At 48.8% G+C, this 272,128-nt stretch overlaps 15 protein-coding genes across 22 annotated transcripts; 9 read left to right on the forward strand and 6 right to left on the reverse strand.

Moving 5' to 3' along the window:
* Window positions 1-763: 763 nt before the first annotated feature.
* Window positions 764-7,823, forward strand: CENPM (centromere protein M). Its single transcript, XM_030460230.1, has 6 exons — window positions 764-894; window positions 1,320-1,399; window positions 3,771-3,869; window positions 4,925-5,004; window positions 5,928-6,019; window positions 6,751-7,823. Exons 1-6 carry the CDS (start codon window positions 838-840, stop codon window positions 6,874-6,876), a joined length of 534 nt encoding a protein of 177 aa, XP_030316090.1. The 5' UTR covers window positions 764-837; the 3' UTR covers window positions 6,877-7,823.
* A 13,124-nt stretch (window positions 7,824-20,947) lies between these two features.
* Window positions 20,948-26,383, forward strand: LOC103531911 (tumor necrosis factor receptor superfamily member 13C). The gene is given in 5 exon segments (XM_030469464.1): window positions 20,948-21,036; window positions 21,038-21,099; window positions 21,734-21,922; window positions 23,550-23,677; window positions 23,679-26,383. Coding segments are annotated over 5 exon segments (663 nt in total). The 3' UTR covers window positions 23,874-26,383.
* A 20,295-nt stretch (window positions 26,384-46,678) lies between these two features.
* Window positions 46,679-56,687, forward strand: SHISA8 (shisa family member 8). The gene is given in 5 exon segments (XM_030461683.1): window positions 46,679-47,229; window positions 55,023-55,128; window positions 55,130-55,148; window positions 55,248-55,385; window positions 55,926-56,687. Coding segments are annotated over 5 exon segments (1,122 nt in total). The 3' UTR covers window positions 56,234-56,687.
* Window positions 56,688-57,307: 620 nt separating this feature from the next.
* Window positions 57,308-82,820, reverse strand: SREBF2 (sterol regulatory element binding transcription factor 2). The gene is made up of 19 exons (XM_030444284.1): window positions 82,656-82,820; window positions 78,227-78,652; window positions 77,122-77,303; window positions 75,850-75,990; window positions 73,602-73,823; window positions 72,391-72,505; window positions 72,001-72,182; window positions 71,167-71,359; window positions 70,017-70,198; window positions 69,081-69,354; window positions 67,954-68,123; window positions 67,570-67,738; window positions 66,874-66,994; window positions 65,293-65,402; window positions 63,852-63,984; window positions 63,150-63,318; window positions 61,817-62,002; window positions 60,837-60,948; window positions 57,308-60,199 (listed from the first exon to the last, which is right to left on the reverse strand). The coding sequence occupies exons 1-19, from the start codon at window positions 82,735-82,737 to the stop codon at window positions 59,979-59,981; spliced, it is 3,390 nt and encodes a 1,129-aa protein (XP_030300144.1). The 5' UTR covers window positions 82,738-82,820; the 3' UTR covers window positions 57,308-59,978.
* A 652-nt stretch (window positions 82,821-83,472) lies between these two features.
* Window positions 83,473-91,338, reverse strand: CCDC134 (coiled-coil domain containing 134). The gene is made up of 7 exons (XM_030469147.1): window positions 91,247-91,338; window positions 87,346-87,463; window positions 86,411-86,532; window positions 86,078-86,162; window positions 85,622-85,803; window positions 85,303-85,374; window positions 83,473-84,925 (listed from the first exon to the last, which is right to left on the reverse strand). The coding sequence occupies exons 2-7, from the start codon at window positions 87,446-87,448 to the stop codon at window positions 84,800-84,802; spliced, it is 690 nt and encodes a 229-aa protein (XP_030325007.1). The 5' UTR covers window positions 87,449-87,463; window positions 91,247-91,338; the 3' UTR covers window positions 83,473-84,799.
* Window positions 91,339-91,871: 533 nt separating this feature from the next.
* MEI1 (meiotic double-stranded break formation protein 1) lies at window positions 91,872-135,312 on the reverse strand. Its single transcript, XM_030446346.1, has 31 exons — window positions 135,196-135,312; window positions 134,796-134,919; window positions 131,390-131,440; window positions 129,513-129,586; window positions 128,738-128,843; window positions 127,812-128,015; window positions 126,412-126,542; window positions 125,827-125,941; window positions 124,928-125,044; window positions 124,285-124,384; window positions 121,672-121,806; window positions 121,022-121,136; window positions 117,528-117,643; window positions 116,335-116,476; window positions 114,905-115,016; window positions 114,207-114,267; window positions 112,840-112,934; window positions 111,910-112,084; window positions 111,650-111,797; window positions 110,810-111,082; window positions 104,892-105,057; window positions 102,836-102,940; window positions 101,089-101,199; window positions 100,338-100,519; window positions 97,873-97,954; window positions 97,254-97,456; window positions 96,422-96,503; window positions 94,645-94,751; window positions 93,665-93,796; window positions 93,229-93,329; window positions 91,872-91,917 (listed from the first exon to the last, which is right to left on the reverse strand). Exons 1-31 carry the CDS (start codon window positions 135,310-135,312, stop codon window positions 91,872-91,874), a joined length of 3,828 nt encoding a protein of 1,275 aa, XP_030302206.1.
* SNU13 (small nuclear ribonucleoprotein 13) lies at window positions 135,255-139,420 on the forward strand. Its single transcript, XM_030461624.1, has 3 exons — window positions 135,255-135,549; window positions 136,479-136,599; window positions 137,602-139,420. The coding sequence occupies exons 1-3, from the start codon at window positions 135,547-135,549 to the stop codon at window positions 137,862-137,864; spliced, it is 387 nt and encodes a 128-aa protein (XP_030317484.1). The 5' UTR covers window positions 135,255-135,546; the 3' UTR covers window positions 137,865-139,420.
* Window positions 139,421-144,015: 4,595 nt separating this feature from the next.
* On the reverse strand, window positions 144,016-156,982 carry XRCC6 (X-ray repair cross complementing 6). Its single transcript, XM_008497233.2, has 12 exons — window positions 156,816-156,982; window positions 156,588-156,697; window positions 156,008-156,146; window positions 154,024-154,278; window positions 153,031-153,214; window positions 151,556-151,742; window positions 150,142-150,310; window positions 148,875-149,036; window positions 147,827-147,956; window positions 147,093-147,193; window positions 146,007-146,123; window positions 144,016-145,460 (listed from the first exon to the last, which is right to left on the reverse strand). Exons 1-12 carry the CDS (start codon window positions 156,901-156,903, stop codon window positions 145,264-145,266), a joined length of 1,839 nt encoding a protein of 612 aa, XP_008495455.1. The 5' UTR covers window positions 156,904-156,982; the 3' UTR covers window positions 144,016-145,263.
* Window positions 156,983-157,224: 242 nt separating this feature from the next.
* Window positions 157,225-173,195, forward strand: DESI1 (desumoylating isopeptidase 1). Of its 3 annotated transcripts, XM_030464371.1 has the most exons (7): window positions 157,225-157,539; window positions 165,570-165,638; window positions 166,194-166,215; window positions 167,152-167,221; window positions 167,870-167,979; window positions 168,816-168,938; window positions 170,066-173,195. In XM_030464371.1, exons 1-7 carry the CDS (start codon window positions 157,290-157,292, stop codon window positions 170,157-170,159), a joined length of 738 nt encoding a protein of 245 aa, XP_030320231.1. In that variant the 5' UTR covers window positions 157,225-157,289; the 3' UTR covers window positions 170,160-173,195. The 3 variants fall into 3 exon arrangements, with proteins under 3 accessions (XP_030320231.1, XP_030320299.1, XP_030320372.1); XM_030464439.1 differs by lacking the exon at window positions 165,570-165,638; XM_030464512.1 differs by lacking the exons at window positions 167,870-167,979; window positions 168,816-168,938; window positions 170,066-173,195 and adding an exon at window positions 168,562-168,738.
* A 2,452-nt stretch (window positions 173,196-175,647) lies between these two features.
* On the forward strand, window positions 175,648-186,216 carry PMM1 (phosphomannomutase 1). The gene is made up of 8 exons (XM_030446318.1): window positions 175,648-175,807; window positions 175,969-176,086; window positions 177,010-177,086; window positions 177,288-177,379; window positions 179,665-179,764; window positions 180,462-180,537; window positions 182,565-182,680; window positions 183,449-186,216. Exons 1-8 carry the CDS (start codon window positions 175,733-175,735, stop codon window positions 183,569-183,571), a joined length of 777 nt encoding a protein of 258 aa, XP_030302178.1. The 5' UTR covers window positions 175,648-175,732; the 3' UTR covers window positions 183,572-186,216.
* Window positions 186,217-186,595: 379 nt separating this feature from the next.
* Window positions 186,596-196,396, reverse strand: CSDC2 (cold shock domain containing C2). The gene is made up of 4 exons (XM_008497252.2): window positions 196,147-196,396; window positions 189,585-189,854; window positions 189,244-189,366; window positions 186,596-188,997 (listed from the first exon to the last, which is right to left on the reverse strand). The coding sequence occupies exons 2-4, from the start codon at window positions 189,782-189,784 to the stop codon at window positions 188,835-188,837; spliced, it is 486 nt and encodes a 161-aa protein (XP_008495474.1). The 5' UTR covers window positions 189,785-189,854; window positions 196,147-196,396; the 3' UTR covers window positions 186,596-188,834.
* A 5,171-nt stretch (window positions 196,397-201,567) lies between these two features.
* On the forward strand, window positions 201,568-209,841 carry POLR3H (RNA polymerase III subunit H). Of its 3 annotated transcripts, none has more exons than XM_030450158.1 (7): window positions 201,568-201,639; window positions 202,089-202,214; window positions 203,324-203,420; window positions 206,426-206,512; window positions 207,515-207,578; window positions 208,205-208,412; window positions 208,971-209,841. In XM_030450158.1, the coding sequence occupies exons 2-7, from the start codon at window positions 202,104-202,106 to the stop codon at window positions 209,022-209,024; spliced, it is 621 nt and encodes a 206-aa protein (XP_030306018.1). In that variant the 5' UTR covers window positions 201,568-201,639; window positions 202,089-202,103; the 3' UTR covers window positions 209,025-209,841. The 3 variants fall into 3 exon arrangements, with proteins under 3 accessions (XP_030306018.1, XP_030306032.1, XP_030306026.1); XM_030450172.1 differs by lacking the exon at window positions 201,568-201,639 and adding an exon at window positions 201,672-201,777; XM_030450166.1 differs by lacking the exon at window positions 201,568-201,639 and adding an exon at window positions 201,794-201,925.
* A 1,152-nt stretch (window positions 209,842-210,993) lies between these two features.
* Window positions 210,994-232,375, reverse strand: ACO2 (aconitase 2). Of its 2 annotated transcripts, none has more exons than XM_030454449.1 (18): window positions 232,271-232,375; window positions 226,467-226,609; window positions 225,199-225,457; window positions 222,854-222,946; window positions 221,195-221,353; window positions 220,683-220,833; window positions 219,331-219,435; window positions 219,000-219,091; window positions 218,612-218,717; window positions 217,431-217,588; window positions 216,261-216,334; window positions 215,431-215,542; window positions 215,096-215,218; window positions 214,745-214,900; window positions 213,476-213,667; window positions 212,356-212,488; window positions 211,922-212,043; window positions 210,994-211,497 (listed from the first exon to the last, which is right to left on the reverse strand). In XM_030454449.1, the coding sequence occupies exons 1-18, from the start codon at window positions 232,304-232,306 to the stop codon at window positions 211,354-211,356; spliced, it is 2,358 nt and encodes a 785-aa protein (XP_030310309.1). In that variant the 5' UTR covers window positions 232,307-232,375; the 3' UTR covers window positions 210,994-211,353. The 2 variants fall into 2 exon arrangements, with proteins under 2 accessions (XP_030310309.1, XP_030310316.1); XM_030454456.1 differs by lacking the exon at window positions 232,271-232,375 and adding an exon at window positions 231,975-231,992.
* Window positions 232,376-232,476: 101 nt separating this feature from the next.
* On the forward strand, window positions 232,477-239,693 carry PHF5A (PHD finger protein 5A). The gene is made up of 4 exons (XM_030454469.1): window positions 232,477-232,737; window positions 234,588-234,611; window positions 236,019-236,185; window positions 239,020-239,693. The coding sequence occupies exons 1-4, from the start codon at window positions 232,686-232,688 to the stop codon at window positions 239,107-239,109; spliced, it is 333 nt and encodes a 110-aa protein (XP_030310329.1). The 5' UTR covers window positions 232,477-232,685; the 3' UTR covers window positions 239,110-239,693.
* Window positions 239,694-245,161: 5,468 nt separating this feature from the next.
* TOB2 (transducer of ERBB2, 2) lies at window positions 245,162-254,555 on the forward strand. Of its 3 annotated transcripts, XM_030469362.1 has the most exons (3): window positions 245,162-245,478; window positions 250,079-250,249; window positions 250,346-254,555. In XM_030469362.1, the coding sequence occupies exons 2-3, from the start codon at window positions 250,165-250,167 to the stop codon at window positions 251,185-251,187; spliced, it is 927 nt and encodes a 308-aa protein (XP_030325222.1). In that variant the 5' UTR covers window positions 245,162-245,478; window positions 250,079-250,164; the 3' UTR covers window positions 251,188-254,555. The 3 variants fall into 3 exon arrangements, with proteins under 3 accessions (XP_030325222.1, XP_030325220.1, XP_030325221.1); XM_030469360.1 differs by having other exon boundaries at window positions 245,163-245,478; window positions 250,079-254,555; XM_030469361.1 differs by lacking the exon at window positions 245,162-245,478 and adding an exon at window positions 246,551-246,725 and having other exon boundaries at window positions 250,079-254,555.
* The last annotated feature ends 17,573 nt before the right edge of the window (window positions 254,556-272,128 follow it).

The raw sequence follows: 272,128 nt of genomic DNA on the forward strand, positions 1-272,128 counted from the left end.
GATTGGAACAGGTTGCCCAGGCAGGTGGTGGAGTCACCATCCCTGGAAGTGTTAAAAAAAGGGGTAGATGTGGCATTTTGGTAGACGATTTAGTGGTTGAAGTGATGTAGGACAGAGCTGGACTCGATGATCTTGAAGGTCTTCTCCAATCACGGCAATTCTATGATTCTTAGATGATGTTTTCCCAGCTGCAAGACCTTACGCTTGTCAGTGCTGAACATTACCCACTCTACCAACCCTAACCATGCTTCCTGCAGAGTGGCTCTTCCTTCTCAAGTGTCCCCTCAGCTCTGTTATTATCACAGGCTTCATCAGGGTACTTCAGCTCACCATCCAGGTCCCTTATGAAGATATCCAACAGCCTCAGGCCCCATACCGATCCCGGGGGGACGGTGACAGTTTTGTCACTTCGAAGAGAAGCAACGGAGACACCACCACCGCCCCCCGCCGTGCGGCCCTTCAGCCCGTCCCCCTCCCACCGCACAAACCCCTTGTCCAGACCCTAGCGCGCCGGTTTCTCTAGGAAGAGGCCGATAGGAACCGTACGGAACTCCGCTGCCGGGATGGGTTTCAATGTGATAGCACCAGGGCAATCAAACACTCCCCCATTACCCGCCCCGGCCCGGGGGGGGGGAGGTCGGGCAGGGCCCCCCCGCCGGACACCCCGCGGGGCGCCTCCGGGCTCCCGCATCGCCCCCTGCCGCCCGCCGCTCCCCATACGGGGCCAGTGCGCAGGCGCCCCGCTCCTCGGACCCCGCCCCTGACGCGCTGCGCGGGGCGTGGCGGCGGTTTAAATTGCGGCGGGCTGTGCACGGTGTGGGGTTGTTTGCTGCGGGGATGGCGGTGCTGCGGCCTTTCGACAAACTCCCGGCGCTCAACTCGGCGGCCTTGCTGGTAGGTCTGGCGGCGCTGTCGTCGTCCCATCCCCTCTCTCCTCGTTTCTCCGTCTTCTGGGCTCAGCCCTCCGGTCGGCGTCTCCCGCGCCTCCCGCCAGGCCTCGCGCTAACAGCCAGGCCTCACCAGCCGTGCTGGCCCGGCCCACCCGCGGTGACAGGCCAGCTGGCTGCAATATGCAAATGAAGCTACGGAATTGCCCCGCCCCCTTGCTCTGATAGGCCTCCTGGCTGCGATATGGAAATATGCACACCGTAACGGCCCCGCCCCCTCCAGGATAGGCTCCCTCGCAGCGATATGCAAATGAACCGCAGGACAGGCGCCGCCCCCCGACGGGGAGCGGTCCCTGTGCCTGAGGGTTTCTCCCGTCCTGGCGCAGCCTCCAGGGCCGCCTCTGACCCAGCTCTTCTCTCCCGTCCGCGCAGCTGGTGGGGCTCGGACGAAGGGCTCCAGATGAAGCTGGCGGAAGCGATCCTCCGAAGAAGAAGGATTTCAAGATCAGCATGTGAGTGTTGGGGAGAGGGGGGTGCGCCCCCTCCGGGCCGCATCGTGCTCCTACAGGGGCCAAGGCCAACCTTGTCCAAGAGATGGAGCCAACGCTCCTTGCGGACGGAACCAAAGGAGCGGCTGTGATGCGAGTTCACCAAAGAGTTTCTGCTTCAGAAATGCCCCCACCGACATTGCTTATTAAAGGTCGCTTCTACACAAGCGGGGTCAGTGGGGACTGCAGGGCGTTCGCTTTAAGGAAAGAATTCGCTCTGAGTTCTGGAGTGCCACAGGTGTGGGGGGCATCTGCAGAAGGGAAACCACTTTGTCTTCAGGACAGGTAGTTTGGGCACGATTAGAAATGAGGATGAAAAGAATTTTCATCGTGTGTACTAGGTTTGATTAATAATTTGCAAGGGTGGCAGAGAAGTACAGGTATTTTTTTCCTGTTGAGAGAGGCATGCATAAGTATTAAAAAACCTGGGAAAAATTGGGGCAAGTACATTGCTTGCAACTATTTGAAAAACTAACAGGTTTTCCTGATGTCTGTTAATTCTGGTGCTCTTCGTAGCTGTTTTCTGGTTTTATGGTGCATGTGCTTTTCCTCCTCGAGCTATTGAGTTGTGTTTGGCATTTAACTTTAGCTGCATGACAAGTCCTGTCTTAAAAACTTGATTAACTAGCCTTTTATGATATAATGTCCTTGACGGCTCTCTTGCCAAGACCAAGTGGGTTTAGTCAGCTCTTCAGAAGGTGTTTGTGTTGCTTTGCTTCAATAATCCAAGACTGGCAGTAAAGCAAATCCAAGCTAATACTCTATCAGTTAAGAGTGACTGTACTGCTTTGATCATGACATCCTGTTTGTGCTAACGAGTAGTAAATTACCCATTTTTCTATGCAAATCCTGAAGCCTCTGCTGACCTATGGGTTGCCATAACCAGATAGCTACTGGTACAGCAGCTGGATAGTTAACCAAAGGCATTGAAGCTTAGAGCAAGATAAGTCCTTGCACTGGTATCAGTAGAGAAGCACAAATGACAGGATTTTTTCCCCACTGCGTTGCTTTGGGATTATGCACCTTACAAAGAAGTATGGTGTCTTGTCTGGTAAGTCCACATGCCAGATGCAGCTCACATCCTCTAGTGATCTTGATTTAAATATTGTAGCACCCAAAATTAGGGAGCTTTTTAGGGTGTTATATTGCTTTTTGGTTTTTTGGATTTCCATGGGATATGATACTTTTCTGTCATCACAACTTCTTCCTAAATTTCACCTTAATTTATAAGCTTGTGTTGCAATGTCTCAATCAAACTTACTCTGCTCATATCTTGTGTTAGTTTCAGGATGCTTTTGTTAAATCATTCCTTCCTTACTTATAGGAAGCAGAACATCTTTATTGGAGACTGGCAGACAAACTATGAACTACATATGATTAATAGAATGAATTAATGGAATGGTCTGTGCCTGCTGGGGAAAAAAAGTTCTTAAGATGAATTGCTAGAAGTAATATTCCCCAAGGAGACCAAAACTCCAGAGAGGAAGTGATTTGTGAGAGAGACTGAAATTGAGGTTTCTTTTTTGTCCAGTCTGTCCTCCCAGTGGTTGTCTAGAAATGATACTGATAATGTTCTTCCCTGAGGAAGGCTCAGGTAATGCACTGCTGAAGTCGTCTTCTTTTATAGTGAGAAGAGACATGAAAAATCCCTGCCTGTAGTTCTTTCAACAGCTGTATCAGCAGTGGCAGTATTATGTGGAAGGGTAATTAAACTACCTAGTAATCCCTGCCAGATGAAGTGATAAAAAGATGGGCAATGGTATAATAGAAGCTCCTGTTGATTTATAATTTCAGCCCTAAAGCTATACTAGTGATACATTTCTGGTTCAAGGTTTTGTGAATACAAAGCACCTTTCTGTATAACATGGAAACCTGAGAAGGTAGCCTCTCCTGTGCTGAGCTCATGAGCTCATTTTCAGAACTTTACAGGAAATAATTAAAACATTTTAATTGAAAATTTGTGGCGAAATATACCAGTATAGCATTGGTATTAACTTTGTCAGAAAAAACTCTTCTTAACAATTAAATAAAATTACTGCCATGCTAATCTGTGGAGAAAATGTTCTTGTGATTCTTATGCTCTAATAATCTTCCCATTATAAACAGCCTTGTCTATTAAGTATCATTGTGATTGTCAGCAGTTGTGAGTAGGCTTAAGACATGAGAATACTGCTTAAAGAATCACAGTGTCTCTTCTTTGCCTGTGTCTTTAGCAGTTAGCAAGCTTCTTGGTAACTTACTACACTGAACTGCAATGGCTGTGTGGTTATTATGGTCAAGTGGATACTGCTTTGCCAAGCTCTTTGTTTAAACTGGTAAATTTATTATCTTTCAGTCACCTTGCTACATCCCTTCCCTTACCTGCTGAGGGGGATCAGCTTCGGCCCAGGATAGATCTGATTGTGTTTTTGATTGACATCAAGAGCAAACACAGGTAAAAGAAGAGAAAAAAATATGAGAGGGGAAACTGTTTGTGGTGGGTTTTGTGGGGTTTTTTGTTTGTTTTTTATTGATGGCTAAAACTGTTTTTACTGATCCATATTGACTGAATAGTGGATTTCAGACCCATGACTTTCTGTGGTGGGAGAGCTTGGCAATACATAGATTTTGTGGCCTCCAGCAGTGGATTAGGATTGAACTGCTCTGTCCAATAACATGCCTGTTTTGCTCTAAGTTGCCATAGCAGAGAAGGCAGAATTCATTCCTGGATTCAGACATGGGATGATATGAACTGAGCTTTGGAAAGATGCTGTCTGTAAAATTAGATTGAAACAATGGTGATGCTGTTAAGTTCTGTAAGATGCAGATCGCTGATGTGCTGTGGCTGATGGCAGTGCTACCTAATAACCAGCCAGTTGCTGTGCCTGTGTCCCCAGTCCACTGATGCTGCTGGTCAAGTGGGGTCAGTGCTACAGATGTCTGTAGGCAAGAGAGGTCTGCGAGGGATTGATCCCTGTCCTCTCATGCTCATCTTTGTAGAAATTGTGTTTGTGTCCCCAGGCCACAAGTAAAGACTTGCTAAAGCACAAAAGTCAGCATTTTATTGCTTAACTTGTGACTGATGATCCTAGGCTCTCATTTACCAAAAATGACAGACCCAGCTGCATACTTACAGCACAGATGGTGCTGCAAGAAATGTGTGGGCTAGCTCTTCTGAAAGAGCTGAAGTAGTGCTCAAGTCTTGTTGGATGTTAATGAATTCATCTGCTTAGTGTCTGCAAATCATGGAGGACACTGTTCAAACTAAGCCTAACCTGAGTTGAGTCTTGGGTAGAAAGAATATCCTTGGATTATTAAACAACTGTGGGTATTACAGACCTCTCTGTTGCCATGCTTTAGTTATAGAGCACTACTCTGGCTGGCTCGCAGGTCAGTAGATGTTAACATCATTGGTTTTCTAATTGTGCATCTGAAAGTTATTCCCTATGTCCTTATGCTGCACTGGTTTTACCTCCCTGTCCAACTGGATTGTCTGTGCTTTTCTGACAGCTTAAAGACTGTTGAAGCTTCCCTAGCTTATGTGGATGCCAGCTTCTTCCTGGGGAAAGTGTACTTCCTTGTCACTGGGGGTATGTATGGCACTGGCCTCTTCCTCCTCTCTGAGCAGCACTACTCACTGTTGCTTTCCTTAAACTTAAGCTGAAACAAGAAAGGAAACCAGTGGCTTTGTCAAAGTTTTGCTTAAATTATACCTGAAACCCATCTACCTTTTAAAATTGTTTCTTAGATAAAATTTGGTTCTCTCATTTCCTGTGACACTGCCGAAGTCTGTTCTGTCTGCCCTTGCAGATCTCTCTTAATGATAATAATTAGCAGTGGGAAGTGTATGATACTGTGATAATAAAATGAATCAAAATGGATGTAAGTGTAGCTGTAATACCAGACAGATATCCCTGCTGTGTGCTGTCTGGCTCCATTGGGCCTTTAATCTTTCTCCCTGCCTACCCTACCCCCACCTACCCCAAAAGTGGAGAGGGTGCTTGCCTGCATACCCACCCTACTTCAGCTCTGGGGAAATACAGAGCCCAGTCTGTACAACTCTGTGTTGACACAGAGGTGTTATGTCTTTGGAATTTGGGAGGCCTAATTCTGGGGTGGAATAGTGTCTTGGCATAGTCTTGTGCTATGGCTCTTCTGATGGAGTGAAGTCCCTGGAGGTATTACTCTCTGATACCATATGAGCCAGGAGGGCTTCTGATTAATGATTAGAAGATTCTGCCCCTGCTGATAGCATACTGATCCCTTATCTAAAATGTTAATGTTCCAGCTCTCAGTAATGTGGTGATACTACTCCTGCTGTCAGTATTATGAACAACTTCTGCGCTGATTGCATTGTGAATCTTGTGTCATTCTGTTTGTAGTGCTCAGTGTTGCCTTACCTTCTGTTGTGCTTTCAAAATTAGCTTTGGTTTCTTTGGTGAATGTGGAATTTCCCCGTACTTCACTGAATGTTGATTGTGGGCCTTGTAATATAAGAAAACTTTTTCTGTAGTTGGCAGGATGAATTGCTGTAGTGTGACTATGAATGACATTGGGAAACTGGGAGAAGTCTACTGCAGTCCTGTGCTATTCTGTGAGTTGGAGGTAAGGTGCTCAGTTGGTCCCTGAAGGAATTTGTGAATTCCATTGCTCTCTAATCCTTAGGAAAATCATTACATTAACAAAATATATGTATATATGCTGCTGTCCTGTGCAAGTGTCAGAGACCAGACTTTCTATAAGAACAGTAGAGGTGAGGGGTCTGGCTCCTTGAAATGAGTCTTCTAAATTACCTGCTTCTTCCTGTGCTACTTGAAAGTCTCAGGAAACCAAGTTGAAATTAACAAAATTCTCTGATATACAGAGCCTTGGTACATTGTTCCTTGAGGCATTTTCTCTTCCCGGGAGCCCTTGAGCTGTGACTTGCCATGTGACTGTCTTGCCTACGTAATGCTTCCTGTTAGCCAGGCTGTGTGTAGCTTCACAGACTGTTTTGCCATCTGATCTGCCACTCTTTCCAATTACCTGCTCAGTCTGAAAAGCTGGAGGGAGAGTTTGGCATTCAGCAGCAGCACACTTCACTTTTCGTGTACTTGTCGTTCCACCCTCAGAGCCTGCTTCCCTGCCAGCAGGTGATATCCGTGCCTTTTGGCAACACCTTCAGGGTTGTTTCAGCTGACAATGCTGTACCTTCCCAAAGTTAGGGGGTAAATGGGCCTCAGGGATTTTCTGTAGCTAGCTGCTCTGAACCATGCTTCGTGTCTACCCCAGCTTTTTTATCATGGCTCAGCACTGCTTTTCTAATGATGAAATTAATTTCTCCATTTTGTTTCCAGTTGGACAGCATTCGAGTTTCCACTGCTCAGCGTCTTCTCAGAATATTAAAGATCTGTGCTGGTCACGTACCAGGAGTTTCTGCCTTGTCCTTTAGCTTACTGATGAAGAAGTCTGCTGAAAACTAGCTTCTCATGATAATTCAGTCACATTCATCAGGTTTTTCACTTCAGGCATTCAAGCTGCCTACAGTTGGAATCGCACTGGGAAGCTTTCTTTGCCTGACTTGTCACGACCACTCATCCAGAGCTGTTCCTATTTGTTAATCTGTCCAGAAAAAAGCTTGATTTGTGTTCAGTGGATAACGTAGAGGTGCTGAGCAGAGGGCAGTTTGAACTGGGGTTTTCTATCCATCACTACATCTGAATTCCATTTAATCATCAAGATTGAGTTTGATCCACTCTGCCAGTGGCCAGGAGCTACGGATTTTCCTGAAAGAGTATTGGAAGAACAGGCCACCGTCCCAAGCGTCATGTGTCACGGTTGAGTATCTTCATTTCAGGGTCCCCAAAGTACTAGAGAAAAGGCAGCATCGAAAAGAAGAAATGCAGCACCTCAGACTAATGTGACACCTTGCTGCCAGGTTTTGTCTCCCCACCTAGAGAAAAATGGAGAAGGAAAGCTGTCCTGCAGCTTCCAGATAGACTGGAATTGGCAGTTAATGATCCAGCTGTGTGAGCATCTGCCCACTGAAGGGCTCAGTATTTCCATGCCTGATATCTAACTGGGGAGGAAGGAATGAAAGAAAAAAAAAAAATCTGGCACTTAAGTTATTGTTCAGATCTTTAAAAGAAAAGGCTCCATCTCTCAAGTCTAGAATAACAAGCAACCCTAGTCTGTCAACCTCAGGAGGACCCTAGCAACCCAGCCTCGGGGGCTGACCAGAGATAAAGTGTGTCAGGCTGGACCACAGCAACAAACAGAAAATGTATCTCCTCTTTTGCAAGTTGGGCCTTTGTTATGTTCTAATCTCTTAACTGATACGTTTTTGTCAGTAGTAATTCATGCCTTATTCTTACTGAAAGTTGGTAATGTGTTTTGGAGTCCTAAGTTAATAAAATGTGTAATATTTGTTGTATGCTCTCTGTTGAGATGTGTGGCATGGGCTCTCAAACCTACGAACTCTTGCCCCAGTTTGCCCTGGCAGTGAGGCTGCTCCTTGCTTGCAGTTTGAACTTCCAGCTAGTTGGTGGGCTGCAGTCGCGGTTCCATCCACGTGGTGGTGGCAAAAGCTTTCCAGACACAATAGTTCCTGCACACCGAGTTGAGCCACCTTGCCGAATAAAGTGTTTCTTGAAACGCTGGGGTTTTTTGTATCCAGAATTGCATGCCCAGTAGAAATGAAGCCTTGAGGGAATGTGCTAAGCTCCCCTCTCGGTTAATGTATTTAATTCCTAATAGTCTGCCTTAATGTTCCTAGGTGCAGAGCCCTAGATATGCGTGCTGTTTTGCTTAGCTTGTTTCTGACATCTGTCTCTGAGCAGAAAAAAGCAGAAAGCAGCACTGCAGGCTTCATCAGCTGTGAGTGTTGGCAGTCCTTGCAAAGATGGCTCAGCAAGCCACAAAGCCTGTATCCTTGCTCAGAGGACACACAAATCCTATCTCCCCTTGTATTGTTGCTGGCATGGGAGGACTAGGTTGGTTGTCAGCCGGAACAAAAGGAGCTAAGGCATTCAGCTGTGTTATGGTGCCCAAAAGGGCTGGACTGTGGCTAAAACCCAAAGGAAAAAGGCATGTGCAAAATCTCATGGCTGTGTAAGAAGGATTGGAAGCTTAATGGGCATGCCCTACTTTCAGCTAGCTTTGTGATGCTTGATGGGACTAGCCAGGACTTTGCTGCCAGAGGGGCAATCATGCTGAGCACAAGTTTCTCTGTTGGTTATGCTGTCTCAGCCACCTTCTTGCTATGGGTCCCTCAAAATAAATGAGACCATGGTTTAGAATAGCTTGAGAATTGACTGGTTCCAATTTGCTCTTGATGTGCAGGTGCAGTCTGGGGGAGGGAAGGAAGGGCTGTGGGATTAAATGAGCCAATCTTTCATGTCCTCTGAAACAGCTGTAAGGTTGGGAGACTTTTTCATCTCCTAGGCCACCTTTCAGTTGTCTCTAGTAACTATTGGACATGGTAAAATCCCTTTGGCTTCAAGAGTAACTTTGCTGTGCTTTCTTGACTGGTGAAAATCAAACTCTTTGTTTCACCCAGAATGCTTTGTTGCACATGTGCTACTGTCCATTCCTACACCTTCAAACACAGGGTTTTGTTCCATTATGTTTCACATGGGGTGTTTCTTTCCTTTCAGTACTTTCAAAGAAGAAAAATGCTGTTTATACTTCCTACAGGTGGCCAAATCCAGCTGGTACAGAATAAATCTCGTTCCTTAAGAGCAGCATCTCGCTTCACCTTGGGGCAAGTATTTTTGTACTCTTAGGAAAGCCTTTACTAGAACTGGCAGGGGAAGTGGAGCATATCTAAGAGTATGACACTGTGTCTCGAGTCCATCATGTTCTACAACTGAAAGTAGTTGGGACACATCTAAAGGTACAGCTTCAACTATGTAAATACCTCTAGGAACTGTCAGATATTAGCTTAGACAGGCCATAACACTGCCCTACCAGGGAAGACAAGGCAGCTGAGGATATCTGGATGGGGTAGCCAGGGCTAATGTTTGATAAAGGTCTTGTGAAAGTAGTACTTGGATGGGGTTCAGAGGCATGGAAGTCCTGAAGCTGAATTCAGGCTAGTGACTCAGGTTCTGTTGTGTTTAAACATCGTGGAAGAGCTTGCCAAGCTGGCTGAAATTTAAACTAACAGAAATATTTTGGAGTTACTTGTTTTCTTCTCTGTTGTCTCAGTTCCCTGTCTCTGTGGAGGTTTACAAAAAGCAATCCCTCTCTGTGACAAATGTAAGTGTTGCTGGTTTGACTCAGTTTGTGGACTTGTTTTTGTTTGCCAGCTATGTCAGCAAAATGAGTGAAAAAGCAGTTTAATTAGTACAGAAGATTTTGCACAACTTGCACTGGTGTAAGCCTTGGTTGTGTATTGTTTTTGGAGTCTTTTTGGGTGAAACTGGATGAGGCTCTCACACAGTCTCTTCTGCTATGGAATTTTTACCTACAGGATTTTGCCTCCAGTCCAGTCTCTTGAAGGTGATTTTGCATCCTCAGCCTGCTGCATGCAGCAATGTTCTGTGAGAGACTTTAGCACCCATCAGCTTGGTTAGTATTATCCATTGGTATTATAACTCTTTTAGCTCTTTTTTCCAAGCTATTTTTTTTTCCCCTGGCTTTGCCTTGTTAAATCAGATCACATTTAAGCGTGATAAGGCATGATTTGCTTGGTCTATACTAACAGTAGAGACACTTCGTATACTGACACAGGGCCTATAGTAGAAGATCTTTCTGTCCTGGAACAAATACCAGAGATAAATCCAGCCTTGGGGGTTTATCTGTCTCTCCAAACCTTGAAACTGGTGGTAGGTTCAAGGCCATCTCTAATATTTGCTTTGGAGACTGGTTAAAATGGGATGTCTTTGCTTGCCAAGACCTGCATTTCAAAGGAGCTGCCTGGGTTAGGTCAGCAGTTGTGCTCACCATCTATGGTCACTCTGTAAGAGCTGCTTGGGAGCTTTCATTCTGACTGCTGTCCCCAGCAGTGGTAGACAAGAAGGGATTCCTCGTACCTGCTCTGCTGGTAAAAGCAAGGAAGATGTTTTCTCCTGTGGGGTTTTTAATCTTGATTTTGCAGGAGCACTGGGCTTTGCTCGGGCCAGATTTCATCTGTTCTGTCTCCATTCAGCTGGCCCAGATCCCCTGGCAGTCTTCTCTCCATGCTGGTGTTCTCCACTTCCCATCCTGAGCTGGTGTGCAGCGTTGCTGTGGGCTGCTGAAACAACTGCCACTTCCCATTCAGTGACCAGCTGTCCTTCACTGGTAGGGAAAAGTGATTTATATGCAAGAGAAAGCAATAGCTGGCACAGCCCAGAGCTGGGAGCCAGGAACACTGGATGTGTTTTGCTGTGTGGTTGGTTTCTTCGTGACCCTGGGCACGTGGATTAAAATTCTCCGTGCCTCACTCGCTCTGCCTCTACAGCAGGAGCTGCCTGTGCTGGATGAGTGTGGTAAGAGTGGATGGACATTGCTTCGGGTCACAAATGGGGTGGAAACATCCAGAAGAAACAATTTTTTTTTCCTAATTAGCAAAGTCTCATTTTTACCTGGTGTCCTGGGGGGGATTTGATGGGGCCTGCCTGCTGGGCACCTCCTGAGATGGGCCGTATTTTGTGCTGCTGCTTACCCGTCTGCCCCTGCTGTGGGGAGGCTGCCTGCAACTGGGCTGCGATCCTTCTCCTAAGGCACTGAGGCTTTTGTTGTGAACTGGAACAAACCCATCCGCTGAAATTCCCCACATGGCTCAATTATCCTTGAATTGGCCGGTGGGAGGAATCAAAGCCTCTGGATCTCTTCCTGAGTGTTAAATATTAATAGGGCGCAGCGATGCTGAGGCGGGATGGCGTCCCCTCGGGTCGGTCCTGCACAGGAGGGGCTGTCTTGGCTGTGAAGAACTGGTGCGTGAGAGAGACGGGTTGGGCACAGGGGACTTGGGAGTGATGTGACTCGCTCAGACTCCTCAGCGTTTGAGTGGCACGGGCTCCTAGCCCATGCTGGGCCACGCTCCCCTTGCCACGGGTTCCTGCTGGAGCTGGCACGTGCTGCCATGCGGTCATCTCTTATGTCCCTTAAGCTTGCCATGTGGTGGGGCATTCTGTGAAGAGCCAGGAGAGGCACCCGTGCTTGGTTCCCCCCACCCCAACGCCTCCTTTGCCGAGGGAAGTCAGCGGTGTGTGAAAGGGAGCCCATGTTTTACATACAGCTCAGGCTGCCTCCTCACCACCGCCGGCACAGGTGCAGCTGTGGCCTTGGTACGAGAGCCCCGGGGCTCTGTGCCTCATGGGAAGGAGCACCGAGGTGGGGTGAGGACAAAAACAAGGGAAGCCACCTCCCCTTGGGTAACCTGGCTCTGGTGCAGAGAGGCTGCTCTGTCCTTTGGATCCTGCCACCCTCTCTGCGCTACGAGCTGTGCTCCAGAGCAGATCGCAGGCAGGACTGAGGCAGGGGCACAGTGGTGAGACTTTAGAGAGACCTAAAAAGCCCAGCTAGCACTAAACAAACTCTGAAGGAGGCCTTCCCCTTTTCTCTGACATCATGGTGTATTTTTCTTTCCTGCCTTCCCACAGGAGCTCTGCAGCCCCACAGTGTGCCCATCCTGCAGTGACAAAGTGGCTGTGAGGTGCTGCAGTTGGGCTTGCCTTGTCCCATCCTGCTGGCTCTGTTGTCACAGCCTCCAGGTTGGTGAAGCACTTTGGGTGTTTGCTGAGGGTCAGAAGTCCTTGAGGCACTGTCACTGTCTGCACTGGTCAGCTCACAGCTCTCCTGAACTTCTGTGCTGGCCGCTCTCCTAGGTTTGACAGCAGTGTTGGCATTGCCCCAGTGTGAATGTGCTTTTTTTTTTCCCCCCCTTCACTGCTCTATTTCCTTTTCTTGCTTTTCCAGAGATGACAGATGTGAAGCCCGGGCTGCTTTTGACTCAGCTCAGTACGTAACAACCTGTGGCCCGTGCTGCAGTGGAGCACCTCTCTTCAAAGCAATGTGCAAGCATCAACTAATTAATCCTCATTCCCCTGTGGCACTGAGGGGTGACTCAGTGCCTCATGCTGTTACACTGAGCAGCAGAGGATCAAAAGCATTGGAGCTGGGAAGCCGTGGATAGCACCGTGTAGCAGTGCCTGCACATTGCACACCTGTAAAGGCTCAGTTTTGCACACTTGTCTCCACAGCTCCTTTTTAGCCCTGCTGAAAGCTCTGCTGACTTAGAGATGGGCTGGAGCTGCCTTTCCCTTGCTCTGCAGGGAATGTTTTAGCTACCTGGTGTTCCCTTTACAATCTTTTCCATCCTGTTGCTCCTTCCTTATAACCTGACTCAGCCATCCTGATCAATTTTCTCCCCTGTTCTCACCTTCAAGCCTCCTGGACATTCCTCTATGTGTCTCTGGGTGACAGGCAGGGGGAGGAAGGCTTAGGCACTGTGGAAATAGAGTTGCAGCTGTGGTGCACATACAGGCTTCGTGATCCCTGAGAGCTGCACAGCCTGATGTCGGCCCTGAAGAAGTACCCCGACACCTGCCCTTGTGCCTCCCTGGCAACCATCATGCTGCCGCATGAGCTGCTCCTGAGGAGAGGAAGGGAAGGTGCTTGTGCTCAGATGTTGCATAATACTGACCTAGTTTGAACACAAGTTTGTGGGCTGGGAAGTGTTTGCCTGGCCCATGAGGAAGAGAAAATCCCTCTAGGGTGAGGGCTGCTCCACCGCATTATCTGCTCTGAGTTATGAAGGAGATGAAACATGAAGCATGTGCTTTCTCCAGAACCTTGCTCTTCCCTCTTGCCCAGGTTGCATGTGAAGCATCACTTGTGCGAGTCCCCTCTGCCTGTGCATGAGCTGTGGTGTGGGTGAGCTCAGCCACTGCATGGGACTAATATGTAGTGATGGTGTCCTATAAATTATATAGTCAGAATGTTCGCCATCTGCTCTGCACTGAAAGCTAAGTGTGATTGAGACCTTCCCCCCCACCCTCTTCCTAAAGCTTGACTCTCTTGCCAAGCTTGAAACGTGTGCAGATCTCCTGTAAGTGGTTCTGATTGAATCAGGTAAAAACAGAATTTTTTAAGCAGGCTGCAATGTTCCCTCTGCCCGAAGTGGGAGCTGAAGCATAGGCCAGCATCCTATTACCATGAGACTATGAGTAAAAAGCAAGACTGATTTAATGCTAATTAGCTTCTAAAGGGAGTGAATCTTGATTGCAGTGGTCGTATCAAAGAATCAAAATAGTAATGCAAAAGCAAAGAAAACCCCAGAGTGATTCATATTAAGAAGGCGAAATAAGGCAGTTGTGGGGGAAGAAGAAGTTTGAGGGGGACTGAATTGCTCTGCTGCCCAAAAGCAGAGAGGATTTGAATCAGATTATCCTCATTAGATGTCTCTTTAAAGCATCATCAAGCCAAATGAATGGTCCGGGGGAAAGCTTGCAGGCATGGTGCCTGTGATTATCACCAGGGATTTACAGTCCTAGTTATCTAGCTTAAAGACAAGATTATTAGGGGGTATAAAGCTGTATCTGCCCTTAGCTTCTAATGTGTGTTTTTAGGTGGGCTGATGGGAGATGCAACGTTCCCACATGTTCCCTTGAAAGCCTGCCTGCATCCTCTGGTGGTCCAGCCCTCCATGGCACTGTGGGTCCAATGTGAATGGGGAAGACAAGTGTGAGCAAGGGAGCTGTGCTGGCCTTGCCCTTGGGGTGGGTGGGCAGCCTTCCAGTGGGCTGTGGCAGAGAGCAGGACCTCCCCTACGAGTACTCCCTCACTGTGATGGGAAATGGGGAAAGGTATCTTGGAGGGAGGTCATGTCATTCCTCCCCTTAGCATCTCCCTTCCTGTGGCAGCCCATGCTGGTGAAACTCATCCTTCTTCCAGCCAGAGCCTTCAAGGCCCCAAAAGCTCAAGCTGGTGGAGCTATTATAGGGGAACCTCTGTGAGCTCTGGGGAAAACCCTCCTTTTGAAAAGGAATTGATAGACTTTACCTACAGGTCCCTTGGAGGCTGAGGTGGGTGAGCAGAGCACAGGACTGCTGGCAGTCCCTCTCCACTTCCCTAGCTCTGCATCCCCAGCAGCCCTCACTCTTTCCCTCCAATGCATACTTCAATGGGCAGGATGGTGAGACATTGCACCCATATGCTGGCCAGGAGAGGTGGGCCACAGGCCAAATCCTCCTATCAGCACTCTCCTATAGCCCGTCCTACTGCAGCCATTGAAATTCATAATACTATTCTGCATTTAATCCACCCTTTTTACACCAGGCAGGCACCAAAACATCTGAGAGAACAATACGGAGGTACCGGCATGTGTGACGATGCCACCGTGGACTAATGAACCCCTGTCAGCTGTGGGGTGTTTTGTCAGGGAGGGGAGGCTGTCAGCCTGAGCCCCGCAGCTGACAGTGCAGTGGTGATGAGCTCGTTGCTGGAGGCAGCCGGCCGGCTTCGGCTCAGTGAAACGCATTTCCTCGCTTCTCATCCCGGATCGGGGCTGCACTCATGTCCAAACACGTGCCGCTTGTCCCTCCTGCAGCACTGCAGTCCCTCTCAACGCTGCGGGGTTGAAACCAGCTTGAGTTTGGCATCTGATGGGCCAAGCAGCCTACAGTCAAAATCCCTCGGCTCAGCCGCTTATGCAGTGGTGACACAAGTTGGAGTTCCCCAGTGGTGGGGGTGAGGGAAGATGGTCTTGCACCTACTGCCACTGCCTGGGTCTGGGGTGGTGAGACCCTGCAGGTCAGCCACAAAAAACAGCTCAGGATCCCACAAGTGTCAGCTCAGGGACCTCTTTCTGGAGCAGTGATTAGTACTGGAAATCACATAGGATCTTATACCCTTACTCCTGCCTAGATTGCTGTGATCTGCAGGTGCCAGAGAAGTTGTTTGTTTGTTTTTTTTAATGTGTTCTGTTCCTCCTTTGATCTGGCCTTTATGTCATGCAGGCATGCTGATATGTTTTAGCATGCCTGTAAGGATGGCTTCCGTGGCCAGTGCTGAGGAATGCAGCTGTGGAGCAGCAGTGCTGGGGCTGGGCTGCCGTCATGTGGGGTGTTATTTGTGTACAGGGAGGAAAGGGCAGCTGGATGGCAGGCAGCTGAGTAAACTGCAACAAATGGGGACAATGAGGACAAGTGTTGTTTCTTCTCTGTTGGATTTGCTTGCAAGAACCTTTCTGTTTTCTCAGGCTGCCTCCTTGTTCAAATGTATTCACCAAACCATCCCCATGTGTGTGCTGGAGCTGTGAGCAGTTCACCATAACAAAGCGCTGTGCGAAATGGAACTGGGACTGCCTAGTTTAGATTTGACCTCCAGGCTGACCCACTGGTTTTCTGTCCCATTCTTCCGGAGTAAACTGTGAAGCGTGGGGACTCGAAAGGGACAGAGCCTCTGACCTTCAGCGAGTTCTGTTTTTGTCTCTGGTGCTGTCTGATGGAGACCTCCATGCTCTGAGAGTGCAGCAAGTGCAGGGAGGTTTCTGCCCTGATATACACATGCCTGAACTGGGGAAATCCACCTGCTTGGAGGTTTGTAATGGGGCTTTGCATTGCTTTCAGCCATTTGTTTCTGTTTCAGTGCTGGAGATCTTGCCTGGCCCTGACAGAGCACGTGAATGCTTCCTAACCAGTTGTAGGTACTTGGTTGTGGGTACTTGGCCTCCCTCCCCACCCACCCGAGGGGGTCACTGCGTGCTCCCACCCATCCTTCGTGTGGGAGGCAGAGTGAGCAGGGGGATTTGGTTGTGAAGATGTCCAGGCAGAAGATCCAGGCTCAGCTAACAGTGTGTCACTCACAACAAGGAGGGGATGTGAGAACCTGAGTAGCATCTGGGGCCCCAAACTCGGAGTCCCACTGCACCCAGAGGAGCAGCCAGCAAGCTGTCTGGAAACACCTCTTGCTTCCCCTCACTGTCTGCACCTGGCAGGAGAGTTCAAGGGCTCAGCTGAGTCAAGGACAAGATCAGGGATGAGGGGGCTCACTGCTGACCCACTGCCCTCTCTCTGCAACCCTGCAAGGGTCTTCAAAGGGTACCCACTGCAGAGGCCTAATTTAGGTGCTCAGCATCAGTGCTGGAGGGGTCCAAGTCCCCTGGCAGGGGGACCTGAGGACACCTGCTCATTTTTTCTGAACCTCATGGACAAGCACAACTCCAGCAGCTTTTATAAAAGAAAAGGAGGAGACAAACAATTCTAAGTAGAGCCAGTGCACCGGGGCACTGCCCCATGCCAAACTCCCTGTGCAGGTGATTGAGCAGTTCTGCAAAAATCTCTGGTAAGAAGCAGAGCACCTATGGGGGGGTCTGGGTTCAGGGTGTTGGTTAATCTCTTGAACCCTTCATTTTCCCACCTAATTCCTAAAAATCTTCACAGATTTAGTCCCTAAGCCCAGCTAGCTTTGAGAAGGCAGAGCAAAGGGAGGCCCTGTTGGGGCATCCCACTGAATCCCAAGGAGGAGGTTTGTGCTGGAGCCCTGAAAAACTGGCTCCCAACAGCCATGGTGGGACCCTGCAGGATGGAATACTTCCCACCAGCTGGCACAGGGGTGCTGGGAAGCAGCGCAGGGGTGAGATGCAGAACATGCTTTGGGGGTCGGCTCCAACCCGAAGCCTTCCAGCAGAACCACCTGAATGTGGAATGATGGAAGTCAGGCTGTGTCAAGGCCTTCCCAGAGCACTGGGTGCATCCTGTCAGAAGTTTGCTCCAAGGTAGCTGTGTCTGCTTGACAAACACCTTGCGGCTTCTCTGGTGGACAAGCCCTGGGGTTTCCGGTGTGCACGAGCACAACGTGAACTTTCAGTGGGTATTTTCTGCTACAGGCGGTTCTGCAAGCGCGTGTGTGAGTCATCTCACCCGCCCCTGACACCAGAGGAACCCACTCACACAAGTCTGATCACTCGGGTGTTCACCAGCATGCTCAGGACACTGCCAGCCCTCCCCATGCCCAGGATTGCCAGCGCTGAACTGGGATCTCTCTGTGGGGATCCCAGCAGAAGACCTCAGCTGAAGCCGGCCCTCTCAGTGCGTGGCTGTAGCAAACAGCACTGGAAATTGAGCTCTCTGACTCCAGGATTAAGACATAATTTTTTAAATAGCTCGTTTGATATCTTTGCTACTTTATTTGTTTAATAAAAGTACTTAGTTAACCGGAGTCCCAGGCTTCTGGGGCTTTAGTTTCTCTGCAGAGGAGATAAGAAAAGCACATTTCCTTATCCAGTGAGTCATTTTTTCTGCTCTTTAATTATGCATTTGTGCTATTATCAAGTGTATTCAGCTCTGATATGCAAACAGTTCAAACTACTCACCAGGCTTTAACTTTCACTGCTGTAAATCCGATCAACAGCCATTAGGAAGGGCTGGGGAGGCAAAGACGGGGGTGATGAAGAGGAGGATGGCTGATGCCCAGAGCCAGCCGAGTAGCCTGGGCCATGTTGGTGAGCAGGGAAACGTGCGAATGCCGCTGGGGAAGTCAGTGGTGATTTTCTCCATGAGTAAGCATTATCATGTATGATTTCAAACATCGTTTTCTTGGTTCAGGAGGAAGCAGATGGGCTGGAAAGGGAGTGTGAAGGGCTGTACTGGGGGACAAAGAGGACTTACAAAGTGGGAGGGAATAGGCTAAGGTCAATTATGGTGGTGAGGCTGCGACATCCTTACACGTATCAGGACTTGGTAGTGCTGTATTCACAGGAGGACATCACAGCTGCTGTCCCCAGGATCCCTGACGTGCATTTGCAGATTCAGATTTTCACTTCAGGTACTAAGATGGAAGATATCAGCTCCTGAGCTCTGGTGTAAACCTCCTCTCTGTGTCAAAAGCAACATGTAGGGACCCAGGTTTGGGGTTTCCCTGCTGTGTATATTTGACTGGAGGGGCCAGAGAGTTAATATGTAAGCATGTTACAGCAGATCCCAGAGCTGTTTCCCCTCCTCTGAATTCAGCTGAAGAGGAAGGGGAGAGCAGAGGGCCAGGGCCAGGGTGACACTGCTGCAGTAGGACCCATGAGAATAGGGGCTGGGGGTCACCAGAGATGGCTGATGGGGGTGGAGCACAGTGGAGGGTGGATTCAGGAGGGAGGCCAAGAGCAGGATAATAGAGGAAAAGGAGAAAAGAGGAAAAGGAGTCTCCTTTGGGAAAGGGAGACCAGCAGGTGGAAACACCCCAGGGAAAGAAAACCAGCAAAGTCTTTGGAGCAGGGAGCTTTTTCAGGTGCAGGTGTCCTGACAGAGCACTGGCTGTTTTGTGGGGATATTTTGCATCCCTGCACGGTTCCAGCCCCACCAAACCACAAAGGAAGATGTTTATTGCTCTGTACTCCCTACCGTTACACTTCTGCAAGCTGCCTGCCAGGGACAGAAGGTGCTCCAGGTGCTCTCTGCTCCTGGGGGCTCACTGTTGTGGAGCTTAGATGTGGCCTGGGCTTTTCTCCTGACCCCTCAGCCCTCCCTGCTGTGGCTTCCTGACCCCCAGATGGTTCCAGTGCATTCCACCACTGGACACCCCCCTCTCCTCCTTTCATGCTTGCACCACAGCTCCCCTCCTCACCCAGGGCACAGGGGAGGCGAGTGAGGTGGAATACAGAGAGATGTCCTCCCTGACAGGTGAGCACAGGGTGTAGTGCAGGCATCAAGGTGAAGGGTGCTGAGCTGGCGTGCCAACTTGTGGCTTCAGTGCTTAGGGCTGTGCTGAGAGAGGGAAGTGCTCAGCGTGCCCAGCTCACCTCAGGAGTTTTACTTTGAGTTGGATGGAGGGGGAGACTGAGTCACAGGCACAGGAATGATGTTGGGCACTTGCAGGTCCTCAGGGGACACTGCAGCCCCCCCAGCTTTGGCACAGCCATCCCAGACAGCCCAGCCCGACCAGCAGGGTGTTCCTTGGCACATGTGTGAGGGGCTCCAGCTGGAAAGGGAAGTGAAATTGTGGCAGGCGTGGAACCAGCGGGCAGTGACAGTTTTGGTTGAGGACTTTCACTTGCCTGAAGCCCATGGTGCTGCAGGGAGGCTGAAGCAGTGCTGGGACCTCTTTGGTGCTGTCCTGAAGCCCCCACTCTGGGGTTGTTGCTGGCAGGGGAAGGAGACATGGCCAGGGTACGGGAGAACCCCCACCATATAGGGCAGCTCCTGCCCTGGAGGCATGGGGTGTGAAGAGCCATGTGTGGGCTGTGAACCAGTGTGGGAGATGGGACCTCATTGTGCCTGGAGCTTCAGGGGATGGGGTGCAGAGGATCCAGCTGGGTTCAGCTTGTCCAAAAGCCATTGGAGAGGGGCAGGAACATCCAGGGACTAAGTCGTGTGGCCTGTTTCAGAGAAGCTCAGTTGCCCAGCAGAAACTTGTACTCTTCACCTTGAGACAGAACATCCTTTGGCTTTCTCCTCTCAGTCTTGGTCCAGAACAGCAAGTGGCAGAGACCTCCCTAGAAAAACCCCAAGAGGCAGTAGCTGCTGCAAGGATGGTTCTCACACAGTAAAGCCCCATTAGGGTTTTCCTGACCAGAGTGTGTGTTCCTGCACAGCTCCTTCAGCTGAGAGCAAGACAGCAACTCGGGGCTTGTCCCTTTCTTTTCTACAGGGTGAGAAAAAGAGGCTATGACTTTTTGTTGTTGTTATTATAAGACAGAAAAAGAAGCCACCGCTACAGTACCGAAGTCCATCATTTATCCACTTCAGATCTCAAGCACCAGGCTTTGACGTCTGGGTACCTGTGGGCAGAGTGTTTCTCCTGCTCCTGAACAGAAATACTAAAGACCATGAAGGGCTTGTTTTGTCTCTTCAAGTGTATGAAGACCAGACTTGCTTTGTGTGACCTGTCTTGCCCTGGGCAGTTACTGAGCAGATACAAAACTGAACTATGGAGAGTGAGATGTGGTGCAAGGGACTGGGAGGGGTCCTTGCCACAGCCCCAGTCGGATGCAGAGGATGGAGAGAGCTAAGTGATGGAAAGTGTCATCATTAGTAGGGATGGAAAAGAGATTACCAGCAGCCTGCCTGTGCAGCAGTCCACTATCAGACCATGTCCTAGGGGCAGTGGAGCTTTTAAAAGGGAAATTTTTGTGTGTCTTCACTCTTTTCTCCCCCACTCCTTTTCTACATTTTCCATCCAAGCGAGATCCATTGGTGCTGGGATGTGGTCTCATAAGAATCCAGGCACAGAAAGCCTCCTGTAGGCATTAAAGGATGTCAAGAGGGCTTTTTGCCAGCTGCAAGGGCAGATTTTGGATGGGGGACATGCCTGGACTGGGGTATGCTACAGGTGGTGCTGGGGAGGGGTGACTGGCAAGAGAGTGACACTGTTAGGCTTGGGGTGCTGCGTTTCTGGAGCACACCAGGTCTGCAGAGATTTCGAAGCATATTTTGGAGGAGGGGTAGTTGAGAGAGCATCTCATGAGCCGCCAGGGGTAGGGCTTGGGAGCTCGTTCTTCTCCTCCTCCTCCTCGGTAAGATCCGCCCTACGGCAAGGCACAGAGACTGCGAGCCCCAAGGGAGACGACGCAGCTTGACAGACATCTCCCTCTCCCACCCCCGCAGCGGTTTCACAGGCGGCCCCTCCCGCCGTGACATGCAGGAGCTGGGCTCTCCCTCCCACTCCGCTATGTCCTCGTCAGGAAAAGCTGCTGCTCCTTCCTCCTGCCTCTACCCCAGTGCTTTGACCCCTGACCAGGTCCTGCGTCAAGTGCTCCGACTTGTTCAAGAACAACACAGTAAGAGGGAGAAGGAGGCCGGGACTGAGCACCCTGGGCCTGAGTGGTGGCAAGGCAAGGGGGTGGGAGTACCCAGGGGGTGGGCAGGTGGAGGGGACCTTCTCCTGTGGATGATGATGAAAGTGGTGATAGAACATGGAGCACTGCCTTCATCTGGAAGAGGAGACAGGAGGAGGGCAGCCCGTTCCAGGGAGGGGAATACGGTGCGAGGAGAAGAGGGATGTAATGTGACATCTTCAAGAATTCACTTTACTGACAGATAGCCTGTTTCTGAGTGGTGGTTGCCAAGTTTGCCCTCACTTCCAAGCACTAAGTATATATGTACCATGTATCGCAGAATAATCATAGAATCATTGTAGAATCATAGATCAGAAGGGGGGACACAGCCTGCCTCTGGGGTAACCATGGGAAGAGTTGGATACCCTCATCTCCCACAGCTGAGAATGGCAGTGGGTGGGAAGAGTGTCTCACCAGACAGGCTGATGGTTCATTGTGGTGGGTGGGTAGCAGTGCAGAGCTGCTTTTCTTCCCACCACCACAGCCATAAGGTTGGCCAGCCAGATGGGTAATGCTGCTAGTCTTCTTCTCTCATCCCAGCTCTCCCCTTCCTGACACTACTGACATTTCACCCTACAGCAAAACCCCCAACACGGTGCCCACCTCTGTCCTGACACCCACCCTCCCCTCAGTGGGACTGCCCAGCACGCTCCTGATCTTTGGAATCCCAGTGGTGTTGGGCTTCATCCTGGCTATGGCTGCCCTCTGGGGCTTCCTGGCTTGCAAGGTGGGCAAGCAGAGGAGGAAGAGGAAAGCGGCAGATGAAGAGGCCAAAGGTAGGGGACCTCTTGCTCTCCCTGTCACAGCATCCCAAGGCAGGTGGGATCACTTGCTACCAGCTCCCCCAAGTCCTGTCCTTGTTGAGATCAGCTTCTCCACCTCAACATGGGCTCTACGGGTACCCCGGGGCATTTTGGGGCAGCTGATTCACACCCCGAGTGACAGTGTCCTGTGTTCCCTGGGAATCCACGCCTGTACCTGGCTCTCAGTGAAACTCCACTGATCCACCCCTCCTTTTCCAGGTGTCCTCGTTGCCTTTGCTTGTTTAAAGCACCCATGGGCACTGTCCCCTCTCCACTGGGACACATACAGAGCACTGGAAAGTTGCCTGTCCTTCTTCCCTGGTAAGCCATAGGCCGTAGGGCCATGAATGGAGCAGGTGCTGTAGGTATATGGTGGACAGAGGGGGATGGCTCCAGAGGGAGCCTCTCCCAGTAGAGCTGCAAATGGCAATTCCCATCTTGACCCCTGACCGTGGCATTGCCATTTGGGATATCCAGCACCCTCCAATGTGTGCTCCAAAGATGCTAGTGTGTCAGGTCCAGCCCTCTTTGCAGGATGCTGGAGGACCACATGGGTCATTCTCAAAAGCATCAAAAATAGGGCTGGAGGGCGAGGGGATGGGGCTGAGACCTTTCTGGAAGGTATTTCCTGGGAGGGTAAGGTCATCGTGCCCTGTGATGGCCCAGCTTTTTAGCACATCAGCCAGGACTGGGTGGCTGTTCCTCCCCTGGGGAACCCCCTTCTCTGGCACGGACTCTACCCCGGCCACTCTAACTCCAGAAATGGTCCTGCATGGGTTTCCACCCTTCCCCCATCCCCTGGCAGGGGGTATGGTTCTCTGGGGGACACCCCTCAAGGAGATACCCTGGGGGGGATGCTGGCCCCGACAGCCACCATGAGCCATGTACCCTTGGGGGCAGAGGGGCTGAGGGAAGCTTGTCCCTATTGCCCTGGCTTGCCTACACACTGGTTGGCAATGCTGGCTGGGTTGAATCAGACCAGGCGGACATTTACTGGGGCTTTTCCACTAAAATGGGTGGTGGCTGTGGACAGCCTGTGACACACACGCCTGGGGAACATTACCAAGGATGAAAGGTGTGGGGAGAACTCCAGCCACAAGAATAGGTCCTGGCTTGCGATGGAGTGTGGTCAGAGGCACCCCTCAGCTACTCCCCTTGCCACATGGCCCCTGCTCACCTGTCCCCTGGGCTGCCCCCTGCCAAGCCCAGCCGCTGCAGCACGGGATGCCTGGAGAGTTGCAGGAGGCTCAGGGGCTGTTGGCGTGCGCCTGCGTTCGATGAGTGTAAACAAGTCTATTTTTAAGCAGGATGCAGTCGGGGAGGGTGAGACACCAAGGGCCGGCTGTTCTGCTGCCAGCAGGGTTTAGCAAGAGGGTTTGAAGTGCAAATGTGAGTATCTGCTCTAAAAAGTTTTTTAGGGCTTGGGGGAAGCCCATCAACAGTGAGCAGGAGGGGAGGTGTGGTAGTGACCTTGCCAGACTCCTCTTGCTTTAAGTCCCCTCTTCCCCTCTCTGTGTCTCCATAGTCAGGACCCTCCCCTGGCACCGAACTGGTTCTTAATTTGTGAGACCCATAACACCCTCTTCTTGCCCTCTCCCAGAAAACATGGATGCAGCTGGCCCCCTGCCCAGTCCAGGCTGCCAGGATCCTGCTGCACTGGAGGGAGATGATGCCCTGGTCTCAGCCCTGTGCCTGAATCTCAATGGAGGTGAGAAGATGCCAGGGCCACCCAGGAAAAGCTGGAGCAAAGCAGAGGCCATGCTGCCAGGGTGATGCTGATGGTGACATCGTTCTGCTAACTACCATGTATCCTCAGCATGAGGAATGCAACCACGGTTTCCCACTGCCTGCCACTGAGCTAGGGGCCACGGCCCTGGTCACCACCAAAACCACCCAGAACTGTGCCATCGAGGAGAGAGCCTGAGGATGAGGGGAATGGGGCAGGAGGACTCCAGCTGCTCCCTGTGAATGCCAGAGCCCATCCCTGGGATGGGTGTAGCCTTGCATGGACATGAACTAGCTGAGGACTGGGTTCTGCCTCAAGCAAGATCAGCTTTCTAGGATGACTGCCCTTTTCCACTTTCCCGTTTGCACCAAGTCCCAAGATAGCCTGTAAGCACTGGAGGAAGCCAAAGTGGATCAAGCCGAGTTATGCTGAGCTGCCGACAGCAGCTGTGGCTGTGCTGTCAAGAGGAGGCAGAGGAGATGCAGCCACTGAAGATGGAGCATGGTGAGGGCTACTGTGCTGTTTGCAAAGCTGTCATCAGGCCAGGCTGGGTTTGCTGCTGGATGGGCGATTCCTGGGGATATGGGTCTGGAACAGCAGAAGGAGGAGGGGCAAAGGAAGATGGAGAAGGAAGCAGGGGGGGACATTAGATCAAGTCCCACACGACTGCTATTAGCTTGGTTTTTGCTACTGACCTCAATAAAAGGAGGCTTGGGGCCATAAGGACCAAGGTGCATCCAGCATCTGTGCCACGCACAGTCCTGCCCCCCATCTTCTGCACTCCATAATATCCAGGTCTTTCCTCCCTCTGGGCACTCTCACAGAGTGGCAGGCATCCACTGGCACTCCTGAGAACCCCCTAGCAGCCAGGTACCCCGGGGATGGGAAATGAGTCTGTCTTCCCAAGTAGGGTGAGAGGAGGGGAAAAGAATCTGTCTGTTCTGACCTACAATCGCTGAAGTCAGGGAGGTCCGGGGGCAGGCAATGGAGACTGCTGGTCTAGAGGAGCTTCCACGAGCTTGTTATTACAGCCCCAGACAACCATCACTTCTGCTTACAGTGGCTGCAGAAATACTGCTTGTCACTTGGGATGACAGGGCTCCCGGTGATGGATGTTTCCATGCCACACAGAACCATGCAGGGAGTATGTGAGCGTAGGAGGGATGACTTAATTTATGTGAGTGTCTTCAAGGCTTTGCCTGTGTGCCAGAGCTGGCCGGCAGTGCCAGTCCAAGGCATCTCACCGTAGATGGTCTTGTTCACCTGCCTGCATGTGGGTTTACAGTGCAGAAAGGCTCTGCTTCAGAAACCATCTCGTTAGTGAAGGATTGCTGTTCCCAAACAATTACAGCCACCCATCCCCCTGACTGAAGAGAGCCTGGCCAATGGCTTGGATGAGAAACCTTGCTGGTGCCAGAGGGGGTGGTTAGGCAATTAGAAATGCCCAGGGTGGGTGCTATTCGCATGAAACCCCATCTTGGTGACAGCCTGGGTGAGCCCTTCCTTTAGCATGGTGGCCTCTTCGCCACCTTATCAGGAGGCTTCAAGGACTGAGCAGCAGTGGCCAAGCAAGGTGTGGGAGCACTGCTGCCAAGTGCCAGTAGGCTACTGAGAACCATAACTTGTGGTGGAGTCACTTGCTGGTCCTTCTGATGACAGGGAGGTTGTCACTTCTCCAAGCCTGAGAGCTCTTTCTGGAGCTACAGGACCAGAACTATTGTTGAAGGGTATCCCTCCCTTTTCTTCCCTGCTATGGTCTGGAGCCAGACTTTTGGCACCCGTCCCATAAGGGGAACCACATGTGCTGCCATAGGTGCCAAGGCCCAAATTCTTCACCACAAAGCCTCTCCCAGGCCTAAACACACTGGCAGAGGTGAAGTGCATGACCCACAGTGGGATGGGTCTCTGTCTTTGCCTCAGGACTGAGGGTGATGGAGGGACTAGTCCACATGCCCAGTAACTGTTGCCTGAAGCTCCAGATATCTGTGACTCACTGGAAGCACTGGGATTCCAGTTATCCACAGCCTCATTGCAAAAGGGGCTTCCATGAGGCACAAATCAGGAATCTCCTCATCCCCGTGCTCTGCACCTGGCCCTGTGAAGTGACCTTGAACAACCTGTGTGCATCTGAGGTGGGGAAATGAGCTGAAGCCAGGGCAATTTGGCACTGGAAGGACTGCTCATGGGAGGCAGAGCAACTTGCTTCTTGGGACATGGTGTGAGACAGAAAGGAAACAACTGTCGAGATCATTCCCTCCCAGTGGTCACCACAGCTCAGCTCTGTGGATACACTGACCTGTGTCAGTGGCAAATTGACAACTCCTGAATGAATCATGTTGAAAAAAACCCTTTTTCTGCTCAGGTAAAGGCTTTTGCTCTCATTTCTGCTAGAGCTTCAATCAGGCATCTCCTTCAGGCAATACTGCTGGCACCCACAGTTTGCAGAAGCGGCATTTCAATCCACATTGGATTCCTCAGCCAGCCACTGCCCCTCAGATCCCCTCTCTCTTATGGTGTGCAGGGTGTCTTCTCTGCATCCTGCCTGCCCGACTGCCAGCATGGTGGGGTAGTGCCCCCCTCCTGCCTGTCCTGGGAGGGGCTTGCAACCCCCTCTCTGTGCATTTCTCCATCCTGGTGTAAAAGACAGAGGGTTGTCTGTCTTGTCAGCATGGAGACAAAAATATCATTGTAAAACAAAAGAATAAATTGAACCTGCTGCCAATACAAGCTCAGGGGTCTGTATGAGGTCCCCATTCCCTTGGTTTCAGGGGTCTCTGCCATGGTGGTCCCAGGGATACAGCGCAGCTTTGAGCTGGAGAGGTTCCCTCTGCATTGGTTTCACCAGCACATTCCCTGCACACAGCCTTCTGCTTGGCTGAGGAACACCCAAACCTGGCTAATTCCATCCCCCTCCATGGAACTGTCAAGAGCTGGCTGAGGGGATGGGGAGCAGGACGAGGTTTTGGTTTCTTTTTGTGTGTGTCTGTGTGTGTGGGGGGGGTGCTGCCCACCTTTGACTTCCCACATCAGTTTCTCACTTCCCCCTGCGAGGCAGGAGCTGTGCTTCCTTCCCAGCCCAGAGCCCGCCCTGCTGCCCACACAACTGCCTAGAAAGGCTGGTGAGGCTGGGATTCAGGGGGGCTGCAGGGGTATGGGGTTTTGGAGAGAGCCGGGGGAAAGTCTGAGGAAATCCTGGGGCAAGAGGAAGGAACCAGGTCTAAAAACCTCCTCACTGCAAAACCACCTCAGGCATATCCTTAGCCATTTCAACCCCGCTATGTTGGAGGTCACTGGGATATTTGAGTTCATCCAAGTCCAACCAATAATGCTGGTGGGAAATGATGCAGCTCTGCTGTCCGTAGGGAGGGAGGAAGGGAATGTTTTTCATTCCTGGTTCTAAAGGCAGGAGGCAGACGGGCAACAAAGCCTGGTGGCAGCGGGAGAGGAGACACTGGGAAAGGAGGTACCAGAGGTACGATGGCTGAAGGTCTTCTCCTGCAGCCACTGGTCACATCTAACAAACCCTCCTCAGTCCCATAGGCTCTCTAGCCTCCAAAATGCTTGGCTGGCCTCTGACAGCCTCCCTCTCTGGGCTCTTCTTCTCTTGCTCCTCTGTCCTCTCATTGCTGGTTCATACACCAGTTTAGTCTCCTGATAGTTCACCCATCGGCCCAGCTACTCCAGCCCAAAACTCCCCCCACAGATGCCCCAGCTTGTCCCTCCACGGGCTTTTTGTGGGTGCTGGACCTTGGCAGCAGGCAGTGCAGGGCAGGCAGGGTAAGGTGGGCACCATTTTATCCCATGCATGAAGCAATGCTCTGCCAGCCAATGTCCAACAGGGAAGACCCATCGCTGGGTGCATCCTCTGATCCCACCAGGATAGACCAGGGATATGTGGCCACCTCATCACGGGGAAGAGACCTCGTCCTGCCCCACAGGAGCCTTCCGCACCACCTGCTTCCCAGTGCCTGCTGTGGGACAATGGGACACGTGGATGCTCCTGTGGTCCCCAGGGGACACCCGTGGGAGACCGTGGGTGATGATGAGAGGTCAGCAAGCCCAGGTCGCCTGCCACGAGGTGGCACTGACAGCGCATGCCTGCCTGCACGGCTGCTGGGTTGCAGAGGAGCTGCACGGGAGCGTAAATGCCCAAATGCAGGAAGGGGAGCCAGAGGAGGGCCAGACAGGCTGGTGGTCCTGCCCTTTGGGCTTTGGCTAGGCACAGAAGGGTGACAGCTGGGCCTCACTCCATCTGGTCACATAGCTCATCACCATGCCCTCTGGGCAACTTGACAGAAATGGCTGCTGGTGGGTCCAGTTGTGGAGCCCATCACCACGGCCTCTGGGCTGACTGGGAGAACTAGTCACCAGTGGCTGGACACCTGTGGGCAGAATAGGCATAGAGTGGCAGGACAACCAGAGGTAGAGAAGGATACAGTGATCTCCTGCTCCTTCCCTAATCCCCAGCAGCACTTCAACCATTGCCCACCTTCCCAGAGTAATCCATCCCCAGAGGTTCCAGGCCTCCCCAGGGACTCTCTGAGGCTCAGACCTGCCAGCCTGCACTCCCCTTCCCTGTTGGCCTCTACCAAAAAAGAAATCACTTGGCTACCCACCAAGCTCCCCAGCTGGAAAAGGCCCTGGGCTGAGGAGAAGAGGCTGCCAGGTCCCCTGCATGAGGCTGTCGGGGGACCACAGCCTTCCTGATGCTGCTCATCAGCATCCCTCCCTAATCACTACCCACTGCCTAATGACAGTAATTAGGAAGAGCGAAGCTGCCTGGGGACTGGAAGCGCTGACGATGTTGGGGGAGCCAGATGGTGTTCACACTTAAGGAAAGATTAAAAAGGAAAAAAAAACAACCCACCACTTGGCTTCAATCAAACTTCATTTCCTTCGCTAAGTGTCAGGATCAGTTTGGTCCACACTAGGGAGATGCTGCCATGTGACACTGGCTGCCTTCTTCACCCTACCCCCTCCCATCTCCAAGGTGTTCCAGGGACTGGTGGGAGAGGGCACGGTGCCCACATGGGTGCCCAGCATGGAGGGGGTTTCCTTGCTGCCTTCGTTTGCCAGTGCTCTCCCCCGGGGTCAACCCCACTGCTCCCCACTTTGCTGAGGAGTGCTTGGAGAGTGATTTCCTGGGGAGGCAAGAGGGGGGGGGGACAGTCAAAAACTACCCCAAGGGGCTGCAGGGAATGGGCAGCAACTTCTCTGGCAGAAAAGGCTGCCCTTGGCTTTTGTAGGTGAAGCCACAGCCCCAGGCTTTTCCCCACACCATGGAGCAGGACCACCAGCCTGAGGTTTGCAGGATAGCACCCAAAACCCAGTATCAGGGGTCAATGATGCTGGGCAGAGGTCACAATGCCCTCAGCCCTTCATTCTTGGAGAAACCCCACGGGCAGCTGAACCCCTCCAAATCCTTCATCTGCCCCCCTCCCAGAGCCCTGGAGTGATGCCACCTGCCTCCAGAGTCACCTTCCAGGCTGTGTGTGCACCTGGGACACATGTCCTTTAGGGAGGACAAGGGGGGGGTGAGGAAAACCCCTCTCTTTCCCCCTGCAGCTGTCCCAAATGCTCTCAGGTTGCCCAGGCCTTCACCCCCTGTCACACCACAAGAATGCAGGGACAGGGACATGCTGGGCAAGGAGGATGCTCAGCCTCCTGCCATGGCAGCAGCCTGATTCTGCTCCAAAGATGCTCCAAGAGGAGGAACCAAGGTAGGAGTAGAGCAATCCTGCATGTCCCCTGGGCTTTTGGGGGGGGTGGCTTTCCTCCCCCTCCCACAACAAGTCGGGTCATTTTAAATTCACACTTCATCCTTTTCCTAGCTAGTGATGGTGCGGAGGTTCCTGCCAAATGACATAAACCCCACCTGACACCCAAAGTGATTGAAGGCAACAAGCAGATTGCATGGGAAGAGTGTCTGTGCTCTTTTCGAGGTGCTGCTGTGTTAGGGACTGACCCCCCCACTGCTGGCAACACCTCTGAGGGATGCAAGGCTCTCCTCCTGCCCAGAATTTGATCATCCAACTGCGCCATTCCCAAAGGGCTATGGAAATGGATGTGGGACGTGAAAGACCCCCAAAAGGGGGGCAGCAGTGTGGCCAGTGCCGAAGCCAGATCACACGGCACATCCCATGTTTCATCCTCCCCTCTTCCACCTGCTTGACATTATTAGCCTTTCCCCCCACCCCTCAAGCCTTTTTCCTGGCACAGGGCTCTGCTGGCTGCCTGGGGTGAAGCCGGAGGGGTGCAGGGAGAAGGGGGAGTCACCAGCAGTGGGGTGCCATGGGGGCAAAGCCCCATGTCCTTCATCCCTTGGCTCTGGTGTCATCCGGCTGCGGCTCGCTGGCTGCTGGCAGGAGCTATTCTGAGCCCGGATCGATGGGCAAACGCAGGGGTTTTGGTGACAGCCATGAGAGGCACGCTGGGAGGAGGGCTGAGGGCAGGGAACAGCAGGTGGGATTTTTCAGGAGATTTCCCCCATCCTCTCCCCCCACCGCCCCTCTCTTGAAAGGTATCAATGATGCAGATGTCTTTCTCGTTTCCCTCCCTACTGGGGTTGCAGTCTGACTGGGTCTTGCTACCCAGATGCCACTTCCTGATTTGAGAAGTGCCGGCATTTTGAGGAGCTGAAAAACTCCAGGATGGAGGCACCTGCAGCCAAAAGCTGTGGCTGAGACTGAGCTCGGGATGGCAGTTTAAAAAGAGGTTTACAGTGGGAGTGACATGCAAAAAAGCTGCTTCTTCGTCCTTCAAAAGGACGCCCTGTGATTCTTTTATAACAATAATACTTTTTGGTAAGAGTTTAAAAGGCTGTTAATTCCTTCATTAAATTAGGGTAATTTTAAAGCAGCTGCTTTAAATGCAGCATTGACAGATTTGGGTATTTGGTATGTTCAAGTATTTGAATAAATTTCTGTATCTTTTTTTTTTTATGTTGTTTTCCCAAGCTAAGAGGTTTGCCTTCTCAGTGACCATCCCCAGGGGTGTGGCATAGCAAGCACTCCCAGGGGTGTCTGCCGAGGACCACAGCCCTCTCAGAGGGGGCCCGGTCCCTTTCCCCAAAGCAGAGGAGGGGTGAAGGAGAGTCCTAGGAGGGACAGCTATGGCTGGTCACCCTCTCTGGCATCTCATGGCCACCATAGACCTACACCAAGAGTGGCCCTGGCTTATTTGCAGAGGGAGTTGCTGAAAGCACTTCCCATTCCTAACAGGAAGAAACATCATTTTGACAGTGGTCAGTCCTATTGTGAGGGCCCAAAAAGGGCTGGAGCAGTGGATTGAGATGGGGGGGGGAAGGCAAGACCCATTTCCCCCCTCCTGACCCCCCTACAGAGCCTCCCTGCTCTGCCCCCTATTCCCAGTCCCCTAGGCCTGCCCCCCTTAATCCCCTCCTGTCAGTTCTTCTTTCTCTGCTCCCCCCACCCTCCACTGATGATATCAAAATGAAATCTATAAATACTGCTGGGGTGACAGGTTTCCCAGCTTATTCCCGGTAACAGTCTCTCCGGGTTTCTGGTTTGCTGTTCATCTCCTCAATTATTTATCTTCACAAGGAAATGGGGAAACAAACTCAGCGAAGCAAACTTCATGCCCTCTAGTGACACCGTGAGTTATTAAAAAAAAATAAAAATTCCCCAATGAGTCATTTAAGATGCATTTAATGAGCTCTAACCACAGCGCTGATAGTCATGGCTAGCTGCTCTCTGCTGGTATTAGCCAGGGAGGGCCAGTGGCAGGGTTGAATCTCGATCCTTATGTGGCATTTCCCAGCAGGGAGCTTTTGGGGGGAGTCCTTCTGGTGGCAGGTAAACCCTGAATGTCCTTGTTTATGGTGGTTAGAGGATAATTATAACCTCCTTGTAACATGGACCCACACAAACAACTGGAGTGAGGAAATGCAGGAGTGCAGGGATCGAGGGCATTATAGAGACTGTGGTGGGATGTGGGGGATGTAAAGATGCAGGGAGATTTAGGGGATGCAGGGGGATGTGGGGAATGTGTTAGGAGATGGAGGATACAGGGTACATAGGGGGGTGCAGCGGATGCAGGAGATAGAGAAGATTGTGTGGAGAAAAGTGGTGTGCAGGGGATCAAGGGGATGCAGAGGGTGGAGGGGAGTGGGGAGGATGCACATGTGCATGGACCCATTGTGCCAGGGTGCCCCGACCCTCCAGGTCAGGGATGTGTGCCAGGCCAGTTCCCCAGCAGCCCTGCTGACCTGGCCCCTGAGGGTCTCCCCTGCCCACCTAAGCCCCATCCCAGTTTCCATGGTGAATTACCAAGGGGGACAGCAGTGAAAGGGTCCCCAAAACACTACAGTGAGTATCTGCTATAACCAGCTGGGCTCTGGGCCCACTCTCAGGAGAGAACCCCTTGTCCCTGGGGCTCACTTTCTGTGGGATCCCGCTGCTCGCTGCCTCTTGCACCGTGGCCAGGCTTCTCTGCTCCTCCAGCCAAAGGGACCTGCTGGGGCACATCCCCTGAAACTCCTCCTGGCCCAAAGAGTAGCAGTGGCAATGCAGGAGATGGCTAAAGGCTGTGCCGGGTGTGTGTAATGCTCAATATGGGGAGGCTCCAGTAGAAAGAAACTGGGGGGGAGGAAGTGTTAAGAGCAGTTTATCTTTAGCTCGTCCCCTGCCCAAATCCAGTGCCATCCATAGCTGAAATGCTCATGCCTAAATTCTGGTGTGTTTTGAACCCGGGTTTTTGTGCACCGTGGGAGGGAAAGTGTTGAAACCTGTCTTGCCTCAAGGGATGTTCTGATCCACCCTCCTCTCCCTACCGAGGGCACCTACCAAGTCCAGCACAAAACGCTGGTCTCAACCCCACAGCTCCATCCATCTGGCACTTCCCAGCCCTTCCACCTCTCCATCCCTGCGCCCCGGGAGCCACAAGCCAAGGAATGTTCACTTGGGCAGCGCTTAACCCCTCGCTCTGCCACCCCCGGAGCCCCGCGCAGCCGTCGCGCTGCTCTCCCCGCACGCCGCCGGCACGCTGGGCTCCGCTTCAGCTTGAACGCCGGGAAAAGCAAAGGGCATAATTTTAGGAGAAGCGTGTGAAATGTGTTCTGGCAGATATGCCGAAGAGCTCTCCAGCGAAAAGGAAAGCATTAGCATTTGCAAAAGGTCCTTGCGACAAAGCAAAAGCAAAACAAAACAAAATAAACAAAAATAAAAAGCCCGGCAGGCAAATCCAGGTGTGGGGATGTCCTGGAAGCAGACAGGCATGGGGCACGTTTGATGATTTGGGGGCTTGGGGGTGGTCCAGGAGTACCCTGGGAAGAAAACATCCCCAGGCACGAATGGAATTCCACTGGCAGGGTGGAATTGTGAGGGGAATTGTAGAGGGAGGGGCTGGGATTGACAGCATGCAGAGGTGCAAGGGGATGGATTTATATTTGTTTGGGACAGGATCTCCCCCAGATCTGATCTGCTTTTCTCCACTAGCCCCTCTACCCCACATGATGGATTTGCAGAGAAAGGAGGGAAACAAGACCCTGAGGCCTGAAGCCTGTGATTCATCCTTACTATATTTGCACTTATTATTAGAAAGACAAAAATATAGCCAGAGCTGGAATTACAGATTTAGTAAGCAGGACTGCCTATTTCAGCACATACTTTTTCTCCCAATAACTCTGACGCTCCAGGAGACCAATTTACACCCTCACTAGCATTAAGGCATTGCCCCACACAGTCTGCTTATACATATGGGTGGATATATTAAGCGAGCAGGTCCTTCAGGGATGGCAATGTTTGGGTTCCTGGTGATGCCTGCTCAGCACTCTGTGCAACCAGCCAGCACCTGTAAACCTCTGCCTCAACATTCAGCCTCCTGCTAATGCTCACACAGGTTTTGGAGATGTATCAGTCCATGGAAGCCATAGGCAGGAGAGACTTTTTTGCTCTCTGCTCTACAAACCTCCTCTTGGAGGAGGAAGATTGTGCCAAGGGGGAAGCAGGAGGAGAACTTGAGCTTGTAACTTTCCCTTTTGCCCAGAACCCCCAGCTTTTTCTGGACTAATGGTTAACAAATCCCAAGAGAGATGAATGCTGCCTTCTTCAGCCCAGGGGTCTCAGCAACCACGGCCAGTCCCCACATCAGCCCTCCTCCCTGTGCCTGGCCAGTGGGCTCTACACACACCAGGGAGGGAAAGCAGGTGATGTCTCCCCATGAGACCTCTCTGTGCAGTAGACAGAAGACTTGCTGCCATCTGTGAGCCTTTGCAGTCTGTCCAAAGGCCACAGCAACCCCCTGCATGGGTTATTCCTCCTCTATGAACTGCTAGTTGCAGTCAAGGGTCTGTGGTGCCTGCTGTAGTCTGCTTGCTTGGTTTAAGCCCTTTTGCTTTGCTAAGAAACAGGTAGATTCAATATTGTGACTTGCAAAAAGTGTTTTCCAAGGCTTAATAAAGCAGCAGACAGCTGCATGACCTGAAGAAGAGCAAATAAACTACCAGGTACCAGGTGCAGTTGCTGATCTCCAGCAACTTGCTTGCAAAGCATCTATGTGCTGAGCCCACTCTAAGTGCAAAAGCTCTCAGGTATGCCAGCATGGAAAGGCCAGGAAGGTGGCTCCAGATTCCAAAAATCCAAGTGTGTTTTCCCATGAGATGGATATGAGGTGCCTGGAGCATCTCAGGACAGGGAGGCAAGCAGGGCCTCAGGATCCATCCTTCCAGCCACTGCAACCCAAGCAGGGGTGTCACCCCAACAGGATGAGTAGTGCAGCAACATGGAAGTTTTGGTGACCTTTGTGGCTGAGGTTTGCAGGGAACATATCCTTGTGTGATGGATGCCACCACTTTGGGGGAGGGATTTTCTGATTGCTCTGACCCCAAGGAAGGAAAAGAAAATGCAAGGGATCTGGCCCTCGGGACCATGCATGGCAAGGAGGCTCTGAGTAGAGGAGCCCCCGATGTAGTCATGTCTGCTGTAAAACACTGGAGGACTCCCACCTTTGGGATTGCAAAATACTGTGTGACCCCAGTGACTCTCCAGAGAGGTGATGGCACCCCTATTTCTGTCTCTGGCCTCCTAGGGAGCATGTGGGAGGTATTTTATTTTTATCCTCCTGCCAGTGCCCTTAGTCACCGACACTTGCTTTAAATGGGTCAAGAGGGAATAAAGATGCCACAGCCCTTGCTCCCTTCCTGCCTGTCCTGGAGCACATTTATTAGCAGCACTCTCCATCCTCTCCTGCTCCATCCAAGTGCTGCTATGGACCTGGAGACCCAGGAGAGATCTCCCTGGATTGGGCATTTTCAGCTACAATTAACTCCTCATTAAAAGTTCAGTGGAAAGGCAGACCCACTGCCACACATCAGGACAGTACAGGCTCTCTCTGGGGATGGCAGGGAGAAGGGACCACTCCGATGAAGGCAGAGACAGCATGCTGGGGTGGATGGATGTGTGGGGAAAAGGAGCAGCAGGAAAACTGTCCATCTGGAGTACCCAGATACGTGGGTTCAGGGCAGCAGGGCTGGCCCTGGAGTACTGGGGGGAAATTATGGCCACACCAAGTCATTTCAGAAAGGGAAGGAGGTGCACCAGGAAAGCCCACAAGATTTGCATCTGTTGCCAGCAAGCTCATAACAGCATTTGACATCAATGACCCCAAAATGATGGTGATATCCCCGGGACATGGTGCTACTTAGTGCAACAAGTCCGAGTGCTCAGTGCATGTGCTCTTGCACACATCATGGTCACCATGCAGCATGGCTCAGACAACCCTGCCTGGGCACCACATTTCATGGACTGGAGTCTGGATACACCCCCACTTCTGCCTGGGAACAGCAGGAAACCTCAAAAGTTTTGGGGCCAGGGCTTTTCCTAAGCATCTCCCCCTGCCCTGGCACAGCCCTGCAACCAGTGCATCCCTCTTACAGTGGTTGTGCTGGTCACAAGGCCAGGACATTTTAAAGGGTTTGCTCATGAAGAATGACAATGGAGTTCCACATCTGCCCATGCCCAGCCTTTTGAGGGTGCAGTTTCCATTGTGGTTGCCTTTGTTGCTTACATTTGGTTTGGAGGGGACACAGCGAGCCTTTGAGATGACATCAAGAGATGAGCAGGAGGCAAGCTGCAGCACCCAGTGGAGTTCTGGGCCTAGTCCTTGTGACATCTTGTACCTAGAGAGAGGAAAAAACAGCAGGAGACAAGCTGGGTGCGGGGGGGGCGATGGCTGACAGAACCAGGCAGTCGCCTCCATCACATTTAAAGAAGTCTGTTTCCCTCCTGTCTCCTCAGATCTGTCCTCCTGCTACGCTTGCACAGAGACATGCAGCACGGCCGCCCTGAGGAAGAGGCAAAGGGTGGGGGACCAGCTCATGCGGAGATATCCCAGAGAGGAGTCACAGCTCAAGGCATGTTGTGATGATGGGGGTGCATCCCCCAGTGTGAGCTGGATGGAGGGTGGAGAGCTGCAGCCTAACCCAGGACCCCTGCCACAAGCAGGGATGGTGGGATGGGTGCTGGCAGTCCAGCTTCCCTGCTCTGGTGGGAAAGCATCTCTGCTGCAGGAGGAGATGGCAAAGTCCTCCCAGGCCACCAGCAGCCATCCAAGGGCACCCCAGCCCAGGGGCACAGTGCTACCCTTAGACACTCCAAGGCAGGAGCCAGGCTTGTAGAAAGCCCAAAAAATGGCATCAAGATGGCAAGATTAAAACAGAAAAAAAGGGGAAAAGCAAAGTTTTTAGACTTTTCTTACTTCATCTTTGGCTCCTGAGCCTCCAGGCTACTCTCATTTTACCTTTGCAAGGCTTTTTCTCTTTGAGCAGGAGGACAAGAAATGAAAGCAGAGCCCCACAGGCACTTGTGTGGGTGGGGAGCCTGGAAAGGCTTTCGGGACTCCAGCCCCTTCGATTTCCAGGGCTCCAAGCTCCACATCACACAGCCAGGGAGGGGTTAGAGGCATCAGAGCAACAGCGAGGGCAGTGCAGCTTGCAGAGGCATCCATCCCCCGAGGTAAAGCCAGAGCAACAGGGAAATGTCTCTGGCGATGATGTGGAAGATGGCAGAAGGGCTGCTCAGGTGTTGCTAATTTTAAAGACTGAGCCTTTTTTGTCTTTGCAATTCCACTGCTCAGCAAGGCATAACATTTCCCCACCGCTGCCATCCCGGCCGCTCCTTCTCCCACCTGTCTTGCTGCCCATCAAGGGCAGGCTCACAGTGGCTGCTGTCACCATGCAGCCAGCAAGCTCCTGTTCAGGGCTGGAGGACAGCCTGGAAATGTGAGCTAAACACCTAAACATGAATTCAACGCGAAAGCATCTCCTGACCCTCCAAAGAGTCGTTTGGTACAAGGCATCTCTGATGCTGGTACCACTTTGACTCTGCAGGATGGTGCAGGTGTCTGAAGTTTTCCTCTTCACCTAAAATACTGGAAATACATTCTCTAGAAGCAGCCCCAAGCTGCAAGAAGCACTCCCCCCACCCCCCTGCACATGAAATGGGGACTTCAGCTTTCATTTAAATGGAGCAAACTGTAGTGAGACAGCTCCCGTAATTTCAAAGCTTAGCTCTCTGCATCCTCCATGCCACTCAAAATCAGGGGCTCAAGTTCTCATCATATCCATTTAGGAATGCCAAGGGAGTAGACATCAGGAGATGCTTCTGGCTGTGCCTGTGCTCAGTGGCTTGATTGGGATAACACAGCAGCTCTGGTACATAGCAGTGAGCAACCTCCTGAGACAGCTTTGCTCTGCCCAGGGTCCAGTTCCCTTCAGCTGAGCTCCTCTCCCAGAACCTGGCTCTGCATGCAGTGGCCTTCCCTTCCCGAGTGGTGCCAAGGTGAGTTGCTCAATCCATGCTGGCTGCTCCATCCTTAAAAAGGACAGCAGCCAGGAGTTTTTACACCTATCTCATACCTGGCCCAAGACTGCTGGGCTCTCTGTGCTGCTGGTGACAGAGGGGAAACTCACTGCTTGTGGATGCCAAGTGTTTATTTTTCTCTTCACATTTGCAATTACCTTCATTGGTTGTGACAAATATTGGCAAGATTCAAAAATCTGCAAGGCAGACACAAGCCTGCATTACACCCCTTGCTCCAGAAGGCACAACCTTGTATTTAAGCCCATTACCAGCCTGGGCATGAGCATCACCATCCTCTGCCCATGAAATCTTTATGGTGCATCCCTAAACACAACACAAGGGACCGAAAGTGAAGGGTAAAACCCATGGAAGCACCAGCAGGTGACCCCATGGGTTATGCACAGGCTCTCATCATGAGATGGATGTCCACTAATGAAAGCCCCGTTTTGTGGGGACATCAAGGACATCAGGGACATCTCTCTCTGCAGCAACTATTAGACTGTCAACTCGTTCTCCAAGAGGGGTGAGGATTAACAAACCTGTGCAGGGCCTGGGAGGCTGAAGTGCAGCTCTGCTCTCCTCCTCTGCCCACAGAACATGAGGCTTCAGCATACTCTGCCCACATCCCACCAGAGGACCTCATGTGCCCGGGCTGCTTCAAGCAGTTTCAGAGCAGACCTGTCACATCCTCTGCCCTCAGCCCCTCTGCTGCCTTGGCACGTTTTTAATGATGCTTGGCTTGCTCCAGCCTGAGATGCTCCTATAGCCACATGTATCTCACTGTCCGGATTTCAAGGTTCTCTCCTGTTCTTCTTAGTTCTCTTCCTCCTGTGGCACATTTGCCCTCTCTCCCTCTCCTTTGTAGAGCTGCAGGTAGTTACTGAACCCTTTGCCTGGCCTCAGCACTTCACAGACCTCACATAGATCTTCAGAAATAATTTGCTGGGAGTCAGTATCTCACCTTTTCTATCACTCCTTTTCTCCAAGATTTTCCATTCCATCCCTGGACACGGGAGATTCTGCTGTCACCCGTCACCCTATCCTTGGCCTCCCTGGGGTGTGTGAACCCACCCAGTGCCTTTCTGTTTGTCTAAAAGCTGCTTGCTCATTTGCTCTCCTCTCACCCTCTACCTCACATTATAGGGAATTTTTAATCCCTGAAAATATCTCTTTAAATTTAATCTCACCCCACCATCTTACAATGATGGCCTTATTCTCTGTGTCATGGCTCACACATGTCCAGGGACAGTCTCCCACCACCTGATGAGAGAGGGAGGCATGAGGGGTGTGGGGGACAACCCAGCCCCAATGCCAAGACTCTTTTGCTTGTCCTTAGAAATGGTAGCATGAGCGGCTTCAAGCAAATTGCATTTAAAAATTAGTTTCAGGGAGGTATGATGAATATTTTGTTTTCCTGAGCTGCAGCAATGAGGAGTGGGAGAGAATGGGTTGCTAAGTCTCGCAGTGGACAATTTGCACCCCTGGCCATTGCAGGTGATGAGCATTTATGTGGATTCAAGGAAAGCCCAGGCAAGTTCAGGAGGGAGAAATCCTTTGAGATATACCAAACCCAAGAAGCAACCTCTGAGTCAGGAGCCCCCCAGCCCCAGGGTGCTGAAGGCAAGGAGATGGCCTGAGGAAAGTCCTATCAAATGATCACCCTCCCACTCCTTGTCATCTTTGGTCTTTTGTCTCCTTGACATGACCTTTGGTCACTGTCAGAGATGCTTCGAGGGGCTGAACAACCCCTTGGTCTGACCCTGCCTACTCTTACTCTTCCTTCTGCAGGGCTCACACCATGATGGCTTCATCTGGCATCCCTGGGTGACAAACATAAAACTTGTTTCACTCTGAGCCCTGCTGCTGGTGACATCTGTCCTGTCCCTGGGCTGGGATTTGGGAGGCGTAAGGAAAATGTCGTATCTGGTGGGAGCACCAAGGTGACTCCTGATTGCTGCAGCAAAGCTCCTGCCGGGACCGCTCAGCGTTGGTTCCTACAGGGGTAGAGCAGCACGCTTGGTTTTTAGTCTCCCAAAAGGCAAGGGCTTACTGCACAGCAAAATGTCATCGGGTTAATGACAGGAAACCTGAAGCAAATCCCTGACACTAATAGGATTGGGCCGCTTTCAGCAGGTCTCACTCACAAAGGCAGATCAGACCAAAATGAAGCTGGTTTGAGAGCCCAGAGGCTCCCAGCAGGCAAGGGAGCTCTGCCCACGGCCAGCCCTCTGGTAGCAAAGCCCCCTTCCTCCTCTCTAATCCGGGAAAAAGAGACATCAAAGGGTGAGCTCATCCTCTCCAGAACTGCTCTCAGGAAGCCAAGGGCAAACAGAGCCTGTGGTCTGCCAGTGGAAAGAGGAAGAGGCAGCTTGGCATGTGCCTGGGGAAAGGACGGATGGGGAAGGTGATGGTCCTGAAGGCAACAATGCTGCTCCGTGCAGAGCCAATGTGAGAGGGCACCACGTCCGTACCTCCTCCTTTGCTTTAGCTTCTTGCTAACCCTTGTCCTCTACCATATGAAAAGCAAACCTGATGTGCTGGGACTCGCGCCCCATCCCTGGTATCAGTCAAAGACTTTCCCTACCCACTTCTGCTCACCAGCCTTCCCTGGTGCTGGCCCAAAGCCTGTCTCTTCTCAGAATACATCCCTGATTGCTTTCTTACCCCTTTGCACCCCAAGGAAGGAGAGGAGTGAAAAGTCTGAGGCCAGTTTCTGCTGAAAAAGGTTTATAATGGGTGGAGGAGGGTGCTGAGCCCCCTTCCACATCGCCACTGGAGGATCCTGTCCCCCAGCATGGGGAAGAGCAGGCACAGGAGGAGGTGGAGTGGCTCCTGCTGCCAATGCCCCACTAGCCAGCTGCTGTTACCATGTCAAAACGTTGCCCTTGTAGAATAAAAGGAGATTTCATCTGCTTGCTAGGAGGCTTGCAGGCAGCAAGCAGCCCTGCTCAGATGCCAGCTGGCTGCCAGAGCCAGCTTGCCTGTTACACAGGCAGATTGGCTGCTCTGGCCACCTTGGCCACCTCTCTCCTTGGGGGTCCCCCAGCCATGGCAAGTCCACCCAACCTCTCCCTGAGAAGATCCCCAGCACAGGGCCATGCAGCACACTCCTGCACCCCTCTGCCATGCATTGACACGTGCAGGCACCACTCTACCAGGAGCTTACACACACCTGCAGACCCCAGTACCCCACCTTTACACCCGAACACAGGCACCTAGAGGTGCACCCCCGCCTGCACATGCACCCCCATCTCTTACCACACACTCAGACATGCAAACCACCCACACCCACACGCCTGCCTCCCCTTCCACGGCCCATATTCACCGTACCAAACCTGACTTGAAGGTGCTTACACCCAATTGCAAACCCATGCACCTAACAACCCTTACACCCACCTCACCCCAAATCTGTGCCGGGGAGGTGGAGGGGGGCTGTGACGAGCCCCCCACGGGTCCCCCGGTGCTCAAGAATGAGGAGGGGCAGCTGGTACGGCACAGAGGCATCCCACCATGCCGTGTCTCCCCACGGGCTCCCATCCTCCCGCAGCACCGGAGTGTACCTGGCAGCCGCCCGGCGCCGGTGCCAGCGCCCGCTCTTGGCACTGCCGCCCTTCCCGAGGAGAGGCTCTGCCCGCTGCTGCCGGTCTGCCGCCGGGACGGAACGCCGCACGCTGCTCCCGGCCACCGCACGCTGCTCCCGGCCATATGGCCTCTTCCCGCCGACCCTGCCTTGCCCGTCGGAATAGGCGCCCTAAATCATCTAAATAACCCCCTTCTCCTTGGCAAACCCCGACAGCTTGCTCTGCCGTCACCGCCATCTCGGGTCCTGAAACTTGGAGGGGGAAGTGCTGGGTCTCTTTTGCCCCCACAACATGTTTTGGGTTTTTGTTTTTTGTTTTTTTTTTGTTGCTCTACAGTTGGCAAAAGCAGCCCAGGGATGGCTCCACTGCCTCCCGACCGCTCCGGAGAAGACACCCACTCCCCACCTTCACTTTGCATACTGCAGTCTCCCTCCACTCCAAGGATGCCCCATGTGGGAATGGCTGCTGCCATCCCTTCTCTGTTCTGGGTGTGTTTTGCCTGAAATTATTCGGTTTTGAACCAGAGCTTTATATTGGGGGGGGGGAGGGAGGGGGGCAGCGGTGAGAGCAGCCAGGGAAAGAGGGGATGGTGCTGGAGGGGGAGCACAGCCAGGGATGCCACAGCATAACCGGGTAAACCAGGCTGCGTACCACACCTTCAGGTGTAGCTTATACTGCCCTTTAATGCTTGAAAAAGCTGGTGGAAATTTGCTCTAATCAGGAAGGCAGAGGATGCTTGGGCTGCCCCCAGGATAGCAGCCAGGACAGGCTTCCTGAGGGGGGAGCTTAGGGATGGGCTGTTTCCATTCCTCTCACGAGGACTGGTGAGGGGACAGGTTTGAATCCAATGTCCCACCACCCACTTCGAAGCTCAGATGAGTGTAAAAGGTGTCTGCAAAGACCCTGCACCCATCCACAGTGTGCACGCCAGGCAGCACCAACAAAGACCCTGGGGCCAGCGAGGTGCTGGACACAAAGTGCCTGTGCAGGGGGAGCATTTGCCAGCATGACCCCTGCCTCCAGCACCATTTCCAGGATTAATCCTAAATGCAAAGTCCATATCCAACCAGCCCCAACAGGACCCTGAGAGTTGCAGCTGATGCGTGGGGGCCTCTGCAGCTGTATCTGGGGGCAGAGTTGCCCTCTAACAACAGCAGCTGGGAGAGCTTCGGCTGCCAGCCGGATCCCGCTTGCCCGTACTGCAGCATAAATTAAAAATAAGCCCTTACTTTGAGCTGATTTTCTCCTGTTTCCTCTGGATGTCATTTGGGTTCGAATCCAGCTGCCTTTGGGAAGCTGGGAGCTTGCAAATCTCGACTTCTGAATGTTTGCAATTATGATCATAATGGTAAAGGCACATATGCTTCTGTGTTCTCTATAAGCCATTACGAGGCACAGTTGCTCTTTTACAGCCGTTTTACAGCCAGAGCATCGAGCATAAGCCGGGGAATAAAACCTTTGTGCATGTAGGGCTGCTCTGGTCTCTGCTGCTGCATCCCTGTGCCCTCCCAGTACATTTAACTTTCTGCTGCTTTAGCTCTGTTACCAATACCAGAAGCCCAAAATTTCCTTTGAATTCCCTCAGCCATTAAGCCCAAAAGGACTTAATCTTACTGCACATTAGCCCAGAACCTGGCCCTGGGGATCCCTTATCCCAGACCTAGACAGGGAGTCTAGGAAAATTCAGGACTTCCCAGTGGGATGCTGCAGATGGTCAAGGAAATTTCCACCATAGTGAAGACAAATGCAAGGTGATCCTCTTCCTCAGTTGGAATAGCACCTGCTTCAGTAGATGAAGTTTTGGAGAGGATCAGGATTCTCCAGGGTATGTTGGGGGATGGCAGGAGGTGTGTGGGACACCAGTGCCCCACATACCTCCAGGGATGGTGGCAGGAGCTCTGCTTCTCCATTGCCTCCAGGCAGCGGATGTTGTTGTAGCAAGCGCTGGAAGCTCCTACTGACAGCCTTCCTTCACCTTCATCTCTTCCCAGCTGACAATGTCAGGCATTAGCTGCTGATTTGCAAATGGCAAAACCCACCCCAGCAGTGTTTCTCAGCACATAAGCAAGAGGTGCTGGCTGGCAGGAGCCCTCCTGCCCTGGCACAGCCCTTTGCCATGGGGCATTCACCTCATAGCAGCAGTTTTTCCTTTGTTCCCTCCCCAGCCTGAGGCTAGCTCAGTCCTAGATGACAAAAATCACTTTTTGGTACAAATGTCTCTGATTCCCCAGCTCTAGGAGGGGCTCCCTGGCTAGCTCTGAGGCTCTGACTACTTCAAAGCCCCCTGTGTTCAGGGATGCTCCTGTGGCTTTTCTTCCCATTAGTGATAACAATGGACCCCTCCTCCTCCTAGTGCAGAGGCCTGGCAGATTTGCCTGGCTTGCAGCCCCTGGGTTGAAATGGATCTTTGTCTGTCAGGCTCTCTGTCTGTGACAAAGAGGATCTCCTCTAGATCGCCATGCCCTGCCAGAAACAATCTGTTTATAGTGTTAGAGCTCAGTGTATCTCTCCCCACTTGGTGATGAAGCACCCGCATCCTATTTCTGCAGGCGCAGAGACAGCCTTCTGTAGTCCGGGTGGTGTTGTTACCACAGGGGATATTTCTGTGACATCCTCCAAGGCTTGTGGCCAAAGCTTACTGGAGCTCCTCTCCCAAATCCCCATCATCAGAAGTGCCTGTGGATGTCACAAGCATGTCCTTTGCTTTTTCTCTGGAGCTCCCTGCTGACTTGAATTTTTCTACAGGTCCTGTAGCCACTGATTCCCAGGGATGTGAAAAGTGTTGGTGCCAGGCTATAAGACTTTCCTCACACAGCCCTGTCCCTTTTGGGATGCAGCTAATCTCTAATCTGAAAAAGATGATCTGACAGCTCAGGGGGGCTGCGAGCTGCAGCCCCCCGGTGCCAGCACCACATGGAGCCAGACCCTAGGGGGTCTTGTCTTGGTCACAGGGTACATGCCAAGGGGTGCTCCTTTAGGTTTGGTTTCCTTCTGGTCTGATGTATGCAGCTAACGTCTGTGAGTGCCTCTCCTCCCTCTCACTCACAGAGACCCTCTAAATTGGCTGCTTCCCACTCAGTGAACGTCCTCCCCCCTTAAAACCATTCCCTTTCTCTGCGGTCACACCATGCAACCATTTTCCAGCAAACCCACTGATTTGGGCCAGTTTTTGCTTTGCCTGCTAACAGATTCCTAAAGTCTCTGGGCCCCTGAGGTGGCTCTGCTTGCACACATGTCAGGAGAGATCACCCAGCGCCTGGGAAATCATTGCTGGCATCACCTGGGCAGTCAGCAAACTTTGCTTGTGCAGTTTCTTTCAAGGCAAACCACTGCTGTTGGCTATTAACACTAATGACCCCCATGGCTGCAACTTCCAGAGGATGGGGCCTTTCATCAGAGAGCCCTTGGGAAATTCAGGGAAAGCATGGCTTTTGGAGAGGTATGGTTTTCTTCCGCCTCAGTGGCTTTTTGTCTCTTTTGGGAAGCTTGGGAGGCTGCAAGCTACCTTACCTAATGGATCTCTATTAGGTTGCAGCACTGGAGGCCGATCGGACGCATCCCGGGCTCCAGCTGCTCTCTTTATTATGTTTTCAATGTCTTTGGCTTTTGCAAGCCTCCAGATGGGAAGCAGCCAGGGGCCTGCGGTGCCCAGGCTTGGTGACCAGGGAGAGGATATTTTATCCCCTAAATCCCTCTCGCAGAAAAACACAGCAGCGTTTCACTCTCACTGGGACAATAAGCTGATTGTGCAAAGTTCTGCCCCTGTGAACATCATGTTGCCATGATGTGTGGGGAGGATGGTGACGGTGCATTTTACCCCAACATGTGGCACAGTGCTCTCCCACCTATGAAGCTGGTGATGGCCAGGTCCAGACCCCCGTGCCTGTGGGACATTACCCAAGCCTCCTGCTGTGGAATGAGACCCTCAGCTTGACCTCTGCAGTGGGGCAAGGAATGGATAGGTATTGGGGCTAGGCTCATCCACAGGACTTCAGTGTTGGTCCAAAGGAGGAAGCCCTCTGAGGGAGATGAGCTTCCTCAAACTGTTTAATGCCACCTCCATCATTACATTGTCTATTTTTAACGCTGTTTATCGCGGGGTTGAGGTCTCCTGCGCCAGTGCTGTGCAGCCAAGAGGCAGCCCTGAACCCCAGGCTGGGTGGGGAATGGAGGGGCAGGATGAGGCAGTCAGTATCCAGCCTGCTCTGCTGGAGCATAGAAGGAGGAATGGTTTGAAGGGAGACAGTGGCCATGCTGTATTTGCATCCCTAGGGCAGGATGCAGGACTGTCTGGAGATGACAGGGCTGCAGCCACAGCTCCCACATGTCACTGCCCCTCTCCTCAGCCACCCTTGTCCTGGACTTCACAACACGCTAGTGCTGGGAGAGGGGGTCAATGGTGCCTCAGTTTCCCCCACCTTTCTCTTGCTGCAACAGCCCCAGAGCATGGAAAGTGAATCCCGCCCCTCTGGGGAGAGGCCCTGGCAGCGAGGCACTTTATGGCTGGCACCAGCCAGAGAGCAGAGCAGTGGGTGCACATCACCCAGAGAGGTCCAGACTTTGGAGCCCGAACAAGGGGATGACTTGCTAAAAATCATCGTGATTCCGGGGAAGATGGGTTTCTGGGGGTGCCCCAGTAGTCTCCTACTTCACCCAGCCTGCAGCCCCCCTTTGCTCGGCTCCCTCCTCTTGGGGGATGCTCACAGGGGGCTGCAGCTGCTGCCCCCCACCCCCCTCCCAGCACGGCCCACAGTTGTGGGGCTACAGGAGGGTACCCCACCACCCCGAGGGCTCCCAGCCGCACACACCCGTCCCACACCCAAAGTATCAGCCTCCCGCCCAGGAGCCCCCGCCCGGGAAGGTGAGAGGCTCGCAGCAAGGGGGTGGAGAGGCTGCTGGGGTGGGGGGGGGAGGGGGGCGGGCGAGCGGGCAGCGAGGGGCGTGGGCCAGGAGTGCCCGACCGCCCGCGTCGGCAGCCCGACGGGGAGGGAAGGCGTCCTGCCTCCCGGTGGCAGCGAGGAGCCTGGCAGAGGACTCGCTGAAGGACCTTCTCCGGTTTCTCCAGGAGGCTGTCAGGCGGCGGGGGAGCAGCTGAGCCCCCCGCGACTCGCTGGCCGCACCGGTTCCCTCCCTCCTCCCGCCCTCCTCCTCCTTCCCCCTACCCCCCTCTTCCTTTTTCTCCTCCCGCCTCGGTGCGAAGAGCTTTCGCTGCTTTTCCCTTATTTTCCTTCCTCCTCTCTCCCCTCCGCGGAGCGCGGTGCCGGGAGGCGCGGGCAGAAGAGCGGGGATGGGGCGGCCGCCGGCCCCCGGCCCGCCCGCCCGCTCCCTCCCCGGCTGGCGGGAGGCGGTGGCTCTGCCCCGCCGTCCCCCTCGCCCCCTGCTCTGAATTTCTATCCTTCGGCCGATCTGGGGAGAGGCGGGAAAGGGGGTACGTCCCCTCGCACTTTTTTCCCCCCATAGTCTTTTTTTATATATATATTTATTTTATTTTACCCTTTTTTTTTTTTTTGCTAACCCCCTCTAGCCTGTTCCCCCTCCACGGGGGCTGTTCGGCGGCCATGCGGCCGGTCCCGGGCGAGCGGTTTTAAGTCGCCTGCTCGCCCGGATGGCCCCCCGGAGCCGCGGGCGGATGGAGCCAAGCTACGTCGTGGGTATCTGCTGCCTGGTGCTGCTGGAGCCGGTCCGGGTGTGGAGCGGCGAGCCCATCACCGGGGGACCCGGGGAGAACGGGAACGGCAGCCAGGCACCGGCGGCGGCGGAGACCGCGGCCCCCACACCCACCGGGGCAGCCCCGGCGGGGGGGGACCGCTGCCGCGGGTACTACGACGTGATGGGGCAGTGGGACCCGCCGTTCAACTGCAACGCCGGCATTTACCAATACTGCTGCGGGACCTGCGGGTACCGGTTCTGCTGCCAGTTCAAGCCCAGGCGGCTGGACCAGAGCGGCTGCACAAACTACGATACCCCCAACTGGGTCAACACGGGACAGCCACCCACCCGGGTGGATGAAACCCCCGAGAACCCCACTCGCGACAAGACCAACATGATCGTCTACATCATCTGCGGTGTGGTGGCCATCATGGTGCTGGTGGGCATCTTTACCAAGCTGGGCCTGGAGAAGGCACAGGGTCCACAGACAGAGATGACCGTCTCCAGGTAAAGGGGTCCGGTCCCCCTACTCACCCCACTCAATCACTCCGTGGGTGGCAGCCCACATCCCCAGCCCCTTACATAGGGTGAGCCCTGGCTTCGCCCTGGGACTGCCAAGACATCCCCAAAAGGTGATGCCCAGAATCCCAGTCCTGGCATGCTGAGACACCATGGGGGTGGGTTGGCTAGAGCTCCCGAACCTGTCCCAGCAAGGAGGGCTGCCAGCCTTCCATGAGAAGGAGTGATCTTATACCCATCACCTCTCCAGTGACCTCCTCCATCCCTTGAGGAGGTCTGACCCTGCCTAAGGGGAGCCATCCCCACTGGCCAATGGGTTGGGTGACGTGAGTTACAGGACCTGGCTTCTCCCTTCCTCCCAAAACCTGTGGTTCCCAGTGCGTGGGGAGATGAGGTCCAACTGTGCAGGGGGCTGAGCTTTGGGCTCAGCCTTGACACCAGTGCCAGGGCAGAGGTGACAGCAAAGACAGCTCCACTGTGGCTTCTGCGCCTCACGGGTGTGTGTGTGCACGGGTGTGTGTGTCCATGTGTACAAGTGTCTGTGAGTGTGCATGGATGTGCACAGATGCCTGCCTCTGTGCACTGGGCTGACACATCGCCCTTGGAGGTGGAGCAGACCCCCCGTGCTCAGCCTCCAGTAGAAGTTTGGGGTGCCAGCCTGGTGCAGGGACCCTCTGCACCTCCCCCCTGCTCCTGCCCGGCTCCCCTGGCTGTCAGTCCACCTCCTGCTCCCCCTTCCTGCAGCGGTCCTGGCTTCAGGTGCTCGCTTGTCACCCCATTTCTGCCCACCCCCATGCTCCTTGCTGCACAGCATTTCCCCCTCTCATCTCTGAGATGTCATGAGCAGTCTGGCCTCAGCCCTGCAAGGCACTTCACCTGCTTTCCCATACAGGCAGGGCTGCGTGTGTGATTGTAGGAGGTGTGGGGACAGTCAGGAGGGGCAGGTGACCCCCCTGGCCTGAGGCTGGGGCAGACAGGGTGGGGCAGGGCCTGGCAGGGCAAGGGAGGATGTGCAGGCAAGGCCAGGCAAGTGGAGGTAGGGCTGGTGGTCGCAGTCCCATAAACAGCTCTGCTGCCTCCCTTTCCCTTCAGTGTCACGTTGTACAGCTCCTCTGCCTAGGTAGATTTTTTCCTCTCCCTCTTTTTTGATTTTTTTTTTCTTAAGTCATCACATTCAATGAGTTTAACACTTCGAAGTGACTGCCGGCAGCTCTCCAGCCTCCCCAGCACAGCTCTGCCCCTGCGGCTCTGACTCAGAGCTGGCCCTCCTCATCCTCCCCCCAGCGCACACATGATGCACATGTGTGCGCACACACACACACACAGAGGGGGAGTGGAGCCAGGGCAGGTTCACCAAGGGGGTCGTGCTGTGGTTGTGCCATGGATGCCCCAGTTTGAAGGGGGAGGGTTGGAGAGAGGGAGCCCCAGCAGGGGCAGAGAGAGGGGCTGGGGGTTAAGCAGAAAGCATCACCTCGCTGAATAGTGGTGTGCATGCTCTACTTTGCATCCTCCCAGTGAGGACATCAAGCCTGGTGATAAACAGAGCTTTATGCTGTTTTGTCTGGGGATTTTAGCTTTTCTTTGGGGAAAAAAATGAAATAAATAAAAGACAGGACCAGAGGAAATTATTTCACTGGGAACTGCTCTGATTGTACCCCCAGAACAGGAAGCCTCTCTCCTTCCCCTGGGGTGCCTATCTCCCCCTCCCCCACCTGGGGCCTGAGCAGCCACTGGGTGCTGTACTCGAGTGCTGCAACCCTTGCACCTTGTCCCCAGACCCACCCCACTCCCCGCAGAGGCTGACCACCATCCTTGGAGGAACATCACATCCAAGCACAGTGACCATGGGGGTCACGGGACCCTCCTGAGCTATGGGAGGCAGTTTTAGGGAGATCAGTCCTGGACGGGTGCTGCTGTGTACCCGTGCCTCCCCCACCCTGTGTTGCTTGAGAAAGTGCTGGCACCTTGACAGGATCAATACAGCCTCCGCCAGCCTCCCTGCCTTCTGACTCCTCTTCCACTTGCCCGCCGTCAACGTCTTTTTTTGGTTACCTCCCTCCCTTTCCTTCTGGGAAGGAGATGCTGTGCTTGAGAAGGGGTCGGCTCCTCCTGGGATGCCTCTATCTGTGTCTGCCTGCTGGTTTTACCTTCTCCCATCATCAGCCAGTGCCCAGGTGGGTGTTTTCTGTGGGTAGCCTCAATTCTGTGTGGCTGGAGCCACGTATTTCCTCATTTCCCCCCTCCCACTTGCTCATACAAGTTCAGACTTTCCCAGTGTGTTTAGGGTGATCGGTGCCTTTCCTCCCTGAAGCTGCAGATCTTTCAGGCACCAGCATACAGAGAAGGCGAGTTGTCCTCTCCTGCCTTTGTGGGACAAGATCAGAAGGGCACCTCCACCACTGCAGGCAAGGGCTCGCTGTCTCTTATGCCCCGTGTCCTTCTGTGTAAGCCAGGAGTGGCTTCAGTTCCACGGGGATGGTGACAGCTCTGCCACACAGCAAGCCAAGGCAGGGCAGGAGCAGAGCATCAGGTACAGATCCTTATGGGCATGAGGCTGGCACAGCCTCCCAGGTGCTGGGCTGATGGAGACGGTGCCAGGTACGTGGCATAGGCATGCGAAAAGGGACACTGTCACCTCCATCCTGCTGCGTAACCTGTCAGCCTGGGCAATATGTTACATCTCAGCCCCTCCAAGAGAGAGAGTGGCTATTTCTAGCTGCCTTGTCCCTGTACTCACTCACACAGCCCTAGGCATGGACAGTGCCACCTTACCTCCCTCCTGGTGCCTCAGGTAGGAGCTTCTCATTTGCTCCTCGGGCACCGCATCGTGGCCTTGGGCCAGCTCCCTGTTGCACCAAGCCAGCTTGTTTTCCATTCCCATCCCTCCCTCTCAACAGGGATTTTCCGCTCCTGAGGAGCACTGCCCCAGGATGGCTCCCACTGCTGCTGCTTGCAGGTTTCTCACTTTTTTCTGGGAAAGGTCAACAACTTCTGCACCTCCAGATGTAGTTCATCGAGGTTCTGGTCCTGGTCTAAGCCCAGGAAGAGGAGAGCTCAGATGCAGAAATGTTACCAGCTCCTCCCACATGGAGGCATCTGGACTCCCTGCTCAGTCCTGGCTTGCTATGGCCCTTGTCCCCCTTGTTCTGAGACCCCAATGCCTCAGCCACCTCCAGCTCTGCTTCTCCTCCTGGCTTTGGCTGCTGGTCCACCTGGGAGAGCAGGCACCCAAGTGGCTGCAGCTAGCTGGTGTGTCCCCCCTCCCCATCCACTTTCCTCCTGCAGGGCCTTATGGCAGCTCCCACAAAGCCCTCTCCTTCCTGCTCAGCTCACTCTTGGCACCCATCCCTAGCACTCGCTCAGCCTGGCCAAACCCCGCATTGAGTCAGGAACACCTGCCTGTGTTTTTCTTCAGGCCCCAGATCTCCAGGGACATTGGGTCCCTGGGGGCCGCTGAGATCTGGCTGTGCCCATTGCATGAGAGCTGGCGTGCACCCTGCACCCTCTCCCCCAGACACTTCGGGGGGGAGGGGGTTATGGGTTATGTCTGAGGTTGCTTGTGAAGTGAACATCTCTATAGGTAGAAATGGGCAAGGAGCAATGTCCTGGGCGGCAGCAAGCATGCTGGAGAGGGGCAAGACAGCCAGTGAGAGTAAGGGCCAGGGCAACCAGAGCAGTTGAGCCCCCACCCAACTATGGCTTTTTATTCTCTGAGTCCCCCATGCTCTTTAGGGTCCTGAAACTGGAACCTGACATGTGTCTGATCACACTGGTTGCTTCTCTGGCAACACTCCAGTCCATGGCCTTGCCTGCGGTCAATGCCCGCAGTGGCAAAGACCTAGAAAAGCATGACAGGTTGGCATTTGCCACACTGGCTCTCTGGGGGATGAGAGAGGGGACCCAGTTCTTGCAAGGAGGGAGTTCTGGACCTGGACCCCCAACCCCTGGACAAAATGTTCAGGCCAGTGGGTTCCCTCCCACCAACCAATGCTTTGTCTGAGGTCTGTTACCCCTCACTGCAACTCCAGTTTGGCAAGGGTGCTTTGCTACCCCCAAGCCTTTCCGAGCATCCCTTAGTGTCTCAGCCCTGGCGGGTGGATCTTCTGTGGTACCCATGCTGGTGGGTTGCATGGATGGACACCCTCTACCCAGAGCAGGCACACCATAAGCCACAGGAAATGTCTCTGCAGAAGATGAGGGTGATGCCCTCGCTGGGCATGGCCATGGTAGGAAGAGTGTGCTGCGTGTCTCCCCTGTCACTAAGCCTCTCCTCCTCTCCTCCAAACTTCGCCAACCCACTTGGCCAGCAGCTTTTGCCTTCTGTGTCCCCTCCAAGAGTTCAGTTCAGCTTGGGACAGTGTCACTTTGCCCATCACACCATCACTTCTCCTCCTCTCCCTCTCCTCTCCTGACTGCACTCCCATGTCCTCCCATCACTCCCTGTCCCCTTGCCCAGGTGTTGCAGCCACTCTCACATAGGGCTTGTTGGACATGAGGCTTGAGCCCTCCAAAATCAGGTCAGCTCCTCAGCTGGGGTGCTCTGCCATGCTCTGGGTCCCACTCCCAAACAGGCATCTTCATTTTGTACACTGGTAGCTCCCCTGGGGATGTCTCAAGAGCACTGAGCACTGCACACCAGCTCCTGCTCTGGACCTGACAGCCTCCATCATTGCTGCTCCTATATCTTGCCTCTTCACTTGGTCTTGGGGCTTGCACCAGGCTGGTTGGGGGGACAACCAGGGTTGCTACAGAGGTGGCTGCTCACCAACATGGTGAAGCCATGTTTGAGCAACCCAGGCAGTAGCTGGGATCATGATACTTCCAATCTTCATGTGTGGTCTCGTGTTTGGTGTCCATGTCCTTTGTAGCAGACAAAGACCTTGTTGGTGCCACCCATTAGTGTTTTGTGGCAGATGAGTGGTACAGGTCTAAAGCCACATTTGTCCAGTGTTCCCCGCCTCCATCTGCACTCTGGAGTCACCACTGGGTGACCTCGGAAGATGTGGCCTGAACTTGCCCAAGCTCCCCAGCCATGGGACCAAAATGGAGCTCACCAAACCCCCCAGAACACACCCAGTGAGAGTTCCTCAGCTGCATCACCCTTTAGGTCCATCTCCCTTGCACTGCACTTTGTGTTGATGGGGACAGGGACAAGAATGCAGCCCCAGGGCCTTAGTAGCAGCCTTGGCTGGGAGCACGGCTCATGGTGCAGGAGCAGTGGGTGAGCATGGGTATTGTCAGTGCTGAGGGCTCCTGTATGCTTCTCACCTTAGCAAAGTCACTGCTCACACCATTATAGTTAATTGTTTTTGTCCACATACCCAGGGCAGTCAGTGTGGGGGAGCAGGCTTTTGAGAATAAGCACAGATGGATTTATCTGGAGAGGAAAAGTCACAGATAAAGGATTGCTCAGGCTTCATAAATAGACCCGAGGGAAAAAAAAATATGTATTAAAAAAAAAAAATAGGTCAAATCGCATTGAACTTCTCGGTGAAAGAAGTCTGTTTAAGCTTTGGGCCCTCGGGACATGAGAGCAGGCAGCAGCCTGTGGGGAGGGGGCTGGCAAGCAATGCGCCCCAGGGAAGGTGGGAACTGATGGGGCAGCAGCTCCCCAGGTTGACAGCGTGTGCTCACAGCCCTGGGGGATACATCCCCCTCCACCCTGCCTGGCCACAACCCACTGCCTGCCTCAGCTTGTGCCCAGAGCTTCTCTGGATGCAGCACCCATGGCTGACAGAGCCTAGCTGGGGTCAGTCGGCTGCTGATGGGCTCCTGGGGAGGTACAGAGGTTGAATTGGTGCCACAGCACCCCTCCTTACCCCAAAGCCTGATTCAGTGTTTGACCGCCCTAAAAAGTTGTTCTGTTTAAACAGAATTTTCTGTGTTTTGGTTTGTGGCTGTCCCCTCTTGTCAGCCTAGTGCCATCCTTGTTGCACCCCCCCTTCAGATATTCACACACATTGGTAAGATCCGCTTGAGCCTTCTCTTGTCCAGGCTGCACAGTTCCAGCTCCCTCTGCCTTTCCTCACAGGAGAGGTTCTCCAGTCCCATCATCATCTTCATGGCTCTTTGTTTGACTCTTTCCAGTATGTTCATGTACCTCCTGTACTGGGTAGCCCAGAGCTGGAGCCAGCACTCCAGGTGTGGCCTCACCAGTGTTGAGCAGAGGGGAAGGATCCCTTGGACCTGCTGGAAATGTTTCACCTAATGCAGCTCACAAGGCCATTTGTGGCCTTTGCCCCAAGGACACATTGCTGGCTTGTGGTCACCTTGGTTTTTGTCAGGATTCCCAGGCCCTTTTCTATCAAGCTGCCTTGCAGCTGGTCAGCCCCTGGTACAGACTGGTGCCAGGGGTTGTTTCAATTTGCTTGGCTTCAGCAGGGTCCTGTTGTCCCATTTGGATATTGAGTATCCCAGGTGAATTGTTACCCAAAACTTCCCAAATACGATGTGGAATGAAATCAAAGGGCAAGTGACCCTCCCTTGTAGCTGTGCTCTTACCATTGCCCTGTGATGCTGACTGGGTAAAACCAAGAGGAAAGATGTTCCAGGAACAGCCCTTGAGGTCCCCAAGCACCCAAATCCGCGGGCATAGTGCATCACTTTCCTTGTTGTTCTCACTGCCTTCCCTGGCAATTCCCCATACAAGATTCTCTGGGCTTTTGAGTGCTTTGGAGCCATGAGCTGACATGTCCACCAAGTCAGGATTATTCCTCCTTTCCTCTCCAATTTGCATTTTAATCTGCTGGTTTATTGTCCAGTCACTTGCTAACCGTGAGCTCCTGCTGCATCTCCTGGTGTGTGTTGATGAGACAGACAGAGCCTTCGAGGCGAAAGGCATGCTGACAGTGAGCTGGAGATTAGGGAGCCAAAAAAAGCCCTCAGTGGACACCCTTGAGTCTTTGTAGTCACTCAGGGTCAGTCTTCACAAGAAAATGGTGGGTCCCAGGTGGGGCTTTGAGCAACCTGGTCTAGTGGAAGTTGTCCCTGCTTTGAACTAGATCTTTACAGTCCCTTCCAACAGAAACCCTTTCTATGGGTCCTCCTCCTGAAGTTTCAAGTCAGCAGGAGCATCCCATTCTGCCCTAGGACTTGTTGCCAAAGGCTGCAATGCCACGTGGCCATGTCCTGCTCTGGCACTGCTGGTGTGCCCTGCTCTGGCACTGCCAATGCGCCGCGGTGGGACTGCAGCAACTCCACCCATGAATGTTAAACAGAATAGGGCTTTATCTTATGTAATGGTGTTTAATGTTTAATGCTGTTACTTATAAGGAAGGCGTCATGCAGGGACAGCGCGTGCACCAGGGGCCACTGTGAGTTCATCCTCCTCCCTGAAGAGGCACTCTCTGATCCCTTCCTTAGGGTCTTCTCTGCTTTGAAGGGACTCGGGTAGAGGTGTTGCCTCCTCTCCCCTGACTCCACCTAGCTCTTGTTCCACAGGAGCATACTTAAGGTGTTGCTCCAGCTGCCCTCGGTTCAGGTTCCTCAAGCTCAGTTGGTTATATCCTTGCAGCCCACTCCAAGCCATGCATCACCCTTGCCACTCTCAAGCTCAGCCCCTGACAGACCCTAATTCACAGTGGGTGTGGATGTGTGTGCTCACCAGCTCCCACAGAAAAGCTGGGTTGGGAGCCGGGATATGTTCCTTGCTCCCAGTGACCATTTCCTAGCCCCAGGGTGCCCAGCTCTGCCTCCATAGACGGGGTGGTTCAGGGCTAGGGCACACTGGTGGGAGCAGGGGAGCAGGGCATCACCCTAATGGCTCTTCACTCCCTCCCCAGGACGCTGACAGACCTGCTGAAGCAGCCGGGCCACAGCCCCTCCGAGCACATGGATGGCCTCATGGGGGGTTTGCAGGTCCCTCTGGGTGACGGGCTTGGCCGGGGCCCCCCCCAGGAACAGCACAGGTAAGGACCCTGCATGGTGGGGAAAAAGCAGCTCCTGAGGGTGAATAAAGGCGGTGGGAGGGTGCTGAGCCCCCCGCCTGCCTGCCTCTGCCCCCCCAGACAAACCACCCTTGAACAACGCGGTGACCATCGCCCCCGGGCTGGGGCGGCCCCACAGCCACAGCAAGCGCCCGCCAGTGGCCACCAGCCTGACCCTGCCGGCCCCCTACGCCACCTACGCCACCCTCAAGGCTGGAGGTGAGTGACACTGCCACCCGATGGCAGCCGAGGTGACGGGACGTGCCCCGTGGGCCCCTCAGATCGTGGGGAGGGCAGGAGGGGGCTTGCAGAGAGGCATGGGCAGGACGAGCACCCCTGAGCACCTCTGTCCCTCAGGGTTCTCAGGCCACGGGTTCTGCTGCTCCCCCACTATCCCACAGACCTTTTGTGCCCGACCAATCAGTGCCCAGGATCCCACTGGATCCACTGCACCCCCCAGCCAATCAGCATCTAGGATCCCAAACAGACCCATAGCACTGCCTACTCGATCAGAACTCAGGATCCCCATGGGCCCTCAGCACTCCCCAGCCAAGCAGGGCTCAGGGTGCCCCATGGACACATTCCACGAGATAACCCCAAACCCTACGGCACTCCCCATCCAATCTGTGCCCAAGATTCCCCAGTTCCACAGCCAATCAGCACCCAGGATCCCCCCACAGTCATCCCCAGCACCTCACCTCTGGCCCCGGGTCCCCATCCCATTGGAGATGGGGTGACGGTGCGCCCCTATCCCTGCAGAGAACACCCCCGATGACTTCTACCGGCGGTTCGGGGGTCCAGATGTGTCCCCCGCCAGCACCCTGCCTTTCCCAGCCACCGAGACCTCGGCACTAGCAGAGGGCTGCTCCCTGCCCAAGGCCAAGGGCCCCAAGCTGCCAGGGGGCCCACTCTTCCCAGGGGGCTGGGAGGGAGGTGGCCCCCGTGGCCCCCGGAGGCCCGGTCTGCGCCCTGAAGGGCTACCTGAGGCCTTCGGCACCACTCCCCCCCTGTACGGGCAGCCCTCCCGGCACCTGGCCACCAACAGCAAGACTGAGGTCACCGTCTGACTGCTGCCACCATCGGGGACTGGGGGTGTCCCCTTGCCTGAGCACCTCTGACAGCCTCCCCTTGGGCCGGCCCACCAGAGCATCGTAGGACCTGCACCAGCTGGCCAGGGGATTGAAGCTCCATCCTTCATCTCCTGGAGATGGGAGCTGCCAGCCATGCTTCACCATCAAAGAGGCACCACGGGGCCAGGCCCACTGATCTGGGTAACAAGCTTCAGCTGTTCTCAGCCCACCCTGTGAAGAGGTTGATCCAGGGGCACGTTGGTGAAGCAGTGTGCTCCTCAGGGGAGGCGAACTGATGGCAGATGGACCACAGCCCCCAGGGACTGGGGGACACATCCTGCTGGGGCCAGGCACCTCCACCATGAGCAGGTGGAGGAAGAGCAATGGACTAAAAGCACTGTCCCAGCACTGCTGACAGAGCAGTGCCTCCCCTTCTTCACTACCCCAGCTTTCACCTTGTCAATAAATAATACATGAAACTGTATGGCCTCAGCCTTGCTTGCTTGGAGGACCTTGTCCTGCTCCCAAATCCCATCCCCTTCCCAACAGGCAGAAAGAGGGCAAAGCCCACTCCCACACAGCCCAAGGAATCTGCCCCCACCACCACAAGGGACATGGTGGGAACACATCTTTCACGGGCAGCTGCAAAACCCTTTGAGCAGCTACATGAAAACAAAACAGATCACCTCTGGCTGAAGTTTAATGGTTCTGACAAGAGTTTTACCAGGGGGAGCAGTGAAACAAAGAGATGGAGCGAAAGGACATTGTTTCAAGCAAGGTCAGGTAAAAGCTTTCCTGCCATATAGACACTCCTAAAATTGCAGGCTTCTGGCCCAGCTCTAACTTACTTGGCCCTGCTCAAGCCCTCAGCCTTTGGGTTGTTTCCAAAGGAGACACACTTGCTCCACCAAGGGACCATCTTTCATTACAAGCCATACAGCTTCATTTTTCCAGTTTATTTGGACAAAGGACTGGGAGGTTCCTGAGGCACTTGTGTGGCTGGATGTCTCTGAAGGATGCTTAAGAGCAGCTGCTGGGTGGGATGAAGAGGGCTAAGAGGGCAGGCAGGAGGTGGTGGCAACATTTGCCTTTATTAGGTAACAGATGCTCATGAGCCCTAGAACAGGGTTTTCAGACAGCAGATAAGTTCCCTGGGGAACCTCCCCACCCCCAGTTGCACCTTGTTTCACAAAGCATCCCTACTCCAGACTCCATGTGGATAAATAGACTTTCTTCACATAATCCATAAAACAATTTCCTCCCACCCACCAACAGCAACAACAAAAAAAGTTACAGTATATACACACACACATATAAAAAAGTTGTAGGGACAGATAGGCAGCAAATTTATGAACAGTGTAGAAAAAGAGGGTGAAGGTCCCTTACCCTGGAGGGAAGAGAAGTGTCAGCAGTGCTAGGACCCTCTGTGGATCATGCCTTTAGATATCAGGGTTTCAGACCAGGAGCCTCTAACCCCCAGCTCAGCCAGTACTCCCTGCAGCCCATTCCCTAGGACTCAGTCCAACATTAAGTGGCAAAGTCAAGTCTCAGCAGCTTTGTTTTCCCAAAGCCTCACCTCCCCTTTTACTAAAGCACAAAACTTCCCATGCATTGCATGGAGATCTGCGAAAACAGGAAATAACTGAGAGGTTGTCACACAGAGTTCCTGTATTTTAGAAAAAAAAAACATGATCAGGAAGATTGTGTGAGAGCCACTTAGAGGGAAAAGTAGGAGGATGTGATCCACCTTCCCAAAATAGGATTGCTGATAAACCAGGAAACTTGGGATGGGCAATCAAAACCCACGCAAACACAAGAGCTGTTTTGCACATGTAGGATACAGCAGTGGCTGCTGCCATTCAAATCAGAGTATCCTCTGCACTGATCAAAGACATGCAAAAGCAACCTCCTCCCCTCAAACAGTGAGCTCCCCTCTAGCTGCACTGGCTGCTGGCCATCAGGGCTGTAGGTCCACCAGCTATTCCCAAAATAAAGTAGGAGAAGGATGGAAGTGTCTTCTGGTCCCCATGCTGTTGTTCACAGCTATGGCATCAGGTGACTGGGAACAGGCTTCACTGGGAAATAGGATTCTCCTAGTCCCAGTTTCCATCTTCTTGAAGCCAGTCAACTCTAGGACTAGCATTACTTATGTTTAGTTCCCACAGAATACAAAAACCCTCCTACCACAAGCCAAAAGACCTCGTGCAAAGCGAGACAACAGGATCTCATCTTTTCCCCCTCATTTTAGAAGGAACTCAAAAGCTTTCATGCCCCTCTGCAAAAGCTGGATACATGCAGAAGCTTCATGCAAAATATCCCCAGTTCTGATTTTACAGGAGGAATCAGACTGTATGGGGGTGACAGGGACAGGACAGGATTGGGCTGCTGCCTCTATTTGAGTGCTAAAACCTGCCAACACAGAGCACATGTCAGCTATGTGCAGGGAGAAACAGCAATGCCTGCCTGTCAATGGCTGGTTTCCACATTTGCCCACGTCCAAGGGCAACTGCTTTGCATTCTTTGGAGAGATGCAACAGGAAAGGCAGAAAGAAGGAGGGCAAACCGTTCCCTCCCTGTCCCTGATCTGCCTCCCCCTCTTGGAAAGTCACAGGTGATTCAACACCTGCCAAGTCAAACTACTCTGGAAAAGTGATAGCAACAGAGCTGGGAGACCTGCACCATGAGCCAGTGCTTCAGAGTCCCTGCAGAAGCTCAGGAGCTGCTGACCAGTCAAAGGGAAGAAGAATCACTTGAAGGCAAGTTCTGGGACTAGGAACCAAGTAAAATAAAAAAACATTTCTAAAAATTGCTTCTTCATCACCAAAAAGGCACCAGAGCAGCATTTACCCTTCATGCCTAGTGCAGGCCACTGCACATCCACCTCTGCTGCCATCCGGTGCCAGAAGACCAGGGACTCCCTGGCCTCTTAGGAAGCTCTGCTTGTTATAGGCTGCCACAAACTCAACCACCAGCCAAAAACTGGAGGCAGCTCTGATCACAGGAAGGAGATGCATGAAGTGAAGAGGAAGGGAAATCTGCTGCATTGTTCCCTATGTTTTTTGTAAAGCCACAAACACTCCTATAAAAAACTGGTATAAAAACTGTAGAGAAATTTGCCAGGCAGTACTGGCCCCAAACAATACTCCCAGAGCACCTCCCTAAGGTTGGGTCTAGAGGGCTTGGGTTTCCTGACACACAGCTTAAGGAAAGCTGGTGCTGCCATCCCTGTCTCTCTTGGGAATAGCCCCAGACCCCATCAGCCCCACAGGGCTTGAGCAGATCCTCTGTCCTCCCCAGAGGTTTTTTTCTGCAGAGATGTTTGGGAAGGGAACAAGATGCCCCTGAAGACAAGACAGGGGACATGCCACTTCTCTATTCCTTGAGCTTGCAGGCTTCTCCCCCCAGCAGGGATGGGGCATCGGGTCAGGATAGAGTGCTTCCCAACAGCCCCAGGCACAGTTGCAAAAAACACAGCTAGACAGATTTCTGCTGCAGTGCCTGAGAACAAGCAAGGATGCTAATCAAGCTAAATCTGGGGCAAGGTAAAAAAAAAAAAAATCAAAACCAAAACAAAACCCTCCCTCCTCTCCCACCCCATCACAATCCCACTGGCACAACCCTAACCTAGCACTTTTGTTTGTTGTTTTTTGTTTGTTTGTTTTTCTTAAACTCCAGAAGGAGGGAAGTCCAGGCTGATGGTTGACCAGGCATGGTCTTTGCATGAGGCAGCCCCACACCAGTGTTAGGAGGCGGCGATGGCCGTGCCCCCACTCAGCTTGACGATCATCTGCTGGCAGTCATTGCAGGAGCGCTTGTCCCCCACCTTCTCCAGGGTGCGGGCAGCCTCAGCCAGCAGGACAGCTCGCTGGCCTGGGGAGGAGAGGAAGGAGAGGGGCAGGTGGCGACAGGCCAAGAGGATGGCTGTGGCTCTCTCCCTCTGGCCTGGTAGGGTGTCCAGTTCACCTACACACAAAAAGGAGAGAAAAAGCTCACAATGAAGCTACCACCTGCATGAAAAAAAAAAACCTGCCATGCTTAACTGGCACCAGTGAGCACACAGCATTTCTGGCCGGCATCATCTGGCTGTGCAAAGAGTGGAGGGCACCCTTCAGGCTAGTTGAGGAGAACAGCCCGAGCTGGAATCAGACAGGAATTAAGCAATACTGTCTTCTACAGAGATGGTCCCTCTCACTACACTTCCTAGGGCTCGTCACAGCACCAGCACACATATTTGCCCACTTCCTTACACCCACAAGGGATTTTATAAGCAGCATCCCCTTCTCTTGGCTTTCCTCTTCAGGATTCCCAGCGTCTGCCTTTGCACTGAGCACCCTGAAATCCAGTCTGCCAAATTTTGTGCATGCATGGCCAGACAAAGGCAAATGTTTCCCAGCCTGTTTGTGTACACCTCCAGCTCAGCCCACATCAGCCAGCTCCAAGAGAAAACTGCTGTGAGCCACAGGTTGACAGGAGCTCACTGTCCTATTTTGTGCCTAGGTTGACAGAAGCTCGCCTGTGATACAACTAAGCACCCCCACCACCACCACTGCTCCTCCCAAACCCAGAGGCAGTGGGTCACTGCCTGGGCCCCAAGGCAGACCTTGTTTGCTGCTCTGGGGTGTGCGTCGTCTCAAGCTGTGCTCCAGCAGCTGGTGAGTACGGGTAGGGCTGGCACCCGCCATCAGGCGCACGGTGGCCTCATGAAGGAAGACCTGGAAGGGAAGGGAAGGGCAGGAGAGTGGGGTGAGAGGTGGGCTGGCATGATGGTGATGCTCTCACGTCATCCCTCCTCAGCCACTGTGTTTCCAGAGCAGAGCACTTACACCTTGTCAACAAGACAGACCTACTTCTCTGCCCCTCCCTGATCTTCTCACCTGTCCCTGGGGAATTTGCAGGTCAGGGCAACCGTGAAGAGGGACAAAAAGCTTTTGACATGTTAACTGTGAGTGGCTGTGAAAGGAGGAGGAACAAGAGTAGGGAATAGGGTGAAAAACGAGAGAGCAAGCACTGTGCTGTGGCCTAGGCGGGTGCCTCATCCCAGGCTGCTAGGGCAGCACTCCAGTTACAAAATCAAACTTTGAAATCCAGAGTTTGGACAATACCAGGACAACACTTGTCCAAGTATTAAGACACTTCCTCTACAGAGGCTCAAAACTAAATAGATTGAACAGAAGGAGACTGAACTCCAAGAAGGCCCTGGTGTTCCAAAGGTGCAGAAGGCATCTGAACCCCCCACAGCTACCTGCAGAGCCACCGTGGCCAAGGAAGGCTCCTTTCACACTCCCTGAAGGGACTGACCCAGCCTGAAGACATAATAAGAGACAGGATGCCATGGTATGTGCTCGGCAATCCAGTCATTATGGTCTTCAAGGTAGAAACTAAGTCAGCCATCTCCCCACATGCACCAGACTCCTCTCCCCACCCATCAAGAGAAAGCTTGGAGGCTGCCGGTGGAGACCATCCTACCCCAAATGCCTAAACCACTCACGCATACCCTACACTTCCAAGGGCCACAGTTTCCCCTCCACCCCGCCGGGAAGAGCTACAGCCAAGCTGGAGGCAGAGGAGGCAAGATGTCACCTTGCGGTAGGCGGGCCTGAAGCCGTGGGCCAGCTTGCGCAGGCTGCCGAGGTCCCGCTGGAAGCCGGTCAGCTCGGGGGCCGAGGCATGGTAGGTTTCACCCAGGGCCTGGCTGGCGTTCGCCTGCTTCTGCCACAGGCTGGTGCGGAGAGAGAGCAGCAAGTCACAGGCCAGCAGCTGGATCATCTGCAAGAGCCAGGGGTCCCAGGCACACACGCTTATTAACGCAACCCATCAAGTGAGGCCATTTGATACACAGCTGACAACAGGGTCCAGGGAAGGAGGGGATGCGGCATCTCCTACCCACCCGCCCTCCTGACCCAGCTGCCGCACCGTGATGCACTGAAGGGAGCAGGACTTTGCCTTCTTCCCCAAGTGGCATCTCCAGAGCCTGGCACTGAGAAGTTCAGCCTAAGGAACATGTGGCAGCCCATGCCCAAGGAGCAGCTGCCCCATCCAGGAGGACCAGTATCTCCTCAAGGCTGGTCCTGATCCCAACATGCCAAGGGATCAATGCCCCAGCCTTCTGTAAAGGCTTTCCTGACTAACTAGCAGTGCTATCTAGCAGAAAATGACAAAGACAGCCTTGCTACCTGCAGAGAAAAAAAAAAAATGGCAGTGTTGATACAGCCCACACTGGATGCCCAAATCCCTTTTCCCCATCTGCTGCTGCCCTCTAGCATCACTTGCTGTCTTGTTGCTTGCTCTTCAAGGATTACACCCTCACTGCTGATGTAGAGAGTGCCTCCGTACTGCACTGCAGAAACATTGCACAGTTACTGCCACAACATGCAATGCAACTACAATGCACTACAGCTGCCACTCAGGAGAGATAGAAGGGACCAGAACTGTGTTCCACATGCCACAAAGGGAAACTCCATCTTTAGGTAATCCTGGAAAGCAGAGAAACAATCCCCACACAAACTCAAGAATAGCACAGCGCAGTCCCACTTCTGCAGTAAAGGGTTCAAACACTAGTGAGTGCTGCCTGGGACAGAGCCTCCACTTAAGGAGGTCCTGCTTAACAGGTGTCAGCAACTTCATTTGGAAGATGGAGATGGATTCTTTTTGTAGGCCAAATTCAAAGTGGTCAAAGCACCAGAAAGAGGTGACAGCTACTGTCAGCAAGAGCTCAGCTGAGACCATGCCCAGGGCAACAAGTGTTGTATTTGCAGTTCTCCTCCATACAGTAGAGGCAGAAAGATGCCAACACCCTTTGCAAGGACAGGAAGGAAGTTTTCACTCAGACACAGGATGGATGGAGAATGCAGAATACACCTGCACCTTACAACCAAGACAGACCACGCATTATCTAAGGGCTTACAGCTCTTACATTGCTGAGGATGGTGCCGGAGACACCACTGCTCATGTTGAGGCTGTTCCATAGGTGACTGCTGGCCCTCTCACAATGACCCAGGGAGCTCTGCTGTCCATCTGCCTTCCCAGACAGGGAGACCTGCATGGCTTTACACATGTAGAAGGTGGCTTTCACCAGGGCATTCCTGAAAGAGAGAGCACTACCGTCAAGCAGTACCATCTCATGGCAGTCACAGGAGTTAAGCTAAAGCAGCAACCAGCATCAGCTGTCACCGTCCCATCTTCAAGAGCAGAGGTATCATTTCTTACAGAGAAAAAAAGATGGAAACTGTTCCTCACCTATATAGTCTGCACAAAAAAATGGAAGGAAACTTAGAAGCCTTAATGCAAAAGAACCAAGATGGTGACAGTAGCCTTTCCATCAGTGTGTGAGCTTTGTTGTTTTGATTTTGGAAAGCAGAAGGCTGTGCAATTAGAACAAAGCCAAAAGACACCACTAAAGAAGCAATTCTGACACTTCCAGTCCACAGTTCTAATATTAGCCTGCAAACCTTGATCTACACGTTGATTTATGCACGCAGCACATTATTTTGTCCCAGAACACAAGAGGGGAGCAACTCCAGTGCACAAGCAGGGATAGCCCACCAGACAGGGGCTGGGGAAAGGGATGCTCCTGATTAGAAGCAGCAGGGCTTTAAAAGTTACGAGGCCTACGCACTCTGACATCTCCAGGGATTTTGGCATGCGCTCCACTTCCACAAAATGTGACCTCACAGCTGCGTCGTCCCCTCTGAGCCAACCAATTGCCATAGCCACAGCTGCTGACCACCACCTGCACACCATGTCAGGACCTGTGAAACAGAATCACAAGCTGCAACTCACGAGAGGTCACTCAGCTCCTTCCCACTTGGAGAGGCAAGCAGGTACCATATGTCCTTGCCAACGACTTCTGCCAAGATTGGCAATAATGAGCCCAAACTCATCCCATGAGAATGCAGCTGTCTGGGTAAACACCAAAATGTGCTGCAGGAACACAAAGGGAGATGCAAACAACCTAAATAGGAACGCTGAGTTTTGGGTGCCGAGTTTGTATCTTATCAACAAGAACTTAATCCGCCTACTTGTCTAGAAATCTGCTGATTTTCTTGCTAACAAGCTCTCCACTCACCACTCCAAAGTAACAATTCTATTTGTATATAGTGTGCCTTGGCACTAATCACCATCAGGCTAGTAAATAATACATCAGGTTCCCTGTAGGACTTACTCTATTATTTAACATCCCCTCAAAAATTTCATAAAGCATAGCTAGGGCCAAAAGGACACAGGCTCTGCTGCTCTGAGCTGCTTTTAAATTTCTTGACAATATTGACCCAAATATAAACTTCCCTCCATAAAAAAAAAAAAAAAAAAAAAAAAAAAAAAAAAAAAAAAAGTCCCTGGAAAAAGAAGTATAATTCAGTTTTCCTTCTGTGTTGGCTCCACACATTTTAGGTACAGCACCATTAGTCTGTGTCTACAGCTCCAGCAGCATCCCAGTGAGCTTCCAGGTGCTATCTGTACCAACACCAAGCAACACAAATGCTCCAGCAGTCTCCTGCCTGCCAATCCCAGCTGAGCACATGGCACAGAGGGCACCTACAGCTCTTGTTTTCCCACTAAATATACAAGGGACCAAACCCAGTGCCTCCCAAAAGATGCCCAGACCTCATCTACAGCTGGCATCGCAGGTCTCTGGAGATTGGGGAATACACATGACAGCTGCTGTGAAAGTGAAGTCAACCTGTATTTGGTCCAATAGGTAATTAAGTGGAAAAGAACCTTTCTGTAACTCAACTGCAACACTACTTGCTACACCCCTTCTCTCACTTTGCATTGCCAGAAGCAGGATCACAGGTGAGGGCATAGGGTTCATCTTGGAACATGCCCAGCAATACAAGTTCCACCATTACAACACAGAGCTGAATTCATGAGCCCATCCAATCACCCTTTTCCAGTCTGAGCCACCAGACCACACAGTGGTGTGCTGCTGCTCAGCAATCAAGTCTCAATCTAAGGACTGCATTTCTCCCTGTTTGGAGTTTGAGAGGTTTGGGGAGAGAGGTAACATGGATCAGCAGTAGTTCCTGCAGCTGGGAGAACTTTGGTTCTACCAGACTTACCCAGGGAGGACTTGAGCACAGAATTGCTGGCAAAGGGTGGGGCTCCACTTCCCATCGAGTCCAAGAAAGAGTTGAGCAACTTCAGGTACTCCATGGCACTGGAGAACTCACTGAAACAATAAGCAAGGCGTTTCATCAGTTTTAAGGCATTTTTAAACAATGTTAACCCATTCAGCCAGCAGAAGGTTCAAGCTCTGCAAGTAACATAACATAGCCAGACTGAAGAGATCTCCCTGAGAATGGTTGTGCACAGATGCTTGAGGAGAAGTAGCTTCACATCTCCCCATGCATGGAGAGCAGCACAGAACTACAGTCAACCCAGGTCACCTCTCCACAACTGCAGAGATGCCAAGCATGAAACATGTTACAAGTTGATTACAAGCTCCTTTTGAATCAATGCCTCCTAAAAAGGCTGCAATACACTTCTGCAAGCGACTATTTGCATAGATGCAAATATGTATGAATGTAAAACAACACATTCATAGTGTTGGTCAGAGAAAATAGTACATGTGGCCATCATATGATTTCCTGGGATGGGCTACAGAGGTTGATCTTCAGCTCTTCCCCTTGGGGCATGAGGGGAAGCTTGGTCTGTTACTGAAGCCAGTCCTCCCAGTGACCCAGGACTCCCACAAGTATATTGGAGTCATTCTTACAGAAATCCTGCTACTTTGTGTCATCATCAAAAGCAACATCTGATCACAAGCACTTGCATTGTGCAAGCAATTGGACCAAATTGCTACTTATTCTCCACAATGATGCTACAAAGCAGACAGGAAATAGGGGGAAAAAAAACCAAACCAAAACCAAAACTAAACGTGCAGTGTATTTCCTACACAAGAAGAACAGGGTTAATTTCCCATTTGAGACTTTTAACCATACGTTTTGGGGACAGGATCCTTACAAAGCTTCCCATGTATTTACATAGCATTTGCCTGGCACCAGAAAATCTGGACATGAGCTAGAAACATTGCAGAATTACTGGAAAAGGTTTGGGCTCCCCAAATCCTTCTGCTCTGATTCCCACCTATCAGACCCTTTCATTTGGTCACAGAGGCCAAGGACGATTTAAGCAAACATCTCTCTCTCCACCCACCACTTTGAGTTTTTCACTGCTGGTAAGTGTGCCACTTTGGTGAGTTAGAACACCCTTGTGCATAATACTGCAAACTGGTGGGGTCACTCTTTGGCATGCCAGTCCTTCATGCTCTTAGAGGCCTGAGTGTATATTCTACTCTATAGGAATGGTAGATGCACACTAATTTTATTCTTCCAGAACATTAGACTTTGTCAGTAGGGAAAGCACCATCCATGCAGTTCAGGACTCAACCAGCACTATACCAGATGACATCCAAACTATTATCACACCTGGGTTCACCTTTGACTTCAGATGTTTTAGTATTTAATATGAAGCTCACCCATCTAATAGGCTGTGGTGGTGAGACTCATGTTGCCATTTCAAGTCTTTAATAAGGACTAAACACTCAGTTTGCCCCAGAGTGCTTGGTCAGTGGTTATGCACTCTGCCTATAAGAGCCTGCAGCTGTGGCCAGCAGTCCATAGCCCAGCACACAAACTTACCACGGCTCTTCTTCCTCTTGTCCTGCTACCTCTTTCCTAGTCTGAGGCTTCACAAGGGAATCCACTGCTCGCTCAAGCAGGTTCTCACAAAATGCCTGATGAACTTGTGCAATGGGATCCGCTAGAGAGAAATTAAAACACCAAACCATTTCACTTGGATACAATGCTAGCCACCTCCCGACACAACCAAAAAGGATCAAAATATAGGAGCAAGGAGAACAGCAGGAGAGGGAAATTCTTGAGGAATTGATGCAAAGATTTCTAAATACCAAGTTTTCAGGCCTTTTTAACTGCAACTCTCACTTATTAGCCATTAAAAGCTGCAGCACTTGGTCAGCCACCTTGTGACACCACAGCCACTCAGCAAAATGGTGATGACTGCTCTGCAGAAGATAAACTTTGGCCACCCCAAGGTCAACCTCCAGGCACTGAGGGCCACATTTAGGCTGCGCTTCAGCATACAAAGACACAAGCAGGAGGGCACAACACAGTGTACACAGGGAAGAGGGCCATCGCCTGCAGGCTGAGGAGATGTCTCTTGGCTCAACAGCTCCTCTCACCCATCAAGACCACAACCAGGATGGACATACAAGAGCACGCTCTCAATCAGGATTCCCACTTTTGTCCCTGGGGCAGAAAGGTTGCCAGGCTTGAAGTGCTGGAAGACCACACACTCAGAAGATAAGCAGCTCTCACCAGGGTTCCTTTGGGTACAGTACAGGCTCTCCTTTGCAGCAGACTTCACTGTCCAGCTTCGCTCCACAAAAAACTTTTGTCCCAGGGGATGGCACAGCCAACGCAACGAGTCGGGAATGGCACTCCGCTCAGAGCTGCACAGGCTTTGAGCTTGGCTTAGGAAGTAGCTCTAGGGAAAGGAGAAGCTAAGACTGAGAACAGCACCCAGGGAAAGAGACACACCACTGAGGACAAAGGTCTTATCGTAATTACAGCTTGTATCATAATTGCAGGCCATACTGTAATTACCATGCTAGCAGATGCCCTGAGCTATGGCAATGCCAGCTCATGGGCCTTCCTAGAGCTCTGCTTGGAGGTGTGATGGGAAAGGAAATGACAACTCACTGCTAAGAAGCCGAGCTTGCCCCCACAGCGCGTTTTCAAGCCAACCGCAGCCGTCAGGTGGATTTCTGCCATTGTGCTGGGTGGGATCTTTTCTTCTGCACACTCAGCCAGATTCACGGCACACAGGGCCATGTGCAAGCCCGAGTAGGCTGAGCTGGAAGGAAGTTTACCTGCACCAGAGGCAGAAAAGAAAAGGATTAACTTTTGACACTGTGGTACCAGCTACTAAATACTACCATGATTTGCAGGGCAACTGTCCTAAAGGAGAACCTGTTGACAGGAGGTGTTTACAATGTCATATGCTTACTTTCTGTTCTGACAACAGAATAACATAGTCTTCCCCCCACAGATACCAAGGTTGGCACCCATAGCTTCGATTCTGCAAGAAAACCCTGTATAGCTAAACCAGATAGGACAAAATTGTCAAGAAACTTAGTCTGGCTATATGTGCTAGTATCTTATAACTGAACTCCTTCTCAGACCACACCTGCACCTACACAGGTAACATTAAGGACAAGCACTTATCCCTTGTGGCATGGCTGCAATTCACACAACATTATTAGGCAGAGGGAAGTTTAGCTTGGGTTTCTGATGTGCTTGTAGCCTATTAACACTGCAAATTGGTTTGCCAAGGAAACGGCAAAAACAGCCGTTCACAAGGAACATTCAGGCACTTCCTTAGTACATGTGTGCACACCCAGGTTTTCAAAGCACATCAACACCAACTGGCAACCTTCACTTGATGCAGCTTGGAAATTTCAATTTTTCCAACAATTAACCTCTTCCATACCATGTTCCTAAGTGACAGGGATGAAATAAGCCCTTAACAGCAGTTAACAGTGACAGGACTCAATCACTGCTGCTTGGGGAAGACTCTCAGCCACCTCTGCAGGCTCAGACATGTAACTCGAGACACTGCTGTTGCTTCAGCTGTTCTTACAGCAGAGCCCTTTCATTGCAGGAACCTATTCGTTTTTAGGAAGCAGCTTCTGGTATTTGTCAGTTTGATTTCCAACAGCGACCCTGCCAGAAGAGGGAGACCACAGCGCTTTGCCGGTTTGCCCGGGATCAACTCCGAGCCTCCTCATTTGGCAAAACAGCAGCAGATCTGCCACCACTGCTCCTACCTGTTATGTGGAGCTGATGGAGCTTGTGATACGCTAGAGCTGCATCCCTAGCACTGGTCTTGGCCTCGTCCTCAAAGCCCGCAGTGGCCTCCCTCGCCCGCCATTGATGAGAAGTCCTCTTCAGCAGCCACCGCACCAGCGCCAGCTTCTGCAGGCTATAGCGGATCACGTTCCAGGACAGGCTGCATGCCAAGTCCAGGCGGGAAGCTGGCAGTGCTCGGCCAAGAACCGACAGGCAAGTCTGCAGGTTTGATGCAGCTGCAGCAAAATCCCCCTGCAAACAACACCACAAGGGGTTTTAAAACAGAAAGCACCATCACAGAGACACTTTGGGATCTCCTTCATATTGGGAGCAAGACAAACTGGTGTGTGAGACAGGATAAGATCTTTAACTGAGGGAAGCCAGCATAGTCCTGGCAAACATGAAAGCAATTTACACCACTTGCAAGTTGGGCCCTACAATATCTTTCCACATATGGCTCTGGGCCTGCACTGCCTGCAAGACAGATGAGCAAGTGGCTTCCTGCCTTCTCAAACAACACGGAAATTTCAGGATCCCTGTATCAAAAGCCAAATGTTGCCTCAGTGCTGGAGAAAACTTCCAAGAGGCTGGAGGACAGTAGACAGACACAGCAGAGGCCAGATTCTGGACAGAAACAGACCTTGCTGCCAAAGATTACTACAAGATGCAGCAGTAAGAAACAAGGACAGAAGTTAGGAACCTCTTCAAATGCTGACATCTGTGCCTCATTAATTTAGTCTGAGGGAAGACAGTGATCCACTCAAGACAGCCTAGCACCAGCTTCTCTGAAACAGACAGCATAATCCACTTGTGGAATGCCACACTCTTGCAAGTGCCAAGACACTGCTTCGTGAGGCCACATTTACCCACACCCCCTCCTAGAAGATAAGTCTGATGCAAAACATCAACTTTACCCGTGCCAGATCCAGGTCTGCCTGCTTGCGATGCCTCCAGAACGTGACCGATGACCTCGAGTGCAAACGGGTCACTGGCTCTCCGTGCACAAGCAGCTTGATGAACACACTCAGTACAATCACTCCATTCACAAGCCACAGGATCAGTGTGGGCAACATCCATCCAAACCAACTACCCGCATCTGCAATGGGTATCCCGGGAGGAGAGTTAGGAAAGTTCATCTGGACATTGAAACCCCAGCAAAAGGATGAGCCACAAACACAGAAATGTGGCTATGCCTGCCACATGTGGGATCAGCTACTGCAAAGACTGCATTTTCATTAGGAAACACCTGTATCAACAGCTCTTCGTCCAAATTCCAAGCCACAGCATTCTCAAACAAATTTACAAGACCAATTTATAAAAAAAAATTAGTCAGCACTTAGTTTTCCTAGAGTATCTTGTATTCTGATTTTTCTTTCAGATACGCTGATAGATACCAAATATTTCAGTGTAATTTTCCAGTCTCAATTAAGTTTACAAAGTGACAGTGTAGAAGCACATTTACCAGTCACAGAAAAACCAGCATGCCTACAGAATTCTCTGCCCTCCCCTAAGCTGCTGCAGTCTCAAATATTAATATTATGGAGTAAGTGTATTGAACAAGACATTAGTTAAGACCCTATGGCAACACCGTTTCTGAATTCTTCACCTTTTACTTCAGTATTAAGATAAAAAAAATCAGTCAGTTACCTTAGAAACAAACATAACATGAATATGCCTCAAAGGCTGGTGAGGATCTGAGGATGCCCCTTACCCTAAGCTACTTTTCCAGGGTCTATCCCAAGACCCCAAGCTGCTGGTCTACAAACAGGTGCCCCCTCTACCTCATCACACTGAGGAATGGATGGTTTTGTGCAGGAATAACTGTGGATGTGGATGTAAACAGAAACAGTGCCCAATCACTTTTGGCTGGCTCTCCTCCCACACCCAGCCCTGCAGTCATTACCTCTCCCTAACCATTAAACAAAGGTTGTACAACTCCCTGGACACACAAAACCATCCTACTGAATCACACCAGCAGTCCACCTTGTGATCTGTAGCAGTCACAGCCAAAGGTGGTCTTCAGGGGGGACCATGTAAGCAGTCAAAACTGTTCTACTTTGTTACCTGACTCAATGGTCAGCACGTTCCTGCCAGACCCATGGCGCACCAGGCTGTCAGACTCTGGAGTTCCTCGAGCATCCAGGAGGGATGTCAGAGGATTGAAGGAAAGGCAAAGGAATGTGAGTGCACAGAGGAGTATTCGAGAGCGATCCACCATACCAAGGGCCACAGGAGGAGAGTCAGGCTCATCTTTAACCTTTAAAGGAACAGGAGTGAAAAGAAAAGAGAAAAAAAACTGCTTACCATGCTGTAGAACAAAAAATGCTTATGGCAAGGGAGGGGCAGGGAAGAAGACGAGACAACACGTTTTAAAATATGCTTTTAAGATCAGCAAAAACTCCAGAAGCTTTCTCTAGCTTAGTAAGATAAGGCTGAAGTATCTGAGTGCTTTCACCGTCCTTCTGCTCCCAGTCATTTCAGTTACCACTAACTGGATCCCTGGTTTAGGCCAGGATTAACCTTTGCTGCCCTTACTCTTTTGTGGATTGCCCAGAAGACCCACTTAAGTGACACCCACAAAACAAACTTGTCAGCCATAGACAGCTAACAGCCTTCTGTTACTGTGGTTGTTTACAGTCTCATTAACCATAGCTGATGTCATCACCCATTTTTATGTTCTCCTGCTTTATTCACTGGACACATATCCCTGGAAAGCCATGGGCTTGTCAGGTCATGAACATGTGCTCTAAGTCCACAGAGACTCTAGAGGGGCTGAAGGCTAATTATAGTTCAACCCTACAGATCTGCTTGCCAGATATCAGCTGGCTCCACCCTTGAGAATTAGGAGAATGGAAATTCTGGCCCTTAATGTTATTTGACCACTGAAGTCACAAATACCTTTGCATCATCAAGGAGTGGGCTTCCTGGCTCTGAATCAATGGAATAGGGAGAAAAGCCAGCCTGGGATCCTGAGTCAGAGGCTGGAGGAGACATCAGCAGCACGTTCTGGTTGAAGTCATCTATCTTCAGATCCACATCGTTGTCAACCAGACTGCTTAGGTCAATGCCCTTCAACAGCTCTGCAAAAATCAGAGTGCATTGTGTACATATTTCTCAATCCCACACGCTGCCCATGTCACCCAGACTGGCTGTGTCACCTGAAATAACACTGGCTGCTATTGATGTGATGTGCATATTATCTGCCTCTGTCAAGAAGAAGAAACTGCAAGAGGCACCCTAAGTTCATGCTGGCTGCCTCCCCCTTGCTACACAGCCTTCACAACTTACTGTTTTTTTGGTTTGCCAACTTCAGAACCATGTTCTCCTGCCTCAGCTTATGGTTGGCCTGCTGCAGGTATTTAATGTAATCAATGGCTTTCCGCAGGACTCCAGACTTGTGCATCTGCAAGGAATTAAAACATACAGAAAGCAGTTTGTATAAAGAGTGTCCACAGAGTGTCCAGTCCTGCTTGCAGGGATATCACAACCCTTTGTATCATGTAGTGATAGAAGGAAAAGAGTGTAAAGGACCACTTAGCAGATGCAAAGAAGTCAATAGTGGGGCACACTCTGTGGGCAAGGCATGAGACTTTGAACAACATGGAAAGACTGGAGTCTCTCCAAGATCTTATGAAAAGAATACAATGGAAACAGATTAACATCTAAATTACAATAGAGTTCACATCTACATTTCTGCCAGAAACAGTACTTTGAAAGTGCCATAGTTTTGGAACGAAGTGGCCCTCATCTGGGATGGAACAAGCCACTAGATGTTAACAATCATCCACTGTTGAATTCTGAGATAATTAGTTCTCTCCACGCCTCATGCCCTTGAAAATACCTGCTTCCAGCTGCAGCAGAAAAGTTAAGCTTGTAAACACAAGCCCAAAGTGCTATGGAGCCACTGCATACTATCTAAAGTGAGGGTGTCTTCACTTGTGCACATACTTGTACAGACCAAGAAAGGCATCAAGAATACTAGTGCTTTCTTTGGCAGCATAAAGTAAAAGGACAACCCTGAACACACAGTGTGAGAAAGCTTCTAAAATTTGAGCAAGCAGATTTTACAGCTCAAATCTAAAGGAAACAAATCAATAAGCTCTGTAAACCTTCATCCCTCCTGCAGTCACACAGACAACGAAACTTAAATTTAAGCAAGCTCTGGTTTGGCAGAGTTGTCAGAATATCCACTTGGATACATCTCTACCTAGGGGGCCTATTTAAGTTGCACCTAGTAGAAAGACAAAGACATAAGGAACAGCTTATTTTCAAGAAAGAGAACCACTAAGCAAAGTAAAATAATAATTGTACAGTTGACCCTTTCTGAACACACTTATCAAGCTTTCCATGGCACGAATATTTATCAACAGTCTCATCCCAACACATGCGTGCACACTCCTAGCAGTCACACATATCCAGCTGCTTCATTTGGTAGAGCATTGAGCACCTGAAGACAAAGTATTTAAGACATTACATTTGCTCCTATTCCACATCTTTACCTTGGCATCTGTCCCCATGACAAGGTCCTTCAGCTCAATGATCTTGTCATTTATGGATGACCGGTAACGCTTTTCGATGATGTTGTGAGTTGTTCTTCTCTCTCCTTCTTTAGGTGGTTCTGGTTGCTTGACACCTCCAGGAACTTGTTTGATAGGCACCTTTTCTTGTCCCACCATCACTGGCATTGTGGTCAAAATGGTCCCGTTGCTCCCAACAAGGGTCTAAAAAGATCGCATGTAACACAGCAAAAGAAAAATGAGTAAACAAGAGTCAGAAAAAGTTCGTACTGCTCAGAAAAGGCAATATACCAATTTCCTCCTGTCTTCCTTAGCTGGTACAAGCATTGGCACAGCAACATCAGAAAAATCCACCACACTACCTCCCACGCTGGACACTGGAGTAAAAACATCTCATGTTGTTCAAGAGCACAAGCACTTTTCCACCAATACCACACCATGTTCCTCCACTAAATAGGGAAGCTAACCAAGGCTTCTCCTTGATCCTAGGATCCTTACACCTCAAGTGTCCACATCCACCTTTTCTGTGGAAAATAAAACTATCAAATCAGCAACAGGCAATGCTACTTCCAAACTAGTAATAGCAACTTTAGAAAGGACCCAACTACAGAAAAAAACAGCTTTGGACGGAGTAATACAGTTCATTTGAACTTCATTAAATGGAAAAAATATATATCCACGAGCTACAGAAATGTCTCAAGATGAAGAACTAATGCAATGAGTGTAAAAATCTCAAGTTTGGACACCTATATGAAGGAAAAACATTTACAACAATTCTACAGTGATCAAAAGCAGTATAAAGCTGTGATAAAATATGATGAATCCCATCAGAACAGTAGCACAGAGGAGCTTCTGAGACAGCTGGAGTATAGAATCACAGAATGGTTTTGGCTGGAAGGGATGCACAAAGCCCCATCCAACCTGTCCTTGAACACTTCCATGGAGCCAGCATCTTACCATCCTCACACTAATAATGTTCTTTTTAGTGAGATACTGAGATTTGCTGAGGTAGCTGCTTCAGTAAACATCAGACTAGTGATTTGTGGGTTGCTGTTTTGTTTTCTTATTTAATTGCTAAGTGCAAGAAAGACTACTGCTGGTAATTTGTTTATACACACACTGAGAAAGGCTTCATGGAAGCTCAAGTCTTGCTACCAATGTTTTAATAAAGGTAGTTTTTATTTACAAAAACAGCAGAGATTAAAGACACTTTAGACTGCTTAACGCAGCAAAACAAGATTGGGAAGTGTACGCATGTTCTCTGAAGTACATCAAGGTTCAGGGAAGTAGTTATGGAGAGGAAGAATAATTTCTGTTAAAAGATTAACACAAAGGAGAATAAACTATCCATTAGCAACTTCAGGAACAATTCTGACTCTGAAATGGTCTTCCAAGTGGTGTATTTGAAATTAATTTAGTTTCATTTCAAGCTGGAACTTAATTTATTAATTAAAGTCCTACAGCTTTCCTTGGCTCATTTCCACCAAATGTCAATGTGTTCAAAATGCTTTACTGATCATAAGCCTCACCTCTGTGTGAAAATACCACCAAAAAGCAAACAGGTTAATTGGAAGATTTTAGCCTGGCTGCTACCAAGTACATAAGAAGCCTACCATGCTATGCAGAAGTAAAAACTCAAGTCCAGACTTGCAAGTTTATCACCCCCAGGAAATATTTGAACAGCAAAACCTGTTTGGGATGTTAAAGATTATAATAAATGCGCCTTTGGGGGCACAAGTTTCTCACAACTGATAAGAAGTGGAGGCCATGAAGCATAGCTACCCATCTCCAGTGATTACACTGCAAATTCCCTCTGAAAATCTGTTTAATTAGTTTTCACATTCAACATACTGCTATTAGACACTACCAAGGGGGGAAAGAAAGTTCTGCAGGTATTCTAAGCAAGGTGGGCTTTCAGTTTCAAGTATCTTCCAGAAGTTAAAAACTGGATGGATTTTTAAGGTCATACCCCTCTCCTTGTAACACCAGAAGAAGGTAAACAGAAACGTGCCCTTGGCCTTTGCTTACTGGCCATGGGAGGCTGCCAAAAATGTACACTGTGTGTTTAGCCTTGGCAAAAACAGGGCATTACTCACTCTGGATGTGTCTAGAGCAGCCTTTAAAACCCCTCCCATTTGCACCACTGCAGAATACTAAAGCCCAAATCTCTTCCTGGCATTAAGGAGAAAGGACATCCGTGAGGGTGGAAGGAAGAACACCCATACGGTACCTGCAGAGCTGTGGTCTGAATGGGAGCGGTGAGTGCGGTCAGCGCTGGGTTCTGCACTGCAGCCATAACGGGATTGCCATCTGCTTTCAAGGTTGTCAAGACAAGGGAGTCTGTTTTTATGATCTGAGGTTGGACCAGAACCTATGGTGAAGAGAGTTACAGGTGAAGGGAGAGGAGGCGTATCCGCTGATCTCAGTAGCCAAACTTAAATGATGATAAGAGTTGTAGCTTTACATGTCACTGGATGGGAAAAGAGAAGGGACAGAGTATCTTTTGCCTTGCACCCTGCATCATCTGCGTGGCTTTTGCCCATCCCCTGATGCAGACTGTCACCATGAGAGGTGGAGCAAGGGTAGAGAAGAACCACCAGGACATTTTTTCAGCCAGCAGAAGTAAATGAGTATGCAAAAACACAAAAGAACTGACAGAAAAGCTCCCTTCCCTCCCTCCAATTACAATTAGCTCTGAGAACTTGGGAGTCCAGCAGGGCTAGGACAGCCTGCTTTGGCTACAGTGCTTTCCAAACAGCTGCAGTGGCTTATCCTCCCTCTGATTTCACTGAAAGGATCTGTACCTTGAATGTCATGAACATCAAGAAGACCAAAACCAGCAGTAAGTTATTTTGCCACGCTTAATTGTTCAAATACCTTGCTGACTCTCAAATACAGAATGCTACAGATGGCACAATAAATTTGATTCAGAGCAACCTATTAAATGCCCCCAGCCATGTTTTTTGTCTAATACAAAGAAACACGAGACCTTTTCACTCTCATATGTATGTTTTAAAACAAACATCACATGACACTGCAGCAGCAAAAAGCTCAAAGAATCTATGGCAGAGGAATTGGAAAAAACCATTCCAGCCAGCCCTTATAAGACGTGGCAGAGGTGGTGGACTTGAAAAAAGGTAGAAAAAAGTTAAAGATTGCTTGCTCAGGTAATGTTTCTAATTCAGTTCAGTATGAAGTTACAAAAATATTTCAGACCAAGCCTAGTTATGCAAGTGTTTTCATGAAAGCAGTTTCTGAGTGTTGCCCACTACTTGAAGTCACATTGGGCCCACAACAGGGACTCTCACTCATAATTTGCATAAAGCAAAATACTTCTGAACACAGACTGGCTAGAAATACCTCTCACACATAAAAATGTTTGAGCAAAAGCAACCCAAGCCAGGATCCCCAAGTTTCACTACCTTTCCCCTGGCCAGCCAGGGACCAGACCAGCAATTTTTTCTGCTACTGAAGCCCTGGATTGCTCTGCATTTTTACTTACTGGAACTTGCTGGACCTGTGGTGCAGCAACTGTCTGGACTGTGGCTGGTGTTAATGTCTGGATGGTGCCGTTGGCAGCCTGTGTTAGCACTCGCTGGGCCTGCACAGTCTGCACTTGCTGCTGGATGGTAACTGGCTGAACCTGGGAGGATGTCACCAAGCTCTGGACTTGAGGCTGGAGAACTGAAAAGCAGAAGAGATGTCAGGAATGGTTCAGAGACACAGGTCTCCATTCTGGAGCCTGTAAATGCTCTTAGCTTCACTTCTCTCCCCAGAGCTTCAGGGTAGGCAGCCTTTAGTTAACACATCCCACACTTTGGGAAGCTTCCAGCTCCTTCAGTGCCTCCTGTAAGAGGACACTGCATCTAGAATAGCAGCTTTCCAGGAGGCACAGAGGATCAGCTAAGAGAAGGTGAAGTCAGAAAGCTCTGGTCTGACAGCACAGGAGTCAGTTACTTCAGCAACATTACACAGTACATCCAACCAACACTTGCCTACTCCTGCTGATCTCCACAGACCCCAGCATCCTACTTATCATGTAACTACTCAACACCTACTAAAGAGGATCAAGACAGCTGGCACTGACAAACACAAAGGAAGACTTGGTCACCACTAAATTACAAAGTGTAATTACAAGTGTCATTGCTCGGTTCAAGTATTGCACTCAAGACTTTGGTAGCTAAAATGTGCCTTCATGACAGACTGGAGCTTCAGGACTGACATTTTTTTAGATACTTTTCTCAAACATCCCTAAGAGTCATAGGTGAGAAGATAGAGGTAAGCAGTAAGACAACAGCTATCACAAAAGGTCACCCAAAGACTTCAAGATGATGACATCTTGGCATTTATGACCGTTTCCCACACTCCTCTAAATCCAAAGCCATGAAGGCAGGGGAAGGGACACCCCACAACCAGTACCACAAGAAAAGACTTGTGGTGGCCATGGATGCTTTTGGAGTTGCAATACATTTATTGCAAGTGTATTGTGCTCAGCTGCAGTCAGAGCACCCCAAAATCGTGGGTGCACCATGCACACCCAGAGTCTGAGCACCCCAAAATCACCAGTGCACTATGCACACCTGTAGCCTGAGCATCCAGATCCCTACCTTGGAAACTGGTGGCTGCATTCTGATAGATCACTGGCTGCTGGATAATCCTGGTCTGGGGAGCAGAGCTGAAGGTCGGCGTAATCATCAGGGCCTGCTGCTGGAGCTGAGGCTGGAGAGGGGGCCGAGGCTGAAGAAGAGGGGCTGACCGTGATGGGGCTGGAGGTGCTGCCTGTGCTGCTTTGACTGGCAGGTTCTGGAGCTGGGGGGAGGCAGAGGGTGGTGGGAAGGGCTGGAGCTGCACCTGGCTGTACGGCCGCTGCAACTGCGGCTCCAGGGTCCCACTGCCACCACTGCCACTGCTGCTGCTGCTGCTGTTGCTGCTGCTGCTGCCACCACTGGTGCTGCTCTGGAAGGTGCCACACAAGTGATCCGAAAACAGATCCGGAAAGTCCCCTGCCTGGTTACTGACAAACTGCAGCATCTCTGCAAAACAGAAGAAAAAAAAACATTCAGTCCTATTTTATTGCCCACACACTTTGTCACCCGACATTAGGGCAGGATTCAAAAGCTGGCACACATGCACAGAAGGGAGCTCTGGGTCCTTCAAAACATCTGAAGACTATGTCAAACTAACCTACCATCTCCAGGGAGAAACTAAGGGGCTGGAAGCTCCTGCTGCTGTTTTGGGGAAAGGCAGGACTCTCCTACAACACCTTCCCAGACCACACGCTCCAAGCAAAGACTAGAACTTCAAGCCACCTTCCATATATTTACATTATTAAGAGTTTTGTTTCATCACTGCTCCAATCTAATCCTTGCAGAAGGAAGAAACCAAGTAACTTCTCATTTACCGTGCTAACCATTCTCCCACCCCACTTTTAGGATGCTCTCGAGCCTTCCATCACTCCTGCCTCACAGAGTACCTGGAAAATGAACAAAGGGGGTAAGAACTTTTCTTAACTTTGGTTTACTTTCACGTGTGCCAGAAACGGGGGGAAAGCACCACATTGGTTTTACTTTCAAGCATACCCAAAACTGGGAAAGAAATAAACAACAATTTAAAGAGCTGGAGCACGAGAAATCCAGGCATGTATTTAAACCACCAGAATAAGTTTTTTGTTGCTGTTTTTGTTTTGCCTCTTTATCTCCCATCTCCAGTCACTGCACATCAGTTACTATCCATCTCACCTTCTCTGGCATTTTATGAGCCCACATTAAGAGTCGCCTACCACAACACTACAGCTCAACCCCACAGAGGAAAAAATTTCACAACCAAGAGATCACTGCTTACAAGTGAAGCTTCCTCTTCCCTGTATCTAATCCAATTTAATTCAATTATGCACCTTAAGCCACCTGAATGCTTCCCCTGATCTGTGTGGGTGGTGGCATAAGGATTCAGACCCTGCCCATACTACAAATGGCTCTTACATGGTTTTCTGAAAGTCCCTGATTTTCTCCTACAAGCTGGAAAAAGGGGAAGGGACTCATTAACATAATAGAGGGTTTATAACCAAATAATAAACTTGGGTTTAGAAAGTAGAAAATAAATTTCTGATTCATAGGAAAAAAAATATGGAAAAGAGATCCTAATACCATGAGTTCTCACATACAAACCTGAAGGATGTTGCTGCTGTGGTTTATGAAGTAGGTTCAAAGAAGCAAACTTTTCACTAAATGTTTCCATGGAAATTGGCCCACTAATAATAGGGCTATTAATTTGCTTCTATGAAATGCCACCCACATGTTATCCAATTAATTTGGCTGACACTCCTGAGACAGAGCAAAGGGATCATCCTCCAAACTTCTTGCTCCCTTAACAAGTGTTCCACCATACTTCCATAATATCACTCCTCATCTTTGAGAGACCAAACCTTTGTCTCCGTTTTTAACTATATTAAGAAAAGATGAAGGAAAGATTACTTTCTTTATGCAATGCCTCAGTAAACTTTCATGAAACATGACTGGAGCAAGGAGGGCTGTTTAAAGATTAACATTTCTGCATAACATCTAGATGGATGTTAAACAACAGCTTTCCACACTCCAACTGACTGCAGCATAGACCAGCCCATAGAACACTCTACATGACAAACTTGATAATCCCAACTACATACTTCTGAAACTCTTCACTTGATGGCACTGCTATTTCACTATCAGACCACACTACTGCAACTTGGACAAGATTTACCCTAGAAGAGCAAATTCCTGCATAAAAGCCAAATTTCAAGTTCTGTATTTTAAAAAACACTATGTTCAATGCAGCAGATTTCATATCTTATTTAAAAAAAAAAAACAAGAAACCTACTCTTGCTCACATCTTTATCAGACTAAATGCAACAAGTCTAGAGATTAATTTTAAAGAACTAGACTGACAGAGGGTCAACCCCACCTCTTTTGAAGCGCCCAAAAACCTTCCTAGTAGCAACACAAGAAAAATAAAAAGCAGGAGAGTCAGCAACAACCCAAGTCCAAATTTCTGCCCTTCACTACACCTTTGCCTACACAGGGAACAGAGCACGTGCCTGCATTAACTGTTGGAAAGCTTGGCGGTTTTTGGAGGACAGCTATCAGTGACAAACCCATCACTGCCAGACCACCCCACAGCCTTCACACTGAAGAGGTCTCAGCCGCTAACACAGACCAAGAGGTTACTGCAGAAAACTATCACAGCCCAACCCAAAGCTGAAAAAAATGTCAACTAAGTATTATGAAACCAAGCCCACCAAGGCCTTCTGCTGCTTTCATTAGCTCAGTGCCCAAACACCTAGCAGAAAGGCCAGGGCTGGGCTTTAGCTGCCCCTTCCTGACCTCAGATGTGCTTGGTACCCACAACTGACTGAGACCTCGCTCTCCAGTGTTGCCCCAACAGTGGGAAGGTACCAGTGGAGGAGCTTGTGCCAGGGCAGGAGGCAGAGCTGGACACCTTTGGCTCAGTGGTGGGACCCCCCAGCCTGCCTCAGGCCCCATCCTAGAGCATGACGCCAGCATGCAAGAGCAGTCAATGCATCTGCTGGACCAGCATCATTTCTCCTCCACCACAGAGGACCAAAAGCCATAAGACTCCTTCCACTTGAGTGGGAGAAGAACACTTGAGACATGGCAACAAGGAGACTTAAAAACCAAACCAAAACCCTTGCAGGATTTCAAATCCTGAGATGAATCCATGTCAGAGCACAAAAAAAGAAATCAGGATTGTCATATACCTGCCCCACCCCCAGGAAAATACACCCCGGGAGGTGGGGAGGAGGGTGAAGCTCTTTCTCCTAAGTTACTCATCACTCTGAATCACACCTTCCTGGGCTCAGCTCTGTTCAGGGCTGGCTCTGGCTCCACCGGAATTGGTCTCCGTTTCCATACGGATCTGTCCCGATAAGTCATTACGTGGTGTTTAAACAAGAGCAAACACCACCTCCGCTTCGCACCAGCAACTTTGTGATAACTAAACCCCTTACATTCTCATAGGGCATACTCCTCTTCTACATATGATGAATTAAAAATAAATTAATAATAACAATTTTAAAAGCCACAAATTTTGCCCCTAGCTACACTGCAAATCACAATAAGAAATTTAAAAACAACAGTTTATCTCCCAACTGCTAAACAAAGATGCTGTAAGCATCAGACTCCCCAAGATGAGTTCTATTTGGGATTACAGATGAGCAGGAGAACTGAGCCAGGCCCTTCTCTTCAGACGGCAGGAGAGCTCATTGGGAAATTATTTTTAATTGGTTTTCAGGAGCTCTCTGGGAAACATTAAAGAAGGCGTCAAATGCGGGATGTGCTTGGGTGAAAAACAGGGTTTAATTTCTCGTGGGTCTGAGCTCTGGAATTGATGCAGGTAAGTTTTAGGATGTGAGGAGGGGGAGTTAAAAAAAAAAGCGAAATTTAAGCAGTTCCACCTGTTTTTATGAAGGAGGGTGAGGAGGCACGGCCTCCCTCCACGGGCACCCGTGGGGCCACAACTCCAGCAACCACAGAGCACCCACTTTCGGTGGAAAATGAGGAAACACGAGGGGAACCCCCGGCTGCTCCCCGCGGTTCTGGGGCAGGAGGGACGGGGCAAGGTCAGCACTTTCTCCAGCCGCGGGTGTGAGGACGGGCAGGGCGGTGGCGGGGGCTCGGAACCTTCACCACCACCCCCAATTCCCACACCGCTTCCCACGGTTACCGCCTCGCCCCTCCGGCGTGGCTCAGCCCCATGGAAGCGCTCTCCGGGCCGGGGGTGGCCAGCGGCCGCTGTTGCCAGCGCTGCCTGGGGGGAACGCACCCCCTCCCCACCCACACTCCGCCCACCGCCCCTCGGGACGGGGGATCCCGCACCCCCGCGCTCCCACCCCCCACTCGAGGCAGGGGAACACCCCAGGCAGCGGAGCCCCAGAACCCACTCCCGGAGCCACCGGCACCCTCTGACCGGCGGGGAAGCACAAGAACCCCCTTCCCCCGGACTCCCCCTCCGCCTCCCTCCCTTCCTCCTGTCCGCGGCGCTCACCGTCGATATCGCCCAGGGTGAGTTCGTCGCCCAGCTCGGTCAGGGTCTCCATATTCTCCACACCCAGCTCGCCGCCTTCCATCGCGCAGGGGCCTGCCACGGCCGGGCGCACCGGCGCATGAACCACACCTCCCCCCGTTCACCCCCTTCTTCTTCTTCCCCCCTTCCCCTCCCCTCCCACCGCCGACCCCGAGCACTCCCTCAAGCGCAGGCTGCCGGCGAACTCCTCCAACGCGCCTTCACCGCCGCCGCCATCTTGGGCCGCCCCGGCCACCCGGCGGCTCCGCCTCCCCACCCCCCCCCCGCCCCCACCTGCCCCGCCGCCAGGGCAAGCGGCGCGCGCGCCCCCCGCCGCGGTGTCGTTGTCAATGAGCCCAGGTCGGCCCCGGCCAATCGGCGGCCGCGGCGGCGCGTGGTGTGATGGCGCGTCAGCGATCAGCAGCTCTCATTAGCATAATACGCCACGCCCACTCCCCCCGCCTCATTAAAATATTCATGAGTGGGCGGGGCGCCGCGCCGTGCACGGGGGACACCGGGGACACGGGTAGGAGTGGGAAGAGCGCTGCAGCCCCGAGCCCCTTACCCACGCAACACGCATGGGGGAGGGCACAGCCGGCACCCTCCACCCCGGCTGAATAGGGGAAGGACTAGGTGGAAAGCGGCGCTGGATGACAGAGGAAGGGGTTTGTGTGTGCCCCTCCTTCCACCCCACCACCACCGTCCCTCCCGTTGACATCTCCATCACTCCACAGCTCCCCATGGTCCCTCGCCTCCCGAGGGGCCAGACCCGAAGCCCGCTCCCACCGGGAACAGGAGCAAAGATCTAGCTTCTTTTACTTAAAAATGAAAAAACCCCAACAGTTTTAATCAAATTAAACAAATCACGCGCTCATTACCACCCCCCACCTCCAGCGCCGGACGGACGTGGCTCCGCATTAAAAAATCAGGACGTTTCCCCTTTCCCAAAGGCTGCGGTGCCCCCGGCTCGGCACAGAGCACCTGCTTCTCGGGGGCGATCCCTCTGCAAAAGCCTCTTCGGGTGTGAGTTCATTAGCAACTATGTGAATTGGTAGGGGGGGTTGTGCCGGGACCCGGGGCCAGCCCCTTGCCTCTGCCCTCCATGCAGCCCACACACCCCCCGGAGGGTGGAAGCCCTGCTGTCCCCACCTGCCCACAGCCAGCTGGCCCCTTCAGAAGGGGGATTGGGTGACTTAATTAGAGAGGAGCAGCCCCACACTGGAGGGATGAGGGGAGCAGGACAGTGAGGGCAGTGTGTGGGGTGTAGGACGGGTGTAGGACAGGTTCACAGTGGTTCAGGGCTGGTTCCTCCGCACCTAGGGCAGGGCTTGAATGATGGGCACACATGGGCTGCGAAGAGGGCCAAGAGTAAAAATTCCTCCTTCCCAAAAATTCACTGCATGTTTTTCTCCCGTCGATGGAGAGGAAGAGGAAGATTGGGATGCCATCAGGCCAGGAAACGGCACAATCTGCCTTTTCAACAACAGCTGACTGATGAAACACATGTTGCTTGGTAAAACATCTGGTGGAAAGAGGGGAGAGCTGATCTGGCAGATGTAGCGCCTGGGCAGAGGCCAGGTATAAACCAGGTGGGAGGGTGCTGATGACATCATCGGCTAAAAAATAAAAAGCAACAAAAAGCCCCAAACAACAAAAAAACAAACCACCAAAACTGAGGGAAGCAGCATTGCTCAGAGGCTGTTTGCCGTGATGCGCTCCCCAGCCCACCCACAGCAGAGGAGGCACGTTCAGCGCAGGGCACCCTGTGCTGCAGAAGGGAGGGATCCCCGGGCTCCCGGTGGGGCTTATCCACAGCGTGTCCCTCCTCACCCACCACGGGGGGCAACGCCCCAAGCAGTCCAGGGGATGGGTCCACTGCCTTCCCATCTGTGCTTCAGCTCTGGGGAAGGGGCCCCCCATTCCAGTGCCCCCCAGCCCTGCTGGGGCAACCCAGTGACACCGTGGCCTGGCCCCCCGCTGAAGGAAAGGGAAAGGCAACAAAACAAAAACCTGCAGCACAAACAGCAAGGGGACCACCGCGCACCGGCCCGAGGCTGCCAAGAGGGAGTGAGAGGCTTCATGTCCCAGCGGCATCGCCCCCACCGCGGGGAGCAAGACCCCGTGTGCTACAGCTCTGACTGCGAGCGGGAGATGCGTGGGCCCTTGCGGATCTCCTTCCGCTTCTCCTCCTTCTTCCTCCGCTTCTCCTCCTCCCGCAGCGCCTTCTGGAAGGTGTCAGCACTGGGGAAAAACTGCAGGGTGGCAGTGGGGGAGTCAGCACAGGGAAGCTTTCACTGGCTTCCAGAAGTAACCCCCCTTCCAAAACCCACATTGTGCCAGCCCCAGGGTGCCAGGGGGACTTGAGGTCAGACACCGCATGAGGTGAATGGGGTCCCGGTGCTCCCATGGGACAGGTGGCCACATGAGGTGGGAGATAGCACCAGGCACCCATAGCCCACCATAGCCCAGCAGGAAAATTCAATGTATATATTTTGGCCAAGCTTCCTCTGTTCTGGGAGTTTTGGGTAGTCCCCACCAAGATACCTGTTCCCTTCCCCAGCTGGCTGCCTGGAGCCACAATGAGGATGGGAAAAGCCCACAGGGTGAGCTGGTGATGTTGCCATCTTACCTCTGAGTGGTCTGTTTTAAAGGGGTTGCGGTAATCAGGTGATTTTTCACTGATTCCCAGCTCCTGAGCCATCTGCAGAGCAATGTCGAGAGCATGTCGGGCAGCGGTGCCTCCCACCCCACATCCCTCTGTGAGCAGGGTCCCCTCTTCCCCATCACCCCCCAATGTGCTCTTTCCCCACCCCTCAGCCCAATGATATCCCTTAGACATGGAGTAAGCTCCCCCTGCCCTCTGCCTGCCCTCCTTCTACCCCCAAAACCTGACCCCTCAGACCCAGCATCAGAGAAGGGAAGCAGCAGTGCGGGAGTGGGAGTCGTACCAGCCCCAGAACCTGGGAGTGAGGTCCTTGCTCGAACACGCCTGTCAGGTTGCAGAAGCCGATGCCCCAGCGGATCAGGCTGTTCCAGTTGGAGTTGCGGTCAAAGTAGTGGTGCACAATCTTGGGGAAGCGCAGGACGACGTCCCCAAAGAAAGCGGTGTTCTCCACCACGTGTGAGTATGCTGCAGGGACAGCCACACACCCTGTCAGCACCCCACTATGTGTGTCCTGTCCCACCACAGCCCACGGCCCTGACAAGAGGTGGGGAGGCGGAGGGCTCCCCAGTAGAAACTGGTTAGAGAGGCATCAATAGACCTTGAAAAGGAGGGACCAGCCAGCGTCTGGACTGGGTACAGGTGGGTTTCATACCTATCCCAGTGCCAGTCCCAGAAGGAACATCAGCAATGCACCAAACCAATGGAAAAGGGAAGGGGATAAAGACCATAACAGACCTACCATCCTTTATCTTCTCATCCTGAGGGAAAGGGCCATCAGGAGGCACGTCAGCAGCAATGAGCACAGCCCGGGAGTCCTCCAGCACCTGCTGAGCCTTCAGTTACTGTCCCATCCTGACAACCCTTCCTTGTGCCTTCAGGGCACCCCAGAGATGCTGCCCCAGCCACCCTGTTTGGAACCCCAGTGTCCTCCCTTCAGCTCCTAAACCCTGCCCACTTGCCCAGCTCTTCTCTTTGACCCCATGGAGACCCCTGGTCCTCCCTGCTTCCCTTGCCCACCCTCCCTGGCCCCATGGCACACCAAGCCCAAAGGGCAGCCTGTGCTGTGGCTCACTTTGAAGAGTCCCTTGAGCATGATGTCAATGATTTTGTACTGCTGGTTGATATCATTGAGCTCGATCAGGTTCTTCAGTGCATTCATCTGGTCCTTGCGCTTCACCTCAAACAGCTTCTTATCTGCATCACTGTCAAGGGTACCACTGGCACACTCCCACCATGCTCTCCCCCTCTGCTGGGCATCCTCCAAGATCCCCCCCTCAAGTTCTCCACAGGTTGCCAGAGGGCTGTGGGAGAGCACCTGAGCCAGGACAAAACATAGGTTTCCAGTAAGCCTCTTTGCCTGGACACTTCACCAAGATGCTTAAAAACACTGAGTGCTTGTGGGGAGCTTTCTGTTCTGGCTGACAGGCTGGAGGAGGAACACGAACTCACACCTTCCCCATATGTGTCTCCATGAGCACACGTGATAGATATCTATTCATACTTTGCCTTTTCGTCAGGGGGTGCTTCTGTGTGCTAGGAAGGACTTAGCCCACTTCTTCATGGGCAATAGATGCCCATGGCACAGAGGAGACCAAATGCCACGAGCCCAGGGACCCTCTTCCATCATCCCAGTTGGCGACCCCAAACCATTGAGACCTGCAGGCTTGATCTAGCCAAACACCTCCCAAAAGCAGAATGGGAAATATGCTTGGTGTCCAACATGCTGGAACAGAAAAGAAAAGCACTGTGCTCAGGAAAACACCAAGCACCACCAAAAAACCCACCTCTGCTCCTGCACCAAGCTAGAGCAACCCCAGGAGCTCAGCTAAAGCCCAGCAACAGAAAAGGAAAGAGGAAACTGCCCGGCAGTTCTTGGTCATCTCTCTACCACCCTCCTGTGCCCTTTTCCATGGTCTCTGACCCTTTCCCTGCAGGGCAGCTCCCTCCATCCCCAGCAGACACAAGTTTGCACGCAGGGCATGAGGGTCGGGCTGCAGAGAAGGATACAGATTTCTAATCCAGAGTCCACCCTCTGCTTTTCCAGGTCTGCAAAGCTGCTCTGGGATAGCAGCAGTGGCAGCAGGAAGGGGCAGATGAAGAGAAAATCCATGTTGGCCACCGCACCCTGGAACAAGATGGACAAACAAAACCAGGAGGAGACTCACCAAAGGAAGTCACGCAAGCCTCTCAGGATGGATAGTACCAAGGTCCTTGTCTGCCTCTCCCTTTTCCCTGCGAGGGGTTTGAGGGAGATGGTGGCCAGGGCAGGGTGATGGGGAAGTGCCACAGCCAACCCATTCTCCAACCATGGGGGAAGCTCTGGGCTCCCTCTCATCTCTGCCTGCCCCTGCTGCTGACTGGGCACTGGCTGGGCCCTCAGGGATCTGACTTAACACTGACCCAGCAGAAAATTAAGTCCAACCTCTTCTCCCAAAAAAAAGAGCTTGTTTGTGGGTTAGAACAGTGCAGCAAATGGAAACAGCAGGGTCAAAGGAAGGAGGGGAATCGACCAGGGGTTGAAGTCCTCCTTCTTCAAGCACTAGGTTTGACCACCTCAGCTGTGACACTTCACTTCCTGGGGTGCTGGTACCTGGGACCCTCACCCTTGCTTCCAGCTGGGCACCAGCTGCCAAAAAGCAGCTGTTTGGTGACCTGGCAATAACTCTCCCCAAACATATCCCTCCCCAGGCAGAGCCCCAGCCTCTGCAGGGATGCGGCCAGGCAGAGCTGCTCCTGGCCACGAGGGTCCCTCGGACAGAGACAACATGCAGAAGACGACCAGAAGAGAAGGTCCTTTGGAACAAGGACCCTGGTACAGTGTGAACCTGGAGAAGGGGAGCAGTACCTCAGCCTCCAGGCTGCAGGGCTCGAGGTGACCTGTCCACAGGGACAAGGTTTTCACTGAGCTGAGCAGTGGCAGCCAGCAGTTACAGAAGCAGCAGCAGCTCCTTCAGAGGCACTTCCTGAGCAACCTCCTGCTCCCAAGGGAAAAGCAGGTTTGTTAAGGTGACCAGAGCTGCCTTCACGCTGCCACCCCACTCCCCTCCCAAGCCCGAGCTTGCCAGCCCAGCCAAACCTCTATCTGTGATGCCCTAACACTGCAACAGAAACAAATCCTTTCTTTACAACAAATCTCTAGGTTGTGGGGTTTTTTTCCTTATTGTTTGTCCAGGGCAGTACTCCTGGAAGGGAACAGATCAGAGTAACCACAACCAGCATCACAGAGGAAGACATGACTGCCTCTGGTGTGAGTTCAGCATTTCAGATGAAATGCAGAGCCAGGACAGCAGCACAAACCTCCCATGCCAGGCCCCAGGGTCTGTCTCCTCTACCTGCTGTGGTGTAAGCCTTAAGGCATATTCCAGACACACTGAAGGACACAAAGTATGCCAACAAGCCGAGGCTGTAAGGAGAAATTCTACAGTCCAGGCAAACAGATGCTCTGCTGGAACCACCAGCCTGGTCAGCTTCCAAGAGACTGCTTCACCCTGCCAAAAACCATGACCCAGGGGCTCTGCAGAGCCCCCCACAGCTGCTCACAGCCTCCCAAGCTCTCGAGGAGGAGGAGGTGCAGCAACTCAAAAGCACAAACTGCGACTGCCCTGGGAGCTGGGCTCCTGTTTGCCCCTTGGATCGGACACAGAGCTGTGAGAACCAGCCTGGCTATTTGCCATGCTCAAGAAGAACTGGAGAAAGAAAGACCTTGGAGGCAGCTGGTGGCCTACAGGCCAGGCTGAAAAGAACACAGCAGAAATGCTGCCCACAACAGCTCTGCCATGCTGCCCACAGCAGTCCCAGAACACCTGGTCAGGGCAGGTCCTGCATTCTCCCCTTCTGACACAGGAGCCGGGTGGTGAGAGGATGTTGGGTGGGTACTCCAAAGAGGAAGACACTGAGCTGCAAAAAAACAGTAGAGGCAGCAGCAGAGGAAAGCATGGCTCTTGGCTGACATGGTTGCCGGCCAGCTGGCTGCTGCAGTAGAAAGCCCACCAGCCTCTCTGGCTACCCCTAGGACTCAGAATAGAGAAGAGCTTTTCCAGAGACATGACAGCAGACACTGTGGTATAGATGATTAGTGTGTTCAATGATGATGTTTCTAATGACTTTACAAATCCTCCTGCAGCAGCCCCTACAGAATGTGCCATGGGACAAGGCCAGAAGAGTAGGACTGAAGAACCACACCATACCAGATGCTCATCATGTTTGCATCTGCCTCCTTCCCTGCTGGCACTCATTCTCATATCAAACCTACAGACAATTGTCTATCAGGGCTGAAACACACCAAGGAAAATGAAGCAGGAACCAGTTGCTGCCCTCACCCATAGGGAAAGTGAGGCTGTTGGTGCCACCTGGAACCAGCTTGAGCTTACTTCCCTTTGCTGCCCTGCCCATTTCACCCTGAGGATATTCGTTCCTCTCCAGGCCAGGCTGCATAAGCACAGGTATGCCAAAGCTTCTTGCAGATGTTCCTCCATGATTTCCCCATCAACTCTCTCTCATGTCTTCACACCCACTGAGGGATGAAATGAGAGACAAACACTGCAGAGCTCTTCCTCCCTAAACAGTTACCTGCCAACATCGACTTTCCCTTGTGCTCCCAGAGCAGCTCGGGGAGCCAGAGCCTGGCCTGATGCTACAGACGGAAAGGAGTTTCCACCAATATTCCCTCACAGCCCTGTCCAGCTGGTTGCTTCAGCTGAAAGCCCACCAGTCTGTCTCAATGTCTCCCATTCTCTTAATTTAGATGTGTTTTTCCAAAGACAAGACAACAGATGCTGTGTTATAGACAGTTAGTACTTTCCATTAAAATGGTTTCAATGATTTTATAAATTCTCCTGCAGAAGCCCCATCTGAACTGAGCATCCCTAGGATTTATTTGCTTAGTGAGTTCAGAAGGCAGAGCCATGTTCCCACACTTCGGTCTCTGGAAGGGACTTTGGCCAGACTCCCCCTTTCCTCTGCAGGACAATGAAACACAGGGGGAACAGCATCATTGGTCAGTTTACCCCAGGATTACACCATGCCAAAACAAGGAACAAAAACTCCCCACCCCACAAATCCATCCCAGAGAAGCTCCTTCCTGAACCAGATGAGGATTAAATCTCTTGTCACAGCTGAACCAAAAGCTTCAGAAGTGAAACACAGGCTGCTCAGACTTCTTCTGCTAGGGCATTTCTCTACAGGGCTCGCAGGATCAGGTGCCTCAGTGAAACAATATCGGCCGTTCACATCTGCTTACCTCAAAAGTCACTCAATCACCAAAACCAGGTCTCACATACCGTAGGAACAGCCGCCAGCCGCGGGTTAGGTAGCCCCAGCCAAACCCAGCGAGCTGCTGTGATTTCCACCAGGGACGGATCCGTCCCATCTCACCTCCCATCCCGCTGGAGGGGGAGCCCGAGGGGCTGCGGGCATCGGGAGACGGGGATTTTTCTTTCAAGCACCGCTGAAACTAATGGCAATCGCTCGGGGACGGAGGGGTGGAAATCGCCTGAGCCGACACTCCCCCAGCCGCGCTGTGGGAAACCCACCCGGAGCTGTGTGAATCGGAGGAAGCAAACCCCCTGTGCGGGGCTGGGGGGGGAGGGCTGCAAACCCCCGGTACTTGCCGGCTCCGCACGCCCGTTCCCACACGGGGCCCAGGATGGGACCGAGGGGCTTGGAAGAGGGAGAGCAGGCGCCGACGGCAGAGCCCTTCGGCTAAGGGCAAATGTCCAGCGAGGCACCTCGGGGGCCACGCTGCCCGCTTCGCTCACCGACCACCCGGGATGCGGGGCTTCCCTCCCTCTTTCCCTCCGGACCGCTCCCCCCGCCCGCCCGTGTCTCCGAAGCGGTCCCCGGGCAGCCCCCGCCGAAATTCCCCCCGAGGAGCGGAGGGCGCCGGGCTCCCCCCGGACCTCTCCCTCACCTGCGGGCCGGCTGCCGGTACCGGGTTCGGCGTTCACCCCTGCCTCGCTGCCATGCCGCTGCCGCCGCCGCTTTCCCGCCCCGCCCCGCCGTGTCACTTCCTGAGCTCCCGCTCCGCCCCGCCACCGCCGCTGGGACTCCCGTGGGTTGCGGGGGGTCCCGGAACCGTGGCTGGGCCCCGCGCACCCCTGGGGATGCTCTCGGTTTTGGGAGGGCTTCCTCTCCCTCCAGCTTTGCGAGGGAAGGAACTTTCTTAATTAAAGGGTTTGGAGGCAACAGGTAACCGAGGGGCTGGAGCTGCTGCCTCGGGGATCATCCCTGAAGCGGATCGCTTTCTTCCATGGCACCTGCCACCCGTGCACGATTAGGTTTTCATCAGGCAGTTCTAGATTTGGATAGCTGAAGAGCATCAACCAAGCTTCACCCCACACACAGTAGGAAAGGAGCCATTTCAGTAACCGGGCTTTATAAGTGATTTTCAACAAACCTGTTTCTGAAAACTGAGCTACAAAATTACTTCCTTCGTCCATCTTCTCTCTACTCTTCACTGGCAATAAAAGGCAGTATGGGCTCTCCTGTTCCATTCTTGCCTTGTTCCTCTGCTGTATGCACCATATCTTCTCATTTCAGTCTCCAATGTGTGAGAGGGACACTGCTACACTTCCCAGACATCTGTCATTGATGGCATGAGTGGAAATGAAACGGAAGGCATGGCTGGAACTCCAGCCTGCTATGTGAGTTCCCACAGTTGACACATTGCTGACAGGAGGTTTCAATTTCTAAGCCAACCCTCCCCCAAGCCATGGAAACCTCTTCAACGTGTGTAAGAAACACCAGTGTGGATGAACCTGAAAAAAGTACTTTTCTTGGCAAAACTCATGTCAAAGCTTGCTTCTGACCAGAGGCTTTTGTCTTCCATGGTCATGACCATCCTATTCAGGTAGCCACCACTGCTGCTCTTTGACCATATCCAAAACCCTTCTTAACAATCAGAATTTGAAGGTTTCTTCATTTGTGAAAAACCTAGAAATAAGAGGCCACCTTAGCAATGTAACAAGACCTCCTGTTGACCTTTCCTTACTCCCATACAAAAAAACAAAAGCAGTGGAGAGGAACTTCCTGGGGCTAGATGGTCCCCAGCTGGACAACTTGTACATCTCACCACAAAGCAGTAGTGGGGTAAGCACCAGGAGAGAGCTACTCCTCAGAGACAACATAACCCAATTCATACCATGCACATGGATGATGACAGTGTCCCAACACTGGAGGAAGTCCCCAGCCCAACAAGAAATCACTGCCCAGGCCACTTCCACCACTGCTACCTGTCTGAGTCAATGTGGTGTGGTGAAAACAGGAAGGCAAAAGCAGACAGTTTGAGAAATAAACAAATATTGCATTGGGCTCCCTCTCTCTCCACAAGTAATCTGGATCGGGGCCCTGCCTCTCACCCATAGAGACAAGCAGGATATATTTATCAGCAGAGGCCCAAGGAGAACACAATTCAGTAACTCCATTCAGCAGATTCCAAATGCCTGATGTACTTTGAAAGGGCTGAAGTCATCTTTGGGTTTCCAAAACTTCATAGGCATACTGGCACTAGTTAGCACACAGACTGAGGGTAAATGATCGTTCACCCTCTAGGGAAATCAATACTGGGATCATTACTGCTTTGAAGTCACGTGCTCCCCGGCCTGCTCCCTGGCCTGCTCCCCTTTCATCCCACCACCCTTGCCATAGGAAATGAATGCAATCCCAGCAGAGATACTCATCTTTCATCCCAAATGGCTCCTCATTTCACAAATGTCTTCTCAGATCTGGGGATGATGAAGTTTTCATCCCAAAGTTAGCCAAGTGTAGCAATCAGTTTTTTTCCACTGCCCTTTGCCTTCAGCTGGATCAAGGGGAGGATTAAGTATCCCTCCTACCTGTTACACCTATGATCCTCACATTACCTAACAAAGGCATCTGCCCAGCGAAGGATACACAAAGTCCTGATGTTTCACACAAGTGCTCCTCTGTCCCAGGAGGCACTGCAGCAAGGTCTGGATAGTCCCTGGCTCCACCTGGCAATGACTGCTCTGCACCTGAACAATCAGAAGAAAGAATGACTTCCAAGCCAATAGGACTTGTTTTTTCATACCTTCCTCCCTCATAATCTCCACACAGAGCAATTCAAACTGTGATCTGGGGTGAATCAAGGAGCCCCCCAGTGTGATGACAGTTCAGGCAGCTGCTGGCATCACTGTCTTTCTGATTTCACTGCACATCCCTCATGACAGCACACCAAGCTAGCAGCTGCAGCATCATTCTTCATCTTACTATAACCTCCTCAAAGGAAGTTTATTGCTCTTCATGGAAAGCCAAAGCAACCCCTCAGGGATTTCCTTCTCCTTTTCCAAGGTGATGACCACTATCTTACCTGACAAAGGAAAAGATGAAGAGCTCGAGACGTGGCCTCAGGCAGCTCTGCTATGTTGGCTTCTGCTGCTTCCTGGAGAATCTGTCTGATTTCTTTTTGAGAAATAATATTGCTGCACTGGTATCTAAGAAACTTGCATAAAGAAGGGGAAAAAAGAGGTATAATAGAGAAAGACCCACAGAGTCCAACAGTGACTCCTCTGGAAAGCCCTCTTCCACGCAATGAGATTCTGAAGCACCTTAATCACAGGCCTGATTTTTTATATCACTTTTTGTATCACTTCTAATAGAACCGGTCCATCAGTGTGATGGTGGTGCTCTGATTTATAATCAGACTTCTTTTTGTTTAGGTCAGGAAGGGAATTAAAGAAATCAGGCAACCTTTAAAAAGTGAAGTAAGATTAACAAAGCTTCACAGACCCATCATGTATTTGAAGGGGACAGGCTCACATTAATAACCCCTTCATCTAACCCATAGCCATCAGGGCTTTATCTTCAGTATTTCTGCTGAATAAGACCACATTCCCCCCCTTTTTTTGCAGGCCCCAGGTACAGCAGGGTAGTAGGTTGTGGCAAGTCCCTGATCTGAAAAGTCAGGTGTGTATGGTCAAAAATGGGGAGATATGATGCCAAGAAGAGCTCTGGTCTCCCGAGAGCTGCAGCATGCTCCCTGACTGGCAACAACAGTTGTATGTTCTCTGTAGTTTTCCCCTCTCATCCCCAGGGGTCCTAGGTGATATAAATAAATGCTTCAAACGCCAGAAGAACAGGACGTGCTCACTAGCAGCAGTCTGTTTCTGCAGGGTGTGGAAGGGAAGTTCACTTGAAAGTAACATTATTATAGGGCATTATAGTGGCAGATGAAGCCAGAGAAGTTTCTGAGACTCTGTGTGTGTAGGGGGCAAGTTCCAATGACCAACCCACATGCACTGTACTGACATCACAAAAAAATGGAGAACACTCTGCCCTTCCCCTGCTCACCAAGGTCATCAACCTGAGAACTTCTGGTTGCAGATAGGACTTCTGGCCCCCACTGAGCAATGTAAAGAGCAGGAATCGGTGCCAGGGTTGTGAAGCAACATGTAGAGCTGGGAGAGAAGGAGAAGCCAACCAAAGAGAGCTTTAGTATCAGCCAAGAGACAGACCAGGCCTGGATATGGACAGTCGTCAATACTGACCCCCAGTTTTCTCTTCTAAACCCCACACTGTGAAACACTGTGGGGATATTTTGCTCAGTTCTTACTTGCTTTTTTATCTGTCACTCTTTGGGCAAGAGTTTAGTCATAAGAATAAAAGCTTACTAGCTTTTTAAAGCAGAAAATACATTTTGTCCATCTTTGTGCTGGTACAGGAAAAGAAACCTTCTCCTGGGGTGCATGTCACAAAATAGTAAGGGGATATCTTTAGCTCAGGGTTTTAAAAATAATGCCCCCTGGTTTCAATATGAGGACAAGTTTCCTGACCATGGGTTTTATTTAGCTGCAGAATACTCTTTGGGGAATTAAGAAAGACCTATAACATCAGCTGCACAAACCAAGCCTGGATCTGCATCAGAGAGTGTACTACAAGGACCAGCCAGGCTGATGGCAGTGATGCAAACAGCCAGTAGAGAAAATGTTCTTAATAAGGAATGAATATGATAACAGAGGTCAGGGTCGAGGTCACCATTTGTGATAGCATGAAGTCTCTCACTGAAGGCTAAAGTGTTAGGACCTTGTATTTATTGCAGGTTAGGATGTATTTCTTCCATGGGCTGGACAATTACACCAGGTCAGCTGATATAACTTGTTACACCTTGGGAACTCAGGTCCTGCTTCCACTAGCAGTCAGATAATTTTTTTTTTTTTTTTTTTTTTTTTTTTTTTTTTTTTTTTACTTTTTTTTTTACTTTTTTTTTTACTTTTTTCTTTTTTACCCCAGCCTTTTAATAGTTTCCGTTTAGCTTCTGGCTGTCATTCATCTGCAGTATTACATTTTCCATCAACCACTTCCTCTCTCCCACCAATGTCCCTTTTGTCTGGTGTTCATTCACTCTATCCCTGTCTGTCTCAGTGCTTAAATGACTGAATTGAACAGGTCACAGTACAAAGAACTTGCTGTCTGTTTCAACATCAGAGCCAGCACTTGGACTTTGTGGCAGGAGGCAGACAATAACAAGAAGGGTCTATTCTTTCCCCTGACTCTACAACGCTGTCATATTATGTTATATTGCTTACACAATATACATTAGGTCTGACATGGACTCTGGAAACCAAGGGCTGCATTTGCCTCTGTAAATCTAGAATTTCCAGCTTCCATTCCTTAAGGCTGCATAGTACCCTGCTCTCCCTTCCCCTCCCTCAGGGCCAAACAGTAACCAACACTGTGTGGAAGACACATCATACTCAGATCCTCCCTTCCCTGTACTTATGGCCCAAAGGTTTGCTACACTTGGTCTGGAAGTGAAAGACTATTCCTAGACTTCCTCCATTCCTAAACCTTCCACTCTTACCACATGGGTGAGTGAGGAATGACTTTTTTCTCTCTGGAAAGCATAAGGGTGTCCAGAGCTAAAGTGAAGGCTCATGCCTACACGGGAGCTAGGAACAGTGATTTCATTCCACAAAGCATATTGTTAACTTTAGGCATACAAATAATTTTTCTTATTGGGCATAAACTCATTAAGCATCTGCTCCAGAGTGCTGCTGAATCTAGATCAAAGAGTTCAAAATCAGTGCAGGAGAGAAACCCAGGAAAAGAGTGAGCAGGAAGACTTTACCAACATCCTGGTTCTTCATATACAGGTATTCCACTAAGGTTTCCAGGCATGCAACTACAGCTTGAGAGAGCAGAAAGTCTTTCTGGAATACCAAGAGGGAGAAAAAAAAAAAAAAAAAAGAAGAAGAAAAACCAAACCAGTCAACAGCTACTGCAAGTGAGAAATTCATAAAGTGGCAGGATCTGAAGAGCATGCAGTACAGGAAAATAACACCCTCCATCTCCTTCACAGGATGCAACGTGCTGCAAATTACCTGTCACATCAAGGAGCCAGAAAAAGGCACAACTACTTATTCTGAGACTAAAAAAAAATAAATAAATTAAGTAACAGCCTTCAAAGAATAAAGATGGGATCCCAACATCACTCAAGAATTAAATATAAACTGATGTATTATCCCCTGGAGCCCAACACCACTAAAGCAAGTTAAATTTACACTGATGTACTACTTCCAAAAGCACTTTGCCAGGGATGTGGGGGAGGGAATGGGATCTATTCCACTTCTCCTACTTCTGTCCCTATGGGTGTGGCATCCCTGCAGAGCAGGAGATGGAAAAACAGAGATTGTCATTAGTACACAGAATTTTAGCTATCCCGTTCAGCAGCAGAGAGTACCACATAGCTTGATTTACCTTCTTTCACTGTGCCATGCCACAGCAAGAATGTTTTTTCCTTTTCCTCATCACATGCCTAGAAGGGGTGGAAAATGCAGGCAGAAGAAAAAAACAAAACGGCCACCCCTGAGGGTCTGAAAGAGGGTGGGATCTCCTCAGGTTGGTGTACCTGTGTGAAGCCCAAAACACCGGTGTTGTTTCAAAAGTCATAATTTATATACCTGCAAATGGACATGCACCAAAAGGTTCTGCAGGCTGACAACAAGTGGGAAGACCTGATGCGTGGCAAGGGGGTGCAAAGCAGCATCCTGCAGTGATGATGGCTGTAGCTGTGTAGCACCTTGGGCTGTGTTTTGGCCAATGACCACCAGCAGAGAAGAGAAGTTCTGTCGTAGGATAGCTTTCAGGAACTGCATGATGCTCACTAAACAGGGAGATGCTTATTAGCGTCTGTGAGTGTTTTTCTCTCCCCTGCCCTGTGGGCTGGATCTTGTGCAATAGAATGAAAGAAAAAATTTAGGCTTAAGGGCCCACTGCAGTTGCCCAGCAGCTGCTGGGCAACATGAATTGCCTCCCTGTGAGACACTACCCCAGTTCATGCTCAGGTCCAATTGTTACTTCCGAAGGAAGATTTATCCAAACACAGCAGAACCCCAGACAGTTCCGTTTTGCCTTTTCTCACCACCAATTAAATAATCCCAAAGCCAAATGGACCAAAGCTTCCAGGTTCTCACCAGCACCTGCACCACAACATTCCATAGCCACCAGTTTACCCTTGTTCCCTGGAGCATGGTACTAGCAGCTTCCTCCAGTCAAATCCCTGCAACAGATGCAAAATACCTAGCAGCAGGATTGGCTTCTTCTTCCTGAAGATGACTGCATTCAGGACTTCTTCTAGGTCTAGAGAGAGAGTCTGGTGAACCTAGAGGGGAATGAATTACAAGAGAAGAAATGGTGCTGATTTGGACCAGGTAAAAAGCTCCCTTACAGAATTTCAGTCCTTAAACATGACCCCATGATGAAAAGCAACAGAACAGCAATGGGTTTTCATTAATCTAATCCACAAGGAAAAGTCCCACCATTGGGCCTTCAAGCTTCACTCAGCACCAGCTGCCAGCCCCATGAAGCTTCCAAACCACAGAGCAACCCCTTTGTCTGTCTCTCTGTTACTGCTCCCTGCAGACCCTTTGGCACATGGCACATGGAGCAGGAACAGCCATCACCAAACACGTCTGCACTTTAGCCCCACAGCCAGTCAGCAAGACTGAGGAGCTAGGAAGCCAAAAGCCAGCAGTGATGACAAGAATTGAGCCCTGTCTGCAGGAGCTGGGAAGACTGCAGAGAGCCCAGGGCTAGGAACTACAGAGGGGGTGAAGGAGGCAGGGAAGTTCAGGGACTTGAGGACTGGGGAAACAGGAAAGGTAGGCTTGAGAGGGCAGTCTGCAAAGCACTGCTTCCCTCATAGAGCAACCATTCAGCAGCAGTGGCATAAAGCCTCACAGAGCACCAAAAGGGTTCAAGCTCTTCAGTAAGGCAGAGAGTTGGCAAGGAAGGGAAGGCACAGGGACCACAGGGTTGATTCCTTCAATCTGTCTGCTGAAAAGAGAAATGTTCAATAGGAGAGATATGAGTACCTTCCTCATCAGGGTGGCAGTGGTTACTTGTCTAAGAACTGACAAGCCAAAGCCTTTAATAGCCTACTGTCCATGCCCCATGTTTATCCACAAGCTTCTGCTAAAGTCAGTAGCAGTAACACAGTTAATGCACAAGCTTGCTATGGCCAGACAAATCCTCACTATTAGCACAGGCCTGATATGAATGTGAACATTTCTCAGAGCCATTGTTGCACTCCAAAAAATCTGCAGGCTCAGTAGACAGCCTGGCATCAACTCACATCTGCAGCCAGAAAGGCCAGAGGCTCTCTTACAAGGGCCTCCAGGATGCTTTGTGTGGCTTCAGCTATACGGAGCAGCAGAAAGCAGCAGAAGTGAGTGAGTCTTCCTCTTACTCCCTCTCCTTGCCCCATCAGCAGATTAGGAACACTGAATCTTAGAAATGCTGAAGATCAAAAATGCTGAAGCATCCCTGAACCATTCCATTTGCCATCTGCATCTGTAGTTTCCCCCTTTCTGATGCAAGAAGGATTCCGAATTGCATGTCATAGCACTTCAAGCCAGTAAGGTATTGATGAAGCCAGACAGCAAGCTTATAAGGCACTAAATGATTGCACATCAAAGATCAATATGAGCTGAGAGGCACCTCCAGAAGGTGAAGCTCAAGACGAGCCACTGGAATTTAATTCCTTTTGGGACTGACTTGGAAGCTGAGAAGGTAAATTGTGCTCAGCAGTTGACAGAGCAGGGACAGGCAGGTCTTGCTACACACACACTACTGACAGTCCACACAAGTCCCAGTGCTGTAAGACCTAATCAGAGGCAGCACATCCATGAAGCAATGGGTGTAGACTTGATCAGGCTTGGCCTTTTGGTAAACATCTTCCTCCAGCATTAGAAAACCAACCCTTGCCTCTCTGTGCAGATGCACGTATGTCTTTAACGTGATTTTATCACCTGTGAATAGAGGCTCTGACTCCCAAAGCACATACTCTGAGGGGCATAACTGCAAGAGCAGAGCTCTTCTTCTGATATTAAACTCCTTTAAACAACTCCGTATCATGGGAGGGAGAGAGGCCTGGGTAGATACTTCAAAAGGAAATGTTGTGCCCTTGTGCTGGAATTAGAAAGTGCTTCCCTCAAAACTGTAATGCCAACATCAGCTGACAACTTCAGCTTAGCTCTCTTGTCAGACTGCAAAACATCAAATGCAGTGACAGCTGTCCACATTCATATGAGCTTGCCAATACTGAACACTTACTTGCCAATAATAGGTTTGGATTGTGGCTGTTCCACTACTGATGATTTTAATATCAAAAAAGAAGTTTACAACATAGGAGGAGCTGATTTTTTTTCATCTGCAGCTTTCCCTTGAGAAAGGCCTTAATGTATTTTGCTCTGTTCCAAAGAGGAAAGTGATTTGGATCAGAAGGGCTGGGTATGCACTTCTTCCCTTGCCCAGGATTTCAGCTCCTCTCTAAACTCTCCAATGATTTGGGTCTCAGCCTTCAGCACCATGCTAGCTTCCAGTCCATCTGGCAGAAAACAATTTGTGGACAATAACCAAGAGCCACCAAGGCAAAGAGATTTCAGGCCAAAGCAAACCACTTTCCTCCATTATGAAGATATTTTAAAAATTTTGTTTCTTAAGGCCTAGCCATTTCTTGGATCGAACATTACAGTGGTTCTAACCTCAGTATTGTAGCGATGCTGATAAATTAAGAGGGATGCAACCAACAGCCATCCAGAGCACAGCAAAGCATCTTCAGGTGATAGAGAAGCAGGTTCAGAGGGAGGGGACCTCAACCAGGTGCACTCCAAAACCTTCTGCAGGAGCTCCAGCAAGGACACGTTGGAGAGCAGGACAGCCACTGCTGTGTGGGAGAAACATAATCAGAGAGGCTGACAGGAGGGCACAGGTTAAACCAGCTTGACAAGCAGAAGAGAAGTGCAGAGCACACTCCTGCTGTGGTGAGGCAGCCCCAGCTGCTACAGCTCATCAAAATAAGGCTGTCCAGCTATGCTGCTATTCATCTCCCACAGCACAAGTGACCACTCAGCAAGCCAATAAAATGACCAGCCTTCAGCTAACACTGATGAAAGGTTGGCTAGAGCTGTTCTCTATTACTGTTTAATTTTTTGAACCATGGCAATACCAGGACATTTCAAGCAAAGCATCAAAAGCCCCAGTGCTGTTTTTTATGAACAAGAAAAATACAGCAGTTGTCTCTCAGTAGCCAATTCCCAAATCATCAGAATGAAGCAAACCCAAACTAAACTAAAAAACCTCATCCCAAATACAAAATGGTCTTTGTTAATGTACTGCTGTGTCTGGAAGAGGAAAAATCCACCTTACCTGCTGAGATAGTTAGAATACAGTGTCTGATGGCCAAGCTACAACACCACTGAGATTAATTTATCTATCAGTACAGTCTTGCCTCACCTCTCTGTTGACTACAGGGTGTTGTCTGATGAAGGCTCCAGTACAGAAAATTCAAGGATGGCTGCAGGAGGTCAGTGTCCCTTGGCCTGCATTTCCCACAGAGATTACTGACTGAAAACAAAAGAACGTGCATAACACAGCCACCAGCATAACAGAGCACTTCAGCACAAGAAAGAAGTAATTCAGTGGGGAGAGAATTCCCCACTGAACCTGAAATGAAAATAAACCTGAAATGAAAATAAACACAGCATGGTACAGACAAAGTGATGGGCATCTGCCCTAGAGTCTTTGCTTTAGATAGGACAGTGAAGTGGAGGATGATAACAGATAGGGAGGAATAGAAAAGGGTGTATCTAAGGGCAAATATCACTTTGGGGAGCAATGAATCCAAGAGCTAACTGTAAGTTAGCCATTTCCACAGAGTGCAAACACAGAGTTTGCTCCTAATCCTAGGTGAACCATAAAAAGCCATGTGTCTGTATCATGTGGTGACCAGACTGGGGAATGGCATGGAGAGCTGTGCTCACCAGCTCTGTTCACACTAGGAAAAAAATGTACCATGTTTGCTGTAAGCACCAAACACTCAGGAACAATGTCTAGCAAGAGTTTGGGAGGGAAATCCAAGACTGCAAAGCTCAGCAAAACTGTCAAAGGAATCTTTTGAAGAGCTTAAAGTCTGAGTAAGCAATTCTCAAGAAACACAGATCAACACACCTCCCTGTACCCCTTCCATCTACAAGCTGATTTCCTGTAGGGCTTATCAGAGGAGAGCACCCTGCACATCCACCCCTGAAAAATGTAGCCTGGGGAGCCAAGCAGGGGACAAGGGGAGTGACTGGGGCAGGTAGAGAGTTGTGCTGAAAAACACAGAGCAGAAAGCAGGAGCAGAAGGAGCTTGTGACTCCTGGGGGCAGCTGAGCTGTGCTCTGAAATCACAGCAGCTAAATAGGGCTGGTATGAAGAGGACATGCTTCTTCCACACCCCCCAGTTCACTTGGCTAATAAATGTCTGAGAAACACTGCTTTTCTATAAGGGCAACACAGACAGCCCCGAGACATGGAACACTTCAAATTGAAGGGGATAGTCCATCAAAGTCTGCTGGAGAGATCAATTTGTCAGAGCAGGGAAGAGATGAGAGGATCAGCTGAATTTCCTTCTGGTATCTATTTTTTCACAGACTGCAGGAACCAGCAGTAATCGCCAAGTAAGAAGGGACAAGTCACTGAACAAGGACCACCAGACAAGAGAGAAAGACATGATATGGTAAGTAAACAAACACAGCCTATTCCTCTGTCTCTGGGGTGATGTGGGCAAGTTCTGAAGCTGGCTGGGACCCATATACTCTCCAGGGCCTCTCCCGTGGCCTGAATACCAAAGGAATGTGTTAGCAAGTCTGGACAGGGAATGTCTCAGGAAGCACATCAGAAGTACTGTCTGATGTCAAGCCCAAAGCACTCACAGACCCTGAAATCATATCATGGCCACGAGAATGCCTTGGCCACCTTGGGAGGTTTCAGACAACAAACGTATTGTAAAAGCAAGAGGCAGAGAACCTGAGGTTTGTTGACTGAACTGGTAACCAGGGCTTTTATATAGATGTGGCTATGAAACTATCTCAAAGCAAGCATAGCTGAAGTGCCAGGTAGACCTTCTCAAAGGACAAAGAGACTTCTCTTAATCATCTTGTGGAACAATTAATAAACACAAATCAAAGCCCCTTGTGACAAGATGGACCCACAGACTCACCCTGGTGAAGCAACTTGAAGTCAGTGCTGTCCAGCTCCCTCACACCCTCGCTCCGCAGCTGCACCAGGAAAAGGAGGCTCAGCAAAACAGGCAGGTTCCTGTTAGCTAAGAAAGGTGCAGACAGCTTAGCTTCTCCGTGAACTCTAAAGTGTTCTACCTTAAACTGTGACAAGAATTAATTTTCCAGCTCAGGAATGAGGGCAGGAGAAAGCATTCCCCCTTTACACACACAAACACACACAGACATTCTCCCAACTTGATTCTCATCTCTACAATCCCCTCTGGATCAGGCCACTAAGTTGGATCCTGCCGGCACACTTCTAGGAACAACAAGAGAAGATATTCAGTTCAAGGGAAAAGGAAGCTTGGGTCTTTTACATCCTCAGTGAACCATATAAGGGGCACGGTGACTACATACTCAAATATACACCTCTAACAAGCCAGAAGTCACCAGCCCTATGCATATTGCCCTCTTCCCATCTTGATCATCACTGGTAGCCCAGTTTTTGACAGCAACCCATCACCACACAGCACTCAGCTGCACAGACATTTGATCTCCAGCATCTTATGAATCTGGAAAATGCTGTCCATCCTACCCCACAGGATGGAGCAGGGATAAGAGCCTCACAAGGCAGGTCTGTCCACAAGGAAAATGGAGGTGCTCAGACCACCAACTCCCCAAGCCAACCCCCTCCCTCGTATGTTCACTATTCTGCAGCATTTTAAACAGGTAAAGATTTTGCATTGTACATAGCTATACCTACAGCAAGCAACTACCAGCTTCAGAAAATATCTTCACAAAGTTTCAGGAGTTTTCAGTTTTGAGGAGAAAACATTTATGGGTGTCTTTATTGTAAACATATTCTTGATGGAGTCCCAATGTTGGGCCTTCTTGTTGTCTAAGAGCAGGCTGCTGTTTGAACAGGAATGCAGATCCCCTGGACTTATCTGCCCCAGACCTCTCCTCAGTCTGTGTGCTGGGAGACAAGGAAACTGTCTCTGGAGTTCATTTTAGTGTTTGATTTTATGTCTTTTTCTGCCAGTAACTCAGCTAAAAACTTCAAGATGCAGTGTGAAGAGGAGCTCGGGCTATTAGACACAGCAGCAGGGCTTTAGTATTGCAACAGCCCCTCTAGCCCAGTGTCCTGTCTCCATTACCAGCAGTTTGAGTAAAAATTCTGACTCCTACAAAAGGGAAATGGACAATCTACCTCCCTACAGCTCCTGGCACCCCTACATCAACAACAGAGTGACACCACAGCTCCAAATGTGCACAATTCCAAACAAGATCATATTTGGCAGATGCCAACATTGCCTTCTTTATCCCTAACCTTGTTACAGCTGTCAGTGGTCTCCTTGGGAAGAGGCAAAAGCTGTGCTGGGCCTCTATCCCAGGGGAACCAAGGACATCCTAGCATTGCTCTCATTTTCAGTTCAAGCTCACAGATTGTTTTGCAAAGCACTGTTCATGATGGGATCAACAGTCCCAACTCCACAGCCAGAGCTAGTAAGGAAAACAGAAGGATACCCTCCAGTCACAACCCTGCTAAATCTTTGAGACAGTTAATAGAATTATGAGATCTGGTAATACCACAGTTCCCGTTTGGAAATCAATATCATGAATTATTCAAACAACCTCTGCTCCCAGTCCCTGTGCTGTGGGAACAGAGTGTACTCAGGCACACCATGCTGTTTTGCACAGAGAAAAAGCAAAAAAGAGGATGTTTTTCAATTGCTGGTCGAGCTCCTGTTCAGTCTGGGAGATTTACCAGCACAGCTCGCCACTTGAAGGCTTACAGCAGAATAAGAAAACTTTGCCTTGGTTTAACAATCACAGTTTGAAGCCAGAACAACCTAAATCAGAAAAAGACACTCCGAAACAAGAACCTCTGGAGAAGAAAACTAAATCAGGACAGTCCTGTCTGTAAATTTTCTCACGCAGATAAGTAATGAAGATACAGCAGTAGTTCAAAACCACTTTATCCCAGACTGCATCCCCTCAGCCATCTACCCTGCTTGTTGATCTTACAGCAAGCCCAAGTCACAGAAGTGTCACCTTGTAGGGAGGCTGAGCTGCTCTCTACCAGCAGCTGCTGCAGAATCTGTAGAAACCGACTGCGGAGCAGGTCACAGACAGGGACATCATAATTTCTTTCCAGAAAGGTCCTTAGAGTCATCAACACCTTCCAAGCCACCTCCACAGAGCTTGAGCAGACCAGGTCCTGGGAGGGAAGAAGCCCACACATTACCTTTCTGCCCTGATTAGGCAGAAGTCATGGCCATTTAATACCATTATGTTGGCCTCGTGCCTCAGGAAACAGCCTAATAAATCACTGTTCAGCTTAAGAATGTCCAGATTATTTTAAATAGAGAATTGAATAAAGCAGATGGACTCTCGTCTGATAGGCACCTCTGAAAAATATCCCATTAGAAGCACACATTTGGCTGTGTAACTCGTGTTCTAGCACACAAGTATAGAGGTAACATACATTTAAGACCAAGGTTTTAGACAGGTGAGATCCTAAGGCCAGGACCCTGTTTCCAAGAGCACAGAGCTCCCAGCCCTTTGGCTCTCTTTGTTGCTTTGAAAAATCAGGTTGTGTATCAAAGATGCTTACCTAAAATCAAGCTTATGATTCAGTCCACAGTTACTCATTTTCAAAAGGCTGGCAGCAGTAGCAACATAACAGTTAAGCTGCATGAAACACACATAAACCAGACAAGCAATCACGCCATCACAGAAAATGGAAGACTTTTGTAACATAGCATTCAGCCCACGAGCCTGCTTCTTGACTACAGAGCTCTGCCTGGAGTCTCAGAGCTGAATCCCACAGCCAGTAGCCTTAATTTGAGCATATTTTTGTTGTTATGGTGCTTAACACTAAAATCATCTGCACAGCACGTACAGATGCAGTTTCATAAAGATCAGGCAGAAAGTGCTGGGTAGTGCTGGCATAATATGATCAACTCAACATGTATTATGTCAGCACTAACTTTCCTCTTCTCCCCCAGTAGTCTTGGCTACTGCATTGCAAATGGTACAGCTGAAAGAGGTAAACAGAAAACTGGTCTCAGCAAGCAAGCCTACAGCCTGACAGTACAGCCTACTGCCTATTACAGCTGCCTTCTCTTACCAGACAGTAGTCATGCATCCAGACTTGGATGATGGAGGGAAAATGGCTGTGGAACACAAGAAAAACAGCTAAGAGAAGACAAGAGTGCCAGTGCCAGGAAAACATTTCTAGTTCTGAGCCTGATTCCTGCTCATACCTGAGACCTTCAGGAATAAGGGGCAGGGAGCTGTCTGCACAAGTGGCTCTGCTGACACCGATCTGCTCCATATGACATTCAGGAATGTAACCTAATGTCCATCAGCCTCCCTCCATTCTCTGAGGGAGCAGCTCAGATTTGGAGCATGGAGAAATTAAGTGGGACAGTGTGTGATCATGACCACATTCACCCCAGATGAGCACACAGAGCACAAAATTGCACTTATTACAGGCTGCAGCCTTCCTGGTCCTGGTAAACGCATCACTGTGTTAAGATCAAGGTCTCAGAAGAAGCCACTAACCATCTGTTCTACCTAATCCAGAAAATTACTAAAAGCTGATAAGCAAATTAATAATCCTTGGAAGGATATCCATTTTTGTTTCAATGTACCATGCAGCAGCCTTTCCATTTTACTGGTGCATTCTCAGGCTGAGGTCATTCACCTCATAAGTTTTGTTTACATCTGACAGTATATTTAACCCAGGACACCGCACTATTTTATTAGCCCATCTAAATTCAGATTGATTATGCTCTTCCCCAACTGAAAGGTGAATTGTCAAAGCCTGTGATTTATTACAACTCACTTTAAAGACTGGGACAAGAGAGCTAAATTAATTTCCGAGAGAGCACATGGCAAGACAGCAAAGCAAAAGCAGCCACATTGTGCCATTTAGGGAAGGAGCCACTGATTCCCTTTTGCTTATTGATAGACCTGTGATGTATACATCTGCTTTAGTTTATGCAATGATAGTTTCCAGAACGACTGCCAAAGGTAACAGCATAGGGAAGTCTCATGGGACACTTCTCCTTCATTTGTACTGATATGTCAACTCATTGATCACTTTCACTAATGCTCTGCAATGGCACAAAATCCCTTGATGTTGCCTCCTACTCTGCAATTTCATCCTGACTCTGAAAGAACTACCCTACATGACAGTCCTCCCATTAGTCATTTCAGTAACCTGAGATATTAGAATTTACTTTGTAGCCTCTTAGATCAGAATAAATTCCAGTCTCTAATGCCTGCTGGGTGCCCACTGAGAATCAAACCTTGCTTCTTCACTGTCTGCTGACACGGGTTTCAATGACACATCATTTTAATTTCTCTAGCAGGCGGGAGAAGAAACGTGACAGCTCTTACCTTTTGCCCTTGAAGGCAAATCTCATATTCTTGTCTGGAAATGTTAGCAAGTATTTACTGCGAGACTGGCTGAACAGTCACAGGGAAAGTGGCCACTGATGGGGATGGGTAACAGGGCAGGTGGGAGAAATGGAAGTGAGAGAAAACCTATGAGCAGCCATTAGGACCTGGACTCTGTCATGATCACATAGATTAAGAGCTCATTATGCCAGCTGAAAGCAAACATCCTAGTCCTGTTACTTCACGACCCCTTTCTCTCCTGCACTGATTACTTTCCTGTCACAAAATTTTTATTTTCTCCTTTAAGAGCAATAAAATATTGCAGTACTGAAAACTCAAGAGTACTGCAAAAATCTCTGATAAGACTCTCCAGTTAAAACCAAACAAAAGTAAATCCCCAAGTAAACAGGAAGCCATGCTCCTAAGACCTTGTTCTTTGCATGCTGCTTTTTCACAGTTCTTTGTTCCTCATACCCTCCTCGTCTATCAGTAGTTAAACCATTGCTCTCAGATGAGGGAACAGCTTCTTGAAAGGCTGCCACAGAAAAATCTGGAGTACCCAGCTGTATATCTAGATAAAGAAAGGAATGGGGTTTTCATGTATTCATCAGCAGCACCCTTCAGATCCCTTTCTAGCCAGCTCTCAAAAGATCCCTTTCCATTGCAGTGGATCATAGAATCATAGAATCATAGAATCCTAGGGGTTGGAAGGGACCTCGAAAGATCATCTAGTCCAACCCCCCCTGCCAGAGCAGGGCCACCTAGAGTACATCGCGCAGGAACGTGTCCAAGCGGGTTTTGAATGTCTCCAGTGAAGGAGACTCCACAACCTCCCTGGGCAGCCTGTTCCAGGGCTCTGTCACCCTTACAGTAAAAAAATTTTTTCGAATATTCAACTTGAACCTCCTATGCTCCAATTTACACCCATTACCCCTTGTCCTATCACTGGTAATCACTGAGAAAAGCCTAACTCCATCTCCCTGACACTCGCTCCTTACATATTTGAAAACATTGATGAGGTCACCCCTCAGTCTCCTTTTCTCCAAACTAAAGAGACCCAGCTCCCTCAGCCTTTCCTCATAAGGGAGATGTTCCACTCCCTTAATCATCTTCGTAGCTCTGCGCTGGACTCTTTCAAGCACTTCCCTGTCCTTCTTGAACTGAGGGGCCCAGAACTGGACACAATACTCCAGGTGTGGCCTCACCAATGCAGAATAGAGGGGGAGGAGAACCTCTCTTGACCTACTAACCACACCCTTCCTAATGCACCCCAGGATGCCATTGGCCTTCTTGGCCACAAGGGCACATTGCTGGCTCATGGTCATCCTCTTGTCTACCAGGACCCCCAGGTCTCTTTCACCTACACTGCTCTCCAGCAGGTCAGCCCCCAACCTATACTGGGACATCGTGTTGTTCTTCCCCAAATGCAAAACTCTACACTTCCCCTTGTTGAACTTCATCATGTTTCTCTCTGCCCAACTCTCTAGCCTGTCTAAGTCTCTCTGAATGGCCGCACGGCCTTCCGGTGTGTCAGCCACTCCTCCCAGCTTAGTGTCATCAGCAAACTTGCTGAGGGTACACTCTATACCCTCATCCAAGTCGTTGATGAAGATATTGAACAACACTGGTCCCAGTACCGACCCCTGAGGGACTCCACTAGTCACACACCTCCAACCAGATTCTGCCCCATTGACTACAACTCTCTGACTCCTTCCTTTCAACCAGTTCCTGATCCACCTCACTACCTGATCACCAAACCCACACTTGGTCAACTTATCTACAAGGATGCTGTGAGAGACGGTGTCAAATGCTTTACTGAAATCAAGATAAACCACATCTACCGCTCTTCCATCATCTATCCACCTAGTAATTTCCTCATAGAAGGCTATGAGGTTAGTCAAACATGATTTACCCTTGATAAAACCATGCTGACTGCTCTTGATGACCCCCATGTCCTTGATATGCCTGGAGATAGCGACAAGAACAAGTTGTTCCATCACCTTTCCAGGGATGGAGGTGAGGCTGACCGGTCTATAGTTACCCGGGTCCTCCTTTTTGCCCTTTTTGTAGACTGGAGTGACATTTGCTATTCTCCAGTCCTCAGGCACCTCTCCTGTTACCCATGACTTACTGAAGATGATGGAGAGTGGCCTAGCAATGACCTCCACCAGTTCCCTCAGCACCCTTGGATGCATTCCATCTGGACCCATCGACTTATGGATGTCCAGATTACTCAGCTGATCCCTAACCCAATCCTCATCTACTATGTCAAGCTCCTCATCTATCTCGACTACTTCTGGGGCTAAATGAATCTGGGGCTCATGCGGAAACCCTGCAGGAGTAAAGACAGAGGCAAAGAAGGTGTTCAGCACCTCTGCCTTCTTTATATCCTCTGTCACCAGGGCTCCCATCTCATCCCTTAGTGGGCCAATATTGCCTCTAGTGTTAGTTTTACTAGCTATGTATTTGAAAAAGCCCTTTCTATTATCCTTAACCTGACTTGCAAGGTTAAGTTCCAAGGAGGCCTTAGCTTTCCGAATTGCCTCCCTACATCCTCTGACGACAGTCCTGTATTCCTCCCAAGTGACCAGCCCCCCCTTCCATGATCTGTAGATTTTCCTTTTCCACTTAAGTTTTCCCAGCAGTTCCTTTTTTAACCATGCAGGCCTCCTAGCTCCCTTACTGGATTTCCTAACCATAGGGATGCTCTGATCCTGTGCTTGCAGATAGTGGTCTTTGAATATTGACCAGCTATCTTGAGCCCCTTTATCTTCTAACACCCTGTCCCATGGGATTTCTCTTAACAGTTGATTGAGGAGGCCAAAGTTTGCCCTGCGGAAGTCCAGGGTTCTGGTCCTACTGGGCATTCTGGTCCTTCCACACAGGATCCTGAACTCAACCATCTCATGATCACTGCAGCCAAGGCTGCCATTGACCACCACTGCTTCAACAAGGCCCTCCTTGTTGGTTAGTACAAGATCCAGCAGCGCTCCTCTTCTAGTCGGCTTGTCCACCATTTGCATTAAGAAGTTATCGTCAATGCACTGGAGGAACCTCTTAGACTGTGAAAGGCTGGCTGTGTGAGTCAACCAGCAGATATCAGGGTAGTTAAAATCACCCATGAGGACTAGGGATTGAAGTTGTGAGGCTACTTTCAGCTGCCTGTAGAAGGCCTCATCAACTTTCTCGCCTTGATCAGGAGGTCTGTAGTAGACCCCCACAACTGTATCACCCACACCAGCCTGCCCCTTAATTCTTACCCACAAACTTTCAACTTGCCCCTCATCAGCCCCTGCACAAAACTCAGCACATTCTAGTTGCTCCCTCACATAAAGAGCAACTCCACCACCTCGCTTCCCTACCCTATCTTTCCGAAAAAGCACATAACCATCCATGGCCACATTCCAGTCGTGTGACCTATCCCACCATGTCTCTGTTATCGCTACCAGATCATAACCCTTAGCCCGTACACAGGCCTCACAACAGCACTAGGAGCTTTTAGAACCAAAAAGGCCCCTAAATCAGGGCCAGAAAAGCAGCCTGTCCCCATGAAAGTCACATACCAGTAAAATAAGTAAAATGCTGGAATTGTTCTTCAGAATGGGAAGTAAAGGGTTAGTGCTGTTCAGCTGATCAGACACACCAGAACCTCCTTCTTCAGTCTCTGCTTGCTTGTGGTCTCCCCAGGAAAACCAGAGTTGGAGGACTTGGTATCCAAATCTCCCCATAAGTTCAGGGTAGCCCAGGAAGAATTTCAGTAGAAGAGGACAATGGACGTAGACAAATCTCATATCTGGTAGGTTATCCAGGAACCTCCTTATGGTACACAATGACCTCTGGTAAGTGTGTGGGAGGGAAAGGGAAGGGGGAGAGAGAAAAAAAATCATCACTGGATACTGAATATCAAAAAGCTGAAGTGATGAGAGTTTACTGTGAGAAACAGTCACACTGCCTTTTAAGTAGACAATCAAAGATATCACTTAAACATCATTTTGTGAAGCCCATTTGCATCACAAAGGTTAAGAAACTTGTAGGCTTTATACAGTGCTCAAAGCTGTGCAGCAGCAAAGAGCCATATGGGAAAACTAGAAAGGCTGATGCAGAGGCTGTAGATGTGTTCAGGAGACTAAAGCTCTGAAATTCATTATATTCCATGTGTCAACTCACAGCCTATCCAATGTGTTTACACTTCCCACACATACACAAGTTTATTCAGGCAAATCTATATTCCCTAGTGGCTTTTCACAGTTAACTTTCCAGAGTGCAGATGCACTGCACACTCTTCACCCATTCACTGCTCCCTAGCTATGTCAAAATACTGTTTGACAGGGAGTTGGATGGGAGTGGGGAGAAACCTTAGTTTCAACAGAAGGGGTCCAAGAGGTAGGAAAGAAACCTTTTACCAAGTCCAGGGCACTGCATTTGTCCTGACAGACAGCAAGGAGGTAAAGTGCAGCTCTGAGAATATATGGAGGAGGACAGTCTCCATGGTCCTGTGCTGACAGGAGGAAACTCCTTATGGCTAAAAATAATTCTGCTTCCGGGACAAACCTGCATTCAAGGAGATTGGAGTGTAAACAACAACATTAGACATGCCTTACCCACCAATACATGGTGTATGTAATGGCCACAAAACCACTTGCCTTGTATAGTCTTGGCTCACCTGTCCCCAAGGGTGTAGGCAACGTATAAGACAATTATGAAGCAGTGTTGGTGGCTGCAAAGAGACTGATCCAAAGAGAATGGCTCAGGGGTTTCAGCCAGGAGGAGAAGGCTTTCAGCAATGGTGTAGTTTAATTGAGGCAGACCCTTTTGCAGGAGCTCAGACATCTCTTGCTCTAGAAATAAAACTAATATGATCAGGCAGGCAGTGATGAGGCATAACTATGACAAAGCAGAGAGGAACAGGGGGATGGAAGTTGCTGCAACTGAAGCACATTAAATTAGGGAAGCTCCTGATGTAAGAAATATCAAAGGCAACCTACTATCCCATAGTCTGCATACAGCAAGCACATCTCTATGATAGAGGTGTGAGACCTGATCTAATGGAGCTGGCTTTGAGGATGAAAACACATGTGTTTGAGGTTCTGTTTGAGGTTCCCAGCTCTTTGCTGATGCTGCCTGCACAGTGACCAACTGCCAGTGGGAAAAGTGGCTTACTGTGATACAGAAACTTTCATTTAATTTATTTGGGACATAATCTATTAAAAAAATTAACAGTGTAGGCAGGAAACACTTTATAGAGTAAGCCAGGTGAAAAAAAAGTAACCTTAATCTGCAGATATGGATGACTATGTGGTAAGTAATATTGTTTCAATTAAGACATGCACAGTTAGGCTAATAAGTATCACCATGCAAACAAAACCACAGGAAGATGAAAAGCGTTCTTTCAGGTGGGGTTCTAAACTATTCAAAAGGCATTCTCTGATTGCCTAGACCAGATGAAAAAAAAAAATATCTCTAATTAAAGCTGCCTTCCCTTCCTTCCTCATTTGTCTTTCTATTTAATTTTTATTTTGCACCTATTGCCTAAATAGAGGGTGGCATGGGCCTCAAACTAGACAAAGCAAACTGTCTCTCTCCCCAGACTTGCCCTCCTGAGAAGTTCTCTCCTTCTCTGTGGCAGAGTAAAGGCTCAGGCACAAGCTGCAGAGGAAGCTGGAACAGGCCTGGTTCAAGGCAGGATTGCTGTGAAGAAAAGCAGAACATACAGTGAAGAAGGCTAGAAATGTTCTCTTCATACTTCTGGTATCACAAACTGTATGCCAGAACCTCATTTTACTGAATAATCACCTACAAGTACATGCTCTGACACAGCAAAACTCCACAAGCCAGCCTAGACTTCCAGAAAAATGAGAAGCTCCCAAAGGACAGTCAGCACACAAAGGTGGTGATGTGAGTGGTGATGACAGTGGAAGTGTTCACATATACTGGGATAATATGAACAGAGTGGGGTATTCTCAGGATCATGATACCTGGTCATGGATTTATTACAACTTAGTTGTAATACAGGGAGTCCTGTAAGGGCAGGACCTGTAACACTGCAGAGAATGGGAGGAGTTTGAGGGTGGCTCCCCATATCTGATCCCACTAGAAAACACTAGTGAGGAGATTTTGTAGCAATGGTGTTTCCAGGGATGAACAAAGAAGGACAGAATATTAACTAAAAATATGAGAACAGCTCTATTTCCAGTTATTCTTCTCTCTCCAATGACTTCCTTGCAGAATAGGACATAACTGAGTATCTTTGCACTCTAAGACAAAGTCCTTAGTGCCCCACACTATTGTATACAGGGGCCTACATTACTCTTCACCCATATCATTCACAGGTACAAACACCCCCACCCTAAATAGTAAACCTTCCACAGTAGTAAACATGGAGTAGGGGTGTTGTGCATTTTGTTTACTCTACTAATGAGATGCAGTCACAGTAAAGAAGAGGTAAAACATCTCTGAAGACCCACACAGAGTGTGTCCAAGTGCTCCTCAACCTAGGAATCATAGCTTCTGCTACATAAGACCCTTTGCAACATCTACTGTTGAAGTCTTCATGCTCCCTCCCTTTTCTTATACATTATCACACCATGAGTAACAAACTTAGTGGTAGTATGTGCCTAACAAGCCAGAGCTCATATGAAACTGATGCTGCTGTTACTCTTTTTCAAGTCACACACTGATCTGACAACTCCAAAGTCAGGCTGCTTTCTCTCTATTTGAGCAGCTCACAACAGAGCACAGAACTCTCAAAGTACTACTACCTAAATTCACCTGTCCCCTACCTGACTGCTTCTCCCTTCTTCCACATTCATATTCTTCCACATTTACATTCTGTAGTAAGATACAACCACTCTTGAGTCTTTCAACCTCCTGACTTGCCTAATCAGTTGCATTAGGTAAGGCATGATCTGCTTTCCCATCCAGAATTTTTTTTACTTACTCACAATATACATATCACAATACCTTTGTACAGCACAAAATCTGGCCTTCAGCTCCAGTGTCAGTCGGATGAAGGAGGAGGATGCTACAGAGAAAGCAAGACAAAAAATGTCAAAGGAGCACAGAACAAGTATGACAAGGGAAAGGAAGAGGCAGGTCCCATAACCGTCTCCACACAAACCTGGTGAACAAGGCAGGCCACAACAGTATAAATACATTTGCTGGGCTTTCTCTCCCAAAGCAAACTACTCTGAGTTTGGTTTGGAGGGCAGTATCTGAACTTCATTTGTTTTCTCAGGAGAAGATTTACCATGTTTAGAATAGAGGAATTACCTACATCATCTCTTCGATGTTGAAAGAGTAAAGAATACATAGAGCAGATAAGATTTCTACATAGAAAAATCCCAGCAACAATGTCACGGTTTAACAATTACAGCATAATCCCTGTCTACAGGAACAGCCAATTCTGAATATTCCAGAGGAAAATGTGAAGCAGACACAACTTACTTATCTAAAACAAAATCTGTCCCATCATCACTGCTACACCAAATAACTTTTTCATCCTGCAGAACATGACTGCGCACTCTATTCTTACTCATATAAACATGTAATATAATCCTCTGCATAAAGTCTCGTTAAGCTCATTGCTTCAGTAATATGCAGCAGCAGCAAGTTCTAGCTGTTAAGAGCACAGAGAACATGATCCCACACTGCCCCCATACCCAGCTTTTTGGAGAACTTATTCCGCATGCTTGGCACCGCTGTAAAGAGGGTATTCAGTGATGAGATGAAAACTTCCATCACTGACGGGCTGACAGCCCTTTCCAGGTAGTTCTGCAGAAAGAAGAAAAGTTCAGGTGCATGAGATGCAATAAACACTGAAAACAGCAGCTTCCTCCCGGCCTCCTGCCTGCCCAGAAAGCAAGATATCTAAATCCAATATGAGAACAGTTCTCCTACTAAAATGCCTGGCAGCAAGTAGACAGGCATACAGAGCACTTTGAAAGCCACTGACACTCCCCTCTGCCAGCGTTATGAGCTGTGATGGTGATTCTGCAAGACCCTACATCAAACAGGAAACTTCCTCCTGATTCCAGCCTAGGCCTTAATGCACAGCAAGTGACCATTACTGCCTGTATTGCCCTGCTCTTCCAGGTGAGGTGGCCAATTTTCCAGCATGGAATACAACAAGGGACATGTACTGAAGTGCAGCTGACATCAGTAACAACACCTGTGCTTTAGTTTATCCAGTAGTGGCAAGCACAAGCCTTTAAGCTGTCTAGAGTCCAGCCCTCAACTGGACTGAATGATTCAACTCACTCTTATAGAAGGTCACTGGACAATTTTCTCACAGTCCATTAATTTTTCCCCAAGTTCACTGAGCAAGAAACAGCACATTGACAGCAGCTCTGCCAAGCAGGACATGCAATGCACCCCTCCCTTCAGGGAGGAGAACAGCAATGCCACTGCAGATGCCTACCAAGAGGTTGGTTAAGAAAATACAAAGCAAAATATCTCCAAGCTCCCAACAACTGCTAGAATCCATACACCTGAGCCTGTGGCCAAGCACAAGCAAAATTTACTCAACATTTGGAACCACAACTGGGGTTCCTCTATTCTGACAATTGTACTCCAAGTGTCTTAGTGACACATCTAAGTGACACATCTAAGTGACTTAGTGACACAGGGACTCAGTGTCCCTGGCCTCACTGAGTGAGGCACAATGGTTAGTACTGCTCTTGCTGTGTAGCCCGGGCAGCAGCATCAATACCTTCTGGAAAGAAGTGTGAAGATGAAAATGCTGGTGCAAAATACTGCTGCTTTCTGGGGAGCAAGCAAGCTTTGAAAAAGTGGCAGAAAGGGAAAGGACACTTCAGCCACAGTCCACTGTTCACTTTCAGGCAACATCCAGAGCTGCCATGGCAGGTAGACTATAGGGACTGCACAGAAAGACACTTCCATCTATATGGAAGCTTTATGAATTTCTGCACCCTCTGAGACTGCACTCCCCCTTTTTGTATGAATTGTATAGTGCCCCACGTGGCTCTAGAGAGGTGGCAAATGCCACAGCTGCTCTTGGTTTACTCTACATGCTGTCTTGGTGGTCTTCCAGGTACCCCAGGAACAGACCAAGTTCAAAAAAACACCCTACCATGACCATGGGGATGCAGAGACTGTCACAAATCCTCAACAGGAACTCAGAGAAGTTGCTGAGCGTGTCCTTGCTCTGGGAGTTGGGGGCAGTGAAAGCATTCTCCTGGGCCATCAGATCACTCTGGAATTCCACTGCTAACCTACAAAAACACAGCAGGTACCCGAGGAGGGAGGAATCCTCCTCGCTTTATAAAATGTGAGTAAGTACTGCATTTCCATCACAACTTTCATCATTAAGGATTCCACAAATGCTTGATGGTTTGGAAACACAGGAATCTGGCAACCACACAATTACCTCTTGACTGAAGCTAGTAAAAGTCAGCAATGTTGCACAACAGTACAAGTTGGGAAAGAAAGACTTAGCTTCTGTGAAGAAAGTATCTGCTGTGGGAAGCCCCTTGCGTGGCAAGACTAAAGGTTCTCAGCCAGACCAGAATGCCTGCGGTACAACACAGTAAACCTTGTGAGAACTGGCCAGAGGACAATCACCTAATCTAAAACACATAATAGAACATGAGTGCCCTTAACACCACCCCAAGACATTGGGTCAGTGCAGACAGAGACACCTGCCTCTGACTGAATTATCTCAGCCAAGCCAAAATCAAGTCATGCAAGGCAAATTAACTAAGTTAGCCAGAATTCTCTAACAACCAGATATAGATTCATACACAAACACATCTACCACCATCTGCTGTGCAGATAAAGGTGACAGCTAGCTCTCATCCAGCAAAACAGGAAAAGTTGATGCCTATAAACCCACTTGCAGTAACAGGTCACAGGCATGAGCAAATCCCAGGTCAGCATCTGGAGGAGATACATATTTGTTAAAGGGTTAATATCCCCCAGCAGTGAGACCACATACTACAGGGAACAGGAATACAGTTTCACCCATACCTTCCAACTGTTCTTGCACCATCAGTAGGTTGAGCTAATTATCAAGCAGCTCCTCAAAGGCCAAAGACATGAAATAAACTGATAGGTCCCAGGCAAATATCTTGGGAGATACAGGTGTCACAAAATTTTCACTGTCACTACATATGCTTCCTTCTGTTGTTTCAGTGCCATGCATTGAACTCACCTGTGATATTTCAGTGGTGGGGCAGGGCAGAGGAACTTTTTTACAATGACAGAAAGAGGACAAGTGTGGACCCACACACACACCACCCACCCATCCCCCTGACTTGTCCTCACCTGCAAGCATTTCTGAAACTTTTCAAGGTGTTGAGCAAGAACTGGCCCTGTCTCTGAGGAACTCTGCTGAGATTTCTGTTTGCTGAGTTACTCTGAGACACCAAGAATAGATCACCCTGTTAAAGGAGAGTATTTTTTTAAATCTTGTATTCACATTGGAAAGAATAGCTTTCTTCACTGATACCAGTAGCAGGAGGAACAACAGATTTCACTTCACTCACTTCTTTCACATAACTGGTTTTTTACTATTGTTCTTTTCCCAAGGAGTGCAGAGATAGAGAGCTTTTGTGCTCCTCAAAGGGCAAACAGAGTTATAGAGCTACTAGTTCTGCACTGTCCTTTCTTTACAGTCTGTATTGCCATGGTTTGGTGTAATCTGAGTTAAACCTTGACACTTCACTTTAAACAGTTCAGCTAATGGAGCATCAAACCCTTCTGGGAAAATCTGGTATATTTTAAAAAAATTGTTTCTTCCAATTAGTCTTCAGACGATGCTGAACAGTTCCTCTACTTACTCTGCACTGAATTCTTAGAAGTTCTCTATTTGGCTCAGATTTGTAATCAACTAGCCATGTACCAGCTCTTGTTCCCACACAGCATCCTACTGAGTTCAGACAGAATCCAACTGCAGCGTCAGAGTTAATCATTTGCCCAAACTGGGAACCACTTCAAACTCAAAATATGCCTGTAAGCCTTAATCTGTTGTGGTACTCTTCTCCAAATACTACCAGAGGAGAGCATGGTGACTTATCAGTGCCTGGCAGTTCAGAACTCCTTCTCCAGGCAGAGAGGACAGACACCTGGTACCACAGAACTTGGGCCAAAAGATAATTCATCTGCCATTTGGAGCTCTGGTACTCCAGCAAGGTGCTCATGCCACTACAGATGTGCAATCTAAACCTATGTGGCTCTAAACATGGAGCAAGAAGACTCAGCCCATGTCTTTTCACTATTCATCTGTGATGGGGGCTGCCCTCAGAACTGCACAGGTCCCAGCTGCACACCTGGATGATTCTACGGGTCTGAAGGCAGAGCAGATGTTCACTGACAAAAAACTAAAAAATCGATTGATTGATGCAGCCTAAAATGTGGTTAGAATCATCATAGAATCAGAGAATGGTTTGGGTTGGAAAGGACCTTAAAGATCATCAAGGTCCAAACCCCCTGCATAGCCAGGGAGACCTCCTACTGGACCAGGTTGCACAAGGCCTCATCCAACCTGGCTTTAAATACTTCCTGGGAGGGGGCATCAACAACCTCCCTAGGCAACCTACTGCAGTATCTTACTACCCTCATGGTGAAGAATGTCTTCCTAATACTTAACCTAAGTCTACCCTTTTTTGGTTAAAACTACTACTCCTCAGTTTAAAACCATTACCCTTGTCCTGTCACCAGCCTCTCTGGTGAAAAGCCCCTCCTCAGCTGCCCTGCAGGGCCCTTCATGTACTGGAAGGCTGCTATAAGGTCTCCCCTGAGCCTTCTCTTCTCCAGGCTGAATAGCCCAAACTTGCTCAGCCTCTCTTCACAGGAGAGGTGCTCCAGCTCTGATCACCTCCATGGCCCTTCTCTGGACCCTCTCCAGCAGGTCTGTATCTTTCCTGTGCTGGGGGCTCCACAGCTGCATGCAGTACTCCAGGTGTGGTCTCACAAGAGCAGAGGGGCAGAATCCCCTCCCTTGTCCTGCCGGCCAGGCTTCTGTGGATGTGGTTGGGCCTCTAGGCTGTGAGCACACACTGGCAGATCATGTCAAGCTTCTTATCTACTACCACCCTCAAGTTCTTTTTCTCAGGGCTGCTCTCTCTCCAGCCTTTATTTGTGCCTGGGTTTATGCTGACCCAGCTGCATTGGCCATGTTGAACTTCACGAGGCTGGCATAGGCTCACCTCTCCAGCCTGTCAAAGTCCCTCTGGATGCCCTGCCTTCTCTCTAAGATGCGAACCACATCACACAGATGGGTATCATCTGCAGACTCACTAAGGATGCACTCTAGCCCACTGCTCACATCTCCAACAAAGATGTTAAACAGCACTGCTTCCCATGCAGACCCCTGAGCAACACCACTCATCACTTGCCTCCTCTTGGACACTGAACCATTGACCACAACTCTCTGGGTGCAGCCATCCAACCAATTACTTATCCACTGAGTGGTCCATCTGTCAAATCCTTGTCTTGTCAGTTTGGAGACCAAGATGTCATATGGGACAGTATCAAATGCATTGCACAAATCCGGGTAAATGATGCCAGTTTCTCTGCCACTATCTACCATCTCTGTAGCCTTATCATAGAAGGTCACTAAATTGGTCAGGCTTGATTTGCCCTTTGTGAGGCCATGTTGGCTGTCACCAATCAACTCCTTACTTTCCACGTGCCCTAGCAGATTTTCCAGGAGAATTTGTTCCATGATCTTGCCAGGCACAGAGGTGAGACTGACTGGCCTATAGTTCCCCAGGTCTTCCTTTTTCTCCTTTTTTAAAACAGGAGCTATGTTACTTTTTTTTCCAGTCAGAGGGAACCTCACCAGACCAGCATGACCTCTCAAATATGATGGACAGAGGCTCAGCAACTTCATCCACCAGCTCCCTCAGGACCCGTGGATGGACCCCATCAGGTCCCAAAGAGTTGTGAACCTTCAGATTCTTTAGATGGTCATGAACATGTTCTTCTCCTACAGTGGGGGATAATTTGTTCTCCCAGTCCCTGCTTTCACCTGCTGGAGCTGGAGCACTAGCCAGAGAATACTGATGCAAAGAAGTAATTTAGAATCTCAGCCTTCACAATATTCTGTGTCTCCCATTTCCTTTAGGAGGGGGTCAAAATATTTCTTGGTTGTCCTTTTATCCCCAACATACCTGTAGAGGCTTTTCTTACTGCTCTTTACATCTCTGGTGAGATTTAATTTTAAAGGGGATTTGGCTCTCCTAACCTGATCCCTACTTGCTCAGACAACCTCTCTGTAATCCTCCCAAAGTACCTGCCCTAGCTTCCACTCTCTGTATGCTTCCTTCTTAACTTCAGGGGTTTTAGGAGCTGCTTTTTCATCCATGCTGGCCTCCTGGAGTTTTTACCTGAATTCACCTTAGTTGGGATGCATTGCTCTTGGGAGTAGGTGATCCTTAAATACCAGTCAGCTTTCATGGGCTCCTATTCCCTCCAGGATGTTATAATTCATTGACTTTGGTTCAAATGTTCAGAAGTTTGGTTCAAAAGTTCAAATGACTTTGGAGTACTGGATATATAAAGAGAGCAGTGTGCTCACATGGTGCCCCACAAATCTCCACTGATTTAGAAAGACAATATTCACCAGCACCCATCTTCATCTACTTCAGACACAAAGGTCAGTATCACCTCGAGGCATGAGGATCAAAAGAAGCACCAGAAAACCCAACAGTCATAGGGTAAAGGGCTGGAACATTTATATACCATCCACACAGTGTGCTAGGATGATCATCCCTGTCTTGCTTGGTCCTACCAACAGGCAACGATTTCTGACTTACTGCATGTCTCTTGCCAGTCCATGGTGGGGAAAAGTCATTGAATCTCTTCAGCACTGCCTCCAGCAGCTTCTGCAGCTCTTCATATGGGACTGGAGGGGAGCTCAGATGGTCCTTCCTGAACAAGTGGAGAGAAAGACAGCATGTACATTCCCTGCTAGGGACAAGTCCACCTGGGAAGGCAACACCAGCACAAATGACTGTTCTTCTGACAGCAATATGCCATTGCCACCTCTCTCCAGCACAGCATACTAAGGCTACAGTATCTGAGTAGTGCCTTCATCCACATGTGCACCCAGACACACGCTTCACTGCATTCACTATCTGCTCCCTCTGCAGTCAGGAGGCATATGATTTCACAGAGTCCTGTGCTTGCTCTTAGCTGTCTGGATGGGGCACAAAGTCACAAATCCACAGCAGCTGCAGTACAACCCTAGGTCCTTGCTGCAGTGACTTGCTGCCTATCACAAATTCATTGCCCTGGCAGCCTTTTGAGGCAGGTGGGAAGCTAGCTCTGCTGTACCCATGCCTGCATCAGCCAGAAGTCCTACTGCAGAGCACACTCACCCACACAGCCACAGGGGAGCTATGGAGATCAACATGGTCTGAAGAGATATGTCTGAAGAAAAGCCTGCAAATACTTTCCTGCCTACCTCAGGAAAGCTGCCACAGCTCCCACAGCCTCCACTATCACCTCCAGCACGGGGCAGTTCACTGTCTCCATCAAGACATCAATGGCTTCAACACATACAACTCGGTTTGTGAATAATTTGATTTCTACTGGCTGCCTGCGAAGATGAAACAGAATAAGTAAGGAGAATATTATCAGAGTTAGGTAACTGTAGTGCCCTGTCCTCAGCTCACCAAACTGATTGATGAGCAAAGTGGTTCCAGCCATACTTTTCAATATTTAGAGCCAGCTAGTCTCAAGGAGGTAGTTAAAACTTGCACAGGTGGGCGTTTTGCTGCAAAGAGTTAACTTCAGCAGGTATGGAGACCTACTATGTTGGAAAAAACCCCAGAGCCTGGATAACTGTGTGACTGCACCGCTGAACACTGACAAGAAGAGCACAAGAAGAACAGGCTGTGCAAAATACAGTGATCTCTCTGCCTGGGACTTTATGCTGAGGCCATCTGCGCTGGCATTTGCAGGTTCATCTGGCAATCATATTTCTGAGTAAACAAGCAAACACCCCCATTGTAGAACAATGATGATCCCATGAGATTAGCTTCTCCCACAGTCCTATAGCACTTCTAATGCCAGATGCTGCCAGAAGGACAAGGACTTTCATGCTCTTGAAAAGTAATCAGGAGAATAAACACAACCCAACTGTTCTGACAGTTGCTCTTGACAGTGAACATTTTTGTTGTCTGATCACCTCGTGGCCCAACTGCCTTTGAGCATTCAGCACCAATAATCCCATTATTGGACAGAGCTGTGTAAAAGGCAAACTGTGCTCATTTGGCTCCTGGCAAGTCAGGTACAGTTGGGAAGGCGAGGACAAGACAGGCAGCTGCATGCAGACAGGAGGCACTAACAGTCTGCCACGGGCCCTCTCTGAAGTGAAGCAAGAAAAGCAGCAGAGCATGACAGGAGCCAGACTTGGAAGCCAAAAGTATTCCCTGTTTTTCAGTTTTCACAGACGTGTCTGACTAAAGCAAGCCAGGAGCACATGCTGCCCATGCACAACTGGGAGAGGAAAGAGAACTTTGGCAGAAGTTACACTAGTAGCCTAGCTGCAGGGCAAAAAGTGAACAGAAGCAGAATCACTCTTTTTAGTCACTCAATGGGACGAAACCCAGCTTGGCAGTCACCTCACGTTCTGCTGTGAGAAAGAGTTGTGAGGTGGGCAAGGCAAGAAAAAGGCCTCTTGGAACTCAGGCACCAGGAGTAGCCTCTGGCCCAAGCCATAACTGAACATCCAAATTGTTTCTACTTATACTGCAATTAATCCTCTGTATTTCCTTCCTTTAACTGCTGACCTTCTGAAGTAAAACACATCAGGAAAAAAAATTCTTCATGCAGGGAGGAAGGGATGGAGGAGTATTGCTGACTCACTCAAAAGGCACAAACTCACTTGCAATATGGTGCACTAGGATGTCTTCAGGGCCTGAGAGAAAAGTGTGAAGGACAGCACTCTTGCAGCTTCCTGCAGCCTCTTGTCTTTGGGCCCCAAAAGTGTGCCTGTCACTCTGGTTGTGCTGGGAGAGACAAGGGGCAACCCTAGGGAGAGCTACCCACCTTTCCTAACATACTGCCAAAGGAAGCAACACATCCTGCTTGGACAGCACCACAGTGTGGGACTCACTGAGACAACAGAATCCAGCTGCAAGGAAAAATCAAGAGAAGAGCTTCCAGGATGAGACCCTTCTCCTCACTATGAGGCAGTTTTAAATAAAACACCATTTCTAAGGCAAACTTAAAGAAACAGAATGGGTGTGCTAGAAAATGAGAGTAATGGCACAGAACGTTCTCTGTTTTACAAGCATAAATGCTGTAATTAGTGTTTCCCACATCCTGGTTTCTCTTTCTGACAGATCCCACACTGGCATCACCACACTGTTCTTGCACTGCTGCTTCTCCTTCTCCTTTTTACCCTACCACTTGTTACAAAATTGACTATGACATTTCCAAAATTCAGCTCAAGGGCTCTCTTGGGGGAACTAAGTGGCAAAAACAAGACTGTCACTAGCACGACAGGACGGGAACAAGATCATACAGGCAAGAACAGGAAGCAGAAAAGAAAAACAAGCCAGGGTGTGTTATTCCTTAGCAGAAAACGAGGAAAAAAGTGACAGAAGACATTAATATTTCAGCCTAGAATTTGTTTTTGCTGTTTGAATTTAGCTCAGATGATGATATGAGACTAGAAGCCACAGGATTTGCATGCTCTGCTTTGTGAGAGAAGTCCACTTAGCAGGAGCTGGCCTGCTCACATACACCTGGATCTTCCTAGCCTTCCCTCCTGCTGTATCTACAGCTGAAAGAAGATTTCACTTCTCAGATTGGCAAGGAAGCAGGAAGAGGCAGAAATACTGGTGGATGCACACACAAAGATGAAAAGCTGGGAGGCCTGGAAACAACCATCAGTCATTCTTCAAAAGAATAAGGGTGATGCATTTGTTCACCATCTTTCAAACACAAAGGGTCTGGGGGTGCAGGTATTTGGTCTGGGACAAAAAACCTTAAAAAGCAAAAGCACCACAGCCTCTACTTTGGGGCATCAAACTCTGCCTGTGCAAGCCTGTCAGGGGTACTGCCTTACCGTTTCAGTATTTCAGCAAGGAGCAGGAGCCCTTGTTTGTGCAACTCCACATTGTTCAGCTGCAGGACAACTCGGAGACTCCTCAGCAGAGATTCAATGCCTGGCCATGTTAAAGAGAAATCACAGAGAAGGCTTTTAACACCCCAAATTCCAAGATGAAAGCAAAATTAATTTTAAAAAGGAAGATTTGAACTATTATTCTTCTGGGCCACTGACAGAAACTACTGCTAAAAACGGCCGAGTGCTCACTCAAAATCCCTCATAATATGCCTCAGCCTCCACTGCTGGAGGTAAATCCAGAGAATAGAAGGAATTTAGCCTTTCTTCCTAAGTCCACTCTTGGTATATCCACAAAAATACCTAATAGTAACTTAGGTAGTGTCAGTCACGATAATTGGCTATTATAACAAATAATACAAATTATAACAAATGCATGCTACTCGGGAACTCACTAGGACAATGACACTGCAAACTCAAGCCATGCTGGACATCACAAACACGTCCATATGTACTCATTTCCCATCCTTTATCCATCCTGACTCAAAATTGTGATTGTGTGCAAAGTGTCGAAATTCAGCTAGAGGCACAACAAATGCCCACAGTATTACTGCAGCTGCTCTGTCAGAAAGGTTGATGAACTCACCATAGACTGTGTGACACTTGGAGAAGAAAAGGTGCTCTTCAGTTAGGAGGAGCAAGCAGCAGTACACTGACCAGATGAGGATTTCACTGTTGCAGGAGAGACACTCAAACAGGAATTCTGCAAACACACACACACACAGACAGAGATAAGGTCACCCTGGTAAGAAGCAGTCTGCTCACAGCATGGCACAGCTGCTCCTAGAACAGAGCGAAGGAGGAAATGAGGAAGCACAGCAACAGCCACAGGGAGAGTGGTTGTATTATGAAATGGCAGGAGTGGAGAATGGAGTGGATGCTTGGGGGTATGGGTAGTCTTCAAAACAAGGTGACTGAGGAACAGAGTCCTGCAGGCAGGCATCTTCTCAGCACAAACCCAGCAGGCAGGAGCTGAGTTGTAGATCTACCCTTCAACACAAATGAAAAGCCACAAAGCAAGCTTTACCACGGACGCAATGATTTATTATTCCTCTGAACTTTTACTTCTCCAGAAGAATTTGTAAAATGAAAGCATTTCTGTCTTTTGGGATTACAGAAAAATAGTAAACTACCACCCACAGCCACGTCCTGAAGCTAAATCCTAGACCAAATTCTGTGCAAACTTATAACACTTAGTGGGATAAAAGAGAACCCTAGTCTGCTTAGGCTCAAAGACTTGACCAAATTCTTGCTGTGGATACTCCATTCTGCCTGTTGACAGCTGCTTCTATACTTTCAGTTGAAAACTTACTTTCCTCTTCTATTCCTAAAATCACAGTAGCCATTTTTACTGATATAAAATGGTCACCACACACATAATGCCATCAGTGGATTTCATGGAGCCAGACTGATTCTTAAAACAAATAGTCAGGGGGTGCTTTGATATTGGGAGGTGAACAATAACATGCTACTGCATTTCTTCACCTGGAACATCTGCATGGATAAAAGCAGGAGCATATCTGCTAGGAGAGTGAACCAGCACTGCAGCCATGCAGTGAGAACTTGCTGCCTGTAACATCTCATCTCTGGTCAACAAAAGCTGTTGGGAAACAAAAGTCAAAATGAGAGAGGAAGTCAACTACACAGATATGAGTCAGAAACAGTTTCCGATACATTTTAAAATTTAAAACATAAATAAAGATCCCTCTGTTGGCATGTATTTCACAAATTAGACTTGCTCAGGTAAGATAAAACACTGGACCAAGAACACTCAGAAAATGCAAAATGAAAACCACAACAGAGAAGACTATGAGTAAGAATAGCTCTGCCCCCATGCTTAGTCATCTCAGCACTACAAGTGCTGTATCAGACCTCAAGCATGAGTGAATAAAATCAGCTGAGGCCAGGAGCAAAATTCATCCCCCCTCCAGGGTGTAGGAATGTCCCCATTTCCACTGAAGCTATGGCTAGTGTTGGCAGCAGTATACTCAAGTGCTTCGGATAAAGACTCAATACAGGCCAGCAAATTCTTTACGACTACCAACAATTCATGACTACTTCAGCAATCACCTTTTTGAGAACAAGAGGCAGTGGATTTTCTCCTTCTAAAAAGTCAGGGTTCTCACACTCCTCTTCTGTGTTTGAATTATTCATCATAATGGATACAAAATGGTCAGATTTCAGCAGTTCCTTTAGCAAACCTACAAAGGAGGGAGCAAGAATGAGCAAGCATACTGGGCATAGCAAGGATTACATTAACACAGGAGTATTTATACCCTTGTTGCCACCTTCCTCCCTTTTTCTGCACTCCTTACAAAGATACCTCCAGTTTAGGGAGCTTCTTCTCACTGTACCCCCATATACTACCATGAGCCCCATGTCTTGCAAACCATTGCTGCCAATGATTTTTGCTGGGTCTGATCTGTTCCCTGTCCCTTCTCAGAGACGTGCATGTGCACAGGGACATGATATCAGGAGCACTCTACTCACATTATCCTCTGTGCTCCAGTATCCATCTCTTAAATGTGTCCTGGGAGAGCTCTCAAGCTGCATTTTTCTCCAAGCTACAGTCAGTGACCCAACAATAACTAGACATTTTCCCTGGAACACACCCTAAGGAACTGGCATTTATCTTCCCCTTCTACACAGGCTCTCAATGCAACAGCTGTTTAGGTAAAGGATACCCACATACACAAAAAAGCCCTCAGCATACAAGCACAGAGCACTGTTACAGGTACTGATGTCAATCATCAGTACACAGCAGTGCAGATCCACACAGGGTATCGTCTGATCTGTAGAATTCTGCTTTCAAGTGAACCATCATCCATTTCTAGTAGCTGAACAGATGATCTGAGGAGCAATCCAGTTCCTGCTGGATTCCTGCAATCCAGTTACCTCCTACAAAAAAAAGGAACTCCCTGGATGGTTTAAAAACAAGCAGTCAGAAAGGCTGAAATTGTGCTCCCCAGCAACAGCTGATACTTGCAGGTGGAAGCATAAATGCAAGAAAGTGTCACTTCCACATTAGTTTTCCAACTTAAATGATGCCCCACATCCGAAGACTATATTTATTAGACTCCATCCCACTGCTCTACAAAACCCACCTGTCCATGCATAGTGTTTGCATTTGGACACTTTGAGAGATGGTGTGTTCTTGGGATGAAATATCAAACTGAGATAGGCCAGGCCACGTATGTGACACGTGCGTGCAAGTATCAAGGAGACTCTGAAGATGAGCCAGTGCAAGGCAAACACAGGGCTCAGGGAACAAAGGAGGGCTGGAGGAGCTCAGCAGCAGGCCAGGGTCATTTTATTGCTATGGAGTAAAAGAAAGGTTTGACTGCTTCAGATGAGCAGCAAAAGGATTGTCTAAGGGACAACCCATATGAGAGCATTTAAACCAGCCAAAGATTTCTTCCTCACTCTAAGCCTTCCCTTGCACCTTGCAGTTTCTTTCAGCAATGCCTTACCCAAACAATTAAACTGCAGCTCCTTTGTCTGTGCACACCCCAAGGTATTCAAGAAGAGACCACACAGCCTTTCTTCAAAATGTGTCGAGAGCCGTTCTGCGCCCACAGGAGAGGAGTACAGCTTGCCATACAAGTAGCAGACAGCAGCCTTAATGCCTTCATTTGGGTATGTCAAACCCATCAGCAGATGATCCACTAAATTACCTAGTGTGAGGAACAGGAACATTAACACCAATGAACTGACTTCTTAAAAGCACCAACTTATTTCCCTTGAAAACTTGCAAAAGCCCACTGGACAATCAGGTTATGCAGGCTACGGAATGCCATGATCTGGTGATTTCAGGAGAGGTGATTCCCTCCCTCTACTCTGCTCTTGTGAGACCCCACCTGGAGTACTGGGTCCAATTCTGGAGCCCGCAACACAAGAAGGACATGGAACTTCTAGAGCCAGTCCAGAGGAGGGATATGAAGATCATCAGAGGGGGCTTGGAACTATGATCTTTAAGGTCTCTTCCAACCCAAACCACTCTGTGATTCTATGTGCTCACCACCACCTGTCCCTCTGAGAAGAGGTAGAGTGAGAAATGGCTAAAGCAGCTCACTGTGCACATCCCACCAAAAAACAGCTAAGCTTGCTCACCACACCCACAGGGGATGGACCAAGGAAAGAAAAACTAAACGTTGCCTTTGAGGCAGACCCACAAACCTCAGTTTACAGAGGCTGGTTGTGCAAGGCTGCCTAAGAGCAGAACAACCACCCTGCTACAAAGGTACTGATCTGCACCCCAGGAGGCCTGACTGCCACTCTGACTTAAGGACAGGCTATTTGTGTGACCTTCATGAATTCACACAGGGCATGGTTGATTATGTGTACATGCATTAGGGCTACAAATACCACCTTTCAGTGGGGCATGATGTTTACTCACTGTGCTCTACCACCAGCAGATTAGTAAAGCCTGGGATGGCATCTGCTAACTTGCCCAGGAGAGTGAAGGTGGGTAGGCTGCCTCTCAGGGTAGTTGCTCTGCCCAGCTGAGGAGAAGACAGAGGAAGAAAGTGTTTCATTGGTGAGGACAAAGTCCAAAGGCAGAAATGCACCCAAAATAACATCTCTGGTGTACCTCTTATACATCTTTGTGATGCATAACCCTTCAGAAGAGGATTTTTCCTAAGCTGGGTCCTCTTCACCACATAGGATAAACCACAGGAAAACCCTGAACACACCACTAAGTCTCAAAAATGTCTTTTAATTAATCCAATAAATCTCTTGCTTCTGGCTCCTTTTTGTCTCTCTCCTCCCCAGCTCTTACATGAGCAGGTGAACCAGTTGAACGTCTCCCCACTTCTGCTACTTCCCAGTATTTTGTATTCCATGGGACCATCACAAATTAAGGAATGAAGAGACCAAGAGACCATGGAACAGATTGGGAAACCTCCTCATATCACTGATTTAGTAAGGTAGGAAAACAACAACCCGAGGAAGGCACACAGCTTCACAAGAGCATCATGAAGCCATTTGTCTGCAAGGCATCATGGCAACAGGAGGAAAGCTCCAAGGTAGACACTGACACTGCCAAAATCAGAGCAAGGGAGCACTAGGACATCCCAGTGCAGCATCTGCAGCCTTTCCAGGCCACTCACTCCCATTTCCTCAACCTCTGAAGGATTGAAAGGAAGGACAGAGAATTAATCTTCACTGACCTCTTTTTGGCTTTCATCCATAATGCAGCGTAGGTGCTGTTCTGACTTCAGCTCCACTACAAGCTGCACCAGAACTAGGCAGAAGAAACAGGATCAGTAATTCACATTCAAGAGCATTCCCAATCCATCTTCCACGGGGCTTTAGCAGACCAATGAGCAAAGAGCTTAGACATTAAATGAGCACAGAGGTGCTGAGAGAGCAGGGTAACATCAACATTCCCAGCACTATTACTTCTGATAGCCCAGCCTGAGCTCTCTGCAGTGACATTACAGCAGTTTGCACTACAAACCATGCATGGAAATGAATTGCAAATGACAAACTGAGCATCAGGATACCAAGTAACTATAAGGAACCAGGAAGGAAAGGAAATAAATCTGTAGCTTAAAAGCCTAAAAAATTCTCATAATTGAATACAGCAGTATGAAGATTGGCCTTTAAAACCATGTATTTCCAGAAAAGATATCAGAGCTAAAACTGATGAGTATCCTTAGATGCAGACTGAGAACTCCTCCTCCAGCTGCTTCTCTCTCTGAGGTAAGAGCGCAGTCTATCAGTCACTCCTCCCAACTGCAGTGATCCCATATCCCTCTCCAGGAAGCAAGGCCCCAGTCACCTTTGTGGTACTGTTCACCTCCTCCCCAAGTAGGGTCTGCTATTTTTGGTTCATTGTAACTTTAAGATCTCTCTTCAGTCTGTCCTAATAAGAGGAATCAATAAGAAACTATTTTTACCAGGCACTGGATTCACATCACCTGGGACTTCCCTAACAAAATCAGAAGGGAGTTGCCTGATGCTAGCAGGGTGCCTCTGCCTCCACATACACCAGGAAGCAAAGTTTTTAGATTTTTAGAACCTGGGCACCTGAATGTTCAGCAGACGAAGTTTTGACAACAGTCCCCTTACTGAGACACTGTACCCTAGGATTTGGTGAGGCTGTCCTGGATGTATCTTCTTATCATGCAATGACTCATTTGAAAAACACACTAGGAAAACATAGACTTCTAGGTTCACCATGCCTTGGTATATCCAGAGCAATACTGGAGGTTTATCTATGAGACCTGCTTTAGCTATAGAGCAAAGCAGCTCAGCAGAAGGATAACTCAAGACAGGTGATTTATAGACGGTTTACTGGTTCTTCCTTGCCCTGAACTCTCAGAATCTCTAGAAACTTTCAAGAGTTAGGTAATACTAAGTTAAAATGCCTCTGTTTGAGAGCATCCATCTCTCAACAGACTGGTAACATGGCAGAAGGCCTTCTCATATTTTCAGCACCATTTCAAGTGCCTGCAAGAGCCTGAAAATTGAAAACTTTCTGGAAGGAGCTCATCACACCTCCCTTTGCCTTCCGTGGCTGGAGAGGAGCAAATCATTGCATTGCTAATATTACCAGACTCAGCAGAGATGCCCAAGGTTAACAGGACTGCAGAAATTCCTCTGTCACCCCTGCAGGCATTTCCTTCAGATTTCAAGTGAAAGATTTCTCACAAAGGCGTATCTGCATCCTGTGCAGGTAAACACTGCCTTGAGGAAAAAGCAGTAGATTCCAAAGCTCACTGAAGCCCACAGGAAGATTTCCACTTGCTATCAGACTTCAGACAGGTCCACAAATGCCAAAAATGAGGCATTGTTTACAACTGACACTAAATTCATAGTGAACACAGAATCTGTGAGAGAAATACTAAATACTTAAATCAGCATACGCTCCTCTGGCCTAAAATATTGAAACAGCCTGCTCATCACTGTTGCACTGTTAGAAAATAGATGCTCTTCCCAATTTCAAATGGTGTAGACACTGAGCATCTCACTCTGGGGCCAGACAAAACAGAGCCTCCCTTCAAAAACTGACAGTGATTGAGAGGTGGCATCTGCCTCTCACCTTCTACGAATAGGTCCAGGGCACTGCTGTCTTCCACAGTATGCAGCATCCCTAAAAGAAAAAAATCACAGTGATGATTCCTGATTGTGATCACCGGTGCTTTAATGCCTTATGTAAAAAGAACTGCATTTTTTTTTCCAGAACACTTGTGTTTTCCCCGTTTCATGTGACACCAGCCTGACTTTTCCAGAGGAAGGTGGGTACTGCCAGTGAGTATTGCAAAAGGCGCCTCCACTGGAGGACTCAGGAACACGAAAGCCCTCGGTTCTCTGGGAAATTTTGTAGGCACTGTATAGTTGAAGTCAATGGCTCCACCTACGTAAGTAAGTACGTAACTACCACAATCGCCGCATCCCACAGCATGTATCCAGTATCAGACATCTGAAACAACACTCCAGAATGAGAGGCCAGATGTGACCTGTCCTTTTTATCTTCCATACATACCAATTACCATAACTATTCTTCTCCCTCCACGTGCTTAAAATCCCAAGACCAAATCGAAACACAAGGTTTAAAGCATATGGAAACTATTCCAGTGTTAAACTGAATCTAAAGGCACAACCTCACAAGTCATTTGTACACCAAGAGCGTGTGACATATATATTAAGATAAGCCACTGTCTCACTCTACCAAGGAAGTGATTCTGCCCCTGTACTCAGCTCTGGTGAGGCCACACCTCAATTACTGTGTCCAGTTCTGGGCTCCTCAGTTTAGGAAGGATATCGAGGTCCTGGAGCAGGTCCAAAGGAGGGCAACCAGGCTGGTGAAGGGACTCGAGCACAGACCCTATGAGGAGAGGCTGAGAGAGCTGGGGCTGTTCAGCCTGAAGAAGAGGTGGCTCAGGGGAGCCTCTACAACTCTCGCTCTCTACAACTACCTGAAAGGAGGTTGTAGCCGGGTGGTCTCTTTTGCCAGAAGACTTTCAACAAGACAAGAGGGCATGGTCTTAAGTTGTGCCAGGGGAAGTTTAGGTTAGATCTTAGAAAGAATTTCTTTACAGAGAGAGTGATCAGGCATTGGAATGGACTGCCCAGGGAAGTAGTGGATTCTCCATCCCTGGAGATATTTAAAAAGAGACTGGATGTGGCACTCAGTGCCATGGTCGAGCAACTGCAACGGTGGTTCAAGGGTTGGACTCGATGATCTCTGAGGTCCCTTCCAACCCAGCCAATTCTATGATTCTATGAACAGACAAGATATCCTACCTCCCAGTTTCTTCCAGCTTCAGGTACATATGGCATCAGGCCTCTGGTTCAGACCTGCACTTCCACCACACCAAACCACTTGTTTCAACAAAGCCAATCAAACTATCTCCCCTCCAGAGATTACATGACCTCACAGAAATTTGACCAAGTAAAGCAACATTCTGACACTGAAGGTGAAGAAATTACTTCTTTCCTGTCTCATCTGCCCAAGCCTCAGCAATTTCACTATACTTTGGAAAAAATTGCATACAGCATTAGTGAAATTTGCAATATTAGCTACATGAACTCAAGCCAACCTGAAATTCACCATCTTCTTATTTGTAACACTGCACTTCTGTTCTCTTAACTCTCTTTCTTCTGCCTGTGTTCATCCCAATATTCTCTCTCTAAAAGTTAATATCTTGTCCCAAATTTACTATTAATACTTCCTCCACAGCATTGTTCAAACTTTTGGGGGTCCCAAGTGATCTTTGGTTCATTCAAGCTCTACTCAAATTGTACCATGTCATTTTGTAGCCCATATGGGATTCCACCTGCTCTAGGAATTACAGCAAGTATAGTAAAATCCCAAAGCTGTCCGCAAACCATTCAATTGTAAAGCTTCCTAAGGACAGAGAAAAAATAATTCTTTAAAAGCAGACAAGAGCACTGAAATGCAAGCACAGTTCCCCTGTCTTCTAGGGTATATTATGTTCAGGTCATACAGTGTAGGACTGAATCAGCCATCAATACCAACTCCCTCCACACCCGTATAGGATTACATGCAGAGACAGGGATCAATAACAACTTGCGAACTGGGGCAAACTAAACCTGCACAAAGTTTTATATCTAACAAAGCTGCTTCCAAAATGCACAACACATTTTTCACTAGGAAATCAACTGGGAAAACACTGTTTGAATTATTCAGTGCATCAAAGCAGGGGAAGGGGCTTTTAAGTCCCTTTGCCCCAAAGTGCAAAAATTATCTGTGATGTGCAAATGAGATAATGGAATTAAAGGAATCCTGTATCTTTGCTCTTTGAAGGCACCCACACTCATACCCTCCACCTTTGTCTCCCTGCCTTACTGTTCCCTCATTTAAACAACTATTTCTTTGCCATCAAGATTTTAGATATTTCAAGGACCTTTCCCACAGCACTGCTAAGCAAAAAATAAACCATTAAGAGATGTTCAAGACCACAGAGATTTGTTACTGGAGAAGCACTTTCTGACAACGCAATGGACACTATTCTGATGTAAGGTTGATGCATTGGAAAGAAGCAGATATGACAGTTCTATGTCTACAAGGATTTCTACAAATGTAAAGTGATAGTGTGAAAAAACCATATTTGTTATCAAATCCTTCACCTTTTTTAAGCTCACACTTTAATTTCTGTAGTTATCTTCACGTGATCCCACAGTTCAGCAAGATGAGAAAGTACTGAGGCACTAGAACTGAGAGCATTCAGAAGTGATATGCCCAGGCACTCCCTGTTCTCCAGAAAGACTTTACAGATACATCAAGATACTCTGGAAAATGAGGATGCCAATTGTGTGCTTTGAGAAATAAGTAAATTAATTAACCTCAATCACATGGTAGGCAGTTTTCCACAGGAAGTAATACCATGTCTAACACAGACCGCTGGATCTATTAGGTTCCTCAATATTATTTTGCCTTTTGAATTTTTTCTGCAAATGTGAGGAAGCTTCACATGTATACATCTATGATGATCAGAGGGCTGGAGACAAGAGTGACAGGCTGAAGGAGTTGAGATTGTTCAGCCTGGAGAAGAGAAAGCTCCAGGGAGCTTTATTATAGCTGCCTTCCAGCACTCGAAAGGCCTACAGAAAAGCTGGGGAGGGACTTTTCACAAGGCTATGTGGTGACAGGATGAGGTGGGATGCTTTCAGACTGGAAGAGGGTAGATTCAGGAGAGACATTAGGAATCAGTTCTCGTGTGTGTGTGTGTGTGATCAGACACTGGAAAAAGTTGCCCAAGGAGGTTGTGGATGCCTCACACCTGGGAAGTATTCAAGGCCAGGCTGGACCAGGCTTTGAGGAACCTGATCTGGTGGGAGGTGTCCCTGCCCACTGCAAGGGGGCTGGAACTACATGATCTTTAAGGTCCCTTCCAAGCCAAACCATCTCACAATTCTACGATTCCATGTAAAGGTACCTGCTTTCCCCCTGCCACCGCACCAGGCCACGGCAGAGCTCTTACCAAAGAGAGTTCCTATCAAATGAAGACAGACCCTCTTGTCTGCTTCCAGCAGCTGGATGACTGGCAGTGCCTGCCAGGCCAGGGCATCATGGAGCCGGGAGAGGACATGCTTCTTGCGCACCAGCTACGGACCAGAGACAACAACCACCCGTCAGTCCGCACCTAGGCCAGAGCCACCCCTCTGCTCCCACCACCCCGGGGAGAAGGGTGCCACCAGGGCCCCAAAGCCCAGGCGATACAGCTGCCCCAGTGCCACCATACCCCTGGCCAGCCCCCAGCCCCGAATTCCGCTCAAGGCGAGAGGGCTCAGCCAAGGCGACAGGGCAGACACCGCGGAGACGGGCGCCAAGGCCAGCGCTGCCCAGGAAGGGGCTGAGGCGACGGGGCAGGCGCTGCCCACCGAAGCGCTGCCGTCTCCCAGGGTCTCCACCGCGCAGGCGAGGCAGAGCGGGGGGCGGAGGGGCAGAGCCCAGCGCTCGCCGTGCCCGCCACCAGGCCGGCCGCAGCCCGCCGCCATCTCCCACCAGCGGCCCCGGCGGGAAAGCAGCGAAACCCCCACTCCTCCGCCCGTCCCGCCCGCGCCTCTCTGGGGGCGGGATCCCGGGGAGGCTGCGCTCCTCCCGCGCCCCGCCCCGGGGCTTGCAGCCTCCTGACTTCCGGCGGCAGCGCAGCTCCCGCAGGTTCCATATCCTTTACCAAGCAGGGGCTGAAAGGTGCAGCCGGGCCGCGCTGCCCAGCTCAGGCCGCGGCCATGGTGAGTATGTTCGGGCGCCGGCTTCCATCTCCTCCGTTGGCCGGACCGGGGGACCCTGGGGCGGAGGGAAGCCGCCTCGCCGGCGGCTGCGGGGCCCGAAGCACGTGGAGGCCGTACGGGGGCTGCGAGTCTCCCGCCGTGCGCCCTGCCCGGGAGGGAGGAAGCGCGGGAGGCGGGGATGGCGGTCCTGGCGGCACCTCGTGGCGGGGGACTCGGCATCCCAGCCCCGCTGTTCCCCTCCTCGGGGAGCGGGAGCGTGGGTTTGGCCGCCCGGAGAAGGGCCCGGGCCGGCGGCAGAGCACCGCGGGCTGAGGCTGCCCCGGCTGCGGGAGCTGCCGGCCCTTAGTGCTCCACTCCGCTGCTGATGTTAACGTTTAGAAGCTGATTGTAATCTGTGGAAATTAACCCGCTGTGTGCCCTTCTCGGTTTTGTTTTGGGGTTTTTTTGATACCCGTTTCTGGGCTTGTTCCTTGTGCACTGAAGCACTTAGCGTCCGTGGTAGCACATGCCTGGAAGGATGCCCTGTAAGCTCCCTGCTGCTAGTGAGCTTTCTAGGATTTAAATTCGCTGTGATTACAGATGCTGTATACTTTGAATATCATAGAATCATAGAATTTTTAGGGTTGGAAGGGACCTTTAAGATCAATTAGTTCCAACCCCCCAGCCATAGGCAGGGACACCTCCTACTACATCAGGTGGTTCATAGCTCCGTCCAGCCTGGCCTTAATTTCCAGGGATGGGGCTTCCGCCACCTCTCTGGGCAACAATAAACGCAGTGGGAATTTTATTGCATGTGCAGAGCAGCTGAGAGATGATGAGGTGATTCCAGCAGTCTTTACATGTGCTGGACATGATGACAATGTGGTGGTGTTCAGAACAAAGCTTCCTTTGCTCTTGTTGTGATACTCTTGACTCTTTCCTTGCTCTAGAGTGAGGCTGAGGTGAATCCTAAAGCTTACCCTCTGGCTGATGCACAGCTCACCAAAACACTACTGGATCTTGTGCAGCAGTCCTGCAACTATAAGCAGCTACGCAAGGGAGCCAATGAAGGTGAGACCCATGTCTTGCAAAGTGTGCTGGTCATAAAACCCTCGTACAAGGGTTTTATGAGAAGTTGTGGCTAGAGATTGTATCTTCTTTCTAGCAGTAGGCCACTAACATAGATCTGGATATTGTAAGTGTCCCTCTGCTTCTTCCTCCTTCTGGCCTGCATAAGCAATATTCAGGGACAGAAGTAATCTGTAATCTTTTCATGGTTTATGTACAGTTCTGGTAGATGCCCAAACTGTGTTTGTGGTGTATGTCGTGTGATCATGCCACCTTTAGTGGTATGGCACTGGGATTACCAGATGCCTAGCCTGTTCAGATAGATTTAGGTTTGAGGGCCCCTTTGGAGGTCTCTAGTGCAACTTGGGCAGAGAGTGCCTCCCTTCACAGTTGGATTAGGTTGCTTGGGACCTTGCCTGGTCAAACTTCTTTTAAAAGCAATTCCTAAGGATAGAAACTCCATAGTCTCTCAGGACCCATGTCCCATGGCATAAAGGCCCCCTGTAAATCTCCAAAGTATGTGGGTGTGAAATTCCAGCATGTCCCCAGAATCTCACTGAGGCAACAGTCACAGTCTGCAACTTGTCTTTTTTCCTGTGCACTCAAGAGGACAATCTAGCTCCATCTTTTTTGCAATCCCCTTGAAACAGTAGAAGAGAGCAACCGCATTCCCCCTGCTCCCACCTCAACCCTCTCTTCTCTGAGATAAAGAAACCCATCTCTCTCAGTGTCCCTTGGTCCTTGGGATGTCCCAGACCTTACCCACCAGCACCTCTGGGCTGGGCTTGCTCCCTTTACAGTCTCAGTTGAGGGCAGCACCAGGCACAGCACCCTAGGTACAACCCTGTGGATAACTCCCTCCCTGGCCCTATAGCTGCCATCTTCCTTTGACCCGTCCTGCTACCAGTAGGTCTCCTCCTTGCTTGTGCCACTTTCAACTTCCACTGTTGTTTTTCATAAAGATGTGTTTTCCAGAGACTGACTCTTCAGTTTCTTTTACAACAGCCACAAAGACATTGAACCGAGGGATAGCGGAGTTCATTGTGATGGCGGCAGACGCAGAGCCCTTGGAGATCATCCTGCACCTCCCTCTTCTCTGTGAGGACAAGAATGTACCTTACGTGTTTGTGCGCTCCAAGCAAGCCCTGGGCCGGGCATGTGGTGTTTCCCGGCCTGTCATTGCCTGCTCCATCACCATCAAGGAGGGATCACAGCTAAAGCCTCAGATCCAGTCTGTCCAGCAAGCTATAGAAAGACTGTTGGTCTAAATGCCCATCAGTAGGTTCTGCTCTCTACCATGTTTTGTAGTAAAATACCCGAGGAGACCCAAGCTCATTGATACAGTTCACACAAAGGGTATTTTAGCACAAAACTTGATAGAGAGCGGAGCTTGCGATGGCTCACAAGCCCCCTGTATATCTCATGGTTTTAGGGAAGCTGTAGTTACCTGAATAAAGAAAAACTCTTTTAAGTCATGGCCAAGGCAACAGAGAGTAAATAATTTTTCACATTTAAAAAAAAACTTGTATCAAGAATGTTAGGTAATCTCATGGCCTGGAAAGACAAGAAGCACTACCAGCTTTCTGGGTTAATAGTGGTTTTGCGGAGTTAGCGTTAGTTAAATGCATATTGTATAATAAATCCACTTACTGCTCTCAGCAGAAGAGTCTAAACCGCTGTGTTGGGTTGTGTCACATCAAACCTTGCGACTCTCCCCACAACTCTGATCTGGATACGGCGGTAAAGAAAGGACGGAGAAGTAAAGCAGCAAAAGGATCAAGCCATTCAACTCATCCTCCTTTATTCAGTTACAGCCATCCCTTTTATAGCTGTCCATACCCCTTTGTTTATCCCAGGTGATTCATGTTCTTATCCATCTGTATGCAAACATCACCACACAACCATGACTGTTTTCAGTCATATCCATCCACTGCAACAGTTCTCTACTGTATTTGACATGGACAAGCAACCTTTTATTTATGGCCTTGTTCTTCTAGCTTACTTTTCTACTCTATGTGCATCTGGGCAATAAATCATGGTTAGTCTATTTGATTCTTGACAGTTTTACAACTTTGTTAGATGCTAAGCGTTCCTCTGCCATCACATCCTGCTCTGACAGACAGTGCTCAACATGCAGCATCCAGTTGCTGTGTTCTCCCGCATCTCCCCCTTTTTTGTGTCCTCAGATTGGAGCCAGTATTCTATTCCAGGTCTTATCTCTCTTCTTCCTTTGTGGTGGCATGATGCTCCAGATGAGCCAGAATATTAAAATAAATATAATTAATGCAACAAAAGCAGCACTGACAAAAATCCAGATTCTCAAATTGAGACCCTCAAGCCAGTTCTTTGGATTGAGCCATTTTATGTCAACAACTGAGCCACCAAGTGCTCAGGTAATTGTTTCATCTGAGTAACTACTACACAAGCAAGATCAGTAACCTCTTCAATATTTGCAGTGAAGGCTCCTTGTAAATGATGTTTTACTTCATCCTATGAATGTTGGGATTCATTCCAAGGGACAGGTTATCATGTACTCAGTGCTCCCAGTCACACTGCAGTTGCAGTCGATGAGAAATAGCATTTTGCCTATCAGCTAACCATAGCAGCAGCTTCTAATACATCTAAACAACCTCATTGAAAATTGACATTTGCTCTAATGTTACCTGTCATATCTGTTAATATGATTGACACCTCTTTTTCTATTTTTATAAATTCTGCCAAGGCTGTAGTGGCCACTGCTGCAGTGACACCAATGACAATTGCTGATACTGTAAATGCAATTAATAAAACAATAAAATGTCATTTTCTGGTGAGACTATAACCCGGAAATTTTGAAATGCTATTGTCATTTTTCTATGTACAAATCAAATTTACTGGAACCTGTATTTCATCTTGGCATCTTAACAAGGCTATGTATGTGATGTTTCTTTTCCATAGTTGTTGCAAAGTCTAACAACTCAAGTACCAGGTGTTCTCAAATGAGACATTAAAGGATTGATTATTATTAACCTGCAGGGTGGTGCTTCCTACAAATAGATACAGATGTGGGGTACATACTTTTACCCAATCTGTATTTCTAACATTTCTTGTCATAACATACTGTGAGGCAATCAAATTTCTTGTGTAATTTTTTTTTCTATTTTTTTTCTCTATTAATGGCAGTCCCATACTCCTAAATTTGTAAATAACATTCCTGAATGGGTGGTATTGAACCATGTTTGTCCTCGATGTACAAATCTTCTGGTCTGACTCAAGGGACAGGAGTGTCATCCATGGTATCACGTTTCCCTGTCTGGATACCACCAGTTCACAATACGGTTTCACAAACTTGCTGGAGTCCACACTGGGCCTGTTGGTGATAAAACACAAACATACCTTCTTCCCCATGTTAGCACTGGTCCCTTCCACTGTTACAGAAAGGTGAGGTCTTTATACACTACTGTAGGATGAGTACCTATAAAGGGTAGGGAACAGCCATGTTTTCAGCTGCAGTGTGGGAAGTGGAGTCTCGATTTTAAAAAATTTAAAGTAATCAGATCATTATCCAGTTGTTCTTGGGGACTAATACGCAAGGCCATGTTTCCCCTTTTTTGTTTTTGCAGGAGTGTTTTGGAATCCTGATTTTTACGCTCCACTAGTGACTGACTTGTGGGATTGCAGGGAATGGCCCTGACATCCATCACTTCCCATTGTTGTAGGAAAAGGCATACAGTGTGAAGATTTATAAGCGGGCCCATTGTCCATTTTTATTTCAGCAGTTCTGCCCATGCAGGCAAAACAAGCCTTCCACTGACAAATGACCTGTCTTGCACATTCTCCTGCTAAAGCTGGAGCACAACAAAACCCAGAAAATGTTTCAACTGTAACATGCACAAAATGTAGGCTGCCAAACTCTGTAATGAGTGACATCTGATTGCCACAATTGTGCCGGTTTTAGACCTCTAGGTGTCACTCCTGTCAAAACATTTTTCACCTCTATTTACAGGCAAAGCACGGGGTACCCAATAATTCAGCAATAGGAGCTGTGCAATTCTCTCTCCTTTTTGCAAGACTTGGTATCCTAATAATGCTGTGACCATTATTTCCCCTTCATAATCCTAATCTACAACCCCAGGTAGCACTAATATGCCCCTGTTAGAAATGCTAGAATGCCCAAAGATTAACCCAACATATTTTCTGGCAAAGGTCCTCTCACTCCAGTCTCATCTAAATAAACCTTTCCTATTTCAATCAATATTAATTCTGCAGAGATGGCCAAGTCAAGCCCAGCTCTGTCCCTTGTTGTGGCAGTGACATCCATGACTGTTCCGATGTTGGGGGTTTTCTGTGAGACTGTGAAATACCACTGGGTTCTGAGCCCTGGGATTTGTCAGGACACCGGTTCTCACACCCTTTTGGTGGTTTCCCTGTAAGGGTTTGCCATTCTTGTCAAATTTAGATTTGCATTGGTTACCCCAATGATACCCATTTTTACATCTAGTACATAATTAAGAAGGATTGGATTTCCTTGTGGTTTTATTCTTTTGCGGGCAGTCCCTTTTTAAATGTTATTTTTGATGACATATGAAACACTTGCTACTGCTACTTGCTACGTATGGAACTCCCCGACTGGAAAGGTGACCATCTGTAAAGTGGCAACAAGTGCAGCTGCCCTATGGCTTTCCATTCTGATATTTTTGCATGCCTTTATATACTCTCCCACTCCTCTGGCTTTACTTATTAAAGGTTTGATTACTCTTTGACAATCCATATTCATATTTTCATATGCCAATTGCATTATCAAGACTTGAGCTGCTTCTTCCTTATCAATTTGCCTGGTGATAGCTTTTTGGAGTCTATCAATAAATGCCATACAAGACTCCTGAGGTCCTTGTCATACACAGGAGAAAGATCCATCACAGACCCCTGAATCTGGATTTTTTCACATGACTTCCAGGCAATATCTGATGCTTGAATAAACATATGATCTAATATCACTTTCACTGCCTCTTCTGCATGTTGTCCCCATCCTATCAGCATATCAGCAGTGACAGGAATATTTAAATTCAAGTTTTTCACTGCTCATGTGATAGCCAAATCATCATATTCTACCCTCTACCCAGCATAATGTGCACATGTCAAAGCTGCTTTTACTAATGTTTTCCAATCGTGGTGTCATTACATAGCTCTTAGCAATTGCTTGTACTAATCCCAGTGTAAAATTACTCTGCAAGCCACTTTCCTGAATTGTTTTAACAAAGCTCCTTAAATGCCAGATAGGGAAGCACTGTATGTGCTGGAGCTTCTCTTTCCTGATAAGTAACAGGAACCCCAGCTTTTAAAGCTTATCAGTACAGGCTTGCATCGCTGTATAAGTTGGGGTTCCTTCTTTATCATTATTTGAGATATCTCCAGGATATACTGGGGGCCAAGTTGGGGGCTGGAGGGGGGGAAGCCTCCTCTGTCAGCTACTGATGGAAATTGTGATAGTGGAGGGGCACTAGCATTGTAATCAGTATTAAGAGCTGGGTAAACTGGGTTTGGTTCATCTGTTGCATTAGTAAGATCTATCAAATTCTTGCTCTCTGATTCCTTCATATCAATACTTCCCTCATTCCCCTCAGCCTCCTTGCTATTTCCTCTGCCCAACCCTATCTTTTCTGGTTTTTATAATGGCTGCAAGGTGATATATAACATGGGCCAAATTAATGCAGCTAATTCTGGGATATTCATTCCTAAGGATTTTCACGTCTCAAAATGATCTCCCACCCCCTTCCATAAGTCCAAATCATAACTGCATTCATTGGGGAACCAATTACAATGCTCCTTCACAATTAATAATAATTGAGTTACATCCCACTCTGATACTGTAAAATTAGCAGCTGGTAAGATTTGTTGCAACACACAAACATAACTGCTGCTCTTTTGTGGCAGGTTGTCCCATGGTAAAAAGCCTCAGGAAATCCCTTTTTTGTTTTCCCTGTGCCTAAACCACAGCATGAACTAAATTTGTCTGGACTTCCCACTCTGTTGGGCTGCTCACCATTCCTCCATCAGGGTCACCACTTGTGGCTGTCTCCCTGCAACTCTGGTCCAGATACAGCAATAAAGAAAAGACTGAGAAGTAAAGCAGCAAAGGGATCAACCCATCCTCCTTTATTCTATTACAGCTGTCCATTTTAAAACCTATCTGTCCCCCTTTGTTTATCCCAGGTGTTTCATGTTCTTATCTGTCTATATGCAAGCGTACACCAAACGTACCAGTGACTGTTCTCAGTCACATCCATCCACTCCAGCAGTGTTCTGCTGCCTTCCACACAGACAGGCAACCTTTTATCTATGACCCTGCTCTTCTTTCACAGTTACTTTTCTACTCCACACGCAGCTGGGTAATAAATCACGATCAGAATCATAGAATGGTTTGGGTTGGAGGGGACCTTACAGACCATCCAGTTCCAACCCCCCTGCATGGGCAGGGACACCTCCCACCATACCAGGTTGCTCAAGACCCCATCCAACCTGGCCTGGAACACTTCCAGGGAGGGGGCAGCTACAGCTTCCCCAGGCAGCCTGTGCCAGTGTCTCACCAACCTCACAGGAAAGAATTTCTTCCTCGTATCTACCCTAATTCTCCACTCTTCAAGTTTTAAAACATTTCCCCTTGTCCTCTCACTCCACACCCATGTAAAAAGCCCTACCCCAGCTTTCTTGTAGGCAATTTAGTCTATTTGATTCTTGACAGTTTTATAACTTGTTAGTAGCTAAGCATTCCTCTGCCATCACATCCTGTTTCAACAGATGCTGCTCAATATGCAGCATCCAGTTGCTGTGTTCTCCCACACTGTCTTCTATTGCAGGATGACAAAATAAAGCTAACATAGAGAGACAAATAGATACAACAGCAGAAAGTTATCTTCTGATGTTTCCACAGGGCACTAACTTTATACCATTAGTAAATACCTCACAAATAAATAAAATCAGTACCCAAAATACTGAAGACAAATCATGTCTATTTTTGTAAATGCCTTATAACCAATACCCTTGCTGAGGTGAGCCTCACAAAGTCTGAGTCCTTTCATTTGTATGAAGCTTAGAAATACTTCTGTACCCTTCTACTGATGCTGACTGTTGGGCTAGTTGTGTTTAAACCAACAGCTGATGTGAGAATGAACAGAAGGAGCAGAAATAAAGGATTCTTGAGCAAGCAGAACTGTCTAAGTTTTCTGCTCTGAAGCCTTCCATCATCATCCCTGTTAAATTCCTCTTAATGTAATATCCTGCTTAAAAAAAAAAAAAGCCAGGAGGAAGATCTAATTACCTATACAAAACGTGCCATTATCATCCAAAGCCCAGAACATACTGTGCCTAGGGGTTAGCAAGCCAAGACCTAGGTTAACAAGGGCATTTGAGGAATGAAAGTTCACAGAATCAAAGAAGGGATAGTTTCAAAATTTTATTGTGTTCAATAAAAATCTTGCTAAGTTTTTACAGTAACTTCTTTGACAAGGGGCAAAATAAATTGATTGCTTAGATAAATCTTTTTAATGCTGATTGAAAAAATTATAGACAATGCAGCTTCAGTACTGCAGAGCTGTGGAGGTCCTGGCACAGGTATGGTGGTCACAGTGCCAATTCACAGCTGGCTCTGATACCCGTGCTACACTACAGCATGGGCACACCCTTCATGTACCAAATGGTTCTTCAGAAAGTTGCCCAATAGTTTCTGTGCCAAAACCAGGAACCCTTGTCTTGCACTGCAAGGCAAGTGCAGCATGCCTGGCCTAATAGTTTAAAAACAAAACACAGCCCCAAAACCTGTAAGCAACAAGGGGTGCTTTCTACAACTTGCTGGGGTTTTTTTAAAGCACAGATTTGAGTACAGAAGCCTGCACAAGTCTGTCTCATACTTATCCTTGCCACAGAGGTAGAAAACCTCAATGCCAACTCAGTAATTTACCTCAGGACAATGCTTGCTGCCTTCCAGGTAGCATGAATTTTTTATTTTTTTTAAACAAACAAACCAGCTCCCCTTCGCCTCCCCCAAAACAAACCAAAACCCCCAAATTGTATATTATCATTTAAAAAATTAAGACCTAGATGTGCAGCTTTTTGGGCTTGTTGTCAAAAGGACTGGCTACTGCTTCTCAGTAATGATTTTTTTCTTTTTGATCTAGTACTAATCTTCATAATTCTGGTGGTGAAAAAGAATCCTGCTTGATTACAAGCACTGATACTGACTGAATTTTGGAGTAGGAGAGCCATACGCCACATTTAGACCCCCTGCAAGCACGCAGACTTGACATGCTGCTTTAATTTATTACTACTAACACAGATCATTGTTTTCTCACTCACACTGAAGTGGGTTTTGCTGTCTTCATGATGCAAAGATGGTACAGCCCATGTTGTAAAGTCCAAAGTAACTTTTATTAAGAAACCAGGAAGGCACAACTGTGTTTACTTCCAGTGTGTGACCTGAGTTAGCAGGGAATTTAGTTCTGCCTTTGGCTATAGTGAAGAGAATCCAACTTTACAGAGATTACACAACTAAGAATAAAAAGTTTCTTCACTGATGGATTCAGCATCATTTTGTTGCCTTCTCCTCCACTGCAAGATTGACAGACACAGCACAGGCATGAAACAACAAAAACTTCACAGAGATGGAAGTCAACCAGAGCCTTTTGCTCCTGCCTAGTGTTCACTGAAGTATTCAGTAAGGGCATCCATCAGCTCCTGCTTCTTCCCCCCACTCTTCAAACCATAAAGCTTGCATGCGTCCTTCAGAACAGGGACAGTGAGCTTGCCTAGAGTACCATTCAGCACATGACTCTGCAGCTCATCTTTTGAGATTTCTATCTTGGGCTTCTTCTCACTTTGACCATCAGAATCTAGAAAGATACATTTTAATCATCAAGATGCAAAAAAAGTTCCTTAATAGAAAGATGTCTATATTTCTTACACATACACAGTTTCATGGTCTCCCAAACTTCATATTTACTGCAGCAATACTAAGACATTTAGCCCTAAAGATGACTATCTTGTACTTGCTAAACAGCCCATGCATAATAGTGTGCTTCCTCACCAAGAACACAAACTAAAATCATTAACCATTTTACTACTCTATTGTAAACCCCCAAAATTATTAATAATTATAAAACCAGTAATAAATATTGCAGTAACTTACCTACAGTGTAATATAGCTATACTTACCTGTTTTTTCACCGGGAGTTTCTTATTAGAGCAGTTTTCTAATTGGATACTACAATATCCTCAACTGTCTAAGAATCTCCAGTGGATATAAGTCCAATTTGTTGTGTAGATGAGTAGAGTTATTGCACAAGCAGCTTCTTTGAACTATGAGGAAAACTGAAAATGCAGAAGCCTCTACACAAAGTGCACAGACATCATGTTGCATGTCTGCACTGTTTACTGACCTTGTTTTCGCTTTACAGCGAAAATCCCATCAGGATTGTAGTCAGGAGGATAAACCAGCTCCTTAAACTCCTCCACCAGGCTGCCCAGCCTGCGGTTCATCTCTTCAGCCTTAGGCACTGGCAAAAGAGAAAGATTTCTCCTCTCAGAAACAGAGCCATCACAGGTAAGTCTGAATGAGGTCATCACCAGCTACAACTCTGCTTTTGTAGTAACTGTATAACTAGCACACAAGTGTTGCCCAAGTGTACAAGATGCAAAGACCTGTGTTGTGATCCTCAGAAATTAGAAATGTGCAGCCCCTGGTAATATTAAGAGCTTGTGTTACACAGATGTAGTGGCACCTGTGTATGGTTGGACTCTGTCATCCCAGAGGTCCTTTCCAACCAGGACGATTCTGTGATTCTGTGACACACAGGACAAAACTGGCGTGGTGGAGCTGATATAGAATATCTACCTGGTTGCACTGTTACTCAGGTCACACCTCAGACACTTAAAGGGTACTATCTAAGGTTGTGAGTGGTTTTGAGGCAGAACAGCTCATTTCCACCCTGTATTTGTATTACATCTAGTGTAGCGACATAGATTATTTGTTTGGTATCACTTAAATGAGACAAATAGCACTCTAACACTGTTCCTGGAATACAATTTAATTTTTAATAAAAGGAGCTTACCCTTCAGGAGTAGGTTTCTATTCTTTGATAAAATACTCTTTTAAACTCTTGACAGCCACAAGGTGGCACTGCTGTCTCCTAGCAGAATGATTATTTAAGCAGTTCTGCCCATTTATCACAATGAGCTATTAACTAGACTCTTGAAGAGAGGAACTTCAGAGAAAACATTTGTCACCATAGCAAAAAGGTGATTCAATTTAAAATTTGAAAGGTTAAGTGGTCAATTTTTCCTCTGTCTTAAAAATGACAGCATAAGAAAGCAAGGTTTCAGTATTTTAGAACAGATGCATCTATAATTCTAAATCTTGGAACTGCACATAACTGAAATATATTTTAAAAGACACTTAGTTTTGTAGTAGCACATCTCAAGAACCCTCTACCCCACCTCCCTTCACACCCACCAATAAGTCTCACTTGTAAGATCCTCAGCTTGTTCTGGTTCCAACATATCCAGTGCCAAAGCCTCTAGATTCCTGAAGTGCTGCTGCAAGACTGGGTTCTCAAAGCTGTCAGGCCTGCCAAGAAGAGAGATGAGACACTTATGATCTGCCACCAATCTGTTTCAAAGTAAGGCTTCCCTCTTTCCCACAAAACAATTCATCTCACCAGAAGAAATGCTTTCCCTCTTTTCAATTTACCTGTTGAATTGTTATCCCCCTGTGCATCAACCACACTAGAAAGCTTGCAAGACAAATGGACATAGTGGCATTCTAATTTAATAGCAGTTATGCTACTTTCCACGTACCCAAATGTCCTATAAAAGCACTTCATAAAATGTATCCTCTCCTTAATCAAAAAGGCCTAACTACTCTCTCTAAAGTGCTCTAATTTAAAAAATCCAAGTCTGATCTGCAAGAGATTGGCAGAACCACAATAAAATGTGATACCTCTGCAACAAATTACAACAGCCCAGAGAAAAAGAGCAATTCTATAAAGAACTCCAGAATGTGCTACATGCTGCACGTGGTGCTCAGGTATTCAGAATAATTAAGAATGAATTTTGGACAAAGCTACCGCAAAAGGAAGCAACTTCTATCAAAATGTATCAAAACCCAATCTTGTGGACACCACAGCTTAAAACACAAGCAACAGAGCAAGCCCCCGTGCCACCCACCAGCACACACACAGTTTCTTTCATGTCCATGTACCTGTATTTGAATTGGAGTTTTTTAATTATTTCCTTCATTTTGTTCACTTGCTCTCGACTGGCTGGTACCTTTTCTGTAAAATCAATGTTCCGTTTGTCATCTGCATATGGTAGAAAAATGATGTGGAAACCTACACAGGAGAGAAAGGAAAGAACAGTCATGTAGAACTATCACCTCAAACCAGTAATTGACAGGAAAGACCAAGGTGCTTATTAGCTAGGTCTGAAGACTCCCAAAATTAGCTATTATATTGCTGTAAACAACAGCAATCTCTAACACCTCCTCCTAGTGCCTTCAGTGTGACAACTCAATCCCCATCTCAATTATAATTAACATCACAAATGGCTTTTGAAAAGGGATTCAAACTAAATGCATAAATAAGAGCTGGAAACTTGTTGCCTGCTTTTTATACAGGAGATCAACTTGTGCACCTTCCCCACCTCACACAGGGACACAAGTTTGAATATGGCTTGTTTGAAAATTACATTAATGCCCACGTTTTATTAGTGAAATGCTTTACATTGTACACAAGCAGTGTTGATTCTCCTACTTTACATCCTTCCCAGAAGAGGATTTTGCAAGTAAAGAGCTAAGAAAATGGAAAAGAGCAAGAGTCTGCTTTTGCTCCCTGATCATTTCCCACTCAGCTGCTCCGGTGTGATGCTCAGTGTGTGAGGTTATTTGTTTCAGGGTTCAAAATGTATCCAGGGATACAATAAAATTTAAGAAAAGCCATTCTATTGAGAATGGAAAACAGAAAAAAGGCCTTTAATTTTTAGGTCACTTACTTGAATCTGCTGAAAAATGTGAGGAGGCAGGAAAACACTGTGCTCATGTTACACCCAAGCAAGCTCCAGTGCAACTGGAGCTTTAAAAACAGATTCAACATCAGATGCTTACAATGACAAAACTGAAGAAAAAAGGATGGTGGAAAGCACTCTCCCTAGTTTGAAGGGGAGCAGGAGCAAGAATATTTTTACACAACAGAGAAGGCTATTATGCTGACTGCATCTAGTCACGCAGGGAAAGGCAGCATCTCTACCCATACCTGGAGGGGCTATCTGCATTTTCTCCTCATCCACCTCTTCCTCCTGGGGAACCAGGGCCACGAAGTATGGGGGAGCGTTGCGGCGGGCGGTGTATCTGCACAGTGCCATTACCTCCTTCTCTAAGCATTTCATCAGTAAGGCATTAAAGAGAGTTGTACTCCCTGTAAAGTCAAAACTGTATTGGTCAGATTCACAGCTTAGCTCTTTTGTTCAGGATTGTAAGCCTAGATATTACAGTTTCAATACTTGAGACTTTTTTTGAGATGCCTGGAATATTCCAGAGACAAAAAACAACTTCTGGAAGGGGAGCCCACAAAAATGACAATGTTAGGGTCTCTCCTGACCAGAGGAGTAAGATTTCTGGTCAAAGAAACTAAATCACTAGCATCTGGGAAATGAAATACAGGTGAACACTGGAAACAGGTATCCACAAGGCCTCTTTCTGGTCAGGTGGGACATCGCAGTAGCACATACCACTGGAACTTTTGAAGAATTAACACACTAAGGCTTCAGATTGCAATATTCCTTTTAAGGCACACTTTTGCTTCGTATTTTACCTGGTACGGTGGTCAGGGAAAGACTGACATAAATAAAGTGATTCAGAAAACTGCTAAGATGGAGAATCTAGTGTAAAGGTTCTTCTTTAGTCAGACACTACAAAGCATCTGGTCATAACTCAGCTGCCTTCATCCACTGGATTGAGGAGCTGGAGTTTCTTCTTTACTACTGCAGCTTAGGATGAATTAATTCTGTATTTCTAGAGAAGTACACTTACATGTACACATAACAAGGAGATAAAAAGCAGTCCTAAACATTGTCCCCTTCTCCCTTTAAAAACCTGTAAAGTGTTGTTAATTCAACCTTACTTCCTGAGTATTGTGTTTCCACTTCTAGATGATATGGACTTAAAAACAATTATCTTCACTGGTTTGGGGTTTGCTTTTTAATTTGTTTTTGTCTTTTTTAACCACCTTTGTCTTCTTGTCAGGTACTAGGATCCTTCACTGTCATGAATGACAAAACCAAGACAACATCTGCACAGTTCCATTAGATCCTTTCATGACGGATGAAACATGAAGCCAAAAAGGCTCTTCTGCTATTGAAGAAAACAATTATTAACTGCACCTGAGAGGGGCAGTTAATTCTATACTTCTTAACATTAGAAAGTTTTAAAGTTAGACAAACCTTTTACACTCTATAATCCCCACTCAAACACACTACATCCTAAAATAAGGTGGTGAATCTTCTCTTTCCATCATTACTTACCACTTACTATGGATTCCTCAGGATAGATGAACTGGGAGGGCTTGATATGGTGGTGATGTTTTAGCATTGAAAGTGGTTTGAAGCCAATCAAGAACAAGCCCGGAGAGTCAAATTGTTTTATTTCTTCTGTTTCCTCCTTCTCCAGCACAATCTGGCGGTTTCCATATGTCTAAACCAGGGAAGAAAGAGCAGACAGTAGAGCTGCCAGCATGAAAAAGCAAATGCTGGGGTATGGGGTGGGGGTGGTGTCAGGAAGAGGATACAATTTCTGTCTTCCACTATTGAAAAGAGGATTATAGACAAGGCAGGGGAAACTCTCATCATCATTAGTGGCAAGTCACAGTCTGTGACCATTATATCAAGGGAAGTTCCACCAGGACAATGGTTCCCAAAGACATTGGAAAATTCCCAAAGACAATGGTTAAGCCTTGGCACAGAGAGGCTGTCCCATCTCATCTTCAGAGCCATCCCAAACAAACCCTGAGCAACCTCATCTGGTTTTGCAGATTTCACTCTGGGCTGGACCAGACATTTTCAGAGTTTCTGTCCAATTCTATACTCATTTCAGATGTCTATCAGCTACCTACTCCTGGCAGAAACAGTGACCAAAACAACACTTCTGAAGCACCACTCATACATCATAAAAATGAAAACATATTGCAGTCCAGCTGATGAAGTTAAACATCAGAGCTTAATGTTAATCTTTCTGTTTATCTTGTGTGCTTTATTTTAATAAACATCTTTCTGTTTATCTTGTGTCCGGTAAAATAAATTTAATATTTAATCATAACAACTTCAAGACGATATTGGGGAAGGACACCTAAAGTGACAATAAACCTAGCACATGCATATCCTGCTTTGGAATAAGGCTGTGCCTGAACAGAACGTGACATTCAATCTACATCAGCCAAATTATCAAGGAGGAAGGCAAAGCAAAGAAAGAAACAACAGCAAAAAAAGGTAATAGCCCTTTTTGTTTATGCTGTTTGGAAAAGAGCTCCAACATACATACCGTCTACCCTCTGATTTATACTTGTACATTTAATAAGAAAGACAAAGTCTGTACCTAATGAATCAACACCAGCAGTGACAGCAGAAGGCCCATAAGGTCAGGCTCTGATAACCTGCCTCTGCCCTAACAGAAAGAAATGCCCTGTGCTCCTGAGCACACTGCCACCTCTGGCTATGCCTTCCCTTGACAGTGATGCCAGAGAAACAACCCACTCTCACTCTGCATAGCTAACATAGTGACCAGGCTATCCCCAGGGGAGCACTGATGTGAATGTTTCTCCCATCTGACCTTGAATGAGAAATAGAATTGAAAGCAGCAAGAAAATCAGCATCAGTCCTCCACATCACAGAGACAGGGAGAGGCAGACACATAATGAACATGTGCACATAATCAGTACGTTACCTGAGCCCTTTTTGTGTCACTAGGCAGGAGCAAGCTGCCTGTTTTTCCATTGAACATCCTTGTTTTTGTTTTAACCAGCTCATTAGTTTCCCGATACAGCTTTACAGGATAGGGCTTGTAAGCTTTTCGAACAAGGTTGTAAACGCCAACAGAAAGTGACAAATCTTTGCTCAGATACAGGTTTAACCTGTGTTAAAGAAACAAGATACAGACTTCAGACTTCTGAAAATTCACTTTTTCCAAAGAAAGTCATTTACTCAGATAACTCCTTTTGTCCTTTCTCCTTCCCCAAAAATCACATGTATTTCAGGAAACACGCTACTATTTGAGTTATAATCTCACTTGAATAAAAACATCATTACAGTGCTGTCGCTTCTGGTCATAGAAGTGATTTAAACGCAACTAATTTACCATATTTATTCTACTTTTTTTTTTTTTTTCACTCAGAATGGCAGCTATGCTCAACCAGAGCACAGGACAAGTTTTATTTGGGCACCTCACTTGTGTTGAATGCATTGTGACCTCTGAATTCACACAGCTGCTCACACAGAAGGCAAAATTCTCCAACAGAACCTCATCAAGGGAAAATATACCACAATGTAAAAGAAACCAGAGGAAAATTCAGAAGTAAGGATTTAAAAATTGAGGTAATCTTTCATCTCCTCTAAAAGGTATCACTGGTATAAGATTGTTCATCCTCCATTATTAGAAAATTAGAGAAACATTCCCAGAAGAGGAAAATAAAACTGTGAGCAGGAGCAAGAACACCAATGACAACAGCTCAGACTGCAATTTTAAAAAACATAAATTAAAAACCAGTAGGCTGTAAAGTTCATTCCCTTACTGTGCTTCCACATCACTCTGCTATGAACTCATTTTAAAAACCCAACTATTACAGAGTATGTGGTTCCAAAAATACTATCTGGTTTGTCAAGATCCTGTTAATCTCTCTGTAAGTATCTCTAATCTTTCAGTAGATGAGAAATATCAAGGCTGTGTGAGTGCAAACCAAGAGGCTAGACAGACTGGCCATATATAACTATTTAATAAGAGGCCAAAAATATCTACCTGTACACCAAGATTATATATTTGTATGCTGAGAATGGTGAGAAAAGCCTCATTTCAATCATATTTTCACTACAAATATTATATAACATTTTATATGTTTTAGATTTTTTGTGAGTATTCTACTTTGCAATTACATTGCTTTATGAAGAATCATTATTTCTGGCCAAGCCCAATACAGGAGATGTAAGGAAAACTGGAGGCCTAGCTTCACTCTCTACTCTTCTCATCCATCAAGGACAAATATCCCTGGAAGTTACAGCAGAAACACTAATCTTGGACTAAGGAATTGAGGAATGCAAGCACTGATGCTTTTATAGATCAATCATTCCAGAAGAGGGAGGTGAGATGTAGTCTAAAAATAACATCAGGTGACTCTATTGAACGAAATATCATAACTAGGCACAAACCTGACCAATGTCCTCTTCTTTGTCTCCTTTGCTCGTACTTTCTTCATGAGATGTTCCAGTTTCCCTGACTCCTCAGGCTGGATCCCAATGTCCTCATCCTCTGCTATGTTTATGATATCCCTGTAGAACAGAGAGATATCAAACCCTCCAGACTTCTTCAAGTGCATCAAGTCCAAGATGATCCCTAGAAACAAAGTAAGAAATAGAAGGAGGATCACAGAAACGTTTTTTTTCTTACATTGGTTGGTATGTTTATCAGCACTCTCTGATTTCTCAATTTAAGCAAGAATAAGCTCCAACTTGTCATCTGCAGCATATATGAAAGTTTCTAGGGGAAGAGGCAAAAGATATTCTTCAACTTAAGTTCAAACAACATAGCACAGAAAATGTTTCCTCACTAATTGAGGATCTGGGCAACATTGTGTATAAAACAGTTCTGACAAGCTCCTACAAAACAGACTCTTAACTAGGGGTTAGTGGAAAATAACTTCAGAAATTCCTCTTTCCCAGTTATAAGGGCTAAGACGTTAAGGAAGCCTCACAGCTTCTGGATTCAGCACATCTGCTGAACTCCAAAACCACAGTTACCTCATCAACAAAGTTGAGCTAAAGAAGCATTTGCTCTCTAGTCCCCACTATCAGGTTGCTGTTCTTCAGCTAATTCAAAATGGAGCCACCACTGAAGTAATTTTCCTTTTGTATTAATTCTCTTCCTGGAAAATGGTGGAACAATGAAACACCTTGTTTTTCACAGCCCTCTGAAGCCCTCTATTTATGCTGTCAGGGTAGAAAAATAGACCCTAGAAAATGTCAGTTGTTGGAGACCAGATTGTACAAGAGATTTACTAATTTAGATACCAAATTTCTTATTCAGAAAACATCAGTTCCAACAACCTCACATTGTTTTTCTATCACAAACCTGCAATGCAGTTAACATCTGTTACAAGGATAAATTGTTTTATCCTGCCTGAAATTAAGGGGGGAAATACTGACCTGTGTCTCTCAGATCACCAGCTCTGGTCCTGGCCAGCTTAGCTTTAGCAGAGTCATTGGCATGAGGGTCATCCTTGTTGGTGAAGAGCATGATCCTTTTGTGGCTCAGCCTGACTCGGACATCACTGAAGAGATTAGAGCAGGCCCAGAGTGCTTCACCCAGGGAATAGTCAGCACTGTGGCCAAAGGTCTCACGGAAAAGTGCTCGCCCTTCATCTCCTCTGTATTGGTCCAGCTCTAGAACACGCTTTGCACCTAAGCGGGGGACCAAAGCATTCATGTGCATTAGAGGTACTGAAAGAAGCACCACAAAGTCTTCTAAATATTCATCAAAGCTGCCTTGCTGCTGAGGTATGATTAGCATCCCCAACGCTTCTGTGCCCCTTCAGTCCCTGGCTGAGGAACTTGCTCAGCATAGCCTGATGTTGGCAATACGACACGCTGGTTACCACTTGAAAGCATCTGTCAGGGCCAGGGGGACATGAAATTCCCTGCTCTGTCCTGCAGGACTTGTCCTGCTGGGTGGGGGAAACAGGCAGGTATCAGAGTATCAAAACCCTCCACACTAAAAGGACAAGTGCTCAGCTGGAAAGGCAGCAATTGCAGGCAATAAATTTCTCTGTCACCAGAGAGGGGAGAGAAGCCTGAAATACACCCTGCATCTCCAGGTCACCTTGGGGAGGTAAAGAATTCTTCCTGCTTCCTTGCTCCTCGTGTCCCATAGAGCATGCCTATGGGCAGATGCAGCCCACAGATCACCATGTGGAGCACAGCAATGTTCAGGGAAGGTGTCGAAAGCCTCTTTAAAGCTCTGTGAATTATTTCAGCCCAACTACAACTCCTTTTCCCACCTGTCTCACAGCAGATTCTGTTTTCTCTCATAACTCTACAAAAGGAGACAAGCTTTCGTTTTTCATCCAGTACATTCTGCAGAGCTTCTTTCTTTGTCCTGCACTCAAATTCTATAGCAATTCTGAAATCTCACCTGAAATTTACTTTCCTTTTCATTTACTATTTTCATGTCAGCTGTCTGAGATGCAGAGACAGATGCTGAGATGCTTATGCTATTAATTAATAGCATAAGTGTTCATAATTATGTACTATACAAACTACAAACTACAGTACTTATTGCTTGTCCAGAGCATGGTGCTCTCCAGGGGCAGCAAAAATACAATTTCTTTTTAACAACACCTGCCTGCCTTTCACTTGCACTGTCTTTGTCAGCATGGCAAAGCTACTGCCACAACCAAATGGAAAAGGGCAAGCAGGGAAGGAGTGAAAAAGGAGGAAAAAGGTTATGCAAGAAACCTAAGGCACTTGCTGCCAGAAAAGGGAGAAGAACCTAAGGGAATCTTGTAAGGTCCCTATTGTAATTACTTCTGAAACTAGGACAAGGCACAGCTTTTTCAGAAGAACCCCATGTCTTATTAAACCTGCACCTCCTAGTCAAGAAAATGAAACCAAACCTCCTCAGAGACAAAGCTGCTATTAAAAGCCTGTCGATGAAATCCCTCCACAAGACTCCCTGCTGTCAAGGAATTTGTCACCACTAGCATACAATCTTTGCACTCCTCCTACTTCCTTTTCCAACTCAGCACCTGGCACTTGTTACCAAGCAGATACTAGCCAGTTCTACAAATTTCTAAGAAAATGGAAGAGCTAAATTCAAGAATTGCAAAACTTATCCTGAAAACAAGAGACAGAACACCCCAAACAGGCTAACATATTGGACAACCTGTTCTAGCTGACCCTGCTTGAGCAGGAGGGTTGGACAAGACAACCTCCAAAAATCTCATCCAACCTCAGCCATTCTGTGATATTCTCCATCAGGTGGAATCCATGGTGCCAGAGTTCAGTAACTGATTTTTTTTTTATCTGATGGCTCTCAGAGAGAGCTATCGTTCTCAGAGAGAGCAGTGACTGACAATGCTGCTCCACAGATTTCCTTCCTCCATCTTCCTACATGACCTTCATATCATTTTACCTGGATTGTCCAGCTCCTGAAGAACATAGATGTGCTTGAAATCTGCTGAGTTCTTGTCCTTTTCTGTACCATAGAACACAACACTTAGCAGGTCCATGTCACTACTGATTATTTTGCTGGTATACACATTCCGGATGCACTGAAAAAAAGACCAATGCACACAAGTCAAAACAAGAAGAAAACGAGTTTTAGCAGAGGTGCAAAAGTTTTGTCTTTACTAATTAGCAGTTTATACAAGTAGACTCAAGCAAAACAGAAAATACATAACAAATATCTTCAGCTAAATTTCACCACGAGAATCTGGCACCTTGCATTTCTGAAGATTTTTTTCAGTACACCACCTTAGATTAATTATTTTTGGTAGCATTCCCTTTCTACGAGCAAGATCGAGGAAATAAACACTCCTCAAACCCACCACCGTTCTATAAACATTTCGCTCGGGGAACTCTGGACACAGCCCATCAGACGATAGCCCATTCACGGGCATTCCTCAACCCCGTAACCCCGGCAGGACCAAAACCCGGTGGCTACGCCCACGGAGGGTTCGGGAAGGTCCCCGGGACCCCCTGAGCAGCCTTACCTGGATGGTCATGTCGAAGGGAGTCACCTCATCCCCGTCGCACTCAAACATGTCCTTGGAGGCATCGACCAAGAAAATGAGGCTGTCCCGACCCGAGAACTTGTAGTCCGCTGCCAAATGGAGGGGAACACCGTAAGCAGCGGCCGCCCCACGCCCGATAACCCCTGAGGGCAGCGAGCCCCAGGCTTCCCTCCGTGAGGAGTGTGGGGGGTGAGGGTGGGCCCTTACCGACCGCCTCAGCCCCGTCCTCCTGCACCTCGTTCTCCTCTCCCTCCTCCGGCTCCTCGCTCCGGTAGTAGGACACCCAGTCCGACATGGCGCCGCCGGGCAGTGGATGAAGGGGCGACCGGAGCCCGCACCGCCGCCGCGCCTCAGGGTTCGACCAACCGCCGGGGCCCGGCGCCACGCGCCGCCAGCTGCCACTCACCGTAAGACCCGCCTCCAGCCGGGACTCCGACCAATAGGAAGAGAGAGATCGCGCGGTGCTTTGCCCCTCCTTCCGGAAGACTCGCCTTCCCTCCTCGCGGATTGGCTGGGGAGCGCAAAGAGGGCGGAGGAGGAGCCAAACCTCAGCCAATGGCAGCGGGACTTCCCTGTCCCCGCCCACTGCGTGTAGCTCCGCCCCCTCACCCACCCCCTCCCGCAGCCCGGAACCGCCGCGCTGCATAACGGCGCAGTCGGGCCGGCTGCCGCTTGTCGCGCATGCGCAGAGGCAGCGTCGCCCTTTCCGTTCCGCTTGTCACCTCACGGCCGGTGCCGCGGGACCGGCGTTGCCCTCTCCCCTTCCCCCACCGCTTCCCGGCGCCCGGCGGCTGCCTGCCAGGGCTCCGGGTGCCGCCCGGCGGCCGTGTCCCAATCCTCATGGAGGAGCCTCTGGCCCTGCACCCTGTGAAGCTCTATGTGTACGACCTGTCCAAGGGCATGGCCCGGCGCCTTAGCCCCCTCATGCTGGGTAAGAGCACGGCGGGACCACCGGCACCGCCCCGCCCGCCCCTCCCGCCGCCGCCCCATCTCGGGGACTCCTGTTACCCCTCCCCCTCCACGGCCGCTGCGGCCCGGCCTCGCAGCCCCGGGAAGCGGGGCCGAAATCCCCCCCGTCAGCCCCGGGGGTGGCTTTCCCTTCCCGGTATGGCTCTGCCGAAGGATCGGCCCGGTGGGGAAGGGCTCCCTGAGGGTGCGGGCACCAGAGTGCGGCGGAGCCGGCGGCTGAAATAGGGCTTGGGGAGTGTGCGGGCCTGGCTTGGGGGCCGGTGCTGGGGAACGAAGTTTAGGCGCAGCATCCCCCTCTCCACGGGCAGCGGGGAGAGCTCTGTCGGTACGGCAGCTCTGGGTGAAGGGGATCCCGGCTCTTTGCCTGCCTTATTTACCCAAAGCTGATGAGAAGTGTTGCTTAGCTCCTGCGGTGAGGGAAAGCCCAGTACCCGACAGCCCAGCTGCTGTGACGCCTTGGCAGACAGGCTGAGCTGGAGAGCCCTGTTGCTGTTTAGGTTACCACCGAGTTCAGGCGGCTCCCTCCATGTTGTGGTGAGGCTGGACTTGGCCTTGCAGGGCTTGTGGCCCGCAGATATCCACCTGCTCCTTCCAGAGAGTTTGTAGAAGTTTGTTGTATGTGTGTTTCCGACTGAACCTTGGACAGGGGATGAGAAGGAAAGGGTTTGCTTCAAGTTTTGGAAGTGTGAAGCAGAAACATGATGAAAGAGTTTTGTGCCCATGGCCCGTGCCAGACCAGCAGTCTGTGGGAGATGAGACTTCTCAACAGGCTCAGTGCCTGAACAGATGGCTCTGAGTAATCTTGTTTTACAGTTTGTTGACATTCACTTTGCTGATCTCTTCTACGAGGAGATTCTGTGCTTTCGTGCATGCTTAAAATGAAATTCCAAGTAATTCTTAGCTTGAGGCTTCATATGTGTCAACAATAGGCTTGCAAAGATGAAAATACTGAAGAGGTCATATGTGATGTGCTCTGTTAGCCAGGCAGCAGTGATAATCTTGGGAAATGTGTATTTACCACGCTGGATAACCTCAAAACTTTGTGTGGTCAGAACTGCACCTGTTGTAGCCCTTGGGGAAATAACTGAACTGTTAGTTCATGATAGCAATGTTTTATCTTGTGCTAAGAGTTATAAATCTTAGGATACAGATTTCATGTGTTCATGATTTACCTGTGTTTGACTTTAGCAGATTTTAATTTAAGTAATCGTCTTACTTCAAAGTGTTGGTCCATGCAAAGACTTGTGCAGATGTAAGTTGTCACTATATATATCTCTGTACTGATCTTTATGTAGATAAAGTGCAGGCCTTGTAGCTGTTGTCTTACCCACAAAGTCAATCTTAGACTCTTGTGGCTTTCTGAATTTGCACATAAAAAGCACTTGGTGCTCAACTTCATTTTTGCTGCTTTTTATGCAATTCAAACAGCAATTTGAAAACTTTGTGCTTGAAATATGTCTTGGTGCTAAGTACCTAAGAAGTCTTAGTAATGAAAAGGAAAACTTAAATATCTGAACATGTCTCCCTGGAGTGTGGGAAGTGCAGATTGCTGGTACTGCCCAGTAACCAGATGAGCTCAGATGTGTTTTGGAACTGGGCCAACTAGGCCTGCGTGGTCACAGTGACAATGCAGACTGTGGGATAGTTGGGGTTATGGGTATCCAGCGACTTGATTGTCCCTAAAACAAATCATTGCTTCAGTATATTTTCCTTCAAGTTCAGTATCTTTTGTGCATTTGCACTTGGCTCTCTCTCATACCTCCAGATTATTTTAGAAACTACCCCAAGAGTAAAGTGACAGAGAGAGGACTGTTCTTGCCTGATGTACACACTTTTTTTCCCTTGAAGAACAGGGAAAGCTGTTGCTGCTTCTCTGTACATCAACTTCCAGATGTTTGTAGCTTCTTCAATTTATTTTGTCTGTGATGTTGATAAACTGTATGTCATCAGGGAAAGTCATAGAAATTGAAGGGGACAGGATTTCTTAGATGCTTTGGTGCTAAATATGTGTCATCTCTATTTCTGGTATGCTTCCTATAGATGCCAAGTTCAGCTGAAACAATGCTTTTGCTTTGAGTGATAATTGTATGTATACCTATGTTGAAATATATGTTTTAGAAAGAAGAAACAAGTATGATAATTGTGCTAAAATAAATTCCTAGCATGCTTGAAAACAAGCTCAAATCCCCCTTCCAGAGGGGGATGAATCCCTCCTAACGCAGCTGATTACTGTGAGAGCATCATCACATGGCATCTTTAATTGTGCTAATAGGATTCAGAGGCCTTATGGCTTATGTCAGTACAGCATTCAAGGATCAGCTCTCACTACTGTTTTCCTAACTTTTTCAGTATCAGCTCTGTGTTTTGTGATTTCCAGGTCTTTCTGTTGTCAAGGAATTATGAACCTGGAAGGCAGAGCTATACAGAACTGTACAGAACAGGATTTAGAGGAGTTTAGTCCTGCCCCTTGGGCACCTCCTCACTTTTCTTGGGAAGCTTACTCTTATTCTACCCAGACCACTATTGTTCTTCTTACTTTTATGCAAGTTTTCTGTCATTTTTTTCAGTGAATATTTCTGTTCTAAACTATATATAACCAAATAGCGCAGTTCAAATGACAAGTGGTGTGTTTAATTTTTGTGTGCTGTTTTATATGCATCTTCTCTGCAGTTACTGTTCCCCTTTCCTTCCCCATTCTCAGCCTGTGAGATGACATTTGTCTTTCCAGCAACATGATCTAATAATAATAAATATTAATTTGAATGGAATGAGATTTCTGTTTTCAAGATGGAAAACATAATCCACCTGATTCTGTAGGGGATAAAGAGGAAAGAAGAGCAGTTCAGGTAGCAGCACTTATTTTGAGGTAGATATCCAAAGACAGAGCAATCTTTAAGAAAGGTTACAATCCAGTTGCATCATAGCATTAAAGAAAAATGTCTTGCAGCTCTTAGAAATTCTCCTTTGCTGTAACATTACTGCTCATGTGATTCACAGAATGGGCGGGAGCTTAGTATATCACAGAATCTTTGCTCAGTGTAGCATAAATTTACTGAGGGCTGGCTGGGAGCATGTATTGGATGAGATTTTTAGGTGGTGTAGGGACTCAACAGCCCAGAAGAAATGGTAGCAAAAGGCAACTGCAAAAAGGAGGTGCCTTCTGCATTCTTTTTTTTTCCCCAGCCCCAGTGCATTACTCTGCCTCTCCTCCACCCATTCTGAAGACCTGTGAATTGCTTCAGTGTGAGATTCCATCAGCATTTGCTCAGGATTTCATTAAAATCAAATGCATTGCCCTCCCCCCAATCTAGCCTACTTCTTGGTCTCTCTGGGCACCTCAAGGAGAAGGGAACTGAAGCATAGTCCTCCCTTTCCGTTAATTTGTTATTTCAGTTGAGTACCCTGGGCAGCACAGGAGAAAGTGCTTGGCTAATCAGCATAATATTCCAGTCAAAAAGGGTAGGAATCTTAATGGATTGGCCTAAGGAAATTGCAGTACTGTGCAAAGCAATGCACTGCTAGAAATACCCATGCTGGTTGACCAAATTGTGCTGCTTCCAGTTCCACAGGAGACCAGTTCACTACTTTTTTGGGGTTCTCTTAGGATCTTCTGGGGCTTGTGTATCCATTGCAGAGCATAGATATGGTGTTAAATATACCAAGGTTCCTATTGTTTCTTTACAGCTCAGGGATGGGTATTGTTCTTGAGCTGAAGGATGGATGACCTAAGCGCTGAATGGGCTAAACTAAGCACCCATCCCCTTGTTTAATTTCTTCATGTCTTGGAACTCTTCTCTCCGTCAGCCTAGTAATTTGGATTAATATTCAAGTGCCACTTTCATTGGATATTTAAAATGCAGAGGAATAAACTATGGTTTGTGGCCCTCAAGATTTAAAAATGCTTAAATAGATTGGTGAGCATCTTATCTCCCTTCTACTTGGCCTTCCAGATAAATGCAAGCATGGAAGTAATCCTGATTATATTCTAAAATTAATACAGGGTTGCTTTTTTCAAAATGTCCTCATACCCTAACAGTGACTGTCTCCTGAATCAGTTGTACAACAAACAAATCTATTTCATTCTTCACATTCCTGTGACTAAGCTGAGAGTCCAGAAATTGTTTAATGAATTTGAATGTTGTCTTTTTCTCATAGGTTTCTGGTTCATGTAAGCACCATGAAAGTATTTGAGTTAGGAATGTTGTAAAGAAAGATAACTGCAAATAAAAAAACCCCAAACTTGTTTACTGGCCAGATGATACCCTGCCTTTTTCAAACAATTTGAATCTTTGAGATGCTTAAGCACATAGATCTATGCTGAATTGGCATCCCCTCCTGAGTTCTAGTGAATATTTTTAGGAAAGATCCATATAAACACTTAAAGATCAAGTGTGTGATCAGACTTCCAAAGACTGATGAGCTGTCACCCTAAACTCTCACAGATACAGCCCAGTAACTTTCCTGTCCAGGTTTGTGGTCTGTCACAAACTCAAAGGAGCTTGACTTGCATTAGCTCTTAATGGGATCAGATCAAATTAAGCTGAATTGCTTCACATTTACTGCAGGCTGAGTTTGCACACAGGCAATTACCAGGAGACACCTGATACCTGGTAACTTGACAATGTGCACTAATTGTTGTGTAATTAAGTGTGTACATCTGAAATTGCAACACTCTGTCCTGCTCAACAGCCCTCTGTCCCTTGAAATATTTAAACTCTCTAGGCATCTCACTGTTCCTCTGTTTTACCTGGATGAACCACAGATCCCATTGGGACATTTGTCTCTGGCATTATATACGTGTGCATCACTTGGATTAGCTTTGCTCTAGCTACTGAGTGAAGGGCAATACCTGCAATTTAACAGCTTTGCAGATCAGACAAATGATTGAGGAATCACACTTTCCTATGTAGTCATAGACAGCTTCAGGTTATGAACAAGTGTGTTGGTTTTGGTAGCAGTACCAGCATGTAATTTTCCCTACATTGCAATGTGCCACAGGAATTTAAGGTCTTGTGGGAAGAGCATGAGATGCGATGGTGTCTGCCAGTATCCTCGATGGTATTTGCTCTCAGTTCTATGCCCCTCAATTGACTATGGGATGTAAGCTCTACTGCTCTGTAGCATTATTTGGGGAGCCTTCCTGGCAAGCTTGACCTTCTATTTTTTTTTAAGCTTGACAGTGCTGCCAGAAGCAGCTTAATTGGTGTCACTGCAAGGCCTGGATACAACTTGTGCCTTAGCAGGGCTGTGCTCATGCTCTCACTTGGACAGCTAGATTTGGAAACAGCAGTTCCATTCCTTTCTTGGTCATACTGTTGGGGTTGGGGTTGGTGTGTGTATATCAAGCCTTCAGAGGCTGCAAGCAACATGTTTTGTATATGGTGGACAATGTCCATCAGCAGGCAGATGTAACTCCTTATCACAGGCTGATTGCTTATGTGAGCTTGTTAGGAGTAACAGTGGTTGTGAGCTGTCACTGCCTCTCTTCAGTGTCCAAGTCTGAGAGAGGAAAAGAAGAGTCATAGAATCACAGAATGGTTTGGGTTGGAAGAGACCTTAAACATCATCTAGTTCCAACCACCCTGCATAGGCAGGGACACCTCCCACCAGACCAGGTTGTCCAAGGCCCCATCCAGTCTGGCCTTGAATGCTTCCGGGGACGAGGCTGCCACATCTTCTTTGGGCAACCTATTCCAGCATCTCACCTCCCTCACAGGAAAGAATTTCTTCCTAATGTTCAGCCTAAACCCTCTTCAAGTTTGAAACCATTTTCAAACTTGTCATTATAGGAGTCACATAGGAAAATCACCAACAGAGACAAAAATTCAGGAGGAAGATGACAGTGTGAAGGTCTGTACAAAACCTCTTGCTTAATGCAGCAGACATACAACACTGAGATTCTTGCTGAGCAGCAGGAAGGGAGCTGCCCAGGTTCCTTGAAAGCTGGAGGCCATTGACTTGTTCCTCTGTCGGTCAATTTGGAGTTGAGATGACAGCAACCAGCTGTACATGTGGGAAACTGCAGCAGCATACCAAAAGTTCTTGGTCTTGGATGTCTCTAAGTTAATGCATATGTGGCCAGTAAAGGCAGGTTTCTTAGACATAGGATTTCCCAATGGTGGTGTCACTGAAGAGGCTTGCACAGCTTCTGACCAAGCACGGTCCACAAGTGGCAGAATGGGATTTTATTTTGTTTTCAGCAGGCTGGAGAGCTACCATGGATACCTTATTGTCATCACTGCTGCAGATCTGGCATGTTTTCCACAATGACAGCCTGGTTAATGTCTTACAGGAGCCAAGCAAAAACAGCAGGTCAGCAGCTCCATTAAGATTGTCAAACCAGTGCTTGGCACAAATTGACCTGGCCGAGAAGCTTCAGACAGATCTGCCTCATGAAGACAGGCAGCTTTACTTGCCAAGACCTGTTCTATTATTGCCCTAGCAGTTCCTGTCTGTTGTTGGCCATGGATTTTGTATGCAGCAGCCAGAGAGGAGCCCCTCAGGCTTCATCTGCCGTGTCATGCAAAGTCCTTTCCTGAATTTGGTCTGGGTTTCATTCATGCAATCAGATGGTGGAAAGGGACTTCTAAAGGTCTTGCTCAAGGTAGATGGGGCAAGAGCATATTCTTCAGGGCCCTGAGCCCAGTTCTGAGTATCTCCTGGGATGGAAATCCCACATGCTTTCTGGAGCCCTGCCCCCAGTGTTTGACCACCTTCATGGTAATTTGTTTTTCTCCTCTTGCTGAGTTGGGAATTTCCCATTGCCCATCTGGCACCTATTGCCTTTTACTGTGCACCTCTGAGCAGAACAAGGTTCCCTTTTCTCCGTACTCACTGAGTAGTCATAATCAGCAATAAGAACTCTTGGCCTTTTCTTCTTGAGCACACCAGTTATCTCAGCTGCTCTTCAATGCAGCAAGTGTATGTCAGTGTATTTTGTGCTGGAGGCATCCAAAAATGAACACAGCACTCTAGATGTGGTCTCACAAGTGGTGAACAGAGGCGAATAGTCCCCTCCCCTGAGCTGCTGGCTGCAGTCTTGCTAGAGCAGCCCAATGTGTGGTAGTTTTTGCAGCAATGATCTTGTCAAGTAGGTGTTGTAATTGCTCGAGCAGGTTCTCAGCAGCACCCATGATGTTGCCAGCATCTGCTGTAACTTTTCCACCTGCACGCAGAATCTGGGTGTCTTTCATCATTTGCTGGAAATGTGTGTGAAAGTAAATATTAAGGTGTTCTTTTTTCCACTTAGTATACAAAAGCACAGATACTATTCCAGTGTGTGCTGTCTTTGAAAGTTTGTTTCTTTGCCCTGAAGGATAAAGTTCAAGTTTCTAGTGGAAAAAGGTGATTTAGTGTGAACGAATGTGTAATAGATTGTTAACAGATATGCAGAAGGCTAATTACACAAATCCAAATGGTAGATCCTGTCACGGACCATCTGCTAAAGTTAGGGCAGTGTGTGATGCCCTGCATCATGTGTTGCTAATGAGCCTGAAAGTTTCTGGCAGCTCTAGAGCCCTAAGAAAAAGCTCTGATGGGGAAGGTGTGGAACAAGGGTTGGAGGGCTGAGGAGCACAGTAGCATGGGACACAGTAAAGGGGCAGCAAATGTTTCTTAGGTGTTGCAACACACTGCTCTGTTTCTCTCATCATTGCTACTATCTTTTGGCCCTCATCCTACTCTCTGCCTACGTTTTTGTGCAATGGGTTGACAGTGAATATGTTTGCTGCCTAGCTGTGATTCATAGTAGTGACAGATCAGTCCACCTACTTCAAAACTCTGTGTGCTCACTTCGTTTTATGTCTCTATTGTCACAACAGACTTTTCTCTGCCTCCACTCTTATGTGACCCTTGTATGAAGCAGGTATCTACCTCTGTGCCTATTTTGCTTCAGACTTTAGCAGATAAAATATGGTAGTGATTGCACATAATATTTTTTCCAGAATTCTTGAAAAATTATCCTCATAAGTTTTGTTCCTCTCCTTTACCCAGGCCTGATAATGACAGAAAGCTGGTTTTACCCTGGAGGGAGGACTCATGAAGAACTATGGCTTCTTCAAAGTAGTATATTCAATCTTGGCACTTAGTAGTATATCCAATCTTGGCACTTACAGACCAAAGTACCTGTGGCAGGAGAGTAGGAGGGGACAAGTACCTTAAGACCAGGCACTTGAATACTGTGTTTTAAAAAGGACCTCAGCTTTGAGGCTGAGTTTAAAGGAGAACAGTATGGAGACATAATGGTCTGTGTCACTAAAAAAGAAAAGTGAATACTTTGTGCTGACTGCAGTTATAAAATCAGTAAAATTCAACTCTTCCGATCCTGAGTCCAGTTGCAGGAAAAGGTTTCTTTTCTTAGTTTGTAGGCATAAGCCCTAGAAAAGTAAGCACTGGCAGGATTGGATGGCATTGACGCCTCTGCATGCAGGAGGGGAAAAGTACAGCACTAGAGTGGATAGAGTAGTTAAACATTCTGTTTCTTTAGAAGTTCTGGGATGAAATCTTTGGTATTACTGTCATAGTGTAATAGCAAGCATGGTTCCTAAGTGAATGACAAAAAGTAGGCTGAGATCTGGAAAATATGTTGCTAATAACTCTTCTTTTCTTTGCATACAGGGAAACAGCTGGATGGCATCTGGTAAGTGACTGGATTTAAATTGCATAATGTGTGTTGAACAGTGTGTGATGTAGGAAGTATTTTCAATATGAGATTATGTATGCTTCAGATCCTAGGGACATCTTGGTGCTGAAGAGAGACCACGGCACTTTTTGTTCCTGAATACAGACTGGCAGTGGGGTGATGTACGGTAGTCAGGTGCTGCTTAAGCTCCTCCATTCAAAGCTCAGTGGACCCCATGAAACAAAGTATTGGTAGTAGTTGTGTTTTAGTTCACTTGTACACTTTTTCAGGAGTAGGATGTTGTCCTTGTCCCAGGCACCTTGTCTTCTAGTTGCAGGCATGACTAAACATGAGATTAAGGGAGTAGGTGGGAAGAAGGTATTACAGAATCAGGTCTTCTGGCTTGTAAGAAGGATGTAGCAGTGGCCACAGTTACAAAACACCCCCCCAGTTTGCTGTTACTCCTGTCAAGAGCTTGTTTAAAAGCAACAAGCTTAAAACAAATACTCGTCCATTCATTTTCTTCTCTATTCCACTACCTCCACAGATTTTCAGACCTTCTTCTCTGTTGGTGTCTATCAGACATACACTGGTCTCAGTGTGGTAGCAGGGCTTGCTCTGTCTCTTATCTCTATGATTTCACCCTCAATCTTTTAGCTGAAAGAGGCTGCTGGACATCTCATTCTGGTGTGGAAGGCACTCTCTTCCTATGTTCCTTCATGCTAGAGCACTCAGCTGAGCTCTTTTTCAGCTGCTTACAGAGCTACAGTAGGTTTGATAATCATTGCTTCCATATTTACTCGTGTCCCAGCAGATCCTGTTCCTACTCACAGAAGCACTTGGACGTTTTCTATTCACTTCACGATGCCTTTGAACATATAAATTTACCAGGGATTTATGTGCTAGGTTAATATTTCCTTTATTTCACCCATTTTTTTTTGTTCTCTGTGGCAGGCACACCTCCATAATAGTCCATAAGGATGAGTTCTTCTATGGCAGTGGAGGCATCTCCAGCTGTGCACCTGTAAGTTAAACGTATGTTTCTGGTAAGATAATGTGTGTGAGAAGGTTACCTGATCAGAATTGCTCATGTCACTGCCTTTTAAAAGATCTGGAAGAGGTGTCTGAATTCAGCCAAATGTGGCTGCTTGCCATGGTTGCCCAGGATGTCTAAGGAAAATGGAGCATGGACAGTGGGTTTAAGCCCAACTAAATACAGGTTAGGGATTGTTTCTGCTGGTAGTCTGCCTATACAGGACTTCTGTAGCTGCATTGTCAGTGACTTCTTTGCTAACACTGTATTAATTCTGTAGCTGGTATCACACAGGCTTGGCAACCCAAAGCATCCTTTTTTTTTCAAGAAGATGCTTTGTCAGACCTTTCTGTTCTTTGTGAGGCAAAACTGATGCCATTATTGTAAGGCAGGATTTTGCTGTAGCTTAGAGTTTTCAGTGCAAAGAGCCAAGTATACAAGCTGAAATATAAGTTGCATGGTACTTCTCATTCTCTGAGTGCAGAATGGGGGAGGCCAGTAGGGCTTTTTATTTGACAAACATACCAAAAGTTCTTCCTTTTGTGCCTAGAGAAGCCATAACAGTTTTAATCAGTAGAGTCCTCCAAAATAATTCAGTCTATTCATTTAACATTGGTTTTTGGATGTTAATTTTTACAGGGAGGGACACTTCTTGGCCCCCCGGACACAGTTGTTGACCTGGGGAACACTGAAGTCACAGAAGAAATTTTTCTGGAATATCTTTCCTCTTTGGGGGAATCTATGTTCCGGTAAGTAGCAGTTTGTACCATTGAATGTGTGTAGCAAAATAGGCCATCAGGGGAAGGGGTGCAGAATGGAGGAAGGTATTATGAAACCAATCCTGCTCACAGAGCTTTGTCTCATTAAGTGTATTGTTTGATACTTTGCAATTAGTGAACTGGAACTGTTGCACAATACACAAGAAGCTACCAGCTAGACAACCCTCTAGCAGACCAATCTTAAGCTAGGCTGGGAGAGCATTCTGCCAGCAAGTCTTTCACAATGGTTTTTGGCTGTTTGGTTTGGTGGTTTGGTGGTTTGTTGTTTTTCTTTTTTTCATAAATGGGCTACTGCCTGAAATACCTTCGAGATAATCAGCAGGGAAAATGAAAGCACTATAGGAAATATTTCAATAAATAGTGCTTTGCTCCAGGAGTTGTAGGTGAAGCTGCCAGATTTCAGATGAGTAAAAGCAAGGTCTTGACTTCTAGGGAGTCTACTCTACTTCTGACAAGAATAGGAGACCGTAACATTTAGAGTTCTCGCTACATTTCCATGTCAATAATTCCTGTGATTTTTTTTCCTTATTCTTTCTATGGTTTTAATTGAAGGACTTGACCTCACCCTCCAAAAAAAAAAAACATTGTATAAAGTCAGTGATGCAGAGAGATGTCATTTTCCACCCTGATTCAACTGAATTTGAGGGTGAATTGATGTCTGTATTTTATCTATTTGCCTTACAATTCTTTGTGGGCAAAAAAGTGCTAAGGTAAGGAGATGTTCCTCATTAGTGGTCTGTTTTTCTGCTTGTTAGACTTGTTAGTGCTGAGTCTGTTTTTTTAATGTTTCCTTTCCTGTGACACAGAGGAGAGTCTTACAATCTCTTTGAACATAACTGCAACACCTTCAGTAATGAAGTGGCACAGTTCTTGACAGGAAGAAAAATCCCTTCCTACATCACTGACCTTCCATCTGAAGTTCTTGCTACGTAAGTATTCCCGCTCCTCTTTTCTGCAGCCTATAGCTTCATCCTAATGCTTCAACATTTGACAGAGCCAGAGGTACCAGTTTCTGCCTGAAGTCTCTTGAAAATCAGCAGAAGAGTAAGGAGAGGATGCTGTTTTCTTTACTTCAACACTTACAGCACTATGACAGGTGCTGACTGGCATTGGCATTACTGCCTTTAACTTAAACTACTTATTTTGTGATGGTTTCTTATGTCTGACCAGAGAAGCACAGACAGTTTCAGAAAATGGTGCGAGTTTTTTTGTCTTAAAAAAACCAGTATCTATTAAAGGTCACTCCTCTTCCTCAAAGCACTCTAATTGCAGTGAAGGTGACAGTGAAGACACAGGGGAGATGTAATTTTAAAATTAACCCTGCATCTTTAAGCTAGGACTGGATGGAAAAAGCAGATAGGAAAAAGAGGAAGTAAAGAATTCCTATCTGGTGGTTCAGCTCAACTATTTTTCTGTTAATTTTTTTTTTTAATCTTAGCTAGTGAGGATCCCAGTGGGATGATTTGAGTTGCATCGTTTAGGTTTTATTTCTCATAGCAGTGGTATACCACATTATTTGGGAGACACACGTCTTCTACCCTAAGCTTTTATTGCTTCGGATTTCTCAAAATCAGATAAAGTCTCTTAACGAGTGAGTCATACTGAAAGATAAACCAGGTGCTACAGATTGCAACAGAAATTATTCTGTGAGTGTTGAACCATTGGCTTGTTAAGGGAGCTAGAGCTATTCTTCCAGTGGTCTTTAACATTGATGCAGCACTGCAATTGCACAACAAGGATTTTGTTCACACACTTAAGTAGAATATATTACTAAAAGCCAGTTTCACATAGAGTATTACCTCATTAGCCATCTGGACATTTTAGGATTCAGAATGAGCTTATATAAAATTATGTTTAATATTCTTAGTTATTAAACAGTAAACTCTCTTTAACAGGTTAAATTAGTTTGCTTAGGTTGTGGTGGAAGTCTGTTCTTCAGATTTGCTTCTGCAATATTGGTTTAATTGGATGTTAGGAAGTGAGTGCGCTTCAGTAGTAAACAGCAAAAGTTCTCCATTGAGTAAACTCTGAGATTGTTTATTTTTTACCTTCTCAGACCCTTTGGACAAGCTTTAAGGCCCCTCCTGGACTCCATCCAGATTCAGCCACCTGGAGGAAATACCTTCAGCAGACATAATGGACAGAGCTAACAGGAGTGACCCAGTGTGCCCAGCCTCACCAGGCCTCTTCCTTTTTAAACCTGAATCTACCAGATTTCTATTTTATAATTTCCCATCATAATTAACTCTACAGAAATTATGAGTTTTAAAATTTCCTGGGAAGAGGATTTATCAGGGTGCATGTAAGACAATACTACCAAAAAGATTGCCATAATTTCTAATAGTATTATACTAATTTATAAAGGCTGTCTTGTCTGACTAGGCTGATACTTTCTAAGGAACTCTCATGCTGGTAAGTGGGAATTCATTCCATGAGCATTCAAAGGCAAGTTACACAGTTTTGAGTAAATAAGTGGATGTCTTAGCCATCCCTTGCAGGCTTGCATCTCTTTCTCTCGTCACTGTCTGTATTATGGGGGCATCTGCTGAGATCAGTAGCAAAAAGACAAAGGAAGTAAGTATTGGTAATCTAGGAAGTGAAGGTGTCCCAGGATTAGTCTTCTAATGTATTTCATTGGCATCATGTTATTTGCTCAGGAGAAAGCTGAACTCATCTGGTCAGAATATATACAGTGGCACAGCTGTGTGGGGAAGGTGATCAAGCTGAACTGTCTGTCAGTGTCACACTCAGAAGCTGAAACTTTCAATGGGACTAGTAGTGTGTGGGAGGGAGGCTGGAGCTGATGGTTACCAAGAACCTTGTAATGCTAGATCCAAGAGTTTTGGGGGAAGAAACAGCTGAAAGAACAAAGTCTTGCACGAAGAAGTGGTGGAAATAAATTTGGGTGAAAGTAAAATGAAGTTAAATGTTTCCTTTTCTTGCATGTAGCTAATCAGCAGATAGACAGAACTTTGTTAACTATTTAGCTTTGCATAAGAACTGTTTCTTGTGGTTTTCTTACCAAGCCAGAGTTACAGTACAGTAAGGCAGGAATAGTTTCACAACAATAATATAGGGTTCATCAATTCTGCCATCAGTATCTAGTTGCAGACACGGTAGGAATTCCAGCTTTCTTTGAGGCTACTGTCCTTTCCAGAGCAGTCAAGCACATCACAGGGCTCTGCTGAAGTGTAAGAGAAATAGAGGGTAGGTTTCCCCAAATGCAAAGAAAATGAAGAAGAGTAAAATTAAGCTTTTCTGTGGAACAACTGCGTTTATTGGGATACATGCAGAAGCAGTCCTGTTCTTAGACTGACATTAGAATGTATCAATACTGCAACTTCTAGTTTAATATTCTTACAGCTTTGCAATTATTTTCAGTGAAAAAAGATAATGGGAATGAGAGAATAGACGCACTGATTTCTTTTCTTGCATGTATATACACTATTTTGCTGACCATTTTTGTAGCAGTTAGATTTAGGAAGGAACACAAGAAAGACATGGGACAAACCCCAGAACGTTGCTGATGCCCCATAAATGGGGATTGCACATCCCCGATGCTCCTGAAAAAGCATCTATGCAAATGTATAGCCCTTGGTCCAGTGGTTTGTTGTGAAAAATGTTGCTGCAAGTTCAGTCCTGCATCTCAAACTTCTGGCACTGGAAACTTCCTTGCATACATAAAGGAGATTTTTTTTGTCTGTTAGGTTGTTTCTCTGAGTAACAGTTTCTCACACTGTTACTCAGCGTGGACTATAATGGTTTATATTTTTGAAGGGCAGGAACAGAGGAGAAGTGCAGTAACTCTGTCAAATGATCTGTTACCCTGCACCTTGTGGAATCACTGCACAAGTGGAAGTAGAGCACTGTCAGTCCATTTTGCAGTTTTGTGCCTACCTGCTCTTGGTGTGCAGCAGTGGCCCTTGTAGCCCAGATCTTTTTTTTTTTTTCTTTTTTTTTTTCCCCCCCATGTAATTCTCTGTTTGTGCCATCAACTTCTCCTTAAGCATTTCATTTGATGGACTGGACAACTGTAGCAGTTAGCATAGATGGGTTTATACAAAAGCTTTCAACATTTCCCAATCAAAATGTCCCATTTGCAGAAAGCATGCTGTAATAAATCATTTATGAATGCCGTTTTGGTGCTTCTGAAGGAAGGATTGGTGTTTCTTTTTCTGCTAAGCCAAAGCTTAGTTTTCCTGTTTAGTACGTATATCCTTTCCAGCCTTTTCCCATACTTCATTCTGTCAAGAGTAACCAGTATCTTATCTTAATACACACACATAACTGTGCCACAAAATGTGTATGTAGCATGTTAGAGATTTTGGAGCTTCCTCAGTTGAACAGGTATACTTAAGCTGGATACAGTGGAGCCCACATATAGGTATGCTTGTTTGTCACCTGCAGGCAGCACAGCTGTGAGAGCTTTCCTTTCAGCAAACTTTCCCTTCAGATACAGCTGCCTGTGGTGGAAGCACTGGTGCCAGAGTTTCTGCCCCAAGCTCTTGCACAATGGGGATGTCCCCTGTATGTCCACTTCAGAGATCCTGAGCCTTGTTTCTTTTCAGGAGGCAGGAAAGAAGAGGAAGATGTTCATTCCATGCATTTTGCAATCTGTCTTTCCCCCCCCAAGCAGACTATTTGTGGAGATAATGCTGCTACTTCAAGGTCAATGGGTAAAATTTCACTAGGCCAGATACTGTTTGCAATAGCCAAGGTGCTCCTAGAGGGTCTCCTGGGCTCAGGACCTACTCAGCTGCATGGCAAAAGAATTGTAGGAGGGAATCCTGTTTGCTTAATCTTACTGGGTAAGGAGGCCCCTGTACCTTGTAGGCCCCTTAGAAAACCCATTTTCTCCAAAGATGATTAGGTGCAAATTGCAGAACTGTGCCCCCCAGCATTCCACCAAGTCATACCTGCTCGTAGGAATATAAACTAGACAAAGAAGTGTGTGTAAGTGTACATAGCTGAGAAATTTCAGCCAACTGATGGACAAAGGAGCAGGGAAACTGAACTCCTGAAAGGGAGCAGAACCGTTTTGCCCAAACTTCCTATTCTGTCTTGTATTGCTGGGTTTCCCCTGTGCCATTTAAAAAATGTTAATAATGTCTTTAGGCAGAAAGTGATGGTTTGATTTATTGGTGTTTTTTTCATTTTTTTCTATTGCAATAAAAGAAATGCAGCAAGTTTTCCTGTTTGACTGTATGTGTCTGCATAGCTGCCCAGTGAATGCAGCTGTGCTGAAATCCTCTTCATCCTGGTCCCAGGATGTGCTAGCTACTGTAGCAGTGGCTGCTGCCCTTCGTAGAATCATAGAATTGGCTGGGTTGGAAGGGACCTCAGAGATCATCGAGTCCAACCCTTGAACCACCGTTGCGCTTACCAGACCATGGCACTGAGTGCCACATCCAGTCTCTTTTTAAATATCTCCAGGGATGGAGAATCCACTACTTCCCTGGGCAGCCCATTCCAATGCCTGATCACCCTCTCCGTAAAGAAATTCTTTCTAATATCCTATCTAGCCTAAACCTCCCCTGGCACAACTTAAGACCATGCCCTCTTGTCTTCCCTGGAACTGGTTACAGGCAATATTCTTGTTTAAGTTTGGGAAATTTATTCTTCTGTAAACAGCATGGTATCTTAGCAAGATCACGCTCCTGAGGCCTGGCACAGCTTAGATGAGGTGAATGAAGACACAACAGTAGGTGTTCTGTGAGCACAGGTTTGTGCAGCCCTTGCTCATCTAAGTGTGCAAGGATGAAATGTTCACTGTAGTTGGCTGAAGAAGAGGCCTAACAGGGTTTAAAGATAGGAAAAGACTCTAAGCTTTTGCGTGTTGATGCTACTACCTTCAAAAGAAAAAAAGCCTTACAAAGTAGAGTTCATGCCTGGTTTCCTCTGGGGCTGCAGAGTGGATATTGTCAAGGGTTATGTAGCACTGCGCTGCCCATCATGCCACAGGATGGGTTGTTAGGGAGCAGAGGGAGTGTCTGGCTCTGGGGAAGAGACAATTTCTGCCTGGTTCAGCCTTCTGAATGCTTATCAGTGGCATCCAAATGATAAACCACACAATTTGCTCTTGGTGTAAGGGTTTGTATCGGTGTAATACAGAAGAGGCCTTGCAGCAGAAAGGAGCTTTAAGAAATATTCATGATTAGTGTTCATTTTGTTGTTATTCAGATGAGGTGCTGGTTTGCTGTCAAATACCAGTGCTAGCCCCAAATAAAGTTCCTGGAAATGCATATAGAAGGAAAACTTTGCCTTTAATGGCAGACCTAGACTGTATGTTGTAACCCAGCACTCACAGTAATTTACTTTGTGCATTTCTAACAGAGTACTTGCCCTTGCTACTTGTAACAGAGTTTATTCAGGACAGCTGCTGCCTATGTGGCAGTCAAGGGAACATACCAAGAATGGTTTAAGTGTAAAGTATGAAATGACCAGAACAGACACAGCAGCCATGTCTCCAGAGCTAACCCAGTTGAAGGGACAAGCTGTGTACACAGCCACAGACTTCAACTAAAGGTCAACTTGTACTCTTCTGGAAACCAAGATGGTACAAGTCATCATCATAGAATCATGATAGAATGATTTGGGTTGGAAGGTACTTTAAAGACCATTCAGTTCCAAGCCCCCAGACATGGGCAGGGACACCTCCCACTAGATCAGGTTGCTTAAAGCCTCATCCAACCTGGCCTTGCACTTTTATAGGAAGAAGGCAGCCACAGCTTCCCTGGGCAACCTGTTCCAGTGTCTTACTACCCTCACAAGAAAGCATTTTTTCCTAATATCTGACCTACATCCTCCCCTCTTCTGGTTTAAAGCCATTGCCCCTTGTCTTATCACTACATGCCCTTGTAAAAGGTCCCTCTCCAGCTTTCTTTTAGCCCACCCTCAGGTACTGGAACGGTGCTGTAAGATCTCCCTGAAGGCTTCTCCAGGCTGAACAGCCCTAACTTTTTCAGCCTGTCTTCATGGGAGGGGTGCTCCAGCCCTCTGATCACCTTCATGGACCTCCTCTGGACTTACTCCAAGAGCTCTATGTCCTTCTGACACTTGGGGCTCCATAACTGGACACAGTACTCCAGGTTGGGTCTCACGAGAGCCAAGTCAAGAGGGATAATCACCTCCCTTGACCATGCGGGCCATGCTCCTCCTGATGAAGCTTAGGGTAATGGTTGGATTCTGCTGTGCTTCTTGTCAACCATCACCCCCAAGTCTTTCTCGTCAGAGCTATTTTAAACCCAGCCTCCACCCAACCTGTGTTTGTGTTTGGGATTGCCCTGACCCAGGGTGCAGAGCTTCATGCTTGTTGGACTTCACGCAGGTTGCATGAGCCCACCTCTCAGCTGGCGCTCTGCAAGAGGTGTTCCAACTCCATCCGAGTTTCTGAAGCAGCCTGACAAATAAACCGGGGAAAGCACAGCAGGGAGTTCAAGTTTCGGAAAGCTTTCCTGGTAGCATAAACCCGACAGCACTGCAGGTAGGAGTGTGAAGGCTGATTTTAGCAGGCTCCCCTATTCTGGGAAATGCCCCGAGGTGGCACTGCTGCCTTGCAGCAGCGCAGGAATACACCTGAGCCAAAACACCCAAAAAACCTCACCAGGCCGCATCGCCCTCCCAGGGCAGCCGCCGCACGAACGTGCGGGGAGGGCGGTGCGGCCGCCATCAATCCCCGCCGCGGTCCCGCCTCCCTCTCACAGCGGCCGGGGCGGCGGTGAGGATGGCTGCGGCGTCCGGACGGGGTCGGGTGCTCTGCCTCTTCGATGTGGACGGGACCCTGACTCCGGCTCGGCAGGTAGCGAAGCAGAGGGTGTGGGGGGGACAGGCATGGACGGGGTGTGCGTGTAGGGGGAGGGGGGGTAAGGTCAGCATGGCGGAGCCTGTGTGTGCCGTCCGTCCACACACCACCCCCCGGCTGCCGGCCTCAAGCGCTGCTTCTTCCTCCCCCTACTCCAGAAAATCGAGCCGGAGGTGGACGCGTTCCTGAGGGAGCTGCGGGAGAGGGTACACATCGGCGTGGTGGGAGGCTCCGACTACGCCAAAATAGCCGAGCAGCTGGGAGAAGGGGATGAAGGTGAGGTGCGGGTGACGAGGGTTCCCCCCTACACTCCTCCCTGGCGAGGCTCCCTGTGTCCTAAAGGTGACCCACACACTCCCTCAGCCTGCCCTTGGGACAGCTGGGCCAGCCCGGGTTCGGCCTCTTCTCCGTCTGCGGAGAGCAGGCAGGGATGCTCCATCCAGCCCACGCTGCCGGCTCCGGCGTTTGGTTCCTGAGAGCTTTTTCTGGGCTCTGACAGCTCCTCCCTTTCACCCCACAGCAGACGAGGGCAAATTTCGCAGCCTCCCGGCTGCTCCGTGGTGGGGTCCACAGGAAGGGGGTGATCTGATCATGTCCGAGACAGGGACACGGAGGTAGAGGAAGGAAGGAGCGGGAGGGCGAGGGGGCTGCCCCCGCTGCCTCCGCCGTGTTTTCCCTCTCCGGCATGGATGCCAAGCGCCGCTGGGCTCCCAGCTCTGCCTCCTTAGCTGAGGGAAGCCGAGAAATTCCCGGCTATAGGGCTGGCTGCTGAGCTGGCAACGCGATGTGTCCGGGCTGTGGAGAAGCTGCAGTTAGGTAACCACTCGCATCATGGCCCCAGCACCCTGGCAGTGGGGCGGGGAGGAAAGAGAGAGAGCAGGGTATCACGCACGTGGTTGAAAGCCTGACATTTTGGAGCCCGTATCTTTGTCCCGCCACTGATTCAGTCCGTGACCTCGATCAGGTCATTTCCCCCCCGCCTTGCGTGCGTCAGCTCCCCACCTGTGAGCAGGAGATAATCTGCTTGACCACTTTGCAGAGAGCAGGGAGGATCAGTAGCTCTCTGTGGAGTACAGGGGAGGTGGAAAGCACAGTACTAAGGATCTGGGAGGATGGCTTACTCCATCCTGAGCCCAGACCTTTTGGCCCCTTTTTCCAGGCAGTACTCATGTTTACTCTTTTACTTCTTCCCCCCTCAGTCATCGACAAGTTTGACTACGTCTTTGCAGAGAATGGCACAGTGCAGTACAAGAATGGGCAGCTGATCTCCAAGCAGGTAGGTCCAGCTCTCCCTACAGCCAGGCCTCTCCTTTCCCGTGCTCTGGGCGCTGTGGGGAGCAGCACCTGGCCCTGGGCAGATGGGCATCCTCTTCTCCCCAGATGCCAGACCTGAATGTGCCTCTCCTCCAGGTTATGTCTTCAGGTGGGCTCCAAAGGAGGTCAGGCCTCTCCCTCACTCTCCCTTCTCCTCCTGCAGGCCATTCAGGACCACTTAGGGGAAGAGCTGCTGCAGGATCTTATCAACTTCTGTCTCAACTACATGGCACTGCTGAAGCTGCCCAAGAAACGGTAAAGTCACAGGCCTGTGCAAATGACAGTCATATCTCTGATTTCTAGGGAACTCTGAGCTCCAGGGCTCTCCTAAGAACAGATGAGCCACTGACCTTATCTTGATCCAGGTTTTATCTTAGTCCTGTGTAGGATTACTATCCCAGCAAGCTGGGCACTGTGGGCAAATAATAGAGGCGGATCTTTGTTCTGGAGAGTCTGAACTATTTTTTAGTGCTATGCCTGTTCCTTTGCCCCTAGGATTTTCTTCCCTAGAGAGCAGGATACATCCACTGCATGCACCAGGGTACATCCTCTGCATGCATCTCATTTAGGACAATGGTACCAGCTCGTTACTAGTGAGGGCATCAGGCGTCTCTGGTCCTATGAGTTTCCAAACAGACAAACAATGGCTCTTAAGTTTGGAAGTGCAGTGCCTTGAGTACACAGTTTCACACTGTTTCTAACCGGGTGTTGCTCAGCATCACTGCTCATAGGGCTGGCCCTGCTCTTCCCCTAACTCTGTTCCTGTCTGCTTCCCCACATGAGATCCAGCAGCTGTGAGTTGGTTGGGTACACCTCCTCTGAAGGAAGACTAGGACACAGCCAGGAAAGAAAAAGGTAGTTTTCCATTGGATCAGCTCACCCTATTGCCACAGAAAGAAGAGAGAGGGAACAGATGTCATGAAGGTGGAAAGGGAGAGCAGAAGGACCTCCTTCAGAGGCAGCCTGCAGTTAAACCAGCCTAGGTGCAGTGTCAAACCATCCCTTAGACCACGGTTTCACAAATGCTTGAAACCAGCATGAGCCAGGCATGCTGCTGACACCAGTGGCTCTGCCCTCGCCCCAGCTGGTTTGTTCCTGCTCTTCCCTTGTGTTTGCATGGTAAACCCTACCTGAGCTCTCTGGTCAAAATTAATCTGTTAAAAGTTACTAAGCTGTGATCCAGAATAGTTGCCTATGTCACCACGTGGCAACAGGATGGCCAGTGAGAGGGCCCAGGGTGGCTCCTAGCAGCAGGACTGCCAACTGAACATGTCCCCAAAAGCATGGGCTGAGACACACAACTCCCCAAGGCTGTTTGGTTGCCTCATTGCTCTCTGGTTGCCCAACAGCCTGGCAAAATTTCATCTCCCAAGTGTCCCTGTGGATTTAAGCTTATGGAATTTGTAGCAAGCCAAGTACTTAAACCCATATCCTCCAAGTGTTGACCTAGTCCATGAGTCACCAAAGCTTTGGTGCTGCAGAGATGCAGCTTGCAGGCTGCAAGCGCGGCTGCCTTTGTGTCCATTCCCCATGATATTCTTCCTTATGTTACAAGACAGGAGGTGGAAAGTTTTTCCCCCAGACTCAGAGTGAAAAGCACTTTATCACAGAAGAGCAACAGGACATCAGAGGGTTAATGAGCTCAGGGCTTCTCGACTGGCCTGGGAGCTCCCTTCTCCAGCTAGGTTTCCACTAGAGTTGCAGATTGCCAGTGCTGCTGTCCCCTGTTTTTTCTGTCCCACCAGTGTTGACCTCTCTGACCCCCTGGTGAGCTATTACAAGTTGATAAGCGAGCAGAACTGGCTGGGTTTGCAGCAAAAAGAATGGAGAAGTTTTCTGCTGGATTAGTACTTTGAACCACCCCCCTTCAGGAAGCAGCAGAGTGTCAATCCCTGTGCAAGATGAGAGTAGCAGCAGGAACTGGGTCCTGGCTGTGCAGACTTAGATAATGAGTTGCAGTCAAAGGTGCAGGGGTCAAACAGAAGATATAAAGGCCCTGCAAGTTCTACAAGGCAGTCCTGATTTGTGTCCCACAGGGTGGTCCTGACTGCTCATCAGCCTGCTGCTGGACATCAGCAGCGAGGTACCCTGACCTGTTCCATCCCACTGTCCTAAGGTACTGTCAGCTTCACCCAGTCCACCTAATGTTCCTTAAACGCCTTCAGGGGTGGAGGAGATGCTACAAGCTAGCCAGAAGGTTGGTCCAGTCCAGTCAATAGCTGTTGTTGCAGTTATTATATTAGAATATTTTTCTTATCTCACCTAAACTCATTGCTTCCAGCCTGATCCTAGGGTGCAAAGGAATTGTTTCTTCTTCTTCTCTTACAGTTTCTTTTTGTAAAACTGTGATCTCCTTGGAGACCTTAGGCAGTTACTGATGCCTAGTCTCTGGCTGGTGTGAGGTACCCATGAACGGGCATAGCTTCTCTCCTCCTGTGTATCCCTGCAGAGACTGCATGCCTCACTGAACATCCATACCCCTGGAAAGATCTGGTTTTCTCTCCCTGCCTCAGTAACCTTGTGCCCTTGCCCACCCACAGAGGAACCTTCATAGAGTTTCGCAACGGGATGCTGAACATCTCCCCCATCGGACGAAGCTGCACACCAGAGGAGAGAATCGAGTTCTCCGAGCTGGACAAGGTAGACAGGCCAGACTTGGGCTGATTTGCAGAACTTTGCTGGAGGTCAGACCACTGCAGATCTCAGGTCTGACCTCCTTCCCTTCACCCTGAGGAGAAAGGAGAAAGGTTCCGAGCTGTGAACCGGGAGCAGCATGGAGCTGCACGTGCAGCACAATGGAGACAGGGCTGGGGGTCAGAAAACTCAAGGAGAGACTCAGAGGAGTGGATGAATTTGACTTAATTGGAGACCACCAATGCAGTGGGGTGGCCAGCAAGATTCCTTGTGCTGCAGGAGACTCCCGGGGATTAAGGCTCTTACTTGACAGGGTTTTTCCTCTTCTACAGTAAGCAAAGATGGCCCAGCAGCTGCCTTCTCTCTCCCAGCCCCAACAGAACTGGAACTAATGGGCTTTCCAGACTGTGAGGGCTGTGGTGGATCTGCTGGGCAGCCCTCTGGAGTGTTTGGCTTGTGTTCACAGCAGTTGCTGCCTGGGGGAGCTTTCTTGGGGTTAAAGGATCAGTCAGGCTTTGCAAGACTTTTTAAGAAAAGCTGGAGACTTTGGTTTATGAACTGGGCTTCTGGGAAACTGAAGGAGGTGGGAAGGGAGCAGAGCAATAAGCCAGAGTTGCTCATTGGACACCAGCTTATGGTGGATTATGTCAACATCTCATTATTCAAATCCTCTTTCCTACCCTTTCCTCCTTCTCCTCTGCAGAAAGAGCGGATCCGCGAGAAGTTTGTGGCAGCCTTGCAGAGGGAGTTTGCTGGCAAAGGCCTACGTTTCTCTCGAGGTGAGCAGTGGGGGCTTCCCTGTCTTTGCCTTGATTGCTTTATTGTCTTTCCTATAAAACACTGGGAAGGAGAGCATGAATCAGGGCTGTTCCCTCTAGAGGCATGGAGACCCTTGGAAGAGCACGAGGAGCTTCTAGTCTTGGAAAGCAGCTGCAGGGATGTCATGTTCATATCTGTGGCAGGGTGACAGCAGAGAAAAAAACATGCTGCAAATTTGCCTCCGTGGGAGTCAGCCAGCCAGCCAGGTTTATGTTTCTGGAGAAAGATGCAGAGATGCAAGGAGGTTGCAGCTCCATGCCATGGGCTTTTGCAGGGCCACTTCCTGTGGTGGCTCTTAAAGACAGCTTGCTGAAGATGAGGAATCAAAGGAGAAGCTTGAGCAAGCCTGGGAGCCTGTCCAGGATGTGGAGGAGAATGAGGGTGTGTGGAAAATTGGTGGGCCTGTGGCTGGAAGAAAACCCTCATAAGATGCTCTGCAGAGCAGAAGGGTATGTGTGAGATAAGACAGTCTTGTGTGGCAGTCCAGCCAAAGGGCAAGGGGATGATGATGTTGAGAGGTGGCAGGTGACCCTACTCTTGCACCCAGCATGGGCCCGTACGGAGGGTCTGGTTCTCCAAGGGCTTTCCTCCTGGGAGCCTCCCCTTGCCTTCAGAGTCCTGCCAGGGGCATCCTCTGCAGCCCACAGCACTGATACGTGCTATTTGTCACAGCAGAGAAAGACAAGGTCCCCAATACTCTGTCCACTCAGGCAGGAGGGACAAAAGCAAAACAATGTGCCTTTCTCCTCTGATTTTGGGAAGCCGCCATGAAGAGCCCATTGCATAAAAGCATAAAAGCAAGGGGAGCTGTGGGCCCCCTGCTCCTCCACAAAGAAAATGTGGGGTGTCTCAGGTCAGGCATCCAAAACCAGGGACACACAGAAATGGGGCTCTTGCGCCAAGCTGTCTCTGTGTGCCTTGTCCCAGGCTGTGGAGGACACAAACCCCAGAGGTGGGAGATCTCCCTGCAGCCCACCAGACCTGTGCTCTCTCTTGGTGAGCGACAGTGCTGGTTGTCGTCCGTACCATCTCTTCTCCCTTCATTTTTCTACCCTCTCCAGTTGACATCAGGAGCTCTTTCTTGCTGCCCAGCAAGAACATTGCAAAATGCATCATTTTTCTCTAGTAAAGGGCTTTGGATACACACTCAGGAGGATTTTAATGAAGGCAGCCAAGTTGCTCTGATGCTTCTCCTGTGGTGCTGACTCCTGCTGCCAGCCTGGGGCATTCCCATCTTGAGCTCATAGGGTAATTGCTTCTGTTCCTGTCAAAGTGCCCTGCCTGGGGCATCCATTCTGGTAGTGAACCCTCTGTCCTGAGCTGGACACACTGGCTTCATCCCTGGCTCTTCTGGCTCCAAGGAGGCTTGGTTTGGGAATCCCAAATCAATGGGGGTACCTCAGGCAGGCAGGGAAGAGAGGAGAATGCCATCAGGACATGGAGTGAACATCCCTGAGCTGTGCCGTGTGTGGGGTTTGCTTTGTGTGGGGAGGGTGCTGGGAGCACCTGGTCCATGTAGGGTTAAGGAGTGTCAGAGCAGTGACTGCAAAAGGGTCATTGATGTCCAGATGTTCAGAGTCCATGAAGGAGCCTAGGAAAAAGACCTGTGCCAGTCTCTGGGGGTATTTTGCCATGCTGGGACAGAGAAGGTGCTGGTGCAGACACATTTCTTGTGACTTCCCACCCCAGCATCTCCCACTACAGCCCACTGGCTACTGCCTGCCTGCCTGCAGCCAGGGGAGCTGTGCTGATGTCATTCCAACCTTACTGATGTCACTCCAGCCTGTTGCCATAGGAACAGCATCTGCCACTGTCCTAGCCACATGCCATAGATGCACACCAAAGCAGAGCTGGTGCCTGGCTGCTGTTTGCAGGGGGGCTCCCAGCACATGTCCATCCCTCCTCCCTCCTTCTGCCTGTCCCATGGTGGGTGAACACCCTGCTGGCTCCCACCAACATTGCCTGATGCCCCCCCTTCTGCTGACAGGTGGCATGATCAGCTTTGATGTCTTCCCAGAGGGCTGGGACAAGCGCTACTGTCTCAATGTACTTGACGATGAGAGATTTGACACCATCCACTTCTTTGGGAATGAGACAACCCCTGTGAGTATGTCCCACTTGCCCCACATGGGGCCACTTTCTCTCCTGCATGGAGCTGCTCTATCACAGGTCCCAACACAAACCTCCAGCAGGTTCAGGGGGAGAGATGCTCTGATGGGGCACATATTTGAGGTAGGCTTGTGATGGCAGCAGGACTGCTGGATCATGGGGAAATCTCCCTGGATTCACTGTGATGGCAAGCAGGTTCATCTTAGTGTCACTTTCATCCCTCCAGCACCCTCAGTATTGAGGGTGCCACTCCTGGGGCCCACAAGACCCAAAACACAATCCCCCATCACTTAGAAAAGGACTTCTCAACAGCAGGAACAGCTTTGCCTTCCCTTTAGAGCAATGGGGGATGATATTTCCATGTTGCTGTAGACCAGCTTGACCATGCAGTCAGCTCTTTCCAGATGATGGCAACCTCTGCCCCCCCAGACAGGCCCACCCCACCTTCTGCTATCTCCTCCATGGGCAGAACAAGGGTTAACACAATCTACTGGACAAGCTTTGCTGTTCTAGGACCTTCCCCATCCTTTCTGCTTCTCTGAAGAGGAGAGGGAAGAGAGAGGGAGCAGGGCTCCCAGCCCAGCCTCTTCTGTCTCCTTGGGCCAGCAAAACATTGACAGCTTCTTCCCAGCAGATCCCTGCTAGCCTAGCCACTGGCTCCCACCCCAGCTCCTCACAGGACAGATCAAGATGCAGATTAATGGATGATGGTGTGCTGTCCAGGCCCTGCTAATATTTACCCTATTTTCTTCTCCCCTGCAGGGAGGGAACGATTATGAAATCTATGATGATCCCCGCACGGTGGGACACAGTGTTCAGTCTCCCCAGGACACGGTCCAGCGATGCCGTGAAATCTTCTTTCCAGAGAGAGCAAATGAGTGCTGACTTCCAGGTCCCCACAGCCCTGCCCTGACCCCACCCTCTACTCCCTCCGTCAGGAAAAGCACCTTCATTTGAGGAATTTGCTCAGGGTAGACAGAAAAAAAAAAAACGCTTTCCAGAGCTGGTCGGGAGGTGGCACAGGAGTGCAGATGGGTGTGCAGGAAAGGAGCAGCTCTGCAGCACTCCACATCTACAGCTGGGGCTCCTGGGACCAAACCCTTCCCTCACCTCTGGCAAAGCTTCTCTTTAGACCATGCTCTGGTGGGCAGCAATGCAGATGTTTTTATGGTCAGAAAGCATTGGAAAGGGCTGGTCACAGTCCTGTGTGTGTCCTTCCCCTCTTCCTTTTCACTCCAGTCCTCTTAACACTTCTGCACAAGGGAATATGTGCCTCATCTTTCTCCCTTGCCCCTTGGCTGGAGATGGTGGGGTTGCTGAGGCTGCAGGGCACTCTCAGCAAAGCTACTTCAGAGCAAGAGACCAGGAAGGCTCTTTGCTCCAAGACCGTGGTAGGAAGGAGCAGCTGTTCCCCCAGTGTGTAGGCAGCGTTGTGCGTCCTAAGGGAGAGAGGGTCACCGTGTTCTTCACCTTGGTGCCACAGCATGCCAGTCCCTACGGGTGACCTGGGAATTACATCTTTAAAATTACTCTACTCCTACTCTAAGGTTTGCTCAGTTGCATGAAGAAACTAATTCCCTCTTTAGCTTACCCACCCCACCCCCCAAAAAAAAAAAAGAAAGGATGTCAAGTCAGATCATGGCTGGAGGACCCCACATATCCCTTCCTTCCCAGTACTCAGATTTTCTTAATCCTGCCATAGACATTTTCAGAGAGGGCAAACATGGCCCAGACCTGGTTTCTAATGCCAACAGAGGTACTCACTCAACAGTGCCCTCCAAGCTTGCTTTTCCTCCACATTTCATCCCACACACTTGATTTAAGTGCTCACCTTTAGGGACGCCAGTTCAGTGCAGCTACCTCGTGTCATCCTGCTCCTCTTTTCCTGGTTTTTCGTGCGTTGCAAAATCACATCTCTCCTTTGGACCTTGATCTCCTCCCTCACATTGTCCCCTCATTCCTGGCCATTTTGCTGGGATGTGTGACCACACCAGCAATGCTAGTTACAACTCTGTAATCAAGAGGAGTTCAGGGATCACCTCCAGGGGGATGTCCTGCTTATAGCTCCCCAGAGCATGCACAGTCTGGTGTTTGTGGACCTGGTGGGTGCCAGAGGTTCCTGCAAAAATCCCATTTTGGTGTCCCTGCGAGTCTTTCTTAGGACATCCCTGCTGATGTGGCACTGTCCCATCTCTTGGTCTTATGTTTCTCCTTTTTCTCCTGTTCCCACTTCCTTTGCCATTGCTCTCCATCTACCACCTAGCTGCTGGACTGCAGAGAGGTTTCTTAGCTGGCTACTGCCACTTAACCAAGGGGCCAGGTTCCTCAGGTGAGATGCATTGGTGTTTTTAGACTCCAATGTCTAAAGGCAGGGCTCCCACGGGTCCCATTGCCACAGGTAAAGTCCTGAGTGGACCTTGGCACTGCTGCCAGGCTGCAGATGCAGGAGCAGGGACGCTGCTTGACCAGAGCTGGTTGGGTGCTCTCTCTTTCACCTGAATGCACCTTTAACTCTACAACACGTCAGGTCTGTAATGCATCACATTTGCATGAGTGCAGCCATCTGCCCCAGCATCCAAAAATCCCCAGCAAATGCACAAATTCCTCTGTCTACCCAGAGAAGACTTCTGCTTGGGGAAAGAGGACCTGATGGGGAAGCCTGGGCAGTCTTTCACAGGGCACTTCTTTTGGCCCTCCACTGCAAGCTGCATGGAGGAATTGTGTGTTTTGTGGTTCCTCCTTCACTGTTTCACTGTGGATCAGGTTACGTGTGAGTTTGTGGAGTTTATTTTTCCTATAAGTCTCTACCAAATCAGCAGGATCTCTAGCAAGCTTGGGGTGAATGCAGAGCAGGGCCTAGCCAGTGGTGGCCTTGAGGCCTGAAATGCCTTGCATATTTGAAGGGAAGGGAAGTCTCTGTTCAAGGCTGCTTTGTAGGCAGCATGTCCCTTGCTCAGGGTGGGGAGAGTTGCAGGGTGAGCAGAGAAGAGGCAGAGAGGACCTCTGAGGCACCAAGCCATCTCTTTCTCTGCTCAGGAGCTCATGCGTGCATAGGGTAGGATCAAGTTCAGGAACCTTCCCTGTTCCTGTCTGTCTTATCCCATGCTTGTCCTAGTTGAGGGTACTTCCAACCATTAGGCCTTTGTCCTGCTGAAGGATGAGGAGGATGGCATCAGAAGTGGCTGGGAGGTCTGGAGGTCATCTGGGCCACCTCCCTGCTCAAGCAGGACCACCGAGTGCCCTGGCTGCCTGCCCTGTGTTTTTGCAGGCAGGGATGAAGTGGGAGCCTTACACCTAGGGGAGGGTGCATGCTTGTCCCCAAGACCTCTTTGCCATGATGCTCCTGTCCTGGTTGGTGCCCACAGTGTGAGTGGGGTTTTCTCCTCGTGTATGTGTGAGCGAGCAGATGTGGTGAGACCCATTTTGGGGACTGTCTTGCCATATGGCTCTGTATCTGTGCAAGACAGGTGGCTCCTGTCTGGTACCAACTGTTAAATGTGAAATATATTTAAATACACATATATGTATATTAAAAAAAGAAAAAAAATTAAAGCTACAACATGAGATTGGTGATGGTGTGGGCTTTGTGCCAGGCTCTGCTGGGGTGACACCCAGTTAGGTGGTTACACTTTGAAATCCCTGTAGTAGTAGGGGACCAGACCTGGCCCAAGTCACCCCCTGGTGGGCAGCAGCCTCCCATCTCAGGCTCCAGGTCTGCTCCTCCCAAGCAAAGCTGGAGCACTTTGGGACCTCCCAGGACATGCTGTCTGGAGGCAGGTGAGTCCCTCCTCCCCTCTGGATAAATTTCTGGACCCTCCAGGTGCTTTAACTGGGAGAGCCACCAGCATCTCCACTGCCACAGCACACAGAGAGAAAGTGCTATGATGGACAAGGCTCATGGGAAAGTCACTTTTAATGGTTTATTGCCAATGTTACAAAGGTTGACACAGGGTCAGACAGTGGGAACCACACTGGAGTTGTAAGTATTGTGTCCAGTTCTGGGCCCCTCAGTTCAAGAAGGACAGGGAAGTGCTTGAAAGAGTCCAGCGCAGAGCTACGAAGATGATTAAGGGAGTGGAACATCTCCCTTATGAGGAAAGGCTGAGGGAGCTGGGTCTCTTTAGTTTGGAGAAAAGGAGACTGAGGGGTGACCTCATCAATGTTTTCAAATATGTAAGGAGCGAGTGTCAGGGAGATGGAGTTAGGCTTTTCTCAGTGATTACCAGTGATAGGACAAGGGGTAATGGGTGTAAATTGGAGCATAGGAGGTTCAAGTTGAATATTCGAAAAAATTTTTTTACTGTAAGGGTGACAGAGCCCTGGAACAGGCTGCCCAGGGAGGTTGTGGAGTCTCCTTCACTGGAGACATTCAAAACCCGCTTGGACACGTTCCTGCGCGATGTACTCTAGGTGGCCCTGCTCTGGCAGGGGGGGTTGGACTAGATGATCTTTCGAGGTCCCTTCCAACCCCTAGGATTCTATGATTCTATGATTCTATGATAAGTCTACAGTTTTAGTTTATTTCCCAAAAAAAAAAGAGAGGAAAAGAAAGAAAAAAAAGGAATCAAAGTTTGCCTTGGCCAAGCTGACTGCGTGTCCTGGGATGCCTGGGGCCTGAGCCAGCATCACTGTGGCCCCTCGGTGAGCTGGGCTGCGGGTTGGCAGTGAGATGGGCTGCAGGGTCCCAGGAGAGTCCCCATGCCTGCCTGGGCTGGGGCAGCACGTGGTGGGTCTCCCAGATCCCCAGGACCTCAGCTGTCCAGTGTAGCACCAGATTTGGCCTGCTCCTCTCCCCACTTAGGGAGGAACCCTGTCCCCACCGCAACATCGGCAGCAAGAAAGGTGGAAAATGTCCCTCCCCAGTGCAGAGGAGGAACAGCAGCTCTGGCAGCTCCCACCAAGCAGGTGCCCAGGGAGCTGCCTGTTGCCTCCTGCCCTGCCCATGAGGACAGCTGGCAACCTGCTGTCCTCAACTCAGCTTTGCAATAAATCCTTTAAGATGCTGGTAATTCCTGGAATGTCATCACAAGCAAAGTTCCCCTGGAGTCAGCTCAGGCCCAGCCCTGGTGCACACCATTCCCATCCCACCACCCTCTGCCTCACCTCTCCCAGGGCTGCAGGAGCCCACTGGGCCAGGGGATGGTGGAGAAGACCAAAACTGAAGTTTGTGCTTTGTATACGAGACCCTGCATACACCAGAGAGCTGGGAAGGAGGCGGCTGTGCTTGCCCCATAGTCGAAGCTACCCAGACCCCTCAGCCCCTCACCCCATGGCAAGCTATGGATGTGCAACCACACACACACACACATGCACGCAGGAAGGGTGTCCCTAAGGGAGTGGGGGACAAGGGGAGGGGGAGGAGAAGGCGGCCATCTCCCCAAAACTAAGCACTGAGCCAAGAAAACTGCATTACTGTCCCAGAGGCGTCTGAGAGCACAAAGATGCCAAGTGCACCCCTGCCCCATGCCGGGCACCCCCAGTGCCCTTCCAGCAGCAGTTTGCCCCTAAATTTTTTTTTTTTCTTTCTGTAAGCCACTCACCTCTCCGTGGCACTGCTGACCTGAGATGTTTTAAGGGAGGGAGGTGGCTCAGGTGGGTGCTGTGAGCTGCCAGCAATGGGGGTGGGTCTCAGCCACCCAGTCCCTGCACAGTGATATGCCACCCCACACACTGCCCTACTCCCCCCAGCCCCATGGCATGCCCCACTGCTGCGGTGCTGCAGGCAGTGGGGATGAAGTGAGGGGTCCATCTTCCCAGAGCAGGTTCCAGGAGGATGAGCTGAGCCTCTCCAGCCTCCCCCCCACCTCTGGCTCTCAGCACTGGAGCAGGCAGGGCGCTGGAGAGTAGGACAGGTTCCCCTGCTCCCCGTGGCTTCAGGGGCAAGAAAGGGGACATGGGGCTCCACTGCCCCTGGAGCTGGGGGCTGGCATGGGAGGGCTCAGCTTCCCCCGTCCCCCCTTGACAGACAGTTACAAACACACACACAGAAAGGAAATCATAACCTTATAAAAGACACCAAATGCAAACGCCTGTGGGCTTGGGGGCGGCCCCAGCCCCATCGCCGCCTTGGCTCCCCCCGTGCCCCCTGTGAGTGGGCAAGCAGGCTTGTACTATGGGGCCGAGTGGCCAGTGGCTCCTTCCTGGGCACCTAGGAGCCAATAATCTGTCCGGACCATGTCTCGTGCTTCGTGTGGGGTGCCAGGTTGGTGAGGACCACCTCCACTGCCTGGAACTTCTGGTTCTTGGGAGGGATGGGGCAGATCTTGTACGTCACCTCATCCCCCTCCACTGGGACGTACTCCCCTTCAATGCTGCAGGAGAGGAGAGGTGGTAGGGCTGAGTCCAAAAGCTGGACCCCCACCCCAGCACTAAGGAAGACACCAAACCCATCAGCTGCACCTCAGAAAAGAAAACCCACCTGTGATGAGGTAGAGGACAGGCAGAGTCCCATCCCCACCCCATGGAGACATCCACACCCCAGCCCATGGTTCTCCAGCCCCATGCTGACAGCACAGCACCCCCAGGGTGTCCCAGCATCATGAAACCCTCAGACTTACTCTGACACGTGGACAAAAATGTCCTCTGAGCCGTTCTCAGGGGTGATGAACCCGTGGCCCTGGGACCGTGAGAACTGCTTGCAGACACCCTTGAAGATGGGGCCGGCGGAGGCACGAGCTGTCCTGCAGGAGGAAAGGGATGGAGAAACACCTCACTAGCAGCACTACAAAACCACGGCGTTCCCCAGGAGGCCACCCGGCACCCACCCCCAGCCAGGGAGCACCTCTGGCACCATGCTGGCCAGAGAAGAGTGATGTGCACCAGGCATAAAGAGTTTTGCAGATGCTGCCAGCGGGTCCCTGCTGAGCTGAGTGCCAAGCCCCATGTGCTGGGTACTTACGCCGAGTAGGTCCTGGTCCTTTTGGTGGGGAGGGGGCTGGGTAGATCCCGCAGCAGGAGGTTGCCCCGCTCCCAGATGCGGCTGCCCTCCCGCTGGAATGGGAAGGTGGGCCACACGGGTGACTTGGGGGAGTGCAGGGGTGGTACTGCTGGTGGGGCGTTGGGGTCTGACGACATCGTGGGGCCGGTGGGCTCCTCCATTTTGGGGCTGGGTGGGTGGGCAAGTGGCAGGAGGAAGGGTGCCCCGGTGCCTGGGTCTGCTGCCTATGACCTGGGGAACAAAGAGGGGGGGTGGTTACATTCCCCCGGGGGGGAACTTTTGACAAGGGCTGTTGGAAATTGTCCCCTCTCATCCTAGCCCCAGGACTGTGTGGGCAAGCAGTGTGCCACTGGCCTTTGGTATGTACACCAAACCCTTGCACTGGGAATTGCCCCATTAAGCCTGTCCTGGCTTGGAGCAACCAGGGATGTTCCATGAAACCAGTCCCAAGGGAAGGAAAGAGCCTGTCATGTTGCTTCATCTTTTGTTCTCCAGTATAATCCCACATACTAGAGATGAAGTCACCAAAAAGCATGCCCTGGGAGAAGGAGCAGCCCAGTGTAGGCTGCCATGGGCAATGACCATTTTGGCAAGGATGCTCACACACCACCAGTACCTCTGGTTCCTCTGCTTCTGAGATCTCCCCCCAGCCTGAGATTTCTGCAAAAAGGGTAAAAGAAAAAGGCTGAGACAAGAGGTCGGTCAAGACCAGGAGTCTGAGGTCTCCCCACAGCTGGAGGTTGCCTCAGTGCTATGGGATTTAGGACCCAACCCCAGCCCAACCAAGGGCTCACTGTCTGCCTGGGCATCTCACAACAAGGAAGGGACATGAGGAGGCCATCGTGGGGGCACCAGGAGCACACACAGCTCTCGAGCACCTCAGTCAAGCTATGACACAAGCATGACCTCCTGGCTGCCATCACTGGGCTCCAGTTTTGCTTGGCATCACACAGTTTGAAAGGAGTTAAAGCCCCAGGGGGCAAAACCCCATCAACCTTCAGCTGACACAGGTTGTGCAAGACCTGGCAGTGGATCCTGATGGCCAGAGAGCAGGAGCTGGAGCAAGTGTGAGCAATGCTGTCCTCACTCAACCATCCTGAGCATGAAACTGGGCAGGAGTAGTTGTGAATTTTAAAGCCCCTGAGAAAGATGTTCTGGTGCATGATCAGCACCATAGCCACTTGCTCCAAAAGCCTTTTCCCTGCCAATGTCTCCTCACATCAATCCTTGTGTTCAGCACTGAGTGTCTCTGTCTTGGCACCAAGAAGCCCCACGCCAGGGTCTGCTTGTGGCCATCACTCTTTGGGGCTGCTGGGTGTAGGACTCACCTGTTTCCAGAACCCCTGGCCCTTGGGGGCTTCCCCATCACCCTAAGCTGAGGATACCAACACCCACAGACCCCTTCCCTGTCTTCCCCTCCAGTCTTTCCCACCCCACTGGGATGTGCAGCATCACTGGGACTATACCTGCACATGCTGGGAAACCCAGAGAATATTTAATTTGGTTTCTGACTCATCCTCAGCCCTTGAGATGCGGAGGCCCTGGGGGGATGTGAGAAAGGGGGTCACCTCTGCTCCCAAATTAGCAGGCACCAAGGACATAAGAAAAGGTTTCTAGAGCAGCTGAAGTTTGGGGGGAGGGACCAGGCAACTCCTGTTCCCCTCCCCCAACTCCCCTTCTTCCCCTGCCACAGGGTCTGCCTGTTTCTAAGCCCTGACCCCTGCCAGTCCCACTTTGGTGCCCATCCACAGGCTACTTGTTTCTTAACCACTGCCCCCTCTCTGAAGACCTGCAAAGCTTCATCCTGAGGTCCAGGCAGCAGAGACTACGCTATGGTTCCACCTGAAGGCAGAAGCCACCATTTTTCTCCTGTCCTCCAAGATAAATTCCAGCTGTGTTTGCAACCCCCTCCAAAACATCTCTCCCATCTGCACCAAATCCTTCATGAGCTTCAGAAGATTCTCTCTGTCATCAAATAACTAGAGTGCATGTGTCTACTGTCTGCTCCATGACCCAACCCCACACTGGGGCTGCCAGGCTCAGCTTCTCTTGCTCCACACCCTGGCTCAGCATCTCTTTTTCCCATGCCCTGGCTCAGCATCTGTCTCCCTTTCCCAGGCTCAGCATCTCCTTCCCCTTTGGCTGGGTTCACCACCTCCTTTCCCCATGTCCAAACTCAGCATCTCCCATGCCTGAGGAGCTCAGAGGGGCTCAGGGAGCACCCAAGCATAACACCCAAATGCCAGGGCAGCCACCGAGCTGCTTCTCTGCTCCCATCTCTGCCTCTCATCCAACCACCAGCCTGTGCTGGTGAGCTGCCTAGACACTTTTGGGAAGAAAAAATTATGTGGTCCCCAAGCGTGGCTTCCCAGGAGGTGCCAGGAGTGGATCAGTGGGACAATTTGGGAGCAGCAGCCCGCACTTCTCTGCCATATCATGGAGCTGCCACTATGAAAATGGCTTCACCACGGCGCGCCTTCTCTGTGCGCACTTTCACTGGTGAGTTTTCGGTTTCCCCACCAGATTAAGGACAATGGAGGATGAATAAAGATGCTTGGAACAAACTATTAGTATGCTGAGTGGGTTGGCTGGCACTGGGAGAAAGAGCTTCCTCCAATGGGTCTGGAAAAATCAAAGTTTCACAGAGGCGAAAGAAAAATACAAGGCAAAGGGGAGGGGGCATGCAAGGGGGGGAGCCTTTCAGGGACACAATGCTGTGCCAGAGGATATGGAAGCAAAGTGGGGGCTTGTCCCAGGTCACCTGTGGGTCTGGCCCAGGCCAGGGTGCACAGGAAGGCTTCCTGGTTTGGGGGATGAGCACTGGTGGGGAGCAGGAGCATGTTGAGCATTGCTGGGGGATTGGAGGCAGACAACTTGCTCCTGAAGCCAAAGGACAGCTGTGCAGGGTGTCCTCCTGGGGCTGCCATTTGCCTCCACAAGCTGCTCTTGTCCCTCATGGGAGAACAAGCCAGGCACAACCACCCATGGGCACTTTTTGGGGACCCAGCTCCCCATGGGGACATCGGAGAGAGCCCTGGCATGGGTGGCAGGTCACTGGGATGAGCACAGGGACAAGGCACAGAGGGACTGTGGGATTTGCACCCTAGGGGGTATGCAGCCCCCCCAGGACATATCCCAGAGCATCCTGCTCTAACCAAGACATTGGATCTAACTTCTGATTGGAGTGGGGGCTGGAGCAGAGACCCTCCATTCATCCTGTGGCCACGCTGAGGCTGGATCCCATGGCCAGTAGCACTCTACCCTGCTCCAATGCCTGGCTTGAGCACCTCAAATTTGTGGGTCAGCCACGGGATCTGATGGGTGAATGCCTGGCTTTGACAGTGCTGGTGAAGCTGAGGCTGAGAAGGAGCTTTGCCACCACAGGGGACTCTGGGGCGCCATCCTGCCTCCCTTCTCATTTAAATCCCTGCAGCAAACAAAGGGACCAAGGAAATCATACTCATTGCAAAAGGGGGCTGAGAGAAAAGGGGAGATGGGAGCATGTCCTCACCAATTTCTACTCCTGGAGAGCTGGGAAAGCCTCTCCCATTTTCCTGTCCTTCTCATTCTCTCCCTCTTCTCCACACATCCTCTTCCTAGCCCTTTCTGCATGCTGTAGCTTCAGCAGGTGATGAGGAGAAGGCACCCAAGGCAGGGGTCAGAGGCCTTTTCCCCTCTCCTCCACCTCCAGCAGTCATACTAACTGAGCATCTCTCCCCAGCCCAATTCTCTCCCACACCACCATGTCCTCCCCTGAATGTGTCTGCCCCATACAGTGCAGAGATCATGAAATCCAGGTCACTTGAGGAGGCAAGAAGAGGCTGCAGCACCTCTGGCTCTGCCATGGGGCACAGGAAGTCTTTCCAGCATCACCCCACCACCACCACTGCGGGACCTCCACCTTCCTCCTCCACATCTCCCCTCTGTGGCTTCATTCCAAAGGTTCCCCTAAGGTGACAGTCCTCCAAGCCAAAGATATGCATAAGCAGCACTCCCTGAAAGGATGCTCTTTGTAAAGAACACCTCCCACCATGTCCATTTCCCCCCCCCCCCTCTTCAACGAGACCATCTCATCCTGAAACCTCAGAGCCCTCTGGTGATGGGGTTTCCTTTGGCAGTGCCAGCCAGCTTTGCTTTTTTATTTTTTTTGGAGAGCGGGCTTCCAAGCTGAGCTGACAGTCGAGAGCGCTCGCAGGCGCTCGCAGGAAACCCGGGGCCAATTAAGGCAGACAGGCAGTAGACACATCAGCTTTTATCTCCAGATCCAAGTACCCCATTCATCACCAGCGACTGAAAGGTCTGCGGTTTATCAAAAAAAATCACTGTCTCTCTCCCTCTCTTTAAAGCAATACACATTGACTTGGGTGCTGGCTGTGACCTTGTTTAACTAAACATCTTTTCAAGGTCCCCCAGAAGGGAGAAGGAGCCTTTTGAAGAGGCACCAGCCTCTGTCTGCCACTCCCCGTTCATTAGCGGCAGCGAAGAAAAACCCCTCACGCTCCCTCCGTCAGGCAGGGGAATACATATTTAATTGGCTTAATCGCCTTCAGCAGTCAGCCCTCCCGAGTGGCTCTTCTTTGTGCTCCTTCCCATCCACTGGGACCCCCAGGCTGCTCAGAACAGACAGACAGACGGACGAATGGACGGCTATTCCGCCGGTGGCTGTCACGCCCAGCTTTGGACGTGACCCTTCGGCTCACCATCACCTTTATGGGCCATTTCCTTTCACACCACAGTGTCCCTTTGCAAATCCCTGTCTCGGGATGCTGTCTCCCACCAGGCTGGGGCCTCCCGAGTGTCTCCCTTCTCCCTCCCCAGCTGAGAAGCCGGAGGTTATTTTCCTTCTACTGCCTTTTTCCAGAAAGATTCTGCACTGCTGAACCTTCCCTGTCACTCACCGTCATGTTTTGTCCATCCTTTGCGACTGTCAGTGCCCCCCAGTTTAAGAGTCAGATTTACCTCCCTGCTCCTTCCACCCCAAGCAGCAAAAAGGTCCCTGTATATCAAAGAGTCCTCATCTCTGCAGCTGGCTGCTGGCAGCCATCTCCTTACCCCATGGAGCAGGGAACTCGACATTCTGGCCTGACGCCATCCTCAGGGAGGCTGATGCCCCCCCCCCCCCCCCAGACTCACTCTGTCTAGACATGGGTTGAAACAGAGAAGAGATACACTCCTCCAGATGAAGCAATGTGTCCCCAGAGCTCGATGCAAAAAAAAATAATAAAAAAAAAGAAATCCCATTTTCCATCTGCTTCACACCTCCACACACTAAGTCATTTAAAAACAACGTGGTGGCCGGCAGAGACCCTGAATCAGCATCCCCTGGGGGGCTGCTAGAAAGGGCAGCAATCAGGATGGCTCCAGGCAGGGGTTACCACAAGCAGGGCCACTGCAGCACTCACCAGGTTATGTTTCTCCATCCTCCCTTCCTTGGAGGAGGCTCACAGCCTCGGTGTCTGGCAGATTTTTATAAATGCTGTCTCTGTCCAATGCTAATGAAAGCCTCTCTGCAACCCCCTCTCTGCCCCCCCCCCCCCCCCCCCTTTTTTTTTCTGGTTACCAGATCACTCCGTTAAGAGCTAAATGACAAACAAAGCAATTTCCTCGCTAACCCTCGATGTTAAAAACACCTTTGCTGAGACAAATTACTACAGGAAAAATAAAGCAGGTGTTCTTTTGGGAGAAGACACACTGACAGCATTCCCTCCCCAGCTAAACCAATCACACTCACAACTCCAGGGATCTTTGCTGAGATAGTCTCGCCTATAATACAGGCTGCTTAGCGCTAAAATATGAATGTCACCTTTATGGATTGATTCTAAAAAGCTCCCTTAGTCAATGCTGGGCTGACCAGATCTCTGAGAGGCCATGGAGGAGGGCAAGCAGGCTGCCAGATGCAAAGGGGAAGCAAAGGAAGAAGCCATCATGGAGGCTTGATTTACCTTTATGGCATACATGCATAACCATCACTCCCAAATACCAGATTTGTGGGGTTTGATTTTTTTCTTATGCTGGTGTGGATTTTAAAAATTAGAGTAATGTCTATTCAAAACCTGACACGAGAGTCCTCATCTGTGCCCTTCCTTTTGCCTTTGTATACCTAACTTGCTGTCTGCAGGAATGAATAGTGCAGCCAGTCCCAAAGAAACCCCAATTCAAGCCCCCATCATTATCTGCCTACTTAAATAAGATAGATATTTTATATATTGCCTCCTCCCACGCACGGCGGAGAGCTGGGTCCCAGCTGATCTCAGCCCTCTGTGGCAAAGCCCCCATTATTTGCCCCCCAGCCAGACATGCAGTGCCGCTGCTACCACCCCCAGAGGAGTCATTGTTCCTGAGGCTGGTGGGGAATTACAGAACTGGAGAAGTCACACTTCACCTTCACACCTCTCTGCTGTCAAAAGGAAAAAGAAAAACAAAAAACCCGCATCTTTGAAAGAAAAAGTCGGTGCACGAAGAATTCCTCCAGCTACAATAGCTCGGCCAAGCCGGATGGCCATTGTGCCTTCCCCCGATTTACCTCCTTAGCAGTCACGGGCTCCCTGGAGCTGCGCTCCGCAAAGCATCGGTGCTCGCCGGGGCTGAACGCTCCTCCGCTGCCTTGCGAGGGGCAGCGGTCTCGCCTGCAGCCCGGCTCTGAGGGGGGCTTCCTCCGGCTGCCTGCCTGCCCGCTGCCTCCTGATGGATCTGCGGTATCTGATGTGTCTATGATGTGCGCCTCGCACACACACACTCATCCGCACGCCTTCCCCTGACGTCAGGGCCAGGCCAGGGGGAGCGGGCAGGTGGGAGGGATTAATTTGGTCTTTTCTGAGGCAGGCTTAAAGGAGCGAGGCTGTACGGGGGGGCTGGAGAGGCCGAGAGCCTTCCTCGGGGGGCGATGGATCAATGATGTGCATTAGTCGCAGGGCTGGATGCCAAGGGTGGGCAGTGGGATGGGGTATAGGAGGGTGGGAAAGCACCAGAGGGGGAGGCGGTGCCCAGGGGACCAGGTCTGGATGAGGACAAGTCCTGGGGGAAGGGTCAAACCTCTTCCGTGTCTCCTCGAGTCCCACTGCAGCCAATGTCCCCATCTGCCCGAGTCTGCACCCTCCGGCACCCACAAGTGGCATTGTCACCCTGGTCACACGGGGGTGACACAAGGGACACGTGCCACTAATCCACCCGGCCATCCTGTTCCCTCGCTCCAGGCTTGCAGCAGCCGCAAACCTGGGGGCTTTCCGAGGCTCTGTTTCTAGCAGTGCAGTAGGTAACTCCCTAACCCTGAAAGATCTCACCAGTTTTTCCTTTTGTTAGCATAACCATGCCCAGGAGAGCCATCTCCCCTGGCAGAGGCAACATCATAAATTGGCTGGAGACTTGGGGCACTCTTGGGGCACAAGAGTGATGTGACAAGAACACGAATCAATTGTTCGCTGTGTCCACTGGGGAATAGGGCGAGGAGTAATAGGGTCTAAATTGCAAGCAGCAAGATTCATGCTTGGCATTAGGAAATGCTTTCTAATGAACGGACAGTTAATTACTCAAGTAGATTGCCTGGGGAAGCACTGGAGTCTCCACCACTGGAGGTTTTAAGAACAGGCTGGGTAGGCATCCTCTGGGGGGAATTTAGGTGCAATCAGCCTCATTTTGGAGCAGAAGGGTAGACCACACCTGCACCCTACCACACAGGTCAATGTAATTCTAGAGTTAAATTTGCAAGAACTCCAAACAACTATGGCTCAGTTTCAGTGCTGCAAGGAGCTGTCACAGGTGTCTTGTGACACAGGGTGGTTATGGGTTGCTTGTGGTTTCTTTAAAATGATTTGTAAGTCATTCTAAGTAGCTGAACGTGATGGTGACAGCTGAAGCAGTTCCACCAAAAACCCTGAGGGCTGCAGGGTGGTGTGTGAGATGTGTGGGAAGCTGCCAAAGCATGGCACAGGGTCAGGAGACAGAACCCTGGCTGCTCTACCTGCCTGTATCCATCCATCCATCCCTCCATCCATTATCCAGGTGGGCATTGGTCTGAGGCTGTCCCAGGGGCTTTGGTAGAGGTACAGGACCAGAGAGCAGTTGTGCCTCTCCTGTCAATGAACTATAGTGCAGAAAAAGGCTCTGCAGACAGAAGAGACCAGCCCATGGCAAGACCACCAAGAAGCACTGAAACCCTAAGTGCTGGTGGATTCTGCCATTTCCCATCACATTGTGGCTTTTCAAGGAGTTTTCCACAACAAATCAGGAGCCCATTCACTCCCTATGGACACCACAATGCTTATGTCCCTACTCTACCCTTCGAAACCTTACAAAAGAAGGGGAGGAGATACCCAGCCAGTTCTCAGTCTGCACTCTCAGTTTCTCCTGAGATGGCCCATCTTCCCCTGGAGGACAGCCCTACACATCTAGACCAGGAGGGTCCTGAGCTGGAAACAGCTGGAGGCCAGAACAGTTTTGGTGCCATGTGGTACGGGCACACCCTCTTTTTCCTCCAGTGGTCATGCAACAACTGTACACTGAATATCATAACCACCTGCTTTACCCTGCCTGACTTGTGGTGCACAAGGGTTAGCCATGTGCCCAGCTCCATGTGTTAAACAAAGTAACCTGAAGAGAGGAGATGAGCCTCAGAACCTGACTTCCCCATGAAGTCACTGAAGGCTCTTGATGGAAAAGGCACTGAGAACCTGAAGTGCACTTGAAGGCAGCTTTGGGCATGCGCTGCAGCAGCGAAGGCAGGGAGTCTAAAGCATGGAAAATGATAAAAGGAGAAGAGGAGAAGCTTTGATCCCAGAGTAGGAGTGGGAGTGCCAGAGATGCCTGCTGAGACAGAAGCAAAGGCAGGAGAGTGGAGGACTTTGTACGTGAGATGATATATAATTCCTTTGGAGTCAATCAAAAGAGGGCCAAAGCAGTCTAGATGCAAATTATCACTCACCTCCTCCCAACATCCCTGTGCCAGTTTTCCCCAACAGCCATGGGGATGTGGGGGCAGAGGAGATTTTAAACAAAATCATATGGGTGTTCTCTTTCCTCCCAGTTTCTGAGCTTTCAGGTAACTTCAGATAGTGTTTTCCAATGATCCTGTGCAATTGTGAGAATGAGAAATATCTGAGATTTTCTCTGAGTGACAGAAAGACCCTCCTTGTGCAGTCCCTGGATTCCAGCAACTGAAGCTTAAAAAAAAAACCAACAAATAAAAAAACAAACAAAAACTCAAACCAAACCAAACAAACAAACAAAAAACTAAAAAACCCAGCAACAAGAACCATGCTTGCAAATATCAGGAAAGCTCCAATATTGCTGAGAAAGACCCCAGAGACTTCATGATTATGTGTGAAAAGGTGGGTACATTCACTGCAGATTTGTGGATATTTGTGGTAGCAGTACTACAAGGACAAAAGGAGAGCCCTCAGTAAAATGAAGCTTTTCACATTATATTAATGCTGCAGCTTAGGTAACTCTGAGCATTATCAATAGCTGAGTTAAGACAAGAAGGCAAAGTTTGGCTTTGGTTCATATTTTTACATTGGAGATGGTATTTATGAAATATGGAATTCTTCCATGGAGAAAACCTAGGTAGTAACAGAGCAGCACCCATGGTGTACATAAAAGGCCCAGGCATACATTAGGTTGGGACTGGGGGAGTTACCTGCAGAGGGAGAGACTGGACATCATTCACCACAGCCAGTGATGTTACTGGTGGAGGCTGAGAAAGAGCCAGACTCAGCTCTGGTCGTGTTTGTAGCCTGGTACCTTAAGGAAATGAAGTTCATTGACTGCATGATCACCATTGCTTTCTCTCCACACCTCAATTCAGTTTCCCCAAAGTAGTATCACAGTACCTGCAAGTTTCACCAAAATATGTAGCTGCATAGAGAGATCCAGTCACCTTTATTGAGGAACAGCCTGCAGTGTTCAGCCCTTGTTAGCGGTCATAGTGCTGGTAAAAGAGTGATTCTGCATGTCCCCATCCTAGAGGAGCTTTCTTGGTGCCTACACTTGACCAGACATGGAAGATCCAAACATTAAAACCCACACCAGTACAAAGCAGGGCCTGGCAGACCAGCTTCTCACACAGTTGTTTTTGGGGAACTGTGCGTCAGGCTGAAGGGAGATTCATCTTCTTCTTATAAGGCACCCAAGAGCCCACAATGGTGCACAGCTACTGGAAGCGTGAAAAATGTTAGCTCAAGGACAGGCTAAAAATAGAAGTGTGATATGACTCTGTCCATATCCACTTCTCTTCATATCCCATGTTCTCCCAGGAATTCAGTTTACTATTCCCCTGAAACTCTGCCCCTATTTAACCTCGCAGTTTTCATATAGAAAAAGCCTTCAGAGCGATCACCTTGGCAGTACCAATAACATCCAACTTCTCCCTCTTCACATCATACCAAGGCTATTTCTTCCTCTGGCATCAGGAGGAGGACAGGGTCAGAAAGTATTCCCTCTTCTAAAAAAGTAGCTACAGATATCTGCAAAAACCTGGACTCCAGCTAAAGGTCACCCTTGCACTGCCAGACTGGTATGAGGCCAGGACAGAACAGCAAGGGATGTGGCACGTGTGCCAGCAAAACTGTGCCGTGCTGAGATTAGCACAGGAGAAAGGAGCCTTTGTAAGCAGTCCCTGAAGTAGGACAAGAAGAGCAAGAAACTCTGGGGATTTGGGTTGAGGTGTTCAGATAAAGCAGTATCTGCTGCACTGGCAACGGAGCTCCTTGCTGAGAAGGTTGATGCTGTTCCAAAAAAAATTACGCTCGTCCCAGGCGATGGGAAAACTTCTTCCTGGGCCCCCCATTTAACCATTTAATACAAACAAGCCAAACCTGTACAGACCACCCATATTTATAAAAAAGAAAAGAGAAAACCCAAACACAACACAAACAAAAAAAGCCATCCCCAAAAAACCCCATCAAAAAACAAAACAAAAAACAATCCCAACCCCAACAGATCCTGGTGAAACAGGACTAATTGCAAAGATCAGAAACTCCTTGGCCAGGATAGCTATCTTGCTAACAGGACCTAGGCAGGGTATTTGCAACCTCATTTTTCCCTTCCCGCTTCAAGACACCTCAACATTTAATGATTTCTTATCTAAAACATTCATTACTGTCTCGCTACACACTGCTGGAGGATGTGGGGGATGACATACTTAGCATTTGCATCAAAGCTGTTATGCTGACAGTGCAGTTTTTACTGTCAGCCAGAGATGTTTGGTTTTCCTGGCGAATCTTTTTTTAAACACACTTCAAACAAACCTCCTTTGACTTTCACCAACAAATTCCTGACATTAGCACACCTCCCTGCTTCCCAATGTCCCTCATGCTGCTCACCCTGCTGCAGAATGCACCAAGGTCTGCAAAACCATACAGTGGGAATTTTTAAACTTTTTGTAATTAACACTCAGAATGAATTATTCTAGCCAACTTGTACCTGGTAATAACCCAGAGGCACCTAAGTGCTGGGCAGTCACTGCTGTGAAGATTATTTTCCAGGTGTGAGGGGGCTATAAACCCACCTGGCTTTGCTTTATATGTAAACAGCTTAAGTTATTGGCTATCAGAGAGGTGTAAACTCTGATTCATCTGTAACCTTTGGTGTAAACTTTGTCCTGTTGGGACCGAAGCTTACAGAAACGACAAACGAAACGGCACTGACTGCCATGATGGGTTCCTGCAGGTGACAGGGGAACACACCTGACAGGGAAAGAGCGGCAGGGGCACAGGTATTCACAGCTCAGCCCTTTACAGGGTACACGGTTGCTGAGAGTCTTTCCGCTTTTATATTGAAGGAAAGTTTGCCCCCAGCCCCCTCTCAAGGAGCCCCTCCAAAGCCCCTCAGCCCCGCACCCCTCCCAGCGGGCACCACCACCCCTCCTCAGAGGGGACAAAATGGCGGCGGTAGGGTGGGGCGAGCCGAGGCTCCTCCCCGCGTCTCTCAGGGTCTCTCGGCCCCGCCCCCCGAAGGTGATTGGCTGAGCCGCCGGAAGTGCCGGGTGGCCGCTGAGCGCGCCGTGGGGCTCCGCGTGCGGCAGGTGGGTGAAGGGGCGGCTGCAGCTGCGGCCCCGCCGGACCGGACCGGACCGGACCGGACCGGGTTTCCCCGCTCCCAGTCTGCCCGCAGCTCTCCTCAGAGCTTCCCTGAGCTGCCGGGCGGCGCGGCGCGGCCCTGGGTGTGCTGCTCTCCCTGCTTGGCCGCCCATCCCCGACAGCGGTGTTGTGGCCGCCTTCTCCTCCCGTCGCCTCCCCCTGGCTGTTGCGCGGCCTCCTTTGCCACCCCCCCGAACCCCCTATGCACAGACGCGCCCTTGTCCTTATGGGGTAGCCGGAGTGCTAAGCTTTGTGCTGTCTCCACTGAGCTCCGTGCCAGGCGTTTGAGTGGCTTAGTGGCTTCCCTATCAGTTGTTGGGGGGTTGGTGTCTGAGTTGGTTCCGCAGTGCTCCAGTTCCTGAGGCTGTGGTGTGTTCTGTCTCTCTCCCCAAAGGTGCCTTCTGCCACCATGTTTGTCCTGGTAGAGATGACTGACACAGTAAGAATTCCTCCCTGGCAGTTTGAAAGGAAACTCAATGAATCCATTGCTGAAGAGCTGAACAAGAAATTGGCCAATAAGGTAAAGCATGGGTCATGTGTAGGTTGGTGCAGACATCATAGCATCCTGAAGCATTTCTTCCTTTCATTTGTTCCCAACGAGGTGTGTGGGTGAAGGCCACCAGAGACTGTAAACAAAGAGACAGCCATGGAAGAAAATTGAGTGGAGCTGCTGATTTGTGTAGAGAGAGGCAATCCAAAACACGGCCAGAAAAATGTGCTAACTAATCCATCCAGTGGGGGAGTTTTAAAAACGACTATGTAAACAAATGCATAAGAGTAATAGTGGGAGAAAAATAAAGGTGTAACTGATATCTCTGTGCTTAGCACTTGAAATACAATGTGAAAGTAAGAAGTTGGTCTTTGCTGCAAGATATAAAAAAAAAGTTATGTCGTTGTCCAGGAGGTCACATTTTCCTTGTGCAGTCCCTGGGACTGTGATTAGCATATGGCTTTCAGCCTGAGGCAGGTGCAAATCTCAATATGCAACTTGGTAACCAAGCTCAAAAGAGGAGCTTAAAAGAGCAGCCTGAAGTGATCAAGGACTGTGAACAGCAGATTATGCAGACAGGTTATGAAAAGCAAAACTCTTTCCTCATATACTGATGACTAGCAGCTGCCTCAGATTGTGTAGGCTGTGAGGCCATTACAGAAGCAGCAGAGAGAGACCTGTTCTCATCTCTCCCCAGAGCAAGTATAATTTAAGACAAAGGCAAGCCTAAAGGCTTCTGAAAGTGTAACTCTAGTGAAAAGCACATTTAGCCTTTGGACAGGTTGTGGGGCTGATGAATGATACCTGTGGGCAACTGCTTAGTACCTTGACAGCTCAGGTTCTCCCACTGCTGACAGTTACCCCAAGGGTTTCTGTTTGCAGCAGTGCTCTTTGCAGTGCCAATGAAAGCACATCCTCCCATAACACTTGGCTAAGTTTGGGATTCCCCTGCAAAGCAGTGTGGTTAGGGTTGGGGGTGCTGAAGGAGTGCACCAAAACAGCCTCCCTTCCATCTTGCCACCCTTTCTGTTGCCTTCTTTTGGAAGGGTGTGCACTGTGTATGAATTTGATGGCTTGCTTGATTTAACCTGGCGGGTTGCTTGATTTATTACTTTTTATTTATATTTTATTTTGATCAGGTTGTGTACAATGTTGGCCTCTGCATCTGCCTGTATGATATAACAAAGCTGGAAGACTCATACATATTCCCTGGAGATGGTGCGTCGCACACCAAAGGTATATTCTTGTCCTCTGTTACGTAGCTTGCAAAAGGTCAGTGATCTGGAAATGTAAAATGAGTTCAGTTCTTAGGGAAAGTAAGTTTAGAGGAACTTCCTGACGTTCATAGCCTTAACTTTGTTTCTGGTTGGAAGGCAAGAGGGATGTGGTGCATTTTTTGAGTACAAATACAGTTTGAAATAGCCAGTCCTGTTTGCCTTCTCCAGTAGTCCATCTCTGTTCTACAATTAGAGCCATGAGAGTGAGATAAGGAAGGGGTTAATTTAATTTAATATTGTTGGAAATACACACATTAAAGTAAGTTTTATTAGTTGTTCTGCATATGACTTTTTTTTTTCTTTTTGAAGCTTATTTTCCTTAGCTAGAGTGTTGAAACATGTTTCTGAATATAACATTTGCATGGTGTTTGATGCTGTTTTCTAGCTGGAAGTTTTGGTACATTTTTGTTTGAGACTTAGAAATGTATTCTGAACCAGATCTGTCTAGGCACTTTTTTTTTTTTTTTTTAGTAAGAAATGACTACTTTTCTTTGACTTTGGTCAAATCTGTCTGAGTGAAAACTGGAAGTAAATGCGTAAAAGCAAACATCATACTTTTTTAAGCTGTAAAGAGATGCCTTTTTCTAGCATCAGTTTTCAGTGTGGAAGCAAAGCTCGAGCATGTGGAACATTTCTTGTTAGAAGGCAACTGGACTGACTGCGTGTGTCTCCCTTTCTCTAAATTTTAACCCCAGCAGAACTTGCTCCCTGCAAATAAAAGCTCCATAACCATTTCCTCATGGATTACATAGGGCCTAATCTGTTTCCCATCTCTGCCTTCTATTTTAAGGGGCTGTGTGCCCAGGAAACAACTAGTCCTGCTGTTAAAGGCTGATGCAAAGAAAGTACTGAGTACCTCAGCCTTTTCTTGATCCTTGGTCACTGTGTTTCCCTCTGTATCTAATTAAGGATGGAGATTCTCCTTTCCTCCTCTCCACTGGTGATATATTTGTAGAAACATTGTTATTTTTCAGCACAGTGGCCAAGTTTAGTTCCAGCTGGGCCTTGGCCCTTCTAATTTTCTCTCTACACATCTTCACTGTATCTTTGTAATCCTCATAAATTGCCTATTTTGTCCTCCAAAAACCATAAACTTTATTTCTGTTTCTGATTTCCAGCCAAAGATCTCTGTCCAGCCAGTCTGGTCTCCTTCCTTGTTGGTTCATCTTTTGTGGCTTGGGGATGGTCTGCTCCTAAACTTCTCAAATTAGCTCCTCAAAGTATTCCCAGCCTTCCTGGGCTGCTGTGTGCTCCAGAACTGCATCCCAAGGGACTCTCTTGACCATGGTCTGGAAGAGATCAGAGTCTGCTCTCTTGAAGCCCAAGGTGGCAGTTCTGGAGACTCCCCTCCCTGCTTCACTGAAAATAAAAAACTTTATAATTTCATGGTCACTTTGCCCAAGATGGCCTCCAGCCTTTACATCCCCTGCAAGACCTTCTCTATTAATAAACAGCAGGTCCAGGAGTGTGCTTCCCCTTGTAGGCTCCCTCACCACCTGTGAGAAGCAGTTATCTCCTACAATTCTAGGAACCTTTGGGACTGTTCCCCCTCTGCTGTATTGTATTTCCAGCAGATATCTGGGAAGTTGAAGTCCCCCATGAGAACAAGAGGTAGAGACTGTGAGACCTCACCCAAGTGTCTATAAAGTACCTTCTCCACCCCTTCATCCTGGTTGGGTGCTCTGTGGCATACTTCCACAATGGTGTCCATCTTACTGACATTTCCCTTGATTCTGTCTAACCCATAAGTTCTCAACCGTGCCATCACCATCATTCATTTCTGGACAATCACATCTCTCCCTAACATAGAGGGCAACACCATTGCCTCTCCTTCCTTTCCTTTCCTTTCCTTTCCTTTCCTTTCCTTTCCTTTCCTTTCCTTTCCTTTCCTTTCCTTTCCTTTCCTTTCCTTTCCTTTCCTTTCCTTTCCTTTCCTTTCCTTTCCTTTCCTTTCCTTTCCTTTCCTTTCCTTTCCTTTCCTTTCCTTTCCTTTCCTTTCCTTTCCTTTCCTTTCCTTTCCTTTCCTTTCCTTTCCTTTCCTTTCCTTTCCTTTCCTTTCCTTTCCTTTCCTTTCCTTTCCTTTCCTTTCCTTTCCTTTCCTTTCCTTTCCTTTCCTTTCCTTTCCAAAAGTTGGTAGCCATCAATCACGGTATTCCAGTCTGTGTGAGTTATCCCACCACGTTTCTGTGATGGCAACTATAGTATAGCTTTGCATCTGCACAGTGGCCTCCAGCTCCTCCTGCTGTTACCCATCATGAGTGTACCCATCATGAAGTGGCACTTCAGCTGGGCCAGTTTTAGAGAAGCCCTAATACCCTCTAGACCATACTCAGATGTTTCCAAAGTAACCAACCTCTCACCAAACCTTTTGTTCCTCCTGCCACAAGGAATATCCTCCTCCTTCACAAAGAACCAGGACTGTAAGACTTTACTACTGCCCTCTGCTTTCCCAAGCACTGGCATGGTACATCCAGGCTCCTCTCTAACGGCCCCAGTTTCACCCGTGACACCCTTCATACCTAGTTGAAAACCTTGTCCATGAACCCTGCCAACTCCTGTCCTAGGACTCTTTTCCCCTTGCAGGATAAGCTATACCCATCACTAGTCAGCAGGCCTGGTCTCCTGTAAGTTGAGCCATGGTCAATAAAGCCAAGCCCCTGCCAGCAGCATCAGGCTTGGAACCATGTATTAATCTCTTGGCTCATCCTGACTAGTCCCTTATCATTTCCCACAACTGGAGGGATAAAGGAGAACACTGCTTGTGCTCCTGATCCCTTAGCCAGCCAACCCAGGGCCCTGAAATCTGTCTTTATTGCCCCTAGACTTCTGGTGGTTACCTCATCACTGCCTACTTGAAAGATGAGTAAACCTGTGGGTTTAACTAGGGTGGAGATGGCTGCCACCCTGTGGAAGGAGTATAATTCACCAACACAGATGTAACATTATTGATCTGTTTTCCTTCAGTGCATTTCCGCTACGTGGTCTTCCATCCCTTCCTGGATGAGATTCTGATCGGACAGATTAAAAGCTGCAGTCAGGATGGCGTTCATGGTAAGCCACAGCCTCTAACATTAGGGATGCATGAGCTGCAGAGCTCTTGGGACTGTTGAGATCCTGTGGTTTCAGGTTGTAGGGTGCTGCCTGTAGGCTGGTTAGAGACTGTTACTGGCCTCTAGCGCTGCTCTGACCCGAGGGTGGGTGGTAGTTCCAGGTTGGCAGCTTCCCCTGTCCTTGGTGGTTTTGTCTGCACTCCCCTTTCTTTTTGTCAATCATGTGCATGCCCAGGAAGAACAGGCAGAGCATATCTGGAGCAGAGACTGGGTTTATTTTTTTGATTCAGTTAACAGAACTTGTTGGTTTAATTTTTTCAAGTGGTAGCATCAGCTTGTGTTGGTCCAGTGTATCTTCCTGTACTTCTGTGCAAATTCATGATATTTTCTGTAGCTGAAAACAAGGCAGGGATGTGTCTTTGTGAGCACAAAATGCTTTCAGATTCATGGCATACATAATTGATGAGTTGCTTGCTTTTCTTGTGAGAGTCTTTCATGCAAGCAAGCTCCTCAGTTGTTAAGTTGGGACAATGAGATTATCTTGGCTGCATTTGTTGCTGCATTTGGTCACCTCCACTCTCTGATAAAATTAAGCGTCACAGAATCTCAAGGGGGAGGTGGGGATTGTTCTAACTTTATACTGATCTTTATTTAACGTGTTACATCTGTGATTTCTAAGCTCTTTTGAGGCACAGACCTCTATGGCATCATCTGACTCATTTCTTGGAACACTGACATTTCCAACCCTGCTCCAAACTGCCTTGTCCTTTCCCAGCAGGCAGGAAGACTGTGCCCTCTGTTGCTCTATGTACTTTCAGCTGGGTGGTTCCTTTGCTGCCAAGTAAAAGTGAACATTGTGGCTCAAAGAATAATTCCTGCGTGATCTCAGATGTCCTTCCTGAATGAGGAAGGAGAATGAGTCTAGAAATGCATTTTAGGAATCACCGTGCTATGTCATTTGTGAAGAAGTGTTTAATTCTTAATCAGATAATTTTCTCCCCAGTTTCTATTGGATTCTTTGATGATATTGTCATCCCACCAGAATCCCTGCAGCAGCCAGCTAAGTTGTATCCTTTGATCACCTGTGATAACTTTACTGCTTCATTTCAAAAGATTGTGCAGTGTTGGCCCAACAGGCATTCCTGGCCGCCACAGCGAAGGTGCTCGGTGGCAGAAGCTAAGCCCTTGTGTCAGGCGAGTCCTGCAGACTGTTATCACAGCCAGACAGGCCTCATGCTTATTAGGTTTTGCAGGATCATTGTGCCCAGTGATTAATATGGTTGGCAGTGTCCCCCACACTACCACAATGTAATCCCTGCCTCTGGTCTTGGTGGCTGCTTTTGCCAGTTTTACTACATCATGTAACGTCTAGATACACGGGGTGTCTAATACACTTACTTAGAGTAGGTGAGGTCTTGGGTTTGAGGGGTTTTGTTTGGTTCAGGGTTTTTGGTGGGTTGTTTTTGGAGGCAGCGGTAACCTGAACTGCCCAGCAACGTACACCGTGAAGCAGGAAAATCAGAAACAAGGTGTTGGGATCTGGGCTGTGCAGATGGTGACCTAGGACGGTGCATTGGGGTCTGAGAAATAATTGTGAAAAGGCTTTAAATTGAGTCTGTTCCCAGAACTGTCAGGATGTGGCCTGTTGGGAAGATTATTGATTGTTTCCATCCTTGACCCTTGGTGTGGCCAGCGATGAAGCAGAGCAGGTGTGGGTGTGGGAATATGAGACAGAAGAAGGGGCCCATGACCTTTACATGGACATTGGAGAGGAGATCCGGTTCCGAGTTGTGGATGAAACATTTGTGGATACATCACCCACAGGTCCCAGCTCTGCAGAGGCTTCCACTTCCAATGCCACAGAAGAAGTCCAGAAGAAAGAAGCACCCTACACTCTTGTGGTAGGTAACTACACGCAGAATTCATAGAGCCTTGTGGATATGATGGTTTATTCTATGTCTAAAGTAGAATCCCTTTCTCAAGGAACTGATTGCTTTAAGCTGACTGTGAAAGCAAAGCTAGTCACAAAATTAAAGGTGTGGAAAAGGGGAGAAAGGAGATTGTTCTTGAGGTCACCTTGTTTGCCAAGTGTTCTCGGTTGAACACTTTGTGGTGGTTGGTGGAGTTGCCCTGGGGGCTGATTTAAAGCAGATTGTGGATGCAGCATCTGCAGGTAGGGAGTGAGACTACAATTACATAGTGGAGAGGACCAGTGTTTTTCTTGAAGTGTTTGGACGTAAGGCCGACCTGAGTGCAGCACAAGACAGATGGATCTAAAGAAGTGTAAGCTGTGTCTTCTAGAGAAGGAGTTTGGGCAAATGCTGGGCAAGCTCTGCTACAAAAAGGTGTTAATATCTCATCTATAACTTGTGGGGAGAAATGCTGTATTTTTATGCATTTACTCCTGTGCTCTCAATACAGTTTGTAATTGCACACCCTTTTCTTCTCTCTGTGCACAGGGATCAATCAGTGAGCCAGGCCTGGGCCTCCTGTCATGGTGGACAAACAGTTAGCTGCCATTAGAGCCTGCTCTGCAGAAAGTCTTTCTCGTGGATGTTTGGGGGATTTTGGCATCCTGCTGGTGCTCATTGCTCCTCTGAAGCTGAATGAGAAATTAGACCTGCCATTCTCTGTTTCCCCTTCAGCTTCCAACCTGCCAGATCAAGACAGTCGCTTTCAAGGAATGCCTTTGCTGATCTGTAGAAGTGAATTTACAGGCACAAAAAGCCTTGAGCACAGCAGCAACAAACTCAGCTGGAGCTTTGGTCTCCTGCCCTGGAGGGAAAACTGGGGAGGTCTTTACTTGCCTGAATTAAGAAGGGAGTTGACTTCAATGCATGAAGGCAGGAAAGAATGCCTGTCAAGATGGATCACTCCCCTGGGCCGAGCGCTTAATCTCAGAGGGGTGAAACCTGCCATTCTTTTGATAGGGAATGGAGAAGAAGCAAAAGACTCAGGCTAGTGGAGGTGTGGTCCTCTGGAGACCTGTAAAATGCTGCTGCTGGGAGGGCAGGGGAGGTGGTGGTTATGTCTGCAAAGAATGGGAAAGTAACCCATGGGTGAAGCCAGCCAAAGAGAACTGGCATGACAGTGGTGTACTGAAAAGCCAGTTAGGTTCAGTGAAGATGACCTCTGTGGAAGGCTACAGGCTGCTTACTGTGGAATGGAAGTACTTCACCAGGTAGGCTGGTTTTATGTGGAACTAGCTAAACTTTAAAGGCGTTTGACAATTCATAATTATGAACTGAATTGTACCAAGGCTGCTTTGAGCAAGTGAAATACTTGTTTGTGGGGGGTGTGTTAGCAGCAGAAATGGAATAAACAGTAAAAAAACACAGCCTGCCTTCCTGCACAGTTTGTGGGGAAAATATTAGCTTCCTGCCTAGCAGGAAGAAAAAACTGCCTCCTGCAGTTTAGCTACTTGGATTTCAAGGCAGACAGTGTTGAGACCAACACTTTGCTCTGCTCCAACAGCCAATAACAAATAATTGCCATCACCCTCCCTGACAGCAGTGAAAGGAAAGAGGGGAACAAAACACAGAGTAAAATCTATGCAGGGCCTATTGCCAAGAGAGATGTTGCACATGATTACAAAGCCAACCACGTTTGGCAGGAAGGGGCTGTAATTCCCCAGGATAGTGGGTCTGCTTAACCTTCAACTGTGAAAACAAAGGCCTGAGTCACCAGCACCCTCCCTGCAGCGTTGTTAGAACCCCTTGATTCTGAACTTTTATTCCTGGTGCACTGCCCTAATTAAAAGGGAGCCTAGAAATCTTTAGGCTCACGTAATAAACAGAGGTCCATCTGCTCAGACAAGTTTACTGAATGCTGCCTATAGAGCAGTAGTGTTCAGCTACACCATCAGCTAGACACAGTAGGAACTGGTTGTAGAACACCTCCTACTGTTGGTACAGGTGGAAATTTGGGTGAAGCAAGTTAGAGCCTCAACTGTCAGGTTTCCACAGACTGTTCTGGGGAAGTGCCTGTGTAGTGGGGAGAAAGCAACTCAGGTACCTCCAAGGAGCTGCTGTGCTCAGCTCCCACGGTGCAGGGTGCCCTGCAGGTGGTAGCTGCAGGGCTTTATGTACTGATCTAAAGAGATACTCCTCAACAGCAGGCTGCTGTTTTGGAGGAGCACTTGAGGAAACTTAGCTCACTGCACAGTGCTGGGAAAGCATATAAATCACTCAGTCTTTGCAAGTTTGTCATTGCTGCAGTAGTGGCTCTCTTGCCCTGGACAGGAAGGCACCGATAGTCAGGAGTCTGCCTCCCTGTAGGTTAATGTCAGGGGATAAACAGTGTGAGACACCCGTCAGGGTTCTTTTTTTACCCGGTGTTTTTGTGCACAGCAGTGATTTACAGAGTGAGAACTGGGCTGGTAACATCTCATATCTGCAACAAGTTCTTTCCCACCCTCCCAGCAACAGGGTAAGCAGGGGCTGAAAGGCTGGATTATGGCTATAAACAACACGAGGCAGAAAAGATGGTCACATTCTTTATTTTCATTTTATTTCTTCTTTAGCCATCAGTAAAATGAATGGGCAGAAAACAACCAACTGAGCAGACAAACCCACCTTAGCCGGTTATTTCCAAATATAAATAACTGTGGGACAACTGAAAACGAGCCAAAATAGAAAAAGGGAGCTGGGGAATTTAAAAGACAAAAGTAAGCCTAGCTGCACTCCCTTTCATAGTGTCAGTGAAGAGGAAGTACCATAACAAAATGGAAGCTATGGTTACATTTGATCAGACATTTATTCCAACGGTAGGCATGGAATTGCACTTTTCATGAAAATGCCAAAGCTGAATCAAGTCCAGTGCACGGGGGGCATTTGTGCGCACTTAGCTGGATTTCTGCTGCAGCTCCTTCATTCTGTTCAGGGCACTGCCAGCCTGGAACCACTCAATCTGTGACTCATTGAAGGTGTGGTTCAGCATGATTGTTTCTTGGCTCCCATTGGGATGCTTGATGATGCATTTCAGAGGCTAAAGGAAGGAGACAGTTTTTATTTCCCCCCCTTCTCTTTTAAGGGAGCAAGTTAACTGAAGCTTCTCAAAGGAAAATTCCTGCATGTTTTTAAAAGATTCAAAAGGGAGTATCACAGCTCAAGGAGGGTTCTTAACATAGAAGTGTGGATGCAGTTCCTTCTAGGGAGTACTCATGCTTAAGGCAACAAGTCCAGGAATTCAGAATGTTGTACCAGGGTTTCTCATCATGGTTCAGAATGTGATCTGATTCTGACTTGTCCTGCAGCCCCCTCAGCCTGTGCTGCAGTGTCCTACCTTGCTGGCAGACCACCCTGCCCATGGGTGCCTGTGCTGCTTCAGGCCCCAGGCACACAGCTCCACACTGTTCCCTGTCAGTGGCACATCCCTGTCCCCCAGGCACCACCACAAGACACTCAGTTACCTTTCCTGGTGCGAAGTCCTTCAGTCCCACAATGCTAAGCTTGTCCACAGGATGAATCTTGTTGTAGTCTGCTGGATCAGCAAAAGTGAGAGGCAGTAGACCTTGCTTCTTCAGATTGGTTTCTGTGGAGAAAAAACCCACCAAGCATGCTTGTAACACCACAATGCAGAAGACTGGGATTACCTTTTGTCTGCCCAGTCCTTTTCTGAGTAGTATTCCAGTGACAATTACTGTATTTGTAGCAAAACCAGCCTATCCTCTGTTCCTGGTGTATCTAACATACATAACAGGATTCCTGACAAGAGCAACCATAGAATCTGCCAGCAGACGGGGTTGGTTGCCCATATGTGGTAAGCCCTGAGGCAAGGTTAACACCAATTCCAAACAAACCCAATGCATCCTGTTTACACACATCACAGGGAAGTGGGACTCACCGTGAATCCTGGCAAAGCTCTTGGTGATGATGACCCTGCCCCCCAGGTGACGTGGCTCCAATGCTGCGTGCTCCCGGCTTGATCCCTCGCCGTAGTTTTCATCCCCAATAACTGCCCATTTGACACCCATTTTCTGTGATAAAAGAAACATATTTATATGTTTGCAGTCACTGAAGCAACGAATTAACAGTAAATCTCCACCCACACATCTAATTTCAGTGCTACAATACTGACATAGCTGTGCTATGACACCACTCCCTTTGATCCTGAGGAAGGACAGAAATAAAGTAATTAAATGCTTCATAGCAGCTATGCTCCTGAGGGCTGAGGAGGATTGCCCTTGGGACCCAGAGCAAACCCTTGCTGCCCCCTTCACTTCAATGGTCCTGTCCCAGTGCAGAGTTCACAAAAGCCTTGATCCCTGCTCTATTTCTGGAAGTGATACAGAAAACTTTTAACTTCTGTCTACTGGAAGAACCAATCTGAGTCCACTGCCCAGCTGTCCTGAGGGTGAAAGGACATTTCTTGAGGTTGTGAGCCAAGTTTTAAAGAATGAAGGGGATAAGATTAGAATTTTTTAAACATCAGACTAGTCACAGGTGAAATCACAGCATCATAACAGGGGTTGGAAGGGACCTCTAGAGATCATCTAGCTCAACCCCCCTGCCAAAGCAGGATAACCTAGAACAGGCCACACAGGACTGCATCCAGGTGGGTTGTAGAGGAGACACCACAACCTCTCTGCACAGCCTATTTGAGTGCTCCGTCACCCTCACAGTAAAGAAGTTTCTCTTTATGTTAAGGTGGAACTTCCCAAGCCAGGATATGAGATAAGTATGCCAGGATGAGAGATTTAGTTGCAGTCTAGTGACACCTGTGCCTAAAGGCATCATCAGACAGTAGGTGTAGGTGTGCAGTGCCTAAAGGAGTTTGTCTACAATTTCTGGTCCCCTTTGGGACTGCCATCATCAGAGTAATTCCCAAGAAAAAGCCTCAAATGCTGACTGAATTCATAACTGCTGCTACTGGGGAGCAGGAGGGCAAGGATCCTCCATCTTGGCACAGACTGCCCCAAGTGTAAGCATCCTCTTTAAATAGATGTGTCAGGGGAAAGCCTCACCTTATAGTATCGGGCTGTGTCTGGGACTGGGCCAAACTCCTGGGTTAAGGCGTTCCTCACAGAGTTGGCTTTGCCATTTTCAATGTTTATAGCACCAATGAGCAGGTTGTTGGAGATGTTGTCCAGATGGCCACGGAATTTGAGCCACGGTCCGGCTGCAGAAATATGGTCAGTGGTGCATTTCCCTTTTACCTAAAAGGTTAGTAGAAGAGAAGAAAGTCTTGGGGTGGATCAGTGACTCAGCTCTTCCTCAACACTTTTTATTGTGAAGGATCTCCACATCTCTTTTTAAAGGCATGAACCCACAAATCTGTTACAGAACCAAGGCACTCTAAGGCCTCACCATGTCATTCTGCATGTCCTGGGTAGGAAGAATGTCTCTGCTCCAAAGGGTAAATTAGAAAGATGACCCTAGCTGTGACACCTCCTGCCATGTCCTCACCTCCCGCAGCAGCAGGTTCTTCAGGTACAACAGGCAATTAAGTCTTTCCTGATACAGCTCAGCCTCCCTGCTGGGGGAGTTCAGCAAGATGCCAAGTGTTTCCTACAAGTTGCCAACCTGCATGTAAATCTCAGCTTGTAAAAATTTCCAACCAGAGATAATAGCCTTCCAACTGCCAAGTCAAAGACTCAAGCACAGCTCATTGTGTCCCTTGGGAGTACCTACAACTCTCTGCCATTGAGAATTGGCAATGTTCCTGAAGGTTCACTTCTGAACCCATCACTGTATTAACTCAGGCTTTAAACCTGCTAACTCACCACAGGCAGTGAGGAGAAACCCATGTCTTCATTAAAAGACTGAAATGCAGTGTTTTAACTATCGTGAAATGATTTCTCTTTCTATAAAAAGGGAGAGAAGACACATACTGATGGATGAAAAGTTCCTAACCACCTCATTTCAGACAAAATGCCTCTTAGAACAGTCAGGTATTAGAGACGATAATGAAAGAACCCATCCACCTTTCCACTGCAAGTTATAAATGGGAGAAATTCTGCATACTGCCTGGTATGGGTAGATTCATATTACAACAAGGTTCAGTTTTCATGGTTAGGTAACCACTAACCCAAAGGACAAAAGGCTCTTAGTTATAATATAAAGAAGTATCAGAAGGCAACACCTGGAATTAAGACACTTGCTTCACTTTCTGTAACAACATGGTGTAGGGGAGGGAATCACAGATAGCTCAAAGGCACATCCAGAGCTTCTAGCAACTGATGTGCAAAACCCCTTCTCAAGTAGTCCTGGTGTTCCCCCACTTCACTCCTGACCTTGATGAGGATCAGCATGTCTTCCAAGTCCTTGCCATCCCACTTATCAAAGGGCTCAAGAAGCTGGAGGCGCTGGCTGGTGGGGCTCACATCCACATGCTGCCCACTGCCATCCTTCGGAGGGTACTGATACGTGTCCTGGCCTGGGTCAAATTCCTTCCAAAAGAAAGGAAAATCATCAGCCTCTGACACCCCCAACAGCACATGAAGAGAACAAAACAATACAGGTAACTACATCCATTCTAGCTTTAACGCTAATGAAGAAGACAGGGGATGAAAGTTCCTTTACTACAGATAAAACACTACTAGTGACAGCCCTTCCCTCCCTCTGCATCCAGGCAAAGCATTTACCAGCTTGGGCAGCTCATCTGCATCAGGAGCTTCTAGTTTAAACTTCTTCCCATCTGCTCCTGTCAGGTAATCTGTTTCAGGGTTAAATTTTAGAGTGCCAGCAATGGACAAGGCTGTCACAATCTGAAAAAAAAGGAAAAAAAAAAAGAGAAGTTTAAAGGCATATTCTTCCCTCCATCTCTTCATCTGAAAGATGAATCTTTCCTATCAATCCTATCAATCTCAAATCCTGCAGTCAAACTACCAGCCAAACTACGCAAGGTCTCTTCTGCAGGCAGAGGAATTAACTCTTAAAACAGTGGCCTATTCCACACCCCTGCTTGGCTGTTTCTTACCTCTGGAGAGGTCACAAATGCATGAGTCTCTGGATTGGCATCATTGCGACCTGTGAAATTCCGGTTGTAGGATGTAACTATTGTGTTTTTCTCTCCTTTTTTGATGTCCTTCCTGTGAAAGAAAAATGTGATCATCATATCCAAAGGTAACATTGCTTCTAGACCTCTAGACTGCTGCTAAACCACCCCCCCCCGCCCGCCTGGTTTTGGTAGCAATTGCTGTCTTTTGGAAACATGAATCAGTGTCTGGACACGTTTTTTCTCCCTTAAGCACAGACTCACAAGCAAAGAGAGCACAAAACCAAGTCAGACACCGATTCCTGGAGTAGTTTTCACAGCCCATGTTGTGCACCATTAACTGTCTAATCAATAATCGAACAAGTAGATTTTCTTTGGACAAACCACCACTACCAATAACTATGCCACATGAGAATGTGTCTCCCATCCCTGCTACTGGGAATTTTCCTCCCTGTCACTCCAGTGATTGAAGCTGGACCAATTCACTTTTCCTGTTTTAAAAGGACCATTCAAACTCCAGTCCACTCCTAGAGTTAACCGATCTCTCTCCTCATTTTTGGTTGACAATCAGAAGCCTCCAGGTGTGGCCACACTTGTGGCCATTCTGCAGCTTCGTTCATCTAAAGGCTCAATATAAATCTGTTGTCTTTCACTTCTCCTTCTGTGGTGCGTATCAGACAGCTACAGCCTAAGTCCTTTTAAACATTTATTTGTAATTCCCAGCGTGTTATATTTACAATCAAATTTGGCTTCAGTGAGCACTTACAAACTATAAGATATGAAGTTAGAGTGAGGTCTGTCTTTCACTTTACCTGTCCCACTGGCCAATGCATGGCCCACAAGCGTTGGCAAGAACCATCCCTCCAACATCTCTCAGGATTTTTGCCTGGGGGCAGAGAACAACTTTGTTACTAGTAGAAAATTTGGAATAAGTTTCTAAGATTTATTATTCCAGATTAAGTTTCTAGGATTGCTCATTCAAGGGAAGACACCTGTCTTCAAACAGAAAGTACCAGGCCCAAGAAAATTCTCTTGCTTGTTTCACTTGCAACTTTTGAGTCACTTTTAATAAATACAAGGGGTTTGATCCCAGGAAAGCTGTGAGGTAACACTGGGGAAGAGCACAGGATGACTTCCTGTGATGTTCCCATTCTCCACCTACTTCAAACTGAGCAATCCAGCTCTCACAGATCTCTGACTGAAGGCTAATGGCTGGTCTGATTAGTATCTTACCCACTTCCTGTCCATGCAAGGAGAGAACTGGTGAAAGTGCAGGAAAGTGTGTGTGCCTGCTCAATCCATTCAGAAAATGATGCAATTAAGAGAGCAGCTGTTAAGGAAAAGTATGACTGTGGATTTGGTGGCTACATGTAAACTAATATAGTTGATCCTTAAGCTGTGACAGGATCTAGTATTTACTAAGTATTAGAACTAATTAACAAATTATTTCTGGTCCCCACAGAAAAGGGGATAAATTAGGGGGTGGTTCCTCTAGAGAAACACCATTTTAATCAAACGTGAGTTTAGGTGTAAGTTTAGTCTAGAAGGGAACTTTGTCCCTACAGAAAAAGGGCTTGCTAACATCCTGAACTATTCTTAAGGGAGAAAACTCGATTGCAGGTGGATACCAGCCCCTCATCAGCCATGGCCATCCAACCAATCTCAGAGGCAAAATATATCCCTTGCTCTGCATACTGTTATCTCCTCAGGGCCTTAGTTCCTGATCACTGTCTCAGATCTGTTCAGTTCCAATCCTGTTCTTATATGCCCAACTAGGAAAGATACCAGGTCAAAACACCAATGAGATGACAGCAGGACCTACAGGTGCAAGTAACACAATACTGGTTACTATAGCAGTACCTGAACCTCTAAGACTAAGTGAAGATAAAGAGGATTCTATCAGTTACCTCTGGGCTCCTGAACACTGTCTGTAAGGGAGTTTAACAGTACTGTGTGGAAGCATGAAGAGCAGTCATACTCACATAACCGTCTCTTTCAATGGTGGCACGGATCTGCTCTGAGCCTGGTGTGATTGTGAACAGTGATTTGCACTTCAATCCATGTGCTAGTGCCTGTTTTGCCACCGCTGCGGAGCGTCCCATGTCCTCATAGCTGGAGTTGGTGCAGCTGCCAATCAAGCCTGTGGTGTTTGATGGAAACAGGGAGATGGTTACGGCAGTCCCCTGTTCTAGGAATCTTCTCTCTGACTCATCTCTCAGCAGGACATACAAGGAACAACCATGTTTTCTGCTGACAAGGAATCTGAAATGTTTCAGGTATCAACACTGCCAAGCCTCCCAGCAAGATACTGTGGTCACAAGCAACTCCTTCTCTGGCTTAGGAAGTTGCAGTCAGAACACACAACCTGGTCACTAGCCTAGTTATTGTTTCACAAGAGTGTCGCCTACTTGCACTTTGAGCCAATTATTACAGAGGTATTGTTCCACAGAGACAGAAAAGGCTTTGAATCAAGATGGCAAGAAACAGAGGAAATGATGAAAAGAAAGTATCCTTTGTTACAGTATGAAGACCACATGAGGACATACTGTACCATCCCAACAGCATACTGCTGCTAACCAGAAAAAAAAATTCTCTTGCAGTTACAGCTGCTCTTGATCCTTTTGTAACAGTATCAGATAATATGTTTCCCACCTGGGATGGGGCCTTTACAAAGTATTTTCATTCTTTTTATTCCCCAGTGAGCAACACTTGAGAATCCAGCAGACAGGTTATCATCCCATAAGTGAATATATAAATATTGAAGCCTGCTCTTTGGCAGCAAGTACTAACCTTACTATGTCCTAAGAGCTCAACAACAAACTGCTGGGAGGACTGACAATCACACTCCTGACAGATCTTTGCAACAGAAAAATCCATGCAACAATTTCTAACAAAGGTGCTCTTCCACAGGTAATGCTCCTGTCAACCCAATCATTCAGAAGTTCCAAGAAGGTCCCTCCAACTATCCCAGATCTCATCCCACACACCTGGCCTAGAGGGTCACTACTCTTCACAGCAAATTCATAGGGCCATGAAGAGATGAAGCTGCAGCAAAGTGAAAGGACATGCAGCAGTAATTAAAGGATCCCAAGCTATGTGGCCAACCGCTTATCCCAAGACAGCAACATGGACGAAAGCAAAGGAAAGAGCAAATGCTACCCACCAACTCTGATATCAACAGGCCAGCCCTCCTTTTCTGCCACAGCACCAATATCTGACACAGGGTGCGCCAGGTCTGGTGTGAAAGGTCCATTGATATGTGGTTTCAGCTTTAAGAAACAGTGACAAAGTCAGAAATTACAGTAGCCAAGAAAAACCCCAAAACACAGCAGCAAATAAATTCCTTTCACAGCTCTATCTGAAGCGGTTTAAATAGGATTCACCTACATGAACACCAGAGCAGGAGCTGTCAGTGAAGCAGATCTGAGTAGTTGTTGTATATTCTAGCACAGTGCCAGGGATGTCACATCAAACTACCAACTTGGTACTCATTCACACAAAGCAGGGCCACACCACAACATCCAAGGTGGCAAACAGAAAGGAAGCCTTACCTCACTGAGGTTGATTTCTATCACCTGGTCATATTGACAACCAGAATCTGGTACCAAGTGTTGCTGGAACTCGTCTGCCAGAGAAGCTATGTCTGGAAAAAGAAGGGAGATGTGAAAAGTGCAGCCAATATGAGGTGAAAATAAAAAGCTTGGAATGGCTAAGCACAGGCACCACATACTCAATCTACAGACTCGTTGTTTGTACCAGATAACCTAGAGGACCACGCAAGGTAAGAAGTCGCATCACTGTTACAGGAGGATGCAGAAACCAGAATACACTTTCACTTGACTACTTTCACTTCTAGTTACTTCAGCTACCAAACCCTCTTACCAGCTCGCCCAGTCTTGCCCAAATACTTCTTCATCCGTGCATTGTAAGGGAAGATTGATGTGGTAGCTCCAATTTCAGCCCCCATGTTACAGATTGTTGCCATTCCTAGAGCAGTGGAAAAAGAGACCATGGGGTCAATGAGAAAGTCCAAGTCCATCCAGTTGTCCAAAAGCTAGTCCACAAAAACAACAGCAAAGCCAAGACGGATAAGGGCATTGGCCACAGAAACCTAATTCCACAGCAGACAGGACACACTGACTGCATAGTGGCTGGTTCATCCCCATGTGTCTGTGGCCAGACTTTTCTGCAAGGAAGGAGAAAAGCTACAGTGATTCTTGCAGATACTGGAAGGGATGACAGGGAACATCTTGGCTGCACTGAGCACCAAATACATTTACAGACGTGTCTCTACCACCTGTGATGACTGTCCTGTCCCTGCCTACCATCTCATTTATCTTTACTGAAAAGAGATAAAACTTTTTGAGAAATTTAATGGGTTGAATAAAGAGCTTCCAGCAATGGAAGACAAAAAAACCCTTTTGCTCACAGCACTGGGATCACACATGCCTTTCAAGGACGCAGTGATGAAGCTGTAGAAGCTCCTGTTTTATATTTAACAAGCTTGAAGCAGATATCACAGGTCAAGTTCTTCTGATTTCACAGAAGAAAAATCCTGAATGGCTCTGTTTGTAAAACCAATTATTTCAAGTTGTAGCCAAGCCATGTAAATTGAGAGAAGCAGCCCAGTTTGAAGGCTGTACTTCATGCCAAAGGAAAGGGCACTTCTCATAATTTGGTCCTAACTAGCACCATTACAGACAACTGCAAGATTTGCTGGCTCAAATTCAGCACCTGAGACCCATAATTAGCTAGCGGAAGACTGCATGTGACAAACTGCTACTTTCTTGTCTCCCCTCTGCCCTGCTTTTCTAAAAACCTTTCTCTTAACAGCTGTCACACATGCACTCCCTTCAATGTGTTTTTTTCCTTTATCTACAGCCTATTTTATCTCTGACATCTCCACCCTCTAAGCATATGCCAGAATATCTTCACCCTTCCTGTTATCCTGATGCACCACCACCTTACAGGACTCTTCACAATCAACCACTCTGTTCTTAAAGTCACAAGAAGATTTAATGCAGAGAGGTCACTTTTTGAGTGAGGGGGAGCACTGTCTTGTTACACCACTCTCACACACTCCCTCTTTGCCATGTACTAACTAATCAGCTGGCCAGGCTAAGGGAGAACACATTTAGCTCTTCTTGCCTGATTCCCCTTCCAGCCTCCACAGACAACTCAACACCCAGCTCCAACAACAGTCCACTCCAGATAAGAGATTCGTGTTGTCTTACCAGTGCAAGAGATAGAATCCACACCAGGTCCATGGTATTCAATGATGGCGCCTGTTCCACCCTTGACAGTGAGGATGCCAGCCACTTTCAGGATCACATCTTTAGGTGAAGTCCAGCCTGAAAGCTTGCCAGTCAGCTTTACACCAATAACCTGAGCAACAAAAAAGTAAAAATGCCAACACCATTTCCTTTCAGAAGCCAAAAACAATTCCTCAGAACTTTTCCTAAGAATCAGGATGGTCACAGTACCAAACAGGGGAAAAGACTGAAGTATCAGAGGATGTGCACAAGGGCTGAAACCTCTGCCAGGGCTAACTGAAGGAAGATCACTACTTGCTGAATAAAAAGGCTGAGAATGGAAACTCAGAGCTGACAGTGAATCACAGCCTGGCAGTGTGTGATTATGTAATGGTATATAGCGCCTTATAAACACAGTGCCTGAAAATCAGTATTTCTTACACATCTTGTATCTCAGCCTTCATACTGAAGATAAGCATTCCTTTGGCTCCTACCTTTGGGCATTTGAGCTCCCAAGGGATTCCTGCCATGACATCCACAGCATCAGCTCCGCCTACACCAATGCAGATTCCTCCCAAGCCTCCTCCATTGGGGGTGTGTGAATCTGTGCCGATCAGCATAACCCCAGGGTAGGAGTAGTGCTCTAGAATGATCTGAAAATAAAAATGGATTGTTTGCTTGCTTGATTGTTGGGAAAGGAGGGGTAAGACAGTAGGAAAAAAGACAAGAACAAGAACTTATATTAGTTTTTATTTCCAGATTTCAGTATCAAGAAAGTAACTGAATTTGTTCTGGACTGTAAATTTGCTTGTGTTTCAAATTCCTTGTGGAGAATGTAATGACAGAACAGGTTACCAAGTCCCAGCCCCAGGACCCATGCTCATCCCAGGATAGTAGGACAATATTAAAGATTATCTCAATTTCTTAACCGGAATACCTCTTCCTTCTAGTTTTAGCTTTTACTAAGGTGCTACCCTTAGACTCAAGAGTCTATTTCTCAGTCTCCAAACTCTCAATCACCTGCTGAAGGTCACTTTCAAGGATTCGCTTCGCTGGAGTTGGACTCTGAAGCGCTATAATACAAACAGTTTTCTCCAGCCATAAAACGTCAGCCACAAACAAAGCTGGTAACCACAGCACAGAGCTGTGTTGCCTCATGAGAGATAGTACAAGTGGTTTCAGAGCCCAAATAACCAGAGGTGTTCCTACAACCTTTTGGAGAGTTCACCTGTTCTATTTCCTTTCTCTGTAGTGACACGTCAAGTTAAAGTAATCAACTAAGATTTTTTGTAGCTCATTTTGTAGCTAAAAAAACACAGCCTATAGCTCTAGACTGCACCTGGCCTCAAGTTCCCTGCTGACAGGATGCCATTCATTCTCCTATCCCCTCCTTTTGCTTCATGCTGCACTGCAATTTTTACTGCCTGTGACTCAGAGGAACGATGAAAAATGCTTACTAGGCCCACAAAGCAAATCAACAAAGAACAAATCAGGGAAATCCTGCCCAAGTTGATGGTTTAAAAAAAACAAACAAAAAACAAACCACCTCATCAAGTGGTAAGTTACCTTGGGACAGTCTTATTCTTTTAAGGTGCAAGTGCTAAAACATAAGAATCTCATGCTTGGAAACTGTTCTGCATTTTATTTAGTTCACATAGCAACTCGTTATGTGTTGCCATTCTTGAGTGCTTAAAGTAAACTGCTCTATGCAAGTCCTTATATACTCTCCTGGTTTTTTTATGGAACTAAATACATACAAAATAACCCTAAAAAAATTATGTTTCCAAAGCTGCTTTCCTGACCACTAAAATCAAATCGCATTAGCCTCAGGTAGCCATTTTGGCATCACTCACTGTCCCATTTGCACCAAGAGGAGCAGTCCACAAGCCATCAGGATATTTCAGGCTTCTGTGATTCACATGGCATGCTGCTGGAGCTACCTAATCATGCATCAGGTTACACTTTAACCAATATAACTTCTAAGAAAAACCACTGCTGTCAAGATAACAGAGAGGGCAAGCATGAAACTTCACCCACCACAAGGAAAGCAAGTTGTTTCCCTAAGCTGGTGAAATGAAATTCTCAAAGGATTTGTACCTGAGCTCTCTCTTCACTGTAGGGTAAAAGATGGCAAACACATATATATATATTACCTGGTGAATGATTCCCGACCCAGGTTTCCAGAATCCCACTCCATACTTGGCACCAGCTGTTGACAGAAAGTTGTACACTTCCTGGTTTATATCCTGTTCACAAAGGGAGATGCATAGCATTAGTAACACGTACATCAAGACCTAATTTAAACAAGTGCCCTTCCTCCCCACGCCTGCCTGTAGCTTGCTCCACAGTTTTGTAGCAGCTAGAGGGAGGTGCACATCAGCCTTTTAAAAATAAAAGAGATCAAGACTGCTTGCCAGTCAGTTGTAATAGACCATTTAATTTCATCCAACTTGTAGGCTGAGTAAGCATCGTTTTTTAGTTTCAGGTTGCAACTATTGCAAGGGAAATAGCATAATTAAAGGAAAATCCTGCAAATAAGGCATTTTAAAATGCCCTGATCATTCCTTCTGTACTCTCAGGGTTTGTTTTTTTCAACCTGTTTCCCCTCTCATCTTCTAACCCCTCCTTCCTTCTCTACCAGCTGTTCTGTTGTGTCACAGATGCTTTGCAGACATTTCAAACCCCTTAGATAAACATTCTGGCTTTATTTTTGCAGATTAAGAAATGGAACTGGAAGTTGCTTGCTGCTGGGGGAATTGGTGGGTGTCATTTCTCATTCTACCAAGTCCCCTGAGTAAGACCACCACAATGCTGCCTTTCTTGCTGCACAACCACCATTTCTGGTGGAGGTCACACTGTGAAAATTGCTTGTGAGGATAACCATGGTTGCCAAGGAAGTGTGACGCTATTATATCCTGATAGTTCTTGGCAGAGGAGTGGCAGAATAGATAAGATAAGCAGTAGGAGGAGAGAGCTTCTTAAAGACTGTTCTCATGCAGCTATGCTTCAGGATAAAGAGAAAGGGGAAACTGGAGATAATGGGAGACTTGTCTCAGCACATATTTGCTGAAGTTTCCCATGAAGCAGCAGCAGTTCGTTCAGCCTGGTTTTCCACTGGGAGCCAGGTCACTTCACTCTGTTTGTGCATCCCTCCCCCAGTAAAGCATGTTGATGTGCCAGGAGCAGATCCAAACCACTCTCCAGCCTGCCAGCATTCACTGAGTGCCAACTGGCAGCAAAGCAGAACCCAGTCAGAAGAAGCCAGGACCTTTACTTGCTCTGCTCAGAGTAGATGGACTCAGTTCAGGGCCGAAGCAAATATAAATGCACTAGAGAGAGCAAATGCAGGAGTAGGGGAAAGGGGAAGAATGGAGATGATGGGAAGAATAGAAATTGTCTTATTTAGTTAAGTTCCAAATTCTTAGTTGCACAACTGGGGCATTAACTTTGGACCCACACAAGTGAAGCAGAAATTCAGGAAGCTTCCCAAATTCAGTCCTGGGTGGTGTCAGTTGTTTTACCATGGCCTGAAGAAGGAAGCCAGAAGCAGTTACTTCAGCATCAGGAGTTTGAGATTAGATATGAACTAAAATCTTAAAATATAGCTTAGAGCCCTCAAACTATTTACTGCTTGTAATTTTTGATATTAATGTCCCAGGCACAAATTCTCCTGGTTCTGACAGTAGATTTAGGCTAAGTCAACTTGGAGTGACAAGATTTCCCCACTTCTGTTATGCTAAGAACGTGCTCTTCCTTGGCAGATGCACTGTGGTATGCAGAACAGAGGTGAATGTGTCTATATTTAACAGAAGCCCTTACGGAGGAACAAGCAGTAAAACAGTGAGCAGGAAATTTAAAATTAAAAAACAGTGAATCAGCAGTTGGACAAACAGCGCATCAAAATTCCCAAATAAAAAAACACCCTCCATGCTTTTATATATGTTTATACCCAACCTCACTAGCCCTGAAAGCTGCACATGCTTCAGCTAGTGCTCTTCGACTGATCACTAGCAAATGGTTGGGGAAACAAAAGTAGTTATTTGCTCCCTGCTCAAAGGATGCATGAGTGCAATACAGATACATGCTCAGGAAGTTTCTCCCACTGCCATACTGTGCCATGAAGACCTAACTCTCTAGAGTAATCTGTCTTGCTGCTTTTCTCTTTAAAACAGATTTTTCCCCTTCCTTAGCTGAAAGATCTCGTGACTCTCCAGAACACACATATGACCTGGGCTTCCATCATGAACAGATTAAGACTACCTTCTCCTACATTCATGGTACTTTAAGCCAGGTAATGGATGAATCCCAGGTGAAAAACTCCCAAAGATCCATTTACTCTCTTTGCTGTATTTAACCTATATGCAGAGCTGACCACCACAGGCAACCTGTTGCCATATCTGATTCATGGCTGCACTTCTGGGAAAAAAAAAATAAATCCCTTCCTTCAGCTGGAAAGAGGCTTTCAAACAGACAGAATTTAAGTCTCTGAAACAGTGACCTTGGCTCTTCGGAGGTCCTTTTCACCACCTGACTGGGCTTCAATGAGGTGATCACAGTGGATGGTGGAAGGCACAGCCACTTTTGGCAGCCCACTGCTGATGAACTGCAGCATGGCCATCTGAGCAGTGGCATCCTGCATAGCCACCCGGTCTGGCCGTAAGCGCAGGTAGGTCTTGCCCCGCTCGATCTCCTGTTTTGCTGGGTCATCCAGGTGTCCATACACAATCTTCTCAGACAAGGTCAGGGGACGGTCAAGCCTGGGGAGAATAATTTTAGTATCTGCATCTTGTGTACTTTGACATTTAACCTTTTAAGCATGTAACAGAACACTTTCCTATATCAGTCAGACTGCTAAGACCTATTAACACATGGACACCTGCATGCCCTAACAGCACTAAAATATCAACTGGCAGCTCACTAAAACAAGGGCTCAGTCTAGAAAGTTCAGAAGTATATGGATTGATGTCACTTTATGCTTTATTATTATCTTCCTAAACTGTAAAAGAAACATTGACTCTGCTCATTTCTTAAGTGACATCTAAGGTGCAATTAATCAGAGTTTCACGACCTCAGATGTTTCATCCTGCAGCTGTATCAGTTGAGGAATCTGTTTAGGTCAGTGGTGGTGAGGTCTTCTGAGAAGTAACTAAGTAGATACAGTGACCTGAAGTGGGGGCTATCGCCTTTAACAGAGGCTGCAAAGACTGAAGAACACATCACACAAACCACTGCCAAGGTAAGAGATGCAGGAATCACAACTTAACAGGCACACAAGCCTCTATCAGCAGATTAAGGTCACTGTTTACATATGCTGTGAATTCCTGACCTTCCTCTCTGTGCCTAACGCCCACAGAGGAACACAGGAGAAGATCCACTGTTGAAACACAGTGCAAAGGAGTATTAACCTGTAATGACTGCTGCCCACACACTGCTTCCCCAGAAAGGAGCAAGGGCCAATATGAAGACTCTTCATAGAGGACATCAAAGGTAGAGCCCTTCCTAACACATCCTCTGCACTGACCTCGTTCTCTGCATTTCACAGTGCTTCAGCATAATCTTCCACCCATCCCACCGTGTCCCACCATTACCTGGGGACACTACAACTCACGTTTCACTACATTTGTGACTGCCACCACTCAAACCTGCTCCCCTTAGTAAATATTCCCCCTATGCCGGGGACCCATGCCATTTTTCTCCACCTCTCCCATCACTTCTGAGCTGAATTCTGCACATTGAGCCCTCCCCTCTCCCCTTTTTCTCTCTTACCTCTTACGGACAATGTTGATATTCTTCTCCAACTTTTCATAATTTACATATTCATTTGGCTCAAAGTGGCTCATGGCCACCTTGGCCCGCTGGCACAGGACAGGAGCAACATGGTAACGTCGTATCCCACTATTCAAGGCATGCTGGAAAAAGAAGAGCATTAGCACTGAAACCTTGCAGAGTGAACTCCTATAACATAGCAATAAACAATCGGTTTTTTGGTTGTTATTCCTGGGATTTGAGAGGCTGAAGAACAGAAAAAAATGCAAAGGTTTTCAAAGACACCCAATGAGCATCTGACCATACAACACTCCATATTACGTTAAAGAGTGAGACACCAGGTTAGCTAGAGTTACCCAGAATCAATAGCACTTCCCAAACTTACTTTACATTTCTATTTACAGCACCAGATGCCTCATGCTTTCAGTGAGAAATCTACTTTCAGACAATGCTGAAACAATTCTTAAGCAAAGACCAGTTTGCTATACTGCTGACCTTTGTTTGTCCTTGCTCACTGGTATTGAGTTTATATTGAAGGATTGGCAGGTGACATAGTATGGGACCGAGCAGAAACTTGTCTCTTCCACCATCCCACACAAAGCTCCCTGTGCAGGGTCCCTGCACACCATTACAAAACTTGCATTTCCACATAGAGTGAACACTATTTCAATGCTACCTAGAGTAACTTTGATGTATGTGCCTAGTCTATGATGTAACACAAAGCAGGAGAGAGGCAGAATACGGAACAAATGTATCAGCTTCACCGACCTGGCTGCATAGATTGATGTGCTGTTTTTCTTCAGTCTCACAATGGCATCCTCACCTTTCCCCTAAGAAAAGCCCTGCACCTGCCCTGCAGGTGAGTTAACAGCAAGACAGATGAACTATACTGCGAGCTGAACACATCAGCAGAAAATGCCATGGAAGAAAAAAGACCAAACTTTTCTTCGCAACCTCCACGGTTCCCTGGAACATGGGAGAAACAGTTCCCTGGAACAAGGGAGAAGGGCAGGCTACAGTGAGGCAGTTTCATAGCACCTGACCTGAAAGAGACAGGTCAGTGCCCAGGGTGAAAAGGCTCTCATGCAGCTTTGAAAACTGAGTCAAAGGGCAGCCTCCATTGAAATTTCCAAGGTTTGGCATAAACATTTTTTACATCCTTTGAAAGTCCCAGTCATCAGCACTGAAGTCTCAGAACAGACTGAAGACAAGAGTTCAGAGTTGTTCTTCCTCCAGTACTATACTTAAATCTTAATCCCATTTTTTGTATTCATCTTCTACTTCAGTGAAGCAAGGTTGTGATAAGTACAGATTAGTAAGCACAGGAGAACTGCACAAAATATCCCTTTTGTATGGATGACTAAATCAGCAATACTCCCAGTACATACCTAACAAAACAGTCTTTGAGCTGTCAAAATGCTGGTCAACTCTTTAAATCTCTTCAAGCATTTTTAATTTTTCCTTATGATTTTATTTTTTCCAGTTTTCTTGTAATCAGCTGAAAACATTGCTGGAAATCATCAGAATCAATGAGATACCACCATTTTTTATCCAAACCTCATTTTATTTCCCTTTCTGTAACATTTTTTAGTATCTTACACAATAAGAAGTGAAAGCAAACTAGGTGAGATCATAGTCAGCAGACTATCAATAAGGGTGTAGTCTGCTTTTTTACCAAGCAATTCTATTTGCTATACAGCTTTTGGTAGCAGCAACGCAGACCTACAGCAGCTGCACACCCATTTCTTTAAAAAATATCTGAACTAAGCGAACATAGCAGTACAAGAGAGGGCACTGCTCCTCCAGGAATGCAAATGAAACCCAGATACCAAATTTCATTGTGCTGTACTTTAAGCTTAGAACTTCCAGAATGTATCACAAGTGTCAGAGTTGAGAGATTGCCTTCCTAAGCTACAAGAACCAAACCCCACACCCTAAACCACACCAAACACTACCTAGCTTAACTTTTATAGGATGCTCTTTACTTACCAGCTACATAACTTCTGTGTTTGTTTTATTCTGCCTTTGTTTGGTTTTGGGGTTTTTTGTGTGTGTGTGCTGGCCTGGGGGTTTTTTTATTGGTTTGTTTTTTAGTTTGTTGGGGTTTTTTGTTTTGTTTTTAATTAAGTATTTACCCAGCACAATTAATGCTGTGAGAATGTCTTTATTTCACAAGATTCCCATTATCTAATGGAAGCCTCCAACTGCTGGAGTGGCTGGAAAAAACACTGAGGGATTTCATCACTGTTCATGGAAAAATAATCTCTTCCCTGGACCTGGAAGTGCATTTGGTTCAATACAGTAATTTCTTCTTCCCCTCCCTGCAACTTATCATGTAACACAACTGATTAATGGAGTTCCTCTTTGTCACTCAGTAAACTGAAAGCTAAATTTCACCATAATGCAACATACAGAGAAACAGATTTGCAAATTAAAGTAATGGCAGAGAGTTCATAGCATTCTAATCTCCCCCAGGACCAGAGCTGATTTTGGTAAAAATCTGACGCCGGGCTCTCCGAAGAGGTTCAAAGAAACTTTTACAAAAAAACCCCAACAAACAACAAAACAAGCCATAAGATCTTTTCAGTTTGAGAATACATGTCTATGTATCTTTTTATCTCATGAAACAGCTTGGTGAAACATAGTATTTGTTCAAATACTATCTAAATATTCAATGGCAAATCACAGTAGCAATAAATAGTAGTTAACTCCTGCTTGACCAGAGCTTCAGACTACCAGAAGTGGCAAAGGAGCACATTTGAGGTGAAGGATATTGCCTGCACATAGAGATCAGCAAGAGATGTCTGGAACACTGCAGGTCTGTTTCTGTAATGGCCAATAAGACTGGGAAAAAATATTTTGACTCATGTGGTTGTTCTCATGTTGGCACCCAGCAAACCAACAAATCCATCGCAACAACAAGCAACAGCCAATGCTGCCTGGTTCAAAAGTCTGATGTCTTCTTGAAAAGAATCTACGCTGTATCACCTGTCACACCTGTTGATTCTCCATGTCTGTTCTTTTTCCACTGCATCTTCAGAAACAGGGTGGCAGAACTACAAGATAAATGAAAAGCTACAAGCCCAACAGTTTCCAGCTTTGTTCCTTCTCACTCTTCCCTGAAAAAGCAGGTGATCTGGGGGGTCTTCTGTGGTGGATTTTTACTGAGCAGTGAGAAGTGCCTTGAGATCAACAGGCAAGGAAAGTAGACAGACAGAAACCTATACATTTTCCCTTTTACTCAAGAACTGTTGATTTCCAGACTGATCATGCAGCAAACAGCAGTCAAGTGATCTGTTCTCATCTGGCACTGAATTTATTGTCCCAGCATCTGAGTGTCTTTATTCAGATTTCAGCAAAAGAAATGGCAGCAATCAAAGTATATTGGTATTTTGGCAAGTGAAAAGCTTCACTAAAAAAAACACAAAAAAGCCAGACTATTAGATGTGTCATTATTTCTGTCATCTCTGTTTGGAAGACAACACTTACCTTCATAGATTTTAAAGGCTCATCTTGAAAAGCTAGCTGTCTTGCATTTAGCTCACTACAATGAACAGTCCAGCTGCAAGGAGAATCTGAATTCAGAAACTAACTAGGTTTTGACAGCAGCTATGGTAGATAAGTCCAGTAACCAAGACCTCACGTTCAAATGAGCAGCAACTATGCTACAGGCACTCCTATTTGGGAAAACAGTCCTAGAAATCCTAATTGAAATGCAAAATAACACTTTTCCTCATCCTCTCTGACCTAAGAAAACTGGTCAGATTTCCAGCATTTACCATGATTCAGACTAAAATAAGCAGTGTGGTATAATCAAACTGTAAATGCAGTCTAATTTTCTAGACCCACCTCCAAAGAGTAACCAAAACTGCAGTTCTGAAGATGAGTTTAGCTCCAGCCTATACTGCCTTCGCCAGCATCCATACATGATTTCAGTACTTACCTACAAGGCCTTCAATAAACCCCTGATACTTCAGACAGTTTAGAGTTTTACAGCGTGAGTCTTTCAGTCAATCTCAGCCAGCGTGGCTCAAGAAATGGGATGCTACTGAAAGCTTTTCTCAGACAGGCATGAAAAAGATCTTGACCCTTTGAGGCTATTATAAGACTTGTACTTTAAATAGACTGTCAGCCCAAACTGAGCTAATTCCAATTTATTTCCCTTAGAGGTAAAGCTTCCTATGTAGCTCCAATTCCCAAACAGACCTAGGGCAGGAGAATGGGTAGAACCAGTAACTTGTGCCATGGTCAATGCCTGGCATCATCACAGTGATTGCAAGGTTAATCTCATATTCCCTAATCTCTTGGCTGCTACAAATGGGAAAAAAACAATTTGCCTCCTAAAAAGATCACCTAGAAACATGTTTTGTTACCATCGCAGATTTATTCCTTCACAGGGAAAAAAAAACCAGCTACCCTGAGCCTGATAACAGAATATGGCTTCCTAAAACAGTGAATTTCCTATATTCACTGTTTCAGTACAGATTTTGTTTTAAATTATACAATATTTTTAGCAAATGACTACTTGTTCTCATACAATAACACATCTTAACATGAGAAACAATTTATTACCCTAATAAAAGATGTATCTTCATTTACAAGTAGTCATTTGTGTTCAAAGTACAAATTTAAAAATATTTAACAATTAAGAATTACTATATCCCACTCACTGCACTGGTGCTAGTCATAACTTTTGCTTAGACTAAAAAAAACACCCTGTACATCTACCTCTGAAGTAAGGAAGTAATACAAAACATGAGTTAAGCCTCACAAAGTACTTTCAGAACACCAGAAGCCATGTTACTTTGGAAAAGGGAACACGCAGGCCAAGGTCACAAACGACAAACTGAGAAGTTAATTGCCTGACTTCATCACGTGCTTTACTAAGGGGAGCACAGCCTGCCTTATCCCTGTTAGCAGCCTCCAGAAAACTACATACTGATATTACTCTTCCTTTAAAAGATCACAAAAACTTTATTACTGAGTGCACATAAAATGAAATACAATAATGCCTCGAGTAAGAATTTTTGCAGTCGACTCGTATTAAAGGCAGATGTGGTTTTTAGAAGAATATGAGACCCCCTATCCCTGCCCAGGAAAAAGAGGCAGTTTATGTGTCTGTCCAGACTGATTTTAGAGTCTATCTAGGTCCCATTTATACACAAACCCTGCTTATTTTTTTCACCCAAGGACCCTGTTTTTACTAAAGGGAGAATTTTTGAAGCAAAGTAGCCCAAACATAAGAGCCTTTCCACTCAACGCAACAAGAAGTCACCTTATGCTGCTGCACGCTGATAAAGGGAAAAGATAGAAGCTGAGAGAAAGAAAAAAGCATGGCCCAGGGAAAGTCTTTTTTATCTCGACATCAGGCCCATGCCCTCAAGCTCACCGCGCTGCCGGGCCCGAGGTCTGACAGCCACCTCAGTCCGGCGAGACGAGGACCGGCCGGGCCGCGGGAGGCGGCAGGGCCAGGCCGCGTCCCCGCCGCCCCGTTAACCTTGCGCTCACCTTGAGGGCCGGCCGGGGCCAGCGGCGGCAGACGCCCTACCCCAGGGCCGGGGAGGCGGCCGCGCCACCGCCGCCGCGGCCTCCCTGCCATCGCCATGGAAACGGGGAGATGGGCCGCGCCGGGGACACGCTGACCTACACGCGGAGGCGGGGACAGGCGGGGACGGGACAGTCCGCACCGAACTCTCACACGGCCGCCCTCCCACACAGCCGGCGGGTAATGGCCTTGACCCCGCCGCGGCTCCCTCTGTCTCACCCGCCGCCGCACCCCTCGCCCTCCCCGCATTCCCGCTCACCCGCAGCCGAGCCGCCAGGACGCAGTACGGCGCCATTTTGTTCACTGACAAAGATGAAGTCGCGCCCCGATGCCGTCACGCGGCCCCTTTCACATCTCCGGCGCGGGGAGGGGGGGGGCCAGAGGGGTGCGTGCGGGGCGGAGCCGCGCAGGTCCTGGCAGAGAGGTACCCGCCCGCAGAGCGTGGGGTCCCGCCTGGGGTGAGGGTCTTCTCCAAGCGGGAGAAGGTAACGGTGGAGCGGCTCTGCAAAGAGAATTTTTTCGGCATCCCTCCCTTCCGGGGCTTCGGTTTGTGGCGGTGCCTTGAGGGGACCCTGCGCCCACCCCGGCCAGGACCGGGGCCGGTGGGCGGTGCGGGTCGGAGGTGAGTGCACGGAGCGGCGGCATCAGGAGCGCCAAGCGGTAGTCGCGTCGCTATGGCCAAGCACCACCCGGACCTCATCTTCTGCCGCAAGCAGGCGGGCGTGGGTGAGTCCCGGATCGGTTCCCCCCCCCTTCCTTTCCGCCTCCATACCTCTCCCGCTCTCCTCTGCGGGGCGAGGGGCGGGCGCGCGTGTGAGTGCCGTTAGGGGCCGTTAGGCGTGCGCGTGGCCGTTAGGCCTGGCAGGGGAGGAGAAAGGGGAACCCGCGGGCGGGCGGGCGCCTGGCTCCTCCCTGTTTTATTTCCCTTTCATTTGCACGTTCTGTCGTATTTTATGGGTTCTTCCCTCGTAGTAGGAGAGGGACAGTTCTTAGGGAAGGCCTTTGGCGCTACTGTTGTCCCGGGTATGCCTCTCGCAGGTCCGTCCTGACGGGCGGGGGCTTCTGGGCCTCTTTCGGTAGGGGCTGTGTGGCTTTAAGGCCTGCGGAACGGTAGCCATTCTCGCTCCTCAGGGTAGAGGGAAGGCAGGTGACATAAGTGGCTGAACACGGGAAAATAAGAAGTTGATTTTTCTTTACTCCTGGTGACGTTGGCCGTATACCAGCACAGCCATGAGAATGAGCAGAAGGCTGCCGCTAATTCTGGGAGCATTCATCTGGCTGCTCGGAAAAGTTATCTTCCAGGTTTTAGCTTTATGATGAGCTTTTAGTCATAGAATCATAGGGTGATTTGGGTTGGAAGGGACCTTGAAGATCTTCTAGTTCCAGCTATGGGCAGGGACACCTCCCACCAGACCAGGTTGCTCCAAGCCCCATCCAACCTGGCCTTGAACACTTCCAGGGAGGGAGCAGCCACAACATCCCAGGGCAACCTGTGCCAGCACCTCACCACACTCACAGGGAAGATTTTTTTCCTAATGCCTTAACTAATTATCCCCTCCTCAAGTTTTAAACTATCCCCCCATGTCCTCTTGCTACACATATGTGCCAAAAAGTTCCACACCAGTTTTCTTCTAGGCCTTCAAGTATTGGAAAGCCTCTATAAGGTCACCTCAGAGCTTCCTTTAGACTGAACAATCCCAACTTCCACAGATTGTCTTCGTAGGGGAGGTTCTTGTCCTTTGGGTCAGAATAAGGACTGATAGATCTTAAAGAAGGATAGTGCATGATTAGAAATAGAGATAGCTCTTGTTGATTTTTTTTTCCCACATCTTGGAAGAGCAGATTTAACACATAGTTGCCTAAAAGAACTGTAAAGATTCCATTTAAAAAAAATATTCAGCTGCACTGTCCATAAGCAACTTCTTTCTAGAATACTTAATGCAGCAAACAGTTTGTCTGTGTTGAAAATTAATTTTCAGTTTGAAGAATTCCTTGACCCTCAAACTTCAACTGAATTGCTATCTAGTCTTTGTGACTATGTACAGCTGGTCTTTAGAACTTGATATTTATGGCATTTATCCAAATTAGTGGCATCATTGTTGTCAGTTTTCTAGACAAGTGAAAAGACTCCCAAGATAGTTTTAACAGATTTCTATGGTAGATGTAATGACCTTCATGTTACAAAATTAAGAAGACATTTGCTTTGCCTTAAAGAGACACTTGATTTTTCTAAATGTTTTTTTCTCATTAAACCAGTGTAAAGGCTATTCCAGGACACGTGTAGGATTTCCTTCAGTCGAGTACATTGGCTACGTTTGAAATGGAATAATGAAAATACAGTTTTCTTACTGTCATTGGGTGTCATTGCAGATTGACAGTGGGTCTAAACTTTGATCTTTGTAAATACATCTCATTGTTCATTATTTATTTGTATTTATGCTAAAACTGTTTCTGTTGTTGACTTTTTTTTAAAAGACTGCCTTCTGCAGAAGGTAAATATTTGACATTCAAGCTTGTAGTTACTTATATTTTTCTCCTGCTTCTGCCTTAAATAAGTTTTTTTCTTCTTTTTGCAGCAATTGGAAGACTGTGTGAAAAATGTAAGTACAACTCCTACGTATAGACTCTTGAGAACATGGAGTTGCAGTTAGAGCATACAGTTTGGATTTGGGGATTGGACTCTTTGCTTTAACCATAAACTTGATGACACTCTTGGAGATGGGAACAGTTGCGTTTTGCAAGTGTAAATCAAGGTATACTTACAAAGTTATATGCTCCAGTATGTTGTCACACCAAATGGTGCTGTTCTAGAATGTATGCTGTCAGCATTTTCAGTGGCTGAGGCTACATTGACTTCTTAATGATTCCTTGTGATCTGTAATACAAAATGATCAGCCTGATCACTTCAGAGCAGGAAAGAAAAAAAAACGCATGCATTTTTGGAACCCGACTTCTTCACACCTTGAGAGAGGTTCCCTTCAGCATCTAGGAGAATAAGAAAGCAGGGGAAGGTGGGTGGCATCTAGAGTTAGAGCATAAAACTCCCCACAGAATCACCTGTAGAAGAGGAGAGTGAGTATGATCTGTCATTAGGACCTTGTAGGGAAACACAGCACACAAGGCAACTAGTTCATGACTCAAAAATAAGCAAAGTGGGAAGGAGCACAATCTGAAGCAACAAGATTGTTTTCGAGAACACTTAGCAGTGAAACGGATTCCCATTGGTAGTAGTTGAGGGCTGCCATGCTGGGGATTTAGGAGCAGGTTAGATGAGCTGTTTGTGGGAGTCAGGATTAGATGCCTTGGGAACTGGTAATAGGATATGAAGCCTTTCATCCCTAGGTCAGTGTTTTGGATAAGATCCAGCACAGCAGAGGCTGTCAGTGGCATCTGATGGCTGCTTGCCTGTATGATATGAGAACTTGAATTTCACTCAGTTCCTTCTGAGAAAGCAACAGCAACCTTTGTGAAGTGGCTGTTTATGCCAGTTTGCCCTTTCTTTGGCCTTCTCACAGATGAAGAATTACAGGGACCATGAGTACAATCTTTTACTTCATCTCTTTGAGGATAGTAACTCCAGACTTTTGTTGATGTGGCTCTGTCGGAGAAGCTTACAGTGCAGCTTCTGTGTAGGTAAGGACAGTAGTCCTGTCTGTACAGCATCTTTTCTACAAGTGAAAAATACAGGAAAAGTTCCAGAGTAAAAAGTAGTCGTATGATCTAAGCAGGTGTTAGCTAATCACAAAAATTACTTTGTGTTTCTTCTCTGATTGTGAATTCATGAATAAATTAAAAAACTCAAATATTACAGGCTACTGGCCTTTGTTCCTCTCAATTCTGTGCAAATACAAAGTTGCACCTGTGCCCACACATTAAATAAATGTCTGCAGTTCAGTTTTACTGCCTTTGAGTGTACAGGCAAGTTCTTTGACCATGAAGCTTTTCCCCCTCGATGTAAGGGTGGAGAAATGGACATTCTGTAACCACAGTCTCTGCTGTACTTGCAGGTGATGGCAAATGTGTGATCTGTGACTCCTACGTGCGGCCCTGCACCCTGGTGCGCATATGTGATGAGTGTAACTACGGCTCCTACCAAGGGCGCTGTGTGATCTGCGGGGGTCCTGGAGTGTCTGATGCCTACTACTGCAAGGAGTGTACCATCCAGGAAAAAGATGTAGGTTGTCATCCAATCTTCTGTAGAATTGGTTGTCTTTCTTTACTGGCCTTTAAGGGACCTAGAGCTCCTGTAGTTAGTGTTGGCACTTAGGATGCTTGGGCTTCACTACCAATGTCGGCACTGGCTTTCATTACCTTGTACTTCCCCTGTTGGTAGTTGCCTGTATTTGCAAAGTATTTTGAGATATTGTAGCATTTTGAGTTATTGTAACTCTTAATCCTAAAGAATCTCTTAGAAGACTATTTTTTGCACTGCAAGCTCCCAGTCTGCTTCCTCCCCATGCTGCAAGTTAACACTTTAAGTTGTTACCATACTGGAACTCTCAGCCTAGGTTTTATCAGAGGCAGACCTGTTCCAGACACTGCAAAGGCAGTGGTAGAAACTCCTCACTGAAGTCCATAGCACTGTGGAATCAACACCTGTGTTTTCCTTTGGATTACAGCAAAAAGTTAAATCTTAGTGTCCAGTGCCTGCGCTACTAATAATATTTTACAAGCTTAAAGTTTCTTGTACAATTTCTGTGGTTTATGATTTCTTTTTTTATTCTTTTATGGAATGTCCTATATTTTAGACAATTTTTTTTCCTGCAAACACTTTCTGGTGTACTGATCTCTTATTTCTGTAGTCAGTGCAATAATCTTCTTGTGCTGAAAGTTAGGTGCTGCACATGTGAAGTAAGGCAGCTGTTCACCCCCTGTAAGGTTTTTGTTAATATCCAACACCATGGAGGTGGAGGACATGAAAAACTGCACATTTTGCAGTGGTAGAAATGACCTTAGGGAGAAGCAGGAACATGGTGCTTACAGTTGCAATATCCCCAGAATATGGATCTGATATCTGGGAGAGTGCCCGGTAAAGGTTGTTTGGGTTTTGGTGCTTTGCAAATACCATGCTAATGCTGAGGGGAGAACATGCTGAGAGAATGGTTCAAGTTCATTTAAAGGAGCATGTTCAGCACAATCAGTTGTTGGTTTAATTCTCTGCAGTACCTATGTTTTTTCTAGAGGCCTGCAGCTAAATTTGGTAGCAGGTCCTAAATACAAGTGGTGTGATGATGGTACTGCCTCCTGCTTTAGAAATCCTGTGGGAAACAACACATTTGTTGAGTTGCCTTTGGAACCAGGACACCTGGCTTGATAGAGCTTATCGTGCCTTGTTCAGGTGTGGAAGTAGCCAGCTGACCTGCAATGTGTAGAAAACAGCTAGAGGAGCAGGAAAATAACAAATGAGAACAGAGGTATTTTGATAGGTAGGTGAAGGCTGCTATGGTTGCAAACAGTTGTTCTGGACCAGCAAACACAAATGTTAGGGATTATTGCAGATGTGAAGCTGCAGATCCAAACCAGATTGACTTGAAGGATTGAAAAAGTACGGGCACAGGTGTAAGGTGCCAGGAACAAGAAAACTTGAGTGTGCTGACTGTCACTGTTATGGTAGTTGGTACTGATGTAAATAAGAACAAGCTCCAAGGTTTCAGTCACAGCACTTTCATCATCCTCAGAGAAAGACTAGTAAAGATAGTGAAGGAAGAAAGCAAATGGAGTGAGGAGGTGGAAGGTTACTGGGCATGAGGCAAAGGGCCTGTTTACTCTTGGTTCTGATGGGGGAAACAGTGACATTGTTTCACCTCACTTCTGTCTTCGGATAAAATCCCACCTTGTTGCTCAGGACAGCTCTGAGTTGTTTCTTGGGGACAGCAGCACACTCGTGTGCTGCCTCTGTAGGAGGAGGTGGAAGAATGAACAGAGCCCTGCAATAATGCTGTCAAGATTGTCACAGACTCCTTGGATCGTGGGAGGCAGGGCTTGGAGTCTTGCTACAGTAGTTCAAAATCAAATAGGGGGACAGTATGGGTTATGGGGGGTGTATGGAAGAGGGATGATTTCTTCCCCCCTCCGTTCCCCTGTTATTTCTACCCTGCAGACCCTCTCCACTGAGCTGCATCTCCTGCACAGGAGCAGATACCTGTGGGGCGGCTTGGGTGCAGTTTCTACAGCAGCTGACATCTGCCCAGAGGCTTTTAAATCTAATGCACTCAGGCTTACACAACAGCCAGGGACAAATGTTCCTCTGGTGGCTGGGCCCCTCACAGCTACTGTTGACAGCCACACAACATTTTGCCCCTAAGAGTTAAGCAAGAGTCTGGACTTAAGTGGCCCACAAACAAATGTCTCATTACACTAAGAGGTGCATCTCTGGTTTGTCTTTGCAACCACACCTCTGAGGCGGGTGTGCCCTGCTTCACCTTCTTCCTTTTCTTGTGGCTTTTTTCACCATCTGCTGGAATTCAGGTACAAGAACTTAACCCATATAGCTGCTGTGAATGGCTGTCCTCTCCCAAGATGACCATATAGCCTCTGCAGTTATCAATCCAGGATGCAGGAAATAGGAGATTCAGTTTGGCTTTTACAGCTGAGAGGGGTCCTTAAAGACAAGAATGACTTGGTGACATCTAAAGGAACAGGAGGGGTTTTTTTTGCTAACAAGGTGAAAGGTTATTCTGGGCCCTATAAATCCTGTGCATTCTAATTTAGAAAGAATCCAAACTTGAAGCACTGAGCATTGTTTTTAATAAACTGCTGATGTTATACAGTCTGTTTTCCATCTTTACCCTAAGGAAGAGAAATTGCTATTATAATGTTAAAGAGGTGTCCATCCTCTTCTCTGTCCACTCTCTTGCTGGTAGTAACCTGAATTGGAGGGTAGTTTGTCTGCATAGGTGTTCAAGATGTATGTTGAGGACAGGGTGAGGAGTGTGGGAACTGAGCACCTACTAGAACTATAAGTGATAATGTTCTTTTTGCCCTTCTTCTAACTTCCTGTTCTTTCAGAGAGATGGTTGCCCTAAGATCGTCAACCTGGGCAGTTCCAAGACAGATCTCTTCTACGAAAGGAAAAAGTATGGCTTCAAGAAGAGGTGATCCTATCTGTACATGGCTACACCTCCTGTCCGGTTGGCAAGAGGGTCTTGGAACATCTCTGGACTTTTATTGAAAACTGGTTGATTATCTTCTTCTAAATTCAGTAATACACTTGGGGTTGGAAAAGTAACAGAGTGGGTGGGGACTGAAAGCTCATCAGAACTGACTATCAGAAAGAGCAGGTGAGGATTACTGTCTGTTACCTTTTCAGAAGCTCTGCTAGTAGTTGTCCCAGCTCACTATAAAAAACCTGGTGGGCAAGTATTTAAGCACAGAGGGGAGCAGCTTGGTAAAAAGCAAGTGTCCTTTTGTGTATTCTTACCCGACCTCTCAATTGTTATAAATTGCCCCTCACCATCTGTATTGAGGAACAAAGCACCAATCCCATGTGCCCGCTTCCCCCGCCCCTTTTCTCCAGTATATTTCCATGCTGCCCTGTTTTGTAAGGAACCTGCTCATGGCTGGTGCCTTCCTAGGGAGAGCCCAGCTGTTCCATGTTTTCTTTGACAGATTAATCCAAGGCTATTTCTTGTAACTGTTTCTGTAGGATGCATACCAATAAACCTTTTTCCTTTTTTTTTTTTTTTTTTTTTTTTTCCTTCCTTTTTTTGGATAACAAGGATTTCTGTCTGGTTTGTTCTGTGCCTAGCCTTTCTGGAGCTTTCTGGGGACACACAGGATTAGCCCAGCCACAACCACACAATGGGTTATCTGGTTTCTGACAGTGCCTGCTTATGGCCATGTGACCTTGCTGCAAGGAGCTTCAGGGAATGGTTATCGCTTTTGTCTGCCTGTGATCCCAGCCACTGATCATTTTGTCCCGTAGCGTGAGGATCGCTGAGCTTGTAACCCTTATCCTAGCTAATACGGCTGTGGATGTTGTTTCACCATGCAAACATCCAGTCCCATTCTAAAACCTACTAAGCTATTTGACTCGCTTTCCTGTTCTTGTGAATAAGTTAAAGCCTCCCCTGCTGTAACTGGAAACCAACTATTGTGTTCCAGGCTATTAGCCATGTGCATGCTGAAAACTGGAGGCTGCTTGTTTGTCAAATAACAGAACAGACTAAAAGCAGTCTGTTGGCTCAGCAGAGCTCTGGGAACAGGCACCTTTATGCAGAGGCAGAACTGAGTTCCCTCATTAATGTGTACACTCCCCAGATGATTAAATTAGGGTCCTAGCTCAACATGCCCTGTGGTCCTTAAAGCCTTCATGGTCTAAGCAGAGTGTGTGCTACAGGAGTCTCTTTGTGCAGTCTTAGGATGCAGAGCTTGGTTTGTGCTTTTCCAGGATTTCAGTTATTCCCCTGAGGCTAGTGCCAATTTCCTCTAACTCCTGTCCAGCTTGAATGCCTCTTCTACCTGTTCCAGCCATTTAGGTGTTTCCAACAGGCTGACAAGTTGTAATCATCCTTCCCTTAAAAGTCTTTTCTTCCTGATGGAGCTGGTCCTACAGTCATCTCAGATGCTCCTCCCTCTCCTCCTCCCAGCTATTAATTCTGTCAGGTTCCTCTTTCACGCTTTTTGCAGTCCTAAGAGTATCTGTATGTCATCTTTATTGCATTATGGTTCCCTCACACAGCTTCTAACACAGTTAATTGTTGTGTAGACGCCCTCTGACAAGATGTTCAGAGCAAACTGATTCTCTGGCTCCAGCATACCCACTCTCTCAAAGCAATTCTACCTCAAAAAGCAGCTGCCTCTTGTTTCTGACAGGGAGGTCCATGTTGGAGCCATTATCAGCCATGTTAAATTCTGTATTTCTTTGAAGTCAGGGCATTGCATGCAGATTTTTTTTTTTTTATCTGGAGCTTTATCGCTTCAACCAGAAGTTATCACTTGCTCTCAGTCAGGCCTCCCAAAGTATCATACTAGGAATGTAGAAGTTTTACATGTATTTTTTTTCTTTCCCAGAACTTCCTGAGATAATGAAAGTTGTCCAGTGAGGACAGAAAGAAATGAAGTTTGAGTTATTTCTTTTGTCTCAGAGTTACTGTCCCTGGTGCAGGGAACCGTAGAAGATCTAATTTTAGAGCAGCCCTTGTTCCCAATCATTTTAGCAGGATGACCCAGGCAGGGGTTGCTACAGAGAAACAAGTGTCCCCATCCCTTCCCCACCCCCCAGAACGGCTGTTGTGTACTTACTTTCTTGGCACTCTGGCTGCCCTCACTCAGGCTGCTGGGTATATCAGTCTGCATCCTGGCAGCACTGAGAGGTAAGCTGCCATTTCTGGTTGTTCTGAGTCACTGGGCAGGTGGAGAGAGGGAGGGACAGGCTTTCCCCACTTTGCCTTGTTTGCTCAGACAGCTCTGGGGAGGATGCCAAATGCTGCTGGTGCTCAGATCAGTTCAGCGCTGCTGCCTTTCTGGTACTTTCAGAGCATGGATGGGACATTGCCCTGAAGCTGCTAGTTCAGACAAGAGTAATGGATATAGTTGGATAGCCCAGAAAAGCTCAGCCTCGCTTGCATGGTGGTGATTTCACCAGCAAGTAAAACTCAGGCAGAACCCCTAGAAAAGTGCAATATTACTTCCCTAAGGAGATGTTAAAGTACTTGTGCAGTAGATTTCCTGGTGATGCTGGAGACCACTTGCTAAAAGGGTGTGCTTTCCTGCAAGGGGGCAATGAGGCAAGACATGGCCTGCTCCTGCATGCCTCCCAGGCTCTGGAAGGGCTCCATCAGGCCGGGGACCCTCCAGCAAGCTGATTCAGGGGCTCTCTGGCTGCCAGCTGTGAAGCCACTTGCATGACAGCTGCCAGGCAGGATGCGAGGGACGGCTGCGTCTGCAGCAGCTGAAGCTGCGTGGTTCTGCCTGCAAATCCTAATTGTGTGGAGCTAAATGCGTCTCCCTGATATTACTTGCCTAGGTAGGGTGATTGGGTTATAGTGTGTTGGGTTTTTTTGTTTCTTTTTTTAATCAAAAGGTTGTTTGTTATGTAATAAGTAAAAAAAAAAACTTTTTATTTCAAATATTTACATTGGGGGAGGGATGTAGGGCCTCTTGGCCTATTAAGTAATTGGCCTCTGTTGCCAGTACTAACAAGGAATTGCTGCATTCTGAAATTTAGATGTTCCCTGTCACCTCGTTAGACCACCTACCAGCCACAGCTACAGCCAACCTCAGAAACTAGCTCTGTAATCCACCTCTCATCCTTTGGATCATCTAGAGCTTGTCCTGACAAAGCCCTTGAGCCCGAAGTGTTACCTTTCTTTAAAAAAAAGACAAAACAACACCCAAAGCAGGGAAAAGGCCTCGAGTCTGCTTGTGAGCTATGCCTGAGAGAGCTGCCCAGGCAGAATCCCACTTTTCTGAAATTTTAACTGCATAGGTGCTGTTATTTATTTGTTACGGGGTTTAACTGGAGATGTTGTTTGCCTGTTTCAGTAGCAGGAAAGAATTTTTCATTTCCTTGGGGCTGTCACATGACTTGAACGTAAAGAAGACTCAGGGTACGGCAGCGTTAATTACCCCCGATTATAACCTGACCGCCCTTCCTTGGCATTAAATAACCCAGCAAAGCCATCCCTGTCCCGGCGGCAGCCTGGCGATTCCTTCCCCTCCCCGCATGCACGTGATTCGGCAGCTTTGCTTTGACGTAACAACCAAATGGCCGGGGATGTGTGAGCGGATAGTGTGACAGAATTCCTCTGCCTGCATGTGTACCCGGCCGACGCGATAATTAAAGGAGCGCAGTCAAGGCGCAAGCATTTTAAAGAGCCCCGATGTGTAACACCCTCCTAGTAACACCTTATTAAAGCAACAATAGAATTTTAGAAATGTAATTGCCTTTTTTTAATTTTCCTAATGATGCTAAGAATAGCACGGTCATTTTAATTTCCTGATCTCTGGCTGACAGAGTGATTTTGTTTCCAGCAAAGCAAAAGGAGTATTTGGAAGAAAAAAAAACAACATTATTTTGTTACTAAATTCTTTTTAAACTGGGAGTGATGAAAATAGGGATGCTCATAATAGCTCTCATGTATCTTCTCTTTATTATCTGCCCTCTTTCTCTTTTCTGCAGGGAAAAAACAAACAAACAAAAAACTTCAAAATTTGTTTATTTTTAATCAGTGGGCAAATGAGTGAGGGTGGCTGCTATGATGAGGAGGGACAGTAGTAACAGATGTCTTAACACAGGTTGTTGGCTGCCCTCAGAAGTTCTCATCAGTGACAGTGGCAGTACCTACCTAAGGTAAAGAGTTCCTGAGCAAGGGAGGACGCACCAAAGCCAGAAGGTTTGTGAGGATCTTTTGTGGGAACAGGGCAAGAGGGAACTTTGTATTTCACTTGGGAGGCAGTTGCTACAGGATGATTGAACCAGGAGGAGACAGAGCAGCTCTCAGAAGTGCCTGAGGTCTTTGTCTCTTTTGAAAATAGGTGATACTCGTTCAGAGATGACTTTATTATGGAGAAGATTAGATTCTGAGATGGAATCTCACTACGGTGGGATTTTTCTGGGAAATTCTTCAGAAGCCAGGCAAAAAGAACATTTCACTGGCCAGGCAAGGGACCCCTGCTGCAACAGGGACTGCTGGCAGTACTTTGGTGACTGAGACTGGTTCTCCCTCGCTGCTCTGCTTGTGTCAGCTGTGAGGAAGGTGCCTGATCCATTGAGTTGGTGTCTGTGTGCAGAACACAAAGCCACGTGGCGCCAGGTGAGTGCCTTCAGCGGGCGGCTGTGCCTCAACAACTGGGAGTGCAGGTGCCTAACACCTGCCCAGGACCCTGACAGGTGTCTGGGTGGCCCCAGGGATAGTGACCTCCACAACTGCCCTTCACCGGAGCAGCACACAACCCCCACCTTCAACGAGCCGCGGCACCGGTTTGCCTTACGGCCCTGCCGGCCGCCCGGAGCTGCGGGACGGCGGCGGGGGCCAATCCGGGGAAGGTCGCGGCCGCCCGGGAGACTCTAACTCCCGGCAGCCCCCGCGCCGCGCCCGGCACCGCCCTCCGGCACACACCCCCTACGGCTCACTGGCTGAGGGAGCGCACCAATCCGCAGGCGCCGCCGGGCCAGGCCAGCCAATGGGAAGGCTGTTGCTAACACGTTGCAGTTATTTTTAGCACGGCCGCCGCTCGCGCACCTTGCGGTCCTTCGCCTCCGCCGCGGTCGGGCCGGCCCTCTGGTGATGGCGGAGGCGCACGGACGTGCGGTGACAAAGTAGTCCGGGGGTTGTGCGCCGCGGGGCGGGGGGAGCGGTGCTGTTGGGGCTGAGGCGCCCTTCCTGCCTTGGGGTGCTCGGGCACGGGGACTCGGGAGCGTGGTGCTCGCCCCTGCACTCTCCGAGGTGACACCGGCAGGACTCCCTTGGCGTTGACCCCTTGTCCCTTGAGGAGCCGGGCCTGCAGCTCCTTGGCCTCCCCATCCGCGCCTACTCTCATCAGTGTCACAGGTCCGGGGGTCCCGGCGTGTTTACAGTGAGGGAGGGGGCAGGGAGCTGCCTCCTCACACCCTTTTGACGGCCTCGCCCCACCATTATATAGGGGCTTGGGGGTTCCAGCATAGGAGTTCCTAAGATTTCCCCGGGGTCTTGCAGGGGCCTTGTCCCTTCTGGAGTCCAAATCCCCCAGTTCCCCCCCTTCATCCAGGGGACGGTCCTTCCAGCGAGCCGTGGCCTGAAAGCACCAGGCCCCCCCGCCTGCTGGGGGCAGCCGCTGCTAAGCTCCCCATTGTGCGGGGGGGCGAGGAAATTGCCGGCCCACTCTTTCACTCCCCGCTCGGTCCTCTGGCTGCGCCCCCTCCCCGCCTCAGGCTAAGCCGCTTGGGGAAATCCTCAGGTCAAGCCTCATCCCCGCTAAGCCCCCCGCCCCTTCCGTCCCCTGGTGTCCAGGATCCCCGGTACCAGGCGGCGGGCAGCGCCCCCGCTGCGGCTGCTGCACCAGCAGCGACGGGGGGGGAGGGGGGGGAAAGGGAATTAAAGCCCCCGGTCCCCTGAGGGCGGGGGGGGAGGGAGGGAGATCCAGCGAACAGAGAGGGGAGGGAGAAGTAGTCCCGGCCCGCCCTCCAGGGCCGCATCACGCTGGGCAGGAGCGCGGATCCCTGCGCGGGGTTGCTAAGGGTGAAAGTTTGCCGTGAGTTGGCTCACTTGGGGCCAGGGCGCGGGTGGTTCCGGGCCGGCGGGGCGAGGAGAGGCGGCGGCGGTACAGGCGACACAGGCACCGGCACCCGCATCCCCACTGCCTGGCGCACCACCTCTGGGCCACGCCGCAGCCCCCGGGCCCGCTGCGCGGAGGAACCGCACCATCGGGGATAAGACGAGGGAGGGGACGGGACGGGGCAGAGACCCTTCACGCACTGCCCGGGCTGCGCCCACCGGCCCCCGATCACCGCCGCCACTAGCCGCCGGCCCTGGAGACGCGGACGAAGTAAGTGGGGCTGGGGGTGCTTCCCTCTCCCCACACTCTTTCTCGGGCCGGGTTCCCCTAGCCCGCATCCCCTTTGTGGGCTGGATCTGAGGGGGGTCAGCGTCCTCCTGCCACCGCCCAGGGAAGGAAAATTTATCCCACCGTGAGGCTGCCGGCCCCTGGTGAAGATGATTAATGGGGCTTCAAGAGATGAGGGCTATGTGGGGGTGAAAGTCATTGGGTCGGTGATGCTTTTGCTATGCCCTAGTTCACCATTTTGTTCGCCCCCCCCTCCCCCAGTCTGATGGGGTGTGGGGGGGTACGGACGACGACCGGGGAGGGGTGCAGCCTTGAAGAGGACAGACTGGGCCCGGGGGCGGCAGCGGGCACCCGGGGCTGTCGGGGGAGGAAGGGAGCAGGGGGGAAGGTGTCACCGGGGTGTTTGCCTTCTTGTACGGCGGATCCAGCTCCCCGTAGACTTGGGGGGGGGGGGGGGGGGGGGAGGGTGCGTGAGGGGGGAAGAAGCCCAGCGACAACAAAGGCGCTGCTGGGGCTGGGCTGGCGCCGCCGGCCCCTCTCCCGGCGGAGGGGCTCTGCCTCCCCCATGAAGGTGGGAGGTAGGGGCTGGTTGGCTGGGGTGCCCTTCGTGGGCACGGCCGCCCCTGGATAGGGGTCATGCGGCTGCGGGGAAAGGTCAGGCCTTGAGGTTTACTTCGAACGGCGGGGAGGGGTGGAGGGAGGGGTGAGGGAGTTGTCGGGGGTGCTGCATCCCTCCACCCCACCCCGATCCTCAAGGCCTCAAGGGCCTCCGCTTGTGCCCCGCCGGCTGCGCGAGTCATCGGCTCGCCCTTTTGGGGAACCTTTCCCTCCTCCCGCTGAAAGGTTCTTTTCGGGACCTTGTTTGCGACCCCGCGTGTCCCACCGGGGGGGACGGGCAGCGAGGGGGGTGGTCGGGGTAAGACAACGAGGCTTATGGCCCCCTGAGCTCCGTCCCACAGCTTGGAGGGGGTAGAGCGGGGGCTGCTGTGGGGTGGGAACGCGCCTCCCTGTCCCTGTCGGGAGGGGAGGGGAAGTGAAGAAGGGGGTGGCTGCTCGGCGGTCCCCAGCGCCGGGCCGCGGGGCGTGTTCCCCGCCGTGGGCAGCTCCGGGGCGGGCGGGGTACGCCAGGGCGCATGTGCCGTGGAAAATTTTTGTGTCCTGCCCCAGCCGAACCAGCGCCGGGCCGGGCCGACCGCGGGGTGCCACGGGAGGCGTAGTCCGGGGACGAAGTAGGTCGTGGGGCGGGGAAGGGGGGCCAGGACTACAACTCCCAGTGTGCCCCGCTGATGGGTAGGGGGGAGGTGGGTAGAGGGAGACTGTCCGAGTCCGGACGGGTCACAAGAAATGGCCGCACTGCTGGGGAGGGGGCGGCTGCCTGCCTGCCTCGGGTGCGTGTCCCGGGAGGGGAAGGGAGCCCCGCTGCCATCCCAGGGTGGGATTTGAGGGAGCGGGGCTGGGAAGGAGTCCTTGTGCAGGACTCTGAGCGGGTGCAGCCTGTTGTGGGACCACCAGTCGTCGTGGCAGCCGCCTTTAAAGCTGCTGGAGGGTGAGGAGGCAGCCAGCCGCTCCCCGGGGGCCAGACCTCTCCTGGGAGCTTGGAGGGATCCAGGCAAGGTGACCCGCCGTGTTGGCGTAGCGAGGAGGGGAGGGCGGGCGGGCGGGCATGGTTCCCCTGTGTGCTCTCCTCTCCTGAAAGTGATTATTTGGCCTCTCTCCCTCAGCACATCGGTGAGCTGATAAACGGGGGGTCTGAGGGGGCTCCTGCCCCCTGCAGAGCAGGGGAACAGCCCTTTGTTCTCTGTCCATGCCTGGACGTTGTTTCTGCCCGCGGTACTGTAAGGTTTTTACTTTAGAAATGCTGGCACTGCGGGCAGGCCTCTCTTCATGGACAACGGGTCAGAATACCTTTTACAGTTAATATTTAGTTGGGGGGGTTTGTCTTGGACCCATGCTTCTTCGGCTGTGTTGGTTTGGTTTTTTTTTTGGTTGGTTGTTTTGTGGTTTTTGGGGTTTTTTTTTTTGTTTGTTTTTTTCTTCTTCTTTTACTACTATGTTATCACATTTTGTTGCAGTAGAAAGAGACTGAGGGGATCCTGCTGGAGCGCATCTTACCACGTCAGCAACCAGAGGAGTCAGTGGTATCTCTGACTTCTTGTGCCTTTTGCAAGTATCAGCAGCTACCTTGGCAGCTGTTGGTATTATTAGACTAATTAACTCATCTTTTCCATAGTCAAGGTACAGAGTATTCCCGTTCTAGGAAACGGAGTACTTCTTCAAGAAAAGAAAAAAAAGGAGGCAATGTTTTCCAATTGTATCTCCTTGCTGTCTTCTTCAGAAGGTTGATGAGGATGTGGGCTTCTCCAAGTGTATTCAGGCAATTGTGTTGCAAATAGGGTGATAACAAATTTTGACCTTTGCTCCTTTCCCAATCTGTAGTTTCTGATTTCTTAATGGATTTTTCATCTCGATTAGAATTGAACACAAAAGATCAAAAGATTTACAAACTGGCCATTCCACTTCTGCTTGATTTACTGGGATCCCAAACTCTCCTTTCCTTCGGATGCCCCAAAGCTAAAGGAGCAAGAGGGGGCTGCATGTAATCCTCCCCCTTGAGGTACTAGAGGCCATATAAGCTCCTGCTGATGTTTAGGTGTGGCCTTTCAGGGTTTGCTTTGTGCCCTTCTCTCTGGAAAATGCTCCGTCTCCGTGCCAGGGTTCCTGCGTTCTGAAAATGGCTTCTCCTTGATGGCGTCTGGAAAGCTCTGGTCGTTTATTTCTTTGGTGTTCGTGTGTTCTTACTTGATTTTGGTCAGGTCTTGCTGACCTACCAAAAAGTTGTTACACTACAGTAATTCTTTAAATAGGTTTTAAAGGCAAGATTTGTTTCCCTCTTTTGTATTGCCTGGCTACTGTGTTTTTTGATGTTACTGAGTCAAATCCAAAGGGGATTCCCTCCAGAACTGACCACCTTGTTGGCAGACTTAAGGTGTGGGTTCTTCTGGTTACCATGATTCTGAAGCCAAGCCTCTCAACTCAGACTAGTACAGATAAAGCAGAATCCTCACCCCCTTTTTTGTAATAAAACCTCAAAATACTTGAGGGTTTCTTTAAAATTTATTTAATCCTTCTTGTTCTACCAAACGACCAAGCAAACAAGTCTGGTCAGTTTTTTTCTTCCTCCTGACCTAGGCCAGCATGGATACCTGGTTGTGCTGCTGGGATTCCCAGTTTTTCAGAGGAATGCTGACGCTGTGTGTTTGTACTCCATCCCCACCCCCAAATAATTGGCACAGGTCATAAACACAGGCTTGAGTGCTGCGTGAGAGCATCTCAGAGGCCCATTTTAGGAAGATGGTTGAACACGGTGTGTCTGAGTAAGGTGAGGGCAGCTGAAGATAGACCGGCCTCTGACGAAGCTGCCAATTAAAAACTGGATATTCTGCTTCCCCCTGGAGAGGAGTGGAGGCTACTGGAAGTGTGCTTCCTCTTAAAAAAAATCTGTGGGATTCATTTTCTTAGGATGAGTGACAGACCACAGGTGCTGACCTACCTGGGTTTTTTTTTGTTGTTGTTTTGTTTTGTTGGGTTTTTTTGTACCCAGACAGACATTGTTTGCCACTCTGTGTATAACAGGAGAGCTCCGTGTTGTGGTTTTTCATTGTGCTTTAGTGGGTTCTTTCCATTTCAGAGGCTTCCTCACAAAGGAGGGGAGGGGGATTACTTCAGTCTTTGGCAAGCAATTCCAGTTTTTATTAAGCAGGTACCTGCTCCTGGCAGACCTCATCTTCCCCCTGTGCAGGGGTAAGCGATGTGAACTGTACTGGACGGGCTGCTGGCACACGTGTGTTTTGTGGCCACGCCACATGTTTCCTGCCCCCCTTTTTCACTGAATTAAACTGGGATTTTAGGCATGTAGCTGGGCAGAGCCTCAATTGGGTACACTTAATAAGATACAGGAGGAATGCAGGCTGGCAGCTGGTGCCCTCAGCACTCTCCCTTGCTCCTTCTCATCCCTCATCTGTGCTTGTGCCAGCAGGGCACAGCACCCGTCACGACCACCCGGCCTCCCAGGGGAGAGAATTGTCCTTCATGGGAGCCTCAGTAATGCTGTGATTCTGTGTCTGCACAAGCTGCTGAGCAAGTCACGAGGCTGTTCAGCTCGTGCACTCTGGTCTGGGGAAAGGCTGGTGCAGGTGAGCCGTGCTGGAAGCAGTGTCAGGGCACAGGGAGGTGTGGTGTAGATGTGCCGAAATGGCTCTGCCACAGCGGACAGTTGGCCCGCTGGGTTTCAGCAGTGGTACTTGGCAGTGGGGTAAGTGTAATGTATGTGCCTGTGTGCAGGTGGTAGCTACGCCCTTATTTCTTCTGTAGAGAAGCAGGGAAACTCCTCCCTGCCGGCATCTCTCTGTTTCCAGGGCCAGCAGATTCGGGGCAATTCTCCCAAAGAAGGTGGCTGCTCATCGGTGTTTGCGCAAATCGCTCGTTCCCTTTTTGTTAAGGAAAAAGTGTGGCTGTTCGTCTCAACAAGCGTCGAGTTGTTGTGTTCTCTCATCTTCATCCATCCTTTTCTCTCTTTCCCTAGGTGGGTTTGGAGCCAAATCTTGTCTATGTGCGTGTCATTTTGTCTCTTCTAATACGCTGCCCTGACTTGCTTGTTGCAAAGGGAGTATGCATCTGGAGATCAAAGTTGCTCTTAACTTCATCATCTCATACCTGTACAACAAGCTTCCTCGGAGGCGGGCAGACCTGTTTGGTGAGGAGCTAGAGCGCCTGCTGAAGAAGAAATATGAGGGTCACTGGTACCCAGAGAAGCCTCTGAAGGGCTCTGGCTATCGCTGTGTTCACATAGGGGAGACGGTGGATCCAGTGGTGGAGCTGGCAGCCAAGCGGAGCGGGCTGGCTGTGGAGGATGTGCGTGCCAACGTGCCGGAAGAGCTGAGCGTCTGGATCGATCCTTTTGAGGTTTCCTACCAGATCGGTGAGAAAGGCTCGGTTAAGGTCCTCTACCTGGATGACAGTGAGGGCTGCAGCGCCATGGAGCTGGACAAAGAAATCAAGAGCAGCTTCAACCCTGACGCCCAGGTATTTGTCCCCATCGGCAGCCAGGACAACTCGCTGTCCAGTTCTCCATCCCCCTCCTTTGGCCAGTCGCCCAGCCCCACCTTCATCCCTCGCTCTGCCCAGCCCATCACTTTCACTACTGCCACTTTTGCTGCCACAAAGTTTGGCTCTACCAAGATGAAGAAGGGCGGAGGAGCCGGAGGAGGGGGTGGCGGTGCAGGGGCCGGGCAGCAGCCCAGGATGGTCAGGTCTCCCACCACCAACCTGCTGAAGCACAAGGGCCTCTCCCTCTCTATGCACTCTCTGAACTTCGTCGGGAGCGCTGGGAGCCAAGCCCCGCAGTCACAGCTCTCCCCCAACGCCAAGGAGTTCGTTTACAGCGGGGGTTCACCGGGAGCCAGCAGCCTCTTCTTTGATGGTGTTACCAGTGAGAGCCAGGCCACCAGCGTCCCGCCAACATCCCAGTTCAACGCCGGCACGGGTGGTACCTTCGACATGGCTCAGGTCTTTGGTGGCAGCACCAACAGCCTCTTCTTGGAGAAGTCGCCCTTCGTGGAAGGACTCAGCTACAACCTGAATGCCATGCAGTATCCCAGCCAGTCGTTCCAGCCTGTCGTCCTGGCCAACTGAACACAAGGAAGGAGAGTATTCCGGGGTTGGGAGGGAGGGTGGGGGGGGAAAACGAGAAAAAAAACAAACAAACAAAAAAGAGGGAGAGAAAAGGAAAATAGAAATATACAGAAAATATTCAAATCTTATAAATATAGCTTCTTGGGAAACGAGAGAGCCCAGTGTTGTTGCGCTGTGCTGGCAACGCTCCTGAAGCACTGACTTGTTTTTTAACTCAGTCCCTGTGCTTTTTTCCTACTCACTTTTTTACTCCTTAAATGAGTCTTGGGATATTTTTTTTTTTGGTTTGTGTTCCCCCCCTCACCCCCACCTTCCCCCCAGCCCAAGACTGGTGCAAACATAGGTCATGATGCTCCTGATTCCCTGCATCCCACCCCAGCGCTGGACACAGGGTCCTTCCACCTGGGTGTAGGGACATCTTTGTACCACCTCTCTGGAGGAGGGACGAGGAGAAGAGGATGAGCCAGTGTCGGTGCAGATGTGCACACACCTGTTGCATGATAGCCAGAAACGGGTGGGTGGGATTGCTTTTCTGTGCCCATGGGTGTAGACTGTTGTGCTGCTGTTGCTCCAGGCTTTCCTACCCCAGGCTGGCATCAGCTGTTTTGTCTGTGCTGGAAAGCAGTGACTCTTCTCCTTGACCACCTCCCAGCACATAGCAGGGAGGGCAGTGTTACTGTGAAATGGCTGCTTCCTGCTCTCTTCCTTGTCTGCACCTCCAGCAGTCGCTACAGGAGAGTGGAGCTTTGAGCTGAGTGACTGTGGTTATTGTCCCCTTCCACACCTGAGTGGGAGGGCGGTGGCCTTTCTGTGCCCTCTTGGGGCCGACTGGCCATTTTGGGTGACAGCCTTGTGTAGGACACCACTTGCCTGTCCCCATGGTTTGGGGAGGTGGCGCTGAGATCCCCCTAGGAACCTGCCCCTGCTTCCTTGGACCTTCCCCTGCCGGGCAGTGGGGGCCAGCATCCACCTGTGGTCATCTGGGATGGCATCCTGGGTCTAAGTTCTTGTTCCCTGCTGTGAATTCATCTTCTTGTCTGGAAGAGGGGATTCCTTCTGTTGTACTCGGGCAGTACTACTTTTGAGGAGGAGAAGGCTATGTTGTTGAAGCTGCTTTTGAGTGGTAGCATAAGAGTTTGTGCTTTCAGCAAGATGTGTGCACCTGACTAAATCCCTTCCCCTGCCCTTCTGGAGGAGCAGGAGGAGGTGGCTGATCTGGTGTGGAAGGGAAGCACCTAAGCCTAAGCTTATCATTCCAGCCAGGTTATATCAGTGTGGATGGTGGCAGGTATAGAGCAGGGTGGGGACAGGCACTCCGAAGTCGAGTGGTCATCCCAGTGTGTGAATCTGTTGTGTCTCCCTTCTGCAGGCTGGATCTGGGAGTGCTCCTGCAACTTTCCCCGGGACAATGTGCTGCAGTCGGGTGGTAGTGGCTTTTCAGCTAGGTTGCTTCTGTGTCAGGAACTCTTAAAACCCACCTTTGCAGGAAGCCAAAGGAAGGCTGCATCTTGCCCAGGCAGGGTGGAGGCTCTCTAGGTGGGTAGGAGGTCTCCTTGGAGGCAGTTGTGGGAGTATGGAAGCGTGCAAAGAGGAGAGAGATGGAAATGATGAGACTCCAGGCTTTGAAGTTCTCAGTTTAAAAGAAATATAAGCTTTTTGCTGCCTCCCAAACTTAAGGTTTGGTTTTCTTCTAATGATGTCTCTGGAGCACCCTCTGAAACCCACTTCTCTCTGTATGTGTTGAACCAATGTGCTCTTTCAAGACATCCCTGTTTCAGGGGAGATGAGCTTGAACTTGTGCTTTTCCCACTCCCTTCCCCTCAAGTTGAGGTGAAGGCACTCCATCCCTCCTGCAGTTTTGTTGCCACTGCCCCTTTTCTGTTCTGTCCCAGGGAGATGGCCACTGCTGGAGTTCTTTCAAGGAGCATTTCCAGCACCCCCTTTCCCTCACTGGGTGACAAGGGAGACACAGTCCCCACCTCACACCCAGTGTGGGTTCCCAAGCAGGCTGCTTCCTGTTGGGCAGGTGGGCAGGGAGAGCAGAGCCCCAGCCTGCTTTCCCCCAAACCAGCACCCTCCATCTCAACCCTGTGGGTTTCCAGACTAGGACAAGTTGCTGAGGAATGGTCAAGCTGTTGGGTTTCCATTTTTTTTTTTTTTTTTCCCCCTTCAGCCCCCACACTTGCAGATGTTACCACTGCCACCCTGTCCTTCTCCCCAGGAGTGTGCTGCTGAGTGCCAGCCCACTTGCCACATTGATCTGAGGGACCCAATCCAGTTGTCCTTCCTCCCCACACCTGGCCAAGTCACCAGTGAGCTTGCTCTCCTCGTGCACAGAGAAGAAGAGGAGAGGTGGGGATGCCCTCCCCTGGCCACCTGCTTATGTGTGTGAAGCTTTGATGCCGCTTTGCCCTGCCACACGTACTATACCTGCTTTAAAAATAGTGGTGTGAGTGGAAGGAGGAAAAGAGGAGGGACCAACCTCTTTGTATCTTAAAAGGAAAAAAGCGTGCTTCAGAAACGTTCCTCCAGCATCAGGCAGCAATGGACACTAACGGCCTTTTCGGGCCTTTTCTAGTCTTGGATGTAGGCGTTCAGCTTCAATTTTATTTTTTAAAAACCTGCACTAATTTACCTGGTTTCTTAGGAAGAGAAGAGAGAAAATTTTTTTTTAACTTTTATTTTTTATGGGTTTGTGTTCTTTTTGTTGATGTCTGTTTGTATTGAATAATTTGCTACATTTGTAAAATGTAAGAGGTATATATAATATATGTATATTTCTAACGTAAAAAAAAAAACAACCCTGTAATTTTTTTCTTTTCAAGATTTTTTCTTAAAAAGAGGAGAGAAAAAAATATTTTTTCAGGAAAAAACTTTAAAAAAAAAAAAGAAGTGGTGAAGATTCCTTTCTCCCCACTCAGCTTCCCTCCTTTCCTTCCCACCCTTCTCCAAGGAGTGAATTGTCAAGTTGCCTTGTGGGAGAGAATGAGTGAAAGAGAACCGAAGTCTGAATGTCTCCAAGCAGAGGGTTTCTGTGTGTTCTCTGCTTGGGTTTCTTTCTGAGATGGGGGGCTACTGAGAGGGGGACCCAGGGGGTTACTGTCTTTTTTTTTTTCTTTCTTTTTGTTTCTTTTTTTTTCTTTTTTCTTGGTTTTTTTTCTTTAGCGAAGGAGGAATACAATCAGAGTTTTGTATTCAGAATGTTGTGCAATATTTTGGAACGGGACATTGGTGTGTCTAGAGATTTAGTTAAAAACAAAACAAAAAAAATCCACAAAAAAAAAAAAAAAAAAAAAGGTTGATCAAATCTGTACAGTTTCTATTGTTCCAGATTTTTTTAAGTTTGTATTAAAAGCATGATATAATAACCCGTTGTCATGTGGTGTGTGTTTGGTGGGGAGAGAACCCCCCCTTCTGCTGTGCCTGTTGCCAGGTGAGGAGGAGGGACCCAGCCACTGCCTGTCTTGGGATGAACCATTGCTTGGTGTCTTCCTGTTGATGATCCAGGTTTGGGGTGCACACGGTGTTGGGAACAGCCCGGTGATGCCCAGGCTTGTGCAAGACACGAGGGCATCTGTCCCCCTGACCTCTGGCACTGCCAAGAATAGCAGTGGCAGAAGGAAGAAGGGGTGGTGTTCCTGGCCTTCCTGGGGCCTGCTGTGATTCAGCTCCCTGGGGTGGGGGGTTGGAGAGTTGGCTGCGGTCCCTGGGGGTGAGCAGGAGAGCAGAGTTCCTAAATTACCCGCCTGCTGCGGCAGCTCGCCAGGGCCCTGGCCTGTGTGGGGCCAGGCTGAGATCTGTCTGGTGGTGTTCTGTCTGGGGGGTAGATGGAGCCTTCCCAGGCAGGGGTTTCTGCAGAGGGGGATCTGCTTCTGGGGGCTTATTTTTCTTTCCTCTGTGTAAGCCAGTTTGGGTTTATCCAGGGGTATTTGAGAAGCAAAGGAAGCCTCGAGGTGCATGTGCAGGCTGTGCCTGCCCTACTGTGAATGTTCATCCAAGGTGACTTTTGGGAGCAGGGAGAGCTTGAGGCTGGATTATGAGAATGAGCAGCGAAGATTTAAGGTCCACTTTTGTTCCAACCTCTCATTGCTCAGCTTTCATAAGAGTTTCTGAGACAGCTGCTCCTTTTTAGCAGTGTGAGAGGAGATGGCCCCTCTGCGCTGTGGAAGATACTGAAGTGCCTGTCCTTGCCACGTGTGCTGGGTGGCTGTGACCCAGCTTCTCCAGCCCCACCGATGTTCCTGCTGCCTCCTGCTCGAGGGGTGGCTCACGGCTCCCCACGCTCCTTCCTTCAAAAGCTGTTGAAGGAAGCTGCTCTGGATGTACTTGAGGAAAACAAACTGGCTGCTGGCTCCCGCTAGCATCCCTACCCACACCCCCTCAGCCCCTCTAGCCTGAATTTCTTCCTGGAAGAGCTCACACTGGTTTGCCCTTGGCTGTGCAAGCCCCACATTGACTGTCAGCACAGTCTGCTAAGCAACGAAACTATTTTTTTCCCCTTTGTGTCTCAAGCCCCTTGTAATCATTTATCTAAAGCACGCACAAACGCTTGCCCTTAGACATGTTTCTGGAAATGGAAAATCGAGGGTGGGTATGTGCCTTCCTGATCCTTGCCCTGCATTTGCTCAGCTCTGACGCAGGGAGGCACAGAGCCTTTCCCTTTTTGGGCACAGGTACGCCGAGCCTGGTAGGGCCTGGAATTGGTTCACAGCTGATAGCTTTGCAGCCCGGGCAGGGATTAGGGAACGGGCTTAGGAGAGCCTTGTTCCTCCTGAGTTCTTTGCCCTAGTGCTGCCTCAGGGAGCCTGAGGGGTTTGGGGAGGTGAAACACCCGCCTGCAAGCAGAGTGCCAGGACAGGGATCTGCCCTCCATCAGCAGAGGTGCTGGAGCCTCCGTGCTTGGCCGGTGCCTGGGTGTGGAAATATTTGCTGAATGTTTGGGCAGTAACCAACTCGGTCCCCAAATAAGGTGCTCCAGCAATGCATGGTATCAAGATAGGACTTGTCTCCTGAACTCTCCCAAGTGAGGGGTGTGGGGGTGTTGTTTAGACACTCGTCACAGGGGACTCCGTTATTAAGAAGGAAACTTGCAACTTGAGTCACCAAGCGGGCGGGCTCCCACCTGAAAGGAGGAGACAGCTTGGGTAGAAAATGCCACTCTTCAGCCTCGGGCTTTCCAGTCTGTAAGAGGGGTGGTTTCTGACATGAATCTGGATGGATGTTCTGGGGGAGGGAGGGGGCTGGTGCCTAGAGGAGAGCCTTATGCAAGTGTGACGAAGAGCGAGGCAGCTGTGCCTTGGACTGCATGTTTTAGATACAGACCCAGAAAAACAGCCCAAGTTTGCTCCAGCAGGAGAGCATCTCCCATTGCCCCAGAACCTCCCGGAAACTTGGGAATGTTGGGATTGAACAACACAGCGCAGGCGTGGCGGACAGCGGGTGCTTCCCTGTGTCCCGACACTTGCCGATGTGCCAGGACTAGGAGGTGGAAAAACACCACTGCTGGGGGGGGGGAGCTGGGACCTGCCGAGTCCTTGGCATTCCCAAGGAGCACTCCTGCCAATGCCACCTGCTCCTCCCTCACGTGGCTGTGACCCTGCAGTCCTGGCGGGTGCAAGGGACAAAGCTGACGCCACAGGCACGAGGGGACAGCCAGGTCTTCCCACTCCTCTGCCGGAGCACGGGCACCGGCCAAGAGTCCGGCTGTGGCCAAGGCTAGCCATGTCCTAAACCTTGTGCTTTTTCCTTCAGTTTTTGTGGCCGGGCTCCAATTCAAACACGTCCGGGAACATACTCACCCCGTCGCTTGCAGAGCTGTTCTTCCAGTGTCCCCCCCTGCTGCCACCTGCCTGGTCAGCTCCAGAAACCTGGGCTGCTTTTTGTAAAGCTGCTGAAGAGTGAAACCCCCAGCCCCAAGACACCCCAGTGAAGGCAATGCCAATTGGTGGGGCAGCCAATTCTTGTGTGGCCGTTGCCAGAAGCAAAAGTGATTCCAATGTGGTAAATGTGGTAAATGTGCCCTGGAAGGAGATGGGATTTTTATTCCCACAAGAAGCCTCCAGAGGCACAGCAAGTTTGATAGGAAAAAAACTGTGCAAATAAGTGCCAAGTTTTGCTTCTTTGCCTTTAGGAGGGTCACTGAGGATGCAAACACGGTACCTACATTATTCCACAGATGCTGTGACCTAGTTGGGGTTTGATTTGTTGGGTTTTTTTTTCCTGTTGGCCTCATGCAGCCTGACTGCTGAACGAAGCAGATCCCTGGGAGGGAGCATGTCCCTCCCACTCGGCAGGGTGTTTCCACCAAGGACAGAGTTTTTCCTTCGAGTGAATCAGCCAGAAACTGCCTGCAGGTTTCATCAGGAAAAAAAAAGAAAGAAGAAGAAAATCCAAACTCAAAGTTATCAATGCAAAGTGATGTATAGGGAGGGTAATGCACAGTGTTGTTCAGTGTTGTTGCAGCAGGACGTGCTTCTTCCATGGGCCTTGCTTTGTCCACAGAGCTCAGTGAATTCACACAAGGACCAAGCCCAGCGTCCCTCAGCAACAGGAGCTTTTGCAGTTCCAGATCTCCCCGTGGTCAGGTTCAGTGTCAACATGGGCTGCTCCTGCAGAATCCTGAGCAACGTCATAGCAGGCCCTGGGCACCTTTCCAAAATCTACCGAGGTCACCCTCCATCTGCCTGTGCAGCACCCACAGGGGGAAAGTGAGTGGCTGAAGGGACGCGAGAGAACCAGAGGAGAACAGGAGAGATCTCCTTTGCCAGGGAAGTGTTGGAGTGGGACAGATTGGCAGCATGGCAGGGAACATGGGGAAAGGAGCAACAGAGGTGTCTGGAAGACCATGAACACGATCCAGGGAAGGGCTGGGGGCAGAGGGAAGTAGCACAGCACCCAGGGGACACCCAGGGTGTTTACACACAGGTGCAAATGGTGCAGGGAGGCAAGAGAGGCTGAAGTCCCTCACCACCAGGTGAAGCACTGCATGTCCCCAGTGACCCACCATGGGTGGCACCTGTGTGGGCCTCCTCCCCTGCTGGCACAACCCAGCTTGACCTCCTTGTTCCTGCCTGGCTTCCTGCTTGTCAAACTCCCATTCATGATTGTCCTCCAACTCTACCCCTGGGCTGGTTCTGTCATGGTGGCTCCATGTCCTCCCCTCTGGGGACATGCCCAGCTCTTGCAGGACACTGCTGAGTCACAGTGCTGCCATTGCCTCTGGCACAGATGTGGAGATGCCAAGGCTCTGGAAAGGGCTGCAGAATCATCGTGCTTGTGGGAAGCATGAGCGCCAGGGCCAGCACCCATCAGTCTCTCCTGTCACCTCACACCGATCCCGCCTGCACCGGGAGCTGCACCAAATGGGAAAGGGGGTGATGGAGATGAATGGAGACACACTGAGGGAGGACAGCTTATCCCCTGCAGCCACACCATTGCCAGCCATCCACTGTGGGAGGGAAATGGTTACTCAAACCCAGACAAACATAAGATCCAACTAAATATCCCCAGGAAGGGCACAGGTGGGCTGTGATGCTCTGAGGAAGACCTGAAGGTGCCCAGCACTGCCAAGGAGAGCAACCTCACTGCATAAGCAGTCACTGCTGGTCAGGGCATTGAATTCTACCACCTACAGCCTCAGTGTTTACACATCAATATAGGGAACCACAAGTTGCTGATTTTTTTGAAACATCGATAAGAAAACTTTTAAAAAACTTTTATAATTCCAGATTATAAATCACAGCACAGTCCAAGTGCATAAAACCATGCGAGAGAGAGAGAGCTGACTTGGTCCATCAGAATAGAAACTTGCCTATTGAGGCTAACTGGACAATACAAAGCCAGCTAAGAAAGAGTACTTTATTTTGATGAGATTTTATTTTTAATCTTAGAATTATTATCTTTCTGCAAAGGCACAGTGCTCTTTGAAAAATATTATTTTCCTCCGTGGAGGTACTTGTTCTGGGAATCTTTTGACCAAACAGTGCACATAAGTAGAAACCTTCCCCAAGCCAATCATTACAGAGGTGATATATTGGAGACTTCAATAGCCCCACAGCAAGTAGAGGATCATACACCACCTAACAAAAAAAATACTCCACCAAAGTCATATTAAAATGGTGTTTATTGGAGGAGAGAACCACTGACCACATCTCTTTGTCATACAGATACCACAAAGACAACACCACGGCTGAGGAGATTTTCCTGCTTTATATTTTTAAGAAAAAACTGCAAGCTTCCTAGTGTACACCTTAAAATGGACCTGAGTCCATCCAGCCTGTGCTCCAGTGTTTTAGACTGTGGGATGCCTGGGACTGAAGTGCTGGCTCCTCTGAGTATACAGCGTAACTTCTGAGAGCTGCTGCAGGGACTCTGGGTCCTCCAGCAGCACTCATTGATCTCTGCCCCCCATCACTGAGCTTTCCTGGAAGGCAGGATGAACTCGTTGAACAAGGCTGTCTGAGGACCACAACAGTAATCTGCAAAGCATGCCTAGGAAGTGGAGGTCTGTGTTAGTAACTGGGTGCTGACCCTTCCCTTGCCTGGCCAGTAGAGCTTCATAGTTCAGAACCGGTTGGGGTTGGACTTCTTCCTTTAACATACCTGGAATGTCCTGCAAAGTTGCACAAGTGTCTGCCCCACAGCTGCTCTGCTCATGTAGTGCTGCAGGAGCTGGTGGGAGCTGCCCATCACCATGAGGAAGCCACAAAAGCAAGAACACAGCACCCCACCAGAGAAGGCCGTGTCTCCTCAGTGGTGCAGCAAAGCTTCTCCCGAGAGGCTGAAGGTGCCTTTTGGCTTCCACAACCCTGAGAAGTAAAAAGAGGGTATTGCTGGTTGAAAAAAACCCATTTGATTTTATCCAGGGAGGCTTGTTGACCTCCACAGAATTTGATACAGGGAGCTGTCTATGATCTCTCAAAAAAAGCCCCACCCCAGGTATATTTTCTGCCATAAAACTCTATTCAGGAAGGTAGAATTAGCAAGGGGACCCCTATTTGCTGTCTTTAGTTTTGCCCCCTCTCCCTGCAAGGTCTGCAGCCAGAAAAGGTGTCCTCATCATAGGCTGTGCTGCTGCCCTGCCAACTGAGAGCACAGAGAGCTCTCCCTCTCCTCCCATGCCTGGAGAGGCTGTTGGCCTCCTTCTTCTTCTTCACACAAAGATATTAGTGGGGGGGAATAGTTACTGCTGCTCCTGGAGGGAGCCACGTTTTCTCCCAGACATAATTGTCACTTGGTAGGATCTTACCTTGTGGTGGCAGTGGCTGGCTTTCCAGGCTCTGACACCAGCAAAGCAGGCTGCAGGGGCATGGTTCTCCAACTCAAAGCCACTCAAAAGCCATCTGCCTAGGGGCAGAACTGGCTTTATTCCTGCCTGGAATCTGACCTGCCCGAGTATTTGCTTGTGCTGGCTGAATGCTGGTCTCTTCACACCCTGCCAAGCAAAGCAGATTGCAACTCATGGAGTTAAACACTCATGCTAGCCTGCAGGTGAGGCTCCCTTGCTCTTCCTTGCCATGGTCTTTACCAACAGGCTAGAAAGGAGGGTGAACAGAAGCAAACACATCTCTATAATGTTTGCCATTACATGCACTTGCTGACAGAGGGTATAAGAAGACCCTAAGAGTGTGGAAGAGTTTCCCAGCTCTCTGGCTATGATACCAGCTAATGCCACCATAGGTGTTGGTATTCCCCAGGTGGGAGCTCATCCACATAGAGAACTTTGGAAGCATCCTTCTCTAGAGGCCCAGCCTTTTCCTCTTCCTCACCTCCCTGCCTTCAGCCAGCAGCTGAAGGGAGTGCAAGGGAGAGTTCTGTGACCACTGGGCAGTCATAGCCCTCCCCACAGTACCTTTGCCTCCTGCTGGTCCCTGTGTCATTCTCCTCCAATCAGCCTGATTCCTATTTCCCCCCACTAAAGCTCCTCCTGGTCTTCTCCACTTCCAACACATGCCCTGCCTGGCTAGCAAAGGCTGCCCTTCACACGGTAAAACAGGATTTGCAAAAATATCTGCCTGGCATATAGCTTCATCTCTGCTTTGTAGCACGGGGTGGGGGCTTCAAGAACAGCAAGAGCTCTGGCTGCACACTGGCACATCCTGGAGGAGTTGGCTTGGCTGGCAGAAGAGTCCCAGCTCTGTTAGCACTGATGCAAGAGCTCAATTAGTAGTTCAGGTGTTGCCACAGTCTTTGGCTATGGCCCAAGAGCTAATGACAGAGCAGGTGGCAGATGTGAGGATTGCAGAAGCCTGGCTGGAGGTGAGAGGAGGTTGTTCTGAACAGCTTGTTGAGACCAGCCGCTGCTGACCGGTTGAGATGATGAGTTTTGTAAGGTGAGTTCTTGCTTTCTGGAAGTCTCCAAAACACCCTTCGGCCTACAAAAGGTGCTGCAGCTGCATTTGGCTCTGCCACCCCTCCCAGGATATCCAGAATTACCTTGGGATTACCAGGGTGACCATACCCATGACCGCTGGTTTACAGCAGGAGGAGAACTCATTAAGCTCCAGAGTTGTTTAAGCAGAAGCAAAGTGGCACTGGGGCATTGACACATCTTGCATATTGAGGCAATATGATGATAGAGGGGCATAAATGTCATTGTCTGATGAAAGACAGATTTGTCTTATTGAATTCCTGCATTGTGTGCCTACCACAAATGCCCTGAGGCACCCAGGAACTACTCACCCCGAAGCAAACCTATGGAGGGAAGCTGGGAGGAAGGAGATGAAGGAGATGAAGCAGAAGCTCTGGAGAATTGTACAGCAGCAAACAACGTGCAACTTGACATGCAGCAAGAGCTTGAGATTTTTTTTTTTCCACACGGGTTGACAAACTGGTTCAAAAGAGGCTTAGAACTATGACCAAAGAAGCTGTTGATGCAGTTTGACTCCCGCTGAGCTTACAGAAGCAGGAGTTTGTATATTCTTTGTAGGCAAGCAGGATTATGTCAAACTACCTAATGCCATCATACAGTTTGCTTACTAATGGAAACACTGAGCATGGGGGAATTGCTCCAGCCAAAAGGGAGGAAGGTTTTTGTGATCACCACCCCGTGTTATCTATGAGTACAATCTGCTCCTGCAGAGCTCTGTGTAAAGCAGGAGTAGAGGTGCAGCTCTGCTTGGTTATGCACACAGAGGAGTCAGGATTCACAGACCCCCTGGTTCTTCTCTGTCCCAAGCTCTTGTCATTGCTGCCTCTGAAGCAGAGGCTGCCTCTGCTTCTTTGCACTCAATATCAGAGCTGACGTCAGTGGGAACATTATGGGCCCTTGGGTGTCAGCCCTCAAGGAAGAAAAGCATGCCAAAAGGTCTGCTCTTGGGTCCATTGAATATGTTGATGCTTTTTTCCCCAATGGCTCCAAAAGCACCTTGAAGAGCATCCATTGTCACTGACATACAGCCCCATCTTGAAAAGGGCTGTGTGGAAGTGGGTGTCAGGGCAGCCATCTTGTACTAATAACAATAATTTTGAACTAATGCTGTGTCGCAGTAGGGAAGACAGAAATGACTAATTAAAACAATGGGGAGATAGTCAAGTCATGAGAGCATTACTCAAGTGCAATTTAGCTGGGAAGCTGTAATTCACAGCTCTGCTATTACAAAAATACCACAGGACTTAATTCACCAGACATCGTCGTCAAGGCACCAGGTTATCATCCCACCTGAAAGCAGCTCCAGGCTACCCACCACCCAGCCCACCATCAGTTCAGAGCCATCCTGAACACAGCCTGGCCCCGGCTCCCAAGTGGTCAGTGCCATTTCCAGCAACTCCATTTTTTCTGGCCTAAAAGCAGAACAGCCCAAGGTGTCTCAGCTTGCAAATAGGATCGTAGCTCAGTTCAGTCTTGCTCAAGATCAGGATAACACTATAATCAACAGAAGGCAGAAGACAAAGCCCTACTGTTCCTCACATAACCACTTCTTCATGCTCTACAGCATTTGGCAACTGTTGATCTCTGTCCTGACCACTCTCCAGATCCCCTAATGAAGAAGATGATGAGTAAACTACTTCACTGTGAAGGGAGAGACCTGAGAGAACACCTTGATGTTTGTTAGCTGGGGTCAGGCCAGTCTCAGAGTGGACTCTACATAGCCCCTGAGCGTGTCCCATCACTGCAGGTGTGTGGGGACCTGAGGCACATGGACTTTGGGCAGCAGGGAGAAGACAAGCAATAAACATTGGCCTCTGTGGGCCTGATGTAGATTAAGGGGAGAGCTGGTGCACGAAGCATGTGTTTGAGCAGCAACAATCCCTTCCCTGCTGTGTCAGTCCCTGCTTTTTCAGCTGTAGCAACAAGTAGGGGAGGTCTAGTGTAGTGGAGCTGCGTAGGAGGAGGGCTTAGCTGAGAGAGGCTGGAGCTGCAGATGGGTTTGGAGCCCACGGTCTCGGATAGAAATGGTGTTTGTGGCTGTAATATGGTTTGTAGGAGTTGGAGGGCTTTTATTGACAGCTCTGGCACTGCTTTGGCTTGTGGCCATGACTGACACGTGAATGAAGGGGGAGAGACATGAGGCACTGGAGGAGAGGGAAGAGGACAGAGCAAAAGAAATGCAAAGATCAAAGTCTAGCCAAGAGAAAAGTTGAACACTGAAAGAAAAGGAGATGGAAGGAAGGGAAATTAAGAAGTAAGGCAAAGGGAGGGACAAAACACACAGGGTAGTGCTCCAACAGGCCAGAAAAGGGAGGCAGGAAGGACCTGGGTGTGGAGAGGATGACAGCTCCCTTACCTGGTACATTACTCAGGCATTGGAATAGGCTGCCCAGGGAAGTGGTGGATTCTCCACCCCTGGAGGTTTTTAAAAAGAGTCTGAATGTGTCACTCAGTGCCATGGTCTAGTAAGCATGGTGGTAGTGGATCAAGGGTTGGACTTGATGATCTCAGAGGTCCCTTCCAACCTGGCTGATTCTGTGATTCTGTGATTCTCTCCTGCTGTTGCTGTATTGGAAAAGATGAGCCTGGCTTTTTCTGGAAATGCTTAATGAGCAATTAACACAAATAACTTCCCTGATACTTTTTGTGATGCTTTGAAGCCAGGTGACATATGTTACAGAAGAAATATATGATCCTGTGAGGACTCAAGGAGGCACTGCACCTCTGTGAAAAAACTCTCCCTGAGAAGTTAATTCCCAGAAGGCAGCAGAAGCAGTCAGGCTCTGGGGACAGGCTGTTCCACTGGTGGGAGGCCTGGCCCAAAGGAAGGGAAAGCTGTGGATGCATCCTGGCAGCTCAGTGCCCTGCAACCAGAGAGAACAGCCCTGCACTTTCACTGTCCCAGTTGGGAGATCATAGGCACTTCCCTTGCCCTGGGACAGAGAAAATCCCTTTCATGAGGAAACACAGATGAGGTTTTCCATGTAGTTGGCCTTCATGTGTTTCCCCTGAAAAACTCAGCCCTGCTCTTTCAGCTCCTCCCTGCCGACTGCCAGTGCAGATGTCACACTCACCAGTGATGCCTCCTTTTCCATAAACTAGAAATGTCCTCTCTTGCCTCAGCTTGGCCAGCAGCAACCCCTCAAACCCCCTGCCAGGGCATGAGGTAAAGGACTGGCAGATGTTTCTCCCCCTCTTCAGTGGGGCAGAGCAGGGTGGCTGTGGTGAGGCTCAGCCTAAGCACGGTGTGTGCCTGGCACTTCAGTCAATGCTTTAGGGGCACATGGGGAGAAGGAGCTTCCCCAAGCCTGGAGCCATTCACAGGCCTGTGGCCCTGCAGCAGGTCCTGCCAAGTGACGTGGAGCCAGGAAGGACATAACACTGGGACTTACGCATTGCTCTGGGATGTCAGTCCTAATGGAAAACAGCGGGGATTAGTTCTAATCTGCCATAAATATTTACTAGCAAGGACATCCATCTCCCCAGCAGATGTTAGATGTCTGTAGCTGCCTGAAGTTTCAGGGTTGAAGTCCAGCTCCTGCTCCAACACCAGGAGAATCCAAGCATCATCCCAGCACCATCCCTGTGGCTTCAGGTCATGCTTCCTGTGCAAGCAGGTGCCTGCAAGCCTTCCAAACCAGCCCCAGGCCTGCAAAGCCCCCAGGCAACCACATGGTCACCTCCTGGGAGGCAGGGTTGGTTTGTGGTTATGGAAATAACTCGGCATTGTTTGAGCCTGGCCTGAGCTGTGGTGTTGTCCCCACCGAGGAGAGGGGTACTGCTGAGAAAGGCCAACGTTTCCCCTTTGCTCTGGAAGAAGCTGACCAGGGTTTCTTTTAGTGTTTCTTTCAGCAGCCATCGCTCAGCATGTAAACTCTGGGGTCTGGCTGTGCTTTAACTTTGAGGCTGCACGGAAGAGGCACGTGGCTCGTGTTCAGAAGACACACTTTAAATAACCGCACCACCGTGACTCATGCCTTACCCAAGGCAGTCTGGCTGCTGGCGTGTAAAGCATGAAAGCCAGTGATCTTTGGAAGAGGAGAAGATCCTACAGCGAGCAGACATATGGCTCAGTTCCTGGACAGAAGGTGGGAGGAGTGGAAGCGTTGCTTAGATGAGATTAGGCGGGGAGGATGAGGCTGGCGGGCACTGAGCTGAGGCCTCACCACCACTGCCCAGCTCTGTCCTCCTGACCTGTCACCACATGCATGGCCCCTTGACTCTGGAATTTCCCTGAGTCAGTGGTTTTTGGAGCTCAGGGCAGCTCAGGGAGGTAAGCAAAAGGCATGTGAGAGCAGCACCCAAGTCCAAGTGTAGGGGACGTGGCACGTTCTTTTGCCCTTTATAGTGTTTGGCCTGTAGCACTTGAGGAGGCAGACAGGGACAGGCAGTCCTGACTGCTCCAATGAACCTTCACCTTTCTCTCTGGCACTCAAATCATTCTCCGTTTCCCTCACCCCCACCAGTTCTGGCACTGCCCCTCTCACCCTGCCTTCCCATCCACTCCCCCACACTCCCTGCCAGTTCCCCTCAGCACTTTCCCTTCCTGCACCACCTGTCCCTCTCCTCTACCCTCCCAGACCTGTCCTTCCAAACCTCCCACTCTCCTCTTCCCAGTTCCTACTCCTCCGGGGGAGCTGTTCTGCACTCCCTTTCTTCACCACTTCTTGATGCCACCTCTCCACCCCTCCTCATCCACTGTCTGTGGCCACATCTTCCCCTCAGGTAAAAAGCTACTGTGGTGTTTCCCCAAACCTTTTGCCTTGTGGCTTCCCCACAGCCTCCAACCAAACCACTCCCCACAGCCTTTTGCCCCAGAAGCACAGCAGCAGCTTCGCAGCTCCTGCCAGCAGCTCAGACCCGGAGGCCAGGCTTCACCTTTGGGATGCACCCCGCTCTCCCTCAACCTCCTCCCCAGCCTGTGGCTGTGGCTGGGTTGCCCGTGCCAGCCACATCAGCTGCTTTCCCCAGCCCAGAGGCTGTTTCCAGGGCACAGGCACCCAGGAGCTGCTCATCAGCTTCAGCAGGGCAGCGTAAATGTCACGTCCCTGCCTGTTCCCGGCCTGGAGCGATGCTCCCATTATGTAAGGCACAGTGTGTACGGGAGCTGGGAGGCCCCGGGCTCGCTTACACACCCTGAATGACAGCTGCAAAAATGAGATGGGGACTATTTTTAAATCCACCCTCCCTTCCCTCCTTCTCCAGCTCTTCCCCGCAGCCCCAGCTAGGTTGTGTGGATATCCAGACCCTGGCTCCATCTGGGGCAATTGGTACTGCTGGACTCTGCCTAGCTGGTCCTAGGCAACATTTTGTACTGCTGCCACATGCGGTACCTCAGCACGGGACTGGTGGAATGTGGAGGACACATCCTCTTCCAGCCCTGTTTCCCCATCAGCAGTCCCCTGACATCCTCTCCTTCACCTCTCACAGCACTCCTTGCCAGCAGGACCCACGATGCCCTTTTCCTCCCCCCAGCCTGTCCCTGTAACTTTAGAAAGGTCATTCCCTCCTCCTTGAGCCACAGGGTTATCGCAGTTCCTTGGAGCAGAGCGGAAGGGATCTCGAGGCAGGAGGGAAAACTACCTTCTCATGCAAAAACATGATACCCCAGCACCACCCTGTGCCTCAGAGCAAGGGCAAGAGACAGATGGTCCAGAGCAGGGGGGTGTATAACATCTCATCTCCCACTGAACACTGCCAGCATGGGGACCAGCAGAGAGGAGGCAAGGCAAGAGAGGAGCTGGTTAAGAGAGAGACTGTGCCTGTCACAGGGAAAGGACAGTTGTCAAAACCAGCAGTATTTTGCCCCAGAATTCTGTAAGAAAGGTGTTCCTCAAGATAGAGTGATGGATAAAGACAGGCAGTGGGTGGACGTTGCCTGTGTGCTGCTGCTTTGGCTTTGACTAAGGATATGGTCAGCAAAGAACTGTCTGGAGCCACCAACAAGTTTGAGGTACCACTTCATCTGGCATTGTAGATACTGGTCTAGAGATCCCTTAGGAAGAATGGAGCAGACCTGCAGTAGGCACAGAGCAGGCTTGTAAGCAGCCGTCGTGAGTGTGCAGCTTGTTTAATCTAAAAGAAGAGAGGCTGAGGCAGGGCAGGAGGGGTAGGATCTGTACACCATAAACACATGCTAGGGAAAAAGTCTAGTTCGTACTCTCAGAAAATCATCTGGATCACAAATATATTTATGCTTAAAATTAGACATCAGTTCCTAGCCAGCCATGGTATAAACTTCTGTGACAGCCTGTGAGGCTGGAAGGTGGGCAGAAGCAGCTTAATTTGGTAAGATATCCAGCCGGCTGGTAGTCACTGCATGGCAGGAAAGGAAGGAGCCCAGAACGAGCCATAAACCCATCTGAGATAAAGCCTGCAATCATATCCCCAAGCTAGTCCCCAGAGGGACTAGTACAGAGCTGAAATTTCAGTGTGTTGCATCCTCTCTAGGTTACATGTTACTAATTTTCCTGGATCCTTGAAGAGGCATAGAAGAGGTCACCTCCTTTTCTTTTGTGTGGTTTTTTGTTTTGTTTGGGTTTTTTTTTTTAGGAAACTGTTTCAGTTTCTTCATTTCTGTAACCTTTCTGGACAGGGCTAACCACCGGGTTGGGGTAAAGCAGGGAGGAGGAATGGGGCCACTACTGCTGCTCTTTTGGGTGTGTGTTGGTTTGCCTTGCTCACAGGCTCAAGACAAAGCCAGCTGTAGGCTCTTGGTGTGCTGGGGCAACCTGGGGAGATGAAGCTGTTGTTCATTGAGGGAAGCTGTGCCCTTATGGGACTCACTGGCTGCACTCTCCCTGTTGCAGGAGCCTGGGGATGCTGGCAACACCTTTGTTCTCTCCCACTTGCTCCCTCTGCTGTGTAGGCTTCTGCAGAGCTTCCCCATGAGAAGGGGTGCCTTCGGGATGAGATACTGCCCGTGTGTCTGGACTTTGGCACTGCACTGTGCTGTGTGCACGTCAGAAGGACAGGAGTCAAAGTCCCAGGCTTATGTTTCCGTGTGGCAATGAGCCCGTGTTACCACATCACCATGACAAGGTCCTCAGGCTTGTGACCAGGGTGGCAGCTATTTTTACCTGCTCCAAGTCCTCTCCGTGCTCGGGGACAGCCGGGCAGAGCTCCAGAAAGAGCTGTCCTGAAGGAGGAGCCTTGATTGGGGTTGGGGGGTGAGGGTGTCAGTTCAGGAGAAGTCAGACATCCCTCAGCAGGAGGGTTACCTCCTCCAACCTCTCACCGGCGGGCGGCTATGACCGTGTCCCACCCAAGCCCTTCAGCTCATCCTCACTGATCCCCACCTCCCATTAAAAAACCCCTCCTGGTTCGCTGCCGTGCCGCAGGGAGCGGTGCCGGCTCCCGGGGATGAAGGGGCAGCCCCAGCAACCTCGCCGGGGCCGTGAGCAGGGGAAGGAGGCGGGAAGGGTCCCAGGCCCTGGGGGTGGGCGCTGTGCGCGCTGCCGCAGCACCACCCGGTGGCCACTGTTGGAAGGGCGCGGCCCCGCCGCCATTTGCGGGCAGTGGATGGGGCGGGGTGGGGGCTGTCCGGGCCTGGGGGGAACCCGGCGGTGTTGGGTTCCCGGTGGCTGCCGGGCGGTCGGGCAAAGGAAGCTTGTGGTGAGCCCACAGTCTGCAGCCTGGAGACGCCAGTGAGCTGGGCCTCTGTGAGCTGCCGCGGGTAAAGGCAGCACTAGGGGTGTAGGGGCAGGAGAGGATGGTCCCTGGCCCCTGCAGCACCCTGGAGGTTGATTCCCCCAGGGCTCAAAGGCCGCTTAAACGCAAAATAATTTTTCCTTCGGAAATGTAGGGACAGCCAACAGCTGGACCCTCCAGCAGTGTTGCTCAAATCAGCTCCCCAGACAGCCACCTGCTTTCCAGACACGGGGGTCTGTCCCATCCTGTCCCATCCTGTTCCCCTGCCCCAGGCTGAGGGCACGGGATGGTGCCTTGGGCGCCTGTGTTGATGGGCACTGTATGCAACACTCCTCCCCAGGCAGCAGCACCCAGGGGCTCTCCCCAGTCCTGGGCTCTGATGGAGGGAGACTGGCAGTCAGTCCAAGCAGGAGGCTGTCCTCCCCGCCACAAACAGTGGAGCACCCCAACATGATATTCATCCCTTCTCAGAAACCATTTTGGGTCAGCAGGCCCTGGTAGTGCAAATAATAGCGGTATCTTCATGTGGTGGAGCTACTTGTAGGTCATGTTTCCTCAAGGGCTGCAAATGTCCCTGACATAACAGGTTCTGATGGGGCTTGTACTGCATGAGGCAGGGAGCATATGTGACAGCTCCTAGTTGCTGAGAAGGGATGCGCGGCAAACCCCCAGATCTCGTGCCCCATGGCAGACCTGCAGTCCTGTAGCTTGGTGAAGCCAGCCTCACCTTCAGCATGAGGATTTGGAAATGGCACCTTTTCCTGGGGTGCAGCAGAGCCCCCTCAGAGGACCCACTGCTTGCTGGATTGAGGCAGTATGTGAATATAGGAGAACGTGAGGAGGCTGCTTCTCTGCAAAAATTATTTACTTCACAATTCTAGGTAGCATATAAAGCTTTAGAAGCAAACAAGCAGCCAGCAGGATAAAACTATTGCATTGGCTGATAGATGACAACGAGTGAAGTTGGATGAAGCAGCTGCTGTTGGGGAGCCACGGGCAACATTTTCATGTGCAAATGGGCTGAGAAGTGTTGCGGCACAGGGTGCACCCACAGCACAGGGCCCAGAGGAGGGCATTGCAGATGCATGGCCTATTGTCACCATGAAACATGCACACAAATCTGTCCCAGAGAAGGGGTTCAACCAGGGCTGGGGTGGCAAGGCTGATCTCAGAAGTTGAAAGCAAATTTCAGGTTTAATGCATTAAAGAGGCAGTTTTGACCATAAGCTGGTGATCAAGTACAAGAGGTAAAAGGTACATGAACTCACCTCTTGCCACATCTGGAGTCTTGCCAGCAACCTTTACTCTCTACTCTGGCTACCTAACTCAGAAGCCAACTTCTATCTCCTCCCGCCTCCCAGCGAGGCGGAAAGCTTGTCCAATATTGCCCTTTTGCAATTATTTCCTAGAGACACCCCGCCTACCCATAAGTCTGTCATGCCTACACCACCAGCTTCTGGCTTGTCCCCCTCATAGGTAGTTTGCTCCCAGTTTTCTTCCATTGCCCCCACTCCTAAGAATCCTGCTCAGATCTCACATGCAGCACTGATCTCCCTTCTCACCTCCCTGCCCATTATCACAGGCTGGACAACTAGGGCAGGACAGAAGATAAGCCCCTTGCTCTGAGGCCTCTACATGACCACATGTCCTGCCACTTGGGTTTCAGCAGAAGTTTTAGCGTGCTCTTCAGTCACCTTCATTCCTTCTTGCTTAAACAGTCACACAGAGCTGCACATGCTATAGGATCCCTAAAGGGGAATTCAGGGGAAGGTGGAAATTAAAATAACTTTTGCAACCTGGTTACCCTACAGATTTAGCCTCTTGAAGCCTAACAGTCCTTCCAGCTGTAAGAGAATTGTATAATTTGAAAGCCACATAAGACAAAATATTTTCTCAATGGCCCTGTCTGTTCAGCAATCAAGCAAAAACCGAGATCTTGATGGATGCAGCTCTTGCACATTTCTCAAGGGAGGCATTTCAGCTGCCTCTACAGAGCGCTACAAACCAAACAGGAACCAGGTCCTCTTCCTGTGGATCTGGTATAGTCAGGAGAAGCAAAAAGGAGTAGAAATGCACTTGAAGGCCTGAGATCAGCAGATCCCCCTAAGACACAACAGGAAGGAGATTAAGTAAGAGGCTGAGATGTTTTCCATTGCCATCTTTCAGATCACCAGTAGCTGCAAAATTTCCAGGAGGGAACTAGTAGTATAATGTGCAGAGTTAGCACATTTATAAACTCGCTTCCCACCCACCCAAGAGAACATACAAGGTTCCTGAAAATAAGACTGTTATAATAACCCTCTGTGCTGCTGCCAGCTGCCACCACCACCACCACAGGGAAAAGGTACCAAACATCCTCCAGTGATTCAATGTCAAGGCCATGTAGCACCAGGAGGATACATCCAACATGTCCTCGTATCCACTCAGTTCCTACTACAATTCCATGATTGATGTTTGGCCTTCAGTACACAGAACAGATCAGGCCCCTCCCTCTTAACAGGCAGGGTTTTTAGCATTTATACACAAATTGTCTGGGTCACTAGTCACACCATGGCTCTGGAAGGTACCCAGAAATAAACAACTAATTGACATTTAATTTTTTCCTTCCGCAAAACCATATGGATTTATTCCCTTATTCACTATATGGATTGCAGGTGGTCATCTTCATACATACATTTCACAATTATACTGCTGAGTGGCCAGATAAGATGCCAGGTCAGTCTTCAAAGACCTTCTAGTGCCTGGACTGGATACCTCTTCCCTCCCTAAAATATCAGGAAATAGTCACTGAATGGTCATGCAGATGAGTGCCCTGCCTACAGTGTCAGCTCAGCAATCCTATCTTCCCCCTTTCCTCCTGTTAAAAATTTTCTTTCCTACCAGCCCCCATCACTAATCACACAAGATACCTTTTACACAAGC

The sequence above is a fragment of the Calypte anna genome, chromosome 1, assembly GCF_003957555.1.
Source record: "Calypte anna isolate BGI_N300 chromosome 1, bCalAnn1_v1.p, whole genome shotgun sequence".
NCBI lineage: Eukaryota > Metazoa > Chordata > Aves > Apodiformes > Trochilidae > Calypte > Calypte anna.

Bases quoted from the DNA above. Each gene is read 5' to 3' on its own strand.
- CENPM (XM_030460230.1), top strand. From the start codon at position 838: ATGGCGGTGCTGCGGCCTTTCGACAAACTCCCGGCGCTCAACTCGGCG. The intron at 895-1,319 runs GTAGGTCTGGCG...CCGTCCGCGCAG, and splicing joins TCAACTCGGCGGCCTTGCTG to CTGGTGGGGCTCGGACGAAG. The intron at 5,005-5,927 runs GTATGTATGGCA...CTTTTTCTGTAG, and splicing joins GTACTTCCTTGTCACTGGGG to TTGGCAGGATGAATTGCTGT.
- SREBF2 (XM_030444284.1), bottom strand. From the start codon at position 82,737: ATGGAAGGCGGCGAGCTGGGTGTGGAGAATATGGAGACCCTGACCGAG. The intron at 72,506-73,601 runs GTAAAGATGTGG...AATTCCTTGCAG, and splicing joins TCATGGGGACAGATGCCAAG to ATGCACAAGTCTGGAGTCCT. The intron at 63,985-65,292 runs GTAAGTCTGGTA...TCTGTTTCACAG, and splicing joins TGTGCTCAAGTCCTCCCTGG to GTCCTGACATGGTGTGCAGG.
- CCDC134 (XM_030469147.1), bottom strand. From the start codon at position 87,448: ATGGATTTTCTCTTCATCTGCCCCTTCCTGCTGCCACTGCTGCTATCC. The intron at 86,533-87,345 runs GTATCCTTCTCT...ACAGTGATGCAG, and splicing joins GGACTCTGGATTAGAAATCT to ATAAGAAGCTGTTTGAGGTG. The intron at 86,163-86,410 runs GTGAGCCACAGC...AAGGCTCAGCAG, and splicing joins TGCTCAAGGGACTCTTCAAA to GTGCTGGAGGACTCCCGGGC.
- MEI1 (XM_030446346.1), bottom strand. From the start codon at position 135,312: ATGGCGGCGGGCTGCGGCCGGCCTGGTGGCGGGCACGGCGAGCGCTGG. The intron at 124,385-124,927 runs GTGAGTTCATCA...TAACATGGCCAG, and splicing joins CAAGTGTCACACAGTCTATG to GCATTGAATCTCTGCTGAGG. The intron at 115,017-116,334 runs GTAGGGTGTTTT...TTCTTTCTGCAG, and splicing joins TCTGCATCCCCATGGTCATG to AACTACCTGGAAAGGGCTGT.
- SNU13 (XM_030461624.1), top strand. The intron at 136,600-137,601 runs GTGAGACCCATG...CTTTTACAACAG, and splicing joins ACGCAAGGGAGCCAATGAAG to CCACAAAGACATTGAACCGA.
- XRCC6 (XM_008497233.2), bottom strand. From the start codon at position 156,903: ATGTCGGACTGGGTGTCCTACTACCGGAGCGAGGAGCCGGAGGAGGGA. The intron at 150,311-151,555 runs GTAACGTACTGA...TCCCTGGTTTAG, and splicing joins GTGACACAAAAAGGGCTCAG to ACATATGGAAACCGCCAGAT. The intron at 149,037-150,141 runs GTAAGTAATGAT...TTGACTTTACAG, and splicing joins TGAGGAATCCATAGTAAGTG to GGAGTACAACTCTCTTTAAT.
- DESI1 (XM_030464371.1), top strand. From the start codon at position 157,290: ATGCGCAGAGGCAGCGTCGCCCTTTCCGTTCCGCTTGTCACCTCACGG. The intron at 157,540-165,569 runs GTAAGAGCACGG...TCCTTTACCCAG, and splicing joins CCTTAGCCCCCTCATGCTGG to GCCTGATAATGACAGAAAGC. The intron at 167,980-168,815 runs GTAAGTAGCAGT...CCTGTGACACAG, and splicing joins TTGGGGGAATCTATGTTCCG to AGGAGAGTCTTACAATCTCT.
- PMM1 (XM_030446318.1), top strand. From the start codon at position 175,733: ATGGCTGCGGCGTCCGGACGGGGTCGGGTGCTCTGCCTCTTCGATGTG. The intron at 175,808-175,968 runs GTAGCGAAGCAG...CCCCTACTCCAG, and splicing joins CCCTGACTCCGGCTCGGCAG to AAAATCGAGCCGGAGGTGGA. The intron at 182,681-183,448 runs GTGAGTATGTCC...TCTCCCCTGCAG, and splicing joins TTGGGAATGAGACAACCCCT to GGAGGGAACGATTATGAAAT.
- CSDC2 (XM_008497252.2), bottom strand. From the start codon at position 189,784: ATGGAGGAGCCCACCGGCCCCACGATGTCGTCAGACCCCAACGCCCCA. The intron at 189,367-189,584 runs GTAAGTACCCAG...TTCCTCCTGCAG, and splicing joins AGGACCAGGACCTACTCGGC to GACAGCTCGTGCCTCCGCCG. The intron at 188,998-189,243 runs GTAAGTCTGAGG...CCTCTCCTGCAG, and splicing joins ATTTTTGTCCACGTGTCAGA to CATTGAAGGGGAGTACGTCC.
- POLR3H (XM_030450158.1), top strand. From the start codon at position 202,104: ATGTTTGTCCTGGTAGAGATGACTGACACAGTAAGAATTCCTCCCTGG. The intron at 206,513-207,514 runs GTAAGCCACAGC...TTTTCTCCCCAG, and splicing joins CAGTCAGGATGGCGTTCATG to TTTCTATTGGATTCTTTGAT. The intron at 208,413-208,970 runs GTAGGTAACTAC...CTCTGTGCACAG, and splicing joins AAGCACCCTACACTCTTGTG to GGATCAATCAGTGAGCCAGG.
- ACO2 (XM_030454449.1), bottom strand. From the start codon at position 232,306: ATGGCGCCGTACTGCGTCCTGGCGGCTCGGCTGCGG. The intron at 219,092-219,330 runs GTAAGAGGGTTT...TTCTTTTTCCAG, and splicing joins GGGCAAGACTGGGCGAGCTG to ACATAGCTTCTCTGGCAGAC. The intron at 211,498-211,921 runs GTAACTGAGTGT...TCCTTCCTTTAG, and splicing joins AGGACTTCGCACCAGGAAAG to CCTCTGAAATGCATCATCAA.
- PHF5A (XM_030454469.1), top strand. From the start codon at position 232,686: ATGGCCAAGCACCACCCGGACCTCATCTTCTGCCGCAAGCAGGCGGGC. The intron at 232,738-234,587 runs GTGAGTCCCGGA...TTCTTTTTGCAG, and splicing joins CCGCAAGCAGGCGGGCGTGG to CAATTGGAAGACTGTGTGAA. The intron at 234,612-236,018 runs GTAAGTACAACT...CTGTACTTGCAG, and splicing joins TGGAAGACTGTGTGAAAAAT to GTGATGGCAAATGTGTGATC.
- TOB2 (XM_030469360.1), top strand. From the start codon at position 250,165: ATGCATCTGGAGATCAAAGTTGCTCTTAACTTCATCATCTCATACCTG.